The sequence below is a fragment of the Psittacula echo genome (assembly GCF_963264785.1).
Source record: "Psittacula echo genome assembly, chromosome: 1".
Taxonomy (NCBI): domain Eukaryota; kingdom Metazoa; phylum Chordata; class Aves; order Psittaciformes; family Psittacidae; genus Psittacula; species Psittacula echo.
Genome location: NC_137735.1, coordinates 42,485,652 through 42,774,009, shown reverse-complemented (window position 1 = coordinate 42,774,009; position 288,358 = coordinate 42,485,652). Strand labels below are relative to the sequence as shown.

The window sequence follows — 288,358 nt, the reverse complement described above, 5'->3', positions numbered from 1 at the left end:
ACTAAAGGATAAATTATACACTCGTGCAGACTAAGGGAGGCTACTAAAATAAAGTGGGAAACTGTTGGGTTTCCCAGAAGACTTGTCTCTCTGCTCCTCTACAAATTCACTGGTGACTGAGCTGAAGGAAGAAGTTGAAAGACTAAGGAGTATTAGGGAAAGTGAAAAGGAGATAGATTGGTGGAGTTCTACCCTTGAACCTTTGAGGGAGACCCATCAGGAGTCAGAAGACTCCCATGCCTCCAACTGCCAAGAAGTAGAAGGGCACCTGGTTGATGAAGGGGATTGGAAATGGGTCTCTGTTCGGAGGGGTAATAATAACATTTCCTCGTGACCCCCATTACCAACTCAGATACCATTTCAGAACAGATATGAGACCCTGGATCAGGAGGATCTAGAGAGACAGCTAGATGAGGAGAAAGCAGAAGTGTTTAATGCCTTTTTTGCCTCAGTTTTCAGTAGGAAGACACCTTGCCCTCAAGATAACTGTACTTTGGGGTTGGTAGGTGGTGTTAGGGAGCAGAATGGTCCTCTTGTTATTCAAGAAGAGGAAGTTAAAGAATTGTTTAGGCACCTGAACATTTATAAATCAATGGGACCAGATGGGATCCATCCCAGGGTGATGAGGGAGATGGCGGATGAGCTTGCAAAGCCGCTCTCCATCATTCACCAACAGTCGTGGCTCACTGGTGAGGTTCCAGATGATTGGAAGCTGTCCAATGTGATGCCCATTTACAAAAAGGGTAGGAGGGAGGATCCTGGTAATTACAGGCCAGTTAGTCTGACTTCAGTGCCGGGAAAGTTAATGGAAAAGTTCATACTGAGTGCTATTAAGCAGCACTTAAGAAATGGCCAGGGTATTAGACCCAGCCAGCATGGGTTTATGAAGGGCAGGTCATGCTTGACCAACCTGATTTCCTTTTATGATCAGGTGACCCGCCTGGTGGATGTGGGAAGGGCTGTGGATGTTGTCTATTTGGATTTCAGCAAGGCTTTTGATACTGTCCCCCATAACATACTCCTGGAAAAGCTAGCAGCTCACGGCTTGGACAGAAGCACTCTTTGCTGGGTCAGTAACTGGCTGGATGACCGGGCCCAGAGGGTGATGGTGAACGGTGTTGCATCCAGCTGGCAACCAGTCACCAGTGGTGTCCCTCAGGGGTCTGTGCTGGCACTGGTGTTGTTCAATATTTTTATTGATGACATGGATGAGGGTATTGAGTCTTTCATCAGTAAGTTTGCAGATGACACTAAGTTGGGAGCTTGTGTCGATCTTCTGGAAGGAAGGAGGGCTCTGCAGAGAGACCTGGATAGGTTGGATAGATGGGCAGAATCCAATAAGATGAAATTTAATAAGTCTAAGTGCCGAGTCCTACATTTTGTCCATAAAAACCCCGTGCAATGTTACAAGTTGGGGACAGTGTGGCTGGGTAGTGTCCAGGTAGAAAGGGATCTGGGGGTATTGGTGGATGGCCAGCTGAATATGAGCCAGCAGTGTGCCCTGGTGGCCAAGAAGGCCAATGGCATCCTAGCCTGCATTAGAAATGGTGTGGCCAGCAGAAACAGGGAGGTTATTCTTCCCCTGTACTCAGCACTGGTGAGGCCGCACCTTGAGTACTGTGTCCAGTTCTGGGCTCCTCAGTTTAAGAAGGACGTGGAAATGATTGAGCGCGTCCAAAGGAAGGCAACAAAGCTGGTAAGAGGCTTGGACCACAAGCCCTACGAGGAGCGATTGAGAGAGTTGGAGCTGTTTAGCCTGGAGAAAAGGAGGCTCAGAGGTGACCTTATCACTCTCTACAACCTCCTGAAAGGTCCTGAAAGCCTCCTGAAAGGAGGTTGTAGACAGGTGGGGGTTGGTCTCTTTCACCAGGCAGCAACTGACAGAACGAGAGGACACAGTCTCAAACTGCGCCAAGGAAGGTACAGGTTGGATATTAGGAGGAAATTTTTCACAGAAAGAATAATAAAATATTGGAACGGTCTGCCCAGGGTGGTGGTGGAGTCACCATCCCTGGATGTGTTTAAAAAGAGATTGGATGTGGCACTTGGTGACATGGTTTAGTCGAGGTGTAGGGCATGGGTTGGACTCGATGATCTTGAAGGTCCCTTCCAACCTGGTAATTCTGATTCTGATTCTGACTGTGAAGTATTTGATTCCAGCACTGCATAGAAAGCCATCCTGAAACCAAAATGAACAAGGCAGATAGTCCCAGGTTCATGATTTTAAACAATGATAGGTTTTGCCAGCCAAAGCAAGTAAAGCAAACAAATGAGCACAAACTGACAACCTCATCACAGTAACTTCTATGTTTTGAGAGTTAATCATGCTGCATTTTGACAGATCATTGATGAAATCTTTCAGATTTGCCTTGTCAATCATTTATTAGGGGACATCTAATGAATAGCATATAAAGTAGGCTTCTTAAGTAAGTATAGTGCCTGCTGACAGTTCAGTTTAAAAGAGAAGGATAGAGAAAATGCACTTCAGAGCAAGTGCCAGTTTTTCTACAGGAAAAGCTTTGTGTTAACAGTCTGCCCAGGTCTGGTAGGGGTGTTCCCCATCTATGTGACCCCAGGTGCCACAAGGACACCAGAACAGTTAGAAAGGAAAATGTTAAGCCCTCAGGAGAAAGACAGGCAAGTATTATCAGAATGATGACGTATTAATTTCCTGACTTAGAAAAGATAATTAAAATATACACCCTGAGGCATTTATATTTAAAGCTGCCTTCATTGTCATTTTTTTTTTTTTTATTTTATATATATATGCATAAGACTGATGAGAGGAACTATTACTCCCACTAATTTATCTTTTTGCCCAACATAATACAGCATGTAAAATTTAGCATAAAATTTACAACATAAGATACTCTTTTAAAAATGTTTGCTTTGGAAACAAGTTCTAACAAAAAAACCTTGCTGAATGTTCAAAAGCTTAAGGGAAGAGATTAAAGCAGATCCAAGGAAGACTCCATTGTTATTTTTACATGGGAATGTGCAAACATAAAAATACAGCATTGTTAAAACAGCACAATAAGAAAATATTTAAAGGGCTAATAGAATAACTTAGCATGAGAAATACGTAAAACACTTTTATATATATATATTCTGAAGAAATATAGTTTTTGTGAAGGAACTTTACAGGTTTTTCTTCACAGTCTTCTAATTTTTTGACCTATGTCGGATTAAAAAACTCAACTAGATTTCACAACTATATCACTCAAACAGATTTGACTGGATGGAAATGTCGCATTCAGGAGTAGTTGTGACTAGAATCAGATTGAGTATTCATTTCTGAGTGGGCTAACACTAGGAAAACTTCATTTGTCTTCACATGATCTTTTCCATACCTTTTGGTCATGGATAAACTTGTTATGGTTATGAATTCAGATATACTGTTATCATTCATCATGAATGGCATGAGAAAAGGTTGATGATAAAAGACTGGAAGTAGAATAAGAGCACTGTAGACTAGAAGGGACAAATGAAAAATATAGAAAGCACTTCAACACAGCTTGAACTTTCCAGAAATGCAACAGACCACGGTAAGAAAATCACAAAGAGAAGGTGATAATCAGAAAAGCATGATAGCCTTCCAGGTTTAGTTTTTTTTTTAATATTCAGCTTTATAGTTACCATATTAAATAGGCTAGAGTGACTTCCTAAGAGGAAGAGCTGCATGGTTTTCAGATAGTGATAGGAAGAGGTGAAGAATAGTTGTCTACTGGAAAGAATGCATCTTTGGAAGGTTTGTTTCATATGAGGAAGGAATAAAAAAGGGAGAAACTTCCAAAGCTAGTGTGAATTTGAAACTACTGTTTCAAATGTCATGCTGGAAAGTGTGATATATGCAAAGAGTCCTTATTCTTAATGTTATTATTGTGGTGATTAGAAACTGAATAAAATAAAAATTTTAATAATGAACGATTAGGAAAAAATAATATTAAGTAAAAGAAGCTTCAGAGGCTGTTGCTGTACTTAGGAAATTCTAAATCGAAGATTAGAAAGAGACTTTCTGCTATAAGATGGAGACTAAAAATATATTTGTTCTAGATTATTAATAACACTACTTGGAAATACTGTCATTAGAGTAAAACAGTTATAGATATTATTCTATATATGGAATTATTTCCTAGAGCAGTTCTTCCTGGTGTCTGAAAATAATTAGCAGTTTCTTACTCATTCTGCATGTGAAACCACTGAGATGACTCGGGAGTCTGCAGGCCTTCCTACTGGTCTAGAATTCGTTTTTGAAACTCAGTATGCTCATTAATTCCAGTTACATTCTAATACAAGTAATATTAATGCAAAAATTTCTGCATTTAACAAGTGTTGGAAGTAAGCACGGGAAAGAACATTTTATGTAAGTTTAGTGAGAAATTTGTCTCTGAAGTTTTAATATACATTTCACTGCAGACACAGGGATATGTTGCATGAAAAACAGTAGGGCAACAAATAGTGTCATACAGGGACTCCATAGCAATTTCAGCTGCTTACATATCCAGAGTTGACCAAAAAGTGGTCCCCAAAAAAATTATACATACTAGCATTCCATGACTTTTCAACCTCTACAACCATTAGCACCATATAGACTGTTGTCAAATTACACTTCCACACTAAAATTAAGGGTGGTATTTTACATCCTGTCATGGTTTAAACCCAGCCACGCAGCTCGTTCACTCACTCCCCCCCTTCCTCCCCCCACTCCCAGAGGGATGGGAAGGAGAATCAAAAGAATGTAACTCCCACTGGTTGAGATAAGAACAGTCCAGTAACTAAGGTATAACACAAATCACTACTGCTACCACCAATAATAATAATAATGATAAAGGAAATAACAAGGGAAGAGAATACAACAATACCTCACGACCCGTCGAACGATACCTCACTCCCACCCAGCAGTGATCTAGCCCTTCCGGGTAACTCTCAGTTACATCCTGGGCATGATGTGCTGTGGTATGGAATACTTCTTTGGTCAGTTTGGGTCAGGTGTCCTGTCTCTGCTTCCTCCCAGCTTCCTCTCCTCCCTGGCAGAGCATGAGACTCACAAAGTCCTTGGTCAGGGTAAACATTCTGACCAGTAACTAAAAACATCGGTGTTATCAGCGCTGTTCCCAGGCTGAAAGTCAAAGACACAGCGCTGCACCAGCTACTAAGAAGGAGAAAAAATGACTGCTACTGCTGAACCCAGGACACATCCATTAGGAAAGATATGATGGAACTCTGGCAATTCAACATCATGGATGTTACAAGCTCTATAGATCAAAATTTCTTTGTTATATCTCAAGTAGAATAAATCTTTGGAGAAGTGGGACTGCAGTTATTTATTTATGCAGGACTTCTCACTATGCTTCTGAGAATCAGCATCTAGTAACTCAAATGGTGAAGAACACTTTTTTCCTCCTCAGTCTTTACTCATATAAGAAGAAAAATAATCTTCCTTCTTACCTCTACAAGAAATAATATGGATGAAGTCACAATTGTGTCAAGACTCCAATATGTGTTCCAATTAAATATGGAGGACATAAATATTAGCAGTTCACTGAACAGAGAAACCCTTGCACTTGATAAAGGAATTTAATGGGAAAAAAGTAATCAAAGGAATCCTATGAAGAATCCCCTGGCAAAGTGAAGGAAAACATTGACCTTGTTCGTTCAACGTAAAAGAAACCAGCAACGCAACAGCTGCTCTGCAAAAGTCACAATGAATGCTGGCCACAGCAAGGCTTCCTGTGAAAAAGAGCCAAAAAATTTTTCAGTGACATCTGTCTGAAGGGGGCATACATTTGTGTCTTCTGCAGAACTGCCACCTCTGCCTACAGTCAAAAAGAAAACAGGTGAAGCCCTGTAAAAATCAATTATACACTTACAGATAGATCTGTTTGTGAAAAATATTGCTCCAAAATCTAAATTCTCCAGCATTCCAACAGCAGTATCTATATATGTCTCCTATGGATATTAGATGTTCATAGAGGTAAATGCCTATATTCTTTGTAAAGCTATAAGTAAACAGAACCTTCTTAAAAATGTGCAGCTAAACATTTTTCTTGAGGAAGAAAAAATAAAATGTCTTAAAAAGAATACACATTTAAAATACAGAAAGATTTATATGCACTTAATTGTATGTGCAATTATTTAAAACGTTTTTGAAATTTCAATATTAAGCATTCATTGATAGCAAATGCTAGAATGGTGTCTACCTCATTTTTTTTTTTTTTTATGAGGAATTAACAACAGCATTTTATAACCTTTGGTCAAGTAATTTGTTTTTACATACTGTATACAACATATTTATAGTCTAATTTTAGTGGTTGCAGTGTAACATTGTTTTAGGAGCTTTTAGTGATATACAATGGAACGAAAGTGCTGAATTCAGTGTCAACAACATTGCTTTGGCTGAATGCTGGACTCAGTAACATGGGTGCTCTCTTCCAGCTCTGTATTCACAGGATAAATTTCAAACATCTCCAGAAGGGAAGGCATTTGCAGAGTTGCTTATCTTGGAAAGGGTTGGAAGTATACAGAAACCCAAAAAGTAGCTGTATAATTCCCTCAGAAATGAGCAAAGAAAATCTCATAAAAATTACTGTGCACACAGAAAGATAAAAACCAAATTGAATGGACATCAGCAGTCAATCTCGTAAGTATCCAAGCAGTGATTTGAAAGTCCACCGACTTCACTGCCTGAGAAAACTGCCAAAGCATAAATTCATTTGTTAAAACAAATACTTCAGACAGTTTGATAGCTACATGTGTGATAGCTGTGACAGTCCAATGACTAAAACAAAAGGAATGAGAGAGATATTATATGGCACTTAATTAAACTTACCAAGAATAAAACACACTTCCCTACTTCGTTACTTTAAAAGGACAACAGAAGGCCCCAAACTTTTTACAGCAAACATGTTTCTCATCCTGAATTTTACTATTCTGAGGGACAGACTATCTTCAAGTCCTTCCTTCTGCAAATAGTAGTTGTAACAAAAAGAATGATCACACTAAAATTGCTGGTTGCTGATGTTTTTCTGAAAAGCTAACCAGATGAAGTGGTTGGGGTGGGGTTGGCTGTGCCCCATCTCTTCAGAATCAGCAGCAGGTCTGAAACTTCTAGATAGCCCAGACTAGTGAGACAGTTAAACCCTTCACTGGTCATGAGACATTCATGCATTCTTAGACAGTTGGGTACTGTGATTTGGTCACAAAATTGGGAATCAAATATCTTATTTGGGATCAGGAAGTCTATTTGGCTTTTGCCTCTCCTTAGACAGGTAGGAACAACATGATGCACTATAGGGTGGGAGAAATCTCCCTTCTGACCTGTCTTCCCAGGGCTCTCCTGCACTGAACCTGCAGCACTCCACAGCATAGTCTTCAGCAGACTGAAATGGTTAAGATCAGCTGAAGCTATTCAGTTCTGCACAGGGGTGACACATTGCATGTCACACAGATTGGGACTGAACAGTGTAACACGTACGAAACTGGTCTGAGATGCTTATCACCCCAGCCTTCAGTATACATTGCAATCCTAGCATTAATACTGTAGACAGGTAAAGCAAAGGAGCATGAGCTGCACACATGTAATCTACTACAAACTTAATAAATACTACTTAGAGGGTTGAAACTATTACTCCTGGCTACTTTATGCATATTTTGTGTCCAGTTATTAATGGCAAATAATTATTGACGCCTATGGGAAATTTGTGCAGAGCAAAACTCTTGAAAAATACTCATTCCATTCCTTAGCTTCATTGTAGAAAAGATTTTAATCATTGTTATCACCACCATGTGGGCTATAAACAGTAAATTCAGTTAATAGGAGTATAGAACAGGTCAGAATACTGAAAAAATGTTTTCTTTTCATACTTACTTCCAAACTAATTCAGACCTAGCAATAAATTCAGGTTCATCATCTTATGAGGGTACCACAGAAAAAAGGCCAAACTAATATTCAACATACTTCAAATCATTCAAATGCATATTTAAGATACAGATGTAGTGGACCGACAGATGAAACTATTTTCTGTTATTCCCAGTGTGCAATCCCATAGTTCTCAATAATGATGGTTAAAGGGTATTTTTAAGGCTTTGTTCCAACAGTTTTAAATGCATTTATGTATTGCACTGGAAGACTCCACTTGTCTTTCTGCCTTCACACTCTGCAAATCCTCTTCTTTACTCCTCCAATCTAGTCACCTTATGATCACACCAAGTCTGTCAGATAGCTGGATTATTTAAGGAAAGCCATATCAGAGCCTGTACTTTCACTCAGATTTGTTACCCAGACTTTTTTTCTTTTTTTTTTTGTTTTAAATATACAAGTACCTAAGTCCCCATCCAGTGGCTTCAGTTATTTGCAGTCAACTCGTTTGTTCGTGGATTATACCAAGCCATTCGAAACAAATGTGAGTTTATAGTTTAAATGACTTTATGTGGATACTGCCAAGCAGATAGACGTGACACTTGGTTTGTTTCTGGTTTTAGACCTGTCCCTGTGGCCTTTCTGGTTTATATATTTTTCTCTTCAACAATGAAGTTCAGCTACTTTTTAGTAGGTTGGTCTGTTATTTGCACTTTGTTACCCAGAACTTCAAATATTGCTCTATCTCTCCCTCCACAATGCTGTCTACATGGGTTTTGTAACAAATTTGTGTCCAAAGATAAATGATTTTGCCTCTACAGCTCTTGGATGTTGGTCAGCCCTTGCCTGCAGAAAGCTTAAAGGAAATGCATCTTTCTCTGAGTAACAAGTGAGAAGGGAAAGAATCTATCTCTTAGGAGTAAATTGTTATCTAAACTATGGATCAACCTTAGACAAGAGCTTGAATGGGGGTTTCAAGATGCAGCTTAGTAGGAGTTTGATAGATTTCACATCACTGGCTGAACAATTTATTTTCTGCCAGCCAAAACAGTGTTTGTAAACTGTACTGCCTGGTGACTGATGATGACGAGAGCAAACAGTGAAAAAAGAATAAGAGAAGAGATGAAAAGAAGTTCTGCTGGCATAATGAGGAGAAATGGTCCTTCATCATCCTATCAGGGCTACTGCTCTGCAAGTTATAAATCACTGTCATCTGCCTCACAGCCTGGGATAAGCATAGCACAATAAACTCATTAAAATAAAGCATTTGGAGTGTTGCATGTATTTTTATGTGGTAAAAGGTTTGTTTTCTTGACAGCTTCACCGAAATGCCTGTTTTGTTGGAGTCTATCCATGCAGATATAAGCTGAGCTGTGTTCATGATATACGTTAATATCTAAGAAACAGTAAACAAGAAACATACTTTATTTGACAATGTGAATCAGTTTCAATACCATTTTGAACTAAACAGCACTTTTTCAGGGCCTTTATGCCAGATTCAGAAGACAGAAGCACTCTACTGGGTCTCATTTCCTTTTGAATAATTTATAACGAAGATTGGTTTAAGATTTGCTGCAGTTTGAACCTATCAAACTAAGTTTAATAAGAAAATCAGTGACTTCAATTGTCTGGTTAGTAATCAGGATATTATTAAAAAAAACCCCAACTTTTAAAAAAGGCTATGGACCTTTGAGTTTTGGTATTAGGGAAGAACTATTTTTTGATGGGATTCATATCACACCATTACTTTTAATATATATGTATTTATATATACTAATGAAAGAGATTACTTAATGACTGATGAAACTGTTCTCCATCCAAGACAATTACATAGCATTTTGTCTTTGTGTAAGGCCACAGGTATTATGAGCCAGGTCTTGTAATCTCATAGCTTAGTAAAGACAAAAATTCTATGTATTTCAGCATGATATGTGATTTACAGATTTGGACTCATGTTTTTATCAAGAAAAACACTTCATTAGATGTAAATGTTTAGCATACTAAATAAAACTGAGTTGAAGACTTAATTTCATCAACAACAATTAAACCAAACCTACCTTCACTGTAACCTGAATTTTAGAAAGATGCTTAGCTTCACCATGGTCACAAATCTGGTTGGAAAAACTTCCTTTAATTAAAACAGAATGCACATCACAAAGGTTTAATTGATTCTCCATCTACCCCTTTAAAAAATTACTGTTTGCCCATATATTACTTAATTTTTCTAAAACTTTATAAAAAGTAAATAGAGCAGATGCTTAAAGAATGTAAAATGTGAATTACATGAGGATATCAGTACCAAATTTTATTTTCTCATTGGTGTCTTGCAATTCTTCCTTTAAAAAAATAGAGAAACTTTTGCATACATTTATTCATTCAGTACTGAATCACCCACAAATGGACTCACCGTTTGTTAACCATTGGAAAAGCCTCAATAGCATCTGACGTACACTTTGCCAGCTACATTCACTACATGAAGGTAAAACAAATGATTGATTTATTTTCTTTATACCTATACTTAATGGAATTGCTGAGGGTTTTTGTAAACTGAAAAGTAAATCTGCTCTGTTAAGGAAATATCAAAACACCTACCTACTCCCACTAACAGACCACTTTTTGTGTTATAAATGAAATTTTACAGGCAGAAATTAATTTTTCTCATAGTTTATTTTATGCCTTCAGAGTCCCAGTCTACAGACAAAAAGAAGTTCCAAGGGAAATTGTTTTGACATTACATTTCCTTTACACTACAACATGATTTGTATATATCCATCAAGTAAATCTAAAATTAACCTATTTGACAAAATTTCTCAAGCAACTACTCCTGCCACGGTTAAATGTATGTATTATATTTACAATGTATTATATCATAAGCCAGAGAAAAAATAAACACTGCTGTAGAGACATTTAGTTTTGCCATGCAATAGCTTTCTTTTGTGTAATTGATTTAATCTGAAACAGAAAACACAAAAAACTCAGTGTGCAGTGTCATAAATCATGAACATTGATTAATAAAGCTCAGCATTTTTGTTTTCCATTAAGCACTCATAGTAATATTTCAATTCAAATATAAACATTTGACAATTTAATTAGTGCTTTCATAAGAAATTATATAACTAAATTGCTTGTAATAGAAGAATTGAGAGAACGTTGAAACTAGGTTGTAGAAAATCTCCTATTGTAACTCCAAAGAAATTGGCAAACATATTATTACATGTTGATTTGGAATATACTGTACTGATATTAGCTTCTTATACCATGGACACCTCTATAAAGTCCTAGAAACCTCTGCTGACCCACCCTGAAACATGCAGTAATGTGGACTTCAACAGCACACAAGACAAATACTAATCATGCAGATAAACTGTGACAAATCACCCCAAGTTTTAGGAGGATTAGATGGAAGATTCAATCTCTCATAAGCAACAAATTTTTTACTGCATATGTGTCCTTTTGGGTAGCTACTTTTTTTATTTAGTTACTTCAATTTCATTTTTCTTTCTTTGTTTTGATTGGAATGAAAGTAACATTGCTAATAGACTGCTAGTTCTGGGCTTCAGATTACCTGTGTTCCCAGAGGACTTTTAAAGTTCAAATATGAGAATGCGTTCTGAAAATCTCCAAATACCATGTACAAGGGGCCACAAAGTCTGGCACACAGCTGTTTACACAAAGAAGGTTACAGGACTAAAGTTGCATTATACAGTGCTTACTATATACCCTTCTCACTTGCAGTAAACCCACCTCTGAATAAATGGCAGCAATAAGTTGAACCTTTAGTCCACAAATGCAGTTATGTCATAACTGACTAAAATCCTGATGCCTCCAGCAGGCTGTTGTTGGACATAAAGCATAGAAGGACTCTATGTAACTATATATAACTATATATAACTGTATGACATAGTGCAACAGAGAAGTGACAACTCATCCTCTTTCATACAAAACTGAACCAATTTCATAAATAAAGCTGCTTATATGACTTTATGATCAGTCACTACCTAAAGCAGAGCTCAAAATTCACCTAGGTATAATGACACTCCACGAAAGTCTATAGGCCAAGTCACGTGATGGCTAAAATGACTGTTTGGATGGAGAGCGGATAAAAGCAATGAACACATGTGGTGCAAGGGAAAGGGAGGAGAGAGAAGGACATCCATTATCTGCAGTTTCAGAGAAATCTGAACTGCTTAATCACAATCTGTAATGTGCACAGCCAGTGTGCTAACTAGGAATAAGGAGGAGGAGAACTGGCATGGATGTGTCTCTTTGAATTAACCAGATTCAAAAGAGAGAGAATATAGGCTGAAGTGGAATACTCTTAGAGCTTCTATGAGTTATAACATCCAATGAAGGTATCTTGTATGCAGCATTGGATATTTCTATATCACATCCTTTCTATGAGGTGAAGATAACAACTGGTTAATCCAAGGATAAGTGTTTGCCAAGAAACCAGCGATCATAAATGGATTGTAATAATTGCTGAAAAACAGTTCCTCAACCAAGAAGGGTTAAGTGAAGCTGCAGCTGTGTCGTGGTTTAAGCCCAGGCCGTAAATCAGAACCACGCAGTCTACTTCCCCCCCCCACCTTTCTTCCCTCCGCTTCTGGAGGGACGGGGAGGAGAATCAAAAGAATGCAACTCCCATGGGTTGAGATAAGAACAGTTTAATAACTAAAGTATAACACAAATCACTACTGCTACCACTAATAGTAATAATGATAAAGGAAATAACAAGCAAGAGAATACAACCGCTCACCGACCGGTACCTCACCCCCACCCTGCCATGATCCAGCCCTTCCGGGGACTCTCCGTTCTACCTCCTGGGCATGACGTGCTGTGGTATGGAATACCTCTTTGGCTAGTTTGGGTCAGGTGTCCTGCCCCTGCTTCCTCCCGGCTTCTCCTCCTCCCTGGCAGAGCATGAGACTCACAAAGTCCTTGGTCAGGATAAACATTCTGACCAGCAACTGAAAACATCGGCTTTATCAATATTTTCCCAGGCCAAAAGTCAAAACCACAGCGCTGCAACAGCTACTAAGAAGAAGAAAAACTGCTGCTGCTGAACCCAGGACAAGCTGTTCTGGTTTAGTAACAAAGTAATGAACAGCAACAATTAGAAATACAGTAGGCATACATTGTGAATTGAAAAGAAGCAAAAAGTAAAATTAAAAGCACAGAAAAGTTGAGAAGGCATGGGAAAAAAGGCTGAAAGGAAGCTTTATAAAAGTACTGAGAGCTGAAGAAAGTGGTGGTTAAGGATTTTTATCAGGAGACAGTAAGATGCAAATAATGATAGAGGGCATGCTAAATAGTACCAAGTATCTAAAATCCAAGTAATGGCATGATATCTGAAAACCCAATCAACCTTCCTGACCATAAAACTTTTGTACTGTAAAATACTTACCTGTGGGCTAGAGCCAGGAATGCCATGCTTCCTGAAGCTGGGGCTGCTACAGAGGTCATGTTCCCATTCCCAAGGGAAGCCAGAGATATCAGTTCTCAGCAGCCCTGCACCTTGTTTCTGCACACATGGGCCACACAATTCAGCCCATTGGTAAGATGGCCCTTTCCTGCAACACAAGAGGTGCAATCTACTGTCCAGCCAGAGGGCTCCCACCATCACATGCAATTGATAGGGCAGGGAGGGTTTCTGAGCATGATCAGCTGTAGTTTGCTCCCTCCACGCTAATGTCTGGAAAATAAGGAAGTGGTCATGTGATGAAAAGTAAATGAGAGGTTGCTGTGCTGTAAATGTGTTTTGGATTCATTGTGTTTTTGATGTACTTTTATAACAGTGAAAAACCTTAGGCACCATTCTCATTTTATTAAAATGTTTACATAAATATTGATATAGCTCACTAAACCCAATGGGTCTGCATTGGAGTATAACTTCTGTAAGCAGAAAATAGTATTAATGGCTTGGAGATATCTGCTTATAGAGGTGGCATAAAAAAAAAATCATAAATTTGTATAACAAATACATGAGACCAGAGAGTGTACTTGAAATACCTTGAAATTGGATCGACCGTTTTCTGCCTACATGAGTGGAATCTAAGTTAGCTAGCAATCTAGTTGGCCTTTAAGTTATTGTAAACATCAAGACAGAGTGATTCTCTTGCTCTTCAGTTAAAAATAAAATAATCAAACAAACAAAACAACTGGCAAGCTAGGACTCCATTACCTGGTCTGGACTGATTAAGAACTTTTATATGGTACGGTTACTCTTCTCAGCTGGAAAGTGCATAAGTGAAATAAAATATGATATCTCATTATTCTGCCAGGTCTGATACTCTGAATTATCCAAGTGTGTTTTCATAAAGAATTATCCACATACTGCTTTATTTTTTGAACAAAAGTCCATACGAAGAAAACCATTTTCTGATTCTTTTCACCTTGGATGAGTTCATCCAGAAAGATTACATTTAATTTCCTGTCTAATAGCTTACTTCCCAATTCTATTTCTGACCCTACCCTGAAAGGGATTTTCATTCTTCCTAATATCAAGCACAAAAGAAAGAAAGAAAAAAAAAAGCAAAGCTAAACAAACAACATGAAACTGGGGTGACCTCCTTACCATGCAGAGCACACAGAATTAATGTAATGTAAATACCTTTGTGCCATTCAGTCATCTCTCCCTACACTGCTATCCATCCCAGACTTAAATTCCACCTACTTACAAGTTTTATATCTGTTCAATGATCCATATCTCTAATCTCATTATGAAATTGGAGGGGAAAAAATGAAAGGTAGGAGTCAGAAAGAACACTTTCATGAGTGCAAGGAGGAGTCATTTAACACATGGAAGAAATCAAGAACTTTAGAGGACCCACAGCACATCCTTTCCTACACTTTGTTCTAACTTCTATAATTTTAAGTGCATTTTTTTAATATTACTAACCTTACAAGGAGGGTAATCACCAAATAACACCATAAGTACACCTTTGTTTGATACATTTTCACTAGTTTTTCTCAAGTAACAGCAGGAATACTGAAACAATAGAAATGCCTTTTCCTCCCTGCTTTAATTATTTTAAAGGATTTCTTGTTGAGTTCTTTCTGTGTAAAAAGCGGTATAAAACCAGCATTTGAAGGATGGATTTCTATCAGACAAAAAATACCAAAGCTCAGGTCATAATCTGATATTTTGGGGGTTTTCCTCATAATTCATGGATATTTAGATATAGGACTGAAGATAATGACACTTACAGCATTATGAATCAATATTCACCAAAGCACTTATAAGCCTATCAACTAACATTAGCCAATGATATAATACAAATCAGAATATAAGTTTTACTTATTATATTTTATGTAATTTTTTATTATATTTTATGCAATATGAAAAGAAAAATTACTTTCTTAAATTACTTCAATATATTTTAAAACAAATTAATACAGTTTAAAATCCCATTGAACTGTAGAGATTATTTTAAATTAATCTTTTACAATCCACTTTTTAAAATCCTTCCAAATGTAATCCTTGGTTGAGATAAAAACCCAATACCATTTTATTTTTCTAGTTGTTTATTTTTCTGGTAAAAAAGGCTATTCCATTTTAGGTCACACAAGCTGGTATTAGAGTCAATGAATGATGATATTTCTTATGCAGTAAGAGCTTAGGCAGTCCACATCAGCTGTGGTTTATCCATGGGGGATTAAACGTTTATAATCAAATCCAGGTGGATTAATCATGCCCTGGATAGGAAGATTCAGTGCAGAGCCAGGTCAGATCAGCTGGGCTTCTTAGGGCAGGTGTGGTGCAATAAATGCACTCTGCTGTTTCCAGGCCACCTCATGAACGCAAAAAGGTTAATTACTCCTGCATAATCAAGCCCAAAGAGCCAGGTTGGTCATGTTCACTGTATATTTGTTGTCCCAAGCTCCATGAAATGAATGTATAGAAAAACATGATACAGAGACACAAGTGGTGGTATGCAGTTAGCTTGGATGCCATAGGATTTATTAGTTCTTACTCAGATGCTCTGCGTTATACTTCACTGTGCTCTTAATCCAGAGCAGCTGTACATAAAGGACAGAAGCCAACTCAGTTCTCATACATACTAGCAAACCTGAAAAGCTCCCCAAATCTAAAGCACTGGGTACAAAAAAAGACCTTTTGAGTGGACGCACGCAGCAGATTCTGATTGCGCCAAGGGAGCTAGGAAAAAGCTGAAGCAAAATGAACCCAAGCTGCCTTTGAGCAGTTCCACATCACAGTCTTCTTTGCATTTCAAGTGTTTCCATTATGTGATTTTCCTGGTTTTTGGCTATCTCAATCTCTGATTAACGAAATACTGACTATATTTGATGTGGATCACACAGCATAGAAATTCAATGTTAACTTTTGTACTGGCCTCTCTTATTAAGTGATATAGCCAAATTCATGAGCTACGATATTCAGGTATAACCTCAATGCTACAGGAGCACTAGAAGCTCCTTAGCATCCTGTGTTGCAGAGTTAGGCTTGTGTGCGTCTGCAACAGCACCATTGCAGAGACACACAACAGTGACACAGCAAACCCTAGTACTGTATGTCAGAGGGAAAACCAGAAGTCTTCCTGAGGCGTGTTCCTTTCCTCTTACCTTAACAAGGGCTACCTACAAAATCTGCTGCTGTCTTTAGCTCTGCTTTCATTTTCTGCCCAGGCTTTCATATGATGATTTGGAAGGGAAGAAGAAAAGGGAGAAGACAGATAGGAAATAATAGTAAAGAGAAAAGGCTCATTTACCTAGTTGCTTTGTGTAGAACAAGTCAATTTTCTTCTTGGCTTACAGCAAATACTTTCTTCACCACCTTTCTTAGGTGCAAAGCATCTGTTTTCACTATGACATTTAGGTAAGAGCTGAAGACGAAGCATTAGAAACACAGCCACTTGAATTCCACACAACAAAGATTAACTGTTTGCTACTAAATCATAAACAGACATAGGTAATATTTTTTACTTGCTTGTTGAAAGCAAGTCAACTACATGGTTGCATGTAGTATGAGTAAATTTTTCTTATAATTTTGATGTTATCTCTAGCATAACATGTGATTCAGTGGGCCATGTACTGAAAGAAAATTACTAAATCAGTTTATTTATGAAAGACTAAGAAAATGTTGCTTTGATTTTGTTGCTCCTTTGGAATTATTAATGATTTTTAAAAGCTTAACACTAAAAAGAAAGCAAAATTGTGAGCTAATATAAAGTATTTTGTAGCATATTGTTCAGATGTTTGTAATAAGAAAATGTGTATAAAGTATATAGCTTTGAAAATATTCTTGATTATGAAAAAACAAACACCTAGATGTAGAGTTTGGAAATCAACTTACTCCCTTATGAAGTTTCACTGACAATCCTGAAATCATATATATATTCAGACATAAAAGTGCTCTTAGTAGCTGTAATTGCCTATTTTACAACAGTCTAATTAAAGAGCACATCCATTTTATATACAGTCTTGTTTGCAGTGATCAGACATAAATCAGCATAAGGAAAAGCAGGCAATTTATTTTTTTCTTCCTTACCTGCTGACTCTTCAGCCAACAGCTTGAAGAGAAGGCAGCCTTACAAGGCAGAGGAATGATAAATTATTTGACTTCCTGTTTCTGCACCTATGGACTAGACTGACATTTTCTCACAGGTTCTTGTACTTCTACAAATAATACTGGTATCCATACTAGTAAGGGTGACAGTGATACAGTATGATCATCTAGACCATGTCTGGCATGATCTATCTGTAATGTTCTAGAGAAGAGATAAAGAGTTGGTTACTCAGGTTACTGAGATCTTCATCTCTTCTTACTCTGGAAAGAAAGGCACCCATAACTCTTCTGGGAAATCAGCCTGTTGCCTGTGCTTTAGCAGTCCATGTACCTGTAGCAGTACATGTACTGAGGGAAAGTGGTGACACAGCTGCTCACAAACAACCATACAGATGTGCTATGTACCAGTGAAACTGGTTAGCTGCAACTCAGCTGTGGCCTTGATGCTGGGAGAAAGCATTTGGGTGACCTGTGCTTTTGCCAATGAGCCCTGCTGAAAAGTGGGGTATATGAAGTGGAGTGCTTACTTACAGGGTAGAGCAGGGCTTGGTCCAGACATTTATGAGTCCAGGCAAAGACATTCTGCCTGCTTACACCATCTGGAAAGATGCATTTACCTCTACCTACTTTGCAGACAATTTCTTTCAGAGTGAAAGTAACAGTGGTAGTCCCACATGTCAATAAAAAGCAAGCTGGAACTCTGCCTCTGATTCTTCAAGCAACCTCAGTGCTAGGAAATAAAAAGCATGATGCTGCCCTCAATATCACAGCCAGGCACATCATACAGCAAGAAATAAGAATGAAGAATTATATTTTTGATTGTACAAATGGACACCAGTTCTCATCCTTTGTAAGCTGGAACAAAGTCACCAGGACCAGAGATGGAAAATTAATGAAACTCTCTCATGTTTTCTTCAGATCCCCTGAGGCAAAGCTGCAAGTGAAAAAAGCAATAGAAGGGGGGTGGAATGGGTGATATTGCAAAAATATAAATGGCTTCTGAGAAATAAGAACGTGACATACCAAACATGGACCACAAGACACTCCCAAGGAAGGTTGGGGGCTACTGGGTATCAGCTGGAGTTGGAGCCAGGGTGGCATTTGTTGCATCATCTTCTGTGCTGTGACTTGATCAATAGAGCAAGAAAATTAACTGCCTCAAAGAAGAATCTGCAGAAAACAACTGACTGGAAAGTAGATTCAGATAATTAGAAATTAAATACAGAAAGATGTTAATTAAGGGGTGTCTTCAACAACCTTTCTGTTCCAGCGGTTCCACTGGTGATAACTTGGATCATGTAGGGGTCAAGAAACAAAGAAATTGACTTTAGTGCATTGAGGACTTGATATTCAATGAGATATGGAATCCCCCGATTCAGATCTCTCCTTTAACTTGGACAGAGCATGAATTTGAACTTCAATTTCCCATAGTCTCTGCAAAGGTTCTGGTTCTCATAGAATAGTTTAGGCTGGTAAACGCCCCTCAAGATATTCTAGTTTAAGCATTTGCTTAATTTTATGCTAACTTAAAATTTTGCTCAGGACTTCATCCATTCAAGCTTTGTAAAACTCCATCGATGGAGATTCTGCAGCCTCTCTGGGCAAGTTGTATCAGTGCTTAACCACTCTCACTGTGAAGTATTTCTTCTTATGTTTAATCTCAATTTCCTTTGCGTGTTAAAACATGCAAAAATTGAAACTATTGCACCCTGTTCTTTCACTATTCACATCAAAGCCATGAAAAAACCCTCTGTTCAGGCAAGTATGAATCTAGGCTGCTCATATTTATGATCAGCCTAACCATTAAGCTAAAGCCAATCTTAAGGTGTCTATCCCTCTCTGGTTTTTTTTTATTTCATTTTAGATGGCAAATTAGTAATTGTAATACAAATTAACTACTGTGCATAGATGATGGACTTTCTTGGTTTTATAATTCAACACTTGCAATATTTCATGAATTGAAGATTTAGACTACAGGTCAGTGTCAGATCTTTCCCCTATTCATCAGGAAGTGTGCTTGTGACTGCATGAGAAATAAGCAGAAAAAAAGTTAAGTTTTCCCACTTCTGTACCTTCATCCTGATACAGCATGGCACAGCTGCCATTTTATGTGGAAAATAAGGGAAATTATAAGGAATGCCATACAGCACTGCTGCAAACAAGTCAAGGGCAGGAAACCTTTGTGGTGATTTCAAATTATAAGCGCTCAGTACACAAATACCGTGTCAACACATTTTATAAAAGTATAACTAAATAAATAAATTTTGAAGTTACAATCAAAGAAATGTCATTCTTTTTCCTTCCATTTAGAAGCAAGATTGCTCTTGACCTTTGGAGGCACTTAAAGTTCATTGCGAAGGAACACTTTGTAGCTGCAGCTTGTACAAAGCTAAACAAGAATAAAGCCACTGTAGTACTACAAGTCCAACTTAATATATATTCCTCAAGGACTTTTAGTGCCACTTGCCACATATTTATAGGTTTCATACATTTTCAAAGTTATAAATGAAGGATTCTTAACAAAAAAATAAAAGTCTTATACAGTGCTAGCAAAAAACCAAGTTACCTAGTTGTAACTGAAACTCACAATTCAAGTACTTGTTAAAAAATTGCATTTGGCTCCTTGCAAAACTAAGACCAGGTTCTGATATAGAAAATCCAAATAGTGGTGGTTTTCATTAGCAGTTGAGAAGTAATTCCATAATATAAATACAGGTGACTATTATACTGTAATTTTTTTGTAACACATTTATTTAACTGAAGAAATGAGAAATGTACTTATATCCTTGTTTGCTCTGGATTCTATTTACATGAATTTTGAGAGGTTAAGTAAGCTATCAGAAAACTGCTCCACAGTCATTAACATTCAGTGATGAAATGATCTACAAATCTGCGGTCAGCAGAGAACTTTTTCTCAGCTCAGAGAGAAATGAAGCACTGCTTTTTGTGGAGCTTTGGGGAGGAGGGCTTGTCTGTTTGTGTTTTCATTTTGTATTTGAGATATGGGCAAGCACCCCCAAAATTCCTGCAACATTTATGTAATAGCACTTATTTATGAAGAGGTTCTGGAAAATGAAGAACCACTACCTTTCCTTCTCTCTCCTTGCAGCTTTCAATCTTTTCTGTAGATCATTATAGGAGAATGCATATCGATGTCACCAATATTCTTAATCAAACACCTACTGTTTGTGACTGTGGAAGATTGTCTTCTCTTGACCATTATTACTAAGTTCCTAAACCTGAAAATGAATTGGTGGCAATAATGTTCACCTGGATCAACACATAGAAAAAGCTGAATAAAATTGATCAACTGATTCTCATATGCTAAACTAACATTGAAATATCAGTACTCTTGTTGGACAACTGCCTCTCCCCTCCCCAGAATGTGAAAGAGTTTAACAGAGTATGTGAAGAAAGTCAAAAGGTATTCCTGGTACATATTGCAGAAAATTAATGTAAGAGCTGCTTAGACTGATTTACAGTGGCAATAAGGAAAATGAGATGGTGAGAACAAAAGAGGTGTTAAATACATTTTAAAATAGAAAAGAAAATAGAAATATATGAAAGGAAATGAAGAATGGAAGAGAATAAAAACATATGAACAGGAAAAATGATGAAAAGCAGAGTAACAATATAAAAGGTAAAGAGTATGAGGAGCAAGGAGCAGTAAGTAATAGGAAGAGATATGTAATGAAATGTGCTGTACAGAGAAATGAAGAGCAAACAGAGGATATAAATCGGAAATACAGCATGTGCCTTATCTTGGAAGTTACTTGGTTACAAGAAAAATGGTAATTTATGTTTCATTTTAAGAAGAGATTTGACTATATCTTCAGATTAAAAAAAAAAAAAAAAAAAAAAAAAAAAATAAAATAAAATAAAATAATAATAAAATATAATAAAATAAAATGATAAAACAAACAAAAAAATAGATGGTGCTCTGAGGTGGTCCAGAAACATTATCTGTACTCTTGCGGTACTTCAGCACTGAGCTTCTAATATGATGGGGTCTATCAAATTCAGTCAAACACTTTAACCAGTAGATAAGGGAAATGAAACAAAATATTTTGAAGCATCTGTTCTTAACTGCTCTTAACTTTTAGACCAAGTCTAAGGCGCAGTCTTAGACTTCCATGAAGTACATTTTGGAATGTGGAAGAAACCATAAAAGAGAGAAAATTGAGATATTAATATCAAGTGGATAGATTAAGAAGTTAGGTCAATTTCCACCTGATAAATTTGAGATTAACAAAAAAATAGGCAGTCTAGAGAAAAATTGGTGCCGATGGGTTATTCGGTGACATAATGCAGGATCTAAAGTAGGAAGGCATGAAGCTAAGAAGAGACTGGTCTTCAAAGGCATTTACAAAACATCTTTGCACAGATGTTGATTAATATATGAAATGGACCACCAAAGACAGCAGCAATAGCTGTAACCACAAACTCACTCCAGAACAGTTATACAAGCACTTAGAAGAAAAAAACTATTACAGAGTACAAAGTCTAGACAACTCTGTTGTTGTCAGAATATATGATGTGCCACCAAACGTGTCTTTAATGTTCTGTGGATAGGAGTTTTCTCCCCACTGCACACTGCTCATAGCCATTATCCTGCTGTCAGTTTCACAGACATTTTGTACACATATTCAGAAAATACATGCGAAAGTTAGATAGTCCTTGGAAAATGGGATATACTGAAAACATTATGGAGAAGGGCATCTTACTGGAAAATTCACAGTGCATGAGCGACAATCAGAAAAAAAAAAAATAATTCATAGTCTTGCTTAAAACATGAGTCTCATCCCTTCCCTCGACCACCCAAGTAAAAATCAATTAATCAACAGAATTGGTATATTTCTTCCTCATCCTCATATTAGTACAGGACATAGATTATATAGGCTGACCAGGGTTTTTTTTAATTAATCCTATATTCACCATTTTTATTAAATACAAAGAGCACATGTGCTTGTGTTTGTATGGTTGTCTATAGCAGAATTTATTGTGAGTGCACATATAAGGGTACCTGGACACATATTTGCCTTTCGAAAATTCAGTTCTAAAAAATAATTTAAGTATATGTATGAGATTTAATTTTGCAGTTGCCTGTTGTCATCTAAAGTCTGTTAGACAAAAAATATTAAACTGTTGCTACTTGTGTCATCCTGGGAGAAGGAAGTCAAGCTGCTGCCTCCAAAAGTATGCACATCTTCTAGCCTCAGCCCACAGACTAAAGGGCAGAAGATAAACATCTTCTGCAATGAAAGCAAATGGCATAGTCTTGGAAAGAGATGGAAAATTGTCAGGGACAAAGAAGCCTGGAGAGAAAAGGGAACTCAGTGAATCGGCTAATTCAATGTCCTTAGAAACATCCCAAAGACTGAAATGTAGAAACATGGCATCTTAATTCTTTGGAGCAGTGTATTTGTCCCCATTTATTATCATTATGGTTTGTTTCATAATAGAGGCAAACAAGCATCAAGAGCGTTTAGTAGAATGTACTGCATGAATGAGAAGGGAGTTTCTCATTCTTCTGTTGTGAAATAAGAGTCACAATAATCTGTGCAAGCAGAGATCACCAAGGAGAAGGAAATGCATGGTATTAAAGTAACCAACTACACAAGTGCAGGAGAGCAGCTAGAATCAGTGTTAAATTATTTCACCCTGGTGTAAAGAGTTTTTCATGTAATAAATATTATGTATTTATTATTTGCCCATCAATATTGTTAATTATTTTTTTCAATTCTTCACCTTAAAACATTTTCTACAGTCTAAATAGAAACAGGAGCTCTTTTCATAGCACGGAAGCTGGCAAGCTAGTAAGGAAAGAATAGGATAACAAGGAGAAATAAAAGAAATAGCAATAAGTCTTTTGTGAAGAACATTCTGAAATACCATTGCTGCCACTTGATCTTTGGAACAAGGAACTGCAATGCAATAATTTTCCTTTTATTTTTTTTTTTTTTTTTTTTTTTTTGCATGCCAGCTCCACCTGTATTGACTTGAATGTCTATATTTTATGGAGACAAATCTCCTCACAGCATATTAATCTCTTTTACTACTATCTGTTTCCTGTAACCTCTGCCTATTTGTTCTTAGATTCTGAATATCTTCTAGTAGTCCAGATCTTTCAGTGAATTTTGGCAGGTGTCTGAGAAGAAAAATTACTATTGAAATTAAATGCTTTTCTGCTTCTTACTCTACTTTTGTGGGAACTGAAAGATGAAAATATTTCTGGCTTAATGGTAGTAATTCTTATGAAGTCAAGAGTGAAAATAAAGAGGTGAGGGAGAATATATTTGTCATGCTTAAAGCAAATGTTTTCATAGAACTACTCATACTGATGAGTGTGTCCTTTCCTGGTTAGTTACAGCTAAAAGTTTTTACTTCCAATGTGTATCTGATCTGCATGAATTTTCCTTTCCTCTATCTATTGACTGGGTTTTCAAGGCACTTTCATAGTCCCTAAAAATCCTCTCAGGTTTAAAACAATTTAAATAATTTTTATCATTTCCCTTTTCACCAGAGCTTCAAGGTTTTTAGTAAATACATTAAGCCATGGCCTAATGTCACTTTTGGAGGGCTTTAACTATTACACAGTTTTGAAGATGACAGTTTGGTTTTCTGTAAAAAAAAAATAAAATCTTCATTTTAATGATAACAGCATTTTAATTTATGATCATTGTGAAACAGCACTTACTGAAATCAAGTAAATGTCCTTATTGCACACATCCAATTGCACACAATCAATGGAAATGAAATCTAAAGTAACAATATTTATTACTTTCTTGATACTGTAGCTGTTTTTATCAGTTTCTAGATCAGTTTATATTTTACAGTCTGTATTTCTGAAAATCTAATACGTTAATAATTAATGGCTCATGTGAATAAAGCTTTGCGTGGCTTAACATAACTCAGTTGCATGTTTTCTGTCTTCTGCTATGCATAGCTCTGTGTTACAGTGGAAAAAAAACCCCAAAACTTTGGTGTAAAAGTCTAATTTTTACAATGTATTCTGTGCAGTCATTGTAGTCCTTGAAGTGTTAAGAAACAGAGTATTCAGGACTATGTAACAGATGGAAAAATAGAAGATTAGGGATGAGACTGCCTAAAGGTACAATCCTGTTGAACAACTGTGGATAGAAGCATTCTTCATGTGTCATTTTCAGGCAATATTTCTTAATCTCTGTTTTCCTTGCACTGATGAACCAACTCTTTTAGCTTAATATAAAATTGCACAAAATAAAGGGAAACACTTAAGTTTAAGGGATATTTGATCCACATCTGTTTAGACTATGGCAGGGAGCAACATGAGAAAGAAGAAACCAAACAGTGACTCAGAATCTAGAGAAATACAAGAAACAGTGAAAAATAATAAAGAAAAACTAATATAAATGAATAACATAACAAGGGAGAAAAACTAAATGGTAATGTTATTCTGGGTTATAAAATTCATCTAGTTCATCCATCTAGTCAGAAAAACAATCATATCTTTAAGGGCAAATACAAGTTTTCAGGGCCCAGTCCCAAAATACCCAGTCTGTACAAGATTTAGGCTATCTGTTAATTTACATATTTAAAAGGCAAATGACAACAGCAAATACTAATGTCCGCTGTATTGGGTTGACAGCCAGCAACTACACTGCTATCCAGTCTCTTGCTCACTCCCCCACAGTGGGATGAGGAAGAGAATCAGAAAAGCAAGTATCAAAACTCGTGGGTCAAGATAAGGACAGATTAATAGGTGAAGCAAAGCTGTGAATGCACGAAAAGCAAATAAAACAACTCATTCACTGCTTCCCATCAGCGGGCAGATGTCTAGCCACCTCCTGGAAAGCATGTCTTCAGCATACATCATGGTTACTTGGGAAGAGAAACCCCATAACCACAAATATCCCCACCCGTTCTCCTTCTTTCCCCCAGCTTTTATTGCTGAGCACAACACCATATAGTACAGAATATTCCTTTAGTGGGAAGAAGAAGAAAAAAAAAAAACACCAAGAATTAAAAGCCCAGCACCACGCAGACACTGATCAGCAATAGCTGAAACATGGATATATTAGGAATGCAGTTTGAGTTGCAATCCAAAGCACAGCATCATTAGGGCTGCTATAAGGAAAAATAACTCCATCCCAGCCAGACCCGAAATACATCTATAGATGAGGTATAGGCCAGATGCCAGTTTTCTTGTGCCTGACAAACAACCAGCACCTTCTTCCATGAAGTGACCAGAGACAATGAAAGAAATGTGGGTAATTTATGTATTCACTTTTGCAATGATTCAGACATAGCAGATGCTCTAACTGCTTATCCAGTTAGAGGTTGTTTAAATAGCAGAGTTTACAAAACAGCAGCATGATGCTGGTTCAGAATAGTTAGCAGCTGTTTAAGAGATATGATCTTATAATAATACAAGATCCTTGTAAAGACTCAGAAAAAAATATATTCAGTGGATATGATCTGAATCTATAAGGACAAGATGGAAATGAAATATAACACTTCATTACAACATATAAAAATACAATGAAAAACTAAAGAAAACAGACTAATGTCCTATTTAGTGCCACTGTGAACTATTGCCATCTGTAGTTTCATTAAATCTACTGATGCAGTATCAGAGATAAAGCTATGAAATAGGAAACAAACTCTGAGTAATGAAATGCTATTTATAAGTATGGTCTCATTTTGTAAGGAAGATGTGTGGAAAAGATGAATAGTTTAACTGTGACTCATAGCCACAGAGATCATGGCTGGAATTACAGGTAATTATAATTTCTGAGAAACTCACCTCTGAGTTTGGATGAAGTGTCAAGAATTCTTGATTAGCAATCTGCCACCTTTTTAATGCTGTGGAGGACACAGGAAGTAAGGAGGGCAGTCAAATCAACCTTCATTAATCTTGTATGCTTAAACTTACAGCTTTTATATAAATAGAATATTAAGATAAATTACTAAGAGTCTTTGTTCTGCTAGGAAAACAGTCTCAACCTCTTTTGTTAACTTACAGCTTTGACAGTGGTTTAATCCATATTAACCATCTGTGCTATATCGTAAGTTTAAGTCCCTCAAGCAGATGGCATTTCAATTATTCATATTTGCAATAGACTTTTCCCCCACTTAAGAGAAAGCTAATGTGAGATAAATTTTAAGCACTAAAGCAGTATCTGAAAATTTCCTTCAGCTGGTGAATTAACTGTGGAGGACTTCTCAGCCACTCTACCTGCTTTCTTGTGGAAACAACAGAAAACTCTTTAGGTCAGTTTTTATGGCATATAATTTCCTCATCAGCTGTGTTCTCATTAAGCTTAAGACAGATACATCCAGCTGCACAAATCACAGTCTCCCTCAAATACAATTAAATTTAGACCAAAAAAAAAGGAAGATACTGTAATTCAAAATATCTTCCTTAATTGGGTTAAGTGCCTTAGAAATATCCAGACATCAGACTGAAAAGTTGTTTTTTAACTTATTTTTATAGTGTTGTAAATACTTACAGCTCATAGGGAGAAGTAGCAGGAAATATTTTAGATGCAGCAACACTAAATTCTAACCTGAATCTAAAGATAATTTGCATCTGTAAATACTCCTAAAAGAAGTGTGAATCAGTTCTGAGGGCAAGGTTTTCATATATATCCCATAATACCCTACATATTGATTTCTTATGGACTCCAAAACTGAGGTTTTGGGACTCTTATGGTTATATTTTTGCCTTGCAAAATTAGTTTGTGAGATGTAATGATATGAGTAAGTCTTTCAGTGCTAAAGTAATTGATGCAAGAAATTGAAATGAGGTATCTGGTTTGAAACAGGACAGGTGAACCAAGGCAAATAGCATCCGGTTCCAGTGTCATTTTCTGTTAGAGCTTAAAAGTGATGATGAATAAAGGCTTTTGCATTAGAAATATTGAAACTCTATGGTTTTCAATTATGAAAGGTGTTAAAAGATAGAAAGGACCAGGAGCCTGTGCCATAAGGAAACATTTAGGTATAGATCATTCTCATACAGAATCTTGCTGCTCCAGGTGGAACTGATTTACAAGAGGCAGGAACTAATCACTTAGGCACAGGGAATATTGATAAAAGATTTGGGGGGGGGGGGAATTTTTAACAAATACATTAAAAATTAAGTTTAAAAATTGTATTCAAAAATGTCTATGATCGAGAAGAAAATTACCCCACATAACATAGCTATTTGTGGAAGTTCACCAGAGAGACGGGCTAAAGAGGAGGAAAGGAGGTCTTTGAGTTTATCTAAATCTTTGTGATAATCTGTTCACAGGGCAAAACTCTGCCCATAGAAACAGATCTGTCAGTGTGCAAGTTTTGATAAAAAATCCATTAGACTGATTCTGTAATTCTTAGTGTTGGCCCAGAGCTACAGGTCACAGTAAATGCCATTAATTCCCATCATCTAATAACATAGAAAAGAAGGATGTGTATGCCGTATTGATCTTCCTTATGCTAACTTTTGCCACTTACGTGCTTAACCACAAAGAACATCCGTAACTGTTTCTGGTTTATGACATAAAAAGCTCTAATGTAGATTTATGCATTAGAGAACAGTCTAATTAGTGTCCTTTTAGAATCTGAAGCACAAAACTACTTTTTTAGCCAAGAAAGCATATTTCTGTATCTAGTATTGTGGATTTACATAATGTAACTCACTCTTCTATCAGACCATTAAAGTGCATGCAACTAATAATCTAGACTCAAGTAAGTCTGAATTGCTTTATCTGAAAAAGTAACTAATTACAAATTTAAAAGGTATTTGACCAAATTTTAAATTAAGTCATTGTATTTAAAGGCCAGATTCTCAGCAAGCACAAATGTAGGTATAAAAACTTACACAAGATGACAAACAGACTCTTAATTGCAAGCTTTCACACCTGACATTAGAAATACTTGATTTTTTTTTCCTTTACTACAATGCAATTATTTTAAGCAGTTGCAGTTATTTACACAGTATTATATTTATTAAAGATACCAAAAACAATCACTCATCTTATTAATCACCTTTCTTGCTAACATAATAAGGAGCTGCAGTACAATATGTTTAAGCACAAAAAAATTAATTTAATCAACTGTATGAATTTTATTCACTGAATGGTACTGGATCTGTCAGCCTTATCACGTATGGTTTTTCATTGTAATTTTCCTGGTTATTTTAATGTATATTTCTTCTAGTGTGTGTACTAGATAGATATCAAATCCACTAGTTATTCCTAACACTAGTACTCATTCCACATGCCATTTGGAAGGTCATTTTTTCCCCCTTGTCTTGCAGAAATCTTCAGATTTCCTTAAGCAGCAAAAATATCAGCCTATTTTAATCATTCTCATCTTCAGTAACTTCTACTAGATCAAAGTAATTGTTTTTATGATCATCAGTAGTATGTGATATAACAGGCCTACAGGTTGTCAGGGACAGTTCAAGTTCAGCATTACCATTTTCTCTGGTGTGAGAAAATTCTGAAAGCCAACACTATATCAAGTGTGACCACTGTAAAATAACTGGGAATTCTTGCATACTGCTTTTCCCCTAAGTCATTTACAGACCTTTACAACTCTCAGCAGGTTAATGTTTTACCTATTTCACTTTGAAGGCCTCTTGGAAATTTGCAGTTTCCTGTCAAACTGACTTTGGCTGATCGTGCATACCCTGTGGAAGACAAAGCTAAAATTTATATTTCTTTTAACTGTCTTGGTTTTTACTGTAACTATCAAGCTTTGTACTTTCAGAATTGCACTCTGTGCAATGATCACTCAGGACAAATACTTTCTTAGAAGTAAGGACAGTGTATTTTCATCAGTTGGGTAGATTTTTCTAAGCAGCAGTCATGCTCTGCTGTTTCAGATTCAAAATCTGTTCTCTTTTATTGCTTAGGCCAAAAAAATAGCAGTTGTTTATGTCCTATATGATCCCATGAGGTTTGAGTTTAGTATATATTTCAGATGTGTTTCTCATCTTGTCTGTCATCACAGTTTGCCAAATTATATTCTCCATCTTGACTGACAAATTTTCATTGCACTTTGGGGTTTTGGGTTTTTTTACAATGCATGTACACATAAGATGGTCAGATTTATCTTAGTTGATCAGATTAAATGAAAGCGTTTTTAAAACATTTTATCCAACAAGAGCATATTACATATTATGACAGGCTATCATATAAATTAAGTTATGGAAGTATATAATGTTGCATTTTATCTAATGGTAGAGTATAATTAAGCTATAAATACATGTTTAGATTATATTAAGTGGCATATTTTCCAGTTGATGCACAGGAAATTAGCTGTGAAAGTCCTATTAGTGTTAAGTGGAAGCTGTATTACTAAATCTGTTTGCATCACTCTAAGGGTTTACCACTTAAGTTAGAAGTAGTCAGGAAATTCAGTGAGAGGGAAATTGTATCTGTCTCTCCATATAGATGTCAAGAGTTTAAAAGCCTCAATATATGACAATATTCATGACATTCAAGAATAATTTTTAACATCTGTTACATTTGTATTATTCTGTCAGATATAACAGCCTATCAATTTAAAGTAACACATAGACTGCAGACTAAAGCAACATACTACCAACCACATAACAAAAATCCTAGAACTAACAGTTTTGGGACACAAATCTGCTTGCTATCCCCATTTCCTTTTTAAGACAGATTTATGCAATGAGACAGGGTGAATACAGCACTTTTTGTTTTCCTGTTGCCCTGTCAGACATTGTCATAAATTTCACAAAAATAACATAGGTGCAGAAGATAGATCATGTAACTGCCCAAAGCAGAATCAAATCACAGTTCACAGTTCACAGAGAGCAGAACTGAATCACAGTTCACAGAGCTTGCACAAGTCTGATAGAGCAATTGTGCCTTTCATCTAAATCATGGCAAAATCTTCACCTCCAATCTGCAGACAAGTGTCAACATTCAGTCCAGAAATCAAACTTCAGGAACTCTTGTAATTGTTACTCGGAATAGCCTACCAATTTTACACTTCATAGCAAATCTAAGAACCACATGTATATAGTTGTGTAAAGTGCAACATGCACAGACAAAAGAGACAGCTGTCAAACTAGTGGCACTGTAGTCACAGCTACATTGAACTCTGTAGGCACACATTTACTTTGCCTCTTTGACTACAGTATTGTGTGTTTTTCTAGGGGAATATTTTATCAGAATAATTGTCATATTTCCATTACAGAAAGACCAGGATGAAAAGTTTTGATGTAGAGCCTGTCATCTTGGTGATTTACCTAAAACAGCAGATCTAGGTATTTTTAAATATTTTTATCAAGGCTTTAAAGATTTAATAAGAATTTTCTGTTGGAAAACATTGACTTATAAGTATTAAAAATCTTTACTAAAAAGGCCAGCTTAAGTGCAGTTTTATAAAATATATTTCTAGAAGTCTTAGACACTTGAAATATTTAAAATTAATATATTCAAACTAAAAAAAAAAAAAAAAATCCTGTTTTCTCATTCTAAACCCATTTTTGGAATCACCGTGCCTACGTTGTGAAATCAAGGAAAGACTATTTGTCCACAATTTTTACACCTGAGAAATCACAGTTCAAGTGCAAATTGCAGATGCAAAACTTGTTTACTGCTTGTCATGAACCCACAATCGTATCTTTCCTCCAATCACAGTGTCAACAACAATAAGTTACAGCACTCTTTCTTGAAACCTGTGAGCTTTCCAGGTTTTATTTCCAGGCTTTTCATAATATACTTTTAATTTTTTCACTAAGTAGTTCAGGGAGTTTCATAAGAGTAGCTCCATTCTTTTTCAACTAGTTTTACTTTTCTTTCTACCTGTATCCATGGGTTTGCATCAGTTGATTCAGTTCAGCGAAAGGATACCTATTTACTTTAACAGATATTAAGTCAGATCCTAAATCTAAGGGAGTCTGCTAATGACGTAAGTACAGTTACAGTGAAAAGATGTTGAGTCTCAGGCTAATTTATTTCTCTAGTATTCCAATATGCTATAAGTGGTCAATTACTTGATTTGTTAGCTTTATGTGATATCAAAGAGCACATCTGTTGGTTCTATCATACCATGGAAAGAACCTTCATTCACTAGTTTCGCCACAGCTACACTAAATTCTTCAAAGTTGTCGGTGCATGGAGCAGACTATCCACATAAATATAATCAGTCTTTTCAGCCACATCAAGACTGATGTCAATAATTATCCATACTGTAAAAAAAACCCACATCCACTAAAGATTTTCTTTTTCTGCTAGGAAAATTTTAACACCCTTCCAAACCAGCTATGAATATTTGCATTGCCAAACAGCATGCCAAGAAAATTATGATGACAGAAAAATCCTTTATATGCTTCTGTTGTACAAAACATGTAAAGACTTCATTTGTTAAGGAGGTGAAATATTATGTCCCAAAGGAAAACGTTATTTCAGTGCTAGCTGCGGAGTGCACTTGCGTAAAAAGACAAATTATTAGTGAGACAAGAAGATGCTGAGAGAAAGGCTTGCCATTTCTTTCATCTTGGCCCTGAACACAACGGAAATATTGTTAAAATCTATCATATAAGAAAAGAAGTATGAAGTAAAAGGACAGCTGGGCTAAAGACAAACTGAACTGAGTTTGTTTTGCACGTATGTGTGCATAGCTGTGGGCTCTGTCCAAAGGGAGAGATGTTTATGGCACTACATGTGATCGGAAGTCGGCTGTTAGTCATGACACCACAGCTGAGGTCTCATGCAGACAGTCATGGAGCAGAAAAGGGAGCAGAAGATCCTCATCTTTCATTGTAGCCTTATTTCCTCAGATGCAAATATTGAACTTTTACAAGTCTTTTAGGAAATACAGTTGTTTTTCAGTGACATTGTGGGCAACCTTTTTCTTCTACCTGTGAAAGAGCTTCATAGAGAATAATTTCAGATCATCCAGCTTCATGGATGTCTTGTACAAACAGGCTATAATATGAGCACGAGATTTCAAAATTAAAATCAAAATGGAAAATAGAAAATGATACATATATAACTAAAGCAAGCAAAAAATCATGCAAGGAAATTCACATCTTTTATTATTCATGCCCCTACTTGTTCATTATCTTGAAGTGTGATATCAAAGGGATACAGTTCCCACACATGACAAGCCAATGTAATCATGTTTCTTATGAAAACAGTCATGCAAATAAAGCAGCAAAGTTATCATGCCTATAAAAAAACCTATTTAAAAGTCTGCTTTTAAAAACAGTCATTCCCTTCATCTGTCTTTCACAAAGTCATATTTACTATGTGTTGAAACCACATAAAACCACTACTCTTATGTGAAGCAGTATGTTCGAAGTTCAGATTTTTGTTTTTAAAAGACTGAATGGGCTAAATTCCTAGTACAGAATCTCGCTTTTAATTTAGGTAAGGGCTGCCAATTGTAAAGATGGAAGTCAATAGAAGCATGAGTAGATAAGTTTATATTACTACTGTCTTTAATACTATAGTTTTGTAAGAAGAAGATGTAAAGTAAAAAAAATTCAAATAATATTTCTATCTCTCTTTGGTTATTACAGATTCTATCTGGAAAAACAGAACTTGAAGTTGCTAGCACTCCACAATGTTATGGAGTCTGCACAAATCATTAAGTCTGAATGTCACCTTGCTAGCTTCCTGTTGTGCTGAGGAATAATGATCAGGTGCTTCCTATCACCACATCATTTGCTATTCAAATACCTTGATGCATTTTTCTGCAGTGTAGAAATTGCAGTAACAAGGAGACACCTGGAGCTGACTCTCATTTACTCGTACAGACAGTAATAAGAAAAAAAAATTAAAATAATCTCAATGCCCCTAAAGACATTTAGTGAAGGTCTCATTCTTCCTCCCTGGATGTACCCATTCAGCTCTAAATGTTAACTACTGTGCCTCCCATGACACAACTACTCTAAGCTTCATACCAGAACTGTAACCAAGTCTTTTCTGATACACATTCATTAGTGCTGCTTGTCAGCATCTTTGATGGATATACCCTTGGAGAGAAATGTAAACATATGGCAAAGGCAGAATTGGGGATTGGAATCACCTGCAACTCAGCACTGCTTGGTTATGAACTGCTGAATATTAGACCATTTTAAAACCTGCCCTGACACACTGACTCATAGCAGAGTGCACCCAGGGATGCCACTCTGCATGCCTTTAAAAATAAACAAACTTCACATGTACTTAATTATCATTTAGAAGGTGCACAAAAAATTTATTACATCCTGTGGGCTAAGTTTTTCAGATCTTACTATCTTCTGGGAAAACAAGCAATGTTAATTTTAGTGCTTATAGATAAGAAAGTATTTTATTGCATACAGAAGACAAAGATGCTGATTAATATTTATATTTACTTATGAAAATTCATAATTTACATGAAGCATATGTAAAATAGGCATGCATTTGTCAACTTGTTATCTTACCCTAAAATTAATCTGTTCTGCATTCTGCAACACAGGGGCAATTTCAAGCTTCTGGACTTGGTGTACAGTAACCTCTTAGAAATTCCACCCCCTGAAAGAAAGTGTGTCCTGTGATAAACTGCTTTTTTTAATTTCTGGTGACAGCCTCTATTAATATACAGCTTGTGTCACCTTCAGGTCAAATGTTTGTTAACATACAAAATAGTATTTTGCTGTTTCCATTTTAGCATTTCAGGGGTTTATACAATCCAAGCTTTTGAAAATAAGACTTAGATTCAGGTTTCCATTGTAAAATTGCTTAACAGACTGAAGAAAATATTTATTCTTGAATAATCATTCTTCCTACAAACTTGCCATACATTCTTCTTTGCAAAGAATTATTCAGAGAAGCCAGGTATACAAACTGCCAGAATAAATGTCATATATTTCTTTAAGAACAACAAGTTGAACAGCAAACACATTTCACTCTTCTGAAAGCTAAGGGGAAATAAAGTAAATATGAAGCCTATAAAACTGATGAAAGATATATGTTTCCGGACCCTATGATGGGATTTTAAAATTATGCACATTATTTAAAATAATACTAGTTACTTCATACAGTAATACAAACAATTGTATTTTGTTTTCCATAGCACACACAGTGTGTGACCAATCCCATAAATAATGTCACACTGCTGGTGATTTCTCATCCAAGAAAGCCTCCCCTATGCGAACCTTAGTGAGAAAGATAGACTCTAAAATTGATGGCACACTCTGAAAACGTTAGTTTGTATGTCATACACAGTGTTATGCCAGTTGTGAACCCATTTTATTTTTGTATGATTTTGGCAGTTGAGAAATGTTTTGGCTCAACAACACTAAAGACGCAACATTTATCTACATCATGCAAAGGCAGAGCACAAACCTTTACATTCTGCCCTCCTACATGTATGCCTCATGCCACCTTCAATTAAATGAATATCAGCTGTAGAACAGCCCTTTGAGATGTGGCAGAATATAACCCCATCTCCAAGCTGTAATGCTAAAAAGGGCAGAAAAGGTATAAATACTATTTTCATGTTGAAAGTAACCAAGGCGTGTGGATTGAAGGAAATCCTTCTAATGGCAGCAAAGGACCATTCTTCTGAAGGAGATAATGGTGAGACCAGGTGAAAGCAACTTTATAACATGACCAAGAGTGCATTCAGTTTGAGGGCTATAAGGATGCTGATTTTCAGAGACTTTTAATACCCACTATTTCTGAGTCTTCAGTATGTTTTAAAACCTCTGCTCACTTTAAAAAAAAAAGTTTCATAATTGTTTCCACAAAAGAAAAATTTAAAAAGTTAATAATTTTTAAAGCAAATTATATTTGTAAATTATATTTATTTTACTAATATGTATGTGTATATATATGTATACATAAAAGATTTTTCATTCAAGCAACTACCTTTTTAAACTTGCATCTATCTTATCTTTAATGAAGGCTTACAGCTGGTTTTTTCTCCATTAAGTTGCTGGGGTCTATAATAGCACTGTTCTTTAAAGAATCTGTTAAGGGTTCTTTTAAGAACCCTTCACATTTTCTGAGTTCTTTACAACTTAATTTACATGAAGTTTTTCTGTTTATGTTTTCAACTTCCATGCCTTCAGGGTTGTCCAGATAGCTCCTTATTCCATATGTATCAATTTTATGACAAATTAAGAGAGAGGCATAGAAAGCTATAATCTAGCCTATGTCTGGTCTCTTTTGCCACTACATCTTACTTCCATATCTAGTGTACATACCCCAGCTGTTTCTATGCTCACTATTAGAGTTAGAACTAGCCATACAATGTTCCTCCCTACACATTTCTTTCCATGCAAAAGAAGTCCAGTCACATATACCTGATAACAGATATGATGTGTTCTCACCAGTGCTTCACATTCAGCCTTCATATAGTAGTATTCATACGTATGATTCCTATGTTTGTTAAGCTGTTGCTAGCAACAGATCAGATTAAAAGATGAGGGATCTCCTTAATTTAGTCCTATATTACCACTGGCAACTGTATTATGTAGTTTTGTCATAATAATTTTCTCTTAGTTCTGAATACTATACATATAGAATAACAGAATATCTAAATACATATCCATCAATGCCTAGCTGCTGAGAAACTGTGGGCTGGCAAAAATGAGAGAAAACAAACAAACAAACAAACAAAACAAACAAAAAAAACCCAAAACAAAAAAAAAAAACCAACCAAAAAAAACCACAACCAAAACCCACCAGAATTATTTTACTTTAAAACGCAGGAAGACACTTGATTTGTTAATGGGGTATAACATACTAGTTTCTTGGACTATAAATTCTTTAAGGTTTATGAGGATATTTTGCTATTTCAGAATTATAATTTAAGTGGTTTGTCACACTGAGCAATTTTTTTAAAATACTTGCAGGATAATAGTATCGTTAACGACATTGCAAGTTGTCGTGGTTTAAGCCCAGGCTGTAAATCAGAACCACGCAGTCTACTTCCCCCAACCCTTTCTTCCCCCTGCTCCTGGAAGGATGAGAAGGAGAATCGAAAGAATGCAACTCCCACGGGCTGACATAAGAACAGTTTAGTAACTAAAGTATAACACAAATCACTACTGCTGCCACCAATAATAATGATAAAGGAAATAACAAGGGAAGAGAATACAACACCTCACCGCCTGATACCTCGCCCCCACCCCGCAGTGATCTAGCCCTTCCGGGTAACTCTCAGTTACATCCTGGGCATGATGTGCTGTGGTATGGAATACCTCTTTGGCTAGTTTGGGTCAGGTGTCCTGTCTCTGTTTCCTCCCGGTTTCCCCTCCTCCCTTGCAGAGCATGAGACTCACAAAGTCCTTGGTCAGTCTAAACATCAGTGTTATCAGCTCTGTTCCCAGGCTGAAAATCAAAAACACAGCGCTGCACCAGCTACTAAGAAGGAGAAAAAATGACTGCTACTGCTGAACCAGGACACAAGTGTAAAATAGATATTTAATCAGGGGTATAAACAATAATATACCATGAAACATTCATTGATTAGATGTTTTGAGTTATAAAGAGGCACATTTAAGAAAGAGTTTTCAGCAGCTTTTTTCCCAGGATGTCACCTTTTACATCTATTGCCTGTCTTGTTTCTCTGTATCAAGGTTGTGAGTATTCAAGAAAAAACAGATAGCTTGCGTCTTTGATCTTAAGGGGCAATGACATTTCCCTCATGGCTTATTGTTTAAATCAACCTTAGGTTTCCACTAGTAGCTCTGCATTGAGCAAAGAAATTACATCTTGTTTAACCCCAGTCTAACTTGATGATCAGCACCATTATATGTGAAATCGTTACTTGGCTATGCACTAGTTTGAAAGGAAGGATGACAGCTTTAATTTTTTGCTGCATGCTAATGGTGGTAGAAGATAAAGACTGGGAATAAGAGGTGGATAAGCATAATAGGGCTAGTTTTACAAACACATTTAGCAGTATAAACATGCCTAATTGCATTAAATATTCACTGCTTTTGATATATACCAGGATGGAAAAACTGTCATATTATTGTATTGCTTAACAAAAGAAACAAATAAAACCTTGTCATCTGATATGTGGTGACTGGGAAGCTTCCTTTGATGTAGTTACAGATGTTGTTATTAAACTGCAATGATACTGTCACAGAGAAAGCTATAACATTCTCCCCTGTACATGGGCTTAAAATTGTATTTCTGCAACTGCATTCAGCACTAGGTCTTTGCAACTTATTAATTCTTGACAGAAAAATTCAAATAGAAAAAATCAAACCAAGCTATCTTCTAGATTAGCTAAACAATTGTTTATTTTCCAGAATTTTCAGCAGAATCACTTTTACTTAAAAATATGCAGGTATTTAGCTAGATTTATAAATTAAAAGGAGGTTTCAGAGCCTTTATTGATTCCCACTCTTTCTTCCTTTTTCACCCCTCCAGTAACGAGAGAGACTTGCCTTGATGTCAAAGACATGGATTAATTCAGAGCAGCAGTTCAAAACCGCATTAATACGATTGCCAGTGTGTAGTTCTGTGGTTCCCAAGCTATGGCTCACAGGCAGTAACTCGCCCACAAGATCCTTCCAGGTTGCTTGTACCTCCCACTTTCTGTAACTATGTCACCTCATAGACCGACTGAAAAAGCAGCATGTAATGTTGCTCGCAGCATCCTATTAGAGTGGAAGAGCTGCAGATCACTGCTTGGAGCATCAGATTTCAGTCAAGTTGCCGAAGCAGAAAAACCCAGATAATGTTAATTCATGATTTTTTCTATCACCCAGTAAATCTTGCAGCAGCAAGTTAAGGAGTGTTGGTGATATTTTTTTTTAACGTGCCTTGGAGAACATATTGATGTTCTTTGTTAGTACCACAGCTGAAAACATTGTTGCTACCAAAAATAGAAACCAAATAATAAAATCTCCATTGATTACTGTACATGTCTATTTCCAGCAATTCATATTGCATTAGTAATGAATTACAACTCTCCACAAGCATTATCAATTGCTGAAGTTAGTTAAGTACTAAGCTTTTCCTCATTATAATGCCATTAAGGATGGAAGCGTCGCTTGATGTGATTAATAGACTCATGCAGAAATCTCTGCTAAGCACTGATCCATTTCTGGTATTTGCACTTTTTGATGCTTTTTGGTACCTTCTTTTATCTTTCTGGGATCCTTCCCTAAAGAGTCAACATAGCTTCATTTAACCTCAGTAACGTGTAACTTCTGCAGGAGGGAGAACTGGGGCCTGAACTGCCTGGCACTTTGTTGAAAGCTTTGTGTTAGTTTTTATTAAGCAAAGCTATCTCACTGATATGACTGCAAATCTGCTGACTTACATTGTGCCCATGCGAGGAAACTGTTCAAATAAGGAGAAGAAAGTGCTTCATTGCCTTGATTAACTGAGATAAAAGTAATTGTGCTGCTGCCAAAACCAAACCAATGGCCATGGTAACATGCCTCAAATAACTATTCAGTAAATGTCATTGTAATATATTTTATCTTTTAATATTCAACCTGTATTTTAAATCACATCTGCATTACTTCTTTCCTCATATGCAGTGTTTCTTCCAAGTTGGTTTTTAGCCTGCCATTGTTTCACTACTAATTTTTGTAGGTTTTCTTTCTTTGTGGGCACTATTTAGTTCCTACACTTTCAAGAGGTCTATTATGGAATGAAAAATAGACTCCAAAATGTGAATTTCACGTTGACAGCAAGATACAGGTGGGGTTTCCAAAATTACTTCTCTGGTGAAGTCTCACTGTCTCTAGTTGGAGCAGGATTGACACTTTGCCCCCTAGAAAATTCTTCATCAGTTGCGAGTGCCATTGCAAATCTGACTGCTTACTGTCACAGCTGTAGAGATGGGTCAGTCACGTTTGGGATGCTATGCAGAGTTTTATGGGTACACAGGTGTGACTGCTGAAAGGGGCCACCATCAGAAACAATCTTCTAATTATCGATATACTCTTTCTTTAGCTATCAGTCTGTGCTCTCACAGCCTGCTGCCTCCCACTCAGATGTTGCTGCTTTCAATTGTTTTGCTTGTATTTAACTAAGTACATGAAGAATTCTGAGTGTGTAGGTCTTTAGTATGATTTTAAAATGGATTTGTGAAAGGAAGAGCAAAGAAAGTATTGCAGCAATGAACTTACAAATCAATATTCACACACTAGTTCTGGTTTTCAAAAAGGGTTTTCTTTTGTCATTACACTGAAGATCCACAATTGATTCTCATTCTCCTTCAAATTAGCCTTAAAAGTTTCTCAGTATTAGCAATAAGAGATGCTCAGTATCAGTTAGCAAAGTTAAGATAACAATGATAATCATAGCAGTTTAATCAATACTGATGTTATTAATATTTTGCCTCTGTGTCAAGCCTGCAACACAATGTGAAATAATACAGACCTTAGGGATATCTGTTCTTCATCTTGTGATATATAAAGCCTGTTGAAATGTGGCCTCCTGTTAGCAGGCAGATCTGATATTTCCTAAAGGCAAAATTAAACAGGTCAGAGAAAAACATCTTGAAACAATTTGATGCCATGAGTATTTGATATTATTGCTACAGTGCAGGTCCTATCTATGACCAGAACAAGAAGCTGAAAGTTGGTCATTTTGACAATATTCAGGGCCTCCACTTGTTCAGGATACAGCATGAAAGTAAAAGAAAAGCTGTAGGAAAAGACTAGAAAATCAGAAAATAACAAACCTGCCAACTTTTTCCCCATGTGCCTCAGTGACTTCTCTTCTCCACGCAGAGAAATCAGGTTATGAAAACTGCAGCTTTTCATCTATCTCAACCTCATTTCAGGCACAGTCTTATTGTGCAACCCCCTTTAAAAGCTCCTATAGTATTGTGCTATCACCCAAGTTGTTTGTTACAGCTTTGAACTTGCTAAGACAGTGATTTTTCTGAAAAGAAAAAAAGAATTATGTTTCAATTGAACAACTATTTAAGACCAGATGGAATCTTTTCAGGTTTTTCAAACTTACCTTTTCTTTATAACCATTCTGAGAAATGATTCCGCAAAAAAAACTTCCACCTGCCTTCCCTTTGAGTTGTTCTGCTTAATGAGGTGTGTATTTTGGGAGCTTTCTAGCTCCAAGCCTCTTCTGGGCTAGGTATACATGCCAGTAGCAAAGCAAAGGTCACATACCAGGACCTCAAAAGTGTATGAACAAAATTTTTACTCAATTGTCTGGTAAGAAAAGCTCAAGTTTAACAGTTTTAATCTTTCAGTAAGTAACTATTTGAATGAAGATTAATGATTCTGTATATGATGAAACAATATGTGCAAATGCTAACACTTTGTGTCACCCGTTGCTATACTGAGGATTTAATAGAACTATACAGTGTCTAATTTCTTTTCAGAATTAATGTTTAAAACTTTCTGTATTTTCCCCCTTACCCAAGGAGTTTTACACAGTGACAGTCAACCTGGAACTGGCAGTGTGCTCTATCTGAGAAGGGTCATGGATGCCTGGCTGACAGTTCTAACCTTTCAGGCTGCCACAGTGCAGTTCAGCCCAAGGGACCACATCTGGCTGTGGTTTGGGCCACATAATGAAAAGAATCCCTTTGCTTAAGCTGGGGTTTTGTGAAATCCCAAAATATCCAGTGTAAAGCTACATGCCTTACTTGAATCCTTGCCACAAACTCACTAGTGATCTCTTTATATCTTCCCTCTTCCAGCTCTTCTCCCTAGAATAAGCAGGATGGATGATGGCAGTATCAGACAGGGCATGACCATTTTCAATCCAGTGGCATTTCAAAGAGCAGACTTTCTAACCACAGTCAGAAATTTTAACTTCTGGGTATTAATGATTTTCATATTGAACTACACACTGGGGAGCTGCCACAGCATAACCTGGAAGAAAAAAGAAAGGAGCAAAGCCTCCTGCTTACTGCTTAGCACTCAGAGAGAAAGAGAGAGAGAAAAAGGGAGGAAAAGGCTAACCAAGTATAGGATTAAAGTTGATTTTCCATCCTACTCCCCAAGAAAACAGAACTCCCTAAAAACATGGCATACTTCAGAACGAAGGAACTCGTCTGCCTTCAGAACGAAGGAACACTGGTTAGTGCCAATAGCTTTGGGACTGTAAGTACAATTGCACTGGTCCCAATAAGACTGATAGCTTTGTCACAGGATACCATGAGTAATCTTCAGAGGCCTGTAGGCATGTTTTGGTCCATTCAAAAAGCTGGTGGAGCCCCTTGAAGATGTACTACAGCGGCATCACTTGTTTCAATATAGCTGAGTGAAAAATACTATGAAAACTTTTTCTTTATCATCAAAAATACCTTTTAGGAAACAGTGAAGAGTTTTCTGAATCTGCATTCTTGTGGCTTACCTGGTTGATTTAGCAAAAAAATTCTTTGTGGAAAAATAAATCAGAACTTCTACTTCCCATTTCAAGCTGTGCTTGGATTTGCCATTTATTTTACTTTTAAATTGTTTAAACAAAACCAATTAATTTCTTTCTTTCAATCTCTGTTTTTCTTTTTTACTCGCCAGGCTTTTTTACTCTTCTTTTTTTGGGGGTGGGGGGGCAGGGCTAAAATTGTGTCTCAGCGGAAAAGCTGAGAATCAAAATATCTTTAATTTATTCGTTATTTTTAAAACAAGTTCAGCCAACTTGTGGTTATTATAATATAACTATGTGCCTAATCATATTATAAACAAAGTGGTTGTGAGCATACACAGTGGAATGAACTATCATTATGAAAAAAAAACCCTGGCGTTTCCTTGCTTGTGTTATGGCGAAAGTTAATCTGTGCTTTCCAACAATGATAGTCCCAGCAGGAGGCAGTCTTTTCTCCATATAGCAGAGGCAATAAAAGGTGATCATGTAAAGAATCTGTTAATAAAACAGAAAAAAGCAGCTTATACTAATACTATTATATATAAAATTTTTAATTGGTTTTGTAGCCACAATAATGGGTCCAAGAAAAATATCAGCAAATTAATTTTAATTAATGAGAATTAACCTTAATATTTTCACACAAATAAAACTCTCTTGCTTTTCTGCATCACCTATAGTACCTTAAGAGTCAAAGCACACATCATGTAGAATTCTGTTAACATTTCAGGGCCAGAGGAAAGAAACACAGCATGTGCTCATCACAACATTTGGAGAGAGGAAAGGAGAAAAGAGAAACAGAGGTAGTTAACAGTGTACTAGGTATTAAGTATTTGTACTACTAGGGAGAGACTTTGAGGTTATTAACCTCAATTGGCTTGATCCTACATTCATTGATGTAACTGAAAATCTTTCCACCTATTTCAGTGGGATTTGGAGTAGTTTTCAGTATCTTACAGAAAAGATGCAGTTGCCAAAAGAATTTATTCACTCCTCCAGGAAAGGTTTTCTGTACAACCTTTAGGGGCACTTAATGCATCTTAAGATTGAAAGTTACTGCTGAAGAAACAAATATGTGCTGAATGTACTGTACCAGAATATAGTCACTGAATAACAGGAACTGAAGGGTTTGTAAAAAAGAAGCAGGAAAACATCAAGGACATCTTCCCATTCTAATTACTGAAAGAATTGTTGTTTATATTGTGCTATATACATAAACTGTGCAAGGATTCATTATTTAAAAAGACATTCTACACAGGAGTATCACTACTTATAACCACAAAACTTGTGCATTAGTATTAAACCCCTGCTCATGAATAAAGACCTTTTCTTTTCATGTGCTCAGTGTAAGTATTGCACAAAGAAGCTGTAAAGAGATGTAGCAAGCACCTTTCTAACCTTCAAACAATCTCCACATTTCAATGCATTTATATCTGAGAATAAGTTCTCCTTTGAGAGAGATTTTCTCCATCACTATTTTAAAGGCATGTGTTACTTTAAAGTTGCAAAAGGGAGACATGGAAAAGAACTGAGGAAGTAGGTAGAAAAAATCTCTGTAATAAAATAGAGACAATAATAGCACAATCTTAGCAGTAATACTTTCAGTCTTGTTTTAATGAGGTATTTATTTGTTGACTGTGTATATATATACGTGCAATATTTCATTGAGTCTTTACTAACCGTCATTTTGCACATGTGAAGTCATGCTCAGCTCTTGAAACACAATAGCTGCATGTAAACCTGCTGGGTTTTGTTTGTTGCTGGTTTTTGTCTTTTTGTTGATGTTTTTCTTTCTTTTTTTTTTTTTTTTTAAGCATCAGTATCTGTTCAAAATAACATTTGAGTGACGAAAGGAGAATCCTCAGAAATAAATAAAGCCAGTTACTTTCCTGGAGCTCTGCAGAGCACCTGGCAGCATTGTCCTAAACTCAAGGTCTCCTCACTAGTACTTGCTGTTGTTTGCCCTCACGTTAGAGCACAAGGAATCTTTAGCCCTCACTCAGCTTCAGCTTCCTTTTAAATCTCTTATCTCAGCAACAAGGTTTTTCTGACATTTATTTATAAAGTTCTTTATCATGCAAGAGAAAGCAACGAAACTTGAGTAGAGGCCAATGTCATTTCAGCTGATGAATCCATTTTTTCAGAGCTCCAGAGCTTCCAAGTGGTGACAAAACAATGCTGCAGAGAATAATTTAAAATTGAAAAATGTTCACATACAATAATGAATGAGGTCTGCATCTGAAACCTAATAAATCTCTTGAGCAAAAAGTCTAAATATTTAAAGGCATAGAGTAGAAGTACTTAGGACATAAAGTAGAGATAGAGCGTGTACAGATACACATGATGACATGCCCGCCATAAAATCTAACTAAAGGTCACTTTTCTTATATAGACTTGCCTTTTCTTATATCTGCTGAAACGCTCAAAGGAAAACCTGCAGGGAAGTTCTGAATAGAGCATCTATATTGTTTGTGGGAAGTGAGAAAAAGGATGGCCCAAACAACATGACATTTTATAGATTGCTTCTAAAGAATACCTCTGGTATTTCCTAACTCTTAAACTTGTATGGCAGAAGGGTTAATAAAAAGAGCACTGTCAGTGAATGGTTATACAGAAATGTACGTCAGCGACTGACTGCAGACATACGTATGAAACCTGAGACCTTTCTTGGGCCTGAAAGATTTAGAAATTGTTTCATTCAGTCATTTGTCAAATAAAAATAAAGATTATGTTCAGAATATGAACCACAAAGAGAGAATTCTGTCATCATCTTGTTGTACAAAGAAAAGATTAGGCCCAAGGCCTAGTTTTACTAATTATCTAAACTAATAACTACTTTTCCTGTGTAGGAAAAGTTTCTCTATCTTTCTCTCACAAAATCTTGATAGCAAATATTAACCAAACCAAACCAATTTTTGCTCTCACAGCCGTACCAGGACTTAAATTTAGTCCTTAAAATTAAGCACTAAGATGGACAAATGAAGCTCTTGCTGATCAGAGATGTTCTGTCTGAGGCTGGTTTCCATGACTTACAAAAGAAATAGTCTTACATATCGGAAGATTTTCATGGTCTACTTACAACTTTCTAAAGAAAGAGTTGAAGTGTTCCTGTGGTAGAATCAGGAGAAAGAACTAACTGCAGGCTCCCTTTGGTCAGAAGAAGGTCATTTGCCAGGTCTTCTACCCTGCCATGCATATTTCAGTCATGAAGGGAACAGTGCAGTTCATTTAGCTGCTGAATGTGTCATCAAAGCATTTCAAATATGTTACAATAGTGAATTATTGAAGATGTCAGCAAGGACAGACTGCTAGCTCATCAGAAACCTTTCCCTTGTGCTCCTAATCTAGCACTTTCAATTACTACAAGCACCTTTTTGCAGTGTGATCAAGAATATCTCAAGAACTCATGCCTTCACAAAAGAATTCTAAACACTCAGGTCATTCAGCTGGTTTAAATTCAGCAAACAAGATTACGGGCTCCAGCAGGAACCTGATACTGTTTTGTAGATATTTTCTTAGCCTCAAAAGTTTGGAGATGTGTAAATAGGTAATGCTTTTGAATAATAATTTGAATTAATATTTGAATAATATGAATATTATTCATTAGTCATAGAATCATAGAATAGTTAGGCTTGGAAAGGACCTTCAGATCATTCAGTTCCAACCCCCCTGCCATGGGCAGGACACCTCACACTAAACCATGTCACCCAAGGCTCTGTCCAGCCTGGCCTTGAACAGTCAGGGATGGAGCATTCACAACTTCCCTGAGCAACCCATTCCAGTGCCTCACCACCCTCACAGTAAAGAACTTCTTCCTTATATCCAACCTAAACTTCCACTGTTTTAGTTTAAATCCATTACCCCTTGTCCTATCACTACAAGTCCCTGATGCAGAGTCCTCCTCCAGCATCCTTGTAGGCCCCCTTCAAATATTCACTGACTTGTCTCTGCTTGGAGATATTACAAAATGCTCTGCTCACTGTTAATGGGTACTTTTGTGTGCTTTCTAAAACATCTGAAAAGGGTATTAGTCTGCTGAAAGCCCTGGAACAGCTTTCTAGAAAAGTAACCTTTCTTCAGTAAAGACATGAGGTATCCATGAGCTATTGGTCAAATCAGTTGGTGTATCAAACATTGTCACTCAGTAGTTTCAGCTCTTAAGATTTGAAACAACTTGATCTGAAATTCTGACAATGATGGGGTAGACAATAACATACTTTGAGAAAGATTTTCTTTTCCTACCTGTAACAGCTTGAAATGCTTTTAACTTCACAAACATTTCTGTGGGCAAGACTGATCAATATTTTATTCGTGTTATGTGATATTTAAAGATATGAAATAAGATGCTGTCCCAAGGGCATTTATGTTGGCTTTGTCACTCTGAGTAATCAGGTCTTGTTGATTTTTGTATGTTTTCTGTTGTCTCAGGAAAAAAATCCTCAGGTTTCTCTCATGATGACAGATGGCTTTGTTAATAAATGTGGCAACAACTCTAATGGTGTCATAGTCCTGGCAGCTGGTACTCCAGCAGTGTTGAATGAGTCAGTGCAGTGTTATACATGTATGGATCTGTAATCACCTTTTCTTCATTTTCTCTGAGCTGTTATGAGAACAACTTGCCTCAGCCCATTTCAAAAGGTCCATGGTTTCTGAATTCTCCCTGTTCAGAGGGAAGTTTCCTTTTCTTCAGTGACACCACAAAACAGAAGGAGCAGTGAGTTACTGAAAAGGCTTCTTTTATAAACTTGGAGGAAAAGTAGAGCGCACATGCACATACTTCTCTCCCTCTTTTCCCTAGTACAGTTATGATGAATTTTCAGGGTCTCTTCCCCCAGTCCTTGCAAGTACTTTTGTCAGTCTCAATGCCATGACATTTCCTCATATCAGCAGCCTCTTCCTTGGACATGTCTGCAGAATAAGGAAAACACAGGAACTGGATAAAGAGAGGAAAATAACATGAAGTGATTCCCAAGCAGCCTGAGTTTAGCAGAAAAAGGCAGGAGAAAACTTTAGAAAGTAAATTATAAAAGGTTAAGTAAGACTGAATGTGTTAAAAGAAGAGTTAATAAAAGGAGGGGATAAGCAGATGAGCAATTTTAATGAATTAATTACCAAACATGGAGTTGGAAGACATCACACAACAGATTAGAATTGCCCTTAGCCATTTTCAAAAGGTTCATTTTAAATAGACTTTTCTTAACAAAAGGAAAAAGGTGTCCATAATGCATAAAAGAAGGATTTCTAGTGCAGCTACTGAAGGTCAGCTTTGAAAAGATTGCTTTTAGAAAAGGTTTGTTTCTTCCTCTGTCTTTTTAAAGAAGTAATAAAGGGCTCTATATCTTGCATGGTAGTATTTAGGAGAGATTTCACCTTTTGAGACTCAGAGCTTTACAACTTTACCTTTTTTACATACAAAATAGGACACACTATGCACATGATTTGACAGTATGAGCCAGCTGCCAACACACCACATCCATGAACAACTATAGTCAACAATTCCAAAGGGAGCCTTGTAGGTACTTTTCCAAATATACTATGAATACAGTCTCACTTTCCTGTCAAGTTGAAAGAAGAGAAGGTGAGCAGGAAAGGAATTTGGTAGAATAGGAGCTGAGCTAGCAAAGTATCAGAGACCCTAGGAGGCTTTAAACATTTAAAAACCAGTCTCTCTGAGCTAACAGACCATTTTAAAAAATGGGTCCATTTTTTTTTTTCTTCTTTCATTTGCTTTCTTCTCTTCTTTTCCATTCCTTTTTAAATCACATCTTTAATTTTTCTTTTTAAGCCTCAGTGTCCAATAGCTAAAACAGCGCAAAAATCTTTACAAAAATAGAAACTTAATCAGTGCTGCATTTTCATTCATCTTTCCAAAGATTGCCCCCTGAGTCTAGATTCCTTATTTGATACCAAGACAGAATTGGTAATTTGGATAATGCAAAAAAACACCTAGTTTTTAGTAACACTGTCTAAAAGAAGCTGTCTCTCTTCTACTCACCACCATCTCTTCTATTCAATTCCATTTTATAATCCTGTGTATTGATAAAGTGATTTGGGTCAGGTTTTTTTATGCCAGCATCCCTTACCTCTGCTTCTGGAATATGGAAAAAAAATTAGTCTAAGCAATGCAGTATGCTTCTTCAGGTATCTTCTGCCCCTTTTCTCATAACAACTTTCTGAAAAATTCCATTTTGACAAGAGGACTCTATTCAATAGGTGTTTCGATATCACTTATAAAACAGATTTTTCATTACATCTAGAAGACATTGTCAGATTCATTTAATCACACATTTCCTAGTCTTGGACAAACTTTACCTAAGATATATCAGCAGTAACAAAATAATGACAAGAATAATTGTGCTCATTCACATTTCAGGTTCTCTTTAAATTCAGCAATACCACATTAAGATACTATTGCATGGAGGATAAAACCAAAACATAACCAGATATGGAACTGGCTGCTGTTTTATAAACTGTTGCTGTCCTCATGCATTCTGTGTGTCTGAAAGAGGAATGGATACCTGATAATGATTCCTGCAGATGAAAAGAGATAAAGTTTAAAATACGCATATTGTACTACTACAGGAAGAAATAGTTATCTCTGTTTATTACCTTTCATCTTTCCACCAAACAATGAAAATCTACAGATGTCATAAAGTGTGATACACTAAGATTCACTTGAGCCAAAGGTGGCACTGGAATCTAAATCTGCTATTGTTCATTGGAAAATACAGGGAAATATCTTAGAAATTGTTTTATTTCTAAAACTAGTTTGCCAAGCCCTAACTGCCTGATCAGATGCTGATTGTTGTCTTTGTTTTCAGCTGTTAAATGATATTAAGAGATGTTAATGATGCTAAATGATGCATTGAGTGTTTTCATAATACTCTGCTTTGAATTGTTGCCATTGTTATAGGAATTCATTTGGTGGTAAATGACAGAGGGGCTGGCTCAGGACATAACCATTCCAGTCTACGGGGAAGTAAAGGTTTATTGTTCTTCATCCCTCCTACTCTCTTAACAGCACTGAGTTGTAAGTACTGGTGTTGAAACACTAAGTTGTAAGTATCGATTTGTCATTTTAACTCTCCAGCGCATTCAGATTTTAACAGATTAGATTTTCCTGGAAGCAATTTAAAGAAAGGACTACAAATACCCCCACCCGACTCTCTTCAATGTTATTATTTAATCTAGGAATATTTTTTTCCCCCAAAGACATATTAACCTTAATAAATCTTTCATGCTGGAGAAAATGTCTGTTTTGTCATCTTAAAAATAAAATAAACAAGGAAAGGATGGTGGGCAGATGTCATTTTTGCCATTCATTTGTCATTTCATGAACTAGGGGGTCTGAAAATTGTGGACTCTTTCTTCCTTCAGAAATACGTGTTTCATTCTCAGAGCCATGAAATATTTTTTTTCTTGCACTCAGAAAAGTGAGGAAATTACTGTTGCAGAGAAAAGCCACAGTTTAAATCCAAATATTGGCAGGTGAAAATGTGGCAGCTTTTTCTATCCTGTTTGCTAGTTTTGGCCAAGAAATTAAATTACTATTTGAGAAGGATCACAGCAGTATATTGCACCTTTCACACTTAGCAGAGCCATGAACATTGACTAAAGACAGTTACTTTTCTCTTCTTAAAACACCTGACTTTACTCTGACAAAGGTCGTAACAGATTAGTGACTGGAAGAAGACTGAAAAAAAAAAAAACCCTGGTATATATGTTGTTCTATGTTTCTGTTTGGTAGCATTCAACTCTACGTCTTCCTTTTGATGTACACAGATGGCAGATGGTTTCTCGGAAGAGGTGGGGCTTTTTTCTGACTAAATATCTTAAATAAATAGTAAGTAATGTCATACATTTATGCAAAGTCGTGCAAGGCATTCAGGTACTTGAAAGTACAAAACTTGAAAGTACAAAGTATAATAACACTTTAAAAACTTTTTAGAGAGCTCGCTTTCATCTATACAACACAAAACCAAAATCAATTCTGCTTAGAAATAACATAAGTGATCTAGTAATTGAAGTAATCTGTACAATACAGCTTGTGCAGTCACAGGAGAAAATGCAAGATATTTTTTATTTTCTAGAAAATGGCTCAAAGGCAAAGTGAGCATAGCCCTTTGAGACCTGCAATAACCTGCAACGAGGGCAATAGCCATCATACAGAAAATATAACAGATGGCAGCATGGTTGCCTTACTCGCAGATACAGGTTACTGAACAGATGCCTTTAGGGCTTAATATTAGATTTTTTCCCCTCTTCTTCTGGACCATGGAATAGCTTTGTGCATATGTCGTTTATAAAACAAATGTAAAGCACCATAGGGAAATGAATAAAGTTTCAAATGGTAAAATGTCAACAGAAATACAAATTTACAGAGGATAATGTGATTATTAATGTTGCAAGTATAGGCTGAAACATAACCTTACCCTTTGCAGTACACTGCATTTAACACACATTATTTTGAGCTATGTTACCATAGTTCAAAAAATAGACATGTAAAATCTGTTATAAAGCCTTCATTTGCTTTGCCAGAAAGGTCAGCCGCACAACAAGCTAAAGTCACCTTTCTTGTTTACCAGCTTTAAACACTCAAAAGCAACAAGACTGAAATAGGGCAAAAAATTGTCAAGCACAGCTAGCATGAGGATTTCTACAGATACCTGAAAAGCTAAATTGTACAGAGAAATAGATCATCCATTGGTAAAACAGATAACAGCAAGAAAGATTACTTCCAGCTGTTCAGACACCACAGAATTCACAACTTAACCAACTTATTATGCAGATCAGCCTCCTAACATGGATTCCTTCTTGGTCGATTGCTGTTATACATTACAAGAACCCTAGGGACATACTAGGTTTTTCAGGTCCTGAGTCTTTTCTCTAGGTGACAAGACAAACTCCTTTTGTCTTCAATAAGACCTGCATTTCCTCTTACATACACATACAAAAATACACTTGAGCACAGACACACATTTTTTCCTAAAACTGCAACAGTGTCCAGAAAATAAAAGAACCTCCTATCGATTACTCCAGTCTCCCTTTCATGATGGGATGTTACAATACCAAAAATGGTGCATTCTTCAGGGCATTTTAAAGAATATTTCTTAGCTGGAACTGTATTTTTCTACTAAAACTACATTCCTTAACCAAGGAAGAACAATGTTTTACAATGAAACTATCTTCCTTGTTTTAAAACAAAAGCACATTTTTTTGCAATAAAGCATTCAGGTGGAAAGTGCAGTGAGAAGTGGACATCACTGACACTTCCAACATTTTCCCTTTAGGGAACTGTATTTTTATTGGTCTAACTAGTAAAAGTGGAGGAAAGACAAGGGGATAGTGAAATACTTGAAAGCAGATATTGTGTGTCAGAGTACTTGCTGTAATTTACACTGCTTTTCCAGAAACGTCGCGTTAGAAACACCATCGGGAGCTTATTCCTAAATTTCACAGAAATTTTGGCATGATACATTTTCCTAGGGAAAGCAGGATAATCTTCAGCTGAGGATGAATAGAGATGGTTTGCTTCCATTTTACTATGAACACGTTACAACCTCATGTAATCTATTTTCTCTGCCTCAATTATCCTTCAGCATTGTGGCTACTTTCCAACACATTATGAAGTGGCTGGACAGTGTGACATTGAAGGTCACTGGAAATCTGTAGGAAAAGCAAATTTCAAAGGCTATCTGAAAAAACTTTAAGTGTTCCTGAGAAAAAAAACAACCTAGGGTTAGGGAAATAGTGTTAAGAATAGACTTCAATAATTTAGTATATGAATCAGAGAAAACAGAACTGCCTATTTCTGTAGCCCTCTGGTCAGTTTTTCATCACGCTTGAGTCACCAAAACATTAACTGCCAATCAGAAGCCAATTTCTTTCCCTGGAAGCCAATTATGCCATCTTATAGGACTTATTAAAACAAAATATTATGGAAATGCACTATAAGAGAAAATCCATCCAACCTACCCCACAGGAAGTGTGTTAAGTAGCTAGAGTACGTTTCCTTCTTCCTTTTTATCTTTCACCATCTCAAAGTGTTCCATTTTCATAGTGAACAGGCAGATAATAACAGACTGACTTGGTAATAGAAAGCTTTCACTTAAACAAAAGTCTTTCACCTGGTAGATTAACATGCAGAAAGGCTATATCATGAACGGGTACATCTAAATAGGAAAGAAGGATGGTCCATGGGAATCAATATAAGGTATTGTGTTCATCCTCATCTTCATTTACCATTACAATAAGGTAATAAAAAACACAGAATGATATATAAAGATTAAGGGAAAATGGAAGGGGACACAAAACAAAACAAAAAAAAAAAAAAAAGAGGAAAAAAAGCAAGAGAACTGAGCTACAGAAAATCATATAGAACACAGTAAACTACATTTTGAAAGATACTGGCTATTTATTTTATCATTGGCTATTTATTTTATTCAAATAAATCAGGAAACCTTATTCCATTATAGTGACATAGATACTAAATGCAAATGTTGAAAAATAACTGACAATTGAAAGAATTTTAGTCATAAGATGCAAAAGTCCCAATCACCTTGGCAAAAAGAAACAAAAATGTTTCAGCTGTTAAGGGTAGCAGGAATACTGTGCTTCGTTTCCAGGCATGTAAATATAAGATAAGTGGAAGTAAGTAAGTAAGTAAGTGAAAGATATGATGTTATGGTTTTACTACAGCCAGCAACTAAGAGCTGTGCAGCCGCTCTTTCACAGCACCACCTCCCAGTGGAATGGGAGGAAAATCAGAAAGAAGGTAAAAGCCATGGTTTAAGATAAGAGAAGTTTAATAATTTAAATAAAATATAGAATCATAGAATAGTTAGGGTTGGAAGGGAACTTAAGATCATCTAGTTCCAACTCCCCTGCCATGGACAGGGACACCCCACACTAAACCATGCCACCCAAGGCCTCATCCAACCTGGCCTTGAACACCACCAAGGATGGAGCATTCACAGCCTCCCTGGGAAACCCATTCCAGTGCCTCACCACCCTCTCAGTAAAGAATTTCTTCCTTAGATCCAATCTAAACTTCCCCTGTATAAGTTTTAACCCGTTACCCCTTGTCCTGTCACTACAGTCCCTGATGAAGAGTCCATCCCCAGCATCCTTGTAGGCCCCCTTCAGATACTGGAAGGCTGCTAGGAGGTCTCCACGCAGCCTTCTCTTCTCCAGGCTGAACAGCCCCAACTTTCTCAGCCTATCTTCATACGGGAGGTGCTCCAATCCCCTGATCATCCTCGTGGCCCTCCTCTGGACTTGTTCCAACAGTTCCATGTCCTTTCTATGTTGAGAACACCAGAACTGCACAGAAAACTCCAAGTGAGGTCTCAGGAGAGCAGAGTAGAGGGGCAGGATCACCTCCTTCAACCTGCTGGTCACGCTCCTTTGGATGCAGCCCAGGATACGGTTGGCTTTCTGGGCTGCAAGCACACACTGAAGCCGGCTCATGTTCGTTTTCTCATGGACCAACACCCCCAAGTCCTTCTCTGCAGGGCTGCTCTGAGTCTGTTCTCTGCCCAGCCTGTAGCCGTGCCTGGGATTGCCCCGACCCAGGTGTAGGACCTTGCACTTGGCATGGTTAAACTTCATAACGTTGGCATCAGCCCACCTCACAAGCGTGTCGAGTTCCCTCTGGATGGCATCCCTTCCCTCCGGCGTATCAACCGAACCACACAGCTTGGTGTCATCGGCAAACTTGCTGAGGGCGCACTCAATCCCACTGTCCATGTCACCCACAAAGATGTTGAAAAGACCGGTCCCAACACTGATCCCTGAGGGACACCACTCGTTACTGGTCTCCAGCCGGACATCGAGCCATTGACCACAACTCTTTGCGTGCAGCCATCCAGCCAGTTCTTTATCCACCGAGTGGTCCACCCATCAAATTGATGTCTCTCCAACTTAGAGACAAGGATGTCGTGTGGGACAGTGTCGAAGGCTTTGCACATATCCAGGTAGATGACGTCAACTGCTCTGCCCCTGTCCATCAGTTTCATATCCCTATCATAGAAGGCCATCAAATTGGTCAGGCAGGATTTCCCCTTAGTGAAGCCATGCTGGCTGTCACGAAACACCTCCTCGTTTTTCATGTGCCTTAGCATGCCTTCCAGGAGAATCTGCTCCAAGAGTTTGCCAGGCACAGAGGTGAGACTGACCGGCCTGTAATTCCCCGAGTCATCCATTTTCCCCTTCTTAAAAATGGGGGTTATATTTCCCTTTTTCCATTTGTCGGGAATTTCACCTGACTGCCATGATTTTTCAAATATAATAATAATAATAACAACAGTAACAAAAAGAGAGAAGCACTCCCTCTTAAAAAAACAGGTGATGTACAATACAATTGCTCACCACCTACTGATTGATACTCAGCCCAACCCGAGTGGTGATCAGGCTCTCCTGGCCAGCTCCCCCCAGTTTCTATACTGGGAATGACGTGCTGTGGTCTGGAATACCCGTTTGGCTTGTTTGGGTCAGGTGTCCTGTCTCTGCTTCCTCCTGGCTTCTTGTGCCCCTACTCACTGTAGAGCATGAGAGACTGGAAAGTCCTTTATCAGGATAAGTGCTACTGAGCAACAACTAAAACATCAGTGTGTTATCAATCAGCACTGTTCTCAGACTAAAGCCAAAACACAGCACTGCACCAGCTACCAAGAAGAAAATTAACTCTATTCCAGCTGAAACCAGGACACATGATTATTAAGAAAGAGCAGAAAGGGCAAAAGTGGAAAAAAGCTGGTGCTCAAATTGTCAAGTTTGGACTTGGCAATGCTTTCAAAGGTGTATAATACGGTATTACAAATACTTGAAAGGTATAAATCCCAAGGGGGCGTAGCAGATGTAGCGGTATGAATAAACCCCTCTAAGCTGAATTTATTGAGCAGCTACACTTATTTTGGTTGAGCGGACCCTTAACTGGATTATTCATATTTTAGACACAGAAAACAGCTTCTTCTTGCCTCCTTTTGAGTCAGAAATATTTTTCGTTTGAGTACTAAATATTGCACGAGATGTGAATGCCTCTGAGAGTCCCCTTTCTTTTTATGCCTGTATACAAAAGGTTAAAAATGTGCAAACTACCAGAGGAAACTCCTTGATTTGACATTCAGATACTCTCCTGCCTTGAGTCAGCAATATAAATAAAACTCGGGGTCTGCTCTCAAATGAGTAAGTTCCATGGCTGGTGATATAACCCATCACCAATTACATGCCTCATCTAGTTGAAGAAAGGTAGGCTGATTTTGCTAGAGATGTGCAGCAGCTGACTTCAGCCTGCAGGGAAAACTGATTCCACATTTAAAGTATGACAGGAGGCATATTATAAACTGCAAAACAAGTTTAAGATGTTTGCAAATGATTTTCTTCTTTCTCTCCCCATCAGTTCTTACCCAAAGCATGTACTACATTGCAGACTGGAAATCATTGGTGTGGGGGAACATCTGGTTAAAAATGATTGCTCTTTTTACTTTTATGTTTACATTCACTCACTTGTGTGTTACCAGACTGTTTTAATGCTCTGCTTCTAAAGAAAATAGTCTAGTTGTCTTCTGAATCAATTTCAGCTTTTCAGTGGTAATTGCCTTTTCCCCATGTGTTCATTATTCTGTGCTTCACAGATTTTGGTTTACTTTGTTTCTCTGGTTTAGGTTGTGTTGACTTAATTTCTTCATTCATTACTAGCACACAGAAGGTAACATCCTCCGAAGCCAGACCTTTCCATAACCAATGTATTGGGTGTATTATTTTGAAAGCCATAAGGTGAAAAATAAATATTTTAGAAAAAAACACATATTAGACAGAAAATGGTAATAACCATGATTTTAAGTCCACAGATTTTCTTTTCTTCCTTCCTCTTTGCCTGCTTTCTTTCATATGAATTCTTTCAGACCTAAGAGCTAGTAAAAAGTATGCCTCTCATTTTCTGTACCAACTCTGCCTTCTTTTATTCAGATGCAGTGCAAAAATGCTTGCTGGTATTTTATTAAACAATAATCCATTCCATAAAGGTGTAAACTAGATTAATTTGTGCATCCAGAATTCATTTGAAACTATGTTCCTTTTGTAAGTCAAATAGCAAGAGATAAAGTGTTCCCAATAGCACTGGCTTAAGTAAAAGTGACAACATGATCTCCATGAGAACATAGGAATGATTTCTACCTAACGAAGATACAGTCACATCATAGCCTCTCAAAGCTGTCAGGGCAGAGCATCTTGCCTAAACAACTTAATGTCCTTGAGATGTATAGAAATGTATCTGACAGTTTCTGTGGTGTCTGGTGTTCCCTCTACATGATGCTGTGATGTGCACTGAGAGGAGGTCTGAGCACTCTGCCTATGGGTCAATACAGGGTATTCGTTGCAGGCTTCTTCTCCTTCCTTCTTCTACTTTTTTCCTTTTAATTAGGAACAACAAAATCTCCCAGGAAAACCCACCCAAGAGCTTACAGCTCACCTATAACTTCAAATGCAGCAACCCTGGGGCAGAGCAGCTGACCAGGTAGGCACAGCTGTGAGCAGACCACGAATTTCACAATGTCATTAATCATGATCAAGGTCAGGTTTTTATGTCATATCGGGGTATGATAGCAATTTGGAAAGACTGCTGCATCTAACTTTGGATTTATGACATCCTTATAATGTATCCTCAATGTCCATATGCTACTTTCTATCTGTAATATGTACTGGATATGTCATGGCACAAAAAACTCGCATAGGCATTTTACAGGTTTATTCCAGTGATACCCATATAATTTTTCCTAATTCATCAAGCTTATGTTTAACAGGTCTCATCACCACACATGTATTTTGTAGGCTGTCACCAAATTGGAATTCAAGGACTGCATAAAAATATTGTGGATATATTCTGTAAGTAAAATATTAAATATCATAATCTATACATGTTCATATTTCCTCTTTATTATAATCTAAATCCTTTGTTCCATCTGTTGTGTGTGGGGTTTTCATTATTTAGGCTAAGTTTTGTTTGTTTCCTAACAAAAGTCAACTGTTATGTTTAAAAAAACAAAAAAAAAAAAAACCAACAAAACTCAGGTTAATAGATTTTTAAGTAAAGGGGACTTTATAAACCTTTAGTCTGACCTGAAGAACCAGAAGCTGGAGCTTCCTTGAGCTTCTAACTCTGAGACCAAACCCTCTAGCTGCACCGAGCTGCTCAAGCAGGTAGCAGCCTGTCTCGACTTCAGCAGCTGTGTGGAGTGACACTTTTGTGGCCCATGACGACCTGTTTCATCAGCTACCTTTTCTCACTATTAACATTCTGCAACATTAAGCAAGACAGAATTCATGTTGCTTGAGCTCCTGGTCATCGATCCTTAAGAGTTTTAACTAATTATTTACAAAACTTAATGCTGGTGTTTTTCAGGGGCAAACTTGTGAAGTGTGATCCTCCTTATCCTATGAGTCACTGCAAGTGCTGACAGCACAAGTTAAGGGGGACTCCAAATTTATTCATCCTACAGATCACTTCATGTGTAGGCTGACAGTACAGCAAGGCCCCACAATGTCCTGAAGTTCATGGCTGGATACCTTAGACACGTTGCCTTAGTTGTCTTAATATTCCACTATTTATACAACCATATGTACATTTATGTGGTGTTTGACCAAAATGTTACTCTGTGCCTGTGATCTACTAGTGTCGTGGTGTAAGCCAGTCGGCAAGTCAGCCACGCTGTTTCTACTCCCCACCTCACTCCCGGAAGGATGTGGAGGAGAATCGAAAGAATGTAACTTCCACGGGTTGAGATAAGAGCAGTCCAGTAACTAAGGTATAACACAAATCACTACTGCTACCACCAATAATAATAATGATAAGGGAAATAACAAAGGAAGAGAATACGAAACCACCCGCTGAGAACGAGCCTGACGGAGCAGAGAGCGTGCTCTTCCAGGTAACTCCCAGTTACATCCCCGGGCATGACGTGCTGTGGTATGGAACACCTCTTTGGCTAGTTTGGGTCAGATGTCCTGTCTCTGCTTCCTCCTGGCTTCCCTTCCTCCCTGGCAGAGCATGAGACTCACAAAGTCCTTGGTCAGAGTAAACATCTGAGCAGCAACTGAAAACATCGGCTTTATCAGTATTATCCCCAGGCCGAAAGTCAAAACCACAGCACTGCACCAGCTACTAAGAAGGAGAAAAACTGACTGCTGCTGCTGAACCCAGGACAACTAGTTATTCTTCACAAGCCCTTTTCAGAAACACTTCTGCCCAAGAGAAAAGAACATCACAGACTTTGTTGTTTGTTCCCCAAATATGTGGCTGAACCTTTGCCTATATTATAATTCTTATCGGAAGGTTGGGTCCAGCTAACCAGAGGACTGTGGCATTGAGTCTTTTAAAAATGTACTCTTTGTCTTTCAGAGTTCAAGGAAAACAAAATATTTAGTAGCTTTTGTACAGATGAATAGATAAGCCATAGGGAAATGAATGACCAGATCCATACAACGGACACTGTGGGGCTGGAGCTGAACCTCTGTGTCAAACTACAGTCCTGAAAAACACATTTACTACATTTACTTCTCCTTTATAACATTTTGCTATACCCTGGTGCCTTGAATCCTTTCACAACGCTCCTCAAATGACAGATTGAGTAAATCAGTATGTATCTCATGGTTTAGCCTGGGGATGAACCCAGAATACAGGAGTGCTTTAGTCCTTTCTCTTGAGACTTTAAGTATAAAACACCTAAACATCCCCAGAAGCTCTCATATTTCACCTCAAAATTCTTTTCCATGGATCAGAGCTGTGGAAATGTGAGTACTGTCACACTAAAAATTACTCTAATTGATAGGTCTTATGACAGAGCAAGGAAGTGAGAAGGCAGTGAGAAGTCAAGGGCAGGGAGGACATCACCTTACCTTTCCACAGAATAATCCATGTAGTTTGTGGAAGATTTGTCCAATCTTCCGGTTATGGGCTATGAGCTTTCAGTTTATTCTGTTGGCTTGCTTTGAAGAATCCCTCCTACTAGGGACAGTTTTCTCAATACTTTTTTTTCTCTTTTTCTAATTTCAGTTCTGTCAATGCTGTGTAAAACACTGCCCCTACTGCATCTTTATCTGTTTCCACATGAATCATGGTGGATTTTTTTATGCCTGCTACATTTAAAAAAAGAAAGGTATGATGAGAAGGTGATTTGCCTGAAGGTTAGTTGGAGTTTGTTACAGCAGCTTCAGAGAGAAAATGCTTTGCTGACTTTACACCCTGTAAAACCTCAGGGACAACCTCCACTGATTTTTCTGAAGCTGCATCCATGCTCCTGAGAGAGGGAAAAAAGAAATACCAGAGCAGTAATACATTCTGTGGCTTTATACATTCCATGATTGAAACACGCTTCAGGGCAGGTGTACTAATGTGACAGAGGAGAGTTTTGCTCATTAACTTCAGTGGCTTAAGTTAGGATAAGATCTGGCCATAGAGCATTACCTTCTAATCTTTAGATGAAAGCAGGAAAAGCTACTTATGATATACCAGTACACAGAAACAGATGTCAGCTCTTGACCACAAAACAAGCCTTTGATATGCCTAAAAAGGTGAGTGCTTTCCATAGATTCCTAATAGCTCTGACTTTTGAGCACATCTCTGACTTTCAAAGTGTCCGCCTGCTGGCATGAGCTCAAGTTGGCTCTTTTTTTGACTTCTGGTTTATATAGGCTGGTTTGCCTGCTCTAGTGAGACCCACGGACTATTATCCACTTCTGGTGATCCATGTGGGTGCTAGTGATGTTGATAGAAGTAGGCTGGAGAACATAAAGAAAGACTACAGAGCCCTGGGAGAGGTGGTTAGGGGCTCTGGAGCTCAGATTGTCTTTCATCAATTCTCCAGGATACAGGGGGAGACCTTAAAAAAGCTAGGAGAATTGGCCAAGTTAATAAATGGTTAAAAGGATGGTGCCATAGTCAGGGGTTTGGGTGTTTTGAATACGGAACCCAAGTTAGTAGGCCAGGTCTACTGGGGGCTGGTAGAGCTGATCTGACAAAGAAGAGGAAAGAGCGGTTTTGGTAGGAGGCTTGCCAGGCTGGTCCAGGTTTCTTTAAACTAGATGTGTTGGGGGAGGGTGGCATCGTTCCATCCCAACACACCCAGTCAGTTGCCAGCACCTACAATAAATGCTCGGAGCGATGCAGAGATATTCCAGCCGCTCCAGCCAATGAGCCGGCTTCATTTGGAGCTCTGCTCAGATGCCTCTATACAAATGCCCGTAGCATGGGAAACAAACGAGGAATTAGAGATGTGTGCACGACTACGGGAGTATGATATAGTAGGCATCACAGAAACATGGTGGGATGGCTCCTACGACTGGAGTGTTGGAATGGAAGGTTACAGGCTCTTTAGAAAAGACAGGCCTGGCAGGCGGGGAGGGGGACTTGCTATTTATATTAGGGATAGGCTGGAGAGTATGGAACTCTGTCTGGGGATGGGTGAGCAGTGGACAGAGAGTTTGTGGGTCAGGGTTAAAGGGAGAGCAGCGATGGGGGACATTATTGTGGGGATCTGTTACAGACTGCCTGATCAAGAGGAATCTGTGGATGAAGTGCTCTATAGGCAGATAGGAACAGCCTCACGCTCACAGGCCCTTGTTCTCATGGGAGACTTCAACCACCCTGACATCTGCTGGAGTGAAGGTACGGCCCGGCACAAGCAATCCAGGAGGTTCCTCAATTGTGTGGAAGACAACTTCCTTCTGCAAGTAATAGAGGAGCCAACAAGGAGAGGTGCCATGCTTGACCTCGTGCTCACCACAGGGAAGGGCTGGTTGGAAATGTGACGCTCCAGGGCAGACTTGGTTGCAGTGACCATGAGATGGTCAAATTCGAGATCCTCGGGACAGTGAGAAGAGCGTGCAGCAAGCTCACTGCCCTGGGCTTCAAGAGAGCAGACTTTGGCCTCTTCAGGAGCCTGCTGAGTAAGGTTCCATGGGATACAGCCCTAGAGGTCAGGGGGGCCCAAGACTCTTGGTTGTTATTCAAGGATCACCTGCTCCAAGCTCAGGAGTGTTGCATCCCAACTAGAAGGAAGTGCAGCAGGAGGGCCAGGAGACCTCCTTGGATGGATAAGGAGCTGCTCAGGAAAATTCAAAGGAAAAAAGAGGCTTATAGAAGGTGGAAGCAGGGACAGGCGGCCTGGGAAGAATACAGGGATGCTGTCCGGGAAGCTAGGGACCAGGTGAGGAAGGCTAAGGCCCAGCTGGAATTAAACTTGGCTAGGGATGTTAAGGATAATAGGAAGGGATTCTATAGGTACGTAGCAAGTAAAAGACAGACTAGGGACAACGTAGGCCCCCTTCAGAAGATATCGGGAGAACTGGCTACCCAGGATTTGGAGAAGGCTGAGGTTCTTAATGACTTCTTTACCTCGGTCTTCACTGGCAAAGTCTCTGACCGCACCACCCAAGTCTTGGAAGGTGAACGCAGGGACTGTGAGAATGAAGACCCTTGCCCCACTGTAGGAGAGGATCTGGTTCGAGACCATCTTAAAAACCTGAACGTACACAAGTCCATGGGACCTGATGAAATCCATCCGCGGGTCCTGAAGGAGCTGGTGAATGAAGTTGCTAAGCCACTGGCCATCATATTTGAAAAATCATGGCAGTTAGGTGAAGTTCCTGACAAATGGAAAAAGGGAAATATAACCCCCATTTTTAAGAAGGGGAAAATGGATGACTCGGGGAATTACAGACCAGTCAGACTCACCTCTGTGCCTGGCAAACTCTTGGAGCAGATTCTCCTGGAAGGCATGCTAAGGCACATGAAAAACGAGGAGGTGTTTCATGACAGCCAGCATGGCTTCACTAGGGGGAAATCCTGCCTGACCAATTTGATGGCCTTCTATGATGGGGCTACGAAACTGATGGACAGGGGCAGAGCAGCTGACGTCATCTACCTGGATATGTGCAAAGCCTTCGACACTGTCCCACACGACATCCTTGTCTCTAAATTGGAGAGACATCAATTTGATGGGTGGACCACTCGGTGGATAAAGAACTGGCTGGATGGCCGCACGCAAAGAGTTGTGGTCAATGGCTCGATGTCCGGCTGGAGACCGGTAACGAGTGGTGTCCCTCAGGGATTAGTGTTGGGACCGGTCTTGTTCAACACCTTTGTGGGTGACATGGACAGTGGGATTGAGTGCGCCCTCAGCAAGTTTGCCGATGACACCAAGCTGTGTGGTTCGGTTGATACGCCAGAGGGAAGGGATGCCATCCAGAGGGACCTCAACACGCTTGTGAGGTGGGCTGATGCCAACCTGATGAAGTTTAACCATGCCAAGTGCAAGGTCCTACACCTGGGTTGGGGCAATCCCAGGCACAGCTACAGGTTGGGCAAAGAAGAGATTCAGAGAAGCCCTGCAGAGAAGGACTTGGGGGTGTTGGTCGATGAAAAAATGAACATGAGCCGGCTTCAGTGTGCACTCGCAGCCCAGAAAGCCAACTGTATCCTGGGCTGCATCCAAAGGAGCTTGACCAGCAGGTCAAAGGAGGTGATCCTGCCCCTCTACTCTGCTCTCCTGAGACCTCACTTGGAGTATTGTGTGCAGTTCTGGTGTCCTCAACATAAAAAGGACATGGAACTGTTGGAACAAGTCCAGAGGAGGGCCACGAGGATGATCAGGGGATTGGAGCACCTCCCATATGAAGAGAGGCTGAGAAAGTTGGGGCTGTTCAGCCTGGAGAAGAGAAGGCTGCGTGGAGACCTCATAGCAGCCTTCCAGTATCTGAAGGGGGCCTACAAGGATGCTGGGGATGGACTCTTCATCAGGGACTGTAGTGACAGGACAAGGGGTAACGGGTTAAAACTTATACAGGGGAAGTTTAGATTGGATATAAGGAAGAAATTCTTTACTGAGAGGGTGGTGAGGCACTGGAATGGGTTTCCCAGGGAGGTTGTGAATGTTCCATCCTTGGTGGTGTTCAAGGCCAGGTTGGATGAGGCCTTGGGTGGCATGGTTTAGTGTGAGGTGTCCCTGCCCACGGCAGGGGGGTTGGAACTAGATGATCTCAAGGTCCTTTCCAACCCTAACTATTCTATTCTATGATTCTATGTAAAGTCTAACCTGTTCCAATCCATTCTGCATGCAGATATATCATTTTCTGCAGTGAAAGATTTTTCAAACTGATCTTATTTAAGAAGTGTTATTGAACTTCAGAAGAAGATAAATATGTCTTCAGTATCAATAACTTCAAGAAACCCCCTATTCTGCAGTTGCTACTGTTAATTCTTTATAGCTTGTGTGTTTGTGCTACCAAATATATATTAAGAGGAAAAAAAAAAAAAAAGGAAAATATGTTCCTTCTTCAGGCACAAACCCTTCTTTTATGTTGTTCCTTCAGCTGAGATCTCATTTGGGGCAGATAGATGGGGGAATGAATAGCACAATCCAGTAACCATTATAATTAATCTATATTTAGGGGGAAAAAGTATTGACTTCCTGTGCACACAGACACTTCAGAAGCTACTTTGAGGCACTTTATCAGACAATATGTTAATGGAAACAAAGAAGAGTTGAAGTGGACCTACATGAGCACTTTAGTTCAGATCTGGAGTGCTCCTTGAGTATGTGCTGATTGTCCTTAGTTACTGACCTGTGCCCAAAGGCAAGGACTGCCCTGAGACACACAAGCAGAACTTTTTTTCTGAATGTATATAACCATATGCATTCTAATGTTAGGAAATCTGCAGCTGTCACAGACTGTGAGGCTTCCCCAACAAATTCAGAAAAAACAGTCATACAGCCCAGTACAGGCTTTATTTCCTGACTACACTCAAAATTACATCTGCAAAATCAGTGATGCACCACACTCATTGATCTTGCAACCAAAATATTTTAAATATGTGCCTGGGGTTTGGTAGAAAAATCGTGTGTGTGTTTGTGTTTATTTCTTCCCATATAAACCCTGAAGCTTTTAAGATACAAGAAAACTATCAAGCTAGAAGCAGCAGATGAAACCCTCTACTGTGTACAGACTCAGCAGAAGGAGCACTACTATGACTTGGCACAAGGGTGAGTGTCACTGTTTTCTGGGTTTGCTGCTGCACAAGGAGCGAGTTTGCCCCCTCCTTGCCGGTTTGGTGTGTTTACAAAGAGGCTTGTCAAGATCTCTTAGCAAGAGCTCGTGGAGGAGAGCACCCAGTAATTTAATCACCAGCCACACATGGAGTTACAGACTAGGTTTGAGGGGTTCATTACACAGTATCACAGTATCACAGTATGCTAGAGATTGGAAGTGACCTCAAAAGATCATCTAGTCCAATCCCCCTGCCAGAGCAGGAACACCTAAATAAGGTTACACAGGAATGTGTCCAGGCGGATTTTGAATGTCTCCAGAGAAGGAGACTCCACAACTCCCCTGGGCAGCCTGTTCCAGTGTTCCGTCACCCTCACTGAGAAGAAGTTTCTTCTCAAGTTTAAGTGGAACCTCTTGTGTTCCAGTTTGTACCCATTACCCCTTGTCCTATCATAGTTTGCCACTGAGAAGAGCCTGGCTCCATCCTCGTGACACTCCCCCTTTATATATTTATATACACTAATAAGGTCACCCCTCAGTCTCCTCTTCTCTATAGAGACCCAGCTCCCTCAGCCTTTCCTCATAAGGGAGATGCTCCACTCCCTTAGTCATCTTAGTTGCCCTGCGCTGGACTCTCCAGCAGGTCCCTGTCCTTCTTGAACTGAGGGGCCCAGAACTGGACACAATATTCCAGATGCGGTCTCACCAGGGCAGAGTAGAGGGGAAGGAGGACCTCTCTCGACCTACTGACCACCCCCCTTCTAATACACCCCAGGATGCCATTGGCCTTCTTGGCCACAAGGGCACAGTGTTGGCTCATGGTCATCCTGCCATCCACTAGGACCCCCAGGTCCCTCTCCCCTACACTGCTCTCTAACAGGTCGTTCCCCAACCTATACTGGAACCTGGGGTTGTTCCTGCCCAGATGCAGGACTCTACACTTTCCCTTGTTATATTTCAAGTTTCTCCCTGCCCAACTCTCCAGCCTGTCCAGGTCCCGCTGGATGGCAGCACAGCCTTCTGGCGTGTCAGCCACTCCTCCCAGCTTAGTGTCATCAGCAAACTTGCTGACAGTACACTCAATTCCCTCATCTAAATCATTGATGAATATATTAAATAATACTGGTCCCAATACTGACCCTTGAGGCACTCCACTAGATACAGGCCTCCAACTAGACTCCGCCCCATAGACTACAACTCTCTGGCTTCTCTCCTTCAGCCAGTTCTCAGTCCACCTCACCACCTGATCATCCAGACCACACTTCCTCAATTTAGCTATGAGGATGCTGTGGGAGATTGTGTCAAATGCTTTGCTGAAGTCAAGGTAGACCACATCCACTGCTCTGCCATCATCCATCCACCGTGTTATTTCCTCATAAAAGGCTATGAGGTTGGTCAAGCATGACTTCCCCTTGGTAAAGACATGTTGACTGCCCCTCATGACCCTCTTATCCTTGACATGCCTTAAGATGGCACCAAGGATAAGGTGTTCCATCACTTTCCCAGGGATGGAGGGGAGGCTGACCAGTCTATAGTTACCCGGGTCCTCCTTCTTGCCCTTTTTGAAGACTGGAGTGACATTTGCTTTCCTCCAGTCCTCAGGCACCTCTCCCGTTTCCCAAGACTTGGTAAAGATGATGGAGAGTGGTCTAGCAATGACTTCCGCCAGTTCCCTCAGCACCCGCGAGTGCATCCCATCTGGGCCCATGGATTTATGGATGTCCAGATTGCTCAACTGGTCTCTAACCCATTCCTCATCGACTAAGGCAAACTGCTCCACTGACCTGACTTCATCTGAGGTCTCAGGGATACAGGGCTCTTCAGGACTGCCTCCGGCAGAGTAGACAGAGACAAAGAAGGCATTCAATAACTCTGCCATCTCCGTATCTTCTGTCACCAGGGCACCCATCCCGTTCATCAGTGGGCCTACATTGCCTCTGGGGTTAGTTTTATCAGCTATGTATTTGAAAAAGCTCTTTCTGCTGTCCTTGACCCCTCTTGCCAGATTTAATTCTAAGGAGGCCTTAGCCATCCTAGCTGCCTTCCTACATCCTCTAGCAGCAGCCTTATATTCCTCCCAAGTGGCCAGCCCCTCCTTCCATGACCTGTAAACTCTCCTCTTCCACTTGAGCATACCCAGCAGTTCCTTATTTAGCCACGCAGGTCTCCTGGCCCTCTTCCTTGACTTTCTACGTGTCGGGATGCTCTGATCTTGAGCTCGGAATAAGCAATCCTTGAATGCCAACCAACTACCTTGGGCCCCTTTACCTTCAAGCAGCCTTGCCCATGGGATTTCCCCTAGCAATTGCTTGAAAAGGCCAAAGTTTGCCCTGCTAAAGTCCAGGGTTGCAATTCTACTTGCTATTCTACTGGTCCTACCACACAAGGTCCTGAACTCCACCATCTCATGGTCGCTGCAACCAAGGCAGCCCTCAACCTTTACTGCTTCGACCAGACCCTCCTTGTTAGTGAGGATGAGATCCAGCAGTGCTGCTCTCCTGGTTGGCTCATCCACCATTTGCATGAGGAAGTTATCATCCATACACTGGAGGAACCTCCTGGACTGTGGCTCATTAATCTTTTATATTATGAATAGAGGTTTTAATCATATCTATGTTTATTCTGCTTTCCTATAATATATATAGATGAGAAACTAAACAGAAGGGTAATATGATAGTGACAAAAGAGACACATTATAAATGCTTTTCTGTACTTCTTAAGTAAGGCACTAAAGCTGGCAAAAGATATTTGGTAGAGATTCTCTTTACATCATTCACCCCTTGGTTGGCATCTGTCACATCTCACAATGTCAATGACAGCCTGGCAGTTACTTAGGTATGTTTCATTTGTCTACAACACAGTTATAAAGAATTTGCAATGCAGTAACCTGTAATGGCAGGGACCAGAGTAACACTAGGGTTTAGTCTGACACAGCCATGTATTCCTCTGTTTTCCTCTATGCCTCCCAGGTAGGTCCTGCACACATTCATACACTAGGGAGAATAGTAATTTAAGCCAGGGCAAAGCCTTTGAGGATCAGGGCCATCAACAGTAAGTAATTCTTAGCAGTAACAAATAAATGACTTACAATGTGGATCCAGGGGAAACAGCTTCTGAATACTAGGACAGAACTCGCTTGGCAAAATTCATTTTCATCCCCATCAGCCCCATTCAGATAGATGCCATCTTTCCTGTTACTAAAAGGACCCATACATTTTTCCAACCACCAGCTCTGACAATTCTGCTGAGAACTATCTTTTCCAGTATATCATCATAAGTTTGCCTTTAAAATGAGTTATAAGTATCTAAGCCTGAAATATGCCAGAATGGCAGTTAAGCAAGTTCAGAGGAAGAGAAAAAGGTGCTAAGCCTGTCAAGCTGAGACAGCAGAGTGTTATGAATGCAGACACCTAGAAAATCAGTCATGGGAGAAAGTTAAGCAAAAAGCAGCACTCTTCTTGAACTCCGCAGTAAATCTGAGTGTGGAGTATTGACTGTCCACCAGAAAAAAAGTTTAGAAACTTTTTACTGAGGCCATCAAATAAATTATCACGTGGTAAGCCCCAAAATGCCAAGGTCAGGTAATTCTTCAGAAAAAAATTCCTAGTAAAATCGTCCCCACACATTTATAAATTTGCCAGAGTAGCACGGAATTTAAAGCTGCACAATGACTCCACTTTGAAAACTGAGAAGCAAGGGACTCAGGTTCATGCGAATACTCAGTACCAAAGTTTAACCCTGAATATCTGAACCAAAAATGCATACAGCATCCAGGATTTTTCTTTCTTCAGAACATGTATATCTGAGTACACAATCTCTTTCAAATAATACAGTATCTCTGATTGGAAATAGAGGAGGTCAGAGTAACTAATGATAGGGTTTTTTTATTGTGGGTTTATTACCTGTATAAAATGAGTTGAAGGCTTCACGTTAAGCTAATGTAAATAGATGACCACAGAAAGGTTGTTTCAAGCAATCTCTTTGCTGATGGCCTCAGTAAACTTTTCTAAATTGTTGTAACTATAAAGAATATAAAATCCTTTTACCCTGATGGTGTTTTTTCCAGATAAACACATTTGTACATGACAACACATTTTGGGAAAGCAAGCCTCAGCCTATAGATTGATCCTTCAGTCTCCCTGGGCTTCAAAATTCATTCATTACAAAACAGTTGGAGGAAAGGCCAGTCAACATGCTAAGGGGAAAACGTTCAGCTTCCCGGCAAGTAAATGTCTGGTATTCAGAGATAATCCATTTCACATCTCCCATAGTCATTACAGAAGGTCAGTTAAGCAGAGTTCAGATACGCATCCAAGTTTGATTTACTGAGGTTTACTTCTTAGTTTGTTTTAAAAAGAGAAAATCAAATTGGTCAGGACCACTGCAGTATCCATACCTGCGTTAGGTTGCAGGGAGAAGACTAAAAATCTCCATGTTTTAGAACAAGAGTGACTAAGGAGATTCTTACTTTCCTAGTGGTTTTCATCTAGAGCTAGAAACACACAAGTAGGAAGCATGTCCAGCTCATTATTGTAACAGCAAGATGCTGGCAGTTCTTTATGGTTAAGTTCTCATTTCATACACTCAGATAGTAAAATCATAAGTGGGAAATACATTCCGTTCCCACCTTTCTATAGAACTAAATGTGCTAAGATAGAGCATTAGACCCTTTCAAAATTTTGAAATCAAAGTGATTTAAATGAGAGATGAATTAGACCATCTGGCTTAGGGACTTGAAATGACTTCCCACAATCATTTGGTATTTAACTGTAATTAGAGCAATCTATCTGAAACTTTTCACTAGGCCAACAAAAATGCCATTGCCCCCTTTGTCCTGCACATCTGTCATTGCACATTACTGCACAGCCCCAAAAGTACAGGTCTGCCATTCCCTTGCTGTCCATAGTACATTTTCACAAGAAGTTGGAAGTCTGCAAATAAAAATATTTTCTAGACCTGTTATTGGCTCCGAAGAAAAGTAGGATCAAGCTTCCCATGCAATGCAACTCCATCAGCCTGCAGCAGAGTGGCGTGGGGGATAAAAAGACCACCAAATCCTATTAAATGGGGACAGCTGAAAAGTAGAACCAAAGTGTTGATCTATAGCTGAAGGGACGCATGCTGCTGTTGGACTCCAGAAGTAGCATCACTTCTCTGTATATATATTCTAGACACTGCATAGACTCATTTGCCAGTAATTTCATTACAGGGCATTTCCTAATTAACAGTGAAAACAATTATTATTTTTTATTTTTTAAGCTCTTTTTAGACCTCTTTCTATATTTTTTACAGCACTTCAGGTGTAAAAATGTGAGAACTTGGTAATGATTATGTGTTTAGGAGATTAGCTGGACTTGTTTTTCTTACATTTGACAGGCAAATCAGCTTCTCAAGGCTGTGAAGTCTTCAGTGATAAGATGCTCCTCTGTGTGTTGTCATTAATTTGTCAAATTTTTGACTGCAAAGCACATGAAGGTTCCTCAGACCCAATAGGGGTTTTTGTTCCAGGATGGTAGAAGAATTAAGAAATGTGCTCTCCTACCAGTCTAATGGCAACTCATCAAACTACCATGGTGGAGGCTGATGGTCAAGAATGGCAATAGAAAATCCCAGAGTGAAGGAATCCAGTTTTTAGAGCAAACATGACCTACAGCATGTACCTCACAAAAAGCTTTTATTTACATCCTGCAATACTTAGGTAATAAGGCAAAACTAACATTTACTCAGGACAGATTCTTCAGTTTTTTCTCAGACAAAATACCATTTACCAGACAAGGAGTTCCTTGCAAATTGTGTAAAGGCCTCTGCATTTTGCTTCTAAATCATAAAAATTTGCAGACAATGAGCAAAAAAAATCTGGCATCCCATAAATCATTCCTTTCATTGGAAGTAATACAGAAAGAGTTTCTTCTTTTATCCTTAAGTTGTCATGTCACATTATAACTACAGACTTAATCAGAGATCTCGCAGCATGCTGCCAGTCTATCCCAGTCCCTGCTGCCGGTAATAAACATGTCTATTTCTATAGGAAGTGTGGAGCTACTCAAATCCTGATTCTCTTCACTGCTTAGTCACAATAACCTTTCTTTCCTGACAGCTAACATACAATAAATATTTAAGGTACATAATAAAGACAGAAGAATAAAAAAGTCATTCAAAGATTTATCCAGTGCTTTCCTTCATAGTGGCTAAGAACATGCTAGTGAGAGTCCCAGTTTCAAAGAACTGGGGAGAGGATTGCTCTCTCATGTCACTGGGCTTCCTAGTGACATTTGCTTCAATATTGCCAGGTGAAATCCAAATTTCTTTTGTAAGTAGCTCAGCAAATCTACAGTTATCTGTTCCAGACTGATGAAATACAATGAAGCTTTTAATCCCAGATTTATTTTAATGTCAGATAAGTAGTGAAATAAATCAAGTAGCAGGGGAAAGAAGCTGGTTACTAAAACCATTAGCAGGCAGGATGTATAGACACAAAACACAGTGACATGGAAAACTTACAGAATCACAGAATCAGCTAGCTTTGAAATACCTTTAAGGTTTTGTCTTATCATTCCCTATCATATTACCACTTACTAAATTTACTCCAGGACTGAGTATACCAACCTGTTTATCCTCTTAATATGAGCCAATCTTACCTTTCATTATCCTTGTCATCTTTTCCTGTAACTTTTATGCTCTTTGGAAACAGGGAAGACACAGAGATCAGCACAGAGAAGGAGCAGCATGTGAGCAGCGATATAACTGATGTTCTTTGGGTTTTGTTCTGTATTTCTTTCCATTCTCCTCAAAATAATTTCTGATGTAGCTGTCTTTCTTTGGCTGTCATGGAGCATTCAAGTGGTGTTTTTAGAGAACATTCTGTTTAAAACTGTTCTAAATAATTTTCCATTTCTGAATTAGTAATATTTAATTTAGACCTTACCATGTATGTAAAGTTACTGTCTAAACACTATTTTATATTTCAGACATGGGAAAAAAAAAATTAGCTCAAACCTTCCAAATATGTATTGTTGAGCAGAAAATTGCAAAGCTACAAACAGTCTATGAGGTAGACTGTGAAACCCTGGAAAAGATTTCAACTCTGACAAACAAGGCAGGATGGAACATAAGAGTGAATCACAAATCTCTGCCTAACTGTAGCTGATGTTCTTACTAAATGTTTCTTAACTTTCACTTGGAATTATTTAAAGTTGCTTTGAAACTGCGTAATTCAGCGCATTTCTTAGCAAAATTACTATGAAAAAAATTCAGGGTGCTCTGGAAATTTCATTGCAGCATTTCAATAATGTAATCCTTTGATGACACCAAGCTGAGCGATGCAGTTGACAATCCTGAGGGACAGGATGTCATTCAGAGGGACTTGGACAAGCTCAAAAGGCAGGCCAATTTGAACCTCATGAAGTTCAACAAGGCCAAGTGCAGGGACTTGCACCTGTTGGGGCAATCCATATCTATACAGGTGGTGAATGATGGGATTGAGAGCAGCCCTGTGGAGATGCACCTGGGATGTATGAAAGACATGAGCCACAGTGTGCTCTTGCAGCCCAGGTGGCCAACTGTATCTTGGGTTGCATCAAAAGGAGTGTGACCTGCAGTGAAGTGCTTCTCCCCCTCTACTCTGCTCTGGTAAGACTCCTCTTGGAGTACTGCGTTCAGCTCTGGAGCCCTTAGCACCGGAAAGACATGGACCTGTTGGAGAGGGCTCAGAGAAGGGCCACAAAAATGATCAAAGGGCTAGAGCACCTCTCCTATGAGGAAAGGCTGAAAGAGTTGGTGTTGTTTAGCCTTGAGAAGAGAAGGCTCCAGGGAGACCTTACTGTAGCCTTCCAATACTTGAAAGGAGCTTATAAGGTGGGGACAGACTTTTTAGCAGGGCACGTTGCACTAGGACAAGGGGTAATGGTTTTAAACTAAAAGAGCAGAGATTCAGACTAAATATAAAGAACAAATGGTTTACAATAAGGGTTGTGAAACACTGTACAGTTTGCTCAGAAAGGTGGTAGATGCCTCATCCCTGAAAATATTCCAGGTGAGGTTGGATGGGGCTCTGAGCAACCTGGCCTATCGGAAGATGTCCTGGCTCATTGCAGTGGGGGCAGCTTGGACGAGATGACCTTTAAAGGTCCCTTCCAACAGAAAATATTCTATGTTTCTACGATTATTTCAAAAATCAACATTTTTGGTTCCTAGATTCAACTAAAGGAAATTATTGGAAGCCATGGTTTTCAATGAGCCTTGCATGATGTGCTCTACATCATCATTCTTACTGTGAAAAATAAAACCAAGTGATAACTAGATATAAGATAGTGATTAAAATGCTTAACTCTCAACATGCGATTTTTTTTTATGTGATTTTATCACAAAAAGGTGCTATGCCAAAGGAAAACTGTAACTTTTGACTTTTTTGAGTACATCTGCCGCAATATAATTTCTTCCATTCTGAGGGAGAATTGCTAGAATCTCTCCCCATATGAAAAATGTAGCTTTGGCAATTTACAGATGTTTGCTGCATGTGCAGGTATAATCCCAGAAGTATGAGGATAAAGTCTTATCTGCAGATTGATAAAGATCACAAGATTAACAGAGCCTTTAGAAAAAGCAGGCAGAGCAAGAGCAGTGTCAGGTTTTCTCACCCTCACTAGGTTAGAATGAGAGTTTTCAGAACTCTGCCTTGGTAGTTTATTGGTTTTTAGACTTCTTCTTTGGTTTTTCTCCCCTTTGCCATAGTTTGTTTATTTTTCTAGTAGCTCAACCAAGAACACTTTAAATGCAAAGAAGAAAAAAATATAAACAAATCTCACAGCACAACATTTATTTCTTTTTGAGACAGCTAAAATGGAAATCAGCTAGCTATTCTGTGCTAATCCAACAAGGAGAAAGTTGACATACCTGGCAGAGGAAATGACTCTTATGAAGACAAAGCACAGAGTACAGAGAGGCCACTGTTTTGGGACTATCTAGTTTGCATAACTTCACTATGCAAAAGAGAAAAATCTTTACCTTTCTTTCATCATGCTTGGCCAAGCAGCAGCAGCACTACCATAAGACCCTTAGGCTTAAGCAATTCCCCTTCAGTAAATCTTTGTGGCAGAGCTGATCCCTCTGTGGTCAAGTCTCAACATTATGCATCAGCTGCACAGGAGCATGGAGAAGAGTAACACAGAGATGAGATGTGCCAGGCAGTAGAGATGCCCGAAACCCTGTGCTGCTCACTGCTCACTCACAACAGAGACATTCTCTCTATTGGGTCAAAGGAGATGAGGGCTGCATGGCAAGGTTGCTGTCTGCACACAAAAAACTTACCTCTGCACAGCAGCAAATAATAGGAATTTCATCCAATTTTATCCATGCTGTTGAGGATTAATGGGCCTTTTTTTTTTTCTCATTGTTATGTTGTGGTTTTCAAGGAACAGTGAAATGGGAGAGAATTTAAGATAAATTGACCTTGAATTAACAGTAAAAGACACATATTAAAGGTTTGAAAAGGGAAAAAGGAGCTGCTTTCACTCACTTCCTTATAATAATTGAAATCTAAATATGGCCAGAGAACAGTTAACCAGGCAGCTAGTGCTTATGGTGTAAGTCAGGTCTATGAATCATAGGCGTGAGTAGGGGATTTACTCATTACCTGTTCCGCCTTAAAGCATACCTTGTGCCAACACTGACATTTCTTTTATCTTTACAAAACCAATACAGGAAATTTACTTAGATGGTAATGCTTTTTCTGCCAGTATTGCTGATTCAAATGAAAATTACCATGCAGATAGTTAAACTAGTACTACATGAAGTCAAGCTATCTTAATGGACAAGATTTAAAGCTTTCAATGGCATTATTCCACTGTTACATCAGAACATAAGTAAATTACCATTTATATAAACAAAAATCCTATACAATTTCCTTTCACTGAGTCAGGCAAGAATTTGTAATGGATGGACTAGTTTGCATCTGGGTAAATACCTGCTATAAACTACTACTTCTGAGGAGCTCTTCTAATGTGCCAGCAACGTGTCCTCAGCTTCCAGGCCAGTCAACGGTGCAATTCCTACAGATACTCTATGCCAGAATCCCATTATGGGAGCTGAACTCCTCTCAGCACTCAGATGTAATTTCCAAAGTGAATTATATGATATAAAGCTAGTAAAGCTACTAAAAACAAGTATGTGAGGAAATTGTGAGGGAAAAGAGCAGCGTGAGCAATGAACTTAGAATCCTCACACTTTTTTGTTCAGTGATAGGAGCAGACAGATACTCAAATACATAGAAGCTGCCCCAATACTGTTTTACTCCAGTTTTTCTCCTGCCTTGCTTTCCTTTGAGCATGTCTGATTTAGAGCATTATTACATCTTTTTTGTACTAACAAAATTGTCTTTACATTAGCAAAGATTACATTGAGGTACCTTTTCAAGGCATAAATTAAAACCGCTGGCAGGTTTTCTTTACAGTAATCAGTCTTACTTAGACCATGCATTTTAAGCTACTCTGCTTTCAAAAGAGTATCCTTCTTACATTCTGGGATGATTTTTAGTGACAGATCCTGCAGCTCTTAATGCTGACGAAAGCAGCTCTACTCAGCATTTGATTTTTCTCTTCATGCACATGAAGAAACAGACTGGCATCATCTTGTGCTGTTGAAGTGTCATTTCACATTGTGTATCCTCTCATTTGAGTTGCAGTAACACATGAACTTGTGACAACCATTTGGTCATAAATAATTACAATGAAGACACAGCCCAGTGATATTAGCTTTGCGCAAATCTTTCTGTCACACTGAGCAAACACAAAAACTTCCCAACATAAAATAAACTTCTATATAGATACAACTGTACTTTTCAGATGGCTGCCATAGATGTTAGAGCAATAAGTATTCTTAAGACAGTTTTTAATCTTTTCAACCTAACTTTTAAGATGTATGCCTCATATGAACCAATGATATTTTTATAGTAATTTTTTACTTTGAGGGAATTGGATTTATACTTGTGATATCTGTAAAATAATATCTAGATTTCTTCATCTGTTTTCTTCATGATCAAATGTTTATAACTAAGAAACAAATCAACGTCAATCAATAGATTTTGAATTAAAGCATGATGCAGTGCCATAGTACTAATGCCACACAATGAAACACACAGAAGTGTAGTAAAACTGAGCAAGCCCCAAAGTTGTTTTGCAAAATGCTCAAACTCAATTGATTTTGAATTACAGTGTGCTTTTAAATAACTGCATTATTCTTGAGAAATAAAGAAAAAGAATCACACCATTTTGGCTTCAAAATTATACTCTTACTGTAGGTTGCTATTGCTGGGTGGTTTTCGTTGTGTGTTTGCTTGTTTTGAAAGAAGAGAAAACCCCAGTAATCTTTTATAGCTTTCAAACAATTAACAAAGTATTTTATTATTCACTACTATGTTCTTACACCCCAAACTCAGTAAAACTTGGTGTGGCTCTCCAGTCCCCTCAGACAGATGGCAATCAAGCAGAAGTATTATAGAAGAGATCCAACCTCCTCTTCTTCACAGGGACTAAGTCCAGTAGACAACTTAATCACCAAAATGTGTCAGTACTTAAGCCTGTTAGGTAAATAAACTGTGAAAAGGGAATTTGAGAATCTTCCTAAAAATGGGTATCTGATGTTAATAGGAAGACTCAGAACACACCTTCAGTGCCCTGTGCTAGGTACTTGCCTGATGAGTAGTATAATGACTCAAATTGGAGGAATGTGTATTCATGTATAATTCAGCAGACTTGCAGAATGAATTTACAAAGCAGCTGTGAATGTTAAAGGCTACAGGGACAATGGGCCACCTCTCTGTCCATGTTGATTTTAACTGATAAATTTCAACTATCTTGGCAAAAATGGTCACAGACATGAGCATGAGTCCTGTGGATAACCTTGTCTGAAGTTTCAATCAGTTTTTTCGATGGGGTCATGTGTAAAGCTGGTAAGAAATGTAAAATACTCTGTGTTATTACTTATGTTAGAACATAGAGATTCTTCTTACAAATGGCACACACATTTATACATAAAACTCACTTGCAAAATGACAGGCACGTATTGTGCAGTAGTCTCTCTTTCAGGATTTGGTTCAATTAGCATCTGAAACACAACAAAAAATTCAAGTGGAGGTGTTATCTTTTAGGCTAGGCAACTGTTTCCAATTCATGCTCTGGTTCCTCATCTTCAGAGTCATTCCTACTGCCTTTTCACTGAATGAATTAGCAACCTGGCAATTTGCACTCATCCTATACAGTGACAGTGGAAATCTAACTCATGACAAGGGGTTACCCTATTATTTCAGCATGTCCAATATGGTACTTGCCCTCAAGAGCAGACTGTGCTTTTTTAAACTTTTGATATTTTAATTACTTACTGAGTGATACCTGGTTAAGCTGGAGATTTTTCCAGTCCATTACCTTGTTCTTCATTGTTTATTCCTATTTGTGTCTTCAAACAGAAACTTGGTGACAAGTACTTAGTGTCCACTGAACTAGCTAAAATAAAATTGTAGATGATTTGCTACTACTATATTTAGAGGAAAAACAGTAAGAAGGATTACTGCATTTCAAACAACCCTGTGCACAAAACAAAAAAATCCCTGCTATTATTATGGTCAGTCTTCCGCAGTCTTTTACAATAAACCAATTTTCATGCAAGCAAACTAATGACACTGATTCATTTGATTTACAACTGAGCAAATCTATTTGGCTGACCTGAAATATTCCCTTTGATGACTATATAACAATTTATTTCATTGAACTTGGTATTCCGTACTTTTCGGTGAATCTGAGAATTATAACTCCACACATTCTCTGTGAATGAAATATTGAGAATTATAACTCAATCACTGTGTGAAACCCTCCAAATTTGTATCAGTTTCTCTGCATATTTTAAGTACATACACATGTGCACAATTATAAGATCAGGAAAAAACAACCAATGACAGTGACACTGTAAAAATAATGAAGTTTTAAAATAAGGACTCCCTGTTTTCTGCCAGAATGTACTCATGCGGACATACCTCAGTACAAAGTTTTTGGATATGACAGAAAGAAGTAAACCCCTTCTGAATGGCTTAGTTATTTAGTGATTTTATATTATCAGCCTTTGCCTTTATTTATTCTACCTGCTCCTGATTTCATGCATTTCTTTAATGCTGCAGTGAAGTAGCTTCTGGTACATTTGGTGTCACAAAAGCAAATCAACACCATCATATTAATCCATAAGACAAAAAGAAGAACGTATTCAAAGAAACTCACACTATCAATATCTTCTCTGGCTTTTCCTCATGAATGAGAAACAACCTGAGTGTTGTTGCTGATTTTAGTTTTGGACCACAGAAATTCTCCAAAAATGACCCTGAATCGGCATTGTCACTGTTCTTTAGTAAATTTAGCTATCATCTTGACATACTTCGACTTTATGATAGGTAGCTTAGATACTCAGGAACTAAAATCCATGCATACTCCCTCCTCTTCCAGTTCAGAGGGGAATTTTCAGGGAAGAAAGAATATGAGTTCTTTCGTGCTCTTCTACGTGACAGTTCATTTTAGAATGATGTTCATAATGTAATCACATAAGGCTAAACCCATTACAAGTTCTCTTTCCATACTTTAATTCTGCTAATATCACAAGTTTTAATGAAATCTGTTTTCAGTTTGTCATCTAATGACCATTTGTCACATCACAGAACCCCCCCCCCCAACAATACTTGCTACATCAACCAACACTGACAACAATTTTTCTTTAGCTTCTTTATTTAAAATCAATTTATATATCAGTTAATTTCAGCCATAAGAAACTGTCCTCTGGTAAAATCCCACTATATTGGAATGGTAAACTCTTAACTACTTTTATTTAAGAAAATAATACAAGTATGCCCCATAAATTATGACAGAGTTTGAAAACAAGTATCTCCTTTCTTTACTATGTAATGAAGACAACGTGATAAAAGTACATAACACAGCTACAGAAAATTCAGGAAAAATACAGAAAAATAAAAGCTTCCTACAGGTTTTGCCTTAGTCAAAAATTCATTACTGCAAAAGAAAACATTAATAAATGGCTTTATTCAAATGCATTTTTAATAGGTGAAATGTACCAAATAAATACATTTTTAATAGTTGAAACACTAATTCTTCTTGTTTCAAAATTTCAAACTATGCAAAAGTTCAAAATGATGGGCTACACTGGCCAAAGGTTGGTTACAAGAGTCTTTATTTTGCAAACTATACAGAAACAGTAAAAAAGAAAATGCATTATACTCTGCAATATTACTTAGGATAAACACTAAATTTAGTATTTAATGTGTAGAAATTAATTCAAATAAGAAACTGATTTCTCTTTTAATTAATGATGGGAAACCAGTGATCCAAGTTTGAAATTATACAACCTGTAGTATTACATTATACAGGTCACGTCAATTTTATTGTGGGCAGAAAGCAACAGAAATGATATGAACAAAGATGGTGGAGTCCCAAAATGTCTACACAATTAATTAACATGCTAACATAAATACAGTGATTAAAGTAATTTTCTCTACAATCAAATCTTAAGTGCTACTCTACACCATAATTATAATCTAGTCCACATGGTAATTACATAACAATAGGAGAAAGAAAAACCAAAACAAAACCAAACCCATTTTCTTCATTCCAGCAGCAGTACCTATACTGGTATTAATTTGGTAACTGGGTGTGCTTAGCTATCACCTAACATCCTATACTGGTATGCATGCTAAAACCTCTCTATTTCTATTTTGCAAGGCACCTTTACAATACGTTCTCTAAGTTTCTGCTCTAGTAACAGAAAGCAACAGGAATTAAGATTAAGATGCAAAACTATTTCCTGAATTAAGAAAATAAAAAGTATTATTATACATTTATTAAAAACTACCTTGGGGCTAGTGCCAATACTCTGAACCACTGTCATATATAAAGGTAATATAATTTTACGCAAATCTTTTTCCCCATGTAAAATATTTTACGCTATTCTGATTAGAGAGAAATACAGCGAAACAACAAAGGGTGAAGTAATGTTTGAGTAAATAATGGAAACGCCTATACAATCTTGACAGGAAAGAAAAAAAAAAAGAAATTACAAGAAAACTTTACAATTACAGAATTGGTGCTTGTCCATGCTACTGCTTTTGAAAAATCCTTTCAATAACCTACGATTTTGTAAATAAAAAACATAACTACCAATGCAAACATAAAGAAGGACTTTGCTTTATTTTTCCCTCCTGAAAATTTATCTCCATACCTTTGGTTAATTAAAGGCTGGTGAGATGCTACTTGTGCACCAATGCTTTTCTACTGTAAAACATTTTTGATTTATTAAATGGACAATTTTCAAGCCCACAGGGCCTAAAAAACACCAATAGAACTAAAGTTAAGTTACAGTATGTGTTCTGAAGAGGTCATGCACAGCTCCAAGTAAGGGCATATATCTTTCCACTGGAGTTTTAGAGACCAGTTTTCTTTATAGTGTGTTTTGTCCACTTATATTTTCAGTAGCACATTACATTTCATTCTTCAGGCTAGACTTCCAATGTGTTTTCTTCAGCGCAAAGGCATTTAAAAACTCAAAAGCACATAATATAATTATTCTTATTTAAACAAACAAAAAAAAGTCTATGACTCCAGCTGCAATGTTTGAAATAATCATACAAAATATACATATTTGTTAGAATCCTTTTGATCTTTGAGAGCAAAGGGATTTTATGAAATGTCATCTTTAGAATTTTGGAAAGGTACAATTATGTAGCCCCTAATATTATCAAATATATCCATCATGGTCATCGTCATCATCAACATCATCATCTCCTTCATCTTCATCATCATCTTCAATTTCATCTTCATCATTCATTATTTCATCTTCATCATCTTCATCATCTGTCCACCCATGGAAATCACCAGAGGCAAAATCACCTGAAGTCTCTAAATCAATAGCTGAAAAGGTATGATAGTTATACAAAAGATACACTACATATTTGTTGCATAATATATATAAGCATTCAAAGGGGCAAATCAGAGTACTTAGTTTCAGAACAGTTACTTATTTTAAACTACAAAGTGTGACATAGAAAGAAAACAAATAATACAAAGATCCTTTTGTCTTAAAATAAATCCACTTCAACAGGGACTAATTTCTCAATGTTCACAACTGGAGACAAATTTTATGGATTTGTAGAACCGTAATGAGTGTCAGGAACAAATGAAAGAGATTTATGTTCAACTTACAGATGACAATAAGGACTAATGAAAATACACACTGTTTATTATTCAGTTCTTACATACTATCTTGAATTATCTAGAATTCTCAATTTAGCTTGAAAGGATCCTGGGTTAGATGAACAATCTCAAGGCCTGACCTTGCAAATCAAACATTGTGTTAAATTTACTCTTTGTTTCAGGCTATGTTCTTTGTTGCACAAGAAGTGGAAAGGAGTAATGTAAGGGCTAATTCCTTAAAAAATGAAATTTTTCTTTTGTCATTTTTTGTATCTGGGACATCAAATAAAAGTGACATGGGAATTCTTGGAAGAAGCTGCAGAGTGCTGCAGGGAAGTTAAAAATAAGGAAGATTTGGTGTGCTAGGAACTTTTGCCAATTCCCTCAAACATAAACTAAAAAAAAAAAAAAAAAAAAAAAAAAAAGTCAAATTGAATTCACTAGAATTTTGATTACTCAAAAGGATTTCATCAAGCATTTCGGGGCTTGTCTAATGCTGTTCTAGATAAATGATTTTCCCTAAGTTTATATACACTATGCCAAACACATATATGAGGTCTATTAATAGCTGACAAAGTGAAAGGAGTTGCAAAAATAATGAGGTAAACCTATAACAATAACAAATTATTATTTGTTATTGTTTCAAAATCCATGTAATTTGGTCTCCCCATCTGCTCTTACTGAAGAAATTTAATCTGGCTGGTAATCAAAGAAGAAACACCTCTAAACCAAATGCCACAAAGTGCTCTTAACTTACCACATTCTGCTGCACCATTTGTTCTGGATCCTGTCAACTCATTACCGTATCTGTCAACACACCAGCACTGCCCTACACTTCCATGGCACTGACTTGGTTTGTAATACCCATCTTCATCACATAAGGGGATGTACTGTCCTGTGATATATAAATATTGAATAAGGATATTAAAAAACACCTCTTGGCCAAGGTAACAATTATAGCAAGAAGTAACTACATTTTGCCGGTTTTCCTCATTCCACTGACTGGTTTACTATTACTATACTGAATTCAGTTAAGCAGAAAGTGACAGAATTGTGGGAGGGAAAATAACATGAATCAATCTTGGACTGATCTCAAGATACAATAGTGACCAATCTTCCTTGAAATTTTTCATTGATGCTGTGATACTCATTCCTTACTCCCTGATCGTCTCAGTCAAGATCTTCACTGAATGCTGGGGAAAAGGCTCAAATGTAGGACCCAACCCTGAATGGGATATTCTGCAATCTGTGGAATACAAACGAGTCTAAATAATAAGGACCAGGCTTTCTGATCTAACAAACTATCTGCTACAAGGTTTAGGAGCTATTTTTAAATATATATTTTACAATTCATTTAGTTACCTACTAATATTTAATTACCCCCCAACAGAAGACTAATGCAGTGTAACACGCTAATTTTATAAACAACAAATGTTAACAAAATAATGTTAAATTTGCATTTATATGTGAAACACCTAGGCAAATTAGACTCTAAGCCAAAAGGGTTTCACACCAGGAGTACAAGAAACAAAATCAGGCACTTATTTTGTGAGGCAGTGACTTGCCAAAGGCTGAATAGTCCACTGTTTTTCATTTGGAGCAAATGGAGACTTTTTGAAAGAAACAGGGGAGACAAACCACAATGAACAAAACATTCACATGAAAGCTTTTTGAAGTGTACAGTTGTTGTTAGAAACTATCCTTTGCAGAAATACAGTTTTGACTACTTTGGGCCAAGCTTTTTATTGCAGCTTCTATACAGTGTCCAATGGTAAAACGAAGATTATATTTAAGTTATATTGATACAGTATGAACTGATTCACAACAAAGATTTCAATTACTTAAAGAATATTACAGGTAAAGGATCAGCAGAGATACTAATTGAGGAGTGCCTTAGACTGTCCCCTCTATAACTGTAAAAATGTACCTTCGATTAGGGTAATAAAACAGATGTAATATCTTTTGGTAGGTAAGGTAATAAAACTAAGTTTAATAGCTTTCAAAAATTTCATAAATTCTGTTGCTGGGATTTACTGCGGTCTATCTTTGTTGGATTAATATTGATTTTATGTTGCTGTTTCACTAGGATTATTTATGTAAGCAATAAAACCTTCAAAAGAATGATCTATGGCTCACCTAGGAGCTTCTTTCCTCCTTGCTGCTTCTGAATGTTGCTGAGTTCTGTCTGGCAAGGTGGGTCTAAAATGACATAAAAAATGTTAAACAGATTACACTGTATCTAGGAAAGAAAGCATATGACTAAGTTTACAGTTTGCTATGTTCCAAGGTCACTCTTACTACTGATCTTAAGAAACACATGCCTCCTGCGTTAGTAGTCATGTTCTAAGCTCTGAAATAAAAGAATTACTGCACCTTGCTACAGCTCCAGAATTATGAATTAGAGCACCACCAGGATCCCATTTTCAGTTAACACAGCTGTAAGCGTCTAGTCACTAGCTTGGAAGATGGAGGAACGCTAGACCAAAATAGTAACTCTATCACACCCTGTTTTATCAGACTCCAGAAATCAGACTATGACCATGAAGCTCTCCTCATGTATGCATTAGAAACAGGATGTCTCTTTTAATTCTCTCTTTTGTCCTTGTTATAAGTCATGTTCAAGTTTTGTATTTCACGCACTACACTAACGAAATAAGAATTTTCTCCACTGAAGTCTGCAAGATTGTGATTCTACTGCAACAGTTTGACAGGTACAAAGCCCCATGTTCAGCAAACCAAGTTAAAATCAGTGGCCAAGCTTCAGATGGCTCTAAGAGGCAGAACAGGTATTAAAATTAAACTTCAGTTTTCCATTCCTCAGTTAGAGCTAACTCCAGTTCCAAATAATTTGATTTTCTACTGTCTATAAAAACAAGCCATAGTATGACCCATGAATGTGAAGGAAATAAGAAGTGAATGTGTATGCGTTACTGCTGAATAAGTGAAAGAATAAAAGATAGCAAAGGACTAATCTCTGAACATTGATATTGCATTCTACGCTACACCATTAGCACAAAGGCATTTCTCATTCTGAATCAGCAACAGTATTACTGAGTTTACTTGCATACTTTTTTAGCTCACTGGGACTTGACATAATTGTGTGGGTTCGGGTTTTAAGTATTTAGTCTTTGAGTATATGCTGAGCTACACGATTTTTCACATTTCTTGTTATAAGAACTGTTTTCATGATGATCATGCTCACTATTACACCAGAGATGTTCATTACCTTTCAAAACTAACGTTTCTGTCTTTCCTGGTATTCAGAGTTAAGCTCTTAATTGTACAACATTCCGAGGATCAGTTATTCTTAAACCAAAGGTATTTCCAATTAATAAGTAATCTAAAAAATGACAGTCATTTATGCACACGGGTACCATGGGCTACAGGGATCTAGGATTTTGGTGGACTTGTCAGTGTTTGGTTAACAACTGGACTTGATGGTCTTAAAGTTCCTTTCCAATCTAAATGATTCTACTCTGTCTTCCAAAGAAGATGGGAAATATGCTAACAGAGAACAAGTCAAATAGGAAAATTACATATATTTTGTTCTATGGAAAAAAAATCCTAAATTAGAAATGCAGAGTTGCACACATAAGCACTAATGTGGAAATGTAAAAATGACAGACTACGCCTAAAGAAAAACTACCTTAATTTACAGCTATAAATCTTCGGTGGTATAATTATAAAAAGGAATACCACTAACCAAAAGTTAACAAGGCAACGTGAGAACGTTACTTACCCAAAACTCTCTTCTTCTCAGAAGCTAAGTCTTCAAGATTCACACTTAAGCTTTGCTTCTCAGGATAAAAGCATCAAAACCTCTTAACAATACTAAATCACTCAGGTTCTTAAAACTGTCAAAGAGAATGACAAGCTAGAAGTTCAACCAGTTCCTTTTGGTCCACAGCATACCCTTTCTCCTCTCTCCTCAGAGCATAATGCCTCCTTCTTTACTTTCCAGTTAGTTCCTGAGTTTGGAAAAGTTTTCTTTTAGATTTCTGAACTTATTCCAATAGAAAACCAGTGTCACTGGACAGCTTTTGGGAGTCTTGAGGCAAGCAGAAAGAATTCCTTTACAAAAATCAGTCTGGTGGCTCCTTTTGAAACAGAAATGAATCTGACATCAGTCTTTCTGATGATCTGAAGACAAATAATTGAGACCTAATAATCTTCATCTTTAATCTACTTCCACAGATGTGGCAGGAACTGTCTCTCTGACAGTAACACAGAATTGTTGAGTGATTCATGAACGATCAGTGCTCAAAGTTCTGATGTACACCAAACTACCACGTTATTAATACTGCCCCTTGAGAAATCAATATTCAGTTGTGCCAAGAGATGCTGCAAAGCTAGTATGATTAAGGTTTGATTTACCAAAAATAGGCACATCAACAGAGCAATGGGAGTAAAACTAGCAGATCTGACTAAGAAAGTCTAAGATTTTTAACAGACATGTCTCAAGGAACTGCTACCCACACAGTGCAACTCCAGCATTCATAGATTCTTTGCCTTATTCAATTACAAAACAGTGATTTTACATCTATCGAGTAGGTAATATTCAGTAGAGCCCCCAGCTTCTGGCATATGGCCCCACTGCAGATTAAGCTGCCATGTGGTGCCTTGCCTGTGCTTGGGAACAAGTATTATAATTGTTCTTGGACCACCAAGGCTTGGACTTTAGGGATTTGAAGCATCAATTCTGCATTTCCAGAAATCTTTCTAGGGATCTCAATTATGTGTTAAGGCATGTTACACTTTCCTTTATAACCATCTATAAACATACTTGAATTCCTGCAATCTGAAAAGACCGATGTAACAAATATGAACCACAGCATCTATCATTCTTCTCTAAGATGGACTAATTTTAAAGTCATAGAGATGCATTCCAGCCTTGTAGGTAGAAAAGCCTGAAAGAAAATGGCACATAGAGAAGTGCTGGACTAATAGACCCATGCAGAGGCCTGTGGTAAAGAAATACTTAGGTTCTCAGAATTAATATTCCCAGCAAAATAGCTAGTCTCCTACTCTGAAGCAGTGATGCAATAAAATCAAGGCTGTAACAATGATCAAGTAGTGGCACAAAGAAATTCAACCCATAAAAAAGCAACACCGCAAATGCCTCAGCATTCAGATAACCACTGAAATGCTTAGCTAGCACCAAACAACTAAGAAAAGTTCTGAAGAGGACTGCTGAAGTGAACTATAGTTGAAACTGGAGGGCAATACTGACCAAAGCGTACAGGAAGACTTGCAAAGAGCACTGTCAAAATGCAGATCTTGAAGTTTTGCAGAAATTAATTAGTGTCTTGGATGTATCTCAGAAATACTAAACTACACTTAAAGCAGAATAAGGCCAAGAAAAAAAGCAATGAGCACCACTGAGTGGTACGTAAGTGTTTAAGCATTAGTCAAGGTGTAACAACTACTACAGGAAGATCTTACACTGAGCAAGAAAGGTCTGATTTAAGTATTCATGAGAAGCTGTGTATATTGACTAGAAGTTGTGAGTAATGTGTAGTAATGGGTCTGGTGTACTGTAACACATCATGTCAGACCTCAAGCAGAAAGAAAGAATGAAGAGTTGCAAGTACTTGTCTGATACTCACGGTTTTGAACTGTGAAGCTAAGATCAAAAAGCAAGAGGGTTTTTAAAAAAGCACAAGAGAACTTCTATCCTAGCATGATACATCTTGTTGACTAAAATTTGTATTCACTTTGAAGACTGTTAATCAACAGCAATGCTATAAAATTGTAGATCTGCTCAGAAAGCACCTACTATGCTCAATGAATACAGAGAGCTGTCTAAATGGCTTGAAGCATTCTGTTAATATCAACTTATTTTAGTAAACATCAGAAAGAAGCCACTGAATTTCTCTACCTAGTCATCTCTTTGCTATTAATAGCAACTGTCTAGTTAAAAGTCTTATTTAGGTTGTTCAATCAAGTAAAACATAACCAAACGTGAACACAGGGAATTAAGTAGGTCACTAATACACTAGGGAGTTAGGACTCAGATAGCTGTGCAAGAGATAATAACATGTGACAGAAGAAGACTATAAGCTTTTTTTCCTCCTTACATCTTCATATAAAAGGGATAATACAGGTTTTGTTGACAGTGTTAATCTGGAAGGACAGAGTACATATTTAATATGTAAGGATGTGCAAAACTGAGATTTCACCTCATTTTGAGGATACATATTTTTTACTACACACTCAAGCACACTGGTACCAAAAGCTATCTGTTTAAATCAGCACCTTATCACAACAACATGGTTAAGACAATGAGAAAACTGGAAAGGAAGAAAAGCTTGATAATGTTGGATTCTGCAATGGGGAGAATCAGTGTCACTGAAAGCTGGATCCCTGATTTTTAGACTTCAGGGTACCATTAATATAATTTAGTAATGTTTTAGATTAGCCTTTATGATAGCATCATTGGTCTCTAGTGGTACACTGAGAAAATATTTTAGACAGACACTATTTATAGGCTATTGAATGTAAAACTGCGTGAAATTCAGCTGTGGAAGTGCTTCCTTAATGCCCTGGCTATGCAGTACATGCATTATATGAAATCAGTAGAAAAGCCAATTGGAATAAGAACCTTGGCCCATACTAGGCCACATGTTGTGTGCTGTACTTTCTCTGACAATTTAAAAGAATTATGCTGCCCTCCAAAGAGTAAGGGTGCTCATCATTAAGCTGACATGATTCTGGTGATGGGGTTTTTTTTTTAATCTTAATTCAACCAAACAAAACATGTCACGTTCTTTACTTTAAGAACTACTTTATTTCTGGGCTGGGTTATTTTCCATTTACTAATTTTATTAGCAGTACACACATGCTTATAAAAGGAAAAAACAAAATATTGTTCTACTATGAAACAAACAAGGTGTTTTGAATGATTAAATATTAACTTTTTAAAGTTTATCAAAGAAGTTTATGTAGTATGTACCCACAGAAATACAGCTTTATTTTTGTTTAGATTTACAACTGGCAGATGTGGCATGATAAAAATCTTTATTTCCACAGAAATCAGAGTCAAATCATAGATGCTGAGCGTTAATGGGAATTTATCATGAAAGTTTTAAGGACACAAGTGAGATTTAAAAACTGAAATTAAAATTTTGCTGTTTATCCCTTTGAAAATCTCATATTAGTAAGAAAAAATAAGGGGCCATTCTGTCCAGGTTCAGCCCATATCTAATGACTAAATTCTTTGATTGATTACAACTAGTTTAATTACATAATTTACGTGGTGTCTCACCTAGATCTATAATTGTTATATGGTCCTCATGAAAATAACTCTTTTAGGTTGTGTTTATTTGTTTAGACGAATCACATCAGGACATTCAAAGGACATCCAGTCTTCAAAAAGGGCAAGAAGGAGGACCCGGGTAACTATAGACTGGTCAGCCTCACCTCCATCCCTGGGAAAGTGATGGAGCACCTTATCCTTGATGCCATCTTAAGGCATGTCAAGGATAAGAGGGTTATGAGGGGCAGTCAACACGGCTTTACCAAGGGGAAGTCATGCTTGACCAACCTCATAGCCTTTTATGAGGAAATAACGTTGTGGATGGATGATGGCAGAGCGGTGGATGTGGTCTACCTTGACTTCAGCAAAGCATTTGACACAGTCTCCCACAGCATCCTCATAGCTAAACTGAGGAAGTGTGGTCTGAATGATCAGGTGGTGAGGTGGACTGCGAACTGGCTGAAGGAGAGAAGCCAGAGAGTTGTAGTCTATGGGGCGGAGTCTAGTTGGAGGCCTCTATCTAGTGGAGTGCCTCAAGGGTCAGTACTGGGACCAGTATTGTTTAATATATTCATCAATGATTTAGATGAGGGAATTGAGTGTACTGTCAGCAAGTTTGCTGATGACACTAAGCTGGGAGGAGTGGCTGACACGCCAGAAGGCTGTGCTGCCATCCAGCGGGACCTGGACAGGCTGGAGAGTTGGGCAGGGAGAAACTTGATGAAATATAACAAGGGAAAGTGTAGAGTCCTGCATCTGGGCAGGAACAACCCCAGGTTCCAGTATAGGTTGGGGAACGACCTGTTAGAGAGCAGTGTAGGGGAGAGGGACCTGGGGGTCCTAGTGGACGGCAGGATGACCATGAGCCAACACTGTGCCCTTGTGGCCAAGAAGGCCAATGGCATCCTGGGGTGTATTAGAAGGGGGGTGGTCAGTAGGTCAAGAGAGGTCCTCCTTCCCCTCTACTCTGCCCTGGTGAGACCGCATCTGGAATATTGTGTCCAGTTCTGGGCCCCTCAGTTCAAGAAGGACAGGGACCTGCTGGAGAGAGTCCAGCGCAGGGCAACTAAGATGATTAAGGGAGTGGAGTATCTCCCTTATGAGGAAAGGCTGAGGGAGCTGGGTCTCTATAGAGAAGAGGAGACTGCGGGGGGACCTTATTAGTGTATATAAATATATAAAGGGGGAGTGTCACGAGGATGGAGCCAGGCTCTTCTCAGTGGCAAACTATGATAGGACAAGGGGTAATGGGTACAAACTGGAACACAAGAGGTTCCACTTAAACTTGAGAAGAAACTTCTTCTCAGTGAGGGTGACGGAACACTGGAACAGGCTGCCCAGGGGGGTTGTGGAGTCTCCTTCTCTGGAGACATTCAAAACCCGCCTGGACACATTCCTGTGTAACCTTATCTAGGTGTTCCTGCTCTGGCAGGGGGATTGGACTAGATGATCTTTTGAGGTCCCTTCCAATCTCTAACATACTGTGTGATACTGTTTGTGATTAACAAGAAATTCATCTAAGCAGTAAAAATGAATTGGTTTTACGTCCAATAGACTAAAAATAACTTTACCATAATATTCATTCAGTTATTTTAATAGGCTCACAAAATAGAACATTACGATGCCTTCTTATAGAAAAAAAGAAAAAAAAATTATTTATAATGTAGGCAAGTAGATTGGTAAAGAAACCTTCTAAGTACTTTTATTCTTTATTTTGATCTCCTTTCTTTGCATATTTACTGGAAGCTGGCACAAGAAACTGAATTGCGGTAAAAGCATTAGCCACTCTTTTGCACTTCATTTAGAATCAGTGAATTTCTACCAAGCCTTTGCATTTAGTCTGGGTTGTTTGTCTGTTTGGTTTTTAATTCATTTTAGGTATTCCAGGATGTAAAAAACCTCAACACAAATTCATGGTACAGTATTTAAAAGCTTTTAGTTCACTGTAATCGTAAAACGCTAAAAAAAGCACTACAAAAAGGTCAGTCATATACATATGCAGGTTGTTCTCATCTTTTACCTTGCTGTCTTTGGAAGCAGTAGCACCACTCATTGTTAGATATCAAACTGTCCTTGTATGTGTCACAAGAATTGAAGAACGCCCTGGTGCATGGCTCATTCTTGTCAAGGTAAATGCTTCCAAGTTCTGACTGGTCCAACAAAAGGTCATAGTTCGTATCAAGCCTGTTAAACATCCAGCCAAGGGAGTCTTTGCAAATTGGCAAAATGCTGGTATCAAATCCTAAAAGGAAAACAAACAGCTAAATAAAATAATCATATAGCAGGAAAGATACAGCAGCTGCTGAGCTCAGACACCACAAAAGAACGCTGCATCATGGAAATTGCTCCAGCGGTACATAGATAGAGTGCATGCTACTGAAATAATACGCATAAATTGTATGTCATCTTCATTTAAAAACATTAAATTAACCTGATACAAAAATTAATCTCACCATCAGTCTCAAAGCATTCAGAAATACGAGTTTTCTTGTCAAACATTATACCTATAACACACATTATGTACAGTAATAAATGATCTACAGTGACTTCCTGGAAAATAATTCTGTTGAGGAATTTCAGTGGCATTATAAATCAGGAGAGTGAAGCTTAAGCGGTTTGCAGTGTTTACAGAACTAAGAAGAGAATAAATCCCAGGTAACTTGTTGAAGTCCATTTTTTTTTCTTCCTATACCATATATTCCATTCTATGAAAAAGAAGCATGATACTCAGCCTCATCAATGTCCTGAAAGTTATGGTATTTTATCCTTACCTGATGTACCCTTACAGATTGGAGGAGGCCATGGAAAAGATGATAGCTAAGAGCAGCCGGCTGCCAGTATCAGGCCTCCTAATACAGCCTGCATCTTCCTAAACTGTTGCTTGGAAAAAGGTCCATCAGGAACAGGCTAAGTTAATCATTCCTGTAGCCAGAGCTCAGACTTCATGTTTGTTTTCCCTGCATTAACTGTAAGTATATGCAGATTTGCATATGGATATGGATGAGAAGTTCAGAAACTGCCAGGCCTCTTGCCTATATAGAAGACATTAGCTGCGTCTGATACACACATATGCTATTATTTACAGGAACTCCTCTGTGGCTTACACGCTAGCATTCAAAACATTTCCTCAAAAGGAACCAACAGAAATGCTCCTGTGTCCTGATTATTTCTCAGGGGGAGAATATCAATTCTTAGTAAATATAATGTGCTTTTCAAGGTGAAACTATTGTTTTCCTGCTTATTAAACTCCTAAGTAATAAATCCTAGTGCACATTAAGGGAGATAGATAGCTTTTGACATTATGTAGAAATCAAAACAGCATTCATACAAAACGGCTTACATATTGCATTATATAAAAACTGTTTATCTAATATGCCAAGAGAAGTAAACTACGTGATTCTTTCCAATAGCAGTACACTGTCCAGTACAATAAAAGACATTGACAAATCAGATGTGAATAAACACACATGCATTCTGCTACAGTACTGACTGCCATCTAGACCATGGATTTTACTTGTTCAGCATGCAAGATGCACAGCAAGAAGATTTTCACTTATGATGGATTTGTCTACTATTTTGGCTATAAGAAAACCTTCAGTTAATGGCATCTCACAGCTGAGGCCTACTGTGCACAAGTTGGGAACAAGTTTTCCTTCCTAACATAGTTTTATCAGGACAGACCTCAGCTGGAAGGACTAAATTAAAGAGGACTACACAGACGTGAACATTTTCTGTCATATTTGCTGTTCACAGAAGTGATGATCTAGATGAGACTCATCTGGCTCCATACTAGCCCAAGGAGCACACAGCATTAGGCATAACATTCTCTGTCACCTGTCTAAAGTTGTAATATATTTGTGCTCCCTATGATTACACAGTTAGAAGCAGTGCCTTGGTTAAGGCAAGACACAGGGAAGGTAACAAAGGTCTTACAATAAATCTAGGATAGCTGATGTTCATTTTACAACAAAAGGTATATGAGTGTCCTGGGTTCAGCAGTAGCAGTCATTTTCCTCCTTAGTAGCTGGTGCAGTGCTGTGTTTTTGATTTTCAGCCTGGGAACAGCGCTGGTAACACCGATGTTTTTAGCTGCTGCTCAGTAATGTTTACTCTGACCAAGGACTTTGTGAGTCTCATGCTCTGCCAGGGAGGAGGGGATGCCGGGAGGAAGCAGAGACAGGACACCTGACCCAAGCTAACCAAAGAGGTAACCACAGCATGTCATGCTCACTGTATAAACTGGGGGCAGTTACCTGGAAGGGTTAGATCACTGCACAGATTGGGCTAGGTATCAGTAGGCAGGTGGTGAGCAGATATATTCTCTTCCCTTGTTATTTCCCTTATCATTATTATTATTGGTGGTAGCAGTAGTGATTTGTGTTATACCTTAGTTACTGGACTGCTCTTACCTCAACCCGTGGAGTTGCATTCTTTCGATTCTCCTCCCCATCCCTCCGGGAGCGGAGGAAGGAACAAGGGGAGGAGTGAGTCAGAGGCTGCGTGGCTGAGTTGCCACCTGGGCTTAAAACACAACAGTTCTTTTTGGCGCCCAACGTGGTGCTTGAACCCACGACCCTAGGATTAAGAGTCCCATGCTCTACTGATTGAGCTAGCCAGGCTAGCTAGGCTATGGCCACACCACCCTGAAAACACTGAACCCAGGACAATGGGAAATAAAAAAAGCACAGCCACAACATCCCTTAAACACCTGTGAAAGTTGACATCTGGAAGTCTCTCCTTTTCCAGAAAGTGTGTTAGAGGATTTTGTAAAGTGGGGGATCAAGATGATTCCTATTGCTGAAGGCTACCAGTTACCTAACAGATTGACAGTTCAGATGAAACGTATACTGTGGGACATCAGACTGACCATTTTATTAACAGAACGGACCTGAGGAAGGAGAAATAAAATAAAATGCCACAATAAACATCTATATATGTTTCATTGGGTACAAGGATAATTCTGTACAAAAGATTGAGTCAAAACAAACTTCAGCCAACAATACTGATTCAGTTAATTCAAAATCTTAATTTTAAGCCAGGATGCATTAATTTAAAATTCCTGCTCAGAATTACTTCTAGGCTGGATTTCTTTTTCTGGACTCTTGCTATAAGGATGCCTGGGCTTATGCTAACCTGACACATGCAGAAAGAACCTTGTACTTCTAGTAAACTAGAACTATGGTTCAGGTTGCTAACCTGTGCAACTTTGCAATACAGCTTATTGGACTTTTTATGAGGTAATTTCAGCAAGTAGCCGAATTCTAGGCAGCCAACATTTTCAAGGCATCAAAAATGATATTTAAAATGGCAGTTCTTTTTATCTTTTATAACTATAAAATGACTGTGTGGGAGGGTATTGATAGGAGTAAGCAAAGTCTTCCTGTTCTGTTTACGAGTTCTGTTTGTACATTAGGGTTTCCAAATATAATTCAGCAATGAAGATCAAGGAAATTTAATTTATCGCTGCATAATGTCAGCTGTGTTTCTTCATTGATAAGGACTTAAGACAATCAGAAGGAAGCAAAAACCTCCAAGCAAACATCTGAAATTCTTAACTTTATTTACACATTGCTATACAAGATTAGTCTTTTCCTGCTGCAAGTTTGTAAGAGTACTTGGCAATTTAGTGTAATAATATCTCACCATGGTCATTCTAGACAAACCAATTACAAGTAATTTTCTTTCAGACTTCTTATATTTTTATGTTATTTTCAAAATTATTAGTGTATTAGACTCCAAAAAATCATATTATGCCCAAGCCATAAGAAGATTCGCTATTACCTTTGGCCTCTGGTCTTTCATCTTCTAATATAACAAGGCACACAAGTATTCCTGAGAAATAGACTGCCTGTTAGCGGAAATATTTGTGGGCCTACAGTATTTTTTGTGCTTTGCATTTGACGCATTAATTCCCTAGTTTTATCACACAAAATTAATACAGAAATGGAACAAAAAATTTAACAGACTTTAAATAGGTACGTAAAATCTCAATTTTTCAATGCTCTCTTTCACCATCCACAGGGAATTATAATGGGGTATTACGTAGTATGGGGGTAAAGTGCCCTTCCCCCTTCTATTTAGACCATACATGGCCTGAGGATGAGATTTGTGTGTTTATATTAGCATTTATAATAATGATACCTCTAGATATATGTAATCCAAATACCTCTGGACACAAATGGGATTTCAGAAATAAAACCCTATTAAATTATTTGAAATATTCTAGCCTATATTACTAATAAGATTCAGTTTTGGAAAAAAAAAAATGTCAGACAAAATTTTGTAACTCTTGTAAAAACACCTTACATTTTAACTTGTTATCAGTGTATTGATGGCTCTAGCAGAACAACTTAAACACTATTGTTTGGTTTGTTTAGAAATAATATTAACGATTGTACAGATCAATGTGGAACTACTTAATACCTGAAACAACTCTGAAAAGCACCAGCAAGGCACTATAAACTTGCATCACATATACCTTGGTCAGGACTGTGCCCAAGCCTTCTAATAAAGGCTGTCCCAAGTGAGACTGAGATATACATATGCACACAGATTGTATTTCCTTACCTGTTGATGAAAAAAGGCTCTGAAAAGACTATTCTTAAAATTACTTTCTGAACTTCTGCTGCATTAACAAGCTTCTAAAAAGCTGTGTTTTTGTCCTTAACTATGCAGTGTGTTACCCTCAACAAAGTCAGTATTCAGCAAGGAACAGAAACCTATGCAATGTTTCATCTAACCTTTAACTGAGCAATGCGTCAACATGTTATTAGATAGATTAGATTTTAGCTATTACAATACAGTAAATGCTTACTTAAGAGCTGCAAACTTTGTATTTCTGATGTTTTCATTCCTGATGAAAAGCATATCACATGCCAGTTATGGGCCCCAAACAGAATGTAAATCAGAAATACATGTTTTTATATGTGCTTCTTTCAGTATCAATAAAAAGTGATGACATCACTTTTATTATTGTATTATTATTTATATATTGTTATATTTTATTTATTTATTTATATTATTATTATTTAGATATTGTATTGTTATTAAAGTATTACCACCTTACCTTTGAAACATTTTTCTCAGTGTTGAGTATTCCTAGATAACATATAATCAACTTTAAGTCACTGTGTTTTGCAGAATTACTCCTTATCATGAAAAACCACACAATGAAATGACATTTCCAATTAAATTAAATAGATGGATTTCTTGAAAAAAAAGACAAAGTAATGCTACAAACAGCAATCAAGCAAAAGCTAAAAACCCTCGACAAAACAAACCTCCAAATACTTAATGAGCCAATAACGAAGGAACTAAAGTAAGCAGCCACTGGCCAAGTTCTATGAAAAATGCTCTGGGGAAATTTATAGTTTTCTCCTCATATTAATGAAAGGTAGATTTTTATGGCTTATGAAATCTAATTTTGCTCTCCTTCACAGCACGACACCACTCTTGAAAATACCACTACACACTTCAATTGCTTTTTAAATAAGCCCTTTGGCAACTGCATTTTAAAACTACTACTTTCCACAACAACAACAAAATTGAATATTTGAGGGGCTTAAAACCAAATTACGCCCCCTACTGTTTCCACTTCATTAGTACTCCTGAGTTTTTTCCTATCTGAAGTATACCCACAAGAATTCCTTTTTAGTTACAAGCTTGTTTTCCATTGTTTTTCTCTTGTAGTACCTACAGTGGCATCAACTAGCAATGATGCGTCACACATAATTACAGCTCTTGTACCTTATTTCATAGGACTTGCCACTCAGTAAATCACTTTTCTCTATGGAAAAGTTGCTCAAAATCCCTACTTGTTTCTTCTGTTTTATCTCATTATTCAACAGCTAATTATCAAGCTCTATCAAATGAATTTGATAGCATTAACAAATGAAAGGATTGCGAATGGTAGCTGCCAATCATTCTTAAAAGCAAGAGTCCTGCCAAATAATGTTGAAAGTTTAAGCATCTTATATCGGTACTAAGCCATAAATAAGAAAATAACTCTAGAAAAACGCAAAGTTATGGTTTTGGTACACATGCCTACTTAAAGCATATGAGAATAAGGCAAGTCTTAGCAATGGAAATACAAGTGACAGAAAAGTATCTAGGAGAACATAAAATAAGACAAGTAGAAATTTCTTACTGGTTCTTTCAGGCCTTTGAAAAATCCTAGTCTTCTTATTCTGAATTCCACTTTCATGAAGTGCCTTAAACCAGTCTCTCAATCTGTTTGCAACCTCCCTGAATTCCAGGTCACTGCACACTGAAAAACAAAAGGCAGAGCTGTTTAATGTTTTTCTTCTGGGTGCTAAATAGAACTTTCAAGCTATGCTAAAAAAGAAAGCAAACCCCGTAAAATAAAGACATGTTCCACAGCTTCCTTTAATTCAGAAAGTTGACTTTCATTACCTAGGTATGCCTTCAAAACACAATTAAGGTATTTAGAGATAAATACATGATGTATAAACCAACTATGAAATTATATATATATATAAAAAAGACATCATTTGCAAACTCCTACAAGCACAGATATTTTCACATCTTACTGTAAATGAGGCTGTATGACACTCATGACAGCCTTTTGGACTTTCATTTCTATATGTCCATTAAAGCAATAGTAACGAAAGCCCTACCAGAAGAGGTTAGAGATGCGATTTAGGCAGATAACACAGAAACATCCAACTTGCTTTCCCACACTGAAGCGTGAAAAAGGGAAATGAGATTCACAGAGAAGGTGATTCAAGATTGTCCTGAGAGCTTATTTGATTGATTGTAGGTTTAAAAACCAACATTCATGGGCACCTAACTGCAAACAGGCAGCTGTACAGCTGGTCAGTGATGGAAAAGATGGTTTCTTTTACCATGCACAGCAAAGGCAGAGAAAGCACGCAAGACCAAAGAAAGCATATGTAGCATTGTCCTGGTTTAGCAGTAGCAGTCATTTTTTCTACTTCTTAGTAGCTGGTGCAGCACAATGCTGATTTTTATTGGCTCTCAAAGTTGTTCTTTTTGATATCACAGTTTCTGTTGTTGCTTATGTTATGTCGTTGCTTACTTAGAGCCGGTATTTGCTGTGTTAGTGTTTATCAAGTGTGGGCCTTGGGCTAAGGTTCTTGTTTCACTGTACTTTATGGTAATGGCTTGTAATGCGGGCGGGCTCCGGCAGCAGGGCGGGATGGACGTGGCCGTGGACTTGTACCTGCCCGTCCCGCTGCTCTTCACCGTCCTGGCCCTCGTCCTCGCGTCCGTCTTCGTGAGGCTGCGGGGAGCCGAGGGGGAGCGGCCCCGGGGACCAAGCGGCGGCGGGAGCGGGGCCGGAGGCCGGGAAGGAGTGGCTGCTGGTGGAGGAGGTCGGGCCAGTCGAGCAGAGGAAGGAGGTGGCTGCAGAGCAGCGGGAGAAGGCGGCAAAGGAGCCGAGCCCCACAGCCAAGCCCAGCCCTGCGGCGGCCGAGAGCATCCCCCAGCAGCCTCCCGCCAAGCTCCGTGAGCCCGAGCCCCAGGAGGATGCAGGAGACCAGGCAGCATTTCCCAGCAAGGCAGAGGAGGAAGATCTGGACTCAGAAAAAGTGAAGCTGGTGGTGAGAGAGCCTTCAAGCACAGCAGCATCATTTGAGAGTTCCGAAGGTTTTGAATGGCCTTTGGGTACCCTTGGGACCTGCCTGCTGATTGTGATGGGGATCACCATGTTGGCACACACACAGTGAGTGTTTTACCCACGACCATTTTGTCTGATCCCGAGAGTTAAGCAGAGTCAGGTTTGGGCCTTGTCTAGAATTGGATGACGATATAGGAGAACCAAGAGGTTTTCCCCAAGGCTGGACAGCCATGAGTGGCAGGGTGTGTTGGACAGTATGGGTGAGTATCTAGTCCACTGGGCCCCTCCAGTGCTTTGGAAGCGTCGGAGATGGAAGGCAGCTGTGTGGAGTCCCCAGTGACAAGTTGCAGAGACTGCTGAAGGGGAAGGTGATTAATTTTGAGCCTGGTGGGCCCACGACACTTCAGGCCATCAGGGCAGAGATGCAACACAGAGATGGACTCATGATCGAGGGGTGGACTTAGCAATGGACACTATCGCCCAGGTTATTAACGAGTGTGAACACTGCACACAGCCTTTCCTGCTCTGAAAGACTGTTACAAGAGATGGAGCCCAACATCATGGACCGAATGGACTCAGCAGCTTTATTGGGATTGGTCCGTGCACTAGGATAAGAGTGCACTGAGATGAGAGTGAGGGTATATTGAAAATGTGGGATCTGAGCACAACGTGAATGGTATGGGACAAGGGGTGGCTACTGTCCTGGGTTTAGCAGCAGCAGTCATTTTTTCTCCTTCTTAGTAGCTGGTGCAGTGCTGTGGTTTTGACTTTCGGCCTGGGAATAATACTGATAAAGCTGATGTTTTCAGTTGCTGGTCAGAATGTTTACCCTGAGCAAGGACTTTGTGAGTCTCATGCTCTGCCAGGGAGGAGGGGAAGCCGAGAGGAAGCAGAGACAGGACACCTGACCCAAACTAGCCAAAGAGGTATTCCATACCACAGCACGTCATGCCCAGGATGTAGAACTGGGAGTCGCCCGGAAGGGCTAGAACGCTGCGGAGTGGGGGCAAGATATATGTTATATTCTCTTCCTTTGTTATTTCCTTTATCATTATTATTATTGGTGGTAGCAGTAGTGATTTGTGTTATACCTTAGTTATTAAACTGTTCTTATCTCAACCCGTGGGAGTTGCATTCTTTCGATTCTCCTCCTCGTCCCTCCAGGAGTGGGGGGAAGGAAGGTTGAGGGGGCAAGTAGACTGCGTGGTTCTGATTTACGGCCTGGGCTTAAACCACAACAGATCATCAGATTAGTAGCAGACTGACTGAAAGCTGTACAGTACTGCTAGTTAGTACTGACATTAGCAGCAGAAGCAGAAAACAGAGATGTGCAGTAAGGAGTCCTATTCACCTTCACTATTAAGCTGTTGGAGAACACAAAGAAAAGGCATTCTTGGTGCAAGCAGAGAACTCCTTCCAGAACTCTGCTTTTCCATTTCATGTGTTTGAGAGAACCTGGGATAAGACAAGTGAAATAACAGGGTGTGGAGGATAACAAAACAGGAAAAGCACTGGATGTATGCTTCCCTAGGCAACAGAATACCTTCCTGTCCTAGGTTCAGCAGTAGCAGTCATTTTCCTCCTTCTTAGTAGGTGGTGCAGTGCTGTGGTTTTGACTTTCAGCCTGGGAACAACGCTGATAACAACAATGTTTTTAGTTGTTTCTAAGTAATGTTTACTCTGCCCAAGGACTTTCTGAGTCTCATGCTCTGCCAGGAAAGAGGCGAAGCTGGGAGGAAGCATAAACAGGACACCTGACCCAAACTAGCCAAAGGGGTATTCCATACCACAGCACATCATGCCCAGCATATAAACTGGAGGCAGTTACCCACAAGAGCTAGATCACTGCTCGGTCGGGCTGGGTATCAGTTGGTGGGTGGTGAGCATTTGTATTCTCTTCCCTTGTTATTTCCCTTATCATTAGTATTATTGGTGGCAGCAGCAGTGGTTTGTGTTACACCTTAGTTACTGGACTGCTCTTATCTCAATCCATGGGAGTTGCATTCTTTTGATTCTCCTCCCCATCCCTCTGGGAGTGGAGGAAGGAACAAGGGGAGGAGTGAGCGAGTGGCTGGGTCGTTCTGAGTTACCAGCTGGGCTTAAACCAGGACACTTCCACTGCCCATGTCAACAGGTACTACTTCCAGATAAGGATCATTTTCCAGGTCTACCAGTAACTGACTAAGCTACAATCTGATGAGCTCATATCTAAGTTAGCAGAGCTTCACAGTAATGTTCTGGAAAATAAACTCTAGTTCAGCTTACTCTTCCTTTATTACGTAGCAATCTATAATATTTGGTGACATAGCCTTCAGCACACTTCATTAAATTGAACAACGCTGCGAAACTCCTATTTATATTTTAGAGTAATATTGAAACATGTCATTATGTCAACAACTATCAATGCCTGTACAACAGCAGGCATCTAAGAATTTGTTTAGCCATTCTTTGCTGAAGTCTCTCTTGAGACTTTGATTCAATCCATTAAAGACTTAGGTGCAATCTATATATACACTTGCATATATTATGAACTGACATTTTTTAAAACCGTGTATTGTGCTTTTCTCTTGTGTAATGGAGTTTTTTTCCCCCTCTGATAATTCAATAGGGAACTGGGGAAAAGATTTTTTTCTAATGACATATTTGGCAATATATGCTCAAAAGTGTCCTATCACAACGATTAAATGAAAATCATGTCCTGAGCAAGACTTAACATCACAATTCAGACTTGTGGGATTTCTAAGTTTGCTGTAATACCGCCTTCCTTTACCAAGCCTCGTACCAGCTGATTCTGATTTGTGTCAGCATAAGGAATGAGATATTAACTTGGGTTACCTTGCTCCCCTATAAAAACCCTCCCATTATAGGTGAAATGAAGTGATATTGTTCTCTTCTCTAACTACCCTTCTTTGGTTTAAAAGAAAGACTTTTAGAATTGAATGACAGGGTACGGAGCACAGCAACACCATTATGGATACCTGACCTGCCATTTAACCACTTTGATTTATCTACCCTGTAAAATAAATACCACCACAGGTCCCAGAAATAACATAGCTACATTAATGGTGCAAATGCTATTTTAATCTATTTCTAACTTGTTGTTCTGGGTTCAGCAGTGGCAGTCACTTTTTCTCCTTCTTAGTAGCTGTTGCAGCGCTGTGTTTTGACTTTCGACCTGGGAATAATACTGATAAAGCCGATGTTTTCAGTTGTGGGTCAGAATGTTTACCCTGACCAAGGACTTTGTGAGTCTCATGCTCTGCCAGGGAGGAGGAGAAGCCGGGAGGAAGCAGGGACAGGACACCTGACCCAAAGCCAAAGAGGTATTCCATACCATAGCACGTCATGCCCAGGATGTAGAACTGAGAGTCCCCGGAAGGGCTGGATCACTGCAGGGTGGGGGTGAGGTACCGATTGGTGAGCGGTTGTATTCTCTTCCTTGTTATTTCCCTTACCATTATTATTATTGGTGGTAGCAGTAGTGATTTGTGTTATACCTTACTTATTAAACTGTTCTTATCTCAACCCGTGGGAGCTGCATTCTTTTGATTCTCCTCCCCGTCCCTCCAGGAGCGGAGGGAAGAAAGGTGTGTGTGGGGGGGAAGTGGACTGCGTGGTTCTGATTTACGGCCTGGGCTTAAACCACGACAGTTCTTTTTGGCGCCCAACGTGGGGCTCGAAGGGTTGAGATAACAACAGATCTGACTGAGGCACAATGCTGATTTATTGGCTCTCAAAGTTGTTTCTCTTGATGTCACAGTTTCAGTATGCTGTAGCTTACTTAGAGCCGGTATTTGCTATGTTAGTGTTTATCAAGTGTGGGCCTTGGGCTAAGGTTCTTGTTTCATTGTACTTTATGGTAATGGCTTGTAATACGGGCGGGCTCTGGCAGCAGGGCGGGATGGACGTGGCCGTGGACTTGCACCTGGCCGTCCCGCTGCTCTTCACTGTCCTGGCCCTCGTCCTCGCCTCCGTCTTTGTGAGGCTGCGGGGAGCCGAGGGGGAGCGGCCCCGGGAGCTGGCGGCGGCCGAAGCGGCCCGGGAGAGGGGCCCCGGGGACCAAGCGGCGGCGGGAGCGGGGCCGGAGGCCGGGAAGGAGGCGGCTGCCGAGGAGGGGAAGGAGGCGGCTGCCGAGCAGCGGGAGGAGGCGGCGGAGGAGCCGAGCCCCACGGCCGAGCCCAGCCCCGCAGCGGCCGAGAGCATCCCCCAGCAGCAGCCGTCTGCCGAGCCCCGTGAGCCTGAGCCCCAGAAGGATGCAGGAGACCCCGCAGCGCTTTCCAGCAAGGCAGAGGAGGAAGATCTGGACTCAGAAAAAGGGAAGCTGGTGGTGAGAAAGCCTTCAAGCACAACAGCTACACCAGCCCCAGTGACAAGTACAGCAGCATCATTTGAGAGTTCTGAAGGTTTTGAATGGCCTTTGGGTACCCTTGGGACCTGCCTGCTGATTGTGATGGGGATCACCATGTTGGCACACATACAGAGTGTGTTCTACCCACGACCATTTTGTCTGATCCCGAGAGTTAAGCAGAGTCAGGTTTGGGTCTTGTCTGGGTTTAGACAATACAGGGGGACCAAGAGGTTTTCCCCAAGGCTGGACAGCCATGAGTGTCATGGTGTGTGGGACAGTATGGGCGAGTATCTAATCCACTGGGCCCCTCCAGTGCTTTGGAAGCGTCGGAGATGGAAGGCAGCTGTGTGGAGTCCCCGATGACAAGTTGCAGAGACTGCTGCAGGGGAGGGTGAATTATTTTAAGCCTGATGGGCCCATCCATCAGGGCAGAGATGCAACATAGAGATGGACTCATGATCGAGGGGTGGACTTTGCAATGGGCCTCTCCTGCTCTGAAAGACTGTTACAAGAGATGGAGCCCAACATCATGGACCGGATGGACTCAGCAGCTTTATAGGGATTGGTCCATGCACTAAGATAACAGTGCACTGAGATGAGAGTGAGGGTATATGGAAAATGTGAGATCTGAGCATGACGTGAATGGTATGGAATAAGGGGTGGATACTGTTCTGGGTTCAGCAGTGGCAGTCACTTTTTCTCCTTCTTAGTAGCTGTTGCAGCGCTGTGTTTTGACTTTCGACCTGGGAATAATACTGATAAAGCCGATGTTTTCAGTTGTGGGTCAGAATGTTTACCCTGACCAAGGACTTTGTGAGTCTCATGCTCTGCCAGGGAGGAGGAGAAGCCGGGAGGAAGCAGGGACAGGACACCTGACCCAAAGCCAAAGAGGTATTCCATACCATAGCACGTCATGCCCAGGATGTAGAACTGAGAGTGCCCGGAAGGGCTGGATCACTGCAGGGTGGGGGTGAGGTACCGGTTGGTGAGCGGTTGTATTCTCTTCCTTGTTATTTCCCTTACCATTATTATTATTGGTGGTAGCAGTAGTGATTTGTGTTATACCTTACTTATTAAACTGTTCTTATCTCAACCCGTGGGAGCTGCATTCTTTTGATTCTCCTCCCCGTCCCTCCAGGAGCGGAGGGAAGAAAGGTGTGTGTGGGGGGGAAGTGGACTGCGTGGTTCTGATTTACGGCCTGGGCTTAAACCACGACACTTGTCTATGCAGTGCTACTCCAATTAACCTCTCATGCTGAGGTGACTGATTCAGAGCCAGAATTGAGCTCATTTACAGGCACAGACACACACATCTACATATATATCCAAAAATACGTGTGCGTATATGTACATATATAAGGGAGAACATGAGGAAGTGCCAGCTACAAGTAAAAGATTAGCCTGAATAACATTAACAGAAAGATGCATGTGGCAGCTACATGAAGGAGAAAACATATGAAATTTTCCTTTTTGTAGAAGTAGCCAAAATTACACACTAAAACTAATAATTTCCTAAGCTCATTAAGATGTAAAAACCAAAGCACTAAGAAAAGGAGATAGTACCTCTTCGACTTTTAAGTATAAGAACAAAACGAAACTTGCTGTCTCAGCATCTGGCACCAGACACTGTCATGCACAATATGACATAAAACAACATTTTCTTTGTTCCTGTGAATTGCATTCCTTTCCAAATGACAGGTACATACGGCACATTTTGGGCATCAGACACATTCCATATCTGATCTCAGATGAGACGTTTTCTTCCCACTTTAACTTAACTTTCCCAAACTTTGCTTGACAATTTATATTATAGTTTTTATCTCAGACACAAAGAATGAGAAAATTGTAATGATCTTGGTCCATTTTAATGATTTTGAAAACTTTATAATGCAAATAGCTCAACATCAAAAATCAAGGTAATGCAAACCAAACTGATTAAGACCGTCCTTTGAGTATTTTACACCCCATAGCTACTGAAGTGCTGGAGTCAGCTCTCAAATATGACATGTAATTACATTTACTGTATTATTAATTTTAATGCAGAGTGAATTTTTGGTTCATTTCCAATATGCTAAGTAAAAGTAGATGTCTTCTATATGTGAAATATGCACAAGAGATACAGCAGAACTACACTAATCTACACACTTAATAATTTACATGGACAACTGTGTTCTAATCAAGGATTTACAGCATAATATTTGAGTATCACAGTTTTTTATCAAAGAACATTTAGTTCATTTCCTAGCATCTCAGAAAGACTTAAATGGTAGAACCAGTCAGCAACTCAGAATTCTTGCCATGAAACTTTCTATCAAATATTTTATTTCCACAGGATGGTTAAAATATGTTAAAATTTTGAGTTGGTTACATAACAACTGATCATGCAACTTAATTTTGACTGCTGACAAATAAAATACACTTCACTGTATTTCTTTTTTTTTTATTTGATCCTACTCTCCCTCCCCCCTCTTTTTTTTTTTTCTTCTCTGTTTTGGAATTTTCCATTGAGAAATTTAAGTTTCAGATTTCAGTATATTTACTATTTTCCAGAGTGCTTTTTAAGATCTAGTTACCCTAACATTAAGAATAATAAGGAAAAGGAAAAAAAGTAATTAAGATCTTATTTTTTATTTTATGGTTCCTCTTAAGTGGTTTTGGTTGGGACCACTTAAGGTTAATTCCCTATCATCTGATGTCAGTATGCATTCAATTCCATGGTTACTCTTGCATATAGTCCTCTATAAATATTCTGTTACATTACATTGTTTGACGCATTTAAACTGCTGAAAATAATTCATTTTTTTATTGTGTTTACTGGGACTGACATGAAAATATAGAAAAAAAGGACACCTTATAAGAACATGGTATTTTATACTGAAAAATGACAAAGCAGAAAACAGATTTACACAAGCATGTGAGAACATATGGTATTGGAAAATAGATCCTTAAAGTAGTACAGCTATTTCTACACTTAAATATTAGCATTAGAGCACTTTCAAGCCAGGACCTCCCAGTTCCGTAGTTATTAGGTACAACATGCTCTGACTACATAAGCCATGACAGTTGTAGGAAAGCTGCATTCATTATCCCGTCAAGTAATGCAATCGGAGGACTACTGGCATGACAGAGAAATTTTTTCAAAGGAAAAAGACTGAATCTTTTGATTCCAAAGGTAGTAAACCCCCTGTCCGGTCCTATCTCAACACAGACGTGTGTGCCAAAACATGACATAAAATAAACAGTCCACTTTGCATGCTTTCATGTTAAGTTATAAACACCTAAACCCAGAATTTGTGTATTAGGTTTTTTGCGTGTTCTTACCTTAGGAAAATAGTCTGGAAGCTGCTCTACAGCTGTCATATATATGCACAGCAAATTGCAAAACCAAATATAACTCTAATGTTTTATATATATCAGATCAATATTATTCTTTAACAGCTTTTTGTACAATTATGCTTCACAACTATGGCTCAAACTCATAAGAATAGGGGCCATCATAACCTAATAAGTCATGAATACTACTTGTTTTAATATTGATTTAAACCTTAACTATTTTTTTTTTTATTATTTGGATCAACCTGATCAGTCTACTTACCACCCTGAAGCAAGGGTAAGTAACTGGCAGCTCAAGCACTCATTCTCAAGTTATGAAAACAAAACCCTGGCTTAGAGGGCAAGTACAAGTCTCAGGTAGTCTAGGGGGAAATTCTGCCTTAAGAACTTATATATGTAGTGCAAACTTCAAATAGACTTTTGAATAATATGGCCTAAAATCATCTATGTTTCTTTATGAATCTGCTGAACAGAGCTGTCTCAAGTCTAATAATCTTGCAAAAGGTTCAATTTTACTAGCATGTAGATTCCATATTAATTCTTACTATAATGTTATACTACTATAGAAGTTTCCCTTCCTTCTTGTTTCATAATAAAGTCATATTTTTATACTGTGGCCAAAATGACTTAGGCAATATTTGTACATTCTGAGTAAACCAAGAGTCTCAGACTAGAGAATCTCATTTAATGTCACATGTAGAATCAGCCATACATACAAAGAAACTGAAGATTCTTATCACATGGGTTATTAAAAAAGTATAAATCCTTTCTAACATCTTTCACATGTTAAAGATACGATTTTGAATGTCAAATGTTCAACTACAGAATATTTTTTTCAAAAGTACTTATCACACTTCACATTTTTGTTCCTGTTTTGACATGTATAAAGGAAAAAAAATAGCAAAATAACCTTTAAAATAGTAAAATAACAATTTATTTTCTCTCACACCAAAACTTATATAAGTTTTGCTCAACTTCCCAAGAACATTCAGATAAGCACTTAACAGATCTAAAAGATGTAAGCCTAAAAAATAGCTTTCGGAAAGTCGTAAGAAGCAGAGAACAATATTCAGACACTATCAGAGTCACAAACACATACTTTTTTCTACAGGAGCTGGGCTGCACAATGTAATCCTAAGTGATGCTTAAGTAAAATCTTTAGGTCACAAAAAAAATCAGGTATATTTAGTGAAAATTACTACATTTAGCTTAATTTCTGATCTGTATCCTGTCTTGGTACAGTACCTGTCTCAGCAGTCCACCTTAACTCACAGAGATTTATGTGAATAAACCTTGTATTCTGTAACAGAGGGGATCAGGTAACACTGTTCAGTGGAACACTATGTGCCATTGAAACGTGCTTGCTCAGGGTTATGCTATATAATGAAAAATTATACTAATTAATGGGTTGATGCATTTTAGAATATGTTTAGGGACTTTTCATCCCCGTAATCAGCTTGTAAAGATACATGCTGCTGAAACTGTTGTACTGATTTAAAATAGGTCAAGATGAAGTAATTCAGATTTATTCAGACTATTATTTCACTTGATAGACAGGGAACTTAATCTTTCCTGGCTAAAGACAGACAGTAAAGGTTGTAGAAGGTTAGACAGTAATCAAAAAATGCATATTGTGTCACATGAATCCACTGAGCAACCTGCCTGATTTTGTCTAATGCCAGTGCAATGCATTTCTGCCATTACCATCAATTCTAGTACCCATTAAGAGAATTAGTATGGGGTAAAATGAAGTCACTAGCCCAAAGGTTGCTGGAGTCTCCTGTCATCTGAAGTAATAAAAACTGCCTTTAGAAACCAACATATACAGACATGCAAAAATTAAGGGAGCTGAAAGCATACAGGTATCAAATCCAGAAATACCTTTATAATAAATATTATTTAAATGTTAGGTGGAACCAACTGTTAAATCTGTTTTCACATACAGTAAATGTTACAATTTGTGTTGGCATTTGATTATAATTAACTGATTGGAAGTAGACTATTGGAAAATGCTGTATCAGTATGTGTTCTTTTAGTGCCTTTTAACTGAAGCTAATTGATGAAGCAAAAACAGTGCTACTGAAAGCTGTAAAGACATGCAGAAAATATTTTTGGGTCTACCATAACAGATTGAATTCCCTAACATATTTAAACCAGCCTTAGCTTTCTGACATAACAGAAAATAGGTTACGTGTATACTTTTTATATAAAGAGACATATATATATAAATTATTTGTAGTTTAATGAGCGTAAATCATTAGTATATTGACATAATAAGCACAACAAAATACTCTTTTATTAAGGAGTAGCTTTTGTTAAGTGAAGGGTCAAAAATTATTTAGAGAAAAAAAAAAAAAGGAAGCCATAAAAATACCCCACACTATGTACCATCATTCACAATAATACATGGAACTACAAGGCTGTAGATAGAACCTGTGTCTCTTGTTTACTCTGGGAAGAGATACTTTCACCTACTTTGTCAGCAGCAGACCTCACTCAGTTCAATATTCAGTTCTAAGAGTAGAAGGTCTAACAATTGTGAAGTAAGCGACACAAAACTAAATAAATTATTAACACATAGTTAAATGCTAATTTAAGTGTAGAACTCACCTATTGATCTGTCTTCTTTTGTGCCCACAGCCAGAATATTCCTAATGTCTCTGCATAATACAACACGGCACTTCCCAAATCTACTAATAGCCAGTAAGCCTAAAAACTGTAATTTACTGATGATATGGCCACTGGGATTAAGTTGGAGGATAAAAATTAAGGCTTTGATTCAGAGAGAGAGATGAAGTACCCTGCCCTGCCAGAAGGCACACTTCCAAGACAAAAATGGTATTCCCACTATCTCATCATGTGGTTTTGCTTGCCACACAACCTATCATGTGTTTCAAGATACATCCCCCTCCACTACAACCAGAACTGCAGATGATCATCCCCAACACATGCAGTCACCTGCAGTTAGGCAGAACTATATTCATAAATTCATGTATATAATAAAATAACCAAGAAGTAAATATACACCTAATACGGACAATGTGGAGGCCAGGGTACATATCAACCACCTCCTACATCAAACTAGGAGCTACCCCACGTGAGATTGGAAACTTAACCATCAGCCTGTGCTAAAGCAAGACTTCTCATCATCCCAACTTTTCCTACATGTTGGAATCACAACGAGAATAATTTATGTTGGAAGGGAACTCCAGAACTCCATAAGTTGTTCAGTCTTATCCTCTGCTAAAAGCAGGTCTAATTATATCGGGTTTCTCAGGGCAGTGTCCAATAGTTCATGTCCTGTGATTACTGTGTCATTCACATGAAGGTTCCTCACTATATGAAAAACTACCCTTCTTAAAAAGAAGAAACACACTACTATCTTGTAACTCTATACTGTTTTCACTGAAGAGTACAAGAGATTTGCTCATGCTGTAATTTAAGATTTGTACCCATCTGTCCAGGACTGTTAGACATCCAGAAACCTGGTTACAGCAGCAATTCCAACTCAACCGTGAGAAGGATTATTTAGAGCAGTCCAAAGCTGATGCTTATGTAGTCCAACGCTCTTTCAATGCATTATCTACCATTCATGCACCACTGTATGGCTCCACAGTAAATCTTATGTATCTGAGATGCACTGATTAACTGCACATAATTTATGTGCATTTAAATGTATTCTTTCCCAGAGGGCCATGTGTGACAATACGGTAATCATAATAGTGCCATTAGAATTCGGTGCTGCCTTTAAAACCAGTATCTATTAACTAGACCATTATATAAAGCATACCTACTCAGGCTGCCATTCTGCACAGGTTTACGAATTTAGCCCTGAGGAACTGATTGCTCAAACTGAAAATTCCAGTCTTCAAACTAAAGCCTAGTCCCTGTTTGGCTAAATTTAAATATTCAACAACGCCAGAACTAAAATTGTATGCAAATGGCCTTACAATTCCTGCAATATAGGGCAGCATTTCAGGCTCTGTATCATCTCTGTCATAAATGGAAGGAATAACATATGGCAAAACAAAATGTGGTTGCAAACCCAACAAATTTGGCAGAAGGATGAAAGGCCCTTCAAACTCATAACTAAAGGATGGGACAGTCATCTTTTCATAGTCCTATATGTATAACTTTTTTAAAAAAAAGCTATAAATTGAAAATCATCTGTACATTTCTATTTCCACAAGCTCATGAAGTTTATTGGCCATCTGTTAACTCTAGGGCCAATGATTTCAGGAAAATACCTTGAAAATAACAAATAAAAGCATTCTGATTTCCTTACTATTTAACTAAACAATGAATTTTCTACTTCAGTTAGTCTATGTTACAAGATAATTATATAAATACTGCAGATATTGTATCAGGGAACTGCAGCTCCTTATTCTTACTGCCTCAAGTTAATGTTCCATACAGGCATTCTGCTCATGATTAATGTTTCATAAAATTTAAAATGATTTCTATTAAATTACATTTTCATTAAAGTAAATCTGATATTTTTGGGCCCACATAGTTTTAAAGACTTCACATTTAAATATAATGACTATTCCTGAGTACACGCAAAATATTAGTAACCACAACATGCGGAATTTATGTGCTAATATATTCTTTTTAACTCTTGAAAGATTTAAATTTACTAAAACATTGCAATTAAGTAAGACAACAGTAATTCTTTAATCTGCCAGAAGTATCACAGAACTATTGTGGAATTTGTTGATTAAGTTTGCGGAGGACAGTCAATATATATGGCTTCCCTTGCTTACTGCTGCTAACCTTTAGTGTTGGTTACCATTTCCCATCATGCTCTGTTATTCTGAACTACTAATTACTGAGGATGAAAATCACCTTAATTATCTGTAAATTGCATACTTATGAAGCTAGATAGTCAGCAAAAGAAGTTAAATAGCAAGGAGATGCTCCACTGTAACATGCTATATTCCAACATCTCTTCATTCCCAAATATTTTACACATTCAATTGAATCCAGTATTTCACATAACAGAAGACATGGGAAATATCGAATAGGGACAGAACAGCAATCTTCTTAGCAGTGAAAGCTTTTCAGACAACCATACCCTCAAAAGTGAGGTAGTTTTCTAAATTCAAAGATTTCTGAAAGCACTACACAGCTCTGTTACAAAGTCAGAACATTTTTTTCCTTTCAAGGACAAGATTGATAGGGTCCCGTAAAGACTTTTTGCATCTGACATAAAACCCCTTGAAACCTAGTAGACAAGGATAGAAAGATCACCAAACAATGCTTTTTATAAGAAAATTTATATATACATATATATATATAATTTCAGTATTTTCTGAAATCAGAAATGTTCTGTGCAAATAAGAGGCTTCAAAGGTCTTCCACACCAAGTAATTCTGCATACAGAACCTGAAAGGGACTGATGGAATTTTCTTTCTATTGTCAGAAAAAACTATCATTGTGCCTTGATAGGACTGTCTAGTGGTTTGCACCTTTTCTCTTGCAGGGAAGGATGGCAGAATTGAATATTGGGCTGAACGATCACTGACTAATAGAACTTAACTAAGCTCTGTTCCGCAACTGCCTGGCATAAAGAAATTTTATATCACAGTGGATACCACTGACAGATTTAAGGCTTGCATTGCAGCACTTCTTTTCGTATTTACCTTAACTATTTGCTTCTGTGTCCTTCTTGAATGCTTAATCGCTAACATTGCTCTTAATCACTTAAAAGTGTGCATTAAAGAGTACAATTGCCTGTAGACCTCTCTGTGAGGACTGAGAGGGAATTACTTCAATTTAGCTAATTGTTTGTGTCTTTCCTAAAGTAAGGCCATCAGAGGTAGATTATCTTTTTCTCTAATACTGAAGAAAATATGGTAGTCAATTAATTGTACCAGTAATCTAAGAGCAGGACCCATTCCACCTGGCACAGGAGTCACACGCACTGAGTTGTAAACTCTACTGTACTGTACCATCACCTCACTGAAGTCAGAACTCTAGTTAAGTAAATGCAACCTACAGCTGTGTCTCCACACAAATTCATTAATCAGAAGTCAAAAGAGAAATGAAGAAAGTAATGATTAAAAAAAAAATAAATGATTAGGGCACAAATATCTGAAATGTTTACACGTGCATGCATGAAATATGCCAGCAAAGTGCAATTATATTTTGCTAATCTATGCACTAAACATTAAATGCATTGTTTGGGAATGTCTGACATAGAACAGAGAATTTTTATGAGATATAAATGAATATTCATAGAGATACAAATTTATTTAGCCTTGGTAATTTCTGATGTGGTTATTCTTATATATTAAGTCCAAAAATCCTGCATTACCAGAAGTGACCCTACCGAATTATAATTGTTATTTTTGAAGAGGATGGGGAAACTCATTCACAGTACTGTTTTATAAATAAATAATAAGGATATGAGAAGCATGCGTTAATGAGGCATATGTGGGTGTATGAAATGTTGGAGGGCGCAGTGTCTGATAGGATACCATTTGCAAGTTGAAGGACTAAATCTTTAAATGTTGCTTTTTCATTCATACAGACTGCAGGAAGAAGTCCATGGAGAAAACTATTCCCAGAGTTACAGCTGAAATGGGAACAGCTACTCCAGCAGAGAATCTGGCCCTGAACTGGTAGTGTGGATAACCAAGGACAGGAGCCAAGGGGCAAACCAATGAGCTACATTATTTGTCAGTGCCAACATACCCTTATGAGCTCTCATATTCTTTCATCTCAAGTCTGTGACCCAGAAATAGAGACCACGCCATGTTCAGTATAAGAAGAAATGGCTCCAGAGCAAGTAATAATCACTGCATATTTTGCAAGGCATGACAACATTCAGAAAAGAAATACATTTTGAGTGTTCTCCTAGTTTAAGGGACAGATTTTACATCTTTTTTTTCAGGGGAGATACTGAATTGCAATGCTGAAAATGACCTGAATATCCTAATAAACTGCTTCAGCATAAAGCAGTTACTAAATAAATGTGTAAGTTTACCCTTAGTCAAGCTTTGAACTTTTTACCAGGGTAAAGAAAGTAACACTTCCAGAGGCTGGCACCTTTCTTTCAATATAAAATTGTCAAGACAGAATTAATGAAAAAGGGAAAAAAATCCCACCAAGAAAGCTTTCCCCTTTTTTCATCAAAATATTCCATTTTTTCTACCTGTTCTACTGACTGATGTACTGAGGTAATACAGATTTTGTCTGAGCAGACTGGATTCTAACCTCAGGGTTGCTGTTTTCCCATTACAGATCAGGGTTTATGCATGTAGACACAATACAGATATCCAGGACCTAGCAACAGCATGTGCTTTTTGGGAAGCTTAAACTATGCTTTTCTGCTCTTACATATCCTGTCAATGAGAAACAAAATAGAAAATTCCTCATCTATATAGGCCTTCCATTTATACTGAACAAAGAGTACAAGGAAAGAAATAGAAGACATTTGCCATTTAACCAGCTGGATTGAATAACTCTCCTAAATTCTTTAAAAGAACTCCTCTTAAACACACTGATAACAAATTATCATTTGAGACACCAAAACCAGAAACTAAGTTATCTGAATTGGCAACAGAAGACCATATAAATTCAACAAAATCAAAGCATTCAGTGAAGTCAATGAGCAAGGCTATTAGAGACTTTGTAGCTTCTGTCACTTGCAATTACACCAAATATAAGTTGAAGAAACCCATAGTTATAACACTGCCAATTAGGATTTCAGAAATCCATAAAATTTCTCCAGAAGAACTGATGGCATTTCTTTTGTTAAGATGAATACTTGGTCTAAAAATGGCTCAGTGTGTTCTTCTGATATCTCTACATCCCCTGTGGCATCTAGGAATGCACAGTGTTCCTTAGGAACATGGTAGCAGCTGAACAAGAACTGTGGTAAGTATTACAATTTGAGCCCATCAGAGAGGAAAATCAGGCTTCAATCAGAAAATCTGGAGAAGGAAGAAAAACTAAGGAAAGGACTATAAAACTGCAAGCAAATGTACTCCATTAACCTCCTTTTCAGGGAGGAAGAGCTTACTAAACAGGAAAAGGAGGTAGAAGAAAATTTTGACTACAGCAAATGCAGGAAAACAGCAACATCCCATCATTGAGAATGACAATTCAGTTGCTGCAGAGTCTTCTCATGTTTCAAAGCAATATGGACTTTCCTTTTATGAAAGAGCAAGGAGAGAAAATCTGTTTGATCAAGACCTTCCTGAAATCTATTCACTATTTATTTGATACCCTGTAAAGGTAAATTTATGATGGGCAAGTTGCAAATCCTATTAAGAAATTGATCTGTAGACAATACAACACGATTATGATAAAATATTGTATCACTATTTAATAGACTCTCCTGTTTACTTGTGCTAGGTAAACAGGCAGTGTCTCCAGTATTTTCTTTTGCCTAAAACAGATACTGCCTACGAATCCTGGAATCAACTTCTCAAAACTTAGCCCTCGACATGACATGTCTGTGCTGGTTATGGAAGATCATAAGAGTGACAACAGTATGTCAGATCATCTAGCCCAGTACTCAGTCTCCAAGAATGGGTTAATAAGAGTTAGTAACTACTAGGAAGAATAAATATAATAAATATAACATAACCCTATAACATATTGTACACAACACAGAGTACCTTTTTATAATTTAAAGACAATCCTGGAAGATTATTTGATTATTTTACTGTTTTAAATAAGACTGGATATAGTAAATATTTTGGAAAGGTCATTAAGTTTAGATAATAATTTTATTCAAAGATAATACTATACACTAATTACTGAATAACAGTATTAGATGAGCAGGAAATTCTTTTAAGCACAGGGACAGAGAACAGCAGACCTGTAATACACGCTCCTTTGCCACAGTGCCACAGATCAGCACCTCAGCACACACACCAGAACAGGCTAACCGTGTCCCCAGTCCTCTTCAATGGAAGACCTAATTTCTGATCTAATGGAAGATCTAATTTCTGATAATTTATGTTTAGATCTTATTTAAGGTACCTGACTTTGTACAGAAACAGTTAAAGAGCACAGCATTCATTCTGCTGGCTGAGCCCTAACGGCAGTAGCATAGAGCAGACACATTCAAAACACCTCCACTAATCCTGCAATCATTATAGGATTGCTCTGTATGCAAAAAGGTTATAGCCACTTTTAAGCTTTTGCTGCAGCTGACTGAAGGCCTGTTAAGAAGTGAAAGACAGCTGAAAGTGTTGTCTACCAATAATCATACATTAATAACTAAAAAATGAGAAACTAAGAAGCCTAAATAAATTTGTTGCACGACATGATGTACCATGGCTAGCTCGTAGTTGCCATTACGGTAATCTAGTTTAACTTTCTGTGTAAAAAAATTCAGTACAACTTCAACTAGTAATTTCTGAGATTAGCCAGTAATTTGAGCTGTGGAAAGATTGGTTTTTTAAAATACTACGTTGAACTATAAAATTTCCAAGTTGAAAGAAGTTACAAGAAGTTACAATCACAACAGACAGCCCACCAAACCCAAAAGCATTTCAGTTGCAGTTTAAAATGGTATAATAATATCACTGTTTAAGCTTCAGAACAAAAAATAAAACAGAAAAACTCATTAAAACTTTAAACTTTAGAAGAAACTGGTTTCCTGTACAGGCTCAGAAGAAAAAAATATTTGGTTTTGTTATCTTCCAGATACTAGAAAGTAAATCTGTGAGTTTTGCTGTTGATGCCTCAAGACATGTTAAACTGCATTTGTGGCAAATCTATTAAACAAGAAAGGGGACAGATTCAGAAATAAAATAATGATTTAACAATCAGATTAAGATAATGCCTACTTAGAATAGAATAGACCATTTCAGTTGGAAGGGACCTATACAGATCACCTAGTCCAATTGCCTGACAAACTCAGGACCGACCAAAAAGTTAAAGCATGTTGTTAATGGCATTGTACAAAATCCTCTTAAACACCAATAGGTTGCCCCTCAGCCTCATTTTCTCCAAACTAGAAAAGCCCAGCATCCTCAGCCGCTCCTTACAGGACATGCCTTCCAGACCTTTCACCTGCTTTATTGACCTCCTCTGGACACATTCAAGGACCTTCACATTCCTCTTACATTGTGGGGCCTACAACTGTGCATAGTACTCAAGGTGAGGATGCACCAATGCTGAATACATTGGGATAATCACCTCTGTTGATCAACTGATCATGCTGTGTTATGCAGTTTGCTCTGTTGGCTGCCAGGGCACACTGCTGAGTCATGTTGAGCCTGCTTCAACCAGCACCTCCAGATTCTTTTTTGCAGCACTGCTTTCCAGACACCCCTCTCCCCATTTATACTTACACCTGACATTACTTAGTAATACTGTTTCTTTCAACATGAGTCAGTGTGAGGGAGCAGTGTGTACAATACCTGATCCCTTAAACTCAATAATGCTGCCCCTACCACTGTGACATTGCTGTATAAAATATTTGACATAAGTAAATAGCTTACCAAAATGAAATAAATTAATACTGAATGTCATCACAGCTTTAAACCCAAATACGTCAGTTAGATAGGTATCTTAGCAGGAATTATTAAAGGAAACAGAAACTCACATTTTCAAAAGACATTGACATCAATCATCTGTGAATAAGCTGTAGGCAACAGCTCCTCTGATTATTCAGTCACTCAACAGTGATGATAATCAGAATAAATTTCCTGAGGATATAGGCAGTGATAACAGCCTGCAGGGGAGCAGTTCACACAAATTCTCCAAAACCTCTCTGAAAGGTGGTCACCCAGGTACATTATGTATCTACTTTTTAACTGTTTCTCATTCCCCCCTCTCCTCCCCACACAAAAAAAGAGGTAAACTCTTCAGCATAAGGTAGGAATATAAACATATGTTTGAATTTAGACATAACCCCCCCTCTCTTCTTTCAACAAAAGGCAGCCAAGCACCTGCCTAGCGGGCACAAAACCTCACTCCCAAGCCAAAGGCATAATTAAAGAATCATCTCCTTGTTACTCAACATTTTCTTTTTCCTTTTTTTTTACCTTTCTCCCCTTCAAAGCTGTTTCTTTCTTCAGTCTCTCACATTTTGAAGTGTTAAGAGGTAATGAGCTACATATGTTTCAAACAAATATATTTACTTGTACAACACGTAATACAGGTGTCCCATCTAATCACTTTGGTCTTGAAAAGTTTTCTGTGAATTGAAGTACTTGTCACTCCGCACATATTTCTGTATTAAAATAACTTTTACAACTATTACAGTGTTACTGAGAGATTTTTGTTCTGGAGCAAAATTATATGTATTCTTTTTTTGAAAAATATTACAGTGTTAAACATTTTTTTCTAGGAAATGGTAAGATGCTGAGCTGTTTTCCTTCATAATATTGGAAGATGCAAGAAAACAGTGAAGATGTCCAGTTTTGTATGTTCTGATATTTCATAAGCATACTCAAACTTTTACACTGAGACGCTGACCACAAAAAATAAGATATCGGCGATAATCACTAGTATCAAAAATAAAGAATTTAAACTCCTTACATTGGATTCTCTTTCATCTTGGAGTATTTATTTATATGCTAGTTCCTTGAAAAGCTTACACTCAGTATTTTCTATTTGTTATACTACCAAGATCACAACAGGGAGATGCACTTTGTTTTCATAGTTACTCTTTGACTTCCACTGCAAAACGAACTTCTCATCATTCAAAATAATGTTTATGAGTGCTTATAATGTTCAAGAAGAATTTTTTATTCCTGTTTTATATAACAAGAGTAAGTCATGCCTGCCTCCACACAATACACTGGAACAAACTGCTAATTTAAACAGAACAAGGGTTACCATATTTCAATTTTTTATAGTTCTGTTCTTTACCTACCCTAAAACTCAAGGTATAAAAAAGGGATTTCAGTATCCTGCGTATAAAAACAGAGTATCAGACCATATAAGAGCAAAAGCAGTATCTCTGACCAGGCCATTTCACGTTCAGATGTCCCAGAAAAGTCTACAATTCAAGCCTTAAGTCATTAAGCTGCAAGCATCTGTGATGCACCAGATTCACTGCATATGCAGTGCAACTGATGTGCACATATGGATTGGCTATCTGCTTAGTGCTTAAAAAATGCATGGCAACACCATCAATCTCTGTGCAAATGCCTTCTTAATGGATATATGCATTTCTATTTCCATTACAGAAGTCCTAAATACCAAAAGGGGCATTCTTCCAGACTGAAGAAATCTTGCTTAAAGGTAGAGCAAAAGTAACAAGGAATAGCAGATCTGGCAATTAGTTCATGACCTCCATAGTAATGAAATTCAGTGTAATCTCTTCCTTACGCTGTGTATAGTCAACTTTCTTCTACAGATAAATATATATAGCTAGGAATGTAAACATTTCTTCCATGGCTCCTTTGTCTTTTGTCCAAATGTAAAAATAAATCATTAGCCTATTAAAAAGCTTATGCCAGATTAAACTGAATGTTACATCACTGTGGCTAAAACATAGGGAAGGCAAAAGCTGTTCTGCAGGCTTCATAATTTACAAACATTTTTAATGATCTCAAGGTACAGAAAATATACATTAGGTTTCTGGACTACTACTATTGATTATACTTTTCCATTTATCTTGTATGTGGTTACATTACTCTCCAAGTAAATCACAATGTTCAGTTACACAAAACAATTTCAATGTTGTAGTTTTTACTGGAAAAGATCTATTTGTGTTTGGCATATAGATCTGATATTTATTTTTTATTTATATATATATTTTTATATATACACTATATACAAAATGCTTAAATATAAGCATTACAGACTTTTGCAATGTGCATGCATGTAAATAAACAGTATTTTTTTATCCAAGACATCACTCACAATTAGGAACTCCAATATAAGTAAACATCTAATAATCACTAAAAATTGTATCAAGCTCCCTAGGAAATGCATGGATTTTTATCACCATTTTAAAATGATAAAAAATTGTGATAACTACATTTTGAACTATAAATCACATTTTCATGATTACATCTCATGTTATATGCTAAGCTACACATTTCTCAATTTGTTCCTTAAAAATATATCAGACTATATTCCTTTATGTTTTGGCTGAAGGAGGAATATATACATTTGCATACAGAAGCACAGTCAGCTAGCTTAGTATTCATTAAGTATAGATACACATAGTTCTCAGATAGTTTTTTTAAAGCTTCTTCTCTTTCACAGGTCTTCATAACTAACCAAAACTAGGTGTCAGATTCAAATAGGGTGCAACACAATAACCAAGATCCTGAATTTGTTACTCTCCTTTTTCCTTTTGCTTCATTTGACAGGTGATAAGAGCAAGGCCTGTTAAGTCTCCTCTTGAATCTGCCAGGGACAGAAGTATTAGCAACAAGTTGTCCCTGTTTCTTATTATTGAAACTTCACTCTGGTTCATTTTCCACTGTTTTATCAGTTTCTGCTCTCCTGCTTTTAAGAATCTCAATAATTTATAACAGGCTTCTCTTATAAACAGGATAAATGATGCAAAAAATTTTGACAAAAATTGTTATTTGATATATACCAAAGCATGATTTCTTCTGACTTGTCTTGCACTCTTGTTAATGGTAAATATAAGATTTTTTTTTTCCCCCCACAAACAGCACGTTTCAGTACTAGTAAATCACAATACAAACCTGTTTTTCAAAGCCATTTAATTTTAGGAGGTAGTTATGTTTTAAAGATGGATGCTTTTCCTTCAGCTTTCAGACTATTATAAAGGTGCCACCACACTAATGAACCAAAGCTTACAATTTGATACAACTGAACAACTGCTGATGCTTGCATGGAAGGTGGCTATAGCACCTGATCTTGCAGTATCAGCACGAACAACAGTTAAAACAGATGCCACAGTTAATTTCATGGATCTTGGTGCCTGCAGGGAAGAAGCTGGGTTTTTCATTTCCCATGAAGACTTTAATGTTTTATCTAGAGGATTTCTGACATGTCAAGTAGCCTGCATCTGGGATGTAAAATTAAGATATCAAGAACAAAATTAATATTATATTCTGTGAAGCAAAATAAAAGGCAACACAGTTGGGTAATTATGATAATTGGAGCCACAGAGCATTTATCTAATAATTTTATTAATATATGTTTTTATTAAGCTGTTTCATCAACAGTACACAAAAAATTATTTTTAATTTATAAATAGAAAATCTGCCTTCTTGGTAGTGCAAGTAGTGGGGATAAAAATTATACCACCTGAAACAGATTTAGATCATGCTGATACAAGCACAAATTTGTTTAACATTTCTTACAAGACTCTGAGTAAAGCTATAGTAACCTGGAATGAAGACATACAAACACAGCCTAAGTGTCATCATACCTTCACTGCAGAAATAAACATTTTCTGTCCATCAGTGGATATGCACTAGCCATATAAATGTTCCCCTAGTGCCTTGAAATATTACATCAACCAAAAGAACAGTGGTTCTCAGTCGTGAGAGTTCAAACGTTTATGCAGAGAAAATAAAAGTGAAACAGTAAATCAATATTGTTCTTCTGTCTCAGAAGAGGTCTGCAAGTTTTTTAGTCAAAGTTTGTACTTTTATGTGTAAGAAATAATTATATTTTAATTATTGGAAGAAAGAGGAAATTGTGTAACCAAGTAAGGACTTGATGATATGAACTGAGACTTTCTTCTTGCATAATAAGTTATTGGTGTATTTGCTTGAATTTAGCTTAAATAGAAATTAATTTTCATGACAGAGGTCAGCTTCAAAACATAGATGTTTAAAATTTTGCCTGAAATCCAACAAGCATAATTAAAAAAAAAAAAAAGTAACAAAAACCCAATTCAGAAAGTGACATCCTGTCACCAGGACATTAATTCTGTCATTAGCATATGATCTTTCTGTCAATTTCAGTGCAGTAACTATAGAAACATTAACAATAGCTGCCAAAGACAGACTTTTAAATCCCTGGCTTATAAAGGACATTGCTATTTTAAAGAAAATCTCAAAATTCTACCAGCTATTAAAACTTGAGTATCTTAAGAAAAGTGATGCTGCAACTATTTAACAGGGAGCATAGACAGATAACACAGTTGAAGATGTTAAGTAAACAGGATATTAAGCTACTAAAGATTCGGTTACTGCTATTGCGAATTGGACACAAAACATGTTTTTTAAATATCATTGGGTTTACATCCTACTTGAAGACAATTCAGTCAAACTCACTGATCCAATACTCCTTCAGAACACTACTGAATGAGCATCAGTTCATTCCAGAGTTTCCTAAAGATCTCAAGTACCTTCACTATCTAATTAACTCTGACACAATTACAGGAAAAAATAACTCAGCAGTAAGTTATACATTTGGCACCACATGTTCTACCTTCTAAAAATAAGCAGGAGGGTAAAATAAACCACTTAAAAAAAAATTACCTGATAAAAGTATTTTTAAGCTGTCACAGAATCATAGAATCATAGAATAGTTAGGGTTGGAAAGGACCTTAAGATCATCTAGTTCCAACCCCCCTGCCATAGACAGGGACACCTCACACTAAACCATGCCACACAAGGCCTCATCCAACCTGGCCTTGAACACTGCCAACGATGGAGCATTCACAACCTCCCTGGGCAACCCATTCCACTGCCTCACCACCCTCTCAGTAAAGAATTTCTTCCTTATATCCAATCTAAACTTCCCCTGTTTAAGTTTGAACCCGTTACCCCTTGTCCTGTCACTACAGTCCCTGATGAATAGTCCCTCCCCAGCATCCTTGTAGACCCCCTTCAGATACTGGAAGGCTGCTAGGAGGTCTCCATACCCCAACTTTCTCAGCCTGTCTCCATACGGGAGGTGCTCCAGTCCCCTGATCATCCTTGTGGACCTCCTCTGGACTTGTTCCAACAGTTCCATGTCCTTTTTATGTTGAGGACACCAGAACTGCACACAAAACTCCAAGTGAGGTCTCACGAGAGCAGAGCAAAGGGGCAAGATCACCTCCTTCGACCTGCTGCTCATGCTCCTTTTGATGCAGCCAATGTCTCTCCAATTTAGAGACAAGGATGTCATGTGGGACAGTGTCGAAGGCTTTGCACAAGTCCAGGTAGATGACATCAACTGCTCTATCCCTGTCTATCAGGTCCATAGCCCCATCATAGAAGGCCACCAAATTGGTCAGGCAGGATTTCCCCTTAGTGAAGCCACGCTGGCTGTCACCAAGCACCTCGGTGTTTTTCATGTGCCTTAGCATGTCTTCCAGGAGAATCTGCTCCAAGATTTTGTCATCTCCCATTGATAAGCAATGAAACATTTTTAAATAGAACTGAACACTGATGGTATAAAAATAGTTTCAGTAAGAAATATTACCATCACATCAGTAATTGAGACACAAACATAGCAGCATCCTGCTAGCTTATTCATACATTGCATGAACAGAAAGATAATGCTGATCCAGATACTTAGCATTTGATCTGCATCTCTTTGGTTATTTAGTCTCAATACAACTACTGTGACACACTTCTAAAGTCTTTAATGTATCATAAGATTGACAAAGCTCATTCATTTACATAATTAAGGCAATTATAGACATTATAATTGAATGCAACACCATTTTAATGGTCTGGACTATATTTATCTTCCAGTTTTATAATCCTTAAAAGCTGGTTGGCAGAGAGCAAAAGATAATGAACATATCCTAAAAAAAAGAATGCTCTCATGACTATCTAAATAATAGAGTTTGTTTTGTTACAGACTAAACTTTCCTAACAACATGGATGTTTTGGGGACTCTAGGACTGAAATTGATTGTGAACTGTTTAATGACCTAGGTTAAAATTAATGATTATCAAACATAAAATTAAACAGCATTAAGTATCTTCTTTCATCATAATGGCCTACCTGACTCCTTTAAAATTGCAGCAATATGCATGAAAACACTGAACGATACACCGAAGGTAATATTTTTGCCTCTAAAGGCACATTTACTGAGATTTTCTGGTTTTGTTTTTGTTTGTTGTTTTTTTTTTTTTTTTTTTTTTAATTTCTTTCCCCCTAGTGAAAAACAAGAGGAACAAAAAAAAAGAAATCAACCAGGCTAGTAAAAATTTCCATCCTAAATCAATTTAAAGCAATCTCCTACACAGAAGCCTTTTGTGAAAACTATATTAATACTTTGTAGTAGTAAGAAAATAACTCTGAATGACTAATTACTCATCTTGTATATACAAAGTCTTTACCTAAGTAGAACCAGTGTCTAAATGGCCCTGAGTGTCTGAACAGTCCCACAGAAATCAAGCACTAATAAAAAGTTAAAAAAAAGAGTTTCAGGTGTCCATCCCATGTGTAAGATCACTCCCACATACTGGTTTGTAGTGAACCAGCTAGCGTTGCCTGAGATGAAATCTGGGAAGTTCATCCTGAAATTGCTCCCTATGCACCTGATGGGCAAGGCCACCAAGGAATGCCAATCCTCAAACATGCACACCTGTTTTCAAAGCTATAATTGGCACAGGACATACATGCCCTTGGTGTCCTGTGATAACAACACTTACACAGTGAGCAGGGATGCAGTGCTCACATTATTTTAGACACTTGGAAATTATAAACTGTATTATTCAAATATTTTTAATACAGGGCCAGATCTGATGGTTAAATGCCCATTTGCTGGTAGAAGACGAAACATAAGAAGCAACTTCTAAAAGTGCAGGCCACCAGAGCAGGCTAGAACTGCCTTCCACAGCCTTGACACCCGAGGAATTTTTCACTGAAATGAAAACTTGGGAACATGATATACCTGTACTTGACAAAGCCGTGCAGATTTCAGTATCCAATGCTACCAAACGCAGCCAAAGAAAGTGGAAAGACTTGGAAACAACAAAACAGCCTAGAGGAAAAGCAAACTGATTCTGGAGAAGACTGCTGTTGGAAAGACACTTGGAATAATTGTGTGCAAAGAGTTACATACCCATTTCGAATGGTCATGTAATACTCCAGCTTTCCCCTTAGTATTATAGCTTTCTGTAATATTGACAACTAGCACTTAGCTAACAATCCTTTCTAAGGATTTCACTTAATCCTGGCAATAGTAAAATGTTGTTTTTCACAGCATCCTTGAATATGTTCTGCAGTGTTACAGGGGTTATTTTTCTTAAACTCAGCATAAAGTTTCTAGTATTCTAATTTTTTTTTTTATATAAACTGTACTATTATGGAATGGACAGCCTACCCTTAAGCCTTCATTTCTTGCTTATAAGTCAAGCTACTTGAACACCTCTGCCTCATTGTTCTACTTGCATTTGTGGTACCACTTCTTTTCTGCAATATATTTCTATCCCTTGTTCCCAAATATTTTAACCCCTTAAGAACATAAAGCAAGAAAAAAATTCTTTTTAGCCAAGGTCATCTATTAATATCTAAACAGTGCTAGTTACCTTCTTTGAACTATAAAGGTATTTAAAACAAAGTGAATACACCCTGCTCCATGCAAGAGTAGCTTGAAATCCCAGGAGAAACTCATGCATTTGAAGCAAAAATGGTGAATGGAGTTACCTCTACAGCCTATCGCTGTGTTACAAAGCTGTATCTCCATTTCCCATCCTTTAAACACAGTTACAGGCCTTTTGTTTTTCTCACACATTTTACCGCTTAGTCTCAGCCACGTGACTGAGCTGTGGGGTCTTCAAAGTTTACCATCTGCCAAGTTCAGGTGTGCCTTTCCACAACACACATGGACGAGACCTGTCAAGCTGCCTACATCCCTCACTTCCAACATTTCCCTGGGTTCCAGGGGAAGGAAGCCTGGGTATCTAGTGTGGTCTTGCTAAGCCCCAGGCTAGATGACAAAGGGACCAGGGGACATGCCGTCACATACGCCTTCTCATTCCAAACACATTCTCTGTCATTCTACACCACATTAGATTGTTATCAATCACACTACATTAGATTACTACTAATTATGACGGAGAAGTCTCTTTTTAGAAAGTCTTAACATGGAGTTTGATTAATGAAAGAAGATACTGCTGACAATTTTCCTTGGCTCAGCATCACTCAAGCAAAAAAAAGAGAAAAAAAAAAAAGTCCTGTTCAAGAATCTAAAAAAGATTCATGCTGAAAATTTATCTTAACACTGAAGGAACAAACAATAAAATTGGCTCCATTAAGTTTATGTTATTACACAGAGTAATGAATATTAAATAAAAGCCTTTTACAAAAACAATAATACAATATTTTTTGTGCTAGTAAATTCCCTATCATATCAGATAGAAATAATTTACAGATACAAATGAATTCTTGATAAGATTATTAGTCTACTATCTTAGAAATAAACTAATATTTATAAAATATAAATATACTAAAGCAACAAAATCTGATTAAACCATAGTTCTTCCTATTAAAGATCAAGTAAAAAATGGTCTATAATTCACCTTATATACAAGAGAGGAAAAACAGACACTCTTAATAAATTACCCTGACTGAATTTCAAAGCATAAAAATCTACAGTGCATCAATTTTCACTTTACCTTCAAAGAGCTTCTATTTATATGTAACATATACTTACAGCTCAACATTACTGAAAAAGTATATAATGAACAAAGCAAAGTGAAAACCAGTATTTTAACTTGCATGCCTGGATAGATATAGGTCTAAGATGATCAGCTTTGAGATTTAAAAGTGAATAGTATGTATTACAGTATAAAAAACAATAAAAGCAAATGGACATTTACTGCTATGTCAATACCCTCTAAAGAACTAAAATGGATATATAATAATACATTTTAGTTTTGTAGCATCTTTAAAATCACAGAAGGTTTCAGAAACATTAGTAGAGTAAGAAAGCTTGCCTATAAATAACACATTTTCCTCTAACAAGAAACTGAGTCACGGTGTTAGCGCCTATTTACACTTAAATCAACAGCAAGATTCACATTGCTGCCAGTCGTAAAGGCAAGAGCAGAAATACTAGCCCAGATCTGACTTCTGTGGTCAGCCCACCGTGACATCAATCTCAAACCATATGCACCAAAACCAGATCACATAAATTCTTGGCTTTGAGTACTGAAATGATAGCTGTGCACTTGTATTTCAGAATTCATCTAAAGACTATTTTGAGAAAAATCAGCAAAATTTTCTAATGCAAATTAAGCAACTAAAAAAAGTATAGATGTTTTAATTTATTGTTGCATTCTATAGAATTGTAGTAGCAATTACATAGCAAAATATTTTACTGAATCATAAATATATGGGTAAGAAAAACAGTAAACTAAAAACCTGACAATCACTTAAGGCAAATAAAACTCACATGTATAAAATGTTGCCACTGTCTGTACTCCCAAACTATTGGGACTACCTCCTTCCCATTTACTGTATATATTCTTCAGAGAAAGTTAACAACTGAGAGTAGTTTCTCCATGACGAAAACCAGTATGCTTCTCTTTGTACTTCTTTTTATAGGCAAGTCAACTTATTTTCCATAGAAGCATGGCAGCGTAAAATTAGCAGCTATAATTAGTTCTTTAGGAAATATTTTAAATCATAGTAACATAAGTATTTATAAGTAACCCCAAACAGCATTATAACATAACAATAATTTTATGTAGCCTTTTAGCCTCTTTTTTGTCTTATTTGAGGTTTGAATGTTAAATCTTACCCTTCACCACATGGCAAGAACTTCTTCATTTTATAGATGGGAAATTTGCTCACTGTCTCATATAAATGGCTTCTCCTGGCTGCCTCATAACTAATTATCGACAATAACAGGCCTAATAATTGGTCTACTGTATGGTGGATGTTTGGATGCAGATTTTATTTTACTGATGTCCTGGAGTTAATCTTGCAGAAGAGAAAAAGGGAATTACAGAATAGTACTATCTGTCCTTGACAGGTAATAATACAAAGTAGAGATTAAGGAGTTAACACAAATGTTATTTTTGGCCATAAATCTCTTTATTTGTGAGATCTAGAAACCATTCAGTGTTCTGTTTGAATGCAAACAAAACAAAAGCTCTTTTTTGGCATCTATACCTGTACTGTATGAAGAGTGGCTGAGGTCATGTACTAAGAAGATGCTGCTATGTAAATAAAATAAGAGGATTTGGGAGAGTGCTGTTTTGCTATTTGTTTAAAAAGAGTCCCTATATTTGTTTTTCAAGCACTGATGCACACAACATGAAACAGAATCCACAGTCTCTTTAATCCTGCTGTTACTTATCCTCACCTCTCCATAGCAATTAACAATTCGGCAGTATTCAGTATAAAATAAGATGCAGCTGAGAGAGCAGCTATATTCTATGATTAAAGTCTTTCAGATATGCTAACTGAAAATACTTTCAGCATGCAAAGTTGCCTTTTAACTTCTTTCTGCCAAAGGCTTAGACTCAAAGAGTAGCAGCTTCTTATGTTACCTCTATAGTACTCCACAGACGATCAGAAAAAGAGAATCCCTTTTTTTTTTTTTGTTCATTAATATAAGTCTACCTCTATTATTTCAGTGAAAATATCTCAAGTGAGCTCTGACCACAGGATTTATTAAAAATTAATTCAAAAATTGTTGAGAGCAAATTCTTCTATTTTAGCAGCTAATGAAAACGGATATTACTTATTTTACCCACAATGTTACAGCTTTTTTCATCTAGCCTGCAAGAACTTCAACTGATTCTGAGCTTTTAGGTACGGCTGCATGTCCCAGATGTATCTTTACGGTGTGTCAGGGCAGAATTGTTTCCATGAAAAAGATATACAAAGACACAATACAGGAGGATGCTGCAGTACACATCAGCCAAATATTTGAAACAGACTGTTTGGGAGACCAGGATCTTGGCTATGTCATGGCACACATTTATCATACTGTTATTGTAGCTCATCAGGGACATAAAACATAGGCACTCTGTCAAGCTTTTTGGATTTAAGGAAAATTAAACTTTCCCAACGTATGTACTCTAGAGTAAAGCAAATTCATGACAACTGACAATGGATGCTTTTCTTATATACCATTGGAAAGTCTTTGACCATAGAGTTGTTAGCCATATACCCACCTGCTGCCCTGGCATTCCAAACATGTTTAGTGAGCGCACTGTGACAATGAGGAAGCATACGCCAGAGACTGGTCCAGGCAAGAAAAAAAATCAAAGAATCCAAACCATCCATCAACACCATCTCGTGTCTTGAAGGTTTTAATTGTTACTACTCTTATACATTTTTTGGTTTTGACTTACTCAATAGGCCTTTATATAAACTACACACCAAGTAAAGGAGAAACAGAAGAAAATGTCCACAATGATGCAATAAATGCAGCAACATTTAAGGCAGAGTGAATAACCTCCTTCTGTCTCAGTTTCTGAATGGATTTTAATTCAACCATGCCAAGTGCAAGGTCCAACCATGTCAAGTGCAAGGTCCTACACCTGGGTCGGAGCAATCCCAGGCACAGCTACAGCTTGGGCAGAGAAGAGATTCAGAGCAGCCCTGCAGAGAAGGACTTGGGGGTGTTGGTCGATGAGAAAGTGAACATGAGCCAGCAGTGTGTGCTCGCAGCCCAGAAAGCCAACTGTATCCTGGGCTGCATCAAAAGGAGCATGACCAGCAGGTCAAAGGAGGTGATCCTGCCCCTCTACTCTGCTCTCGTGAGACCTCACTTGGAGTTTTGTGTGCAGTTCTGGTGTCCTCAACATAAAAAGGACATGGAACTGCTGGAACAAGTCCAGAGGAGGTCCACAAGGATGATCAGGGGACTGGAGCACCTCCCGCATGAAGATAGGCTGAGAAAGTTGGGGCTGTTCAGCCTGGAGAAGAGAAGGCTGCGTGGAGACCTCCTAGCAGCCTTCCAGTATCTGAAGGGGGCCTACAAGGATGCTGGGGAGGGACTATTCATCAGGGACTGTAGTGACAGGACAAGGGGTAACGGGTTCAAACTTAAACAGGGGAAGTTTAGATTGGATATAAGGAAGAAATTCTTTACTGAGAGGGTGGTGAGGCACTGGAATGGGTTGCCCAGGGAGGTTGTGAATGCTCCATCGTTGGCAGTGTTCAAGGCCAGGTTGGATGAGGCCTTGTGTGGCATGGTTTAGTGTGAGGTGTCCCTGTCCATGGCAGGGGAGTTGGAACTAGATGATCTTAAGGTCCTTTCCAACCCTAACTATTCTATGATTCTACGAATTTTATTTCTGAAACTGATAAATTCCTTCCTCTGCATCATCCTGCAGCTTTTGAGATATTAAATGTTACAGCTGATCACAGAGAAGACTGTTTGCTGGGACCTTCCTTTTTATTTTCTGGAAGATGGGTATAAAACTCCTCAGTGCACTAACCTTTACTGTCCTAAGAAATATTTATCCATGTAAGATCATTAATCTGATATACCTCAGCTAGTAGTAAGTACAATGTTAGTAAAAAAGAAATACAAGGAAATATTAAGACTGGAAACAAGGTAAATTTCATACAGGAAGAGATTACAGATGAATCCAAATCTTGGCTCATGACAGTACTACCCTGACTTCTTAACCAGTATCCTTTGTAAGTCAGAAGTGCTTTTTCAGTCAGCTGGAAAATGTAAGAGATTATACATATATAAGCCTCATATATATTATGTTAAATGTTATTAAAGAAATAAACACAGTTAACATTTTATGTCCTTATTTCTCATTCCCCCGATTACCTTATTTCTTCATGTGGAAAAAATACAACATGGTTCTTGACCTATACCATAAGAATTAAATAAGCGCACAAAATTAATTTTACTTGTCCATATTTTTTTTTTGTAATGTCTTGAACTAATATTTTTTTGCTATTAAAAACTCTGAGGATTTTGCTGTCGGCATTCACTCCTCCTTCTAAATTAACAAAACCTCTTAATAAACCTGGCCTTCTAGACCGTGCAAGATATGAACTAAGAAGCAAATGCACTTTGCAAACTAAAACAAGTAACATTTTAATGCTTGCCAGGCCTAAACATGAAAGCATACAAACAGGTAAAGACATTTCATCCATTTAATGCAAAAATAAGTTGCTTGGCAATTATGTAATATACTGATTTTCCCTCTTTTTCTTATCTTTTTTCTAACTACAGCTTGGGCCATGAACATCATAAATCAAATTCTGACTTTATTTGGTGAGGCATGCACTCAAGCGTTCACATCTAGCAAGTTCTTAATTAAGCTTACTGGTATACAATTTTCTCTCTAGTAGAGCCTAAAGGATATTCAGGATTATTTTTCCACGTTTACATAACAAGATACTTATTAAACTTCCGTAGAAATTAACAGAAGACTACAGTTAGTAGGAGAGGTCAATACGGTGTAAGACTATATAGTGGGTCAGACGTACTTTCAGAGTAATTTCATTATAATTAGAATGGCCAAAGTCACTGAATTAAGTTGAACCCTGAAGTAGAAAGGTTTGTGTAACCTTTATAATAGGTTTGAGGGTTGTTTTTTTTTCCCTTTTCATTCATGCCGAAAGAGAAGAAAAAACGAACTTTCCATTATATATCTAGAGGCTCTTGTCAAAAACATTTCTGAGGATAGCTTTATTCACTAGAGGTTTTTATCACATCTTTTGAATTATATCACATATAATGCAAGGAATGAAGCAACATCTGCTATCTATGAATGAGGACCATTTCAATATATACTCAAAAAATATAAATTGTAACAGATTTCAAGCCAGTACGTCATATTCAGTAAATGGATTGTGAACACTTATTTCAGAATGTGAGCACACTGCTATAGAGAAATGCATTTTGTTAAAAGCTGAAAATATCAAAAGCAACACTAAAACTAAAAAGCAAGACAGTGTTTTTGGGATCATGCCAAGGAATCATTGTGTTTGTTAGGCAATTGCAACAGTCATTAATGATGTTCTTTGACACCAAAAGAAGCTCATGCACTTGAGAAAATATTTTGAATATATTAACCTTCAAAATAAAACATTATTGTGAAGCAGAAAGTTCAGTTGTGAACACATTCATTCAACTTTTTGTTCTTGCTGTTTTCCAACCATTAAGATTACAAAACTCAATAGTTCTTTTTTTTTCTTTTTTTTTTTTCTAGTAGGATGGTAAAATTCCTGTACTGAAGCCCTGAAATCAGTTAAGAACTTAAAAAAACTCACCCCTAATCTCGTTCTTTTAATCAGATTTTAAAACTTGTTTTTTTTTTTTTAATTTGAAGAATGCTGGCAATATGTACTTATATTACACAAATTTGTTCATTTGAGTGTGTATTCAGAGGTTTCAAAACAATTCAGTACAAATCAAATATGAATCAGCAGTGGACTAGAAGACACAGTGGAAGAAAAAAATGTTTAAATTAGGAAAAAGTGCCAAATGACAGAAGAGCACTCAATAAAACTATTTTTGTTCTAAAACCCATCTTTTTGAAGGGAACAAATTAAGGAAAATTAAAATCTGTTAATGAGTCAAGAAAACATTCCAACAGAAAAGCCTTATCTCCTTCACCTCTTCTTCTTTATCACTAAGTCACCTAAGTTTTCCCAAAGAAATTTTGCTGTCAATATTTTAATCTCAAATTAGCTGAAAGGAAACATGATTTGAATAAAGTCAAAATAGCAAGTTGTTAAAAGCTTTGTAATTTAATTTTTTTTTTACTTTAATTTACTTTAAATTACTGAAAGAATAGATGCAGGTTAGTGAATTGTACATTACTAAAAAAATGTGACAAAACTTCTAATAAATGTGCTACTGCAGTATGTGAAAGAATAGTTTTAAATGTGAACACTAACAGGTAAGTCTGTGTATGTAAGTCTGTGGATGTCTTAAAATTGAACTTTGTTCAAAGTTCAAGCATAAGGCTGCTACTTCCTAGCTGCAATTGGTATGGAGTTGTGTAAATTCTGATATAAGTTGCATTTCCTGAATCCTTCATTAAATAAAGTGACACAGAACAGAAATTACAGGAGACTGATTATGCATTGTGTCTCTGAGTACAGATTATTTAGATTAGGAAAATCGGGGCAAAGGTAGTGCGGGTAGTAGGGACTGAAAGGATGGGTCCTGGAAGAAGAATGGCTTTCTAGAAAGAAGAAGGGGTCTCTGAAAGAAGACGTTTAAGATCCTGGCTGATGGAAAGATTCTGGAAACGAAGAGAGGTCCTGGATATCAACAAGATGCTTTCACCCGAACACAGGGGAACTCCCAAGGACCATGGCCAGAAACACCCAATAGGCACTGCACGCAGCTGCATGGCAGAAACCAACATGATTTTTTGCCTGACTGCCCCAGGTCAGCAGTGACCTTCCTACTTGGAAGATAAGCTGAGATCTAGTGAACACAGTGCTGGGTGGGAGGGTGAGAGAGTGGGTGCAAGAGATGAAATCAAGTTGAGTAAAAGCTCTCATCTCATCTGTTCTTAAACAAATTTCAGTATCCAGATGCACTGCAAGTTCTTGTTTACTCTGTCTTGCCTGTTATAGTTACAGAATAGGCTGAGCTTCACTGCAGACGGTAGGTCTACAAGTTCCTACTCATTTTAGATAGCTGAAACAGGAAGCTAAGCATACTTTATACCCAAAAAGAAGCAGAAAGAGGACTGATCCGGTGCTTGTTTTCTGGGCCGTTAGGGATGGGTGATCCGAATTGCCAGAAGGTAACACGATGAGGTGTGCAGAGGTAAGTCTGAAAGTTAACAGAACTTTGTGCGTCCTTAAAAATAAGCACAACTTCTGCATTTACCCCATTGACTGGTCTCATCTCCTTTTCCCAGTGATGCAATTGGTAAGCCTACACTTTGCATCATGCATATTTGCTCTTATCCATGAGACTGAACAGCAGGACTAGCAAAAACATAGTCTTCCACAATAGGCAAAGGCTCAGTCAGAGCAAAAGGATAGTAACTGCTATTTGGAGCACAAAATGGTACCCAGACACCATCAATGAGACAGAGGTCTCCCCAGCCTCAAAATATGGGCAGTACACAGAAGCCTTCTTAGTTTCTGCTTCCACATAACCACTGCAAAAAAAGACTCAGAAGAGCTTAGGAAAATAAAGACCTGCACATTCCAGCTCAGGGAAACCCCTACACGCACAACTGTGCAAGCCAGGATGACCTGGATAGACCAAATCCTGGCACATACTTGAAGGAGATTAGGGTGAAAATAGGACATGGAACAATGGCTAGGCCTGGAAAATAAGATAGGGTCCTGCAAGTGCTTCCTCACTTGTCTCTTAATTAACATCTCTATCACTAGTGATGGTGCCTCCCATTCTTTCTGATTTTCCTTTCTTTCTCATTCTGATTCTAAGCAAATCCCTAAGTCATCCCTCTCTTCCCATCTTCATTTATTTCTAACTTTGGGTGATCCTTCTCTCCAACACTGACTCAAGACTTTCCCTCTTTTTTATGTCAGTACACTAAGTTTGTTTTCCTTCCATTTCTCTTTTGAAAAATTATTGGAGCACTTGCTGTAGTTTACAGTTTTACCCATTACTGTCTCAAAACTAAAACCAAAACAAAAATATGATGAAGAAAGATCTTTATTTTATTGTGTCCTTTTTTTTCTCATTTGTTTTCTTACTAAGTTATACAGCTAGCTCCAGATCAACTTCTTAGCCCTTTCGTTTTTGGAGTCAAGATAACTGACAAGTGCACATACAGCCTAGAACACTGCATGGAGTTCCATTTAAAGAATATGGTTATATTCTTAAAACAAACGTTAAACCAAATTTTGTATCCTGTTACTACAATGGGCGATATTTCAGCAGTGATACTCAGCTCACTCATATTTCTCATGTCTCCTGGCCTTTGGCCTTGTAAAGAAATGATATTCAAATTTCAGTGTTGCAGTAAAATGTAGTAGTGGAAAAGCCCTGTATTTTGCTTGCCCTGACAATCTGTCAGGATGGGATTATAGTGTTAATTCCCATACCCATACAGGATCTTTTTTCTTTCTCTTTTACATAACTAAGCACAAGTAATCTTGGTCCCTTGGCAGTATAAATCTTCAAGAAGAGTTCATTCCTAGGAGTTAATTCCTAATTAAAAACAATTCAATTTTGTTGAAGCAAATAACATTTGTCTATTGATTGTTTTCAGTGTTAAATACAGGAGTACCAAAAAAAGAATGTATTTGAAAGAACACACACAAAGACAAAAAACAACTGCATCAGGTGAACCAGCTTCCAGCAGAGAAAACGTTAATTTTATTTTGGTAAAAACCAAGGAAAATGACACCACATTAAAAAACCAACAGTGGACAATGACAGGCCTACTACTCACAGAGATGCTTCTCAGCTCACTACCTTAATTTTATTTCATGCCCGCTGTTAAGCAGATATCCCCACATCTATGCCAAAGATGCAGAAAACTGCAACTGCATTAATGTTATACTACATGTGCTATCAAAAAAGCCACATTAACCATGTAAGGCTGGGTCTTCAAGTGTTTTTCATCCAGGCGGACAATATAAGCAGATGACAGATCTATCTATTTATTTATTGGTACTACATGAAATTGTAAATTAATGCTTTAAAAGAAAAATCTCAAGGCTGTATTGTTTTGCAGAGGGGTTATAGCATAGGGAATATTTAATTATACATTCAATTAATATTTAATTACACAATCAATGATATTGCTGAAGACCAAAAAATTGACCTAAAGGAGTGTTTCAGAGTAGTTTTAATTGACTTGTATGTCTGCACACAGCTCAATGTTTGCAGTGGTCATCTCAGTCATGCTGTTCTTGGCAAATTCAGGTCACAGTATCACAGTATGTTAGAGATTGGAAGGGACCTCAAAAGATCATCTAGTCCAATCCCCCTGCCCATGGTGGCCTAAAACCTAATGCCATGATAGCTCTCTATTCTGGATCACCAAAGACAGCAAAGATGTTTGTTTAACAACACCTTTCTATAACATCTGGGCGTCACTTAAATACAAATCCACTTGGCCACAAATTTTTTTCTTCAGTTGCAATGGCTAAGAAGCAGTGCAAAACAACTATATTTTCCAGCAGCCTAATCTCATGCATGGTTCAAAAGGAAGCTGATTTATTCCTACTAAACCCTTTTCAAAGATAAACTCACTTTTGTATGACAGCCTTTACTAATAGTTCCACAGTTTAAGGGCAACTGCTTGCTTCTCTGGGCAGTAACAAGGTCTTTTAAGTTTCCTTCTTTTCTGTCACACTTAATTTTCTTGAATATTCAGCTGAAAACACTGAGGAGCCAGGAATGTATTTAAGTACAGCCATAAGCAGCTTGCGGAGTATTAGAGTAAAAAAGAACAATAATAACTCATACTACAATTGCTGCGCTTGAAAAATACAGCAGTATTTTACTGTAGGCACATTTCAAAACCCATGGCAAAGAAAACATCCTTGAACAAAACAAAGCTGGTTTTACTCAACAATAATCAGTGTTTGTGATTACTTTACTATTCTTACGCAAAAATCTTACTTCCTTCTAGAAACAAGCTGTTAAAAATATTGCACAAATTGCCATCACTTACCTCTCCTATCATTTCTGCCTGCATTTGTGGATTTGTCAGGAGGGCAAGGGCAACGTCCTTCGCATATCACTGAGATTTGTTTTCCTGAGACGCAGGCTTGATAGTCTAATTTGCACTGTAAGGAGACAGAATGGCTATCATTAACATAAACATCTTTTATATTAAAAATTATAGCTCTTTAAGTATTTTGAAGCAATCTTTCATGAAGTGCTTAACTCTCTGCAGACACAGATGATAGGAGAATTTTTCCACAGTATATGCTATCTTTGTATCAAGAATTAGATTAGATAAAGCTACAAAGTTTTTCTTTCCTAACCTGGCTACAGTTTCAGGCTCAACTCAGGCATGTATGCACTTGTGGTGTTAGACTGATCTGAATATGCATGTTAAATGAAGTAGACTGCATTGGTTTTTATTTGTGTTATATGAGCAAATAAACACGGCAACAAAATTCAATATTAGTAAAAAAAGCAATTAACAGTGAATTGTTACAGAATTTATCACTTAATTTCTACCAGCAAAAAGCATAATACATAAAATGGAAAGCTTTGCCTGATGTAATTCTGCACAGTGACAGATAGCCTCACCCAATATAAAAAAAGATTTAATTTGTATGGCTCTGATCTGTTTACTTACAGCTCCAATTCAGAAACCATATAATAATTAAATCTAACCATGAAATGGAATTGTTGTTTCAAGCATATAAAAATAACAGTTTAAGACCACATACATAGAAAATAACATTGTTGTAAGCATTGTAATTCTTACTGAAAAGCTGAATTTATTCCAAAAGTTCTTGACATAAAGAACTTTTGATAAAAAACTGTGATACTCAAATATCATGCTGTAAATCCTTGATTAGAACACAGTTGTCCGTGTAAATTATTAAGCGTGTAGATTAGTGTAGTTCTGTTGCATCTCTTGTGCATATTTCACATATAGAAGACATCTACTTTTACTTGGCATATTGGAAATGAACCAAAAATTCACTCTGCATTAAAATTAATAATACAGTAAATGTAATTACATGTCATATTTGAGAGCTGACTCCAGCACTTCAGTAGCTATGGGGTGTAAAATACTCAAAGGACGGTCTTAATCAGTTTGGTTTGCATTACCTTGATTTTTGATGTTGAGCTATTTGCATTATAAAGTTTTCAAAACCATTAAAATGGACCAAGATCATTACAATTTTCTCATTCTTTCTGTTTGAGATAAAAACTATAATATAAATTGTCAAGCAAAGTTTGGGAAAGTTAAGTTAAAGTGGGAAGAAAGCGTCACATCTGAGATCAGATATGGAAAGTGTCTGATGCCCAAAATGTGCCGTTATGTACCTGTCATTTGGAAAGGAATGCAATTCACAGGAGCAAAGAAAATGTTGTTTTATCCTGCCCCTCTACTCTGCTCTCGTGAGACCTCACTTGGAGCATTGTGTACAGTTCTGGTGTCCTCAACATAAAAAGGACATGGAACTGTTGGAACAAGTCCAGAGGAGGTCCACAAGGATGATCAGGGGACTGGAGCAGCTCCCGTATGGAGACAGGCTGAGAAAGTTGGGGTTGTTCAGCCTGGAGAAGAGAAGGCTGCATGGAGACCTCATAGCAGCCTTCCAGTATCAGAAGGGGGCCTACAAGGATGCTGGGGAGGGACTATTCATCAGGGACTGTAGTGACAGGACAAGGGGTAACGGGTTCAAACTTAAACAGGGGAAGTTTAGATTGGATATAAAGAAGAAATTCTTTACTGAGAGGGTGGTGAGGCAGTGGAATGGGTTGCCCAGGGAGGTTGTGAATGCTTCATCCTTGGCAGTGTTCAAGGCCAGGTTGGATGAGGCCTTGTGTGGCATGGTTTAGTGTGAGGTGTCCCTGTCCATGGCAGGGGGGTTGGAACTATATGATCTTAAGGTCCTTTCCAATCCTAACTGTTCTATGATTCTATGTTTTGCCAATGTAATATTAGAAAAAAAACACAATCCCAAATGAAGTGGGAGGGAGAAAAAAGTTTAATATCTACAAAGAGCTTTTTCAGGAAAGGACAGGAGGAGATGTTATGGAGAACACGTCATCTTTGAACAAAAGACGGAAGATGTCTCATTAGTTAGGTAAGCGTAGGAGTCAGAAAACCAGTTCAAGTAACAGAAATACTAAGTTGAGATTCTATGCATCTCAACACTTCAGAAGACCAATCTCCCCTGACTTTGTGCCTCATATTCCCCAGCTCATCTTATGTTTGGGTATCTAACTTCTGCTTACTGCAATTCCATTATACAATTATCAGTATTTCTGGCAAACCCTAAAGTTGAAGTTGCTCTGTCTCTCCTTAAATTGGGGGGGGGGGGAGAGAGGGGAGGGAAGAAAGAGAGAAGGGAGGAGTATTGTAGCTATGTAAGAATAAAGGAGCCTCCTGAAAGACTGCACCTGAGGTTTCCAAAAGTATGCAGACCAGAGATCACAGAACACTGAATTTACAGAACTATATCCACCTTTCATGCAGTCAGACTTCTAACCCGCAACACTGTCATGCAGCTCTCTACCTAGCACAAGTTGTGCCACATCACTCTATTGAAGTACCTTTTTGCACCACTGGCAATACCAAAAGGAACACATTTTAGGAGAGAAAAGAATACTTCAAATTTTGTGTATTTACATAAAATCATTATTATAGTTCAGTTCCAATTGTGCTACCTTTTGCTGAAAAGGCATGGTTAAAGGACAACAAAGCTAAAAGAATCTAAAAAAAAATCACAACAAAACAGCAGATCTGCTACAATTGAAACCTATACGAAGAGCAACAGTATCTCTTAAAGGACCAGAAAATTGAAGCAAAGCAAACAGCTCTGCCTATGCTGACTATGAAAAAATTGAACACCTTTTGTATCCCTGCACAATTAACCTGGCTGGACAAGGGAGTACCTGCATTAGCCATGATGCCCACCAGACCTCTTCCCAGGCAGTGCATGACAATTCATATTTTAATACCTGAAACAATTTTCAGATTTAGTAGAATGGATCACAAATACAAATTTAATAAGTATTTCTGTTAAAAAGAGATATCTTCCCTTTTAAGGCTTGAGAATTTTTATTATTTAATCTTAGTAGCTTAAGGAGTCAAACCTACAAATACCTGTGCTTTAAGCTTTGATTACACCTGTTGGAGACTGAACTTAATGAAACCACCACTCTAAAACATTAAAAATGGACATATAAAACCCATGTCAGGTTTATTTTACTGAGATCAGCATATGAGTGCAAAACAAGGAATACTCTTTTATTTTTTTTAAGATTTCTTTAATCCTTTCCTTGAGACATTATTTTTTACAAAATCCAGTGCTTCTATTTTGTTTCACTCAAATGTTGCTGAAGAAACTAGTGAATACTTCAAAGCTGCTGCAGCTAATGATGAGCTGTAAGTTTAGTCCTTTCGGTTTATTTTCTTTAAAGTTGTCTACTCTGTAGTATCTGCAAGTAACATTACCCTTTTCCATGTTACGAAAAACATAATGCACGACTCCTGCCTTAGGCACTGATACTGAAGTTAGTGAGTACAAAGCCAGCACATGACACTTCCAAATCAGTACTCCCATTCACAGGTATGCTAACATTTCACACTCACTGAACTCACTTTATGAACTGGCAGGCAGCAGAGACAGATTCCTTGTCTCCAGAAACAAAGCAAAATCCTGATGCTTGTATAAGTCAGGAATGAAACAAGAGGCTGTTTTGAGAATTTCGCATCAGTAGCTAATGATACCAGGAATATAACTCTGGTTCAAACCTCCTTTGCCTATTGTCCAAATAAACAGTGCACTGGGATACTGCAAATGCAGCTCAGCTAAACAAAGGTGGGCCAGACTTCCCGCAACATTACTCTCAAACTGGCGGAAGAGCAAACATGAAAAACTCCACAGAAAAAGAAATCTGTGGCATACAGAATACGAGGACATGATGAGAATAAAGGAGACAGAGTGTTTGGAACAGTGATGAAATAATTTGTTTTGTCATGGAAATACCTGAAGAGGTTAAAGAGCAGAAAAAATACATGAACTATTATGTTATGTATAGGAATAAAATAATTCCAATTTATTTGTCTTTATTAGTGACTTTTCTATATGGGGAAAACATAATGAATTTTGCTAGAAACCCAACTGTTGTATTTCACAATATTCCTTATTTATGCTGGTTTTATAAACTGTTAACTGCTTGTGCTACTTTCATCATAATCTTTTATATGCATGAAAAAATACCATTTTACTTCTGAATATATCTAGATTTTTTCCTTCTGCTCTTGAATTCTCTTTCCTGTTATCATACTCGTTTTCTACCCTGGAGTTTCATCATGTCTCATTTGTATGTTTGATTCTAAGCCTGCCTCAGCTCTTGGAATTTTCACACATTTTGTTTCAAGACAGAAGAGTAAGTATTTCTGACTTCAGAGCAATACGCTGCAAAGTGCTTAAAAAAGGAATAAATCATTTCAGTACAGACAAAGAATATGTACCATGTCAGGGTCTCTTGGTAATTATGTTTCAGCATGAAAAATTCTTCATTTATGTACCGTCAAGCGTCCCACAGAAAAATGCAATTTCTTTACTCATATTCTGCCTGTTTGAAAACCTGTTCAGTCTTAAATGGACTTGACAGTCTTCAACATTTGCCCAAGGTAGTTGTTTAGTGAACTAGAGACAAGCAATTAAAATGTGTGCCAAGAACATGTATGTCATCTTTAGACAGGATTCTTGCAGCTTTACTGTTATTAAAGATGAGAATAGTTACATTTTTGAAACAATAACACTGTATGTTATTTTGATATACATGAGCCCTGCTCTTAGAACTACTTTTGTAGAGTTGGAAAGATTAAATGACAGTGATATATTTTATTAAGCTCTGCCACCTTCCATTCCAAAGTAGCTACCTCTGAAAGGTTTCCAACAGATCTCTGTACATTATACATATAGAGCCTAGTCTTGCTCTCAAATTGAAAAAAAAAACCCCACTTAGTCTTCCATGGCATATAATGAAAAAAATAAAATACAAGGTGAAAGTACTATTATTTCTGTGTTCATCTGATTGACATGAATACAGGATACACTTTATTTATTACATGAAGTTCCAAACAACCCCAACTTCCCTTGCATTTGTAATATGGTGTGATATTTGTAATATTTGGTGTGATATTCACCAAGTTCCAGGTGAATATCACACATTTCCATATATACATGGTTACCTTTAGAAAACCCCCAAATGATCCTCCCGTGAACAACTGACTAATTTTTCACATATGAATGACAGTTTGCATGACATTAATACATGGGTAGGACACCAAAAAAACCTGTGACTTGGGAAAAGCTTCTCATGACTTCAAATACATAGGAATGCTCTATAAAAAGGAGTAGTAAGTCAGCACAAGTGTCACGTATACAGCGAGATAAAATCTCCATGTTGAGCAAAAAAGAATATTCAAAGAATATTTGTACAGTCTAGAAGTTTTCAAATTAGCTGAATTTGATATTTATATCCTTGAACACTTGAGCTGGCTGGGCATACTTGCAGCCATTGAGAAACTGTGAAGGACAGAAAATGCACTATTGGACTGGAAATGAATGAAAGATGAAGAAAATAAAAAAAAAAAAAAAAGGAAGGAAAAGCTGTTCTCAGAAATTACAGAGAAAAAAACAGCTTTTTATTTCTGGGCACCTGGAAGGACATGGACTACGCTATAGGGTTTTATTAGGCAAATCATAATAGTTCTAGTTTCACTCTATGGACAAACTTCTAGAAAACACAGATATACTAGATAGCAAGTACCTTGATTTTACCAAGGCATGTCATACTCCTTTACATTCCAATCTGGTAAGCCATACTGAAAAGCATGCTATTTGTGTGCTTATACTGTAAGATGAGTACCAAATTAGTTGAATGTAATCTCAGGGAATAGTGATCAATGCTCGCTTAAATGGTTAAAATGGAAGGCTGTACTGAGTAGGCTTCGCAAGGGTTAAGTCACAACCCTGGAACTATTCTGTCTTTTCATTAATGGCTTAGAATATGAAATAAAAGATATCCTACTAAGCAGGGAAGCGGCTGGAATAACTCTAGAAGATAGGAATGGAATAAAATACTCAATTGAATAGGCTAAAAATATAATGAATTTAAATATAGAATATAGCTACATTCTACTATTAGGCATAATAATCACGTTCAAAATACAAGCTATGGAACAACTGGCTAGACATCCATTTCAATTGAAAAAATAAAAATCTAGTGATCATTATGAACAATTGAATGGGGCTTAAAAACACTAACATACCAGGACACATGAACATGACTTCAACCTACAAAACACGTAAAATAATCCCACACAGATCTGGCAGTGCTTAAAATAGAGCACCTTTAGGCCAGCTTTGTGAACAGGGTTTCCAACAAGACAGAATTATGCATAAAAAGTAAAAAAAAAAAAAAAAAAAAAAAAACATAGAAAATAGAGTCACCAAGAGGCTCAAGGAGAAGATATGTTCAGTCTAGAGAAAAGAGGATTTAAATAACAGCTGTCAAATAGGTACAAGGCACCTGAAAGATACCTGAAAAGAATACCACAACAAATGTTACATGAAATAATTGACTTAAATTGCTGCAGAAAAGTTTCAGATTAGATGCTAGGAAGACTTTCTAATAATAAGGGTAGTGAAGTATTAAAATAAATTGTAGGAGAAGTTTATTGAATCTTAATGATTGTCTTTACAATCAGAATTAGATAAATCTGTCAGGAATTACAACTGTGTAGTTGTATCTTGCTTTGAGAAAATGGGTGGACCAGATGGCATCAAGTTTATTCAATGCGGAAGTATAGGACAGACTTCCTCTGAGAATGAACCAATGTCATGAGATTATTGCTTGCATAAATCTTGTTCATTTACTGCAGAGATTGAAAGACATGAATGAATGAACAAGGGAGACTGAAAGTAAGAAGAGAAAAATAATGCTTATAATGCTTATGCTGGACCATGGATCTTGGATAACTTCAGCAAAATTCTGTTTGGTACTGAGTGTATTTGTGCTCTCCTGAGCTCTTGAAAACCTGAAATCTGATTTGGGAACATGCTAAATATTTTTAGATAAACTGAACGAAAAATGAATTTAATGTATAAATGATTTGCAATGTGAAACATGAAAAACCCAATCCTTTAACTGGGCATCCAAATTTCATGAATAATTGTTTTGTTTCCATCTGTCTGTCGAATCATTTTCTATCTGTAAAACAACAGTCATCATGCAGAGGGATTATGTGTGAGACAGTGTAAATTAGTTACTATTTGCAGAATTCTCAAAATCTACAGAGGATAAAGACGTATTAAAGCAGATGATAAATTCAGTTTAACTGTCTGGCTACTGTATAATAAAAGACATAAGACTGTACTAAGCAGTGCAGAGAAAACAAATTGCTGATTAGATACAAGAGAGGAATGTCCATTCTGTGTTTCGAGTGAAGAGCTCTGAGGAAGAAACGGCAACATAATTAAGACTGCAGTATATGTCTACCCAAAAAGACGTATTTGTTGCTTGTGCAACATCAACTTGGGCATTTCCAAGCATTTTGTCAATTGTGCTCCTTTTTGAGAATACTACTAGCTCAGTGGCAAGACAATATACTTTCACCCAGTAGTACTGTCTTGCCAGGAATATCTAATGGCTTTTAAACTAACTAAAGCTAAGTAGCAAGAGAAATGGCATATATCCTTAAAGTAAGGAACAGAAGCTCATCCACTAGCGCCTTCAGGAGCTGTCTGCAGATACTCCCTCCAAATCTTCCTTTCCTTCACCTTATATATACTGGACAGATGGAAGCAGATGTGGTGTACTCCTACAGCATACAAGTCAGCAGACGCTAGCTGTCAGTGTGTTCACCTGGATCTCCCATGTGTACTCTGTTCATTACATTCTTCAAGCCCTTGATATTGAAATAATGAAGTTTGGCCAGATATGTCAACACACCCTCTTCTACCATATAAACATAACTTTGCAGTATTGGATGAAGCGTGAATTCAATGTAGTCTTTTAGAAATTTTCATGTGCTGAGGTATGAAACACAGGAATGCTTTCTAGAACACCATCTCATTTAATGCTGAGCATTTAGTAAATTACTTTTTAGACAACCAGTAGCTAACAACTACGCAACTCTACAAAGCATTTAATCTTTGAAAGGTCACTGTCACCTTTAATTGTACCTAATCTTAATGAAAGCTCTGTATAAGTCCATGACTTTTTTGTGCATTTATCATTAAACAGGGCATGCTACCTAATTCTAAGAAAAAAAAAAATACACTTATTAACAATTTAGATTCACCTGATATTATTATTTCATATGCTAGAAATACTTAATTTGAACATATACTTCCATATAGGGAAAAGTTAATAGGGTTTTTTCTTATTATTACCAACAGTAGTCGTAGACAAAGCTTCTGACACTAACCAGTGAGAGAAAAGAGAATAAGAGACTTTACTTCTTACTCCTCAACTATTCCACATCCTTGTTCACTCAGCTCTAACCAACCTTCCAGGGTACAGAAAAGAAAAAATAAGTGATTTAGCACAGGTGAAGCAGGGAATATCAGTAGGCATTGGAGAATTCAAAAATCCTGATCTATATATGCCTTTTTTCCTGTCAGTAACTTGTTAATCATGTGTATTACTTACCTAACAATAGCAGTTATTGGTTATATTATAGGGTTAGTTATTATATTATAGGGTTAAAAGCTTTTCAGCACACAAGTACTACTATTTAAAATGAATATATTTCAGAATATTAACCATTAAGACATGCAACCAGCATTTTGTCCAGAGAACAACAGGAAACGTGCCTACTGAACCAAGGCCCTGAGTAGAGAAAGTCTTCTGTGATTGAAAGAGAAATGACAATACTTTGTTTATAAAGCTTTGAGCTATATAAAACAATTTACATGACAAAATGAAAATCTGTACGCAAAGATTCACTTTTATAGCTCTTGCTTATTTTCTTCAGCAATCTGCAGTGCAACAGCACAAAAAGAAAAGCCTGAAATCAGGTCACCTAGCTATTCAGCCTTTTTTGGACACCCTAGAAAACATATTCAGTCACAGAAACAGGCAGATAAGATGCCTACTGAGAATACTTAAATTAGGCACCTATCTGTCTTTGCTTTCATATGTAAAGGCTTTTAGAGACATGATGCTCAGAAGCTTTGGTAAATCCTACTGAGGACCCATCTAATTTTTAAATCAGCCATTTGAATTTTTAGGCACCTACTCAGTTTGGAAATACATACCTCACCATCCTTTTCTATAGATTTTGAAAACAGGTGAACTAGCATTTTATACCACTAAATGAGAATATAAAGCTTAATTTATGCTAAATGACAAAACCCTATGCCTACTTGAAACATGACTACCAGTAACTTAAAAAAATATTAATAATAATGTTTCTAGTAATTTTTTGTGTAGAAAAAAGTAATATATTACCTCATATCCAAATTAATATTTCAACATTCCTTGAAGACAATAAATTCTGTAAAAAACAAGATATTTCAAATACAAAAAATTATAAGAAATATTTAGTGTTTTTAAAAAACTGATTAACAAAAATATAACCAAATTACTCCTACCTATATTATTCCCTCTGATCTTGGCTTATTCCAATATTATAAACACTGATGAGGTTTGAAATCACACAAACAGCTTCTTGTAAGCACGCTTAATATTAAAAAAATTCTCTTTCTAACATATACACACGTACACTAAAATCTATAAATTCTGGCTCTTTATACAGAGCTCTTGCCCATTCAGTCCACATTTCAGCACTTCATCAGGTTCCTTGTTTCAAACTTTTTCACCATTTTTAGCAGACCCAAGCTACAGAGGCAGAGAATGTCACTCAACACTATATGTACATGAGATCCCTGGTGTACTTCATTGATTGCATTACAGTTTCATAATTTGGAGGAATTTTCTTAAAAATAGAAAAAGAAATACCCTTCAGAGAAAACTAACTTTGTATTTTTCAAGGTCGCACTTCAAACTTGAAAAATTAACATTCAAAGAAAAATCTAAAATGTGAGCAAACCCATTTAATTCTCCTAAACCATCACCTTAAAAACTGATGACTACTTTGGTGTAAAATCAGCTTTCAGCTCACATGCAAATTTCTGAGTAATGGCAATGGTAAAGTAAAAGCAATGGCAAAGCATAAAGCCTTATAAATGACACAAATAGCTTGTAAAAGCATAGAATTTTTTGTTAAAAGAATCTGCTTATTGCTCATTAGCATGCATTATCACTGTATTTTTAATGTGATACGGCTTCCTAAACCATGCTGACTGATTGCATGACAAATTAAACAAGCCCAATTTATCTAATTACATCTAAACTGAAATATTTATAAAGTTATATGTGAGCTAAAATAGCATCTAAAGGGCATGCTCATTAGTCTTCAATTACAGGAAAAATAATGAAAGTAATAAAAGTAACGTGAATGGACCTAGCTAGTCCATGCTGGATTATCCTGCCAAGTTTCTAAGACCTTTAAACTATACTATATCAACTGGGGGGATTGGAGAGGGTAAAGGGAATAAAAAATTCTGTATAGTTACTTACATTTAGGTGAAAGCTTCATCAGTAAACTACAGAATCACGGTTTAGATCAGAAGTTAGACACTCCCAGGCACTCTCAGTTTTCTTAGCATCACATTGTCTCTACAGCTGTCTACTCTGTTTTTTCACCCACCTAAAAATGCATGCTAAAATTCAATTGAACTCAAAGTACTAGATTCTATTTATTAAACAGTCCGAAACAGAAGGCTCCATGTGCTATCAGTGAAGGAATTTTTTTATGAAATTCCACATTCATAATAGTTCGTCCTGTCAAGGAAGAAACATACTGTTGTACAAGCGGGAGTTAATATTCCAAGCATGGCTGGCTTTCCCTATATTATATATATCTGGTTTTGAACTTAAAGAGACTTACCTGCTGTAGAAACATACAGAACTGTGCCTAAATCCTTCTACTTTTGCTGTTAGTACTTGATTTCCAAAACACACACAAGACTTCCCTGCTCTGTGTCAGACACGTATGGATTAAAAACATGACAACACAAAGCCAAGTCTTCACATATCATGTTCTGAAGGAAGAGCTAGATTGGTAAATTTTGCTACAAAACTCTTACTGTTTTCTTCTAGTAAGTCCATGGCAACCTACAATGTTCCTTTTTTTTCTGTAATTTTGCTGTCATTCAGAGGACCTACCTCTGATACTCAGTCATTTTTTCAGATCTCTGTCTCCCTCTCAGTTCTCATCGATGTCCAGATCTGTTCTTTTGGGACTTATGTTATTTTACTTTCATACTGTTTTCCTTATTTACTCAAGATCCCATCCAAGAGAACATCTGTTTGTTATGAAATACTTGGCTTCACTTTGATCTCAAGATTAATGTAGGAAAACAAGCAAGAGAGCAAGAAGCACTGTCTTAACTTGTACAAAAAAGGTCTATTATGTTCTCGTAAATTTAGAAGAAAACAGCCACCTTAAAAGCCATTGGATATGTAAATAAACAGGTTGGATGGTTCTTTTCTTTGCTAGAAATGACTGAAGTTGAGGTAGATCACAACCAAACCATTGAAGAAAACTTGGTAGAAACAAGACAAGTTTCCTGAAAGACTGTTCTCTGTTTTTTCAGGAGACCCTTTAAGGATTCTGTTTGAGAGCTGGCTAAAACGCTCGAACATTTCTGAATACCAACTTTTCATTTCTTCAAGGTTTCTTCTTCCTTTTTTTTCCTGTCTGCTTGTTTTTCCCCTAAGAGAGAGGGTGGCAGATGTATATTAATGCTTCAGAGTCCTGATGTGAACATGCTGTGAAATTCACACAACCCAGAAATTTCTGGAAGAGTGTTTCCATATGTGGATTTGGATATTTTAAAGCGACATTGTTTTGGGAGGAAAGTGGATGTGTATTCCATTAGAAAACCTAAATCCCAGATAGTTTTCTGTGGTTCGGTTGTATTATTTTATAGCCACAAACTTAATACACCTGAGCTGTGATAACATGTATTTGGTTGTTTGCGGGTTTTTTTGGTACCATTATGTGGCTACATATTTTATCCTACAGGATAAATTCAGGAAAATTATCACTTTTAAGGACATAAATTTACTGACTTCCATGGCACTCTGGTGACAGAAAGAGAGAAAATGTGTTCTGAAAAAAAAGTATAATCATCCCATTCATGTATCTATTACAAAACAAGAAATGTCTTTGTTGTTACATTTTCTTCCATTTTCTCATGTATCTGGACTACTGCCTTGTGTACAAGGACAATTCAGGTAACCATTGTTCTCCCTCACCCCTGGGATATTGGAAGGAATGTTCCAAGAAGAACAGAATGACATGCCTGGAGTGGGAAGTAAGGCTGTCAAGAGACATGAGAATAGAATACACACCTCACCACTAAACTTCTTCCTTTCTAGTAAGTGCTTACATAGATTCTCCATACCATCTCCTTCACTGGCACACTCTTTGGGGTCTTCTTTCAGAGCATTATTAATGTAATATTTGAATGCTTTCAATGAGCCAAGATCTGAGCCAGTTTTCATGTTTGCCATTTGCTACTTTCATCTTCCTTAATACCACCATCACTCTACAAGCATAAATATGCCAGTGGCAGTGCCTGTGCCCAGGTCCTATGCATTTCTGCCTGTGTATGACAGGGATACATTCTAGAAAAGAATTCTTGTGCCAAAATCATTCTGATTATTTTATATGTATTTATAGTTATGATATTTTGAATGCGGTTTTCAAAAGATTAACTTCTGCTGGTTAAAGCTACCATTCAGAAAAGGCTGTTCTCCAGAGAAGTATAGATGTTTCCAAGGCAACATGAACAGTTTCAGAAACCTGAATCTTTAGCTATCTTCTCAACTTCACTTTAAGCAATTTGATTTTTCTTGTTTTGCTGGCTGTCCCGTTTGACAGTAAATATACAGATTTAGGTTTTCATGTACAGGTTCTGAATTTGAGTTTTTTCCTGTATTCATTATTTTGTATCAATATACTGTTGCTGTGATATAAGAATTATTTAATAAACCCTGACACTTGTTTTACTTTCCCTTATTTGTCCTTTTATTTTATTGGCTTGTCTTTCCAGCCTCAATTGTTTATATTCTAGAGAAAACTGATTACTGTTTTAAAAAAACAACGTAAAGGCATGACATAGAATAAGGCTTAAGAAAATATTTTCTAGTCCATAAAGCAGCATTTTTTAATTTTGACAGAAGTATAAACATTTATTTATATTTTAAAGTAAATACAACATAGAATTTTATATTAAGAAAAAATAGTATTCTGGAAATGAAAAAAAGGAACCAAATTCAATTTTTGCTATTATAAATATGTCACTCTAGCCTAAGATATATTGAGCTGCCCAGAATTTCAAAATACTGAAGGTTCTATAAAATAATTTGTAATCTAAGATACCATCTCTATAGCTTTAGCAGCTATTTAATTTTAACACAGTTGATAAAAAAAGAGAACCACTATATACAACTTGGAATTTCTAGTGCATCAGCCTATTTGGCAAACTTGATTAAATAAAGTGAGGCACCCCTCTCATGTTTCTCTTTTTTTTTGAACGCTATATCCTATCTGTTTCAAGGTTCCAGATAAAACTTCAGGCATTATTGGCAAAACCCATTGATGACAGAAGCCGGCAAACCAGACAGTCTCATTTCCTGATATTTTATTAACCTTTTTAAGCATATAAACAATAAACAAGGAGTTTCCAGTATTTCTGTAAAGATCAGTTTGTCCTGATAAAGTACACTCCATGGATCAAACAAGCAAGATACATTTTGTCTCAATGACTACTTGTCAGTCTCATTAAAAAAAGGTTTGTTTTGGTTTTTAGCTTGGTTTGGGTTTTTTGCTTGGTTGGTTGTTTTTTTTTTGGTTGGCTGTTTTTTTTAGGAGAGTTTGATTTGTTTTTTGTTTAGGTGTTTTTTTGGGTGTGTATGTGGAAGAAAGGTTGGTCATGTTTGTTTTTTCTTCATCAGCCAACAACTTTGACTTGCAAATGTACCTCAGTCAATTCACTTTCTAGCAATCTTTTCTAAAGTAGAAAGAAACTGTCAACAGTTCAGGAATGTGACCTGAAAACTCACAATAAGCTCATAAATAAGTAAATTTAAACCAATTCAACTTTTATAATAAGCATATGTTTAAAATAACATCAAAGATTAAAAATGTTGATACTTATTTTTAAGTGCTTCCTCCAAATAATCTGTTTCATACCAAACACACTGCGAAGAGAGAAAGATTTTTAACGTGAAGTCTTTAAAACACCTGAAATGAATAAAGGCACCCATGCTTTTAGAATGCAAAATGTTAAACACGGAATTCCTGAGAACAGAATCTAGGAATTTCACATAAAATTATAAACAATATTTGGATGAAGTAAGCAAACAGCATCAAAATCCCCCCTCCCATAGTGTGATGCAAGAGCTGTCTTGGCAGCAGCAACCATGGTTTTTCTGGAGAATAGATAGCGTGCTGAACACATAGGGGTACCAAAGCCCGATGTCACAGGACTACCTGAGTATTTCTATAGTTAAAATGAATAATGAACTTTCAAGTGCTAAGTTTACAGAAATGCAGAACGTAAAACTAGACTAACAAGTGTAAAACACACATAAGTATTATTTACAGGCTATTAACTAAAAATTGTTTTAACACCACCCTGGTAAAGAAGTGGCATGATCTCTATACTGAATGTCTTCTCACATAATAATTAATGTTCACTTTGAACGCTCAATATTTCAGCATCTAATATTTTTATTTCAACATTCTTGTAATGCTAATAATATCTTACATCTGCTACTTTTCTTTTACACTGACTGCATGTGACTAACTGCAGGTTGATAATACAGTAAACCTAGCATGGCCTGACAAAATGAATGGGACACAAAACGCGCTTATTTGACTCTGGACCAGTTTAACTTAGAAGTTAACCTTTCCTTCTACATTGTCTACCTATTATATAATAATTTTTTTTCTCCAAAGCAAAAAATGTGTATGAATTTGACACTAACATTTGCATGGGCTTGGCCAGAAAAGGGAGCGCATACTCCCAAAGTAGTGTCCATCCAACAACAGCCAGCTGTCTGGCTGTGTTCTACAATACTATTTACTGACTTGTTTTCAGAAAACGTATTCTGCTATTTGCCACAGTCATTGACAAATGCATTCTAAATACAGAAAACTGCTATATAAACTCCTACTGGAGCTTGATGACACAATGAAACAAAACTTTGCTTGGAATAAAGGAACACAAATATTCATCTTTATGTCAATTTTTAAAATGACTGTTCCTGAAATAACCTTGCAAGGACATTTTAATGCAACTGCACCATAGAATATGAAATCATAACATCACTGAAATGAAAGTAAGTATTTACAGGTTAGTACAGATCTCCTGTGGTCATTAGCTTTTTTAGCATTATTTATAGACTTCTGCAGAAATACTTCAGGCCAGACCATAAGAAGCCATAGGAGTCACTTCTGTGTACAGGACAATTTAGAATACAGCATTCCCATATGATAAAATAGGAAATTATCAATGAGGTTAAAACTGGCTGCGATGTTTATATTGCATTAGGTAGAACATGACCTTCACATGGAACAACAAAAGAAATGCTAAATAATAGTATCATCTAATGTCTGGTAGGATGCAAGCATATTTCAAGCTCTTAAGACACAGACAGGAGATTACTGCGAAAAAATAAAAAAAAAAAGAGTATTTTCAAATTCCTAAATTAAAACTTTAAGTCATATTATTACTGGAAAAATCCTGTTTTCCTGCTAGGTCAAAAAGTCCGAAGTTCAGGGCCTCCGGTATCCTGGTGTAGGGCTTAGAAATTTTTTTAAACTTTTTAAAGGAAAACTAAGGTTCTTGAGCAGTTCGCTATAAATAAACATATATTCAGCTCATAAGAAAAACATTTTCCAATGTAAAATTTAGGATAAAAAGCATAAAAATTGTTGAGGAAGTGCTAGTTATGTTCAATGCTTTTATTTCATCAAGAAGAAAACATCTGTGGAGCAGATACTCAGGGTTCAATCCAGCAGCCAGTCACTCCTGGAAACTCCAATCCTTTTTTTGTCAAATTCAGACATAGTTTGAGATTGTAGGGAAGAAGAAAATTCAGTACAGCAAATACTAACTCTAAAATCTTTAAGTCCTGGAAAGCATCATAAAAACATTTTGCTTAAAATGTTACATAGAAATTTTTTCTTTATAAGTAATAAACCCAGCTTCTCCATCTATTTTATGTAAAACAATCACCATTATTATTATTATTACTACAGTTCTCTTGAAGCACTGGATATTAGAAACACTTTGTTAGGGAAGGACATGGTGTCAGTATAACAGAACACAGTAGTTTCCCATGCGCTACTAAATGCCATTTTTGACAAAAATGGGTTCCTCAAGAGTACTGAAAGTTTTAGGAGAGGATGCTAAAAAAAATTGGTTTATTTTCAGTATTATGAAGTCCCTCCACCTCACAGGTTTCACCTGAGCACTGTACTAATGCAGTCACATGGATTCTGGACTTCAGCATGAACAGGCAAAAATTTTTCTCCAAAACAGACTGAGTAAACTGACTAGTATTCTTTTATTTACTATTCTGTCTCCAAATACGTATGACAGAAAAGACAAGAAGGTCCATGAATACAGAAGGAAGATTTGATTATAGCCTTCAACACATAGAAGCATGTTGCAAGAAGGAATGATACGCAACAATTATTTACATTATTACAGTATTTTTATGTGGCAATGTTACATTTATGGCTATGTGCTTGGAATGTAAAGCATCCCACAATTGTCAACCGGAAAATCTGACTTATCATATTTATCCTACCCCCCAACTGGGGAAACACAACAATTTTTAACTTGCTCAAAATCCTGCCTTGGTGTCTGCTGCAGACAGACTTAACCTAGAGTTGTGTCATATTGTGGAGCACTTTCATACTGTGCTGCTTTGGGTATTACTGTTTCATGCTGCTTAGAATTTGCTACTGTTTTGCTTTTTTGCCTTACATATACAAGAATTGCCATTGGTTTCAGTCTGCAATATATATTTTAGTTAAAACAAATAAATGTTGATTTGTGTTACAGTATAGTATTTTATTTTCCAAGAGCTGAAACTGACTGGAACAATGGAAGAATAATTAAGTTCTTATTTAATTCTTACCTGAGAAGAGTATGTGTGACCATCTGATCCACAAACAGGATTGGTATAAACTACTGGACACTGCTTGCAGTTTGATGAAATAGGACCACCCCTCCACTGTTTATGGCCTAAACCAGCCTCTTTCATACTGTAAGTAAACAAAAAGTATGTAATTCTGATAAGTAGTAGCAAAAATATAACATGTTCAGGGTATTTTAATGAGCCTTTACAAAAAGTAAGCCATACGTAATTTCAACCGTTAATAATTTAAATTTTCTTCTAAGTAAAGGGCTGCCACAGTCTTTCATATACAGTCGTTCACCTTTGTACCTTACTGTAGCGATACATGATACCTGCATTTTATTTCACTTTCTTAGTAGAAGATGATGAAAATGAGGTTTGGTGACTTTTACACTTAATGATCAGTGAAAGATGTCTGACTTGTGAAGTATTTATTTTTTTGTTGTTATTAAATGGTATGAATGGAGCTGTTGTATTAATACTGGTGTTTTAGAAGTTAACATTTAAGTACAAGCAAATTACATCATAAATACTACAGAAACAAGTAGGTGGTCCTTCAGAGTACTGTTTGCCTCACTTTGACCACAGCTTTTCACAGTTTACATTTTGTAAAATTCAGACTCTAGCAACCAATACAAAGTTCAAAGGAAAAAAAAGAAGGTGCACTGGCGCACAGAATTGTCTGCTTTATCTATTAATGGCTTCCATATAAATAAGAAAATAGAACAATAATGCATGATTTTTAGACTGTGTTTTCTGCTTGGGATCTTACTGAGGTATCTAAAAATGATTATGCTTAGAATACAGCAATGACTTTTCAGGACACATTCAAGTAGTAAATGTTCAAATTGAAAAAAACCCTCAACTAAAATCCTTTTTAATGGAGCAGAACTATTTGAGCTTGGTTCACCTACAGATAATCAAGAACTATTTTACTAATTAGTCATGAAACACTGTTTGAGAAGAACTTGACTGGAGTAATAAAAAGAAGTGAAATGAAGAGAAAATAAACTCCTTATCCTCTGTTTTTATGGTGTTCAGAGTACAAGACTAAAAGCACACACTCAACAGTAAACTGGTGATGATCAAAATCAGAAACATTGCCAAGCTATGCTAATGTTTCTGTGCTGTTCATAATTTGGGCTCTAAATGTGGTCTTTTAGAAAAAATAAAAAAAGAATCATGTCTGTTAGAAGTCTACATTCAGATTTTGTTGTGTGGCGAAATTTTGAACTGCACAGAGTTTTTTACAGTGCAAACAGGATGTTGTACACAGAAATTATCAGTTACTTCTTAAAAAACAGTAATAGCTTCAAGTACATGTAGCATAATGAGTGGGTTTTATGTCCACCAGGAAGTATAAAAAAAGGAAAAAATTGAAACATATCACTCTAATTAATAATAAACAACAATCCTTTCTGCTGAGCTGCATCAGTTAAACACTTAGAACAAACCATTTTATTTTTATTATAGCAAAGCAAAGATGAACTGTATCTCTGTACATGCATAATATATAGTAATAACCTGACTCACTTGACTGAGAGTTTTCCAGACATCCACATAAGCTCAGCATAATTAGGTTTTCAGATGGCTGCATCCTTCTCTTACTACTTATTACTTTTATAGCTCCCAGTTTTCCAGAAGTGCCCCAGTAGCCTGAGGTTACTGGCAGGACCAGAGTCCCAGCTATCAACCTGATGCAATTTCTGTTTATCTGAGATACAGTAACTCTAAACCACTGCATAAATCAATTGCAAAAGTTCCAGATATCAACAGGGAGACCACTGGTATCAGCAAAAATAAGAAACTGGAAGCAGGATTTGTAAGACACACAGGGACTGTTGGGTGTAGATGCCTAAAACATATCAAAGAAAGGACCAGTGGTGACCACAGGTCACCAAAAGCATATCTGCACCCTTGTACATGCCCTCAACAAGAAAAGACACAAGAAAAAAAAAATACGAAGGAAGGAAAAGAGAATCATGTGTCTCAGGAAGGACCACAAGGAAGGTGGACACCAGAACAAGCTCAGTAAATGGAAATCACTGTCTGTGACAGCCAGTGGGGCGGTAAGAAGAAAACGGAAAATATTTTATCCAGTCAGACAGATTACCTTCTCCTCAACTAACCTCTGCTTTGTTAGCCTTTTAAATGCAGAATGTCCCAGGGTACTCTCATTTAGGGTGAAGAGAGTCAAGTTTCCTATTATACAAAACTCACCTCAGACCAGCAGATAACTCTTATCAAAATCTAATAATAACTTTCCTGTAATATCTATATTTGTTTAAACTTGGAATGAAAGGTATAATTATAATTAAATTATAAATAATGATACCTTGAACGTATCAGTTCAGAGACACCTGGTCATGGAAATTCTTTGTATGAACAACTTTAGTACGATGATGTGGAAACTAGACTCTATATAATTAGAACTTTTGAACAACTATTTCTTGCTTGTCAGTCACTGAGATGACAGGTAAATATGAAAAATCAATTAAAAACATTTTTAATACTAGTTACAGTAGATACATATGTTTCATAAAATGTATTAACAATGCCTTTTAATTAAGTGCACATTTCCACTCACCATTCTTTAACCACATCATATTCGTTCCTGTTGACTATTTCTTTGTTACCAGGTGTTGTGTTTATTTTCATTAAAGCTAGGCAATGAGTGTACATACTATTCTATGATTCTATGACATGGAAATAACTGAAAAACTACTGTGATGATATAAATCATGTTGAATTAAAATCACTGGTGTATGTGTACAACGTCATGAAATAATACACAGAAAGTCTGCTCAACTACAATATAATTCATTCTAATTTACTTGAAATATGCAGATAAAGAAATGTATTTTTACATTTTAAAATGTTAGGGAAAGAATAGGAAACAAAGAAATCAGTTACTTGACTATTAAGAAATCATCTTTCTATCTTGCTCATGTTTATTACTTTCGTTTCTATATGCAGGACCACCCATATCACTACAACTTGCAGTTACTAAAATTCTGCCATTTAATTTTTTACCAGCTGGGCTTAAACCACGACACCACTGCAATCACTAAAAATGTTCTTGCGTTTGTTAGTATTTTGCCACAATAAATATATGATGCCACATAAAAGTCAACCTCTTCCACTGAAAAGTCTTAATTTCCTGAAAAGGGCTTTGGGATCTGCCTAATAAAAAAAAAGATCTATTACTGCATACACAAGCTCCACCTTATGTAACATAATTTTACACTTTAGGTGTCAACAAAGTCTATGGGTTTAATTTACCAGCAACACTTGCGAGTGCATTAATTTGCATACACCAAATTGTGCATATGCTTTCAGACTGCATATGGAACTGCAAGCCTAGAAACATAATTAGCCAATCTGCCCAATTATTTTAGCCTATGTACCTGTTTGCATACATAAACTTACCTTCCAGTGTACACAATGATTGTGCTTGCAAATACTTTGAGAACACCTGAAGTAACCATTGCAAATTTAGCTGCAAGCAACTCCCAAGCAACTTATTTAATGACATATATAAAATATGAGTGGCCCAATTCACTTGGAAAAACTCATATTGTATAGCTAGATTTGAGAATCTTCAAACACAGGTCTTCAAATATAGATTGACAGAAATAAATCTGAGTTACTAAACCCCCAGTTTTTCAAAGAACTCTTGAAACTCTTGTCTGATAGCTACATTTGCATTTTATAGAGGTTTCAGAATTATTCCAATTTAAAGACTGCCTGATTATGTTTTGCTATGGCCTTTGGGGGCCACAATCGGGCTCTGTCAGATTAACGTAATCTGAAAAATAAAACCCGCACTTACATTGCAAAATCTAATTTGGTTTCATTACAGTTGAATTGATTTACTTCAAAAGTTACCTTATCATGTTAAAGCATCCTGGAAGAAAATGATAGCTGTCAATATATTGTTGAAATGTTTCTTCCAAATGTCAAAACAAACCAAGACATTACTGCCCGTCTCTGTGTATGTCTATATTAGCCCTGTTTCATTATTTTGCACAGCTCTTAACGAATACAAGAGAAATCACTCTTAAGAAACCAACAATAATTGAATAAACCTAAGCCAAAAAAAACCAAAGGCCAATAAAGTTACTATGGGAATCAAAAAATGCTTTAGCAACTTTAAACTAACAGTAGTGACAAGACATTTGCATTTCTTGATGAACCACCATAATGCTTAGCAGGTGCATGTGAGATTATATTAATTCAGCTATTATTTTTCCCCAGCATCTGCACTCAACATTAGGCTAGAAAACTGAGTATCATCTATCATTTTTGTCATCATCTCTAACCATCACAGTATTATTTCAGAATATTTCTTTCTGTGCATGTAGGAAGAAAATGCTATTTACTCAACTACACAGGAGAAGGAAGATAAGATAACTTAAGGATACAAGTTCTTACTACCTCCTTCCACCTACATGTATTATTAAAAAGGTAAGTCTATGCTTTAAGGTATTTTCTTGCCTTGTCATATAGCTCCATTATTTTCAGCACCACTGTGACTACTTTGTCAGGTAAAAGAAACCAATATTTTATTGTAAATGCCTATATATTAAACTAAAATCTAAACAAAACAGCTATATCTATAAAAAAAAAAGCCAAAAAACACAAAACAAAACCAAAAAACAACCACAAAACAAACAACAACTTCAGGTAATGCTGAATGCTGCTGAAATTTCCTGGAATAATATTTACTTCACTTTTATTGAGTGACGTTAGCTAGTAGAGTATTTTAACAAAACAGAAAAAGAAAATGCACAGCAACACACAAAGCATAGAATGGTTTGGACTGGAAAAGACCTCAAAGATCATGTAGTACCAACAACCCTGCCATGGGAAGGGTCACTTTCCACTACACCAGGCTGCTCAAAGCCCCATTCAACCTGGCCTTGAACACTGCCAGGGATGGGGCAGCCACAACTTTTGGGCAACCTGTGCTGGTGTCTCACCATCCTCACAGTAAACTGCTTCCTAATATCTAATGCAAATCTCCCCTCTTTCAGTTTAAAGCTATTCCCCCTTGTCTTATCATTACATGCCCTTGTGAAAAAGTCCCTCTCCAGCTTTCTTACCCTTTAGGTACTGGAAGCTGCTATAACGTCTTCCCGGAGCCTTCTCTCCAAGCTGACAAGCCCAACTCTCAGCCTGTCTTTATAGAACAGGTACTCCAGCCCTCTGATCACCTTTGTAGCGTCCTCTGGACTCGCTCCAACAGGTCCGCATCCTTCTTATGTTGGGAGCCACAGAGCTGAACACAGGTCTCCAGGTGAGGTCTCCCAAGAGCGGAGCAGAGTGGAAGAAATCACCTCCTTGACCTGCTGGTCACACTTCTCTTGATGCAGCCCTGCACCCAGGGCTTTCTGGGCTGCGAGCTCACACTGTCAGCTAATGTTAAGTTTCTCATCAACCAACACCCCCAAGTCCTTTTCCTCAGGGCTGTTCTCAATCTATTCTCCACCCAGCCTCTATTTGTGCTTGGGATTTCCCTGACCCACATGCAGGATGGAGGAATGAGGTAGTAGGACCTTGGAGTACCACCTTATCCAGTGACTGGTCCATTTGTCAAATCCATGCTTCTTCAATTTAAAGACAAGGATGTCATACAGGACAGTGTCAAATGTATTGCTTAAGTACAGGTAGATGACATCAGTCACTCTTGCCTTATCCACCAACACCACAGTCATGTTGTAGAAGGCCACCAAATTTGTCAAGAACCATTTACCCTTAGGGAAGCCACGCTGGATGGAAAATGGATTGAGAGCAGCCCTGCGGAGAAGGACTTAAGGGTGTTGGTTGACAAGAAACTGGAACATGAGCTGGCAGTGTGAGCTCACAGCCCAGAAAGCCAACTGTAAGCTGGGCTGCATCAAAAGGATGCACGGCAGGGGAGATAGAAATAGATGATCTTAAGGTCCTTTCTAACCCTAACCATTCTATGATTTTATAGTTTTAGGTTGCATGTATTCTGCTCATACATCGTAAAAATTGTGTGAACAAAGCGGTCCAGAGAAGAAAGATTTTAACTATAGGTCCAGAAGTAAAGAACACAGTGGAAGAAGACCTTGGATGATGCAGGCATTTTTGCACAGCAGAGCAATTCACCTATCACAGGAATTCTGATTTGGCTCTTCAGCATATATTTTTGGGCCTCCCACACCGGATATGAAGAATTCTTCTATAATGCATAGAACCAACACTACTTCTAGAAGACAGTTAAAATATGCATTGATCTCTAGATTATTCATATATTTTTCAGTTCTTTTAATGTTGGTAGTTTTGTTACACCTGTACTTTCTTTAAACAAAGCAATAGGATTTTTTTTACAGTAAAGGGTCTTATTTCTCTAGAGGCTATTTTCTCTGCAGGCATCCATCCGACATCACATGAATGTACAGAACATCCAGATCACTGCGCCATCTAGAGGCTACATTGCGAAATCCTGTCATCACTAACGATCATTACTTAGCAAAGATCATCACTTAATAGATATATGCAACATAGGAAGATAACCCCTCCTCAACATAGCCTGGGATACAAGTTAGCTTCCTACAGGCTTCAAAGTTGACATCATCAAATGCAAATGTCATGTTTTATAACTTCTACAGTACAATGGCAGTGAACTTTCATTGAGCAAAGTTAAGATACAACGTTTTTAGTTTGTATCAGTTGTGTGTAGGTTAGAATTTAAAGATTGTTGATAAAATCTTGGTCTTACTGAATTTGGTAAGAAAACTTCCATTGCCTTTTGGTGGGTGATAGTTTTATGTGGCATATCACGACACAGACTCAAGTTAATGCAGAGACTCAAATCCTCGTTTATTACCATCAAGCCCTTTTTATCCCTTTGTTTGGTACTTTGCAACCTGCACATACATACAACGTTCAATCTCATTGGCCTCTGGAAAACTCTCCAGGTAAACAGTCCAATCACAAGTTGCAGACCCTCTCACAACCCCCACATCCTCTGGCCTCCAACTGAGATTCCCGCCACAACTACACCCTGGACCATCCCCCCAAGGCTTGCTTGTTTACCTTTCCTGTCCTTCAAGGTTCCAACTCATCGTCCCAGGGCTTGTCAAGCACCAAGGCCTCAGAGCTCATTCCCAAACTCTTTTTCATGCAAATCTTATCACCTTCACTCCCCATAGTTTGTCTGTCGAATTAGGCTCCACAAATCACAACTACCGTTCAGGATGCTACGCTTCTATAGCAACAACAGAATGACCCCTAAAGATTATAAAGGTCTTTTGGACTAATTCAGCAGCATTAGACATAGACCTTGAATAACAAAATAACATATAACTCTGACAATTAACACAATCACTACATCTGCATTAGCAAACAGGTACCACAGGATTACACATACAGAGTGAAACATTAGGTGCTGAGTTGCTAAAGCCCATGCTTTTGGGGGAAAGTGGTGATGGACTGCTTTTCTGTTTAGTTTGTTAACTTCGAACTCACTTTTGTCTGGCATGCTGGCATGCATTAGGTAGGATCCTGGAGCACCTTTTATGTTTTTTCGTTGGAAATTTCTTACATCCTGAGAGCCATTCCACTATTAAAACCAAAGCAAGCTAAGTGAGATGATCAGATTTTCCCACAGTAGCACACTCCCAGTTGAACCAAATCATTAATGTAGACACACAGGGGGTTTTGCTGTCCTTTTTTAAGCTTCAGTTTTTTCCTTTCCCTCCTTTTTTTTGAAGCTTTTTTTTTTTTTTAGGAAAACCAAAATTTCTTTCTAAAAGAACATTACATTACTCTCCTTATTAGCTTCACTGCACCCCAATCAACCTATCCAGAAAGAAGAGCTCATTTTAACACAGAATACCAGGAAAATTACCCCTATTCTTTCATTATTTTTTGTTTTCAACTAGAACAACAATTTATGAAGTTTGTGTCTTTGTAAATTACAGCATCACTGTCAAAACTCTCTTCCTTCTAAGAGCCAAACTGCTCCCCTCACAACACAAAAACCACCAACTGATAATTTGAGCCAGCATGTACCACACTCTAAAGGAAGAAAAAGTTGGATGGCAGACACACAGAAACATATTTAGACCCAATGCACACATCCATCCATATGCAACAATTCCCATAGATTACATGAACAAACCATAGCCTTCACACTTGTTTTCTCCCTTTTTATGATGAAAGTTATTTCTTCACCAAGTTCTCAGGGGCAGATGCGGTCAAAAGGGCTACAGCAATATCATTTAGAAAAACCCCATTACCCTCAGAAGTAAAATGAAACTGCAGGAATACAAGCTGCTAAAGAATCATAGGCTTTGAATCCAGACTATGCAATATCCACACAATCCTTTTCTCTTTCAGATACCTTATACAACAATACAAAATGTAATCTAACAGTTACTTGCTTATCCTGAATTGTTAGTTCTGCATAGAACAAACTAACACAATGCTCTGGGTTGACACCTAGTTTAGCAATAATGATAAAAATCTGCCAGGTGTAACAGATATAAGTTACCACAGCAAATAATTTCTGACAAAATACATCATAAAATGATACAGCAAAGCTGAGGCCATATAATAGTAGGAGCAACTACTATTAGTTTCCAGGATTAGTGTTTTCAGAAACTGTATAGAACATGAAAAGACCCTTGTACATGAAAATTTTACCATGATCAAAGCTCTGTGTATACTCAGTATGCAAAGCAAAATGTTACTCAAAGGCTGGTATTTTTTTTTCCTCTCCAAGGCAACATTTTGAAGGATATATTTTGTAGCTATGTAACGGAAAAGAAAAGAAAATCATGTGGGGAAAGAACAGTGAAGTTACAGAAAAAGGGATTCCAATTATTTTGAAATTATATGAATATTTACTGTCATTTAAATGATAAAAATGCTTTCTTTGCTAGTTATTATTTTCATATATTGTAGATAGTGAAAAATTACCTTGGCAATACTAACTTCTTAATTTTTAAGCTTATCAACTCAGCTGCTATTTTTCCTAATTCCCATTTTTTAGATGACTTTTTCCATTTCATAAAAATATTAACTTAAGCATGACAACTTTCCTTTCAGTGAATATATGCATTTTTACTCACCCGAATAGGCAGTGAGAAACCCAGCATCTCCTAACTTTCACAGTCATTTAAGTGCTATTTTTAGAAAATGGCTTTATATTTTTAATCTGTAAAATCTTAAAACTTCCATGACATCACCATGATAACAATCAATGGTTAAAGCTTTCACAAGCACTAGAGAAACTGACAGAAATAAAGTTAAGGAAGTTTGAATAGCTCCAGTGACTACATGGGATGCTCACAATTTTCACCGATTTTGGAACTGAGGCCTCAAATTATTTTATGCATATTTTAGTTGTTATAATGTACAGACGAAATTAAAAAATAAAATGGAGATTCATACACACAGACATCCCACTTTGGTAAAGCAATAATGTACTGTTTCAGAAAGATTTTTAATAGAGAATGTTAACTTATGAATTTCACCTTTTCATGACTTACCAAGATATGCAAATGCATTTAATGAGTGCTTTCTATGTTAATCTAAGCGTTCAACCTTGCTGCAAATGCAATTTTGTAATCATTTCCTTAGAGTTATCACCTTTTCTGAAAAATGTTTTAATTTTATAAAGCTGAAAGAATTATTAAACAGCTCTCAAAGCCATCATTTTCTATTTGGCCAAGACAGAACGTTACATAGATTTTGTGTCAGCCTTGTAATTTACCTCTTTAAATATAAATGCGTTCACTAGTGATTAGTGTTATTGGGAAAAAAACTTAACAAAGACATCAATTTGTGTTCCAAAAGAAAGCAGAGATTCTTCAACATTGTTTCTGATACAGATAACATGGAAGTGCAAATAATTTCCTTTTTCTTTTACATATTATTTAATAAAGCAGTATACTACTTTTTTTTTCCTGAAGACAGAAACCAGTCCTCTTCAGTCAATGAAAATAATGTTAAGGACTAGATATAATAAGCAGAAGATTGTGTCAAGTCTTACGTTCTTAACAGTTTGTTTAGCAAGAATCTAAAAAGCCCTAATAAAAAGCAAAGTGCACTCATCAGATGTCATTTAAATGTTGGTTCTATGTATCAGTATGTTTTGCATTAGCAAAACTGCAGGGTTGTGTATTGGTTTAATTTTTTTAATGCTTACATGTCTATTATTGACAAAGAAGTCAAAGTTATTATTTCAGAGGCTGTTTTGCATACTATGATGCTTTTGTTATCTGCATTTGATAGCCTCATTACAGACACGGTTCTCATCAGAAAGCATCTTAATGCCTATAAGTCATAAAAATTAACTCAGAGAAGAAGAATAACTGAAACATAAAAAAAAAAAAAAAGAAAATAAATGAAATTAGTCAAATAACTAGGAATCACTTCTAAAGTCCAAAGAAGACAAAAAGTGACAATATTTTGGTTACTATTACTATTAGAATGGTCACTCCTACAAGACTTACTGTCTATTTTGAGTATAAATACAGGAAAATTTTCACTAGAAAATAGCTGATTTTCCTATCGGTTCAAAACACTGGCTGCTACAAAAATTTTCTTTCTCTATTATAAAGGTAGATTGATATTCCACTCATCACATTCAGAACCCTGCTGACAGAGTGATTCTCAGTCTTTCTCACTGCTTTGCAAGTACAAGTTGCACTCTTGCGGCCCATGCTCCTAGCTCTTTCTTCCCTCACACTGGATCAATCACAGTGTCTGCTTGACAATGAAGACACAAAATAAGGTAGTCCACTTATAAGCATCAGACAATATATTTTAAAATCTGAAAGAAGGATTTCCATTTTCCCCTTTATTATTATCATCAAACATGTCTGCTGCACCAATCACTTGAATTTGAGAGTCAGCAGGCAATCTAAAACTTTTATTTCTTTGAATACTTAAAAAGTTTATTTGCATTCTTCAAAACTTTATATTCAGCTCTTCAGGTACGTAGAAAATATCAGTTCAACACCAATTTCAAAAGAAAACGCTTTTTTTCCTTCTGAATAGTAAGTACAGAAGAAACATTTCTCCAAAGTGATTGATGTATTATTGGAGTTAAAATAATGCATAGCGTGACCATTTAAGCTTTTCATTTTTTCTGTACTTGCTCGTTTTTCTCCAAAATCTCATATTTGTTTACTTTTTATAAACCATCCATTTCATGTAGTAAAAAAAAAAAATAAAATAAAAAATCTCATGTACAAGGAAGGCATTCCCATATTCCTATACCAATGCTAAAATTACTTAAGGTGACAGTAACGTTCTCAAGAACAGCATTTGTAACATTATGGAAAACACATCACCTTCCCAGCAATGACATAACATGAAATACTGAAATGATGCAATTCCCCTCAGGAGAAAAAACAAAGCAAAACCCACAAACCAATAACCAAAAAACAAACCAAAATCCAAACCACATCAACCAAAAGCCCCTTTCACACTTTGTCGTTGTTAAAGCCCAGCCACGCAGCTCACTCTCTCCTTCTCCCCACCCCTTCCTGCCCCCCATTCCTGGAGCGATGGGGAGGAGAATCGAAAGAATGTAACTCCCACGGGTTGAGATAAGAACAGTCCAGTAACTAAGGTATAACACAAACCACTGCTACCACCAATAATAATAATGATAAGGGAAACAACAAGGGAAGAGAATACAACCGCTCACCACCCGCCAACCGATACGCAGCTCAACCAAGCAGTGGTCTAGCCCTTCCGGGTAACTGCCCCCAGTTTCACATCCTGGGCATGATGTGCTGTGGTATGGAATACCTCTTTGGCTAGTTTGGGTCAGGTGTCCTATCTCTGCTTCCTCCCGGCTTCCCTTCCTCCCTGGCAGAGCATGAGACTCACAAAGTCCTTGGTCAGACTAAGCATTACTTAGCAGCAACCAGAAACATCGGTGTTATCAGCGCTGTTCCCAGGCTGAAAGTCAAAACCACAGCACTGCACCAGCTGCTAAGAAAGAGAAAAATGACTGCTACTGCTGAACCCAGGACACACTTTCTTATATGTTCATATAATGTTTCTGATCAAATATTCTTACTCTCAAAAAATCCCATAGTATCCTCTATTTATCTTTCTCCAAAGATTTCAGCACTGTTTGGTAGCTCTAATACCTTCATGTCTTTTTCTTATGGGTTAAATAAAGGGATTTCTTTTTTCTTCCAGAAAGGTTACTTCCTCCCTCAAGAAAGCTTCTTTGGATTTATGTCCACTTAGGTCGTTATCCTAAGGCAGATGTTGCAGGATCTGTTTCCTCTGTTCTATGACAACACAGAATACACAATACAACTATAAAATTCAGCTTTACATTTAAAGTGACAGTGATAAAATTTTTACAAGTTCTGTATGAAAATCCATTTTCTCAGTGTTTTATGTACACTACACATGAACTACATATTCAAAAAATCAAGTTTTCTTTTGAGTCTTTTCCTGTCAACATTTATGAAATTGTTATTAACACAGAGTATTCTTTGTTTTTCCCCCTATATAGAGCAATGATTGAAAAGCTCTCTACTAAAGTTTTTATGAATGCTGATGTGATTTTACCATATATTACATATAAAACTTTAACTTAAGTTTAAAAATGAGATTGCAAAGTCAAAGCAGATATTATTTGGGACTGCCTACTGACAGCAGCATGATCTTAGGCCTGCTTATTTTCAGATCATGAAATGAAGAAGTGTCTCAGATCACCATTCTACGATTCTATCATCTTATTTAAGCAAAGTGGCAAAATTCAGAAGTAGAAGAAACAGACTTTTAAATGTTATACATTAGTCTGACAGACAGCAAGAGAATAAACTGGGGAACATGTAACAGCAGTAAAGACCTGATGAAATAATGTTTTAGCTTTCTCTTAGGATTTCCATTTCACATTTGTTATTTGTTTATCTCAGACAAATATATTTGCCATTCTTGGCTTTACAGGGTCAGCCCAACCTGTTTAAAATCCCCCAATTTCATTAAAACCAGCTTCACTTGTAAAGTCTCTACTAAATCCAAGTGATTTCTTTCAGCTTGAAGTATGTTTGGGCAGGGAGAAGAGGAGAGTTTTTCGTTGTTTCTTTTTTTACTTAAATGAGCAAATATAATTCAGGAATTGTGTCACATGTCAGAGTGGTTACTCATACTTTCTTACAATGTTGTGATACCAAGGCAGATGAAACACAGCAACATTCCCTGTACAGAGCAAGTAAAAGGGGGAAAAAAAATGGTATGACATTATTTAAAAAAGACTACTTCACTCTGACTAAATTGCTACCATTTCTACTATCATCACTTGCTTTATAACAAGAACAGGCTTCACACATAACAGATTAAGAGACTTGTATATTACAAAGTTAGAAGTTACCCTTAGACTTTATAATATAGATTCCTCTCAGAAATCTTAACACATCTATGCTAATTTGAGGAGCATGTTAAAAAAATTCTATTATAAATACTCAAGCAGTAGCTGCACAGCCTTCTTTCTCTTTCTATTGCAAATACAAATATGTATGATGTTCCTGCTGTCTTTCATGATAAGGTATGTTTTCAGCTATTCTTGTGGATCTTTCCTGAATACTCTTTACCTCTCAATATTCTTCCTGAATTACAGGCATTCAAATGACACAGTATGGTGGGAACCGTTCCAGTAGAATAGCTAGAGATATTACAACTGCTCTATACCTAATTCAAGATTGCAATGACCATATCTATGTAGATGGTACACAGAGGCTGCAAGATCATTCAAAGGACCTTCAGACATTACATTCCAAATGCTTTCAGGATCTGGTCTACTTCCTGTTCCATATTAATAATTTCATCCCTATGCTGTGTACTGACTGTAAGGCATGGAAGAATACAAAGCACATTCACATGTATCTCTTAAACCACACTTTGTCATCTACGGCTGGAGGCTGACTACTGCATCCTCCCACTATCTAGCAATCTTTAAGGTCATAGCCAACTCAATGCTGCCTGTAGCACTTTAAGCACTGCTTAGACTATAACATGGTTATTATGCCGGTTCCATGGTTCCTCACATTCTCCACTGCAGAGGTGGAAGGGAGGGAAATAATGCACAACTGCCTTCTCTTGAGTAGCAGCTCTAAAACACCCAGGTACTGCATTACTACAAGACTGTATTAGTACAACTCCTCTTTATGGTATTACTATAGATTTTTACTAATGCTCACAAATCCCTAACTCATTCCAATTACGTATTTGGCATTATCATTAAAGATCCAAATGTCACAGTTCACTTTTATTTAAACAGTTTTTCAACACTTTTAAATGTGGTGCTTTATCCCTGATAGTGCATGCTTCTCTCTTATCTTCGCAATTTGATACACATATACCAAAATGTATGTTAATATGTATTGAGATACATATACATGGATGCACATATACTGCAAATTCACTCCACCTGTGGTGTTGAGTTCTTAGTGTACAGCTCATAATTTTTGCAATTATCAGCAGAACACACTATCTCTGTTTACACACCTTGCTTAAATGAAAAATCACTGATTTATAATGTGCAAAGCAAAAGCTGACTCTTCTTTATCACATCCCAGGTTTAACTGACAAAGCCATCACACTACAGAGAAAAAGAAAACAAAAAGTGTTGCTGATATTAATGGACGCAGCTTGTAAAAGCTTTCCCTTTCTGTTTCCTTGCCAGAAACTATAAAAAAAATTTTTCAGTTGCCTTTTCCTGTCCCCACTCTATAAACAGAAAAGGAAGCATTTATTTTCATAATTGTTCAACTGGCAAATTGATTTGTCGCACTACTTATCTTTGAATGTTTTACTGGATTGATTTGTTTTTATATGTTTTATTGTTTTTAATTATACGTCTTCAGTTTTAGCACTTCAACAGAAAAAGAGTATGGCACAATATAACTTCTGGAAGTACCCTAAAATCAGCACTGAATTTAAAACAAATTTCTATTGCATTCACTATGGTTACTAATGTTCTTCTCTTTTTGCACCTTATTTATATTGATGATAGCTCCACCATCATCATTGTCTTTTCTCACATCAACTGAGACATGGGAAGAAAAACAGAGAAAAATCCACTCTTCAGAGGGCAAAAATTATCTGAAATTGTTTTCTAACACCACATACAGCAGTCTATTGCAAGTTTACTACACAGAACTATTTTGAGCCAAAATTATAAGATCCAAGGAGAGGCATAAGGAAGTATCTGCACCTTCAGATTGCAATGAGCAAATCCAAGATCCTCACTGCACCTGTGAGGAATGATGAGCCACTTTTACAAAGAATACATCCAAAGTATTCATATTCAGGGATCTGAGAATCCCTTAATTGCGTAAATGTATCAGGGTTCCTTCAGAGTCTCTGTGGCACAGAACCTTGCAGCCATTTACCTTAATAAATGTTCTTTGCTCTATATCACAGCTCTCCAGTGAGCATTATCTGCCACTCTGACCCTCCCTCCCCACCGACCCCCTCCCAAAGCTTTAGCTTTCATTCTACACTACTTAACTACATCAGTGTGACCTCCCATTACCTGATAGCTCAACTTCTTAAACCTGCCAGTTTTAATTTATTTTTCTCTGCACCTTCTGAAGTACCACACCTGTTTTGCTTAAAAAGTTAAAATGTTTATTACATTAATCTGATATATTATAGGTACTATGTAATATAATTCTATCTGCTCTGAACACCTGTTTAAATCAAAAAACTTTGAAATGAACTCATTCTAGTCTAAATCAAGAACAACTCTGCTAAACAAGGAAACAACATAATAGATAGAACCAAGCCTCTTTATTTACTATGTACTCCCTTGTGCTGAGGAGCAATACAAGGGCGTGTAGTGATAGGACAAGGGGGAATGGCTTTAAACTGACAGAAGGGAGATTTAGAAACTTCTTCCCTATATCTAATCTAAAATTATAGCCAAAATGCATTATCTCCCTAAAATTATATCTAAAGCGTTGCAATATCATGACTGTAGTTACAGATTCTAAGACAGAGCACATACTTGGAAAGAAAATTGTCTTATGCAATGGTGCTCAGGATTACAAGAAATCTTTATATGATATTTAAATTAAAAATGAAGCAGCATTAACTTGAACTCATTTTGCTGTTGTGATTACATTAACTCAGTTGTGACAAATGCTGTGATGTTTTTAATCAGGTGTTAGAAGAACACATGCAAGTCACAAACGATACAGCTCATGAGTTTTTAAGAGAATGTCATTTGTCTGTGTAGCAGTGCCTCAGAAAAGTAAGGTTCTGTATCCTAGCACTAGTTAACAGCTATGGCATTTGTATGAAAACCAGAATGCCTTTAGATCATCTAGCCAACTGTCAATTTATTGTACTGTTATCTTCCAAGTGCTCTTTAGATAGATGGAAGAGTGCATATCAGCACCACTTGTCTTGCACCTACAGAGAGAGGGGGAGAAAAACCAAGTAAAAAAAGAGACAGGAAAGCTTTCAACTTATTATTATCTTTTCCATTGGTATGATATCTTCTGAATTTATGAATGGTGTCTGATAACATCAGAAAACTGGGAGATAATGCTGACAAGTCTGCTCAGAAAAAAAACACGTAGCAATAAGTGTATAGTAAGATGATAGTCCAGCAAAAACGGGTAGACAAAATATTCGTAGAAAACCATCTGCAGCACTAAACTGTACTATTCAATTGATACTTTTTTACATTAAATAAAGGACACCCCAAACTCTGCATTTTCCTTTTTTAATTTTCTTTTGCTTACGACTGAAGACAGACTAAGTTTCTCATAGGTCAGGAGTGTTTCTCCTTAAATCTCAGCTAATTCATCTCAGCGTCTGCCTATGCAATGAAATCCATGCATACACATGGCAAACTCAAAAGAGTACCATTTCTCCTGCACATTCACTTTGTAATAGATCTGTCCACTATAGTTAGCCATACTGTCAAATATGCAGAAATTCCTGGAACAAACATCAAAATCTGTGTTGTTCCTCATTGGCATCTAGAAATTAAACTCTTTTTTGAAACATAAAGTATTATTTGTGCTGTTGCTTGAGGTGAGAAAATCAAATAGATTAAAAGTGTGAGGTTTTCTTGGCTGATAATTCATACATATAAATAAAATAGTTAAAGATGGAAATTTAACATAAAACAGAGATATCCATGATCAGGACATGGAGGAGAAATAAAATGTCAGTAACACTGCCAAAACAAGTTTTATGAACTACTCTAATGTTGTTTCATGTTATTCAGTGTAGCATGATAGTTCTTTTTTATGCATGTTAGCATTATATTCACTTTATGACTTTTTATATTAAAAAAACCCCTTGATCACACAGAATAATTTGGTAGTCAAAAAGCTAGATATAACTTGCTCTTCTGTCATTAGGAAGCTCCATAAGGTTCCTATTTTAATTTGCTTTTTTTCTATTAATGTTCATAAGCATCCTCAGTCTAGCCTCTTCCTCCTTCTTTCTTCCTTCCTTAATTACTCTAATGCGAATTCCATAAAATGGTACCTACAGGATAATACATAATCTATCTCTTCACCATTCAAGCCCCCATAAAGCATCTCTTACCATGGCTTATTTTGGGTTTGCAGACATAACTGCATGAACGTTCAGCCATGCTAACTAAAACCTTCAAGTACTGTGAAACAGCAAAGTAGTACATAAAAATGCAACCCTGCATTATTGTTGAAGAGAGAGAACAGTAAAGAAAACTACAGGAAAAATATCAAGAGAACAAATTCTAAGGAAACAAAACCATGCTATTAAGGTAAAAGAGCAATAATAAGTATTTACCTGATGGTAACACCAAGAGAAATGTGTTTCTGCTTTAAGCATTTCGTTTAAACTTTGACTTCATTCTGCATCATGCAGTTTGGAAAATACCATAAATATTTAATAATTAATTCAAATTGTTCAGAAAAACTGGAGGGGGGGGAGGAAGATCATTCAGGCTTCAGCTTTTGCTGAGTTGCTCCTAGAAGGCCTCCATCTTCACACAACTGGGGCTCTTGCTGAGGCCCCAGCTGTGCACCCCTGGTATTCCACATATCAAAACACAACTTTTATCCTAATTTAGCTGCCTAATTTCATCTTCAAAGTCATGATTCTGCAAAATTATGAGTTCATCACTCACTTCAGCCTCAGAGCTGAACAAATTTCCAAATACTTCGCTTTAAAAGAGCAACCACAAATCCAGCTTTGAAGTTCCAAGGTTGCAATGTAATAAGAGTGACAAAAGCGCTGTGGTCACATGGTAAAAGTAATCTATTGAGAGATAAATGGAAAGAGGTATTTTTTGCCCCCACTGTGGGGCACAGAAAGCATTTAATAATTTGCTTTGGAAAGCAACTGTTTGCTTAAAAGCATGATTTTTTTTGCTTTTAGAAATCCAGAGAGCAGGCAATGCTACATTTTCCAGTGCTGTTTTTCTCATCTGCAATTCATAGTTTAGCTCAGTATTTATTTTTATTGCGGTCTTTATATGTTCAAGCAAATATAAAGTAACTGTCTTCTGGTATCTGAATAGCTTTAGCAAGGAAGTGAATTGTGGTATCTAATTGGTCCAGTCTGCTGATCAGCACCTCCTTTTAGACAGCAGCTGTAGCAAAAGCTTGATAGGACAGTGACCACAGGCAAAAGTTACACCTCTATTGCCAAGAACAATTTTGCCACATGTCAGAAAAATTACCTGTCTTAACTGTATGGTAGCTTAGAGGACTTTTTTAGCTCTTCACACACATCTAAACTTTCATTTTAACCACAACGCTGACCAAGAGCTCTGTGGTAGTAGGGTCACATCAAAATAAAACAGGTTTCTTCAATCTGCTACCTCATGAATGCAAGTATTTTCAGAAGTATGTATGTGCCCAGATCTTGAGCTGATCAAGAAATGGCGCAATCCCTGAATTACAATAACGTTACCTACTTTACCTTCTGACATTCTCTGACAAGAAAAAAATCCACCTAGGCATATTCCTCTGTGAAACACCTTTCCCAGAGGCAAGATTTCAAAGACTGAAATGGTTGTATTTTACAGCAGTTTTTATATTTTGGTCTCTGCATTAATATAATCCAGGCTTCAGGTAGAAAGAGTAGTAATTAGAAAGCAGATAGATAAATGATGCTGCCATGCACAGCGTAAAGGATTAAATCACGTGAAATCTCAGTGAAAAAAATTAAATGTTGATTATTGCATATTCTCTAAGAAGGTAACTTTGGATGGCTTGATCCTTAGATGCCATGAACTAGTTTAGTAGTAGATATATATTGAAGGTTTGTATTTGAAAGAAGTCTCCCTCCAGGGAATTGAATCAGATCATGCCGGAGTCACAGCTATAGTGAGTGCAGACTTCCTCAAGTATAACCTCTTCTTTTCCTCACCCAGAAGCTTTGTCTAGACAGAATCTGAGCATTTGTCTGAGACTTCCAGACATAGAATCTACAGTGTGATGCATTGTGTGGATTGTCTGCATATGTACAGTAAACCCAAAGCATCTCCAAAACATCTGTAGTGATACTGCCAGAACTAAGGCAGTGGCTTCCACAGATTCAGGAAGCTTTAAATCCAGACTTAACTGTATTGTGATTATAAGAATTTCTTATTATTATTATTACTACTACTACTACTAATACAGAAGTTGCATAAGAGTTTTAGGAGAAGTATTTGTATAAGTATTTTAATATTTAGGTTAAGACGTAAAATGGCAAAAAAAAATTATTTAATTTTTTTTTCAGGCAGTAAGAATCAGATAGAGAATATACAGTGGTCTGTGCAAGAAGACATACCTGTAAGTATAATATTATTGTTCTCTTGTATCAGACTACAGCATTCTATAAAGCGGCTTAATTCTGACAATCTGGACACATGAAAAGGGTTTTGGCATTTGATTTTAAATGAAAGAGAAATATAAAAGCACTGCCAAACAGACATTAGTACCCCCTTATATAACTGACCAAGTAAAAAAGACAAACATTTAGTGACTGCTAACATGCCTTTGCTGTCGTAAGTACACTATTTGATTTCCAAAAGCAGTAGTCCATTTTATTGTAAAGTACCAGTATATGGACATACTTCACTCTACAATCACAAACATCTCCATCTGCTACAATTAATGTATTTTCCATCACTGGAAAACTTAAATGCACTGTTTTACACAAATGGAAATTAGAAGAATCATTTTTATTCCCTAAATACTAGTCCTACTCCATTTCACATACTTAAGAGAGTTTTCTCACCACTGAAAAGAAAACAAAACAACAGATGTATTCTGAGCCTATAAACACAAATTATGAAGCAAGAACTTCACATAAAATGAAATGCATTATATTTATGCTAGACAGTAACAAAAGCACCTAATTATAATCTGATCCAAATTTTAAAACCTGTAAAAGAACCCCCTCACATATACACATCCTGAAGTTTAATTCTTTTCCATTACCCAGTATTAAGGTATTTTAGCACTAAAAGACACACATAAAAACCCAAACCCACAACCCACCAACACTTTCCAAATTAAGCAGTAATTAATTACAAATGTTTGCACCAGCTATTTTACAATTGATAATGCATTCTAATAAAGCGCTCTGAAAACTGATACTGACAGCTAATTTTTCAAGCACTACAAAAACAAATGGCAAGCTTTACTTTAGACAGGTGTTTGTAAGGAGGGGTAAGGAGGGGTTCCTGAATTCATTTTTCATATTTTTCCTGATAAAGGGATAGTCAAAGATTTTATTCTTTTCTATTATTTCAATGTTTACAATCGTCCACAATGAATTTTATTATTATGGACTACAATCACAACTTCATAGTCAAGGACAGAGAAATTATTTATAAGCACTATCTTCATTATTGTTCTTACTTTTGTTAACAAAAAGGCAAACTTTTTTAGAAGTAGACTCTCATGAATACTGTGAGGAAAAAGATCATTTTAAAACAATACAAAATCATAAAAGCTCACAAACCATTTTTTGTTAAAGGGAAGCACATGAAAAATCCCCAGGGTTTAGTCAAAAGTTTTACACTCTAACAGCAGTGTTTTCCTAGATCACACATCACATTTCTTAATTCTTTCCTGTTTTTTAATAGAAGTGTCCTAATTAGCTGCCTTTTAGGAAGTAGTAGAACCGAGTGTGCCTTCAGCAACTGTCAGTAAACCAGAAAGAAATACACCAAATCAGCCTCCATCTTCCTGCAAAAGAATCCCAATCCTAGTTTATAATCTCATTGCAGAAGTGGAAAGTAGGACACTCATGATCACTGAAAAACTCATGATGCCAACTGATTATCCAATGCCCCCTGTCACTCCTACAGGCCACTGAGAATTGAACAAGATTACTGGAGCTGGTAAAATATGAGTAGGTCCAGGACTTACTAACTTAAGTCCATATGTGTTAGTTTAAATTAGGAGTCCTTATTTTCCTTAAAACTAGGTGTATCATGGACTTTGAATGGGAAAAGTACAGTGAAAATACCTGTTCTGCTAATAAACAGAATACAGAAGTCATACTTGGGTCTCTTATTTCAAGTTTGCTTTGATCTCCTACAAAACATGTATTACATATCAAGGGGGGAAAAAAAAATTAAAATTCTGTTTCTACAGACACAGGTTGTGGTGGGGAGGGATGGGGTTTATTTTTTTTCTTTTTGTAAGGTGTCGTGGTTTAAGCCCAGGCCGTAAATTAGAACCACGCAGTCTACTTCCCACACGCCCCCCCCCAAGGGATGGGGAGGAGAATCGAAAGAATGTAACTCCCATGGGTTGAGATAAGAACAGTCCAGTAACTAAGGTATAACACAAATCACTACTGCTGCCACCAATAATAATAATGATAAGAGAAATAACAAGGGAAGAGAATACGATACCGCCCGCCGGAAAAAGCCCGACAGAAAAGAGGACGTGCCCTTCCGGGTGACTCCCAGTTACCTCCCCTGGGCATGACGTGCTGTGGTATGGAATACCTCTTTGGCTAGCCTGGGTCAGGTGTCCTGTCCCTGCTTCTTCCCGGCTTCTCCTCCTCCCTGGCAGAGCATGAGACTCACAAAGTCCTTGGTCAGGGTAAACATTCTGACCAGCAACTGAAAACATCAGCTTTATCAGTATTATTCCCAGACCGAAAGTCAAAACCACAGCGCTGCACCAGCTACTAAGAAGGAGAAAAACTGACTGCTGCTGCTGAACCCAGGACATAAGGACAGCAATTTTTGAGTTTTTAAGTTTGTCTGCAAGAAGTATACATATTGTATGGGTAAGTTACAATCTTAAGAAATATTAAGGCTGATAGGGACAACACTGGTACTGCAATACACACTCTTGCAATCTACATGGGTATCTTCTGTTACTGTTAGCAGAAGTTCCAGAGAGAGAATGAATGCCATTGGAGGATTCTGTTCTCCTCTAGCTATGTATCCATAACTCCCACTAAAATGAATGGGAGAAACACACACCAAGGAAAAAGAGGCCTTCACAACATATGTAAAACCTTTTTTCCTTCCCAATGAAATGAAACAACTAGTAAAAAAAATAAAAGCTTCACTTTTTTCTTTTAATAAATTCATAGAGCATACAGATATCTCACAAATATTCACATTTTCACCTCTTTTTTAAGCACATAAAAGTCCAAATTATTTTCTCAACAAGCTCCATTAAGCTATGGCTAAGCAAATTTCTTTTTCAGTACACTGCAAAGTGGAAGCATGGTCACAATGGCATAGTTACAGAATAATTGGACTAATCAAAGCTATATAATGTTAGTATTGTGAATGAAGTAGTGCTGCTCATTAGCCTATTACAAAAGAATTACTGTAAATTCAGCCTACGTGCAGCATCACTTCCTGTGCAAACAAACATAGATAATGCAACAAGCTTGAAACACTGCCAAGCTGGCATATTGGCAGCACAAATTATGCAGAGAACCAGAAAGCCTTCAGTAGATTCAATAGAGCTTGGAGCATAAGAATGATTAAGTGTTTCTGTGTACAACTACAAATCACAGTAATGAATCAGACTAAAATTTCCAATAAGGGACTTAACTGCACCAGCTGGCCTTCTTAAGCAGCATTATAATGTGAAACGATGACATCCTAAATAGCGGTGTTTGCAACTTCCACACAATCTGCCCAGAGCAAATCCTTTGTTTTGCTCCAGGTTTTTTTTTTAAGTCTTTGTTTGACCTCATAATAAGATGTTGCAGCACCTAAAGATACAGAAAAGCTACAAAGCTATACTGCTCCTTCTCCTCTGCTTTTTTCTTTTTTTCTAATCAAAGGAGTACAAGGCTCTTTCAGATTCTAATCAAATACAGCATCTTCCATATCAGTCCTAACAGTGTCTCTTTCAAAACTGCCTGGACTACTTAATACAACTACTGGGTTTTTTTGGTGTGGGTTTTTTTTTTTTTTTTTTTTTTTTTTTTTAACAAAGTTTTGCAATTAACAGCTTTTGCTTCCTTTTTTTTTTTTTTTTTCTTCCCTAAATCAAAGACTTAGTGGTAGCAAGTCTAAATTGAAAACTCTCTTTCTTTAACTGTAAATGAGAGCAACAGTAAAATATCTCATATTTCAAAGTATGAGGTTTTGGAAATCTTGGATACAAGTGTCCATATGATATGAACAGAAAAAAATACATATACCTGTGCACACATGTGAATGTTTGCATGCACATGTGCATGTATGTGTGTGCATTTTTTTTTATCAAATAGGCCTCTCTTACTTAGACATGAATGCTTTTTATGTCTGAGAGCACAATCTCAGCCATGCAGTACCACACCATGGAAGAAGTTTAGGTTTGCTTTCGCAACGGAATCACTGATACAGTTTTGCAGCACTTGAAATTTACTCCAGACTTCTGTCACGTCATCTATAACAGGAAAAGGTTAACCTATCTCATGCTTCAGGACCCAACACTCACCATTTCAAAGCTGAGATGGAACATTTTCCTCATGTTATAATACTAAGGTGAACATACCTAGGGACAAACTCCTCATAATCCAGTATTTAGACTAGTTTTCCACATTCTTTGAAAACACTGTAAGAGGGAAGGAGTCCAAGGCAAGAGAATAGACTAGATGACCAATGATTTGAACCAAATCAGCACTTGGAAATGTCATTTAGCTAAAAAGCCTAAAAGGAAGTTATAGGAAGATTAAGTGCTAGCACAAAAATCAAACCATGCAACTAACCTACCTTAGTAAATTAGATTGCTTAAGTGATGAAACATTTTGCCATTCTGTGAGTGTATAGTAAACTGACACTCTTTGACATGCTTTAATAGTGAAGTCATTGTAACTTCAGGTCTGCACCCGCAAGCAGTTTGATTTTTTTTTTGTTACTACTCCACACAAGCTTAGGGACAGGGAACAACTCTCACTAAATTTAACTTCCTTTCCTAGAACTCTGAAGAAAAAGCAGAGGAAACATTTCAGCCAGATAGTACCCGCAACACACTTTCACTATCTTAATACATTGAATTCTGTATCATTAGGCCTCCTATATTGCTCACGTCCTACCCAGCTTCACATTTCACAGAGGTCCAGTCTGCACACTTCCCTGGACCCTGCCTTCTGGAGCTCAAATAAAAAAAGAGCAATTACAACTTTTTGTTTCTTTGTCTTAACTTAGTTAAGTGCTTACTTGTTATGACTCTCTTTCATTACTAGTGAATTCTTGTCATTTTCCCGGTAAATGACAATCTGCAACTGAAATGCTTTTACCATTAAGTCACCTTTCCTACCTTCACCTTTACTTTAACAAAACGAGTTATGTTTTAATAATTTTTAAAAATTAAAATATATTATAATAACAGAATATTTTGCTTAGCTAATATTTATTGGAAATCAGTTACTCATACAGAAGATCCAAAAAGCTGCATACCTCTATGGTAAGACAATTCTGTTCCTCTTACGAACACCTTCCCTAAGTTATCAAAATGACGTAGGTATAGACTGCAACCATAAAGAAAAAAGAGCAGTGCAAAAACAAGACAAAGAAGGGCCTGTAATCCACAAAAAAGAAAACAAATCATAAGCTGTGTTACAAAAGGAATGATTCCTTATTTCTAAATAATTCCTTAGAGATTTCCTATACCCAGCAGGTGAAATCAAAACTGGATCTGTAATACCTGAATTAGGAAGCAATTGTAATTGTAATCTGAAATCTAAGAATAAATGATTGGAGGGTGTGAGAAATTCAATAGGAAGTTTGAGGTCCTTACACAAATAATAGCTGTTGGTCTTCAAACATTCTGTTCCATTTTAACATGCTACGAAAATAACACAGCAGAGAGAAAAGTGCAATCTGTTTCTCCCACAGAGAAGAACTGTTGTGCTGATTTGCACATTTCACATAAGAAAAAAAAAAACAACAAACAAACATAAAAAGCACAGCAAGACCTTCACAATGGGGACAGGGGACATTACGTATGGTGAGAGATTGATAAAAGAGACAGATCTATATTTACCTAGGAAACCTGAACATGCATTTAACACATTGAATAACTTAATGCATCTAAGCACTGATTGATTTAATGTATCCAATCCAATTTTACACAGCACATTTTTTTTACTCATGGAAAAAGAAAGAGACTGTTTTATTAGATTCCACTAGGATCAGTAAGTACAATGTTAGCCACTAGGTTATAATATATCAGACTCTCAGATTTACTTGGGACATGTTTTTTGGTGCAAAACTGTCTTGCAGTTTCCTCATTTTCAGAGCTTATGCACGAAACACATTTCTAAATGTTACTGAGCAAGTCATCATTTCAACAGTTTCTTGTAGTAAGCAGTCGAGTCTTGGAACGGACTGCATAATAACTGGATCTCAGCTGAATTTATCTCGTTTGTAAATTTTCTCCTGCAGCTGGTTTGAGATAAAAGCAAGGAGAAACATTTGAAGCCAACAGATGCTTTCCCCCTTCCACCTCTCTTTCTTTCACCTTCAATGCATGTTTGTCTCGACAAACACGCAGTACCAAAAAAAAAAAAAAAAATTCCAGTAGAAGTAAACCAACTGAAAGCACAGCTATTATCCCATCTTTACCGTTATGCTCACATTAAAATTCTCTGCCACTCTGCAGGGTGGCAACTCTGCCCTGTTTTCTCAAGTTTTCTAGAATCCTGCTCTTTACCTGCAGCTAACCTACTTGCTTAGAACTTCACCTATACACTGCTTAGTTTACTACAGCAGCCTACAATTCACAGAATTTTATTCTTCGAGCAAATTACATGATGTGTCATTTCAAATTATAATTGCCTGTTCCAAATCTAAGATTACATTAACAGACCATTTACCGGGACTTATCATGCAAACCTACAATAGCTTGCTGCTGGAGTAACTCCTCTACTTTTACAAGCTGAGTTAGCTACCAGCTTTCTATGGCTTTAATGAGTTCCTACGTGTTGTGGTGTCACCTCAAATTCTTTCTTTGTTCAAAGCAGCAACCACAAGTCGGTGAAGATTTAAGGGTTTATCTTTACCACCTGCTGCTCTGCATACGCAAAGCACGCATATTCTACTGCAAGTATTCTGAAATATCCACTGCCACCTACAGACCTTCTCCTTTGACTCATTCTTTTTATTTCCTGTCCAATTCTCTTCTAGCTGGACATTCACTTAACTTTTTTCCTCTTCCCCAGGCTCAGAGGGGTAAACTCATAGTTCCCGCAGATTCTCAGTACAGGAGATTCAAGTATTTGAACCTCCTGAAAGTGAAGTGATTGAAAACTAAAATGAGTAGACAAATTTCTATTAGCACAGTGAACATCCTGCTTTTCACCGTAACATTCACATCACTACATCACAGTATTGGCAATTTTGTATTCTGACATTCTATGAGTTGTATTTGTATCTGAATGAGGTATACTCCAAAAGCATTTCATTACTGTGTGTACAGACACTTTATAGGTTTCTTTTTTCCCCATAAAGCCTATCACTTAACCAATAAAAATAATTGGAAAGCACAAAGGGATGGTAAATCACCAAGCAAAAGTTAATGTCAACCTCCAGAGTTTCAAAGAATCAATGAAGAATTCTATTTTACGCCAGACTTTGAATTATTTATCATGCATTCTACTGCAGGCAGCTACTCTCCACAGCAATCCACATGGAAGTACTTGGATAAGTAATATTAATGCATATCCTGCATGTATTTCCTCCTTCTTTCCTAAAACACAGATAAGAATATAGCACACAGAACACAGCTTCCAACACAGTTATAGCTAGCAGAGAATCAAATGCAACTACCTGCTACCTAAAAAAATCTGGCACTTCTAACCATGCTCCCACACTTTCTAAAGCTCTAATACTCCAAACTAATCTCATGACCAATAATCTACAACATTTATGTCTACTGTTCAGTCTTTCCAGGACAGTACATAGAGGAAGCTCTTGCATCAGGATGCTGTGGCACTGCAGAAGCATCCCAGAAGAGGACCGGCCATCTTGGCAGTCTCTCAGAAAAGGAAATGAGCCTTGTGCACAGTACCTCAGGACTGAGGGGAAACCATGATCTCTGCTGCCATGGAAACTGAAACCACACAAAGACAAACATGCTGCAGCAAGAGCACAGAGCTAAGATCCCTGTGAACTAACACAAGTTTTAACACTTAGGAAAGCACATGCAGAATCATCTCATCAAAGGAATATTCTGTCACATTAACTAATCCTATTGAGAACATGTCATATCACATCATTAAGAGCTTTAGAGATAGCTGGGATATCTCCCGATTGCATGCTTCATTCTGTGGTACTGAGGTACCCTCAGCAATCCATACAAGGCTACAACAGTTTGGAAATTGCACTGTACAGATGCAAAAATGTCTAAGAATACCCTGGACAGCATGGATGGAATAACAATGTCCACATCTCAAAGTTTTTTCTCTAAATGCATTTTCTACCAAAAAAAAAAAAAAAAAAAAAAAAAATCACTAAAGTGATTCTCCATTTGATACAATTATCAGCCTTCATTGATAAGTAACTCTCTGTCTATGCTATTACTTCAAAGAGTGACAGGTTTTATATATAGAAATTTATGAACAAAGTAATAGGGCTGCTTGCAAATGATGCTTCTGATAACAGAGAATTCAACTGTAAATCTGAGAATTTCAACTTGATGACACTACAGAATAATCTATTCAGCTAAGGAAGAAGTTCTTTACGGTGAGGCACTGGAATGGGTTGCCCAAGGAAGTTGTGAATGCTCCATCCCTGGCAGTGTTCAAGGCCAGGCTAGACAGAGCCTTGGCTGACATGGTTTAGTGCAAGGTGTCCCATGGATCTATATAGCAAATATGCCCAAAGGGAAATCTATGGGCAAGTTCTTTATTAATAGTTTGAAGAGTTCCCAGTAACACATGAAAAGGTCTCAATTTATTTTTTCCAGAAGATACCCCCAATTGCCTTTCTTTAATAAAAAGAATAATAATTATCTGATCATTAAATAATACCACATGCACACAGACAGAGATGAAGCAGAAAGAGAAAATTACTGGGATAAAGTTTTCTAGAGATTTATTTCCAACAGACTGAATGCACACGACTGATGTATTAGAAATGGATACAGGTAGATAATGTAACCTGACAGTTGATAACATAGGCTTTCTCATTTAATTTTTACCAAGACTTATAAATGAGTGGACTTGTCCTTTGGGAACTTGCAAAAACAGATGGCTCTGGTGAAAATCAATACACAAATTGTAGGTATGAGTGAAGGAACAAAATCTTGGACTAAAAAAATTACAAGGAGTAAAGGCACCAGCAGACATGACTGCTTGTGAATATGCAAATCATACTCTTATCCCATCATACTACAGAAAGGGCAGAGACTGCATGAAGAAAACTTCTTTAGAAAGAAAGCACAAAGCAACTGATTGCTCCTTGAATCTGATCATATAGGGGAACAGGGAGATCTAAGTTTGGAAAATGTCTGTCCTGGCTCAGGACAGTTAAAAGAGAATTGAAAAAAAAGACTTGCAGTACCTATTACAATCACCAAGTTGCTGTAATGCCAAAGTTTCCCATTATGAGATTGTATTATATCCAGACAAGCTTTGCCTCTTAAAATATTACCTTTCTAAAACGGTGCCAGGAATGTGGGAGGAACAATACAGGTATGAAGACAAATGTCAATACATCTATTAGTTTGACCACTGTATGCAGCTTCACCTAGTCTAAAAAAGTTTTCAGTCCTTACATGTATACTTAATTTGGAGATGTCATTTTTTCACTGTTTTCAATGGATGTATGTGATACCTCTTAGAAATTGTGTAGTCTGTTCACAGCTGACTCTTGACATATTCCCCTGACAGTTCACATACGGTTGACCCTAGACTACCTCACTATATCTGCTAATAATTCTTGCACCTTATACAATACTCTATCAAACCAAAGTGTCTAGCTCTACATGGAGACTGTTTGATATAAACAGTTTAGCTCTTCAAAACAACATAGAGCTTTTTTGTTAATTAATGCCACTGCAGATCAATAACAGTTTAAACCTTTCCTTTCACTTTGTACTATCTTGCCTGTTTGAAAAGCTAAAGATAAGTGTATTTAACACAACTACACACTCAGAATAACATTCCTTATATTATTCATAAAACTATTGGCTGTGTAAAAAACTTGAAATGATCCTTTTACATCATTTTACTTAGTTCTTTTCAGCACCTACTGAGTTAAGCACTTTAACACACACTTATTTCAATCAAGTTATTGAAGTTTAGCCTTTCTGAAGCGCAAAAAAAATGAATAACCTCACGTTAAAACTGCAACTTGACTCCATCTTCTCAACAAACAACAATCTCATGACTCAACTAAGCATATGATTCAGGTCCCTACATACAAAACTTTGCCCCAGATAAGCCACAGAAATACTCTGATATTTTGCTACTCTAAGACCTACATAAACAGATCATCTGGAACTGTTCTTAAAAAAAAAAAAATCATCTGCATTTGGATTCTGGAATAACTTTATCATGTATTTGTTCCTCATATTTAACCAGTCCAAAATGCAAAGAACAGACAAATCGCTCTAATTCATAGCAGAGAAAGAAACAAGAAAGAAAAACCAAAAACCTACAAAACCCCAACATGCAAAAATCCAACTTATTTTGCAACAGGCTGTTACCTACACTTTAACAGTCAGGTTTGAGTTCTCTAGCTTAATACGAGCGATGAAGTCAAAGTACTATACGGCAGCAGAACATTATCATAATCATTATATTCATTTGGTAGTGACACAATAGGTATTCCCTTAAATGTATTTGTATCAGCAACTTATGATGTTTAAATATGTACACCCTCTAGTTTCCAGCCTATCAAAAAAAAAATCAAATATTAAACATTCTAATCAAATCATGCATACATAATTACTTCTAAAAACCACTCTTACTCTGTTCATATGTTGTTTAATAACCAAACTAATTATAGTGTGTTTATGGTTTATAGTCAAGTCATGAATGCTATAAAAAGTCTATAGGGTTAACTTTTAAAGTATTTACCTGTGCGTAAGCCTTCGGTGACTAATGCAAACAGCAGTTTGTTGATCCTGTGCAACACAGACCTTATGGCGACTACATTTCATCTTTAAACATGGATCTTTAGCCGGATCTAAAGCTAAAAACAATTTTAGAAAATTGTTAACATTTATCTAGAAATATGCAATTAAGAAAAGAAACACACTACACATAAAACCCACCACATGTGGAAGGGTCTTGGCCTGCTGCTTGTACAGCAAGCCAGACTGAAAGGCTGTGATTGTCACCAGCATAAAATGCAGCACACTCAAGAGACAATGCAAAATGAAGCAGTGCAAAATTCCTTACCCCATCCACTCTCTCCTGATCAGCATTTGTAACAAAGGCAGTCAAAGGCTGATGGTTTTTACTGTAGCTGAAAACACTTTTTTAATATTAGAATTTGCTTAGGACTTCTGGGAAGTTTGCATAACCATTATCACAGACTCACAGAATTTATAGGGTTCAAAGGGACCTCTGGAGATCATCTAGTCCAAGCCCCCTGCCAAGGCAGGAACCCCCTGCCATTATGTCATTCAGAGTACCAAATTTCCAAAGAAAACAATCTCGAACTGGATTCTGTTGCTTACAGTTCTCCATTTCAGTCATGTCCTTTCAAAACAGAATTAGGTTTGTGATTTTTTTTAGTTCAAAGGCCACTGCATTTCTGAAACCACAATAAAATCATAAGCCATAAAGTAATGCAAAACAAGTAAGAAAGGCAAATGACATTTGATCAGGAGTTTGGAATATTTGTTCATTCAAATGTTGGCTACAACATTTTTAAGAGCTGTAAGCTAGGATACTAGTAAGATTAAATAAATATAACTGTAACTATAGCTATAACTATAAATATAAATATGTATAAAATGTACTTCCACTCCATCCATTTCTTGTTGTTCTTACTATGAAGCAGTAACATCTACTGAGCTACACTGCACAGTAATACTTCATTAACTCATAAATGGTGATGGGCTAGTCCATAAGCAATTTAACTTAGAAAAGAGGAAAAGCATCCATCTGCCAAATGCTTTTTTTTTTTGCTGAGAAAGTACCCACCATACCTTCTTAAACAATTTCCACTTTCTCACTGTAATCCCCAAAGACCAGTATTTCTACCTTGAAAGAAGTTTCCCTTTCTTACTAAGACACAATTGGGCTCTTCCGACTCAACATTAAGTGCTGAACAATGACATTGCCTGAGTTTACCAAGCAATTATAACTGAGACAAGATTTTAGTAAAAAAAAAGTAAACTAAAATATGAGGTGCATGGTTTGTATGAGTCCGTCCTTAAATACTAATTCTACCTGCAATATTCTAAGTCTCTTATTTCTGCTTCTTAGGGTTTTTTTTTTGTAGCTGGTCCATTAATCCACAGTCATCTTTGAGCTACACTTCAAACCCAAATACTGATTTCTGGCTGTAATAATCCTGTTCATTACTTACCATTAAATTTGTATAGCATATTTCCTGAGTAACTGTGCCTACATGACAATACAGAAAAGTTTCTGTAATTTTAAGCTTTCAAAAGAAGCAATCGACTTCTCCCTTCTCTAATATCCGTGATGTCTTCTTGGGATTCCAAACTTAATTCTTCTACTTAAGTTTAATGCCACCCACTCCATACACAGACTACCCCCCACCCAAAAAAACAAAACCAAACAAACAAAAAACCCCCACAAAACACAAAAAAACATACTAGTAAGTTTAACACCAAAGCCTTGCTTAAAATCACTACTGAAAATGCTAAATCACAAAATCATGCAAGAAAGCTATGAACAACTAGAATGCATTTTTCTGTGTTCATCTTCACTTTAGCATATTACTGTCCAGTCTGGACTGGTATTTCAGAAATGCTGTTTTCTACATTTGCTTATAAAATATATATTTGTGTACATATTTTCTGAAAGTAAAGTCATGTTTCCTCTGTTCTTCATGATCAGAAGTAAACCTTTAACCACACCTCTACTTGAACTGACAGATGATATTAACATAAGGCTGACTAACCAGGCACCCAGGAAACAAAAACCAGGATCATTAGTTGCAGTTTTGACACATGACTTTGTGGTGTGAAGTATGATTAAATATAGTCTAAGCAGTGACTCTGCCAGTATTATTTCCTTTTAACAATATATTCAGCTAGGCAAAACATGACATCATACCAACAAAGCAGTAGAGTTATTGAATCATTAATATAATAATAATTCAATGTAGATGGAAAAGAAATATTTTGTTAATTACAGCATAGGATATATGCAAAGATGCAATCCTTTTCCAGGTATTTTTATTTCTACAATAAACCAGTCATAAAACCACAATGAGTCATCAAAAATAAGTCTGATTATAATAACTCTAAACAACTAGGAAGCAAATCCAGCAAAACATGACTGAACTAGGATAACAGATTTGGAGTAAAAATTAACAACAGCGTATTCAGTATCCTTCTCTAATATACTTTAGATTTTAGATTCCATGTCAAATAGTTTCTCTTCTCAACGTCACCTAATGCAAGTCCAAGTCCCTCTTCCCAAAATGTTCTCTAATGGAGACACTAAGATAGCAATACTGGAATATGATACCAGCATATCTTAAAATAACTGCTCTGCAAAACTGAATAGGTTAATAGAATAAAAATACATGAGAGGAGAAATCTGAAATCACATGAGGATGCTGAGTTCAGTATCAGCAAAAAAAATGCTTAAGGAAAAGGAGTGAATGGAACCTTTGTTCTTCATGTAACTTCATGTACTTCATGTAACCTTCCACTCCCACTGAAATGGTTATTTCTTATCCCAAGTTCTGGGACTCTGAAGGTGCGTTTAGACAATTCCAAAAAAATCTAGCAAGCCATAACATGGTTTAGACAGTGCTACAGGCAGAACCCAACTTTATAACCGCGAGATGGTACTGTCACTCTTCACTTTTTTGACAGGGAAAACATCTAGTTTATTGCTGGAATCAGAATTACTTTATCCCTAGAAAAGAACACCAGGGGCAAGAGTTAAGATTCCATTTAAAACAAAATTTTAAAGTATATATTTCAGTGGAACTCCATGAGATTTGACTAGGAAATCAAATTAGAAACTGGCTTTGAATGCATGATGACACAAAGTAGTGCTGGATTTTGATAGCACTATCAGAAAGATAGGAAGAAAAAGCAATCAAGAGTTGCATTGAATGCTGATGCTCCATTAGGTTCCTTATGTATTTAACAGGCTTTTTCACCAAAGATTGTTCTAAACCAGATTGTTTGGAATTCTGTGTTAAAAAATACCTTTTAGTATAGCACCCATTCACAAACTGCACCTTTTAAATGAAAGGTAGTGATAGGTGTTCATTAGTAAAGCTCTATTGCTAGAAATCAGTTGTGCAAGACAGGAGTATCTGCAAGAAAACCACTTCCCGGACCTATTGTTGATATCAGACTCAGCTGTCCAATATCAACATTTTTGTCCATTTTACTCCTCTAAGAATGTTCTTCAAAGAAAATTTAACATCTTACAAAAATGACTTATAAATGTGACTAACTGATAACATTCTGTGCACACACAGAGTGTTCATTTCATTTGCTAAGAAACAGAGAAGTTGAGGTGGTTCAACGCTCATGGTCTTGCCATTGACATTAACTCACATTATTACTCAGTGACCTACTGGACTTCTTGTTCTCTGTCAGCTACAGAAGTCTTTATATGTCACCTTAATTGTGATATATGGCCTCCATTTTTCCCATACATTTTTGTAAAAATTTCTTCATTACCAGTTTTAGTGATGCAGAAGTCACAGGAGAATGTATGGTTTTGGACACATTTTTTGAACAGTTGCCATATCTTATAACAGCAAGGGAGAAACCAAATAGATACAGAATTTTGGAATGTGAAAATGTCAACTACCTGAGGGGTCAATTCTGCCTAGACTGACACTATAGCTTAGCAAAAAGATAAAATACAGACAGAAATGTTGTTAGGAACTTTGAAAAGCAGTGCAGGCCTTTCTCTTTATTCTTTCAGTATCACATGCTGTAGTCAACCCTATGCTGTGAAGTACACAGGATCCAAATTTTATTAATCCATTTTGCACAATGTCACGTTTTTTAATTTTTAATTTGCTTTTTAAAATCGGTGAACTTATGAATTGCATTAGTGATTTTCTCAACTTTGAAAGGACTAAAAAAATTAGATATTTATGAAAGCACGGAAATGGCTTGCCTTTTTTTAAAGCCTGTTTTACTTCATACTTGGAACAGACAAATGGAAAATTTTCATTGAAAATGAAGACTAAACCACAAGAAAAACATCTTCTAAAACCATACTCCGAAGTTTTTAATTCTGGGGAAGAAGTGGACTTCTCTTACAATACAGGGACATATCTGACTATATATACCCAGTCTCTACGTGGTGTCATAAATATCTTAGACTACTGTGAAAATGCATAAATTTATTCTTGGGAAAGTACTATGGATTTCATCTAAGCATGTAACTCAGTTAACTCTGGAAATACATGGCACTGAGACTTTAATTCCTCACTGCATCCTCTAAAAACCCCTGACAAAACATGCCTGCTTTACCTGAGCTCACTCAGACTTGCATTGACAACAACACACATTCCTTTCCATTTCTGCTAAAATACGCCACTATGAAACTGTACAACGTTCACACAATGTGCAGCCATTTATGTATCCCTCAGAGCTATTTTCCTCAGTATGAAACAGACATCAATCTGAGTTTTCATCTGATTCACATCCACTAAAATATCTCATAATTATGAAGGCTAGAGGCCTTTTTCTCCATAAATGAAGTGAAAATGTAGATTGTACAGCATAATTATATCACCATTAAAAACAGATGATTGTTTCCGCTATGGTGAGGAGACTAGACATAAGTAACGTGTATTTAAGGCTTGCCAGAAATCAGTTCTTTATTAGCAGCTATAATGTATCAGCTGACTTCCTGGAAAGATACAACCAGCTTCTAAAGATGCAAGTACGATCTTAGCTTCATTGACTTGGTAATATTCAGCTTTATTTAGCTCCTGATATTCAGAAAAGTGCGCTTGCTACAGGTTATTTGCCTATATGCCTACTTTACATTTGTTCATATACTTGCCTAAAATACTATCAAATGTTGTGTTAATTAAATTTTAACAAGCAGAAAAAACAGCATTGTCATGACAAGTATTACAAAAGTATAAAATACTTTCTCTCATCTATTATTTCTCTAAGAACTTGTAAATGAAAAGTAATTTGCTCTGCTGGAAAAATATGGAACAGCGTTAAGATCACCTGGTGACTTCATAGATGGATATGGACTTGTTATCTTCACATGCTAAAGAAGCAATTAATATTTTAAAAAAATTATTCAATTATTACTAATGTACCTATTTATTTATAATTTAAATTTGGATAAGCAATTTAGCAAAGCTTTCTATCATCTCTTTTTTAAGTTAATTTACAGCCAGCACTCCAAGAAACTGACATTAGCCAGAACATAATTTTTATTATTTTTATTTGGAATATAATAGAAAATCAAGATCAGCAAGACACAGCATAGGAATCCTCTTAACAGGAGCTCTGTGGCAGAATCCACAGTAACTAACCATTATTTCACAATCTGCTGAGTGCATTCTGCCATGTTCCTAATATTCCATTCCCAATAAAATGAAAGAGGAAAAAGCTTAAGGACAAAATTTTCAGACTTAGATTCTATTTCCTGCCTCCAATGTTTGTGATTCATTTCTGATGGGCAAGATAAAAAACCGTTTTGCTTTACTACACTTACCAAAACTTAAGCTCTGTTTTTTAGGTATCCCATGAGTGGTTTAATTCCTCTAGTTTAAAAGGCAATTCTGACAACTTTGCCTACAAAGTTTTCACATTTGATCATGGGGGACAAAAATGTAAATCATCCATAGGTTTTAACTAAAATACCAATAATTAGGTCAAATGCCTTGGTTATAACCTTAGGCAGACAGACACCTAGAAGGAAATTACTCATACTGCCTGCTCCGGTAAATGCACAATTCCTGAAGATACCTGAAGTGCCTTTACTTCTCCATTTCGAAAGATGGTGATTCTGACCTCCTAAAGCAGAATTTCTCATTGAGAAAAGCACTGATCTAGAGAAATGAGCAGAATCCCAGCACCACAGTTTCCAGAAACAGAAAGGAGGAGAGCAAGGCAGATCACATAAACACTCAGCTGATATAGTTAGTTAACATGGAATCTTCATGTACTGATGCTTATCAAATGTTGTGATATCTTTAATATTAAACTCTCATTTGAAATCTTTCAAAATTAACAAACATTACACTACCACAAGCAGCAGCTTCCCTAGCAGAGTTTTCAACTGAAAGAAGTTTATACTTAATCCTAATTATTTACTCAGGTTTCGGGCAAGGATGTGAGTATGGCTGGGGGAGTGAGTGAAACAGGAATCTAAAACTTTTCTATCAAGATTTTAAGAACAATTATTGACTCCAGATTTCTTAAACACTGAGTGTTAATTACATAAGAACTTCAGGCACAACCCTGAAATCTTACCATTCTCTCACAATCCTGTTCATCTAAGTGCAAGAACAATGCAGAGGCTACTAACAGTAACTTTATAAGCCAGCGCCACACTACAACTTACATGTCCTAGGATGTATGTTCTTTACACACTGTAAATTAAAAATTACTAAAGAGTTATGTATAAGTCAATCAGAGATAAAAAGGATTACAGAAACAGACAAGGAACATCTTAGTTAAGAAATTAACTAAGAAAACAGGTTTTTAAATATGACGAGGTTAAAAAAAATGAAATTGTTTCCAACAGTCAGATTTCAACATTTAAAATGTGCTTTAAGAACTTTCATTCCTCTATCCAAGGAAGAAAACTGTGCAGTCTTTTTTTCTTCTTTACATTCTTTATTTGGTTGGTTATGTTTCAGGGATTTATTAAGGTATTTCTTTTTCCCTCACCACTAAATAGTAATGTGTGATTTCAGATTTCATATTCTTAATAACTACCTCTGTTAGCTATTTTACAAGCTTTCTTATTGAATTCCTGTGGCAAACACAGGAAAGTTCATTAGGCAATTAAGTAAACCTGTAAAGAGGCAGCAGTCCTAGTACACACCAAAACATATCCAAGCACACAGTCCTCAGGAACTCGAGACGGTTAACCAGGACATCCCAGCACAGAAGACAGAAGTAGGAGGACTTTAAAACTTAAGCTATTTGCAGGACTAAACTTCAGCACATTTGTGAAATGCAAAGGAACAGTTCCACACACCCTTTGCTCAACATGCTGCCAGTTTAAAAAGCTCTGGCGCTCCACCTCCAGCCAGTCATTGTAGCCTCATGCCAAAGTTCTGCTTTTCTGACATAACTATTTGTAGGTCTGAATGGCTACCAAAATCCATTATTTAGCCAGTTGAAAAACAAAAATAAAAAAACCCTTTTAATTTATCTTATGACAATTCAAGATTTGGTGACTGTAGAGACCTAAAGGGAAGACATAAAGCAAGGGTGGCAGGGGAGCAGGAATGAGGGGTTGAATTGTTACTGAAGACAAGCAAAATCTCCTATTATGGACTGGGTTTAGCCTCACTAAAAATGTTTATATAGTCATTCTTAAAATAGCTCTAAGAATTTAGAATCCATTCAATGATTCCACATAAATAAATTCTGAAACAATTTAAGATCCATAATTTAAAAAGCAGATGTGTACTACCCAGGGAATCTGAGTTAGAAGAAAAGACTGTGAACCAGACAGGACAAGGCAGTTCCAGAGTATGTCGCAGTAGTGAAATTTATTAAAGAGAAATAATAAAAGAACCACTAAAGCACAACATCTGATAATGAACAAAAAACCCCACCCACTAAAGGTTTCCTCAGACATCTAGAAAAGATCTTTTCAGGCAAGGGCTTGCTGAAAGTAATAAAAAGCAGTGGGAATCTGTTTAACACAGGATTTGGTGCATTTTCTCAGTGAACAGGATTCTTAAACATACCCAAATACCTGAAACTGGAAACTATTCACCAGATTAAAATGTTGCCTTAAGTGAAGATACAGCATCTTTATTGGAGGACACTATGAATTTCAAAAAGAACAGAACTGAAAAGCTGTTTCTATTTCATGATTATTTACTATTAAGACTAAACTGTATTTAAAGTTATATTGATTACATCTTAATTGCAAAGTACTGAATTTTAACTTGAAAGTTATGGATATATATTTCTAGTTTAAAAAATATTCACAGCTTTGCTATAAAAACTAGATCATGACTGCACACATCAAATGCAGCAAGGTTAAATCTGCATGACTGTTTTCACAGTCTTCAACTAATGGATCTTTATTAAACTCCCTTAAGACCTCCCAAGGCTTGCAAATGAGTGATTCAAATGATTTTATTGAATATGACTCTAAATCGTTTCAGTTCATAGTACAGAAATGTACTCACAAATTACAGAGAACTGTTTGCACGTATTTGCATATCCTTAGTTACTCAAATTATTACAGAACTAAGTAGATGAAACACAAAGAGCTAAAAGGCAAAGGACTCAAAAGTGTTTGAAATCATTTCAGAATCTATTTCTGTTGTAAAATGGTAGCTACAATACCTCTGCTGTAAACAGACGTATAATATAACCAGATACTATAAAAGCCAAAAATAATTCAGCGGAATGGTTTACAAGAAATGTTATTAATATATCCACAAACCAACTATACCTTCAGGGTGTTCATCCTCCATGGAAATGTCATCTCATATTTTTTCCATTACATGAAAATACTCCACTATTCCTCCAAGGTATTTCTATTGAGCAAAGGAAAACATCCTTTCCACTTTAAAATAGTACACCAGTGTCTTTGTGTATGCAATTTTATTCAATAGCTATACCCTCCAAGCTCTGCTACCATCTGTAGTCTAAAAATAAAATGTACCTAAGCATTCCATACATTTTTGCATGGGGTAAAAGTGTTACGTGAAGAAAACATGTTAGCAAGTATTGTTGTTTCCTTTTAAACTGAGAAAACATTGATAAAACACACATTAAAGGTACTAAAATGTTCAACTTGGAATAGTCCAAAACACAAAACATCCTAATTGCTTGTTTCTAAAACCACTCAAAATACAAAAATTGCATTTTAGAACTAAGTATGATTAATAGAACATTCTGATTTATTCCAACAATAATATCTGCTGCACATGATTGCTTATTAAGAATTCACACTGTGGTGTTTATAGAAAAATAAAAACACTTATGTGTGTGTGTATATCATACAGTCAAAATATTTAAAAACTTTTTTCTATCTTAGATGTATATATGGAAACGAGTTCAACAGGAACATTTGCACAAATGTCAGATGTTGCTTTAAGGAACAGCACTGGGGGATTGCACTGCAAATCATAATATTTTCCATCTTTTAAAATAACTTAAATTTTATAGCCCAGGAGTAAACATTACTATATATTTTCAGAGTAAGAGCTAACCTCCTGGAATGCTTGGAGATATATTTCCATATAACTACTCTCACCAATACTCAAGGAATTACACAGATCTTTCTACATGAGCAATTTTTACATACTTAGCCATATCAATGTAAGAATGCCTTTAAAAATACACCAAATTATAGAGGAGTGAATTAAGATACTATTAAGATACTCGGTATCATATGCACAACTATTGATTCACTGAACTACTGACTTTTCAAATATTAAAAAAAAAAAAAAATTAGCATTAAGATTTGCATTCAGATTAAGGATGCATTTAAAAAAAAATAAAAAGTTATACTATCCATATATAGTAAATTACAAAAATCTTAGGAAAGGTTTTAATAGTCATATAAATCTTAGGAAAATAATAACTATGTGTAGACCTCAAAGATACGTCTGTATGGCAAGCACTGGTTCCTCAAAAACACTACCAAGTTAATACGGATGTTGGCTGAAAACAGTTTGAAGGTCCCCATATATTGCTGATTTTGAGCAGAATATGTATACATAACATAATAAATGAGAACATAATAAACATAATAATGAGAACCCATTTGTCTGACTACTAATATCAAAAAGGAGTTACAACTGTAACAGGTACCTATACAACAGCCTAAAAGACAAGGGGTGAAATAGGGGTAAGAGTATTTTTAAATGACAACTAACAATCTGAAAACACAGACATAAAGCTAAAGATTCTACCACCACCTTTATTACAGGTAGTCACCTGGCATTTATGCAGTTTAAAGGTCTTCATATTTGTTCATATATAGATTTCAAAACTTCCAGCTATTTGTAATCTCATCATGTAAAGCTCCTATAATTTAAATAAACAAAGAAAAATATTTCTGTAAAAGCACTAGTAATTCCTATGATCCATTGGTTTCTTTTTAAATAGAAAAAATATGACATCTAGTAGACTTGGACTTCAGATCTTTTAATGCCAAAAAGATTCCTTGCTTATTCTGTACGTTCACAGATTTATGCACAATTTTTCTGAAAAGACAAATATTGACAAATAAAAGAAATAACACACTGATAAATTAAGGATATTAATTATTTCTCTCCTGGAAGAACTTATCTGCATGTATCTTTAGCAGTATTATTACAAACCTTAACACAACACACATGAGAAGTTGCTACTGCTCTTGTTTAAACATTTTTAGTGAACAACTTTAGTCTCTTTCCACAAGTTTATGTCTGCATTTTAAAAATATGTCCTTCACTTAGGAGTTTCGTGTTTTCATAGAATGACATTTACAGAGACAATCAGAATGTACACCTAAAACTTAGTTGTTATAGTCTACCAACTCTCACTTTTTCCCATCTTAAGTAACATGAGGAAAAAAATGTGTTGAGATTGTCACTGCTGTATGTCTTTTACTGGCAAACACAGAGAATCATAAAAGATTTGATTTCTTCAGTAAATAGTGAAGATTACAATCACTTCTAAGGAACTGACATTTGCAAGATTGCCATGCTTTTAAGTATGAATGGTTCTTCTTACAAAATAACACCCATGATCACTTTTTCCATCTGATGAGAGAGACTTGAATGTATTAACAGGTACATGGTACTTCCATAGTTATATTTTATTCTCAGGAATATTTTGCTATGTTTAAAAAAGATCATTTCCCATTTTACTTAAAAGTAAGAGGAAGCCAATTCTGCCAAGATGTTGACTGGGAAACTTTTTTCTACCTTTTAGTATGTCTTTCAAATCTAGTCAGTAATGTTCTTACAGCCTTTTAATAGAATAACAACAACATACAAGTCTTTGATTAATAAAGAATATCTGGATGTCAATCAATCTAAAAAATGTCTAATACTTGAGAAACCGTAAATCTTTTGACATATAGCTCTAGTCAATATCATTGCTAAATTACATACAAAAACTGTAGCCATTATTGCAGGAATACTGAAAAGCACTGGGAAGTAAAAATACCCAACATTCTCTATATGACTGCCAAATTAAGACCCTGAGCAAAATTTACAGTGTATTCAATTCAATGGCTTCTGATGAAAAATTTTGCCACCAGTGAGTCATTAAAGTACAACCTATTGTAGTTCCCATATTAAAAACTTATTTTATCAAAAAACAAAGAAGAAAGGGAATAGACTAAAGGTTCTTTGTAGTGAAGTGATAAGCCTGCTTCTTAGATGAGGTACTTTAGCAAAAGAAAGGAATATTGTTCTCTGAGGAGTCACAGAACTCCTTGACTTAAGTCAAGGACTTTTCCTAATGTACTAGAATATAACGAGGAAAAACACATGATCTGCAAAATTGTCACGTTCTAAAATATTCAGGCTGCCATAGATCTAAATATTTACAAATTTCCACCATACCAGAAGAGAATCATCACTGAAAACAACTGTGACTACTCCTGTCTCCCACTAACTGGCAAAACAAGCCAGGGGCATCCATTTAAGAAATTAAGGCATTTCCTTTCACAGGCTTACTACAGCAATCCTGAATTAAAGTGACAAAGGCATAGAATGTAGTGGAAAGTCCATCTTCAAGAGATGTGGTTGCAATACAATATAATTCATCATAAATCTCTCTTCAAATTCAGTATCCCCTATGGAAGAATTTCCTTAAATTGAGTAAACTTTATTTTTGCAACATATTTTAATCTCAGTCTCTTGTGTACAAGCCCCTAAATTGTTTCTCCATTACATTTGTGTCACCAGTATTATTAGAAAAGACAAAGACACTGAACAGCTCCTTGTAGCAATTACAAAAAATAAAAATGTATCCAGAGTCTCAGTAGTTTCACAACAGTAGTCATACACTTTGAAACAACATACATGAAGTGGATTATATTGACAGTAAACATTAAGTTCCAGTGCCTGGGGAGAGAATGTTTAATGTGCGAATTTGCTGCGGTTGCTCAGATGATTCTAAGGCTGTAGCATTCTCAAAGCTCCATCTGTGCTTTACCTCAAGACAGATCACTTGAACATGACAGAGACTTCCAAAACTGTTTTTTCTAGATCTTGGCTTATCAGAAAGCTATAAAAAGAGACTTTCAACATCTTAATTTTTTTTTTTTAACTGCAAAAGACAAATATCAGATTACATGCCTGTTTTTCTTCAAATGCCCTACTGGAAAAATAGCAATGCAAATAAACCAAAACAAAATCTCCCAAACCCCAAGTTTGTATAAGCGAAACTTTAAGCTACTTTGGGAGCTTCCTAATGCTCCCATTTGCTCTCCCATAATGCTCTTCTAATCAATGAAGGCTTGCAAAAAATCACAGATACAAGTTCAGGATTAGGCTGAATTTCTGGCTCTCTTTAAATCAAGTATTTGAAGAGGGAGAAAATGACACAGATTTACAGAATTTTCAAGAACAGGAGCATAATTGGCAATACTTCAAATTTCATACCATACAAAATAACTAGTAGCAGAATCTTACCTTGATCAAATGGTTTACCAGGACTCCATGTACGGAAATAATCATCCTGGAGAGGGAGAAACAACCTACATTTAGTAAAATATAAAGACTCAATGTACACATGAAAAACTCACAGAATAATGAAAGACATAAGATGTATACCAACCTCTACTTCCTAGAAAAGGCAAGCAGTTAAGAAAAAAAAAAAAGGGGGGAGAGAAAAAGATTACAGTCATCATAATGGGACAAATCACTCAGAGAATAAAACAATGTCATTCAGAGGCATTTGTACTCATTAAGTACAAACGCTATTTAATGTTACTTTCTAGCACTTAAAATAGAAAAATATTTCTCACAGTACTTACATAGGTCATGTTTCTAACACTGCTTTTAAAATCTTACAGTAGTTTTCCTGTACTTTAAGTTCTAAGACACTGATTAACTTAATTACATTTTCCATGAATGATTTTTCAAAAACCAAAGCTCCAAAATAGCCATCAATAAAATATAGCTATGTTTTAAAGAATGATACATGAATTTTAGAAAAATAAATATTCTGCCATGTAGTTTTCAACTGCATCAATCAGAACTGTCATTAAGTAAGTCTAATTAGCTCTGTTTTCTACAAATCATTTTCCTAAACATAAAATATCCTCCTAATTATGTCATCAGCTATATTAGACTACAATTTCAAGAAGGAAGAACTTGAATTAAATGAATTGCTTTCAAGATTTTTAAGAAATTTTATTAACTACAGATTCAGAGCTGATGTAAATAAAACAATCTGCACACCTCAGATAACAGGTGGAGCAGAAAAATTGCTAGAATTATTTATTATGTCTTAATTTAACTCCCTATTCTCTAGAATAAAACATTTAAAAGACTGTACCAGACATTTTAATGTCTGCATAAATCAAGGTTCACAAACTGCATTGGGTGTATTGTCACATCCAGCAGTTCCACCCCACTTGCTAAAATATCACCAAAACCACCACAAATAAACTCAATTTCTAATAAATTGCAACTACTGGGAAAATGCGAGTCTCATAGAGTTGTCAAAGCCACATAATCACAACTTCAGAACAATCAAGCATCAAGCACATCTTTACAGGAACAAAATCCTCTCTGGGTTTTAGTAGTTCAACAGTCTTACCGCAAAGGGGATGAGGTGGGGGTAAAGGGGAAGGAGTGGTTGCAACCTAAATTGTATTTCCATGATTATTAGCATAAATGTCATGGAAATGTGTGCTTTGAAAGAGGAAAAAAGAAATGAGCAGAATCTGGAAGTGCAAAGTAGAACCACAGTTCTGTAGCAATACGTAAGCATTCCTCTACTCTGATGTGGCACAGATTAACAATCTATATTTTTTTTTAATTACGCAAGAGAGAAGCAGAAATTACAATTATGGCAGAGTTTTCCAATTGTATCCCTCCTAATAGTAACTATGGAGACATTATTCCTACAGTGGTGTTCTGAAGAGGTTTGAGACAGCATTAATGCAATGCTGTTCATTCCATGAACCACATCATATCACTGGCAAAAATTTCAGTTCTTGAAAAAACACAGAGGTGCCAGATTGCCTTTCCATTTCTACTAAACCAGTAACGTTCACCCACAACAAGCATATCCAGACAATATGCTTATTTTTAAAATGGTGAAAATTTAGAATAACTAGAACATATTAGGATGCCCAAGGAAGCATTGGAATCACTGTCCCTGGAAGTGTTCAAAAACCATGTAGATGAGGCCCTTAGTGACATGCTTTAGTGGTGGAGTCGGCAGTCATGGGTGAATGGCTGGACTTGATGGTCTTAAAGGTCTTTTCCAACCTAGTTAATTCAATAAAAAAGCTATTAGAACAAAACAGCAGTCATTCTAAAACAAGGCATCCAGCATTATGCTTAAGGAAGAACATAGGAGTGGGGCTGCTTGTATAAATTACACATTCTCAATTTGGCCTCAAACTAATCAGACAATAAATAAATTCTTGTTCATCTCTATACTGCAGAGAACTTCACAGATCCCAAACACAACATCCCTCAGGCTTTTCTAGAAATAAGTCTTAGATGACCAGCTTCTGACTACAAAGCCACTCCATATCATTCCTTTAACCCTTTCCTCAATCTTTCCCAAGTCTATTTTTTTTAGAAAAGTATGACTAGAATTACACAGATCATTCAAGATGAAATGGAACAACACATCTACACACAACACTGTACATTATTTTGTTCTGTAGTCCTCTCGCCATTCAGGCTACACCTCTATTTTTTTTTTTTTAGGCTGGGTGGAGTGTTCTGGGTTTTGTTTTGTTCGGGTTTTTTAAATTGTACTATGGTTTGAATGGATCTTAAATTTTAAATCTTAACTTTCTATCTTTAATCCAAAACACATATATCCATATACCATATATATCTATACTGATTTTTCTAAGAATTAATTTTTCAATTCAACTGTTACTTGAAGAAAGTCCATTACTGGGTATGTTAAAATCTTTATGTGCCCCTAACATCAACATAAAATAGTTGCTTGATTCTCAGATTAAGTAGGAAATTGCTTCAATAAATTGCAGTTCTACAATTTTACAAATATTTCTAAAGCTATTTAACCTACTACACGTATAAAAATCTGGCTTCCTATTACATTCAGACCTTTCCTGATCTTCAGTCAGTAAGAGTTTGATTATTATAATGTTCAATATCCTCTTGAGAATGTCAAGATGATTATGTAATTTACAAAGCCTCAATTTTCCTAATTTTAATATAAAATTAAAGACAGAATGAACAAATACACAGTTGAGGCTGAGTAACATCACAGCTCCAGCCAAAGTATCTATAAATGCAAAAGCAATGTCTCAGGACAGAGCCTATGACATCTGATTTTCTTCAGGGGCTTCATTGCCTTTGCCCTGAGCATGTTAATGGTCAGACTGTAAAAATACACAGAATAAAGTCTCAGATCTGTCACAGTAGCCATACTGCTTTTTTAACATTTTCTAGCTAAAGGTATACATGCATTTGAAATAGAAAATTCATCCTTACTGCTCTACTGGAAACTACATGAAATGTCAATAATTCCTTCAAGTCTCTCTGTCTGAAAGACACATAAAGCCATGAATGATGGATTCCAATGAGTTTAATATCCATGCTTTAAAATTATACATGTTTAAACATTATGCTCAGTCAAGGTCAGTGTTGAACTGTTTCTAAGTATTGAAATTCATGCTACAATTACACATGCACTTTCAGACCAATAAATATTTTTTATGACAGCCTTAACAAAAGGATTCAAAATGACCAAAAGCAGTTTAGTCAGAGAAGTTCTATTAAAATAAATAAATAAAAACATAATATTAGAAAAAATAAGTATTTTGCCTTGAACATTTCTATTGCTCTTTTTCGAGTTCTATATTCTTCTATATGAATTATTCTCTTCTCATTCTTAAAAAACAGTACAGAAAGAAAGAAAAAAGCTCACTGAATAAAAATCGTATCTGAAAATGTAGTTATGCAGCAGAAGTTTTGAGCTTCCAAGACAGGAAATGAATAGGATCATATTATTGTGTCTTGTGTACAGCATTTGTTATAGAATTTTATTAATCTCTGCAGCATTTTCTGTAGATGCTGCCATATATGGCTGCCATGACATTAGATATTATCCAAGAGAAATCTGTATTGCTAAACATAATGATACATGGCAGACACAATGAGTCTGACTCAGAGAACAGCAGGTATTCTCAAGCTGGGAGGGCAGTTTCCTCACAAATATTTTCAGACCAAATTGACCTGGAAAAAAACCCCCACAGATACAGAAAATCCAGCCCTTGTTCCGTGTTCACATTTCATCTCTAGTATGGCCTATACATTAAAAGCCTATACATTAAAAGCAAACCTGATTTATGTCAGAGAATCCATTGAAATTGAAGCAGTTTTCTAAATTTATAAATATCTTTGTATTTTATCCAAATATAACTTCACTGCTACAGAACAGGTTGTACAGTGTATGACTTACAAACTACCAATTTAGGGAAAAGTCTAATAGGCAACTGTTCAATTCATACATAATGCCCTTTTAAGAAAGGATACTTCTAACAGTTACTAAAGCAGGAAAGATACAAGATTTCCTGAACTTTATTCAATACCAAACTGAATTCTGCCCATACAAAATTCCACTCAAGTTTTAAATGATTAAGCATGATGCAAAAAATACATTTTACTGCTGGCCTCTCTATTCCTACAAAGGGTTTGGGTTTTTTATCTTTTTATCAAAAAATAGCTACATGTTCCAATTTGTAGATATACATGCAATCCTATTTTGACAATCTCAGAAACAGAAGTATTTCAGGCTTCACATGCTCCATAATATAACTTAAACCCCACAATATTAGATTGAGATTTTTTCCTTGCTGCCATTAGCTTTAAGACTATTATGCTGTTTTTAATTTCAAGGAGCTCTTAATCAGTTTTCTACTCCATTTCTTCTATCTCCATCTCAAGTACATACATCTGGTTTTCGTCAGATCTGAAAGCTCTTCACCTCTTTTAGGCTAGGTCTTTGCTATTCAGTAGTTATGCTATTTTCAGACTCCATTTCAACAAGCCAAATGAGTTGAGCCAATAGCCCAACACTGCAGCTTTCCACTTGCCCCCATCTCACTTCTGTAGCAGACTTGAGCTCACGAAGCTATCTCCCCTTCACGTCTTTCCACCTCTCCAATAGCAAAGTGTTTGACTCATCTGCACCAAACCTTCCCAGTGACTCTGTAACACATATTTATGTTCTAAGTCTCACTGAAATAGCTCTGATAGGAGTGTCACCCAATACCTGTCCCAGCTTCATTGCAGTGCTGGAAAAAGAAAGTTAGCATCAACAGTGTGCAGAAAGTATTTTTCTACTTAGATCTTGCTCTAGCACCATCAGCCTAACACCAGCAAGATTGACATTACCCTGCAGAGCCATAAATTGCTGGTCACATAGGGAAATGTTACAGCAATTAAAGAATGAGACACCATGAAAGCTTCCATCGTATGGAAAATCCACCACTCCTAACTCTGCAGTTCCCCCAAACAAATGAGGGCCACAGGTAGCATACACAGAATAACTAAGATACTCCAGCTACATCTAATGAGAGTACTACCCCAAAACATAAACCATAACTGGGGAAGGATAAGTTGCACCATGACAATGCATGATGCTTGTGTACTGGGAAATTCTTCAACCTGAAATCTGAGCCAGTCTGGAATCCTCATCCATGATACAGATATGCTCTTCAGCAGCATGTGAATACTCACCTGCTGCTTTTCATCTCTGCTGACCTGCATAGACATCTGATCTATCATAAGCCCTGTAAACACTGTTGTATAAATGTGGAGCATTAGTTTAGCCAGTTAACTGCAGGACTGTACACTCAAGGGAATAAGGTAGCTACCACACTCCTCAGCACTCTATTTACTATCACAGCATCTCATGTGTCTCAGAACATCTGTGAGGGTAAGAAGCCTGGACAGACCATGTGCTCTGGAGCACTTTTTCCTAATTGTCCCAGACACATTGAATAGGTTGCTTAATCTGTAGGACAATATGAACATACCATATGTGACACCACATAGCTTGAGGACATGAAGTAAAACTAGGAAGAGAACTAGTTTAGGGAGTACAGGGACTGTATAGCAGATTTTTTTGGCTCTATAGTTTCTTCTCAACAGTATACATCACTTCTCACCAGCTGAGATACCTCTTATGCTTCCCCATGAAGTCATCTTTGAAGATTCCTTTCCAACACTCAAAAGAGGCACAGAGCAGGAGCCCTTCTTTAGTAAATCAAAGTTTAAGGAACAAGTAACCAGATTTATTACCTGGACTGAAGAAATGAGAAAAAATACTCAGAAGATTTTTACAGGCTAGCAGAAAGGTGACTACTGCCACAATTGACTCCTTTCCCCAGTTTGTCTCCCATTAGAAATACAATTAGTTTCACAAAAACCAGCAGAAGTAGTTCAGTGTATGAAGTACCTCAGACACAGATAAATGTGCACTCCACACCCAGTACTTCTGGGAACTGGTCAATCTTTAAAATCAGTTTAGTAAGCCAAAGAATTCATATGAGAAAACAAACACCAGAATACTGAACCACCACAGAGGCAAGATCAGCACTACTTCTCTGGTAGTTAAAAACCTCAAGGACTGTAGGCGAGACTGAGGCTTGCTGCACAACTCCTTTCTTGTTGTTTGGCATCTAGCTTCCCTGAGTGAGGTACTGGAGTGACATGTGGAAGGATGCCAGTTTGCTTTTCAATGCTCCAAGGAGGCTGATGTCAGCTTCCACTGCTGCTCCGGACTCCTGAGCCATGCCACCCTCGAGGCCTGTATTCACAGGACTGGCAAAGCACAATTAGAATCAATAGCTGCTTCCAGCAACTCTGGCACTCAGCTTCCCACACTCAATATATATCCCGCTCCCCTTCTTTGCCTCACGCTTCTAGTAGCATTGATGAGACTGGGCTAAACGCCACCACTTTTCAGCCCTCTCTCTCTCTATTTCACAGATCTCATTCAGTAAGATTTCTGTGAAGGCTTTTTGGTACTAGCAGCATTACTAACAGCACATCTGAATAGCACAGTATTGAAATCATTTGCCAAGAAATACCAAATGCTTACTAAAGCTTATATTCAGAAATACTGAGAAAATACTGACAAACATTTTGAAGAGAAAGGAATTAACATCAAAACATGAACACTGCAAGCTTCTAAATCCCAATAAAATTTAAAACATTGTCTCTTTAAAAGTGCATCTCATTTCTCATCATGAATAAAAAGGAAATTAACCATTAAATTAACCATCAAATTAACCATCTTTTCACTTTAAACACATATAAAAAGTTTTGACCATGTTCCTATTATGCTGTCAAGATTCAACTTGTGAGGAGGGCTTTAAAACAGGTTAGACGACAGGATCTGTAGTCTAATAAACCTGAGAGAAGAGTTGAAAACAGGCTGTACATGTGAGATTGAAGGCCACCTGTGGGACTTCCACATGCCCGTTTAGAAGGGCTGCTGTTCAGTTTCCTCAAATGCCCCTTCACTAATGGGAAAGCTCTTGGCAACAAGGGCAAAACTTATTCCACGACCTGTACGTACAATGCCACAGTCCAGAGAAGGACAGACGGTCGAGACTGGCTGAACAGTAACAACTATACAAAGAGATCAGATCTCATCTTGGGGCTGGAGGGTATTTACCTAAGTGTGTTGAAAGAGATGACCAATATGATTGTGAGGCTATGGTTTGTATCTAAGAAAAATGGTTGACTGTATCAGGGAGATCTCTGGGAAGTGGAAAAAGAGCTAGCATCTTAAAAAAATTAAAGGTAAGAAGTTAGATGCAGGGAACTACAGATGAGGCAGCCTTACCTTCGTCCTTGTAAATATGAATGGAAAATACCCTCTTTGAGTCCTTTTCCATGCACGACAGACAAGAATAAATACTCAGCACAGACCCACCAAGGATTTGCAGTGCTTCATCACCCAAACTTCCTTCTACAATGAAGTAGTAGTTTTGTGCACAAAGGGAAAATGGGGGCCATGTTGATCAAGAAAATACTGTTCAGTGGTTTTTAGCATACTCTATATTTAGAAATGAAGTCCAAAGAGACTTTTTTTGTTGTACTACATCAAATAATGACATTTTTGCCTCACAGCAGAAAAAGCAGGGTGCCATTTTCAAGGGAGGCAAACTGCATCTTTTCTCTGAGGTAGTTCATTAAAAGACCACTCCTGAACAGTATCTCATACAGAAAATACCATCTTAAGACCCGAATGCTAGATATAAGGGAACTCTACAAAATAAGGTCAGTTTGATTGACATGGAGAACCACAGAAAGAAAATTCAGAGATAAGACAGAATTTGCCATTTCTAAGTCTTTTTCATGTCAAACAGTCTTGACAGTGGGACAGCAAGTGATGTATCTTTCAGTGGAAAGAAGCACTTTTCTACAGCACTATAAACACAGCTCATGTACACCGCCATTGTACTTTGTAATGCACCTGCTTTTCAGTACAGATCAGTCATAGCTTCATTTCTTCATTTAAGACTGAGTGAGAAAAGCTCATTCTCCTTTACAATATCCTGAGGACCTCTATCATTCTTTATAAGCATTAGTCTCATAATTCCTGATGATGGGCTCCTGTTGAGTGAAGAATAAGCCAAAACGATTTGGGATAAATCACCACTAAGAATCAGAACACTCACTGGAGTGTCAATTTTGACACTATTTGAAGCTCTGCCTGTTAAAAAAAGGGTGGATGCTAGACGGGCTCAGCAGCCTACTTGGACCAAATGTGATGAACAAAAATTGGGTAAATAAAAATGTCCTTCTGCTTCAAATGTTGCAATATTCCAGAAATAGCCAGGGCTCATGTAACTGATCTGCCTTCCCCTTCTCCAATCTTAAAAAATGAACAATACAGTTATTAAAATTGTTGCATTGTGTTCAGGACAAAAACCCTGAAAGGTGTGAAAGGCACAAAGGGCACAAAGACAAAAACAGTCTAGCTTTGAAGAGTCTTCTTAGTGTCTAAGAAAAGTATTCGCGAAATCCGTGACCCTTACTCAATTTCTAGAAAACATTTTTTGAACCATATCTGAGGAAAGCAAGAGGCAAGAAAAGTGCTACTCATCAGTCCTCCTTCAGGAAGCTGAAAGTTTCTGTATTTTTAGCATGTCAAGGAGACCAACCTGCAGTTACAAAAGAGATACTATACTTTTCCTTCTGTTGGTTGTTTTTCAGCCTGGAGAAAATTCATTGCAAAGATAATCATAAGGTCCGCCATAACATGCCAGCTGCATGGACAGGATTTTGGTATGTTTCTTCCAACAGGTAGTCACTTATGCCAAGGCACAGAACAAAGTTCTGCATAACTCTCATTGCCATGGAGACAGAGAATACCCTAGTGTGAAAAGAGTCCAAACCGGAAGAAACTAAAGGGAAGAAATTAAGGAATACAAAAGATTATGAGAGAGGCATTACAGCACAATTAACATGACAAAGCAAGTAAGTACAGATGTGGCAACAGAAAAGGGGATGGAAGGAAAACCACAGGTCTACTAAGGACAATATATTTGTAATGTAATAGAAGGAGGCAGTTAAAAATTGAAGAGCGCTGCACAGATTTTAAGAATAAAGCAAAGCTATGCTGAAAGAATTAGTATCTATTTTTATATGACCTGTACCGGTGTTTTGTTTTTTTTCTTGTAAAACAGCTGAGGACATCTTAAAAATAAAAAAAAAGGAAAAGAAAGGAAAAATCCGCATAATCAACAGATACCTGAACTTGGAATCTGTGAAGACATAAACTGCACTTCAGAATCTCTAATTAAACCTGTGATAGAGATATTCATTCAACATTCTTTGTGAATACTAACACTGCATGATTATCTTTATACGTATTTACTATAGTCAAGCCTATATAGCTTATACCAGATGGGGTACAAAAAATACTGCAAATTGGGTAGATCCACAGACAGTAAAAATAGAAAAAAACTATATTGCTAAATTGATATGAAACAAATCTATACGCAAAGACATTTATTTGCTCAGCAATTTAATCATTATACAACTACACCCTGGTAAGACATTATTTTTTTTAAAGCCAAACATAATGTAAGTGAACTCCTCTTTGATTCAAGACGGAATTCAAAATTTCTCAAGAGTTTTGTCCTAAATTCATCACTAAAAAACATCAAGTTCAATGCATTTTTATGTCTTCTTGTTCCAAGTCGCCCTGTTGAGATTACAAAATTTACTGATACAATCAGTAATATAGAAGCCTAAAAATATCATATGGATCATCAAATCTCATGAGTTAAACATTAAAAAACTGTATAAAAAGCAATCACTACAACTGCTGTAGTATGGATGTTAATGTATGAACATTTTTAACATACACTGTCTTTTTATTTTTAATCAACTAAAAAGAAACAAGAAAAAAGTAGCATGCGCCAATCACACTGAATTTTAAAGACATAACTCATTTCAATAAGATCATCAAATTCTTAACAATAATTTTTGGTCACTGATTTATTGTAACTGGATTTTACTGGTTAACATACCTTTATAATCCTTCAGGTATCTCATTCCAGTTATTGAGAACTGTTACTATAGATATCCTACAGGCCCTGACTCTGACGTACCTTCTTTAAATGTCAAATACCTTCTTTAAGTTTTTAGGGAAACTCTATTGTCTTCTAGCAAATAACTAGTTAGATACCAAATCAATCTAGCAGATAATGAGATAACTGATATAAATCATTATCACAGAATGGTTTGGGTTGGAAGGGATCTTAAAGATCACCTAGTTCCAACCACCTTGCCACAGGAAGGGGCACCTTCCGCTAGAGGAGGTTCCTCCAAGCCCCATCCAACCTGACCTGGAACGCCATCATGGATGGGTCAGCCACAACTTCACTGGGCAACCTGTGCCAGTGCCTCACCACTCTCACAGCAAAGAATCTCTTCCTAATGTCTAATCTAAATCTCCCCTCTGTCAATTTAAAGCCATTCTCCCTTGTTCTGTCACTACATGCCCTTGAAAAAAGCCCCTCTCCAGATTTCTGATCCCTAAGGGACGCCTCTCACCACCAGTCTCCACTTAGACATAGAGCCATCAACTGCAACCCTCTGAGGGAAACCATTTGGCTAATTCCTTTTTATCAAGCAGTACATCCATCAAATCCATGCCTCTCCAGTTTAGAGACAAGGAGGTCATGTGGGATGGTGTCAAATGTTTTGCATAAGTTCAAGTAGATGATATCAAGGCCAGGTTGGACAGAAGAGCCTTGGGTGATATGGTTTAGTGGGAGGTGTCCCTGCCCATGGCAGGGGGATTGGAACTTGATGATCTTAAGGTCCTTTCCAACCCTACCTATTCTATGATTCTACAGAAGTCACTCTTGCTTTATCCACCAACACCACAGTTCTGTCATAAAAGGTCACCAGATCTGTCAGGCATTATTTGCCCGTAGTGAAGCTATGTTGGCTGTCATCAATCACCTCTTCATTTCCCAGGTACCCTGGGCAAAGTTTCCAGGAGCATCTGCTCTATGATCTTGCTGGGCACTTACGTGAGTCTGACTGGTCTGTAGTTCCCCAGGTTTTCCTTTTTTCCCTTTTTAAAAATCAGGGTTATATTTCCCCTGTTCCAGTCAGTGTGAACTTCATCAGACTGCCACGATCTACCAAATGATGGATAGTGACTGAGCCACTTAATCCAGCACCTACCTCAGGACCACAGACCCATCTCTTCGGGTCTCAAGGATTAGAGCACCTTGAGGTTCCTTAGGTGGTTTCAAGCCTCATCTCGTACAGCAGGTGGTTCTTCAGCCTACCAATCCCTGCTTTTGCCTTCTGTGACTCAGTACGGCAGTATGGCTGGAGCTCTTGCCAGCTAAGACAGAGGCAAAAAAGTCACTGAATATCTCAGCCTTCTCCACGTCCCATGTGACAAGGTCTCTCATTTCCTTCCAGAGAGGGCCCACATTTTCTCTGGTTTTTCTTTCATCACTGATGTGCCTATAGAAGATTTCCTTTTTGCCCTTGATGCCCCTGGCCAGCTTTAATTCTACCAAGGCTTTAGCTTTTCTAACCTGACCCCTGGCTGCTCAGACAATTTCTTGTTATTCCTTCCAAGCTACCTGTCCTTGCTTTCACCTTCTGTAGGCCTCCTTTTTATGTTGGAATTTGTCCAGAAGCTCCTTGTTCATCCATGCAGGCCTCCTGGCGTTCTTGCCCAATGTCCTCTTTGCTTGAATGCATCATTTCTGAGCTTGGAGAAGGCGTGATCCATGAACGTTAAACAACTTTCTTGGGCCCCTCTTCCCTCCAGGGCTTCATCCCATGATACTCTACCAAGCAGATTCCTCAAGAGGCCAAAGTCTGCTCTCCCGAAGTCCAGGGTAGAGCTTGCACTCTCCTCACTGCCATAAAGATATCAAGGTCTATCATTACACTGCCATTGGAGCTAAAGCTTTACATTCCCCACCAGCCCCTTCTGGTTGGTGAGAAGAAAGTCCAATATAGCACCTCTCGTTATTGGCTTGTCTATCACATGGAGAAGAAAGTTACCATCAACATATTCCAGGAATCTCCTTTATTGCTTATGTCCTGCTGTGCTGTCCCTCCAAGAAATAGCAGGGTAACTCTTGCCACTATACTTGCTCAGGTCCTAGAGTTTCCATTGTGGGTAACAAATGAAAAACAAGTAAGCGTTGTTATACAATTTCTTATTTGCAATGTTTTATAACTTTTCACAGAACTTACGAAGCAAAGGCTAGTGTTTCCCCCAACCTGTTTGGAACCTGTGAAATCTGAGGTGAAACTGTGCAGCCCTGTCTACTTATTCACTTATTCAAGTGTCAAAATTACTGAATTCCATTTCGGTGTCTCAGTATATATATGCATGCAAAAGGTAACTAAGTAGTATTAGTTTCTCTAGACAACTACATATTTAAAGTAAATGGTAAGCTGTGTCCAAGTCCTATATGAGATAAGATCCTATACTTTAGGGCAAACTAAGCTGTATCATCACCTTTTACGTTGTTCCTTCCTCTTTTAATAGAGGTTAGAAATCACAAGTCAAAAATCTGACTACCTAGTATGAAACCAATGCTGAGTCACTATGTGCTGCTTTACAGACTTCCAGAACACAAACATTCCATTTATTATCTGCAAATGCAGCTTTTTCTTGAAGAGAGGAAGATATAAGCACTGTGAGGACTAAGTAGTTGTGATTCAAAATGCAGAAGGAAACACATTTTAATTACTGTCATTTGGGATATTATTGCTATCTTTGCCTTCTAAGGGAAAAGCTCATTTGTTTAAAATGCAGTTTGTAGCTCAAGAATGTATGTAGTCTGCCACTAAATCATGAGGAATTTACAAATCTAGCAGTAAAGCGTGTAAAATACATTACATGTCTGCATGAATTACTTGAGCAAGTTACTACATCTGCCCTTAGTCATTCTTTCATAGAAATAGAGGTAGACACAAATTTTCCACTGTCACTGTCCACAGACAAAACAGCAAAGCACAAGACTGAAAATATTACTAGTTCACATAAAATCATTAGGTACTTTTAAAAGAGAAATACGACTAAGATACGGAAACATTCAAAACTTCTCCACAATGCTGAGGAAAGATGTTAGAAATTGCCTTTCTATGCTGCCAGCATGCAAAGCATTTTTCAACATGAGCAGTTATTTAGCTACAAAATCTATAACCAGAGAAAAGATCCTGCAAAACTCCTTGGAATATGCTGGGAAAGGCTTAAACAATTTCTGGTGTCTTCTGTGACTCCATTCTGCAGCCATTCTGTATCTTATTAAGATCTTTACCTCCATCACTTTGGCACAAACCCAAAAGAGTCAGCAGCAGGTAGTAGAGTAAATAATGGGATGGGAAATGGACTTTTCTTTCCTCAACTCAAAATTGATTATACGCATATATATTTATATAAGTGAGAAATATATACTTATTTCTGTATTAAACATAGACAATACATTGGTGATGCATATATATATATATATTTTTCCCAACTCAGAACTAATTATACACAGCTCTGTTGGTACTGGCTTTTTCAAAACAGGTTAGTTATTATCATCTCATAATCCATAATCTATTTACAGACCCGTATTAATATTTTTACCACTACTTTTTTGCTGTTTCTGCATTGTACCTTGAACTACAGCAAATCTGACTGTTTATTTTAGAAGTGATAATTTTCAGCAAAAGTACTAAAGCATAGTACTTAACAACAGAGCAAGGATGTTTATAAGACAATCTGTACTAAAATTTTAGCCTGTATTTTACATTTACACAAAATAAAAAATGCTAAATGAACATTTTTTAATTGACTGCTTTAGCTATTTTACAAGATCAAACATGCTGCTATTCCCATCTTTCAAAAAATGTTGATGAAAACTTAAAAGCTCCATCAAAACCATTTTGACAGTATCTATTCATGAGGAAAAACCTATTTTCCTTGATGGAACCAATATGTGTTTCCTGTTGGGTTTATCTATGGATTTAAGTATATGAAATAAAGCATTTCCAGTAACAAGAAACAATGTTCTTTGGCCTCATTCTGTAAATGAAAAAAATACAGCATTCTCCCATACAAAGGGGAAAAAAAAAATAAAATCAGCAGTTAAACACACTAAACACACTGATAACCATAGAAGAGAATGAAAATTACCATCTCCTCAGTTCTAATCAATCATTTGAGTTCAGACTGAAGGCAAATCAACAGAAAAAACCCATTTTGTTGGAACTGAATATCTGCAAATTGCCAGTCAACTACATGTTCTCAACAGTTCACAAGACTGATAGTTACAGTCCAGCAAGAAACAGGTTCACAGAAAAACATTTAAAGGGTAGACTGAAAGGTTTTAGTGTTGAGAAACTAAAATTTATTTTACTGCTGTACCCAAATCAAGGCCATATGCCATTATATTAGATATTTCTCAAAGTTTATAAGGTCTTGGCTCTGTGCATCTAAAGGAATTGCCTTGAAGACTGTCTGGGGGTTTTTGTCTGTCTTAGCTTGACTGAGGGAATTTGACAAACCAAAGAAAATCTTCAGCAGCTGAACAATGAAGTTACAGCCAAGTAGTAATTGTTCTTGTAACTGAAATCTTCTTTAAAGAGCTTCACAGGCAGCAAAGTCTCAGGCTTGGCTGGTTTTTACTCTCAAAATTCCCTGTGTGTTTGTGCTTATAGGGAAAACCTAGTTGTTTCTTTTAAGTAATGTTAACAACTTCCTTCAAGATTGTGTTTTCTAGCTTCTGTAGCTTGGGAGTTCCTGAGCCACTTGTAGGGGTGGGTGAGCCAGAGAAACTGGTCAGAGGCTCAGCCTTCAAATGAAAACTAGATGGAGCAAGTTGGTGAACATGGAATTGTGGAAAGGACTGCTTCTGCATACAAAATGTTGAGTGGTAGATTAGCAGGCTGAAGTTTGGGGAGAACGGGAGAATTAATCAGACCTGTATGAGCTTAGTGGTGTTCCTCACAACCCCAAGACTGAATGAGTGTTTCCACTACTGAAATCTGGAAATTTAGGGTAGCTAGAGACACATGAGACACAGGATTTTTTATTATTATTATTTTGTACATATATACATATATATGTGTGTTTTATAAACACAAAGCAGATATAAATAAAGTTCAGTGTCAGTCTCACATCAATTTCCATATTATTTCTTAGTGGACGCAGCTAGCACCCTTTTCCTTGAGGGTGTGTTCATCACCTAAATGACCTTTTTTCCCCACTCAAAGCCTCACTTTGCTCACCAAACATTCCCTGCTGCTGCAATACATTAACTTTTGAATGTCAGATAGAAAACACTTTGTCTGAATGAGAAAATACTCACTACAAAGTTTAAAAGCAGTAAAACATCACTTTTGTTTTAGTACCTTCTAGGAAGGATCCTAACATAATGAAAGGTATTTCCAAGGATGATGTAACTTCTCAAGCACTAAATAGTTTGTAATTTTTTATGTATACTTAGCTTTACATTACCTGCTTTTGAAATTGTATCTGTACATGCCCTATAGATATAATGCTGGTTGAGGTATTATGATAGTTGAGTTGCTTTAATTTCTAACAAACAGTAGCAGTTTCACCAGTAGATTTCAAATTACTCTGAAAATACAATCATAATTATGCATCTACAATTAAGAAATGTAAATAAGGTGTCAGACAGCTTATTGAACAAGTATACAGACAAGAGAAAGTTGCCAAGAAGAACGATGTTCCAAATAAGTCAGTCACCCCTTTTGGTTTGTGGGATACCCACGTTTCTTGCCAACATTAGAGAAGCACAAATTTAGAAAATTGGAGAAAACACTAGACATAACACATACAGATTTCATGGTGATATGTTACTTAGTAGAGCCAAAGTATGGCTTGGGAAAATAAATTCCATTATTAGAGGCATTTGGAAAGGATCAACTGCCTCACAGATATGAAAGTTACACTACGGATGAAAGGAATTTCACAGGTATGTCTTTGTCAGTATAAAGAACACTAAGTCAGGGTTCATGACTTAGAAAAATATTTGCAAGCTTACGTCCCCTGTGATTAACAAGAAATTTAGGTTTCAGTTAATCTCCTTAGGATATGTACTTCACAACTACAAACTTCTTTACAAGAATGTGCCCATCTTTATCACCAGTAAGGTTTGGACTCATTCAACCTACATTTAAAGTGAAAATTAAGTCTAAAATTCATAATGCCGTTAATTACTTCACCTACTCTGAACTTTGCCTAATCAGAAGTAATGTTTTCTTTCCAAGAAAAGTTCTGTTTTCATTAACAGAGATTAATATAGCACTATGATAGCTTTGAAATAAATCAGCAGAGGTTTAAATCTCAAAAAGCTTTCTGATGTTCCAATTTCTCAAACAGTAGTTCTAGCATGACTTTAAGCGCTTTTTATTCATCCCTTAAGAATTACCTATCTTGTGAATTTTTTGCTCATCCTACTCGCAAATATTTTATAAAAAATAAAAAATAAAAAAGTTGATAACACCTTACATTTTTATTACTTTTTCCCTTGACAAAAGCTATGCCAAAATGGAGTTAACAAGAGAAAGTTTCAATTGCTTCAAATTAAATGCATTCGAGTGATACCAGGTCTATAAACATGACATGAAGTTTAGGCTGAACCCTACTAACACTGAAGTGACAAAGAGTTTACGAAATGTTGATATCCCAAATAAAAGTAAATTAATTTTGAAGAAAATGCACATTTTCTTTTCTAACTTCAGCCATCATGCCTGTGTTGGGATCGTTAAGGTTGCTTGAATATCCTAACCATGCGTGGAAAATTCCTATTTACATATGACAGATGTCACTAAAAAGAAAACAAGAATTTCTCACATCAAGTAAATATTGCCTATGATACTTGTATACTAAACTAGGACATATTAGAACTATTTTATTAAATATTAACTTTCATAACAAAATATGAAAGGAGTTAAAACACCCTACAGACTGGCATCAGCAGAAGCCACAAAATAGGTGAGACACAGCAGCCTTCCTTTGTCTTTTGAATGGCAGGAGTAAGTTTAGTAACATCAGAGGCGGCAGCAGAAAAGAGGGCTCAGCTTCCTCCATCAATATTTCCAGGTATAACATGCAATCTCTGTTACGTGACACATGCTTTCTCCTCCTGCCCATTCATTTCCAGAGCAAGCGATCTAGCCCCAGTTCTGGCTGTGTAAGCCAGCCCCTACAATACTCTCCTCTTAGACATGTAAATGTACTACACATCCTTTCTGCAACCACCACTCTGCTTATTTACACACACCTTACCTTCATTTTATTTTCCTACCTTGCACAACTCTTTCTCCTACACGTATATATAGACACTACCTGTAACTTCATCCTTAATCTCTCTACTGAGCAGAGATAATAATATGTACAAAGCCACACTTTTGTACCATATAATTTTGCAATTGTTTTTAATCAGTTATCTGTCAAATCTGCTGCACAAGAATAGTCTTCTTCAAGGAAATTAATGAAGAATTTAAGTCCTCCTCCAAAATGGCTATCTTCTATTATTTCTAAAGAAAATAGAGCCATTAGTCATTTTTGTTAAGAGCAAAGGCTGGCTTCATTTTCATTGTGTAGAACAGCAGCTATTCAGAAAAAGTGCAATATAACATGCAGATCTCTGTAAGAGAAAATTATTTGTAAGCGCCTAAAGGAATAACTCTTACTGATGAAGCTTAAAGAAAATAGAAAGAAAGGTGTTCAAAGGCAGCTCAATAAAGGAACATAGTGAATTTTAAGCACAAAATGAAGTTTGAAATATCTGCATTATTCTTTTATTAGACTCATCCAGGATAATGAACCAGTATGCCACCAAAGGCTGAATTTATTAAAAGAATTATTCCTACATACAGTTCAATTTCAACTCAAACTAATTGACCTATTTCTTGTAGATCATTAATGACTGCATTATTTTGAAATAATATATGATATCTTCATATGCAGTATAACATGAAGTTCCTGCTTTACCTGAAAAACTCCAAACAGCTTTGGCCAGCAGCGCCACAAAAAATCTTCACAGCACATCCCCTGTAGAGCAGCAAAATGAGGAGCAAACAGCAGGCCATTCCTAAATGGTCCTCTAAACATGTCAGTGTCTCTAATCACAGACATCCTGAATTTATAACAGGACAAAGTTCTACAGTGAAAAATGCCAGCAAAGATCAAGCATGAGTAAAGAAAGTCTCCTTCCCTGCGTTGGGATTAGACTGATGGTGGAAAAGCTATCCTGAATTTGAGATGAGAATCCAATCCTTTGAAAGTAAAAAGCCTATTGCCAGCAATCCTGCTTCAGCAGCAGATTACTAGATTACTAGTGTAATGGGCACTAATAGACACTACCATTTATTTTCTCCAAATTCCATTTACTAATCACCTACTCTCTACCCTAATTTACTTTTTATCTTTAAAAAATTTTCAGCCTTTTTTTCTTTAAAAAGTACATTTTGCTTACTTTTGATATATTATTCTATTCTTTGTTGTGTTTGGTTTGCACGGCAAAGTATTGGGGGGCTACAGGGATGGCTTCCATGGGAAACTGCTAGAAGCTTCTCCCAGGTCCAATACAGCCAATGTCAGATGGCTCCAAGATGGTCCCACTGATGGGCAAGGCCAAGAACATCAGCGATAGTGGTGGCACCTCTGGAGTAGCATATTTAAGAAGCAAGGGGGTGTAGGGGTGGGTGTGTGGGTGTGTGTGTGAAACATCTATTCAGCCAGAAAGAGGAGTTACAATACGAGAGAAAACACTTGCAGACATCAAGGTGAAGAAGGAGAGGATGTGCTCCAGGTGCTGGAGCAGAGATTCCCCTGCAGCCCGTTGTGCAGCCCATGGTGAAGCAGCCTGTGCCCATGCAGCCCATGGATACCCACAGTGGAGTAGATATAGACCTGCAGCCCATGGAGGACCCTACGCCAGAGAAGGTGGATGTGCCCCAAGGAGGCTGTGGCCCCAGAGCAGGGTTCTGGCAGGACCTGTGGCCACGTGGACAGAGGAGCACAGGCTGGAGCAGGTTTGCTAGTGGGATTTGTAACCCTACAGAGATCCATTCTGGAGCAGTCTGTTCCTGAAGAACGCACACTGTGGAAGGGACCCATGGGTCCACAGGTCCTATATAAGACCAAACCCATTCCATAGATCTATATAGGACACACACCCCCTAACAGAAACAATGCTAATTTAGGTGGAGTTGAAGAAGAGAACCATGTGAATATCTTGTTCTATTCAAATGAAGTGATGCACAGTGGAAGCAGAAATACAAGATTGGAACTAGAGAGTGGGGGAATGCACTATGCCAAAATCATTGCAGAGTAAATCTGTAAAATACACTGGTCTAGTGACAGAGCCTCTAGGGTTTCTCCATACCTCAAGGACATCAGCAGGAATATTTCACTGACTTCAGCAAGATGGTAGATTATCAAATACCTAACTGCCATTCATTGACTCTACTAAAGGATTAGCTTATTCACACGAAAATGAAAAGCTAAGTTTACCATAAAGATTGGTTCATATCTGCAAACTGCCAAGATCAAATTCCTGCTAATGTTACAGTAAAAGACGAGAATCAACACAAATGGTTATTCAACAGTTAAATAAATTGTGTCATCCTGCTTTCATAACCTCATTGCACCCCTAACATCAACCTCCTTTCCCATCCACAAGAGTATTCTGTTATCTCAGTCCCCCAGGTCCTATGTCAGGTTATTATGGCCTTTAATCTCCCAACCAAGTAGAATCGGTCCTTGCTAGGATGACTGACACAGAATAATTCCAATTGCTGCAGGAAACCCTGCTGATGCTTCAGTACATGACACAGAAAGTCAGCACTGAACTCAGAGTGAAGCAGTGTATTAGAAAGAACTGTGCTGCTAGAAGCATTTTTTCTTTTATGGGGCTTCATACTTGACTTGACTATTTTACTTTGGCCAAATTCTTGGCAGCTATAGTTACAACTGGCATGATTCTTTACACATACACACAAAATATTGAAAAAATTGAATACTAGCCTTTTTAGTGTCCAATTAGGAAATCACATTCTGCATTCTTGAGATTTCCTTATGCTTCAAAATCAGTGAGAGCATTCAATATGTCTTAAAATAGAATTATATTGCTGAGCACTAGAATCTGCAATATCCTGCCCCAGAATAAAATTAATTTCAGTGTTACCAAATGTTAATCATTTGTACAGCATACAGTGAAATTTATTTTGGGATCTTTTCAAATAGAAGGCAATTTGTGAACTTCAGACTCTTCCTATTTTTTCTTTCACACTTAGTTTGTGAATTAAGCCCTAATGCAGTGCTCTATTCTGAGAACGAAAAGAACTACAACTGACTACTTTTCCTCAAACAGAGCTGTCTTTTCTGTTTAGACATCTTCTCTAGTATTTTACTGAAGCTTCTCTTTGTTAAAAGCCTAAAATGAGCTAAAAGGATATAAAATAAAATTAAATATACTTTTTAGTATATCTCTAAACCACAGCCTGTATACTCACCTCTATTCTATTCCTGTAAGAACCTCAGTAGCGTTATGCTGAAAAATTCTGTTAAAAATCACCTCATCCCATTTTTCATTTTACTATATCAGTTTCTAAGCCTAGCTTTCAGGAACATTTCCCCATAGACTTGACCTAAAATCCACATAAGCCAATAGAAGCTTTTCCAAAGATTTTCCTCACCTTGGGACCAGGCTTCACCATTAGTTTAATCACTATTGGGGGGGCGGAATTAGAATATAAATGAAGAGTCACACTTAATGTATGCAGGAAAAGAGGCTCTGAAAGTACAAGTAATTATAATGATCTGCTGAAATGGTAGTTTTCATACATCCAGCATATATCTAGTTGCATTTTTCATACTATCCCAAAAAGTAACACAAGAAAGAATTACTGATCCTTTAGCAGCAGAAATAGGGTGGGTACTCTTTACCATTACTTTTTATTTCACACAGACCATCTGTATTCAGAGTTTACCTAATAAATACCAAGCAGCACAATCTGTCTTATTAAAAGAAGACTGGCATTGTACTATACTTACATCACACAAATTAAACACATTCTCCTCTTTCCATTTTACAGTGATGTCACTATGGAAATTAAGTATTTTTCTAACCAAGATTTATTAAATATGGGATACCAAATCCACTAAGATATTAGATGTATCTGCCAGTACAAATTTAGATTCCCTGCCCAAGTAAAGCTTGGCACAAAGGAGACTGTTCTAGCAGAAAACAGCAATGACCTCTCATTTCCAAATAGGGAAATGAGATTGCAAATAGAACGTCATGGATAAATAATTGTATTAGCTTCATTCTACTTTGATTCTAAAAGAGGTACATTATATAAGTGGAAGGGGAACAGGACTTTCTCAGTCCGTGTGTCCTCTTTGCCTGATCTTTCCTTGAAATGCTGACATTAATAGTTGACTGTGATTTATCCTGTAAAAAGCACAGGTTTTGCAGTTATCAAGTAGAATGAAAGAATGTAACAAATAAAAACAAAAGGACTTTAGTAGTAAAAATAGCTGTACTTGTAGAGAATGATGGCTTAATGCAGCAGCTGCAATGCTAATGGCATTTTACAAAAACTTGATCTATCATAAAACTAACTTCTAAAATACTGCCCATATAATTTCCTTTCTCTGTCACTGAATTTGTGCAATAGAAACGAGTTACTGAGGATCAGATCCTTACTACCTTTAATGTGCATCTACCTACAAGCTCTCTATGTCAGGTTGTCTCAGTTATGGTGACAAACAAGCAGCAGCAGAATGTCATGGCTGTTGATGTGCTAGTTACAAAATGAAAACAAAACAACATACCAAATATTTGAGGCAATTTCAAAGCTAACAAGAACTACAGTTAACATTTAAGACTAGATTCCAATTCTCTTCTTCACTCTACTGGAAACATTCAGTAACAATGCACAATATATAACTTGCAATCATGGCTGAAGACTACTATCATTTATTATCTGTAATGCCCTGTATGTGCCACCTTCCTTCTGCTCAAAAGAAAAACAATAGCCTGAAAGGACACTTGAGTGCATTAACATTTGAGTTCATTTCTTCTCAGTGATACTTTAAAGATAGATTGAGTTCCCATTTTCAACCACTCGTATTTTGCCAGGATCAGTTGTAGTTTGCTACTATGGCAAAAAATAAAATGTTTTCCAGGTCAACAGCTATGACCTTCTACACTGGACCAACAATCTTCTCCATTAAATACTTCAGAGACCCTGTCCACTTTGGACTATGAGGTCAGTTGGAACCTGAAGCCTTGCTCCAAGCCTCTGCATTCAGACTCCTGTTTTCTCTATGGACCTTAAAGTACTGCAAGAAAATCATGGCGCCTGTGAACACAATATATTCTCCCAAATCCTCTATCATAGCATCTCTCAGGTTTTAAGAGAGGTGCTTCAATAATTCTGTTAGATCCAGAAGCAGATGACACTCCACTAGCCCACCTCAAAAAAAATCCAGGGCCTGAGATTTTTGTTTTCCTCCCCTTCTCAATGTCACTATGAAGTAAAATTAAAAAAAAAAAAAAAAAAAAACAAATAAATGAAATTAATTAATAAATAGATGCCAGCTGCTTCAGGAGCAGCAGAATTAAACAGTTAAAGGTTCAGAGGAAAAGTATGTCTCTAAGCTGTCCTGCTGAAGAAGTCTTAACAAAAAAGTACTGATATAAGGGAAGAGGTAGAAAAACTCTTTGCTATTAAGATCCAACAGGCATCTTTACTCTCATGAGATAGGAAAATTACTACAACAAAACCACTGTGCATACAGATAAAGAGAGAAAGTAAGACAGGCCATAACAGAGAAGGAAACTTGAGCCAAAATGCCCTAGGTCAAAATTAAAACAGAAAACTAGCAATGAAAAAAAATTGTCAATGCATTTTTGTTTGTAATCATAGTTAAAAATCAAGATGAAACTGTGATGTACTAAACTCATAGATTTTCCACAAAAATCTTAAGTAACATTTGCTGCTGCCAAACGGCATGAACAGAAAACTACCTTTGTAAGATATAACCACTTGTCTATCTTTTGCTCTATATTTATTTTAAGTAGAAACTGAAAGCAAGTTTCTAGTTTAATAGTGACACTTCTGATAATTTCTGAATTTGTAAACTAGTACATGTATCTATGTATGCATGTGTAATGTATACATAAATACACATATTTTTTCTAAAAAACTTTCTGCCATTTAACCATGTATCATTTGTGTTATTTCTAAAAAGAAACTAAGTTACTTATTGTATCATTCTCTCTCAAATATTTCCTATACTCTGCCACTCAAACACATGTTTTGAATTAGTGAAAGACAGAACATCCTGTAAATTTCCTCAGCAAAACAGTACCAGGTCTAACACTTAAAGCTTTCAATTTACATTCACAAATTACACACAGTATTTCCACAGACTGTTTAGCAAACCAAGTTTTAATAGCTTCCTTGTAAATTATACTTCAGAAGTAAAATAATCTAGGTTGGAAACGACCTCTGGAGGTCATCTAGTCTAACACCTGTTTAAAGCATGTCTAAATAGAACATGTTGCTCAGTCATGCCCAATTAAGATCTGTGTATCTCTAGGGATGGAGATTCCAACTCTTGGTCTGGGCAACCCATTCCAGTGTTTTGTTCACTCTCAGAAGAATTTTTTTCCTTTTACTTAACTAGGATTTTCCATGTTGTAACATGTCCTTTACCTCTAACCCTGTTCCTGTGTAGCAATGACGAAAACAGGCTGGCACCCTCTTCTCTATACTGTTCTGTGATGCAAACTACATCATTATTACAAATTTCTACCGCATACATGGAAAGGTCTCAATTGCCTTTTATGATTAAGTTTATTCAATAAATAAGAGAATTCATTTCCTTGTCCTTTCTGGCTTGGCAGCACTGCTTTCAGCCATGTCAGGACCAATCCATTTGCAAATTTCTGTTCTCTTGTTGGCTTCTAGATCCCATTCCTGTGCTTCCTCTGGAAGTGGAGAGTAACATATTTGAACTTACCCATAATACCCTGTTGAGGAGACTGCTTTACTGTTAACACTCTTTTGACTTTTTACTCCAAACCTCTTTATACTAAGTCATCTTTAAGTTTTCAAATGACACTACAGATTGTAAGAAAGACTTGACTTGATTTGCTTTGGTTCACAATGAAGAAGGAGGAGGAAACAATACTGCCCGCTCTATTGATAAATATATCTGCGTACAGATTTAGTATCTGAACAGCTTTGGCTGATATTAAGAAATTTATTATCTCTGAGCTAGAATGTTCAGTTCCAGATTCTGAAGAATGTACAGGGGAAAAGTGCTTTCCATTTCCCATCCTCCCACTATGCATATCATTGTAGCTTTCCTGCTTACTGAAATATTCAGATTATTGCTGGCATATTTACACATAACTGCATTTGGACAGGTGCTTTTTACTGAGCTTTCTAAATCCACCCTGAAGAGTCAAATATTGAGGAATTATTTTCTATTTTACTGCCAACAGAAAAAAAAAAAAATCATAATCTTCACTAAAGCACTGCAGTACTTACCAATAAAAACATATCTTGGTATAATATTTCATATCAGTTTTATAATGCCATGTTTTGTTTCTTACTAGAAAGTAGAGACAGTGTCTAAAATGACCAATAAAAACAACTGTATTTGCTAAACCATTTGATGGTTTAACATGTACGTGCACATACACAAATTTAACAAATCGCTTTCTTAACTACCTGCATATAAGGTATCAAACCAGTTATTTTCCAGAAGTATTCTGAAACCACTGACATCCTTTTTAAGAATTATGTACTGAAACCCATACATGTCTTCATTACACTTACACAAAGAAGCTTTTCTTTCAATCCATTTACTTAATCCCAGAGCAAAATATCCCAGATTAGGCAGTTTTGTTATGAGACACAGATATATACACACATATTTACTAGCAACGTTACTAATAGGAATTCAAGAAAAATGTTTCTATGTTCCTCTTTGTAGATCATGTGTTTTATTTTCTAAATAAGCTCCATTTTACTTTGTAAGCAATATATTTAACTAGAAAATATTTTTCTAGAAAAATTGAGGAAGAGGAAAATGAAATAGAATAAACAAACTAGAGCTCACATTAAAACATAAGAAACTCATCATCTAAAGGAAAGTAATTTTAAGCATAAAGAGCAAATGCTGCTTTTTAAGTAAGGTTAATCAGCTACTTTATAACTTCTCTTCAGAAGAAAACACCTGATTTGTACTTGAAACTCAGTAAATCTTCAAGCTGATGCATTACTATCACTGAATATTTATTTCTAGTCACATAATAATGTGCAGTTTCATAAAAATAGATTGTTTCATGCTATTTTTCTTGAAGTAGAAATGGATGCTATACAGATAAAAAAAGACATACAGAAATGAACTTTGTGCTTGCAACAACTTGAATTGCATTGTTACACAACATATATAGTACATATTTTCCAGCTATATGGAAGATTCTACTAAATACAGAGAAAAAGAATGGCCAGAAGAAATACAAAGGCAGGACAACAGAGAGACACAATATTCAAGTCCCACTGAGGCAAAAGAACAAACTATCATGGGAACCAAAATGTCTAAGTATCATCCTGAGTAAAAACGAAGATGATATTACTTCATCTTGAGCAATTTAAGCCTGAAAGAAGGAAACACTGAGCATAACTTCAAAAAAAAAAATTTCTTATTCTTTATTAACAAAATCACTTGTAGGAAAATACAAACCAGCCTATTTTAAGAGTTGTACCATTTAATTTCTGTGTGTGTACATTAACATACACTTGCACTGCTGTCACTAAAGACACAATAGAACATTATCGAAACATGCTATCCCCATATACCAACACAACATACCCATAGCTGGGACACACCAAAATGTCTTTGCCAAAGAAAAATAAAAATAAAAATAAAAAAAAAAAAAAAGAAGAAAAAAATGCCAACACAAACCACCACATCACTAACTACCAAAAAGCTAAACACAGAACACATTTAAGGGTTTATCAACAGCCTACTGTCGCATGTCAGCTTGAACATAGTATCTGACAGCTTCATACGTTATTTCAGGGAACTACCAAAATCTACATTTCACAGAATCAGAAAAAGAAAAGTTCAGGATGGCAGCAGGTTCTGAAGACTGCCTAGTTCCACCTATACTTCAAAGCAGGGTCAACCAGAGCAGGCTGCTCAGGGCCACATTCAGTTTGGTTTTAATTCATAATTCACTATGACAACTTGCATGAAAGAAACTTTATTGAAACTTCAAGTTTAGTCTCTTCAGTTTACTCTGCAATAAAACATGCCAGCTAAATCAGTCACCTTATATTTTAAAGTAGCATCAGCTTTAAGAATTTAAACAGATTTATATATGTTCACTCTGGGGTTATGCAACCTTTCTCCAAGTTTCACAAACACAAAGCCCATTGGGGACCTTCCTCATAAAAAAAAAAAAATCTTTGAATTAGGTTAGTCAGGCTCTTAAGTGCAACATTCTCTTCAGGTATGACAACCAAGTGTATGTTCCACTAAACACGAAAATGTTACAGTATTGATCCATCACTTCCGTTTCACAAAACTTAGCTGTTTTGCTGAAAACATTTACTTCGATTAACTTCTCTGAGTTGCACTCAGATCATTACTACTTCCTTCAAGTTAGAAAGCTTGAATATTCAAGAAGTGGGGCATTTATTAAGAAATAAACATAGAAACTATCATATTTGGAAAAATCAAGGCAGTCAGGTGAAGTTCCCAATGACTGGAAAAAGGGAAATGTAACCCCCATTTTCAAGAAGGGGAAAATGGATGATCCGGAGAATTACAGACCAGTCAGTCTCACCTCTGTGCCTGGCAAACTCTTGGAGCAGATTCTCCTGGAAGGCATGCTAAGGCACATGAAAAACAACAAGGTGCTTGGTGACAGCCAGCATGGCTTCACTAAGGGGAAATTCCACCTGACCAATTTGGTGGCCTTCTATGATGGGGCTATGGAACTGATGGACAGGGGCAGAGCAGCTGACGTCATCTACCTGGACTTGTGCAAAGCATTCGACACTGTCCCACATGACATCCTTGTCTCTAAATTGGAGAGACATCAATTTGATGGGTGGACCACTCGGTGGATAAAGAACTGGCTGGATGGGCACACACAAAGAGTTGTGGTCAATGGCTCGATGTCTGGCTGGAGACCGGTAACGAGTGGTGTCCCTCAGGGATCAGTGTTGGGACCGGCCTTGCTCAACATCTTTGTGGGTGACATGGACAGTGAGATTGAGTGCGCCCTCAGCAAGTTTGCTGACAACACCAAGTTGTGTGGTTCGGCTGATATGCTGCAGGGAAGGGATGCCATCCAGAGGGACCTTGACACGCTTGTGAGGTGGGCTGAATGCTCCATCTGTGGCAGTTTTCAAGGCCAGGTTGGACGAAACCTTGAGGTGGCATGGTTTAGTGTAAGGTGTCCCTGCCCATGGCAGGGGGTTGGAACTAGATGATCTTAAGGTCCTTTCCAACCCTAACTATTCTATGATTCTAAACAAGAAATTAAATCTCAGTATGACTTGAAGTATCAACTACCTTCTCCAGAAGTCCTTCCTTTTTCTTCCTGCACTTCTGTGCCTTATTCAGTAACTATTCTGTACTCTGAAACATGAGTGAAAAAAACATAATGACTCAAAGCCCTTCAAAAGACAAGCATGGTTCATCTCCAGTTCATAGAAGACCCCTTTCACTTAATAGGTAAAAGATAAGTTACAGCCTACATCATACTGCATATCAACAAAAGGACCAGTCCAGGTATCATGTTGAAAACTTTATTTAATGATTTCTAAATGCTTGTCTTGGTAACTGTCATATTCTAAGGATCAGCCTGATATCTGTAAATAAGACTGAGAGCATTAAGAAATTATTTTTTCGGGTATTAGCAGTGAAATTACTTGGCCTATGTAACACAGGAAGTCAGAAAAAATAAATACTGATTGTTTTCTGGCCTTAAAATTATCAGTCAAGCACATTGCTTCTCATTCCTCAAACATTCTCTGTGGGTCTACTTGTGATATTTCAGGAACAGTATATAGAAACCTAGAGACTGTCAAGTAAAGACAAAAAAATAAAAACCCACAAAAAAAAACCACGTTACATTTACGTTATTAGAAACACTTGGGAAAATACTTGAAGAAAGCAAAATTTGGACAAATGTAATCAATCAAATCCTTGCTAAATACACAAAGAGGGATTTTTTTTTTTTTTTTCAGTTTCAACTGAATTAACAAAGCTTGTTTGCCACATTTCTTTGGTGTCAGTGTATCATTCACTAGGTGGAAGAAGACATCCTGTTCTGCTTCCTAAGACCTCCTTATTTTTGGTATTTTTTTTTTTTCATTCTTCAGTTTTTTTCTAACCTTAGACACTTTAATGCTACCTTAGATATTTTATGGCTACTTAAGTTTCCCTCATTTGCAGTACTCATTTTTGTTTATTCATCAGGTTTTTTCCTAACCTAAGATACTTCATAACCACAGGGATGGCACTATGCAAGTTCAAAAGAAAACAAGACTTTATCAGCATGATGCTGCTTATTCAGACTGTGCTTAATGGGCATAATCTTTGTGTATACCACAAAAATGCATACTTAAAATTCTACTGACCTGACCAGGACTGCTTTACCCCAGCTTTACCAGAGAAGGATCAGAACAGTGCAAGAGTAATACTTTCACAGTTGGACTCTATGATCTTACCAATCTTCTTCAACCTAAATGATTCTATGATTCTAAATAAATCACCCAACATTCTTAAACACTCCCACTCCATCAAGAGAAGACAACTATAAACAACAGCTCTCCTACATACCCCATCAAGCAGATATGAATCAAGATGCCAAAACATTATAAGATTTTCAGCCTATTATTTCTTCAAAATCCTTCAAGAGCACTGAAGAAGGAAAGTAGAAATTATGGCCACATATGGTCCAAGCTCATTCAAATTAGAAGGAACAAAACAAATCAAAAGGAACAATAAAAAAAAAAAAATCCAAAAAACAAAGCCACCACCATTCTCCCCACATGCTCAGCAATTCTTTGCCAGCCAACTTCTTTTGTGAATTCAGATTACTGCCACATCTGAAAGTTTCAAGCATTTTAGGTCTTAGGTCAAATTTCCTCTGATTCTAGCTGTATAATTCATACAAGGACAAAATGTGCACACTTGGACTGACAAGGCCAATTACTATTTCAGTTACACCATCTATTTCAAACAAGTGTACCAGGAAAAAATTAATTCTTTAGGCAACTCATATAATACATGCCAAGCAGCAGTCCTTCTATCCCTCTGCAATGAGCTTCAGTGCTCATCGTTGAGACCCAGTTTTTTGACAGTGGACTCAAATTTAGCACTGACATCATGAATTATCTGCTGCCAGGCACAATGTTTCCTGGAAGAATCTTTCTCCAGGGTATTTCTGTTTTTACTTTTTCTTGGCTATCTTGTACAATCAACACCACCAACAGAATTTAAAGGACCACATTTCAAAAACATCACTTCTTGTCTTCCCAAAATACAATGCCTGCTTCTCTGGTCATACCTCCCCAGAAAAAAGAAAATCATCACCCGAAACTAAGAAAAATAAATACAGCAAAAAAGAAGTTTGAAAACTTCCCTTAAAAAAAAAAAAAAAAAAAGGTAGCACATGTCAAACCCTACTCATGCTAAATATGACAGTTCTGAAAGATACTGAGATCTCGATGGTGAGGACAAAGCAATGTGAAATCACAGAAAGAGTCCTCCTTACCCATATCAGTCACCACATACTGTTTTTTCAGCAGTTTCCCAAACAAATGCGAGTTCAATGCTGCAGCAGTGATATTCCATGCTTAAGATTCCACTCTTTCTCAATTACTAAAACCTATCACAACAGTTCTATTCACAGAAAGTACAGTAATAAATATGGAAGACTGGAACTTCTCAGAACAGGGCTAATGAATCCCAGCTCATTAATGAGGGTGATGTTTGTGCTTACTGATCTGCAGATAGCTATCTACTACAGATAGCTGATTGACAGATAGTCTTTAGCAAAAAAATAAAAGCAGTATCCCTTCATCACCGTTTCTTGTTCATATCAATGTCCTAAAATATTAAGTACCTTCTTATGAGAATCTGCTCTTTTTCATACTGTTTATCACTACTTTTGCTCTTTTGAATATTTCTTCTAATTCTACTATATCTTGAGGGGTGGGCAGAGGAGGAATGACAATGTACACAATGTGCCCCATAGGATTATACAGTAACTTTACCCTATCTTCTAATTTGTTTTCTATTGTTTTCTAACAGTTAAGAACTTGTTGTTGTTGTTGTTTTGTTTGTCAGCTGGCTCCTTTTAGTAATGAGAATGTTCTGTAACTCATTACCTGAATTTTGGATGTATACTAACTGGACTACTTGCAGAAGAAACACTACTCAACACAATTAAGTAGAAATTTTATTCAGAGCAATAAGTGGTTCCACTGTTTTGCACTCTCTATTAGATGGAATTATCCCACAGGGTTACTGCCAAGACAGAGTAAATGCAAGAGAATGCTTCAATGTACTTCAATATAACAGCATTGTATTGTAATGCCCATTATAAACAAAAGTCTTATGTCTCTCAGTTCACTGACAGTTACTGGGAAAAAAAAAAAAAAAAAAAATTATCGACAGTGACAAAATCGCAGCTAACAATGGAAGAGGATAAAGTTTTCAATACTGCAATCTTTAAAGGCTGAGTGGCAAAGAACCATGGTACATAGTACTCTTAATACATAAATACATGGCAAGGATGAATTTGTGAAGCTGGTCAGGCGTAGAGCTCGGCAACACTACCCATTACAGTGAAAGTTTCATAGTATTATTTCTGTAACATCAAAGTTTATGTAAAACAAGATTCTGCCAAGTACACCAAAAAAATATCTCCTCCTCTACCTTGATGTGCAGTAATGACTGTGAACATCTGACAGCACACATGCTATATGCTTATACATCTTACTTTAAAAGAAAAAACATACTACAATCTTCATGCATGCTTTATCCAACAGCATAATTTCAAAACCCCGTGAAGAGTTAAGTCAACCAATCTCAATTCAATAATTTCAAAAATTCAGCAGGTTTCCATACAGAAATAACATATTTCATAGTGTTTCTTAAATAGTTTGACTCATTAGGACTCTAAAATGTCTGAGTCATCCTTTGTTTTGTCTGTTTGCCAAATCAAAGTGCTTATTTTGCATCAGGGAAAGGACAATAATAATTTTAAAAGATGAAACTATAATTAAGTTCATCAAAACCAAGTTCTACACATGTATTTAAGTACATACAAAATAAAATAAGCTCTCTGCCTTGACTACAGCTGTTTTGGCCAAAACGACTGGAGAACACACAGTGAAAAAAAGAAAAAATGAGTAATGCAAACTGAGTGGGACATAAGACTATGAAAGTACTCAACTCAGTCAACACTGATGAAGTGGGTAATTGTTCTTTTAAGAGAGGAATACATGCGGGTGAGTAATTCAGCACTAACTCATCATGTAATGCTTCTACACTAGAAGCTATATTGAAGGCTGGGAGAAGCAGCCACCTCTGACTTCAACCATTTATGAGCAATGTATGATTACAGCAAGTTTGCAAAGTGCTCTTATAGACAGAATGAAAGCAAATTATGTGACAGTCTTGTCTCTCACAGCAGGCTTCATAGCAGGATAGTTAGTGAAAGCAAACACGGATGAAACAAGCAAGAGGCAGAACACTGTCAAGACAGGAAAAAGTACTCAAAGCTTCAGAAATTTTCCTTAGCTTTGATGGAAGCCATTCATTCAAAAATGAACTGGCAACATAGAGTACCAAGTCTGCTGGGATGGAATTCCTTTTTGTCATAGCAGCACAGTTTTTAGATCTGTGACCAAAACAGTGTCAGTAACACACTAATGTTTTAACCATTGCTAAATAGTCCCAGAACTAACCCAAAATTAAAGCCTTCTCTTTTTCTCACTCAGCCCTCCTTGCAAGTGGGCTAGAGGTCAGGCAAGAGGATAGGAAGGGGGACAGCAGAGACAGCTAAACCGAACTGACCAAATTGATATTCCATGACACAACGTAATGGTCAGCAGTAAAAACCAGGAGAATTTTCAAACCATTTCCAAAATGGCTGCAGCTCAGAGACTGGCTGGGCATCAGGATGCTTTGTGGGAGGTGGCAAGTTACTGCCTTTGCATCGCTTAATTCTTTCTTCTTTGCTTTACTTCACTTATTGAACTGTCTTTTTGTTGACCCATGAGTTTTCACTCACTTTTGCTCTTCCTATTCTCTCCCAAATCCTGATGATGAGGAAAGGAAGAGGGCCCATGCAGGAGTGAGCAAGCAGCCAGTGGAAGTTTATCTGCTGCCAGAAGTCAACCCACCACACCGGGGCAACCAGTAAAGCAGGCACAGCTATTAAACATTTGCTTCCACACTTAAAAAAACTGACTGCTTATTTTTTGTCGTTATCTAACTTTACACTAACAGAAAAAATTAAATTATTAGAATGTATCACTCCATTTTCCAGGTCCATGTTTGGAAGGTGCAAGAAACTCCAGATGTGCTAACAAACGACACAGTAAGTAGCGGTTTACGTCAGTGACTGAATTCTAAGATTACCTTACTCTTTACTATTAAAGTAGCTTTATGTATTCAAATTCATATAAATATAAAAGGCAAATTTTTGCACTAATGATAAAAATAGAACACCTATTAACATAAAACGATGCACATGCTCACCAAAAAGTGGCAAAGCTCTGGCATGTGCCTACACATTCTCTTTTAGCATCACTGACTGCCACAGTCTACTTTTTTCCTCACCTATGAGCCAGCTCCATCAACGTCAGTTACCTCCACAGCAAACCTGATTGACGTATAAATTCAAATTCTTCAACACCACATTCCAAAAATATACTTTACTTCCTCATCCTCTGAATTACACTGGAGTTACTGAAAACTGTGTTGCCTTTTCTTCATTTATTTAATGTTTTTCATGAGAAAGAAAAACAAAGGCGCTAAAGTGCAAACGCTAATTTTGCAACCTTACAAGTAATCCACACAATCTTAAAAATATTTCTTGTTCTATCTGAAGCCTGTGTTTTCCAGAATAGGAGATGCAAGGCACCATTACAAAGTTTAAGAATTTTATCCAGCACTTCTCCACAACAGTGCACAAACTCACTGTTTTGTACTATATGGCTACTGAGAGCCCACTGCATCTATTAAGGTTTTGTTAATGGCCTTGTTATTTTAGATTCCTCTACAATTAATAGGCTATTTAACTATCACACTTATAGTTTATTAGAGTAATCTTGAAGTTTTTCTCCTTACTTTATTGACTGTTCCCTACATTATCAGAAAATTTCATATTATTTTGACATTTTGAAGAGTGATCTGTGAAGAAAACAAACACCACTTAGCCAGTGTATGCTGCTTAAAAGTGTAGAGCACTATTATGTAAAATGATTTCAACTGAAATTCTAGTGATAAAAGGTAATAGTGAGATTTGCCTTTGAATAGAAGGGACCAACCCATGTCAGTATATATTTCTAGAGATACTCATTTGTCTTTTTAACCTGAATTGCTGTACGTTTCTCCTGATCATTTTAGCAGCAATACAACATTTCACTACAGTAAATTTGAAGCCAAGAGAAATTACAGAAGAGCCTACCTCTTAAAAAATGCCTAAATATAGCCAGCAGACTGTAAATTCAGTCATGACCACCATAATCCATAGTTTGTTTCTTTGAAAAGATTTGCACACACACAAAAGAACAACTGAAGTCCCACAACAGTAATTATGAAAGCTAAGTTCAACATGACCGTCAAGTTTATCCTAAAAATATGTGTCAAAATATTATTCAGTACCGAAGGCCAAAGAGTAGAGGGCAGAATATATGAGAATGACAGGAGGGTAGGATATAAAGAGCTATGGCTCAGCTAACAAATTATTTGGTAAATTGGTATTTTATCCTTTTCCATATCTGATAATCAGATGTAAAAAAAGCACTGCTAAAATTGAAACACTTTCTGAATTTCTAAATATTGCAATTATAACCTAATTTGAAAGCAGTGCATCTAACTTAGTTGTTAACCAGAGGTAAAGAGAGAGGAAAAAAAAACAAAAACAAAAAACAACAAACAAAATGCAGAATTTACTGTAGCTTGATCAGTATTCTTAGAGTGTAATTTAACTGGTACACAACAAAACCCATACAAGCAATGTAAGTGACAACTGAAATTTCTTTAAGAACATCACCAATTTCCAAATAGTGGTAATTCCACAGCCATTCATAACAGTTAAAATCTCCTTCAGCGTAAAAAGAGGCTTTACTTTTTTTTCCTTTTTTTTAAGCTTTCAAAATTAGGAGAAAGGGTTTACTGACAGACAGACACAAATGTAGTGCTAGGAAACCATAAATAACTGATGAAGAGGAAAAAAGGAGAAATAAATGGTCAAGCTTAAGGAAAGCAGGAGTAATCTTTAATTTCTACTCAAAAAATAATCCTAAATATGTTTTTCCTTCATTATCAGATAGAAATGTTGTTAATTAACAGTAAAAAGCTTGTCTGATTTTATCTGCCTTTTCAGATGCCTGTTACTGGCAAGTATTCAGACACAAGGTGTGGACTAGATGGACACTAAGCTTGACTTGTGTGATGTTCCCACACATTTCATACAAATAAGTAATTACTATATATATGAGATCCATTTCTTGTAGTATGTTATGAGCATTAAGCTCCTGACCATATGCATTTTTTTATCTCTTCAATAGTTCTGTGTTTTAAGGGAAAGGGGCAGGGGGAAAGGGAGAAGGAGGAGAGGATAATATAGCCAAGCCGAGTGTGAAAGGAAGAATGCATAAGGCAAGCCAGGTGGTAGTTTGACATCTCTATAGCTGTGCATTACTGGCCTGCCTTCTGCAAGCAAACATGGTATGTTTCAAGCAGCTTTCATACAAAGCCATAAAGCTACGAATAAGAAGTACAGTTCAATTCAAACAGAATAGCTATCTCCAAATATATTAAAAAGGAAATTTTTAAATGGAAGAATAGCGGTCTCCATACAAACCTGCTCATCTGTGACCTGGGCACCAGAGCTGTACACACTATTCTAACAGCAATCTTGCTAAGCAAGAATTGGTTGGTAAAATAGGGTAATTTTCATAGACAAGACAAATCAGTAACCTGAGATTTATAAATTTGCTTCACACCATGAATACCATTTTGGTGTATAAGGGAAACTCCTGATTGCTGGCTAGGAAGTGCTTATGTAAACTTGATAATTGGCCAATGAAGGTTACAAGCCGATTCAAATACTTACAAATACTATTTACTACTCAGTGTCCTCAAATCAGGCAGAATGTTTCAAGGAACAGGTACTAAAGACTGCATAGGGCTAATTCAATCTATTTCGTATTGCTTTCAGTAGGAAAATGATACTTAGTTTTCAAGTTGCAGATCAAAATTTGCTTTTCATACTTCTCACCTGCTGCTTATCTTATGAAAAAGTTCCTACTGGGACTGGAGGTGGGGTTCAGTTGCCTAAACATTGCGGGATCTAGGAGATTCTACACATCTACATGGGGTAGTTGTATATGACACAACATTTAAGGGAAATCTGCACTCCTGGCAAGTGGAGAGCAAACAATTTCCAGCATCTAAACCAAAACTAGATGTCTGTGCTTAGCTAACTCAGTTGTACTCTATGCATCTTAACTTTTGCCAACTTATGTCTGCCTAACACTCCTTTCCCCTAAAATATGCATAGGTAAACAGCTTTGCATCATTAATGTGTCACCCCAAAGCCATTTCCCAAGCTTGATGCCTTGTACTGCTATTGCTTCAGAGCCTTTCAACATCACATGTTACGTACGTTACCTACTCCTTACAGCTTCTTATTTGATTATGAAGGCAATACTGAGAGAACTAAAATACAGAAACTTACATGCAATCTTATCAGAACCTAAATGCTAGATCTGTATCTAACATTTGATATATGGACTGAACATCTTGGTTCCAAGCAACCTTATTCTTGCATTACTTCAGGAAAAGTTGATGTTATTTCTTCTCTCAACTCTGATACATTTGTAGAAAATATTCCAGAGACATTGATATAGTTACTTCAGAATCTATTCTGCAGAAGGATCAGGTCCAATTATGATTTATTAGAAGCTGAGATGGCTAAGTGACTCCTGAAAAACTCCAGATTCAATTCAAATGTGGAATTACAAAACAGACTGCTAATAGCCAGCATCACAAGAAGCAACAGGCAACCTTGCACACGTGTGGGCTTGTCTATCAATGAAGAAATTCTTTTTTTCCCTTATAGAAGACCTTAAACTTTAAATCCCCACAGTACTTACAAGATCAAACAGACCAATTGGTTTATTTACAGAACAATCCACTTAGAAGACTCTAGAGAAGAGACACAAAAAGCTGAATGGGTATAACTGTAAATTTGACAGCATTAACCAGCAAAAGACAATCATAAAGTGGATGCAGATTCTTCTTTGCACAATAATTACTTCATTAAGGTGCAGTCTATAATTCACTAACTGCACATTACTAACACAGTAATAATAAAAAACCTTACAAATTAAGACAGTTTGTGAAATAAACAAGCAAAGTCACCATTAAAAAAATGCTGTATGACATAGTTATATATAGAACGCATGTTCATAATGATTATCTGAAAGCACCAGCTTGTTTTTGGCTTTTTTAATGATTTAGGATGTATATTTTCTCTCTGTGGTTTGTTTAAGGTTCAAGCTGTCAACAGTGATCTGAGGCAGTTTTGACTTGATATAAATTAAGAGTTCATATTAGTGTATAAGGAATACAATTACTGAAAAGCCATTTTTTCTTTCCGATGTTCCATACTTGGACCATCACTAACTTATCTCATACAGCAAGAACTTCTATTTGAAACAGAAAAGGAAGTGAAGAAAAGCATCTATGTCAGGTTTTTTGACATATCTGAAAATCCCTCTGTTGACACGAGAAGAGAATGTTTTTGTGGAACTTATTCATCATCTCAATAATTCAGTTGATAGGTTATGAATCACCTTGCTTTGAGTTGCACATTATACTCTGTTCATGAAACACAAGTTATACGACAAGAAAAACGTCAAGTTTCTATTTTTGCAGTTACCTCCCAAAACACTTTTCCTATCTAGGAGTCATCTGGAGTAGACATTCCTACATCTGTTCAAGAACATGGACAATCAAGCCAAGTCTGAGGCAAAAGAAGGGAGAGGGAAAAGAAATATGTAGTGTTAATATTGTTTACAGTTCAAACAGGACAGGACTTGGTAGACATGCCATGAGAACAACAATTCTAAATTAATCCTAAAACATATTCCAATATTAAATTCAGGAAAGATTCTTGTGTAAAATCACAGGTATATTTCCTTCAGCTGTACATGTCAAAACCATCATTTCAGTTTCAAAAAATGGAATAGTAATAAAATAGGACTGAATATTTTTTCCTTTAAGTTGCCAAATATGTATTAAGGCATTATAAAATTATCTCCCACATTATTATTATAAAGTTGCAGTGTGTTGTTTCAATTTTAGCATAGTCAATTCTTTCCTATAATGCACATCTGCATGCTACAGAACAGCCCTGGGATTTAAAACTGTATATGTTGAATACAAAATACTTTCATCTACTTTGGGAAAAAAAAAAAAAAAGGAGCAAAATATATGCTGTTGCACATATGGTATATGCATGTACATGCTTCAGAGTGATTTATCAAAATAACAGACAGTTTTCTGACTCTTCTCATGCTTACTGTGTTTTAATTCAAAAGTGAAGTCAAACAGTTGCCATTATGGGCTACTGCATATCAGTAAGTTAAAGGATTTACTTTCATTTTCTGCTTACTTAGGAGCATTTACTAGAGCTTTGGTGGGGTTTTTTGTTGGGTTTTTTTTTTTTTTTACTCTGGGTTTTGTTGTTGGTTTGCTTTGTTTAGTTTTTAAATCAGACCAGATCAGAACCTATAAATTTAAGTCAGCTAATTCTGGACTATCTTCAGGTGAAGCTCCTTCAAAATCCACCCAAATTTTGTTTTAACAAATTTCTGTTGAAAAAGCAAAACAGCACTGAATTTTATTGAATTAGTCTTTAACCTGTTTGACCCACAAAAGAGATCAGGCACAAACAAGTATTTTACAAAAGCCTTTGAAACATAAAAAGTAAGGAAATGTCATTATGTAGAAATTGTTTCTAAAAATCTTACATTTCCAAGCAAAAAATTACTTAAAATCACCCTTCTAGCTTCCAACCCCTCCTACTGAAAACTGCAGTCACCAATAAGAGTCATTCTGCATTTAAAGGCTGTTCTTTCCATTAAGCACAGTCATAGTCACACTTTCTCACTTACATGTGGTTTAACATGTAAACATTTAAGTTCTCTAGAGCTGTTAAGTGGAAGAAATTTAGTAGGTGAATAATCAGTATTTTAACAGTGACTAAATCCTGAATAACAACACTGGATATTTCCATCTTAGCTGCAATAGTTGCCATGTAATTTATAAAAAATATTTCTGCCATTAAGATCACTTTTTCTGTGCTTGCTGACTTCAGGGGCCTTCTCCTCTTCTACAGATTTCAGAGATATTGTTCCTTCCTTCAGCATTGAATTGCGCTGCTCCAGAACAGGTTCCAACCTCTGGAGTCACGTGATAAAAAGGAAATGCAAAACGCCTGTGTCTGAAATATTTCTAGAATCAATTTTGTATGTATGAGAATGTACATGTTTCCTTTATGAAACAAATGTGTGAAGCTTGCCATTTTCTTTTTGAAGAGAGTTTCTAGTCTTATGCTTGCTTTCTTGGATTTTTTAATGACTCAGAGACACACCTCCACTCAATAACATGTTTATTTTGCCCATTCTTTCAAAAGAAAAGCTTTGTGGAGTGTAATGGATATGGTCAAGACATTGTGGAAAACATAGCAAACTGCCACTAAAAAAATGGTCATTTAATTCATTTTGGCAGGTAGGTAGGTGTATATGGATGTAGTTCTCAAGCATACAAATTGCACAAGTCTCCCTCTTCCAGACAGAAAAAAACATAATTATGTTACAACATACTGTCTACAAAACGCATCCACTTAGAAGTTGTCAAATACTTAATCTACTCTGTCAGAATTATTTTCTAACTGTTAAGTGGTCTCATTATAAAATGAGCAATTCTAAATTAACCCAATACAAAATTTCTACAAGGTCACAGGAATCCCAAAAGAACAAAGAACAAATACTAAGATATACTTAGAAATGTTGATAATGACATCAATTATTTTCTTGTAAAGAGAGCTAAAATTCATGAGGGTTAATAAAACCAAAATTTCTGCAAATCAAAGTTACTCAATATAGAACCTGTCAAAGTGCTTCCTTCTATCCTGCAATATCTCATCTACCTTCACAGTGGTTTGACGCAGGCCATATTGAAGTTTTGATGAAATAAAATTAACCATAGCTAAGAAGCTTGAATTCAGACAGAAACATACCAAATCATAGCCTGGTACTGATAAACGCTGGGAAGAAAAGTATACTCATCCATATTCTAAAATCAGTGTGTAAACTGATTTTTGATGTAAACAATTATTTGATCTGACAGCTATAAGATTATGTGAAATAGGAAATACATCCTTTTAAAGGAAAGTCAAGTTAAAATTAAGATGTATCTATCAGTACACAATGACAGAAGATAACCTAAATTTAAGCTACTAATGGCTCAATGTCCAGCTGGAGACCAGTAACAAGTGGTGTCCCTCAGGGATCCGTGTTGGGAACGGACTTGTTCAACATCTTTGTCAGTGACATGGACAGTGGGATTGAGTGTGCCCTCAGCAAGTTTGCCGATGACACCAAGCTGTGTGGTTCGGTTGATATGCCGGAGGGAAGGAATGCCATCCAGAGGGACCTCGACACGCTTGTGAGGTGGGCTTATGCCAATCTTATGAAGTTTAACCATGCCAACTGCAAGGTCCTACACCTGGGTCGGAGTAATCCCATGCACAGCTACAGGTTGGGCAGAGAACAGACTCAGAGTAGCCCTGAGGAGAAGTACTTGGGGGTGTTGGTCAATGAGAAAATGAACATGAGCCAGCAGTGTGTGCTCGCAGCCCAGAAAGCCAATCGTATCCTGGGCTGCATCAAAAGGAGCGTGACCAGCAGGTCGAAGGAGGTGATCCTGCCCCTCTACTCTGCTCTCCTGAGACCTCACTTGGAGTATTGTGTGCAGTTCTGGTGTCCTCAACATAAAAAGGACATGGAGCTGTTGGAACAAGTCCAGAGGAGGGCCACGAGGATGATCAGGGGACTGGAGCACCTCCCGCATGAAGATAGGCTGAGAAAGTTGGGGCTGTTCAGCCTGGAGAAGAGAAGGCTGCGTGGAGACCTCCTAGCAGCCTTCCAGTATCTGAAGGGGGCCTACAAGGATGCTGGGGAGGGACTCTTCATCAGGGACTGTAGTGATAAGACAAGGGGTAACGGGTTAAAACTTGAACAGGGGAAGTTTAGATTGGATATAAGAAGAAGTTCTTCACTGTGAGGGTGGTAAGGCACTGGAATGGGTTGCCCAGAGCTGTGGTTGCCCCATCCTGGCAGTGCTCAAGGCCAGGTTGGATGAGGCCTTGGGTGGCATGGTTTAGTGTGAGGTGTCCCTGTCCATGGCAGGAGGGTTGGAACTAGGTGATCTTAAGGTCCTTTCCAACCCTAACTATTCTATACTACGATTCTACTAAACTTAGTAAAGAATTCCCTTCCCACTGAACAGTTAAAAGTTATTTCAAAGCGGATTTTTTTTTTTTATTCTTAATAGATTCTAATCTTGGATAATTTAAAGAACCATGTAGTGTCTTCTATTTAACATTGAGATGTGTCATCTCTCATAAGTTAACTTGAGAACAAATTCAGTATATGCCTTAGCCAAAACTTTCCTGAATTTTTGTCCAGTAAGCTAGTTTGATCTAAAGGGAAAGTAAAGAACAATAACTCTAGGAACTATTTTGAATTATAAAATAACAAAATCTTATCTTGCGTCAAACATATAGGAACTTTCCTTTGAATGACAGTGTTTGCAGTGTCAGGGAAAGGGACTTTGGAATAGTTTGTTCCAATCTTACATGAGTAAAACCTTCTTACTGCATACAGAAGAACTAGACAGCCTCGTAATAATTAATGTTCCTTTAGATAGTGATTAGAACCAAAAGAATCACACACTATCTTCTGCTTACAAATGTCACCAAAACCCATTCAGCAGAAAGATGTATTACTAGTTTGCCCATATTTTATATGAAATTTCTTCTCAACAGCTACTTGCTGTCTCAGACTTGGTTATTCAGGTTATTGTTGCAACACAGTGAGCCAGGACAATACAAACTCTTCAGTGAAAAAGAAAACTTTCTTGGGAGAAGTAAAAAAATAAATATTTATAATTACTGTAGAGAAAAAGCAAATTATATTGGCATGAATAATCATGACTGATTTGCAACAACATAGAAAGGTGAGCATGTACGTTTAGCTTGCCCTCCAGGGCCACCATTAGTGAAAAGAACAAAAATGTGCATGGGGATCAGCACAATTAAAAGGTGGTAAGTGTTACAATTACTTTTTCAGGTCTTCATATAACTTCTCATATATGTTTTAGCACACATCTATAGCTGTTAGCTTGGTATTCTTCCTACAGTGTCTGGCTACATACCTTTTGAGTGTCTACCAAACCACTGGTACGGATCCAGATTTTGGCCAGATTCAACATAGTTTAAAACCTAAAAGAATGTAACTCTTTAATCTCCTGGAAAGAGAAAAGCATCAGGAGTACAGACAGTTTTGGAAGACAGAAATAACAGGCTGATTTATGCCACTAGACTTCATCAAATCAAAAGATAAAAACAGAGAACCCAGAGAAAATTACTGGAGTTTTTCAAAATCACTTGTGAAATTGTCTGTACACGTAAGAGACAACAATCACTCAAAAGCAGACTGTTGTCACTATACACCTCTAAGCATAGGGAATTTGATTCAGTAAAGTATTTGCCAGTTTGATGAAGAAACTCACAGGACAGAAAAAAATCTGAAATAAACAGTGGCTACTGAATTACCAAATGAGAAGCCCTTTCATATCTCTGCAGGGGATCACGTCCAAGTGTGCTACACAGAAATACCACACTAAAAATTTCAATTTCTTTTTTTTTTTTTTTAGTTCTAGATAAGACAGTTGGTCAGATAAGCATTATTGGAGAATACTTGATTCTCTGTGAGTCTGAGCAGCAACACATCAAGTTGACCAGCACACAATGGGACATTTTTTTCCATCTTCTTCTCCCCAGGTTGCAACACTCTGAAACAAATACATGCATCAACCGTACACTTATCATCCAGGACTACTGTAAACCTTTTTTGAAACTAATCAGCTTGGTAGATACTCAAAGGGGCTTTCTTTTGCACAAAGAGTTTCAAGTACAGGAAAATTAAGAAGGTCTCAAGACTTCAGGAGTTGGCAAATAAAGCCTGTATTTCCAAATGACACCGACATTAGCAGTTTATCCCAGTGAAGATTCTAGGCAATCCTGCAGCCCCATTATTGCTACATCCAACAAAAGTATTCTGATTGCAAACATTCAGTAAAACTGCAAATACTGACTCACACTGAACAAATGCAGAAGCAGCAGCCTGAAGTTCTGGAAAGACCAAAAGCAAGGTGAGAACGTCTGTTTTCCTCTAATGACTACCTACTAGCTAAATAGCAGTCTAAATATTTGCTTGTTGTATTCTGTATAATACACGCAAGGAAAGGGACTTTCTTGACATAGGTGCAACTATATAAAAACAAACAAACAAACAAACAACACTATTCCCAGTGACTTACGTATAGTAAGACATATTACTGCACCTGAGCCAACCACTTATTTTAAAACAGCCTACAATGAGCATAGTGATAAAATTACAATATCTTTATGAATCCATTTGATAGATGAACTAGGGAATTGTGGATGGAATGACGAAATAATTATCTTCCCTAGTTGCAGTCATCTTAACTATAGTGGAGATAAGTAGCATCTTTTGCTTTACATCATTTTTGTCAAATACACTGTTTTGATTCGTATAGTAAAGGAGTTTATCGAGGAAAGAACTGATGCAATGCTGATAAAAGTCTGTAGTATTATTCACTATTCTGAAGTGCCTTTGTATCATTTTGAAATGACAGCATTATGCCTTTGTCACTTTTGCATTTCTATCTTTAGTAGTCTTCATACTTGAGTATACGGTGGAGTGAATGGACAGCTTTTTGTCACAGAGCAACAGATCTTGGGATACACAGGTTACATAAAGTTTCCTTTCCCAGGTATATCCTTATTATATGCAAACAAGATTTCAAGCCAGACACTTGTCAGCAATATAAGCCAGTGAAAACGAAAAAAGGAGAAAAAGAAAAACCACCTAAGAATACCTGCCTGGTTTCTCTACACACAATTCTGTAATATAAAGGTCTAACTGTTTACCAGTGGAAAAGCCATTTTACTAGTTCTCAATCAAGGTTTCTTTACCAGTGACATTAATTCAGGCATCAGAATAACTTGTTTGCTTCTATTTTAACTGCCTTCTGAAATTGTCCATGTATTTCTCTCCTCTCAAGAGAAACACAGCATTACTTTCCTTCCTTTTCTATCGGACTGTGATGTTCCTAAAAAAAAAAAAAATAAATAAAATAATTTAAAAAAAAATCACATTTTCTTCTTGAACAGGTGCACACTTTTTAGGAAAAATGTACCCACACATATAGTCAAAAGCAACCTTTTCTTGAGAATTCAGATTCCTTTATGATAACCTAGAACGAGAAACAGGCCACTGACATGAGACAAAAGCAGTACTGGAGTTCATCTTAACAATACTGATTATATTTTAAAGATGAGTGAAATTTCCTATAAAATTGCTGAGACTAGAATATGCCTAAAATAACTAGGGAATTATTCTTGCTTATGATCATTTAGAAACTTAAGGCTTTCCTATAAGAGTTTCATAACACCCCTGTCATTAGTATACTTTCTGCACAATTACACTGTCTTAAATAAAGAGAAAGGCTCTCTAGAAAAAGAGAGCAGAATAGTATTAAGTGTCCTTAATTTCAATACAACATTCAAGAGCACTGAAGTAACCACACCAGCCTCTTGACTTTAAGAGCAGTCAAGTTCTCATGAGGATGCAAAATACACCTTTTTCCTCCAAACCAGTGAAAATGCAAAACAGGAAATCCTTTAGATAGTTATATCCCATTCAGTATACAAAGAGAGATGAAGGCTTCATGTCTAAAGAAGGTAAGCTTTCTTCCCAAGTTACTACTAGAGGATAGGAGCACTCTAGATAAAAAGGACTGCCAGGGCTCTTCAGAACAAGAACTAATGACTTTCAAAGGGATTAAAGAATATTCAGGTTCAGTGGACAAAGTATACCTCCAGAAGGAAGAGAAAAAATGAAGAAAAAAAAAAAAATTCAAAATCAATCTACCACCAGATGGTCACAGCTGTGTGTGACAAAAGCTGCAAAAAGAGCTCAGGGCTTGCCAGAAATTAGAGAACTCCTCTTCAGGCAACCCCAATATAGGTGAAGTCACAAGTCTAAGACCTCAGGATACATTCAAATTCGACTAAAAAAAAAAAAAAAAAAACAAACCTGAGTCAGACTTAAAACTACTTTGCAGTAAAACTACTTTGACAGTAGAACAATATATACACACAAAAACTGTTTTCCTATTAGGGTGGATTAAAAAGTCTCTGAAAGGAAAACTGTAACTTTAATTACTATAAATTATGCCATGAAACTACACTGGAAGTTTTAAACAAAATACAATTTCTTAAATAAATACCCCATACAAATACTACTTTTGTTGTTTTTTTTCTCCTTCACTTTCACTGGAGAAAACAGGAAGATGCGATTAAACCTACTTACATCATCCTCTATACTTTTCACTATAAGTGATGTTCTAAGAGCATCAAAAAATGAACTAGTGAGAGTATTAAACTGTTACTGAACTTCATATAGACTGAGGGATCAGAATCTTGAGTTAACACTTCTTATTCCAGTAAGGCTGCTGTAACTCTCAAAAAAATAGAAGATACCTAGGTTATCTGAAGGAACAATAAAGGAAAAGTAAACTAAGATTTTTTCCAGTGTACAGAACCAGTTGTTCTTTGCTTTTAAAGGCAAAAGCAACAATGACCATGTCATCATTTTCTTAATTCCTCAGCACAACACGGACCAGTATTTTTATTTCTCAAAAATTTTTAAAAGCATTACTCTATTAAAAAACAGCAGTTACTTATTCCCAGATGCTCAAAATTTCTTTGCTCACTTTACTCCATTATATAAAGCTTCCATTTAATGCACTCAAAAGACTTTCTAAAAGTATTTCACATAGACAATTTATATGAAACAGTCTACTTTTGATTCTTCATTCCAGAATGTTTTCCTGAGTATATCAAGTGGTCCAAAATACTTTAGTTGTATAAGCTGAAGACAAGAAATCTCATACACCAGAATAAAATTTGTTATTTTGATTAGCTAGAAAATAAGATTCCATCAGAGAATGTTTTTAAAAACTACTTGCAAACACCTATTGACAGGGAGCTACCTCTTCTCTTTCGGCTGAAGGAGAAAGAATGCCTTTAGTCAGGATGTTTCAGGAGCTAATGAGCCACCAAATTCCTTTCTTGGCCTCATGTGCCTGCCTGTGCCACCTTCCTAAAAAAGTCCCTTTGGCTAAGTAAGACCCTATTTCAGAATATTTTTACTTTGAACTCCCATTGCCTCTCAGCCTAAGGCTATGTAGGGCAAGAAATGTTTCTAATGAGCACTGCTTCATTTAAGAAAACATGCTGAAAACAATCATCACATTCATTTTTTTTTTTTCAATATTCTGGGCATTTTTGCGTAAAGTCCCAAGCTTTTATCTTTTATACAGGTGATTTAATACCGTGTGCAATTCTTTTTTGTTTTTTGGTTTGGTTTTGGTTGGTTTTTTTTTTTCCACTTCAGGCTCAAAACCTAACAGTTGCAGTGCAAAACTTACAGGTTTCCCCATATTTATTTGCATGTGCAGCAGCCACTTCATAATACCATATAATGCATCCCTAGATAACCCAGATTATGACATGTAGTATACACAAAACTGTTTGCTTCACTTCTTTTTTTTCAAATTTTCCCCCTTTTTTGCTGAACATTTTTTGCCCTATGCATAGATATACCTGCATATTTTACCTCATATTTGTGTCACTGTTGCTTCATTTATGAAGTTGGGGGATTTTTAAACATTGACCTCATCTGCTTTCATTACCTTTTTTTTTTCTACCGAATTTACTATTGATCCATTTGTTACTCTGATCAGCAGTTTTGAAGGCTCTCCCAGAAACTACTGAAAATAAATGGATGTGGTTAGTTTGATTGACAGAAAATCAATTCACAGCTATACAGCTACACTTCCTTAACAAACTATACCACACTTAATACTGTTCTTTCTGAATCACTCTGAAGAAAGCAACATCTGCTCTTGCAGACTGCAAAAAACAGAATTCTTGAAAAGATATATAGGCCTACACCTACTTCAGAGAAAGTACTGAAACATATCACACACAGGGTAGTAAAAAAGTATGTTACAAGACATTCATATCCATTGAGTGCATTAATCAGCACGTTGTCTTCAAGGTCCAACCCACAGCACAGTGAAGTTACTCTAAAAGATTTCCAAGAATTTCAGGTCAGTTCTGCAATATTTCACATATAAACAAGCTAATCTGAAAATCAGCCAGTTCTGTGAAAAATCTGAGAAATAGTTAAATATCTTCTCTTACATAGGTGTAGTCATAAAAGTCATAAAAATGATGTATTCATCAACAATTTTATTGAAATTAAAGGGAAAAAAAAAAAAAACACACACAAAAACCTGAAAAGTCCCTGCAGAGAATAACTCTGGAAGTCTACATTATTGTTAAGGAATAACCTTCAACCTGGTTAGAAACAGAAGAATGTTGAGACAATAATAATTTTTTATGTTTCAGTAGATGTTTGGAACAATAGGTTTTAGAGAAAAGACTGCTAACTATGTAATAATTATACATATCAGGGCTAATATTTTTCTTTTTTTTGTTTCAGCAGTATCATGCTTCACTGAAAAAAATTAAAATGGTCTACACATAAAGCAACTGTAACATGCAGGTTCTATGCTTTATTCTATTACTGAATTTACAGAAGAAAAACACAATTGTCTCTCCATCCACTTGTAAAAAACACCTATAATTTGGGTCTTGGTCTAATACAGACTAACTGTACCTAATTTTAGTCATTCAAAACCTAGCTGTTTCATCTGTACAGAGCATCTAAGATAACCAGTCTTCCTGACAGAAAAAGGTGACCACTTTCAAAGGAAGATACATCATAGACAAAATTGCAAGAAAAAAAAACCCTGTTTAAAGAAGACATCTGTCTCCAGAAGTCTGCAGAAAATTAACTTATTCTAAGCTTTCATACTATTCAGATTTAGGCAAGATGGGTCTCAGCTCTACCTTAATAATACCACAGCTTCACTACCCAATAGTGACTCAGTTAAGCAAAGAAACCTTATGATCTCACAACCCACACAAAACCCAGTAGTGCTTTATCTAAGATACTGAACAAGTTTCCTTTGTTTTGCAAAATTTACCCAAAGATAACTGAACTTTTTCAAATGCAGCTATTTCCACAAGGGAGATAAAAAACCCACAAACACACACACACAACTTACATAATACTTTTAGGCTGTAACATTAAGCCTAAACAAACAAAAAGAAGGGATACACTGCTATCACAGTTAATTCAATCTCCATAAGAATTAGCTTTCTGCAAGCTCATAAAAAAATTGTTCATTTAGTTTGGTTCTTTTTTTCCCCGAGGAAAAAACAAAAGTATTTTTTAATGCCAACATTTTTCTAGGCAAAAGGAATCAATAATTCCACTTATAAATGGTCTTTTCTTATGAGTAGTGGAGAATGTAAATTAGATATTGCCATATTATATGTCTAGCCTCAAGTCTTGGTGAAAATAACATTCATAATTTGGAAGACTTGAAAAGAAACAGTAGAAATGTAAAGACAGAAATTAAGTATGGTAAATAAAGGGAAAGAAATTTCTGATTGTTTAAGGAGCCACAGTAAGAGTCCTGGCATTGAACAGCTTTCCTAGTCCAACGCAAGGCATGGAAGTCATATTCTAATTTTACTTCTTGCCCAGTAATAATTTGAGAAAAAAAAAAATCCAAAACAAAACATAAATATATATGATCTGTACAAAGCAGGTCCCTCCTTAAAGTTTTTCTACTACTAGCTACGTAATTTTTAGTGCGACAGATGCAACTAGCCATGAGAAACTGCATGATATCCTGACATCCTTGAGAAATAGCATTCTCATTATCAAAGCTTTTCATGGCCCAATTCTTTAAGTTTTCTCAGGTTCTCATAACTTTTATCCCAATCGTTAAGATACAAATTATGAAAAAAGTAGACTTCATGGCGCTCAGAAGGAGGGATGAAAGGTTACAGAAAATAGCAGTTTTTTCTTCACTTCTATTTCTACTAGCAAAACTTTCACAATATAAAAATTAAAATCTCCTCTTGCCCTATCACAGGACATTGTTTTCCCTTCCTAGCACAAAGAAATGCAACAAAATTTTGAGGTACTTGACATTTGGATTAAAGCAAAGTTCCTCCATGGAGACAATGTTCATAACAGCAAAGAAAGGCAACAAACACTAGTAGTGCACTACCTATCTACCGTGGAACTGATCCTGAGCTGGAAAATTTCACCCATGACATATTTTGTCAGCAGTATCGGTCAAACAATTCCCTAGCAAATTTCATGTCTTGGTATAGCAGAACTAGAGCCAAACGCTTTGCATCTGCAGTAACATGGCACAGTTATCAGACCAGGATAATAGGGTACAAAGCACAGACCTTTCACACACCACACCTTCTGATTTAAGGCAGAGATCGTAACAGCCAGTCAACCAAAACCAACGCTGTCATCTACAGAGCTTGAAAGCTTTTCATTTCTCTGATGATAATGTTAGCAATTTACCCCTGCCTGGACTGTATTCTTAATGATTAGGATGGAGAGCAAAAAAAGCTTACATATGGTTTTAAAAGGCTTATACAAGGGGGAAAGAAGGAGAAAGAGCTCTTTAGAAGGAAACCCAGGCACTTGGGAAGCAGAATTTGTGCTGATAGCAGATTTGCCCTTTTAAACTAGTATCCATTAAGCTCACTCCCCTTTTAAACAACTCTGCTTTTAATTACAACTCAGATTATGTGGAAAATGGATGACCTTTGAGAAGTTGGAAACTTTTGCAAAATTTTTCCTTCTCCAACTGTCACACTAATCAAAGCTGAACGGCTTAAGAGATAAACATCTTACTAATTCCTCCATTTCCAGATAGTCTTACAATGAAAACTAGAAAATAGTCTAATGTAAAGGAACATAGTTAACAAAGTAGAAGGGTTACTGGAATATTGACTAGTAACGCCTAATATTAATTCTGTCAAGAATATTATATACACACTTAAAGAGACTTAAGTTTCTCTTAAATAATCTCATAAACATAAAGCTGTCATGGAACAGCGATAACAATATCCAATATCAATCATATGCTTTCCCACATAAGTATGACCTGTCATTTCAGTACTTTGAGGTCAAGCTCCTAATCTTTCTTTACAGGAAAAGGGAAGATGCAATAGCCTAAAGTAAATTAAATTACACCTCTAAGAGGTACTTAAACACACATCTATTTCCCAGAGGCTGGTTTATATTTGAGAACCCTGAAGCAACATATCAACAGGAAGAGGCATCTCTCATTTTGCTGCTAAATGGGCAAATCACTTAAATATTACATGTAAACATAGCAAATATTATGTGCATACATAGCAAACGACATGAACATCTCTCAGTTTTCACTCGGCCTGTTTGAAATTTTCTTTCTCCAATCACTGTCAGAGAAAGATAAGGAAAAAACTCTCTCCCCCTCTATTTTAAATTTTTCAGTGTGAATATTCTTTTGTTTACCTCTCTCAATTCAATTCTCTTTGCTCTTACAGCTGAGATTAACCACGGCTGAGAAAAGAATTTCCCCCATAGATTAAAGACTCTCTCCTCTCTTACTTAACTGCAGTTACTACAATAAAAATATTTCAAAAATGAAAAAAATAGTCACTTTGAAACCTTGAGGGTCCTGAATTGAGTCTCAATGGAAATGTGAGAAATGCTACAGCAGTATGGATGATTTAGGAATACTATTTGTAAACACAGACACTGATCTCCACAGGGTCTTTCTCTGGTACCCATAAACATTTGGACAGCTCTATAACACAACTGAAAGAGAAGGCACAACTTCAGAAGTTGGTATATATAGCTCTATAGATAGAGCTGGTTTGGTTTAGTTTAGTTTTGGTTAGGGTTTTTAATATTTTGTCCTTTGTTTTTGAATTAAATTTTAGTTACCAAATCAGGAAATAAGGCACACCAACAACTGAAATATTTTTCAAGTTTCAGGTTTAACAACTCATAAGCTAAACTACTTAGAACCTTTTTGACAAAAGCAGTGATTTTCATTTTCTACTTTTATAACATTGTTCAAAAATGCTCAATGAACTAACCACTGTACATAAGCAAGCAAAACAACCATTCTGCAATAACTTTTCAACTGGTGTTTGCAAAAATGAGTTTTATATTCACACAAATATATATCCATACAAAGGCACCTAAGTGCTTTGTTATATAACCATACATTTTGTCTAAAATACTACCCTGATATATCCAAACCATCTCTGCACACCAAATTCAAATATCAAAATCAATAAAAGTGTAAATACATATTGGTTTTGTAGGTTTTGCTTAGAAACATGACAAATTTGCTTGTTTAATGCCCTGCATTACTACAGCTATACTATTTCTATTCTTATTACTTTTATATCCTCATTTGTTACACGTATCTCTTGAGAACATTTTGCCATGTAGATGCACCTTCAGTCTCTACAGGAAGCTATCACAAGGAATTGCTAAAGTATTGCAATTTGCTCTCCATCCCTACTGACTCTACAGTAACGTTCACATAAATGTATGAGTTGTTGATAAGAATTTTGTAATCAGGACTCAATTACACAGATACTACTATTTTCAGCAAAATATTACCTGAATCAGTAGATTGTATCACTCTTCAAGATACAACTCAAAGACACAAAACTCATCTGACAGAAAGTGCTCAGTAGAAATTAGTACCCATTGGAATGACTGATGTCCTTGTGACAAGAACTTTTTTTTGAGCAAATGATGAAAAATTGTAGGAAGATATTCCACTTTAATTTGGGGAGAAAAAGTAATTCCAAGCTTTTCTATAGTTATTAAAAATGAGATGGCAAGGATGACATGCTGTCTATTTATCACAAACTTAAGTTCTTCCTAACCTTTCCAAGTTAACTGAAAAACTTCTATATGAGACCAAAGGTTTAATTGTACACATGACAAACACCCTTCCCTTTAAGCTTAGCTCTGTAATTAGAATTAAAGAAAAATAAAATTAATATCTGGCCTCATCTGGTTTTTCTTGCAGTCTAAAAAAAGAGACTAATATTAATGTCTTAATCCTGTATTTAAAAGTTAATGGACTCTTATGCCGAAAAAATATCTACCACTTGCATATATATGCACAGAAAAAAACCCCAACAAAACCTGCTCCTGCTGCAGACAGACACATATTTGCCTTGCTGTTTTGCTTATAAATCTAAAACACATAATACCAGCTTTAAAATTCCAATTATGAAGAAATTACCATACTGCTGCTATCATTTTTAACATCAGTAAGTATATCCTTCTAGTGCTTATGGTGCATATTCGTCAACATTTTATTTTGCTGTTTTCCCCTAAAGAACCTCTCAGATTCCTTTGTTCCATCAGTTATCTAATAAAGCAATAGGAAAGTAATCACAAGACACAACAATATGAAAAACATGGTAGCAGAGCAATAAAAACAAATGGGAAAGTATATGAAATGTAAAGTGCATTACTCTTTAAAAAGGGAAAGCAAATATTAAGTGCACTTTTTGCCTTTAATTAGACTATGTAAGCTAAAGAATTATTCACCAAAAAAAATTCATTAATACTAACTTAAAAACCAGAAAATTTAATTACATGCAACAGGTTCTTTCTTTTTTGGCTTTTTTTGCTGTTTGTTTGGTTTTTTAAATACCAGCATAAGAACTACATACACTTCTACATACACTCAATCACCAAAATCCATCAAGAAATACAATGCCTATTGTGAATCAAACTGCAGTATCATATTGCATGCCTTCACACTAAGTCAGCGATACAGGAGCAGAAAGAGAAGAAAACTGATGGAAACAAGAAACATACAGACTACAAATAATTTTTAGCATTATGAAACAACCGTAAGAATTGGGAGTGCATAATACCATTGCATTGTACTCTATATCACACACCTAGTTGTCATTCAAGAGTTTCTAACATGTATTTTACAGTATTTTTCAACAGCCTGATAACATACATCATTTTCAGTCCTAGGTCAGGGTTCTCCTTGGATTCACTGCAACTCATGAGAACCCTTCACATATAAACAGTACATCTGATGACCTTTTTTTTTTTTCTGCAGATGGTGCTCTGTAACACTTAATATTACATGGTTTTGAGCATGCAACTTTCCATACAAGTTTCTCAACTAAACAGTACGTCATTTCCTATCAAAAAAAGTCTCGATGATAAATTGACTGTTCAGTTTCAAACACTTCAATGCAAATCATCAGATCTGACGAAAATAATTAATTTAATATTTTAAAAGTCCAAATTGCTTTTTTCTAGTTTGTTTTTTGCTTTGCTTTTGGCTTTTTATTGATTCATAACATAAAGGAAACCCACTGGATAACGTTATTTTCCATCTAAAAAACAATTTTTTTCTACATATATTGAATTTAAAGTTACTTTAATCTTCTGCTGAAATGATCAATTGTCCTACATAACCTGAAACATTCTTTTTATCAATACAAAACTTTCCCAGGGAATTAAAAAACACACAAATCTAGTTCAGAACAGTTCAGAACAGCATCTTCAGAGTAGCAGCTCTAGCTGTAATAAAACCACAAAAACAGTGGGATTTGGTTGCTAAAGGAAACCTAGTCCATAGTTCACAATATTCATATTACACTTCATATAGTAAGTGCTCCCCTAGGATATAAAAAATTGAGGTCATGCCTTTGAGTTCTGTTGTACTTGACTAGTTACTGCTTATTCTTCAGGAAGTTACTGTGAGAGATCTAGAATAAAAACACATTTACAGAGAAACAAATAGGTGTACAAATAAGGCAAGTTTCTAAAAAAAAAAAAAACAAAAACAAACTGTCAATGTGTGTATTATAGAAACATTTAACTTTAAAAAGAGATAAGTCATGGACAAGGGTGGGTAGGGTTTGTCTACAAAATATCAGGATTGTCAGACACAGAAACACACACTAAAAAGATGTGACACGTAGCTGAAGTTGCAGAAATTGTTTACACCACAACGCTGAGTGACATGTTAAATTCAAATACAAACTTCCTTTCAGCTTTTCTGTTAAACAAAATTTCAAAGCTGCCTCAAATACTATAAAGACTTTGGGTTTCCTGATGTATATTCCTCCTGAATAAAGTTTAAAATACTGAAAAGAATAGTGTTTACTCAGGATAGTTATACCTGCAAATAACTAACTAGAAAATTAATCCACAGGTTTCGACACAACTGATCTGATATTTACTGACAGTAGTATTATTTACTCCTGCACAGCAGATCCCTCCACAAATTCTATGTTTCAGATATTTACACTGCATAGTAATGAGAAACTTAATCTTTCCAAAGTACTAGAATTTTTACTTTGTGAAGTGTCAATGTAATCTTGTATCAAAAAAACACAATTGTTTTACACAGCAAAAATATACTATGCACACCAAGCAGCGTAGAAAAGTGTTAGTCACCGCAGAATTAGGATAAACTTAAATCTGAATAAAACTGAATATTGGTGTTGGTTCCATTAAATTTAGTATCTCATTTCCCATGCAACTAACATTTATAGATAAAAATTGTTAGTTTTCAATAGAGAAACATCTGGCAAAAGAAGAAATGCAAATGCTTCTTTTAAATGCTATTAAAAAGAAGCTGACCTTAGAAAAGTGGATTTAAAAATACTATTCTATGATTCCATGTAATCACATCATAATAGTAGTTTAATTGGACAGGTAGACCAATATTTCTCCCAACAAAACATAACGGCACAGGTTGTTTGGCCACCTCAGAATTAATGCCGGCAAGTTTTGTTTTCTTTCTGCTCTAAAATTAACAGTCTGAGATTTGTGTTTTTCTATTTAAGAAATTTATCAACCAAAGTACGAAAAAGCCAACCAAACTGCCCAGTTTTTGAGTATTAAAAGGAATATAAGGCATAGAAGATTTCACTTTCCGTGTTATTTTTCTCTGAACATAATTTATTAAGTCAATTCATGCTCCTGAGAGGTCTACTAACCATTAGTCAAAGCATGGGGTACACTTTTAATCTAAATTTAAAACATACGGGATTTTAGTCAACACAGAAAACTAAAGTTTTAAAACTCTACATACCTTACTTTAAATGACAGTGGCACCAAAACCCTTTTTTGGTAGCTAGCAAAACAAATAATAGAAGAACCTTTCTTTAATGAGAAAACACCTTCTAAACTCAGGGAAAAGCAACAGAGACTTAAAATTACCAACAGGAAAATTAAAAATCTAATACCTGGTAGCTTATGCAATATTACCTTCATTCCTGCTTCCAATTTCAGGTTTCTCAATCAAGATCTTATGGGAAGTGTTTAGCAAAGGAACAAAGCCCCTAATAACACTGTGGCATGACTTCTCCAATAGAACATACAATGACTCATAAATATTCTCATACAAAATTTCCACTTGTAGGAAGCATCCTTACCTTTTTTTTTTTTTTTTCCCATTAAATGCCACATATTTCAAACTAACTTACTTTTATTAAAAAGCTTTCTGGAAAAAATATTTAAGAGGAAATAACTTTCAAGCCCATCAATAATAGCATTATCCATACATAAAGCAAACAAACTCACTTAACTGAAATATAGCAAGCGATTTCAAAGGAAGCCTGCTTGTAAGGCTTGTGTTAACCATAGCCCTAAGCTCTTTGTTGGATAGAGCACAGAGCACTCAGGACATGAGAAATCTGAATTCATCATGCAGAAGTATATACAATCCCAGTAGCAAGTAACTAATCATGGCTACCCTGTTAGTAGAGTTCACTTTGGAAACCCACTTAGCCTTCTAAGATTGATGTCAATCATAGTGATCAATGGCACTGGACATAGATCTTTATGTTTAAATGCTGTATTAACAGATCAGTCTCCCAGACCATCTCACCACTCATACTTAAGGATGCAACACACTTAACGTGTTTAAACATTAATGATCATTGTAAAAACTGAGACTTGGCACGCAGTCTTACTTTTACCACATTACTAAGAGATTAAGGGAAATAAGCACAGTGTTTTTCTGGTGTACTAAAAGACAGACCTCTAGAAATAAACAAGGAATCTGGTATTTGTAAAAGAATCTGATACATTCCATTTTTCCAAATAAGTACATATAGTATGTTTTCTAGATAGGGTAACTAGACATCAATAAAATAAGAAAACTGAGTACCCAGAAACTTTGGGATATATTATCACAAATTCTGCTGTTCTATTCTCACAAGAAATCATGAAACAATACTCATGCAACCGTAAAACAGTGATTATTATTTTTTTTAGAACCCTGTGAATTATTCTTAAGCTTTCTCCTTAGTGATGATTTAATTGCTGTAAGAAATGAAACAGAGAGAAACAACATAATTTGACCATGAAAATTAAACAAGGAGAGAAACAGTAAATCAAACAACAACATGCAATAAATCATTCGTATTTGTGTTACCTTTTTTTAATTTTAAAGAAAGATTATTGGGGTGGATAATACTATTTTATATTTAACACTGAAAAAGTTCAGAGTATTCTGTTGTTCCACGAGACTTGACATATTTTCTCAAACTATTCTTAGAAAAATAATACATAGTGTTTGAAGACAATTTTAGGATTCGCCCCGTCCTGGGAATCTAGTTGGCAGCAGACATACCAGCCAGTCATTACAAGCAACTGTTCATAACAGCTCAAGCCAAAAATCACTCAGAGAGGCAATGCACAGCTAGATTACAGTATCAAGTCCTTAAATAATTTTATGCAGTTGAAGTGAAACTCTTAACCTCTTCTCAATCACATATACCTGGATCATTTCTTAAACCCTTTTCCCAGTGAGCAACCTACAGAGTCTTCAGGATATTTTCCCTGCAAAAATTGCCCTGGTTTGTAATAGAAATTAGGGTCACTGTACCTCGTAACTTAATCAGGTTAGGAAAGCTAAAGCCAGGAGAGAATTACAGCTGGCTAGGGACATTAAAGGCAAGAAGAAAAGTTTCTATAGGTACATTGGGGATGAAAGGAAGATAAGGGAAAATGTGGGCCCTCTCCAGAAGAAAACAGCAGAGCATGTCACCCAGGACATGGAGAAGGCTGAGGTACTCAATGACATTTTTGCCTCGGTCTTCAAAAGCAAGAGCTTCAGTGACAATGCCCAAGTCACAGAAGACAAAGTCAGGGACTGGGAGAACGAAGAACCACCTGCTGCAGAAGATCAGGTTTTAAACCACCTAAGGAACCTGAAGGTTCACAAGTCCATGGGACCTGACAAGATGCATCAGCAGGTCCTGAGGGAACTGGTGGATTAAGTTTCCAAGCCACTGGAAGTGGGCTTGTTCAGCCTGGAGAAGAGAAGGCACGGAGGACACCTTCGGGAAGTCTTCCAATACCTGAAGGGGACCTACAAGGGCATGTAGATATAGGACAAGGGGGAACGCCTTTCCACTGCAAGAGAGTAGATTTAATTTAGATACTAGGAAAGGGTCCTTTACTGTGAGTGGTGAGGCACTAGAACAGGTTGCCCAGAGAATCTGTGGATGCCCCACTCAAGCAAGCACACCATTCATTCAAATTTGATAGGTGGACCACTCGGTGGATAAAGAACTGGCTGGATGGCCACACGCAAAGAGTTGTGGTCAATGGCTCAATGTCTGGCTGGAGACCAGTAACAAGTGGTGTCCCTCAGGGATCCGTGTTGGGAACGGACTTGTTCAACATCTTTGTCAGTGACATGGACAGTGGGATTGAGTGCGCCCTCAGCAAGTTTGCCGATGACACCAAGCTGTGTGGTTGAGTTGATATGCTGCAGGGAAGGGATGCCATCCAGAGGGACCTTGACACGCTTGTGAGGTGGGCTGATGCCAACCTTATGAAGTTTAACCATGCCAAGTCCTACACCTGGGTCGGAGCAATCCCATGCACAGCTACAGGTTGGGCAGAGAAGAGATTCAGAGCAGCCCTGCAGAGAAGGACTGGGGGGTGTTGGTCAATGAGAAAATGAACATGAGCCAGCAGTGTGCACTCGCAGCCCAGAAAGCCAACCGTATCCTGGGCTGCATCAAAAGGAGCGTGACCAGCAGGTCGAAGGAGGTGATCCTGCCCCTCTACTCTGCTCTCATGAGACCTTACTTGGAGTATTGTGTGCAGTTCTGGTGTTCTCAACATAAAAAGGACATGGAACTGTTGGAACAAGTCCAGAGAAGGGCCACAAGTTCCATCAGGGGACTTGAGCACCTCCCATATGAAGATAGGCTGACAAAGTTGGGGCTGTTCAGCCTGGAGAAGGCTGCGTGGAGACCTCATAGCAGCCTTCCAGTATCTGAAGGGGGCCTACAAGGATGCTGGGGATGGACTCTTCATCAGGGACTGTAGTGACAGGACAAGGGGTAATGGGTTAAAACTTGAACAGGGGAAGTTTAGATTGGATATAAGAAGTTCTTCACTGTGAGGGTGGTAAGGCACTGGAATGGTTTGCCCAGGGAAGTTGCGAATGCTCCATCCTCTGTGGTGTTCAAGGCCAGGTTGGACAGAGCCTTGGGTGACATGGTTTAGTGTGGGGTGTCCCTGCCCATGGCAGGGGGGTTGGAACTAGATGATCTCAAGGTCCTTTCCAACCTAACTATTCTATGATTCTATGATTCTAAATCCTTCTTTAAGAAACTTAAACATGCAATATGTAAGAAGGAAGACTTTAGATTCATACAGTCTACCATCAGAAAGTGGCCTAGAAACAGAAAAAGACTCTACTAGTCAGAGAAAAATATTTCCACTCTGAATTCTCTCACTCAAAGCTTAATTCTAAAATTTTTTTCCAAATCCATGGTATAAGCAATGATAAGATCTGGAATTCTGGTCTGAATTGATACCCAAGTTTTGTCACATTAGGTTAGAAGTTCTATTTCTTATGCAACTAAACTGAGCAGCTTTCTACTAATCTACATTCAAAGACAGCAGGGATTTACACATTTACTAACACTACCACTCAAAGTTTCCAATGGCTGGTGCTGTTGACCTTCAATTCCAGAGTTTATAGTCTCACACATTTAACCGATTAAAACAGAAGAGACCTTGAATATCTAGACCCAGGCTGAAAGAGTGCTCTGTTCGTTTCTAGTTTCTTCACACCACATATATAAAAATAATTTCAGCCAGCACAAAGAACACATAAAAATCACTGGTTGTGGTCTGGAGCCTCTGAGCAAGGACACTGCCACTCAAATGTTTATGTGAATGACCATAGATTTGAACCTGGTATAAAGGCTGCACAGAAAGGGACATTTATCAGCAAGACCAGCAGATTGTTTGTATGGAGATTTCTTTGATACATGCTGCAAATTCCTGTAGTTGACAAAATGGCCATACAATTCTGACTTTCATTTTATCATTCCCTTGTTTCCAATTTTCTAGTAAATCTATAAAAGGGAAGTGACGTAAAGTTTTAAAGAAAATATTTAAATCTCTGTGCTGCCTAGGCAGAGGAGGGAAGTAAAGAATAGTTTGATTGATTTCTGAATAAAGATGAGGAAAAATACATATGTTGGAAACATCAAGTGACACAGTAATTTTGTAAGAACATAAAGCTTAGGCAGGTGTAACAGAACTTCAGAACTCTGAAGACAAGCAAAGTAAGCAGAATATACCATAATGAGAACACAAAATAAACTACAGACTTCAAAAAAGTTAAAAAAGTTAACTTGAGTTATACTATGGTATCTTAAACCAGATTTTTATTTGCTTATTGGCACACAGAAGTTTCCTTATGTGAGATTCTGATACAGAAAGAAATATCATATACTTGTAACATCAAGATAAAGCACTGTCTGCAGATTTATGCCTTACTTTGGATATCTAAGAATCACTATACTAGATGATCCATCTAACCCAGAATCAGATCCCAGGGAGAAAGAAAAAAAAAAAAAAAATCCAGTTTTAAATAAAAGAAACAAATACTAGGTAAAATCCATCCCAATGTTCAGCTTTGCCATAAACTGTTATAATTTCCTACAGAATTAAGCCATGCAGCAGATGCTTTAAGACCTCTCACAAAATATATTATTCAGCTTTAGCTTTTAATAGTATTACCTATATAAATGGCATTTGTGATACAGGATGAAAATCTTGTCTCGTAATATCGTAATATTGTCTTGCTATGCTCTGTACAGCTTTTTTATGCTGATCTGATTTTCTTTTTTTCTAATTTAATAATTGCCACCCTCCCATTTAATTGAATCTCTGTTTCGCAAGTGCAACATGGGATTCGGCTACAGGGGAAAGCAGAGTGCATCATACAATATGCAATTTATTGTAAAAGCATGGCACGTAAGGCAGCATAGAGTCACTTACCTACAACTCCATGAAGCAATGTAGCAAATGAATCACAGACTATAAATACACAAACTGAAATCCTCTCAGAAGAATTAACCAAAATGAAATATTTTTTATTCAGGTCAGTGAAACTGAAAGACTGCTTTCTGCCCTCACCTCAAAGAAAGGTGGGGGGGAAGCAGAATAAAAAAACAAGTAACAATTTACACAGGAAAATATTTCATTTTAAAAGATAAATAAAATCCCCAATCAAATCCAGTAGCTTAAGGGAAAAAAACAGAATGTTTTCATTGTTCTCCAAGAAGTAGCAACAAATTAAGAATTCCCTTATATATAACAAAGAAAAAAAGAAAAAAGAGAAAAAAGGGAAAAAAAACCAACCACACAACAATCTTAATATGTATTCTACTTTAAACCACTAGATAGGATTTTCTAATGAAAGGAAGTTATCATTGTATGGATGACTTGGTTTGTTCTCCAGTTCAAGCTTGCTTTCTTTCCATTTTTCACAGAAGCAAAATATATTCAGAAGTCTGGTTTGTAGACCTAATGTTCAAATCATGATTTTAAATAAGTAGACTGGCATAATTAAATATTTACTCCATATCTCATAAACACCGGTGAACATATTCTCAGTAACCTCAATTAGACAAGGAAAGAGTCCACACAAACTGGATTGAGATTCCATCTAGCACAACATTATCCCAGTGAAATCTTCAGTGAAGGTTTGATACAGAGGTGAGGGAAAAGCATTTCACTTCCTGCATAACAACTTAAAAATACACTATTTGAAAGAACTCCTGTAACATTTCAGGCACTACAGGGTTAGCTGACTACACATCACTGAGGTTTTTCAAATTATACGATAGTAATTAATAGAGCATTATGAAGATTTTTTTCCTCTTTCCCTTTTTCCTACTTTTTCCTTCATTCAAGCACTTCTCTTGATAAATGCCAAGCATAAAATGGTAAATCACAATGTCTTTTGTTTCATCCCTATGCTTGATTACCCTTGGCAGATTTTTTGGTCTAATGAGCAAGCTGTTTGGCTAAAGTCACCTAAGTTAAGCAACTGAAAAATTCAGTTGTCAAATCTGGAGAGCTTGATTTTCAAGCTTTTGTTTTATAGCAGTATAAGTAAATTATGAAGATTGATATATTTTAAATCAGTTGTATAAATAATGTGCATAATTTTACAGCTACAGAAATTTCAGCTTCAACTAGAACATTTATTCAATCAAATATTTTCTGATAAAACCAAGCAACAGTACAATCTCTGTCTGTGGGAATTAAGCATTTGCAAATTACTAACTTTTACCTGCACTAGATTAAAGATTTTAGAGCAGAACTATCTACTGAAAAAACAGTATTATGCAGATAATAAAATTTACTATTTATTATTCTAATTAAAGTTTGACAGCAACTTGCAACATTTTAAGAAAAAAGTTTCATAGCATTCATGCTGCTGAATAGTCCAACTATACATAAAGTAGGTTGCAAAGGCACAGTCCAACTCTTTGTAAAAAAAATTCTAAAGATTCCCTTACTTTAGAACCAAAGGAATAAAAGGTTGACAAGAAAGATTTTTTTTTTCTTTTTTTTAAATGTAAACTATGTAGGATACTATCCCATTTTACAACCAGATGAGCACTGTATTATTCTAACTTCAGGTTTGCTTCACAGAATAATTTTGCAAATTCTATCAAAACATTTTTATACCTTCTCCTAGCTTTTCTGGGGAAACGGGAATTCGACACATTTTCTTGAAAACCACTAGATGCTTGCAGTCCTACTTGTCTTATGTAATACTTAAAGGGAGGTAAAAAGTTAGGTATTTTTTTCCAACCGATAAAGTGAACTACAGTAAACAACTGCCTACATATGAGATAGGAATTCAGAATTACTATTTTATTCTGTACACCATAAACATTGTTTAACTCATGTCATGCTCAGTATATACCCCAAAGTGATCTGCAATCAATGGGATATCGAAATCTGATGGTAAGATAAAATCTGCAGACATCATGAGGTTGGACATGTGAAATACTTGTAAGACTCTGTAAGGCATTTTGCTCCCCAGCATGAAGGATGGATGGAGTAAAATCTCTTTAAATTGTTTTAAATAGTTGAGATATCAGCCTGTGCACAAGTGTGTGCATGCACTCAGACATGCATGTGGCATGCATTCATAATTATAAAAAACACAAGAGCTCGACTTTTCAATGTCTTGAACATCAAATACTAACATTAGGACTTAAAAATCTTCTACTACAAAATGTTACTTATTCATGTTCAACTTAGAGAAGCAATGCGACAATTCAAATCTAGAAAACTTGGGGGAAAAAGAGGAAGAGTTTCATGTGTCCTATAAAACTATATCACTTTTATGCAGTTGGGGGGGAAAGTAAGTGTAAACATTCAGTGTTACATAAAAAGTAAGCAAAGACAGAAAGGTGTGGCAGCTGTTGTCCAAACCAGGCACCAAGGTCCCTGAGGATTAAGGCTGTGTAGAATTGTTTATAAATATTTATTCAGTCCTACTGAAGAGTACTGAAACATTTTGAGGTTTTATACATCTGTATTAGTTTAATCTCTAGTACAAAACTACATACGTAAGTTTACTTCTGCATATTCCTCTTCCTCCATCTTTATGAGACTAGATGCACAGATCTCGGAGCAAAATCCCACGATTCACCAGCATGTTACACTTTACTTAGCTCAGGTGTTACAGTAACTCCAATGAAGTTTTGGCCATACATCCCTGTATTCATTGAGAGGATATTTTATTTTGAGGAGCCCACGCATCACAGGTGGAACCAACTGCCTATTTTCCTAACATAACCGATTCTTCTTCTTACTACTGTTAAAAAAAAAAAAAAAAAGAAAAAGAAAAAACCTGTCCATTCATGCCCCAACTCTCAGAGTTCACCAAAACAGGACCTTGCAACTGCCAAACAAGAATTCCTGAATAAAGTTAGATATAGACAACTTTAAAATAAGCACATGGATGAAACACTAAACATCTCAACAGCTTAGAAGCAAAATGCTATATTTATTAAGATTTAGAAAAATAGATATGCACTTAAGTGCACTTTATTCTCGTTCAGGTAAGAAATACTGCACACTATTGAGCCTTTGCTGGCTTTGGAATATATGAATCTACTGAGCTCTTCACGTTCATGCTTTTCAGTTCTTGTTGTTGGAAACAAGACTGCCTAACTAAGCCTTAGTATGTTTTAAAACCTACACTCCAGATTAAGATAAAAAAAATATATATCTCAGTGAATACCTTAATGGAAATTTAGAAGCCATTTCTCCATCTTCCTTAGGCTGTGAATTGGTTTGTACTCCAATATCCTTTGTGATTTTTTTTTTGCATAAAAGTAATCAGTAACTACTAATGACAATACACTTAAAAAAAAAATGCTACGAAGGTGGCAAAAAGGAATTTCTTTTAAACAGCAAAGAAAGGTGAACCAAGCACCAGCTGTTGTCACACTTGGGCCAAAGAAGGAAGCACTCCCAGATTACTTTGAACTTAAATAGTATTCTTCCTTGTTCTGCTTAGAACATAAATTTGTTGCCTAGATCATAGGGGAATATTGCAGCTAATTAATTTCCTCACACTGCAGGCCTCAGAGATCAAAATCTTTACCATAATCAGTGCAAGCAGCACCCAGTACAGCCTCCTAAAACGCCTTTGCCCAACTAGAATTTTTGGGTTTAACACAATCTGTCACAGTAAATGTTAATGAGCCACTATATATAGGCAAGCATATTATCAAATCCAATGTTGCAGTTTTGGACCTACACTTGATTAATACAAAGAGTTCTCTGTTTCAAATGGGTGTCCTAAATCTGACCAAACCGGTGGATCAGTTTGCAAGTCCAAAGGAAGGCCACAAAGATCATCAGAGGGCTGGAGCACCTCTCCTGTTAATACAGAGTTGTGCTTGTTCAGCCTGGCGAAGAGAAGGCTCATGGGAGACTTTACAGCAGCTTCCAGTAACTAAAGGGGGCCTACCAGAAAACTGGAGAGGGACTTTATACAAGGGCACATAGTGACCTTAGTGACATTAGTGACGCAGGGCAACTAAGATGATTAAGGGAGTGGAGCATCTCCCTTATGAGGAAAGGCTGAGGGAGCTGGGTCTCTATAGTTTGGAGAAGAGGAGACTGCGGGGGGACCTTATTAGCGTATATAAATATATAAAGGGGGAGTGTCACGAGGATGGAGCCAGGCTCTTCTCAGTGGCAAACTATGATAGGACAAGGGGTAATGGGTATAAACTGGAACACAAGAGGTTCCACTTAAACTTGAGAAGAAACTTCTTCTCAGTGAGGGTGACAGAACACTGGAACAGGCTGCCCAGGGAGGTTGTGGAGTCTCCTTCTCTGGAGACATTCAAAACCCGCCTGGACACATTCCTATGTAACCTTATTTAGGTGTTCCTGCTCTGGCAGGGGGATTGGACTAGATGATCTTTTGAGGTCCCTTCCAATCTCTAACATACTGTGATACTGTGATACTGTGACAGGACAAGGGGGTTACCTTTCAGCTGAAAGATGGTAGATTTAGATTAGATATTAAGAAGTTCTTTAACTGTGAGGGTGGTGAGGCACTGGAACAGGTTGCCCAAAGAAGCTGTGGATGCCCCATCCTTGGAAGCTTTCAAGGTCACGTTGGACCAACCTGGTCTAGTGGAAGGTGGCAAGGGTGTTAGAACTTTTAAGATCCCTTCCTACACAAACCATTCTACGGTTCTATGATTCTATGAACTTACTCTTCTGCAAAAGGCTGTAAGGGCACTTTACACAGTGAATTCCTGAAATTGCTGCTTTATACACCAACTCACTGATTCTGCTTTTAAGAATCATTGTTCAGGTTTTCTGCTGAAGTGATACTTCAGTAAACAACACAACTACTTCCAAAACCTTAAAAATGCCTGCATCAATAAATATATACCCCACAGCCTTCATATTAATAACTTTCCTTTACTTTAAAAAATAGCAGTTAAAACACAGGTCATTTCTTCGTATATACTTCTGAGGAAGTTCTGTACTTCTTATTGCTATGCTACACAGACCTAATAACTAGAGTGAATTTTGTCATCAGTGCAAGCTCACAAACATCAAAGGAGCTTGTTTTCAGCTGCATGCAGGCCCCAGTGTAAGTGCACTACATAAAATTATTTGATGACTTGCAGACTTTTTTAGAGATGCTGAACAAGATACAAACTGAGTGCCTCCTTTGAGCCAATGATTACACATCACTTCAAAAAGTAAAACAGTTCGCAAGAATTTTCTGAAGAAAAGTGTCAAGCACTGGATAACCTTTAAAACAACATATTGAGACAATACTCTCTGGAAGTGGCAAAATACCAAAAAATTTGGATGATTTACATCTTTTAAACCCATTCTTTTAGTGTGTTCGCTTAAAGCAGTCACTTGTGAGACAACAACAGAGCAGTGAAATCCCATCTTCATTGTAATGTGAAAGGTTTGTCATGGGTTTGAATTTCACACCAGCTCTCTTTGTGTCCTGTCCAAGATTGCTACCTGACACTGCACCACCTTTCTTAGGTAAATGTCCTGGGTTCAGCAGTAGCAGTCATTTTTCTCCTCCTTAGTAGCTGGTGCAGTGCTGTGTTTTTCACTTTTAGCCTGGGAACAGCACTGATAACACCGATGTTTTCAGTTCTTGCTAGGTAATGTTTACTCTGACCAAGGACGTTGTGAGTCTCATGCTCTGCCAGGAAAGAGGGGAAGCTGGGAGGAAGCAGAGACAGGACACCTGACCCAAACTAACCAAAGAGGTATTCCATACCACAGCACGTCATACCCACTATATAAACTGGGGGCAGTTACCCAGAAGGGCTAGATCACTGCTCAGGTCGGGCTGGGTATCGGTCGGCGGTGGGTGAGCAGTTGCACTCTCTTCCTTTGTTATTTCCCTTATCATTATTATTACTATTGGTGGTAGCAGCAGTGGTTTGTGTTATACCTTAGTTACTGGACTGTTCTTATCTCAACCCATGGGAGTTACATTCTTTCAATTCTCCTCCCCATCCCTCTGGGAGCGGGTGGAGGAGGGAGGGGGGAGCGAGCGAGCAGCTGCGTGGTTCTGGGTTGCCAGCTGGGCTTAAACCACGACAGTAAATCATTAATTCCTACAATAGGTTTTGCTACTGTAACCTATCAGTGTGGAATGTGGTGAAATTGGAAAGCAAAATCAAAAAATCATTAAAAAAAAAACCAAAAAAACCTCTTAAATAACTAAAGAACATTCACCCTTGGTAAGAATACTCAGTGAAGCTTCGATCACTGATATTACTAGCCACAGACTTCTCTTACAGAAATTAAGCTTCAAAAAAATATGAAAATTACAACAAATTTTCATAAAACTTCGTTTGTTACCATTTACTACCATTGCCTCCATAATATTTATTTCTAAGGCAAACAAGACAAATTTTTAAAACTCAGCATTGTCAAACTGAGACTTAACACCAGATACAGAAAAAGAAGTGTTTCATCTGTGATTATTAACACATTCAAGTATGTCAGATTAAGACCAATATACAATAGGAAAAATACCACTGCAAAATCAATGTGGATTTTTAAGAAGGACTACATTAGAAAAATACCTACAAAGAAAAACTGAACCTATTTTACTAACAAGTACTTTTCATGTACTGATAGCAAAAAGGTAGAAATATTTTAGTTAGAATAAACGTTTCTTTTTGCTTGAAAACTTAGGAGTTACTCTAAGGCTAGGTACAAAAAAAAAATAACCAACTGCTCAAAGACTTCCTTTATTTCATTCAGCGTATCTTGGGGGGGGATGGACCAGCATTGAAGGGGAAGGACAAACGACACAACACACAACTATATAAACTTCAGTGCCTATTTAAAGGAGTTATGTTGAACACTGGCCAACATTCGCAAACATATTAAGCAGAGTTATTATTCCCCCTTTCTGCAGCTAGTTCCTTCAAATGCTTCAATGATTATGAATAGAGATGGAGGAGACAGCAAAAAGAATTGATGGTGTAAGTGAAAACATATTCTAATTACACTCATATTCCATTGTTTTCTATGTTCAGCTTCCCCTCATAATATACCTCTTGCTCCAGACATCTTTCCTTTCTGATTGTAAAACAGTCTATGATGTTTCTGTTACTGCCACCATTAGTGTATTACAAAGCTATTTATACTACACTGTAATAAGCACAGATGGCTAGAGTCAATTCCAATAAGATTTAATGATAAGACAAGAGAAGACTGGGTATCCATATCCCCTAAACAACCTACAGCAAATAAAATAGAGATTATTCTTTGGAGAAAGGAGATAAAGATAAGACGAAACAATGTTATCAGCTTTACTTTAGATTATGGGGGCAATCTAAGGAAAAGCACATTACAGTTTACTTAACTCCTAAACGTTAGCTATATAAAGAGCTTCCAAGCTAACGCCTTCTAAGAGACAGTTAAGAGTTCAATGTTAGCAATAGTTTGTCTGCAGAGACTCTGGCTCTGCAGACAAAAAATACTTACCATTAGAAATAAGCAGCACAATCAGACCAGAGGAATGTAACCATGTGAAAGAAAAACAAAATCCATACTTGAGAACAAACTAAAAGCAAATATAAAAATTAGAAGCCTTTTTCTATAATACAGAAAAAATTAAAAAAAAATAAAAAAATCAAGATTTTCATTACTCCTTCCCATTATAATTTGACATGCTCAGTTTATAAGTGCTGACCAATTAAACAGCTTCTTAAATTTCCTTAAGTAAAATTAATGCAAATTCCTAATATTTTCACAGTTTAAAAATCAGTTCTTTACTCTCCATTAGTTTAATTTCACAGGTAGAAATTAGAGGTGTAGGTACAAAATACCCATTCTAGGATGACATCTAGGAGTCAGATCTCCTAGGTTTCAATTTTTTTCCTCCTTCAGCATATTAATAAAAGTAAGATCATACAAAATGAGTCATGAAAAAAGATAAAGACTGATACCACCAATAACAAGTTTCAAGCAACAAACTGGCACGTGGAAAATATATTCAATGAACTCATTAAAAAACTAACTTATTAGCAAGTTCTTGCTTTAACTTAGGCCCAGGACAACATAATGAAGAATTTAATCTTTCCTGTTCTGCAATTCCATTTTTTCCTGATGCCCTAATCATGATTTTCTATCAAAACACATATACGTAGTAGAACAGCTGCCCTACCCACTAATAAGGAAAGAGGTAGTTTTACTTGCCCTAAATCATAAAAAGTACAGGACAAATAAGCCTACTGGACCTATTTTCACAATTACCAAGTTAAGATTAGTAAAGAGAGACTGATGAGTGTTCTTAAATACCAACTTCTTCCAAAGTACATTCACGATCCTCCATAAACTACGAGAGATTCTAGCACAATGCAATAGACTTGTTGAACACAACTCCTTCTCCTGTTCAAATAAGATTACCAGTATTCTACTCTGGAAACATGAAAGCCTTCCAAATATTCACAAAGTGATTTTGCAAAATTAAGTGGAAAAAACTTGTGATGAATCCTTTCTAAAACAGCCTTTTGCTTTCTTACCTGTACAAGAATGAAGTTGTCTGGATGTACAGTTGGGCAGAGATGCTCTGCTCACAATACTAAAGAGTAAAGAAACACCAGGTGTATAGCGGTGGGGAGCTTAATTGGGAGTCTGGTGGAACAGAGTGCTTCTTCTTGGGAAGCCTCAAACCTCTAAACAGATAAAAGAATTATTAATACTGCCAATTGCTGAATCAGTATGGAGACCTAGTATTTGATTCAACTCCTTTCCAAACAGAAAGGTTTATATTTCAACTAATGTTGAAAAAACATATTCTTTAAATATCTTCAAAAGACTCATCTAGGAGGCCAACATGAGCTGCCCAGACTTGCCAAATTTTAGAAGGTAATATATTGCCTTCATGGTCAATGTGAGAACACGTCATACAGAGGCAGACTGAAAGGTAATATTACCAGCACAAACTTCCCCTTCACAATTAATAGTTTATAAGGTCTGTTACTTTTTTTTTTTTCTACTTTCTTTACCTTTAATGACTGTATTAATATGGTAGGATGATAGTAACGCTATGGTATGATGCAAAGTGATCCCACTGATCAACTGACCATGTTATTTTGTAACAATACTATGCCATAGCTGAGTTGTGCAGTCTATTTACATACGAAAATATCTTCCACTACAAAGTTTCTGATGCATCTTAAATTTCCAAATACAGGAATTGCTTAAATTCTGATCTCTTTGAAAAGAAAAAGTAAAAATCACTAACAAGCAAGTAAGATTAATAATAACTCTCATTAAGCGGCATGTAAAATTTACCATATAAAATACATTATACAGTCCTTTTAATGAATACAAATTAACAGGACTCTATTTTCAAATACATATTAAAAAAAAATAGTGTTATAGATCACAAATCCATTGTGTTTTGTTCTAGAATTAAAAATAATACCATTACTTGGAATCAAGTAATAAAGAATAAAAAATTGCTATATTTTGGGTTTCTCCACAGATTTAAAGCATTATGAGTAATGAAGGCTTGATACATAAGATTTAGGAGGTTCTAAGCAGAAGAGTATAAATGTAATGCCATTACCCAACAACATTTTTAAAAGCAATAATATTCATTTCAGTAAAACTCAGATTCATATCTATTTTTACCAAATGTCTGGTACAACCACCATAGACTAGACCATCAGCACAAAGCTCTATAAATAAAATACAATATGAATGAAGAAGATTCCCGTAACTTAGCATCTACTGAAGAACCTCAATTCTCAAGCATGAAAGTAAATAAAGGATACGTACACATGGGCTAGAATCATAGAATCATAGAATAGTTAAGGTTGGAGAGGACCTTAAAATCATCTAGTTTCAATACCCCTGCCATGGGTGTTGAGACACCCCACACTAAACCATGTCACCCAAGGCTCTGTCCAGTCTGGCCTTGAACACCACCAGGGATGGAGCATTCATAACTTCCCTGGGAATGACACCACTGCTGAAGCAGCCTAAGCAGGCTGCTTGGACCTTAATAAACACATCAGCTCTGAGACTTAGTTTAGTGACAGACATGAGCTGCAGCTACTCACCAACTACACTGCAGCAGCACTAAGACTGGATTAAAAATTCTTCCTCCCCAGTTATTGTAGGCAAAAAGTAAACATGTTCTTTCATATAACCCAAAATGTTCGACTCACATAAAAGTTGAGGTAGTTGATATTTGACATATGAAAAATATAATTTCCCTTCCCCCCACCTTTAAGGCAGAAAGTCTTCTATTTCTTAATAAAGAGCTCACTCTCAATTTTTGCACAAGAAAAAGATGTGAGAAGTTAGCCTCCAACACACACCCAGCTTCTCATTGTTCTGCATGCAGGCACAGTTCTTCCCTAGACTTATTTCATTATTTTCAACAGATTTGCCAGAATGATCAAGATCTTTCAAGAGAATTGAAGAAACAGTTACAGTTTTGCCTGTACAAAGTACTGAAAAGATCTTGGTTAATACTATCATGTTAATAAAAACCTTTAGAGGCAAATCTGACATTTTAGAAGATATTAAGGCAGCTAGGTTTGGGGTTTCTGGGTTTGCTTGCAAGGGGGAGGGTTGGGGATTGAGTTTTTTTTTGGGGGGGTGGTTTTGTTTGTTTTTAATAGAAAATCATAGCTTGGTTTATTAGGTTTTGTAAGGGTTCATTTCTGAATAATTATGTTCTTTCTCACTGAGATCTAAAACTCTAAGAAACTGAGCCAATGAGCCAGAAGTCAGGGTCATTATCTTCCACATTAATCAGTCCTGTCAGTTAAGTCTTAAGTTAAGCCTTTAAATACTTCTTTTCACACTAGAATTCCATTGCACCCTAAGAGCAGGATATTTAAAGCCCAGAAAGATACACTGCTGTCTGATCACAGAAGTAAATTACAAACACAGTCCCTGCATACCTTTATTTTGATCTAACTCTGCAAGACTGTTATTCCTACATATGTTTAAAATGCAGTTGTGCTGTTCCTTTAACAGGATGCAACATTTGAATCACTAATTAAATTGCTAATCAGTTTCAAAACCAACAAATTAGTCGTACAAGTAAATTTACCAATTATATAAAACTGAAGGATGTTAATAGAACTTCTCCATCATGTTATACTTAAGGATGGTAATTGATCAGTGCTTCTTACAAGTAACATACTTTTCTAATGTGTTCCCGTGCGGGTAGAGTAACTCATAATTTTAAATACTTTTTTTTTTTTTACAATTATACCTTGTGAATTACTGAAAACCATCCATGCTTTAAAAGCAAAGTCTTGTGAAGCATTAGGACCATCCAGCAAATATTCCAGATGAAGTACTAATGAATAGGATATAAGCACTCTACACAAGAAATAAAAGCATATTCCTCACTGAAGTACCAGCCTTAGAAAACTTCAGTGTAAACATAAGTAAGCCAGTGTATTTGCAAACTGCCTCAGAAGAATCAGTATGCAGTACTTCCTCTATGCAGTCACTCTTTAAATCCTTGGGGACACCTACCTGTCATAGAATAAATTATCTGGCTAATATCCAATATTACAGTATATGTCATTGGGCACCCAGGAGACAGGCATTAGAGAGCACTTAGCTTCTTCAGCCTTGCAGGGTAGTCCTTACATAAATCACTTTGCCCAATTACAAAACATAACTGAAGTACTTATTTTGGAGTTTTCTACCAGCAGCCTTTCATCTTAAAACATTTATACAGCACAGCGTTGTTTGTTTTTTCTCCAAAATCACAGATCCCAAAGTACAGCATACTAAACAGGTTGTTAGGGTTGGGGTTTTTTTTAACACGAACATAATTTCTCAAGATATTTAAAGGAAACAAAAATATTTGAACACCGATTTCAGTGTTCTCAAGCACCAAAGCTATGCTCATTAATAAAACTACTGGGGAAGCAAGTTCTCCCACAACTCTAACAATAGCTCTTCTTTCCTAGTTACTTAACATAAATAGGCAAGTTTGCATCCCACATGCAGTATATACAGAAAGCTAGCAAATACATGCATCACAAGCATGCTACAGCTCTCAGAATAATAAAAGAGACTTCTTGGAGACATTTACTTCAGTTCGCTATAGCAAACCACAGCCACCAACAAGCTGTAGCGCAAGAAACCTGTTGACTCTGAGGCTACAAACCAATCAGTGCTTTACACCAACACAAAGAAATCCAGTGAGCAACAGGGTAAAGCTGACCAAAAAATTATTTTGCAAGCTTGAAATTTAGGGGTTTTAATGTGACACCAAAGAAAGCCGGATACTGGTAACTCAAAGAAAACTCCTTTCATTGAAAGAAACGTGAAGGACTTGTGAAAATCGACTGGGCTTTACTGAACTTGCAACAGAGGACAAATTGAGCGCAAAAGCAAATCACTCTGGAGGACGAGGGCCACCTTTCAGTAGCCGGTTTCGTAACTGACGAGGATTCGGGTCAGACTGGGTCTGGCGTTCACCCACTCCGTGCATGGCGCTCAGGACGCACCATGCATTTATACAACTTACCGCCTTACCTAGCAGGATTCCCTGCCACGACCCGCGCTCCGACCACCCCGCAGCCCCCCGGCCCCCAGCCCGCCCTCCCGGCACTCCAGCAGCGGCCAGGTGAGGCCGGGCAGCCCCGCCCGGCGCACGCTTCAGGTGCCCAGGGCTCTGCCCTGCCATGCCCAGAGGCCACGGGGAGAGCCCCTATTCCCCCCGCCGAGCTCGGCTTCAGCGGGGAGCAGGGCCGGCAGAGGGGGCAGAGGTGTCCCCATCGCAGCCCTTCCCGCAGCCACGGCGGAGCGGAAAACGAGGAGGAGGAAGAACAAACCCAACTGCCCCCACACACACCTTCGCCGCCTTTTAACGGCTGGCGACCAGCAGGGCAGGAAGCAGCTCCCGTTCCCCGGCTCACTGGGCCCCAGAGGTGCTGGCTGGGCGCGGGGCACACCGGGCGGTCCTCGCCGCGCAGCGGCGGCAGCGCACCGGGAACTGCCCGGTGGGACCTCCCTCGTCCTGCCGAGGAGCCCCGGGGAATTAACGTAAGAACTGGAACCCGGGGAGATGGGGAGAAGTTGAGGTGCACCCCCGACCTGGCTGCCCGAGGGATGCTCTCAGAGAACAGAACGCGCCCGCCGCCCCAGGAGCGGGCGGGCGCGCGTGGCTGACGGCCGGCAGGGTGCAAGGGGCGAACTTACGTCTCGGAATTTGTTCCACTGCCCGACCTCCTTGTCGTACTGCGAGATGGTCGTGAGCCATTGTTTATCGTCCAGAAAATTGCCGCTGTCCGGTCTGCCCCCGGTCGCCGCCGCCAGCGCCGGGCTGCACCAGGCTGCTGCTGCACACACGCACACCAAGGCTACTACCTTGAGCATCTGGGCGAGAGGAGACACGAGGACGGGGGTTACCCACACCACAGCTGAACCCCTGCGGAGGGACCGAGACAGTCGCCCGCAGCAGACCCCTTCGCCCACCTTGAAGGGGACAAGAGCTGCGGAAGGAGGGGGAGAGGAAGGGGCGGCCGCCCAGCCCGTCACCTTGCTGCCAGCCCCGCACCCGCGCTCCTCGCCGCGGCCGGAAAGGCGGCCCGCTCCCTCCCCACACGCGCTGCCGTCTGCAGCCCCGCGCCTCGCGCTCCGCCCGCCCCTCGGCCCGCCCCTCCCCACCCCCGTGCCGCTCCGCGCGCGCCGCCGCCGGGGACGCCGCGCCCGGGGCTAACGGCCTGCGCGAGGGGCCGTGTACCGAGGTGGGCGCCGGCCGGCAGAGCCGAGCCACGGCCGCTGCCCCTCCCGCTTCCTCCCGCTGCCGCCGGGGACAGCCGCGGGACTGGCCGCCTCCGTCGCTCCCATCATGGTCCCGGCAGGAGCCGCGCTATGCCTCCCGCACCCCCAGGTTCGGGTGGAAGCCGCTGAACTTCTCTCCAGCGGTGCGAGCGCAGGTTAAGCCTGCGGGAGTCTGAGGCAGGTACAACCGCTCAGAACTCCCAGTGATTTCGAGATAAAACTTGATGTACCTTAGGGGGAGATTGTGCGTCTCCCATCGCCACAGGACGCTGATTTAATTACAGCGTAATTACATCAGCGTAATGCTGCCTGTGTTACTCCCTTTTGTAGTGATCGTGCACTCCCTTCCCCTCTTCCTGGCTTTTTGTCTTTTGGAATGCAGCTGTATAGTAACTCAGAGCCCTCAGTGACATCCAGTTTCTTTCTCAAATTAGTTAAACTTAATTTAGAAATGAGCAAGGTGCAGAAACAGTTCAATTACCTTTCCGGAACAGCTGACTCAATATTTAATTTGAAATTCCATCTGCTATCCTGTTGACCTAGATCATCTAATTTTATAATGTTAGCTTTATTCCCTAGACTTGAGTGACATTCTGCCTTTTAGGTTTGTATTGGCTGCATGTCACAAAGTTTTGATAGCAAGGGACTGCAGGGTTGGCCTCTGTGGAAAGAGTTATAGGGCTGCCTCAAGTTGGGGACACTAATTCCTGCCAGCTCCAGAGTCCAGCAAGGCTGGTGGTGCCTCTGTGAAAGCATAGCTAATTAAGGGGCAGAAAATGCTGTGTGTAGAGAGGAGATGGGAACAAGAACAAGAAACAAAGGAACACCAACGTCAGAGAGAGAAGGAGGAGGTGGAGGAGATGCCCCATGGCAGAGCACTGCAGACCCTGGAAGACCCACACAAATGGATGTACCCAAAGGACCTGTGGAGATCACACATGGGAGAACATTTTCCTAAAGGGCTGCAACTCATGGAGAAGCCATGCCAGAGCAGAGCAAAGCATAAGAAGGAAAGATCAGTGAATTAAAAACGTTACATACTGACTGTACACCTCCACCTCCCCCAGTTCTCCCTGTGCTGTTCAGGAAGAAGAGTCTGGAATGACGTGGAGCCTGAGAAAGTGGGAAGAAAAGGTGTTGGTTTAGTATGTGTCTTCTTATATCCCGCTATCCAAATTAGCAATTACATTTTTAACTAGCAGTAAACTAGTCTTCTCTAAGTCAAGTCTGTTTTGTTTCCAAGAGTAACTGTTAGGCAATATCTCTGATTTTATCTTAACCCCTGAGCTTTCTCATTCCAGTTCTTCCTATTTTCTCCCTCTGTCCTACTAGGAGGGCTGCAAGCAATTGGGTGGAAGTTTGGTTGTTGGTTGAGGTTAATCCTTTATAAGGTTTCCAAGTATGTTAAGAGAACACAAAACTTCTAGTGCGGTATCTGAAAGTATTTTCCACGGTAAAAACTGAGAGTTACTTTCAGATTTTAAACAAGGACCAAGTGAATCAAGAGATTTTCAGATATGATAAGCAATGTCACTTCATGCAAAAAAGAGAAGTGAATATGAGACTGTGATTGATCTTAGGAAGTTTTAAGTTAGGTCATAAGCTGTAACTACAGACTGATAGTAAAGAAGAAATTAAATCCACTAACCTGCATCTTACTCTAAATAACACATGCCCTTTTGTTCCTAAACCTGTATCACTAAAATCAATGAGAATCTTGTCACCAGTCTGACATATCAAGAGGATGATTGCCAGATTAGAATTTATGTGCCTGACTCTGAAAATGTTAGCTATCCAGAATGATATTATATTCTGTAATAAATGAATCATAAAATTCAAAGCACAGGGATAGAGGGACTGCACAGAGGCTAAATAAGAATCAATGAAACAGTCGTGTTATTCTCAGGGTGGGTTATAGAGTCAGTCCTTCATGCAATCATTCTCTGACAATCCATTTTGCATTTGTCAGTCTTTATGTTAATTTCGTACAGATTGTTCTGCCCCTTGGCAAAGAAAAAAATTATCTATAAATGATTTTGGGGGTAGGGGTTTTTTTGGGTTTTTTTTTTTTTTTGGTTGGTTGCTTTTTCAAGAATCACATATTTTGAACTTTTTTAAAAGCATCGCAATCCCCAAATTCGTGGTTTCACCAAGCAATCAAGGTAATGTATTTTGGGCTTGCTTCATCTCTTTCACGTTTTCATCCAGATAACATTATTCAGTACTTTTAAGTTAAGGTGGATCTTTCCATACTTGGAGAAGATGAATAAAAGTGCTGGGATTTTGTTCAGTAAAAACCCCTAGAAAAGGGAGCTCTGGTATGGTTTGGGTTTTCCAAAAGTTTCACTGCAATTTGTCTGATCTTCCACACCTATGACTGCAGTTTTTACTGGCAACACATGCTAAATGATCAATTATATGTAATTCTTCCTGAACCAAGCTATTTGAAGTCTTTAATAATTCTAAGTGTATTCCTTATAATTTTAAGCACTCTGATCTCCACATAATTGGTTTAAGAGCCTCATTCTGATCAAGGACTTTACAGTAATTCCATTTATTCAAGCACACAAAAAGTGATACTTGATTGAAATGGCATTTTGAAGATACAAAACTAAGACATTTACTTTTTTTCCTCAATAATTTCCCTGCTCTAAATTTGTGTATCTAGAGAATTATTTCCTTTATTTTAAATGTACATACATTTCTTGCAGAAAATTTATCTGTATTGTTGTTACATACTGACATGCCCAACAATAGCATCTTTAAAATGTGACAGGGAATCCAGTACTGCAGTAGTGGTAAGAGAATAATGCTAATGGTAACAGATATTTAATTTTAAACTGAGAGTTTAGAAACTCTAATAGCTCCTTCATCATTGTCCAGTTAAGAAACATTGCTGTTATTAATAAAAAATTATCTTCCTTCTCAGTTTCAAAATATTATTTATTTTCCAAGTTTTCAGTAACATAGATTTTTCAAATATTACAACTTACTAGTTTAAAATCATGACCATTCAGGTTGCTTTACTTCTGACTAGCTGATGGAGCCTGCAGGGAGAGAGCAAAGAAGATAGTGCAGCTGGTAATATACATGTAGAAGATTACAAGATTCCCCTAAACAATATGCATGTTGCATAAAAGGATGGAGAGATGTAAAAAGAAGGAGCATACATGTAAATAGGTATTTTGTATACACATCTGTATGTTATATGAAAAGGTGTTAGAATTATGTAAGAAGCACCAAGAGATATATTGGAAGAAAAGTTTGCATGTAGAGGTTAATGATGAAACAGAAGGGAAATGTTGAGAAGTTACTAGGAAATACAAATAAATTTATACCCTGAATGCTGTGTCTCAAAAGTGCTTTACCTGTTTTCCTGAATGTGTTCTTTTGAGGCATGAAGTTAAGTTTATCCAAATATAATAACATTGCACTTAAAATATTTTTTTTTTTAATTATGCTGAAAGGAATCCCAAGAGAACATCTAGCTATCCCATTGCCCACAAGCAAAACCAGATACACCTTATCACTCATGGCAGATGTAGATCTAAATCTATTTTTAGACCACAGGGTCACCATTCATGGTGTCTCCGTCAGTGATGTCAGTACTCCAGACTAGTCTATGTCAGTGACTTTTACTAGTCTAACTTCAGAAGAGGTTTCCTATACCTGAAACAAGCTGTTCTTGTTGTAATTTAAGCTTATAACTTCCTATGGTGAATCCTATTCACCAAAACCACAAAGAACAAATTGCTATCTTCTTCTGTTCAGCAGTCTCTTCTATATTGTAAACTACTGTTACCCATTCTGTATTTCTTCCTTGTGGCATGTTTATTACCATATTTTTACCCTTTTCTTTTAATCTTAAACCATGCTCTTGAGACCTCTGATCACTCTATTACCCTGTTGAATGTTTCAAATCCGGCTACCCGTTTTTCATCTTCGGTACCTAGAACACTCGAATACCTTGTCTATGCCTCTCAACTGTTGAACAGAGCAGAAGGATTACTTCATAAACAGAAATTATTTTGGCTTGGTATGATTTGTTGAGTCAAATACATGCTGAATGTTATGCATCTTTTTGGTGTATGCCAGGCATCTAGAGATAGTGTACAGAATTACCTGTCCCTGTATTTTCTAGAAATTGAGAGTAGGACAACAGAAGTTTAATTTTCTGATGCTTTTTTCAACCTACTCTTTCAAAGGTCCCATTTTAAAAACAAACGAACAGACAGACAAACAAAAGACCACAAACAAACAAAAGAAACCCCAAAATCCAAAACCTTTTGATTTGCTCTTCTGCAGTCACTTGGTACCCCACTTGTTCTCTACAGTGTCTCAAAAGCAGCTGCTAACAATTCTGAGATTCTTTCAAACAATTTTGTAAATTAAAACAAGCACATTTTTACAAATATTACAAAATTGAATTGTTACAAAGTCTTATCTAAGCCCTTTCTTTTTTCTAGTCACTGCTGTGATAGCTAACTACCTACATGCCACTGATACTTGGTATATAGGCTTATGATTGTTTCTTCCATTTCGCTGCTTACTACATTCTCCCTCCCCAACAGGGCACTTACCTTTCTTTTACCCTCTTTATACTAATGTATACTGTGTTCATAATGACTTCTCCTTAAAAGTCTTCTGCTAGCTGCATATTTTTACTGTGGGGTAAATGCTCCAAGATGTTCATAGATCTTATTCTTCATGAATATGATTAGATCGCTAAACATCTGTGGATGTCTGCTGACACAAAAAGACAGAAATCACAAAGAAAGATCCAAAGAGCACAGAAGGTCAGGTGACCAAGAAATCTCCATCTGTGATTACTGACAGCTTATACACCTTTCAGAATGGGCTTGTCCGGGATCAGGGGTAGAACACCATCTCAAGACAGGCCTGATCACAGTTCTTACAAGCTTTGAACTGGAAAAGAGAACATCTTCTTCCTGGTGTGACATCTGTGCCTTATGTCTCATTGAATCTTTCTGCCATTTTATATAGCCCCAACAAGGACAGCAGGTGAAACAACGCATTCACATAAATAAATCCCAGAACTCAAACCTTCAAAGAGCATTTAAAGGGGTTTGAGTTCTTCTTCATCCAGTGCTTTTAAACACAGAAGGATCTAGCTTTTCATCTAATACAAGCTACAGAACTTCTACACCAACCTCAGCAGCTCACATTTGACCTATCCTATTAAAGAAAAACACCTTGTCTAGATGCATGCATTTTTGTTTTTCACTTTGACTACTGAATATTTTCAGTTATTGTCATTGCCAGAGTTAAGGTTATATCTCTAGGAAAGCATGCAATGAAGTTTTGTATTTCCTGATGTTCAAAAATTCAAAACTCTCTTCATATCTTCTGAACAATTTAAACTGCATGTTAGAATTTAGAACACAATAATATGCAGTGTCTTGATACGAAGGACACATTACAGCTTCCAGAAAAATACAGACATCTCACAGTGCCCTAGATGCAGACATGCCTTTTCAAAACAAACACTTTATGCAGTAAATATTCTAAGAACAAAACAGTCATAACATGCTAAGATGGATAGATCCTTTACCTAAAGTCATCTTAAAGCAATGCGTGTTAAAACCTACACGTGTTATTCACAATCTCCTTGAAAAAAATACCTTCCTAGTTTAGGTACCTCTAGCTATTTTATATGTGCCTTATGCAGAAGTAGTCAGCTTCCATAGCTGAGGTTGCATTTTCAGCTTTGACTCCATGTAAGCACCAAAAAATTTTGAGCAGCCAGTAAAGCTTGGTGTTTTGTAGTGGTGTGTTTTAACTATCTGACACCATAAAATCTCAATAGAAGCAATTCAGAAGTTGGGTAGGACTTTGTGAGCTTTGACTGTGCCATATCTCTTTCTTATTAATTAATAAGCACATTTGTGAGTTCAGGTTCCTCTGCCAGCAGAGTGGGCTCAACTGCCACTGTATTCCCCTGATTCTACTCTGTTACTTATAATTCAAGACATGCTTTGGAAATTAATATTTTTGTCTTTAGTGAATTTTTTCATTAAGAATGTACATATGATTGGTTTTTTTTTTCAGTTGTCTGATTTTTTTTCCTTGATGTCCTAAGAGGAGTAAAATTGTCTAATTCACAATTTTCTATAATTGAGTATCCTAGAAGTTTAAGGAGTAGGTCAACAGTTCTCTAATTCATATGCCTTATAGTTTCTGTTTTCCGAAGTATATGACTGGAGAAGGTCTTCCACACATTTTTCATCCTCAAGCAAAAACGTGAAATAAGGATAAGCATAGAGAATTAGCTACTTCGGCTAATTTTGCTCACTGAAATTTTCTTGTTAGCCCAAATTTATTGCTCAGAAATACAGAGGTACAATTTGAGTTATGATTAACAAAAGGTACTGAGGATAACACTGTGATATGAAAAGTATATTGTAGTATATAACCTTATTTCATAAAGGATTTTTAGGTCTGAAATAACTTACAAGAATAATTTTGCAAATCTACTTGCCTAACTTATCTGGGCAAGTATTTCTAGTACAAAGCTAGAGGATGAAATAGATAATGAAACTGTTTTTTACAAATCCCAACTCAGATAGTATGCAGGTTAGGTCTTCATTCTTTCAAATAAGAACTAAAATAACATTAAAAAACATGCTGAAACAAGCTCTCCTGTTCTTCCTTACTATGGATATCACCAGCATCTCTTAAGTAATGTCTCTTCATCATACAGTTTTAAAAATCCATTAATTATTCTAATCATTGTGGTTGATTAAACAGGTAGGGGTCCTTTTTGATTCTTCATTTACCACTTTTTCCTCCTTCCTGATAGTTCTGCACAGCTGGAGATTTTCAGCCCCATTGTATACTCCTCATCTTAGTGAAGTTCTTTTGGCATGCTAATTAACCCCCTTTCTAATATTTATTCTCCTGACCACAAGCCATTGTCTGCTTTTACATCTTATTTTGAAGAGACAGGGTTCTTAAAATTCTTGAATGTCTCTCTTAACAATATAACAATAGCTCTAGTCTATACATAATGTGGCAAGAGAGAAAATTACTTAATGACAAATAAAATTCCAACACATTTTTCATTTTTTTCAACATTGCCCTGCTTTCTTTTTTTGTGCAAAACTAGTTTTTTTCTATTTTACCAAAATACTAAACAAAATGACGTTTACTCAAATAATTAAACCATTTTTTAATCAAATTTATCAAATACAGAAATATTATGCTATGAGTTCATAGTCTAGACTTTTTTAAAATCTCATTTATTGAAAAATAAATAAAACTGGGCAACTTGTTTCAATGCTTGAAACCCTTTAATATCCAGTATAAACCTTCCCTCGTGCAACTTGAGGTAATTTATACTATAGCTTGTTGCTTGGGGGAAGAGACCAACCCCCACCTTACTACAACCTCCTTTCATGTAGTAATAGAGAGCGATAAGGTTTCCCCCCTGAGCTTTTCCTTCTCTAGACTAAACAATCCCATTTCCCTCAACCAAGTCTTGTTCTCCAGACCTTCCACCAGCTTTGTTTCCCTTCTCTGGATCCACTCCAGCACCTCAATGCCTTTCTTGTAGTTAGGGGCCCAGAACTGAACACAGGATTCGAGGTGCAGCCTCACCAGTGCCGAGTGCAGGGGGATGATCACTGCCCTGGTCCTGCTGGCCACACTATCTCTCATACAGGCCAGGATGCCATTGTCCTTCTTGGCTACCTGGGCACACTGCTTGTGTTCAGCTGGCTGTCAATCAACACCCTCCCCAGATCTTGTTCCACCAGGCAGCTTTCCAGCCATTCTTCTCCAAGCCTGTAGCATTGCATGGGGTTGTTGTGGCCCAAGTGCAGGATCCAGCACTGAGCCTTGTTGAAATTCATACCATTGGCCTCAGCCCATTGATCCAGCCTGTCCAGATCCCTCTGCAAAGCCTTCCTACCCTCCAGCAGATCAACACTTCCACCCAATTTGATGCAAATTTGGAGGACCACACATACTCAAGAGTTTTGCTGTGAAAGTCACTGGGATTTGGGGAGAATCAGCATGAAGATTTATTGATACAACTGTAATTAAAAAGCAAATGACAACCTTGTTATCATGTTAGATTCTGGAGCAAAGTGTGACCATTAAAGGAATCTGCATTACAACAGGAAAAGAAGAATCTTATTCCCATTTTCAGTAAGATCACAAACTTTATTTATTCTATGCCTCTGTTTCTATACCTCCATAAAACATTTCAGAATTACATGGTTTTACTTTACTGGCGTATTTTTCTTCTTCAAAACCACATCTTCTGTTGGCACCAAGTCCATTTATAATCAAATCATTTGTGCCCATTACATTAATTTGTTTTGGGCCTGTAGGCACTGTTACACATGCTGTATGTCTTACCTTGTTACCAAATCATTTAGAAGCAAGAGGAGGCTACACAATTATGTATAATTTCTTTACAAATAACCTTGATATGCAGTCTAGGTCTTTGAAACTATATTTTTATATATATATATAATCGTGTGCTGTAATCATTAAACTTTCTATATAATTTAGAAGTAAATTTAATCATAAATCTTGCAAAAAGTAAGGTAGGATTTTTAGGATATAACTCAGAAGAGGCTGATTCGGAGAAATCTCCAGGAGCTTGCTAACAAAGTTGGCAAGCAGGTATTCCTTATTGCGGCGCTGGAAGACACAGGGGATAGCTCCTCCTAGCATGTCTCGTCTGAGCATCAAACAGGCTGTGATTATATTGTCCTTAAACATACAGATTCATTAGATTGCATACATATTCATTGAGTTACTTATACATTACATCATAGGATCGTCGTCATGTCAGTAACCACCAGGCCAGTTCTGGCCAGTTCTTGGCCGATGCTTATCTCAGCCATTTCCTTATCTCTATAGTTGCTAACAAAGCCTAAAGTCCTGAAATTATTTATTTACAACCCCATTCTTGAATCAACCCCATTCTTCAATAAACTCTATTCTTCAATCAACCCCATTCTTCAAGGCTCTGCACATCTGTATAAGATTTTGAAATATGAAAATATGAAGTTTACTGCAGGACAAAACTTTTCAATGATGCATTGCCTCACAGGCCCTGTTTACAGACTTTTTTTTTTTTTTTAATTAAAACCACTTATCTCTTTCCCACCTTTCTGTCACTTGCTGTCATTCAATATTACTTCTTTCCAATTCATGTCCTTTTCTATGATTTTCAGAATAAAAACACCTAGTTTCTATTCTAATTACTCTTTTCAATCTTTTTCTTCTTTCCCTTATCCTCTCAACTTCTTCAGTTGACTGCTTTGGCTGTTTTTTAACTTCATAAATAATCACATATGTGGTCTATTCCAGAAATGGAAAAGTGATGTGGAACAACACAAACAACACTGCTGTAAAATACAGTTAGCCTTCCAGATTACTGGGGTTGATGAAACTGTTGGGAGTAGATTGGTACAAATTTATAAATTATTTAATGTCCAGCCAAATCTCTCTATACTGAGCTGGTCATTTTGAATTGCCAGCAGCATTTCTCAATTGGCAGCTTGTCTTAATCAGGAGAGCAAGAAACCAAATTAAGATTTTGCTATATGATCATTCTTGTTACTATTTTTTTTTTCAGCACCTTTGTAACATCAAAAATCAGAAACAAGCTTCCAAAGGAAAAACAAACAAACAAACAAACAAAACCCAACAGAAAATATACTTAATGAACAGAGGAAAGAAACTCTAGATCCATGGTACTCCAGTCAACAGTTAAAATGTGCATCTGCAAAGTAATTTTTTTCCTGTGGGATCCTAATTCTTCTTGAACAGTGGCCATTTTCACACATTAAAATTAATCCCTTTATTCAACCAAACTGAAAGATTTAATTTTGTCAAAAAGTAGCTGAACACTAAGTTTCCAGGTTGGTCAGAATTAATTGACTGCAATTTGTAGTTGCTGTATTTCAAAGACTAAGTTCCTTGGAACCCCTGTCTCTGTGGGCCAGATGTGTGTCTAAACCTCAAAAGAGACCATGATGAATTGTAAAAGATGTAGTTTTCCTACAGAGCATGGTTAGAGACCTGGAAATTTCTAACCATCTGGCTTCTTAGGTAGACCACAGGAGAGAATAGAAACACAGAGTCTTTAGACAGTAAGGAAGTAATTTAGAGATACCAGTAGATGCAATTTGACAGACTCAAATTTGGAATATTCAAATAATATTAAATTAAAATTAATGTTTCAATTCAGTGCAATCAAAACACTTAAATTAACAGAAAAAAATAAAGTTTGTATTCTAGACGAAGTTTTAGGACATTAACTTCTCATCTAGATTTGACATGGAAGAAAATGTGAAAAGAATGAAAATTGTACACATAGTGAGGAGTCTGGAAAACAGCTTATGAATCTATTGGAAACTTGCATGCCTTTTACATAATGGTGATTTTCCTGTAGGATGATCTGGCTCAAAGGGCACAAGATACTGCTGGAAGAATTACCATAAATCCAATCTCAAATCTAAATCCCTTTTTGATGGCAGCTTTTACACACTTCTGGCAAAAAATTTCTTCTTAACATAGATCCATAGTATACCAAATAGCTGTGCATGGGTGGGGGGCGTATAGGGAGAAAGAGTTGCTCACCCTGTTCTTTGCCTTTCCACACATGCTGCTGAGCGCAGACCTTTAAAACTCTGCAATTTATCCAGACTTTAATACAGGTTTGACTAGATTAGTCAGGTCACAGTTTTAACATTTCTGCCAAAGTTTTCTGGTTTTGAATAGGGATCGCATGTTTTAATTCAGCATTATTTCAGTATTCTATAGTGCCTGTACAAACAGCAGTGAATATGCTAGCATTAAGTTGATGGTAACCCACTGAGCTACACTCTAGATACAGCAGATAGAACCCCACCAGTAGACCTCAGTTCCTTCAAGACTCCTATAGAGCTCAACAGAAATGCAGAAATTTATTGATCCAGTTGAAACTTCCTTCTTTGTTTTCTGTCTCTTCACATGCGACTAGGCTGTATACTAGACCATAAGCTAACCTTCAGTTAATAGCTCTTCAAAGAGTCCTTGTTTAGGTATTTTATTAGCTTGAAACAGTAGGTGCCCAATAGTTTTCCAATTCACTAACATAAAATAATAGTATGATAAGACACAAGTACTTCCCAAGTTTTTAAAGATTGTGATATTTCTGCATCTATGTCATCATAATAAATTAGTATGTTTTATCCTTTTATTATATTAACATGTAGTACACCCATTTTAACTATACCAACCCATGAGAGTACAACAGCAAGTAATTCTAGTCTCCAACTACTATATGTTTTGGGAGTTTTTTTTATTTTGATTGGGTTTTGGTATCCTCCCATCCTCTACTTCAGGTCATCAAGATAAACATCTAGGATCTCAGAATTCTTCTTACTTTCAACCATTGTGAAGGTCACTTACTTCCCTATATTAAAATCAATAACTTAGAGTTTTTCTTCCAAGCTCCAGGATGCATCTCAGGGAGGATGCTTGTATTTCAGAGAACCTTCTTATACCCGGTGTAGTATCTCCAAATAAAAAGTAAGTTATCACTGAAATATGAGAGGAATATATTTATTACTGAAATATAAAAGAGGAAGAAGGCTGGCCTTCCCAGGATTTTTTACTTGATTGTACAAGCGTAGCTCCAGATGCTATACAAGAATTTAATTTTCACATGCCACTCTGATTCATACACTCAATAACAGAAGGGAGAGTCAAGAACATAGGAGTTGATAATTGCCAACATCTTTGGAGAACCCAAACCCCAAACTATCAACACCCCTGAAGGAGGGATTACATTGCATTCATTAAAGTATACAAATCCAAAGAAATTCTAAGAAATCAATGTCTCAGTTTTTCCAAAATGCTGGAGAGCATCCAGCCTTGTGTTTATTAGAATTATATCAAAGAATTACCTATTCCTAATAACAGGGTTTCTCTGAAAGATTCAGAGTTAAAGAATAGGAACAGTTCTAGCCATATGACAGAAGACCTCCTTTTGCTCAAGGATGAGGGACATCCCCATTCTTCATCACTCTGTAACATTTTATATTGCTGACCACATCTCAGAGTTATAATGCTGGGGTGACTCAATCCTTTCATTTGAGAGAGACTCAAAATAAACAATTACATTTTCACCTAAAATACTCCTGTGAGAGGAAGCATGCACCATGAGAAGCTTCAAAAACCAGCAGTGAGTGAATGACATAGAGCTTTCTAATTTTTGACATCAACCTCTAACTATCTCATTAGTGTGAAAATTAGCTCCATAATTTTTGGATAGACATTAGTTGTCAGAACAAAACAGAAGCTATGATGATAGGTGATATTTTGATGGACATGGTACAGACATTTTTAGGCAGTGTCATAGAACTTGTGCATATAAAATTTGCATCTTGATGCTTCCTCTCAGAAATAGTTCTGAAAATGGTGCATAGAATTAGAATAACAGAAGCAAATTATATCTTCCACATAGAACATTAAATGAATAGACTGCATTGATCGACATATATCAGGTCATGTTATGTATGCCAGAAGTCTGTATTAATTACTGAAGACTTGATATTATGTCTGAATCTGATTATCCCTGATCCTAGGCCATGTACACAGAGAATATATGAAGACAGGTAGTTATAAAGCATGCAATTAATGCTTTTCTCTTAATAATAAATTTGGTATTTAAAATGTAACTGCTCTTTTCATAACTTGCTCACTGTGTTTTTTCCAACCCCGAAAAGCATATGTAGGTATTGACTGAAGTGCCCATTGTTCTAATACTTTATTATATTTTGAAGTTATGTTTTTTAAGAGGTTATAGCAAACTAAACTGAAGGTCCATACTGAATTTTATGAAGTCTGATATAGAATACTATTTCATGTTTTATAGTGCCATTACTCTGCTTTGGGGGTTTTGGGAGGTTTTTTGAGGAGTTGGGTTTGTTGGGGTTTTTTTGCATGACAGATCTTTCCCCTCTTGTTCATTTCTCAGATCCTATTCAAATTTACTCATGAACTGCTTTATTCAGCTGGAAATGAACTTTTTTGTCCTATATACAGTGTAAATGTATTTGGAGGGAATCGAATACACACTTGAGTTAAAGGTCTGAAGAATGCTAACAGTTAACCTACATACACAGAACATTTTATCTTTTGTTACTTTAAGTTAAAGAGTATTAGATTATAAATTTTTTCAAAAGTATATGGATAATGGATATGTAACTATTAACTAATATTAATGATTACAAACTGACAATGAAGAACATGACATTCTTACGAGAGTATTTTTGAGTTCTAAGCAGGAGTAAGATATTTAATGATCCTCATGAACTAACACAAATCAAGGAGAATACATTAAACATCCATTTTCCTCAAGACATAATCATCTTTTTAAAATAGAAGCCAATGTTTCTAAACAAATTTTTAAATTTAATTTAGTCAAGGATTAACAAAATCAAGGATTGTGATGAAAGGTTAATTACAAACATATTCTTAACTTTTAGCATTTACTTCTAGAAACACAGAAAACTCTTTAAGAGGGCCCACGTCCATGTACTTAACATCTCGTCGAGAAAACCTATTTATTTATAGGAATATAACTTTTCTATCGTTTTCTTAATGTATTTAGGAGAGGAGCGCCCCCTGGTGATAAGCGAAAATGACTTGTTTTGAACATCAGGCAAGATGTGTTTAAGAGATGCAAGCGGAGTTATTACAATTCTTGTACTTGCACACCATCCTAGCATCACAGGTTTGTTTTTAAATTAAAATATTTTATTTCCTTGAAAATTATTTATTTAGTTAAAACGGATATTTCTTGACAGTGGATATGTTTCTATTTGGCCTGTACAATATAGTTATGCCTATAAAAATTCTTTATCCTGGAAACTGTACTGGAAGATACCAAAACTCATGCCTTAACAGTTACCCTCAGCTTTTCTGGCACTCCTGTGTGATTGCACGTGTGATTTAGGACTGCTGTTCTTTGAGAATCTAATGCAAGAACATCGCTAACAGCCACGCACCCCTACAACTCTTATAGTGACTAGCATTTTAATGTCAATAGAAGTTATTTGTGCAGATCTGTCTCAGAATCATTTTCATTTTCTCTCAGCGTGTCGTTTCCCTGCTACAGCACTGCAGCAAGTGGGCAAGTAGTGTTATTTCATTGTACTAACACTATGTTAGACACGCAAGTCCCATAGCCTTCCTCGCACATGCATGCTTCCTCAGAAGACAACAGAAGCTGAAATTAAAGTACTGTGACATAAGCAACTTATCTTCTTAGGGTGCTTGAAAAGCAATTGTTCCATGGATACCAAGGAAATCTGACAATTTTTCAAAGTGTAAGCCTGTCACAAATCAATAAATCTATGCACATGTGCACAGTAAACCAGATTATTTGTGAAGGGGAAAGCTGCCTCTTGTTAACAGAGAAAATATATGGGTCATAATCAGGCACTACTACTGATGTGGTTGGCAACTTCATGCAAAATAGCTGAACATTTTTTACCACTATTTCCTACAGATAATATTTCGTGCAAAAGATTTAAGCAAAACCTAATTAATTGTTCATAAACCCATTTTCAGGAAAACAAAAGGAAAATTCATATACAGGTCATAATTCTGACATAGCATAGGAGGCAAGACCAAAAGAAAGGCTTCCTGGAGAAAACAGCCCAGGCCAAAGATGTAATGAGAAGTGCCACAGGATAGTAGTCATTTTCAGGCAACACAAATGTTGCAAAGACAAAAAACTTCCACATCTGTGGAAATGTTTACACTGACCTGTCTAGAAAGTATGTTTCAAAGCATCAAAGCCATCCACACCAAGACAACAGTCATATCACTATGTGCCACTTAGAAAGCACAACTGAAGTTCAGGTATAGTAAAAAGTTAAAGAGAAAGCTCACACTTAACTTTTTAAAAAACACATTTAATTATGACTACTTCTTATGAGCTTTGAAAGTTATTTTTAGTGTGTTCAGTTTCTGTTAAAATGTTCTAACATAAGTCTAATAATACACTACATCAGAGCCCTAATTTAAAATGGGCTTTTGCGGATCATTTACTATGTGTACTTGAGCCAACTACAGCAAACAAATGCAGTAATTACCCATTTTTGAATCTGCTAGAGCTGCAGCACAAATATAATGGATGCCTGGCACTCAAAGGTATTCCTTTAAGTCTCCCTCAGCCAAGCACTCCAAAAAAGGGGTCTGTAATTTCTGTCTAGTTGTCGAAGGAACAGCTTGCTTTCAACTTTTTCTTTCCCCTTTCATATTTATTCTTTCCACTTAATATTGTCAATTTTTTTTAAACAGTGTCATATTGCAGAATGGGGAGCAGCAGACATATTCCATAAACCCAGTATTACTATCAGAGAAATCTCTCAGTGATTCACTGGTACTCCCAAAGTACACACAAACAGCATTAGGGAATGAAGTGTCAAGGCTATCCATCAACACAGTTCTGATATCCTTGGATGTGTTATCTCATTTTCTGCATTGTTTAGAATTACCTTTCTGCAACATTCAGTATCCCCGTCTGCATAACTATCATCCCTGTTGTAAACCACTTGCACACTGACACGTATCAGTAGGGAGCTGAACGTTTATTTTCAAAGAAGCTCTGATATTTCAGTGTTTTCATGCTGAGAGCCTCAGCTGAGGCAAGCTTACTACCTGGAAGTTTTGTGCGTACACAGTTAATTATATTGTATCTATATCATAATGCAGCCAAGCTGTTTTTCAGAAAATGAGAAGCACCAGTTAGCAGGGTACAGAACTAGATGGCAAGTGTCTAATACATCTAAAAACATTTGTGTGTTTTCATTACCTTCAAGTTTCGCATTTTCAAAATAACATATAAGTGTTTTAGTAGCTGAACTGCTATAGAAACCATATACACTGCTTTTAAACCAGAGATGAGAACACTGTTAGCTGCACAGGATCTACCTTTGAGAGAAGAGTAAGAGCAAAAAGCAGTCCTGCAAGACCCTGAGATTTGGGGGGGAAGGCCTAGATGATAAGGGATAAGATCATAACAAGAAAAGGAACTATGACTCTTTGGATTTGAGCACCCCAAATTCTCCAAAGGAAGTGTTTCTACTCTGCAACAAGCTGGGTAAAGGTCTGGGAAGCAGAGGAATATCCACCCATCTGCTAACAGAATTTTTCTTGAGGACAACATTTTTAACAAGAGGAGGAATCAAATGCAGCATCTGGATCAGCACATGCAATTGTTACCTGTTTACTGGCAGAATTGTGGCTGTAAAAAGAGAATTTTTAGAACTTGGGGGATCTTTCCAGATTTTCCTGTTTGGTTTTCCCTAGCTGAAGGATGCAGGTTTTGACAGAGATAACAGCAAGCTTGTATACACTAAGTTCTATTGTACTGCATGCATGATGTTTTTTTTAAAAACTATAGGCTTTTTATCACAAGCCGCTGTTAGTATAACATAGCTTTTGCCTAAATGTGAAATGGCATTCTAATGTACTTTCTATATATTCTCCTTGTATTAGCACTTTACTCTGTCCTTCAAGCTGCCAGAAGAGTATGAGACTTTTAAAAGTGTGTTTTAATGGCAGAAAGATTCCTGCTTGTCCATCACTTTCCTTACTTAGATAAAGTCATTCCTCTCCCAACTATTCAGTGAACTTAATATGAGGGCACACTTTTCTCAAGTGCTGCTTACAGTAGTACAGTGCAAAAAGAGGCAATGTGTCCTTCCTCCCCCACCCTGTTTTTTGCCTCAAGAATACCACGCTTCACAGAGTTTTTAAGATTGTAATAGAACATTCAAAAAGTTTGAATGGTCCCTGAGAAACAACTCTCCCTTCAAAGCACTCACAAAATGCAAAACATTTACTAAAAGCATGCAATCTATTTTGCTACACAGATTATTCGACATTTTGCTTTTTGAGACATATATAACATTTTCAAGAAGCTCCACTAAACTATTTGTAAGATAGATTCTGATTCCACAAACACAGTATTATTTTTAAAGCATGTATTTTTAACCCCATAGGTTTTTCTGTCTTGCCAGTAAAAAGTACTGAACAACCAAAATCCAAGAGTTCAAATTGGCAATGCTAAATTTGCATTCTGCATATTCTGGATGGGGTATTAAGCACATAAATAACAAGCCCCATCCACCCAGAATGCAACACAGCTACTGGAAACAGTTCAAAGCAGACTGATCTTGTAGAAAGCCGCTTGTAATGTAATCACATTGAGTGGACCTGGGTTTCCCCGCTGAGGCACAGCAAAGTGTTGGCCTCTTGTTGAACTTCTGCCTGCAGAAGTCTCAGCAAATTCTGAAGAACGGAAAAAATACACAAGCTGTATTATGTTGCTTTTTATCTACCAGAGCAGCTGTGCTATACGTACTCCTCTCTGTTCTGCTAATCCCTTCAGTGTCCCACCTAATGTAGCCTTCATTGATTGAACTTTATGAACGTTACTTGCAAATGAACATCAGCAAACTATGCAGGACAATCATTTTTGAGCAGTAAGATCTTATTTCAGTCAGCTTTCCTGAAGCCTAAGTAGGTGAATTAAGGACTGTGGAATACTTTTTGATTGTGCCAAAGTACCAGATCTTCCAAGTTTTCCGTTAATCAAGACTTACGGTTTATCTGATGGTTCCAAATTTGACCCAGTACAACTGAAAATCATCCTATCTCCAGAAGTATTCATCCCCTGCAAAAGCATTTAGCCTTCTTTCCATTAGCCTTCCTGGAAGATCAATTTCAGCACCCAAAGTGCTGAACTACACCTTCAGTAGTTTTGTGCCCCCAACTGTCAAGTAAGTTTTGCCACATCGAGATTGTAAAAAAGGGAAAAAATGGCAGCTTGCAAAATTATGTCAACTTAGAAGCTACACTACTTCATTTTTCATGATTACTCATCTTTCATCATTCCCTCTCTCTTCTTTGCCATTGGCTTGCTTACTTTTTCTTTCCTCTGAGAAACTCTCATTTGAAGATAAAGGAATTCCAATTCTTATCCCTTCTTTCATAGACAGTCCCAATCATGTCATTGCTTGAGATAATGGAATCATCTGTAAGACAAGGACAATGCAAGTTATCTTCTTTAACAGACATCTGGGCAGAGATGGAAGAAGGGAAATCTGAAAGTTGTCAACAGAAATAAGATATCATATTCTTGCTTACTCTAACTAGAAAAAGTTTAACTTTGTCAAATGGTGACAGAGATTGGAATAGTATTACATTCTACAATTACTATTATTTAAATTTAATGGCAATTTTCATTATATGTTTTTTTGTGCAGTGGTTGGAAATGCTTAAAGCTAGTATAAACATGGTCAACCAGTTCGATTTCCTAGTTTGGTTAAATTTCCTTCCTCAGTATTTCAAAATATGTTATGACATCTATATTAAAAATATGAAAACTTATCCCATAATCAAAGCACGGATTTAGAGGTTTCAAATTTGTTACTCTCTATGAAGTCAATAATGTACATACAAAATATGCATATTATTAAAAAGATGCTCAGACTTTCCAGATAAAAACAATGCTACTAAAATTCATACTGCATACTTTTCCCTGTCAAAATAGACTTAAAAAATATAATTTGAGGATAACATCAGTGGAATTTCAAAATGCACAAATTCATCTTTTCTTTTTTTTTTTTTTTTGTCATAATACCATAACACTTCTTAATCTTTTTTAATCAAGTACTTGCATCTCTGTTTCACACAGAATTTTATCACATCACGTAGAACTAAAAAAGGTTTAGCTTATGGCTGAGAACTAGGCATATGTTTTCTTATTCACAAACTGGTAAACACAATGTATGATAAAAGGTGGAAAATGTAATTATATGATTTGGCGATTCATTCAACCTGTTGTATGATTAAAAGACACTTCACGAATTCTGCTAGATCATTTGCACTCTCTAGGGGTTTTTATTGTTGTTCCACTTCTAGTGAGATGTTTATGTATGTGAGCAGTTACTTTTATAAGTACAGCAGCTGGAAAGCTCAGAGTTAATTTCCATGGTAACAATGACCCTTCCCCTGGAAATATCAGTTTGAGGAGTAACATATATCTGTTTTCTCCTTCAGCAATTTTCCATGTACATGTAATTAAGATGAAGGTATGAAAATACATAGTGATTTATATAATTAATATATAGGGTGACACTACAGTGATATGGAATTAATATACAATGATATTTTGAAAGACAATTAGTAGGCGAGAGTAGCAGTACTTTAAATCCTATTACAAAGACTATTTAATTTCTGACTAAGCTAATTATTACTAAAGGACGCCTTCATGGCAACAGTTTTTTTTTTTATTATTACTTCTTCTGGAAAGACTTGAACATTACCGTATTTAATACTGGAAAAATTAATCAAATATTTCTCCAATTAGTGGTCTATATTGTTGGATAATTCATGTGCAAACTATCAGAATGGTATATTTTATTTGCTTTTTAGTTTCTTTAGAATCTAGGATTTTAAATTAAAAATCCTTTATAAAATACTTCTAAAAACTATATTAATCTCTAAATGTGTGTTAACCCTGGTGCAAGGCTCATGTTTTTAATAGAACATTCTTTTTTTTTTTTAAGCTAGATTTTCTTATTAGCCCCAGTATTTCACTTCCTTTATCCTTTTATTTGATGTTTTACAGAGTCAGAAGCTGTCAGTGGGCAACACAACATCCCTTCCTGGACAGGTAGACCAAGTCAAACTAAGTCATGAGTTTCAGTACTCTATCCACTGCGTACACATCACCTCTCCTATTCAAGTTACGAATAGGACTTTTACTTGTGACTTTAGTGGGCATCTTTGGAAACTGATTAACTGCCAGTTAAAGGATATTCATTCAAGGCAGTTTGTTCAGCTGATTCTTTAAACTCCTTTCAA

The 288,358-nt window shown here is 37.0% G+C and overlaps 1 protein-coding gene across 3 annotated transcripts; it reads right to left on the bottom strand.

Annotated features, from left to right (window-relative positions):
• Positions 1 to 79,384: 79,384 nt before the first annotated feature.
• On the bottom strand, positions 79,385 to 268,039 carry SPOCK3 (SPARC (osteonectin), cwcv and kazal like domains proteoglycan 3; the record flags this gene model as incomplete). Of its 3 annotated transcripts, XM_080632378.1 has the most annotated exons (10): positions 79,385 to 79,659; positions 80,699 to 80,836; positions 82,078 to 82,140; positions 89,217 to 89,438; positions 95,343 to 95,462; positions 133,883 to 133,997; positions 151,153 to 151,279; positions 181,657 to 181,771; positions 194,567 to 194,612; positions 267,863 to 268,039. In XM_080632378.1, 10 exons carry the CDS (start codon positions 268,037 to 268,039, stop codon positions 79,487 to 79,489), a joined length of 1,296 nt encoding a protein of 431 aa, XP_080488504.1. In that variant the 3' UTR covers positions 79,385 to 79,486. The 3 variants fall into 3 exon arrangements, with proteins under 3 accessions (XP_080488504.1, XP_080488505.1, XP_080488506.1); XM_080632379.1 differs by lacking the exon at positions 95,343 to 95,462; XM_080632380.1 differs by lacking the exons at positions 151,153 to 151,279; positions 181,657 to 181,771; positions 194,567 to 194,612.
• Between the last annotated feature and the right edge of the window lie 20,319 nt (positions 268,040 to 288,358).